We start from the raw sequence: 233,599 nt of genomic DNA on the forward strand, positions 1-233,599 counted from the left end.
GGAGGAAGGGCAGGATATAAATCAAATAATAAATTAGTAATATTTATGTGTTAACAAAAAAATTATCTAATATTTAAGGGGAGGGAATTCCACAGGGTAGGTGCCGCCATATCTACCAGCGAGACTGTTGTTTTTTAATCCTTCAGATTCTTATCTTATCTAAATATTTCATGAAGTAGGACAAAGGATTGCTGGCTCTTTGCCTGTCTGGCATTAAGTTTACTCAGAACAGTCATTTTGATTTATGCTTTATCTTTTCAGTAGCATGTTGAAATGAATGTCAGATTTTTGTTTTTTTCAGGCATTATTGCTAATCTTCCTTGTTTTACCCATTGAAATTAAGAACTGTTGTGAACACTTTGGAATTCTTTTATTCATGCATGTTGATAACAGAATTGGATGCACAAAGCTCAGAATTATTCATTTTGTTGCTGATTACCAGAATGGGTGTAAGTTGCTGATTACCAGAGTGGGTGTAAGTCCTGCCAAAAGCCTTATGCCTGCATGAGAAGGAAACATTCAACAGGTTTAACTTTTCCTGGCATAAGTAATGGGAAAACTTTTGACTCCTGCATTTCTGTCAGTTCTGTAACAAATCCCACATTGCTAACATTAATCCATTTGTTTAAGAGTAGTGTTTCCAAAACTTTTGGTACTTGGGGCACAGTACTTCTGAATTTAAATTTGAGAGACTATACAATCTTTCATTAAAAGAGATGCCTAGATTTTCTCAGTCAATACTCAGAAAAGTGAGCAGGCATAATCCTTTTTTCTTTTTGGCATTCTACCGTTCTGCTTTGCATAGCTACGTTTCATGGATGCATCTATGTTTTCTGGTCAATGATAGTACTTCTGCACCATCATCGCACTATGTAGATTCCCCTGCACAGTCAATTGTAGATCAGGCTATTAAAGAATCATAGTGCATCTTTAGTCTGTCCATCAGGATGTTTTCACTGCACACAGATTGCCAGAGAGGCAGTGTTGGCTCCAAGTTTCTGACAGCCCTTGGTAAAGACAGTCTCTATTGCCACTCCTCCCTCAGTGTGTCAATCTCCTAACAGCAGCAGGTTGAGGGGGTTCTTGTCAGTGGACCCCTTGCTGGGCAGCTACCCAATCCTGCCAACCCTTGATGGCAGCCTGGATTCAGGGATAGATCAGAGCTACATGGGACTTTCTTATTCCATTAAACAGACAAATGGAAGCACCCAAAATTGTGGGTTAATTTTTCAGGGCACACCAAGATCCCTTGTAATATACTATTTGCTAATAATTGATTAAGACTGAAACTGTAAAAGGTTGAATGGCATGAAATAATAAATGTTAGAGTTTCAGACACTAGCAGAAAGGCAGAGAGAATTTTTTTTTTAAAATCATGTTTTTCTCAAGGCCTTTCCTTATATTAAGGGATACAAACCAGGTCAGAACATGCCTTCAGTTTATCTAGTGTCAGTTATATGCTGTATCTGAGTACATAAGCTTTCAAACAGATCAGCTCTTCTATGTAATTCATCATTCTTTCATGAAGACGTGTTGGTTCAGTAGCAAACACTGTGTTGTACTTTTCCAAACAAGAAAAGTACACCTCTGTTAACAGCTCTGTTGCTTCACCTGGAAATGCCCTGGAAATAGACTATCATTTTAAGGAAAGCTGAAGGTAATATGATAGAGTGATCAATGCACATGATACATACACTTGTTTCTTTTGTGTTAGTGATGCTTGTGAGCATAACAGATTTTGAAGTCTTTAAAATGAATACTAAATTCATTTTTATTTATTATTTTATTTATATCCCACCCTTCCTCCCAGCAGAATGAAACTTGTTTGGTCAGAGAAAACATTGGGTTGAAATGAAATGAATCTTTATTGCTCAAAGCCATAGGCTACCACAATTCATCACATGTAAAAGGAAAAAAATACGTATTAAAATACAAGTCATATTTCAACAAACATAGTTCAACAGCATACAGTAAAGGGACAACAGCACTAAATTTCAAATAAAATTTCTTCTCCCGAGTCAAAGATACACTGACCCACCCCATAACTTAGTGGATAAGTATTACAGCTATAATGGCACCGGGGCACAACCCACTCACCCCGCAAGGTGTTTTTGGAATCTAGCTCATAGTTTCTCTGCAGCTAGAGCAAATTTTGCCACCTGGGTAGTTATAAATGTATTGTTGCCTGCTAGCAGAATACATATCTGCTCCAGCAAAGATCTATTTGACAAGGACCGAAGGATGTAAGAAAGAAATTTAAGCCTTGAGGACTTGTATAGGGGGCAGCTTAGTAAACAATGTACAATGTCCTCAGCTTCACCAGATTCACAGATACAAACTCTTTGATGAGTTGGAATGTTAGAAAATCTCACATCCAAAAAAGCAGAGGGCATAGTCTGAAGTCATAAAGCTGTTAATTATTTTCTCAACGGCGCCGTCAGAAATGTGAAGTATTGCTCCATGCAAATGTTGTTTTATATAGTAAAATGACATTTGGGTTACTGAGTAGAGGTCCCACCGTTTAGAATAAAGATGGATTCTTTCTTTGAACAGCTGTTTAACTCTAATGGAAGAAAAGGTAAAGCTTCCATATTGATCCCATAAGCGGACAGAGTAGATTTAACAAAATTTACCCAGCAGCTTTGGGTTGGAGTTTGCAGTTGTTCTAGAAAGCATTTCTTTGGCAGGCGGAAATCATTCATACAAGCCAACTTCAGTCAATATAAGGCAAGTGCAGCATGAGCACAGGATTCTATAGAATACAGCCCTGTTTCTACCCTTAATATAAATGCAGGTGTGCTTTGAGGGGCAGCTAACAGGGATCTCATGAAGGAATTCTGCACTACCTCAAGAGAAGAGACATTTGTATACCCCCAGAGCTCTGCGCCGTACAGCAGCTGTGGGACTATCTTCTTCTGAAACACCTCAGCTGCTGGTACAAACAAGCTCCCTCCTTGGAACTTAGAAAAACACATCAATTATTGTATGGAATGGGAGGATTTCAACTTGACTGAATCCAAATGTGGCTTCCATGAAAGCTGGGCATCAAACCTCAGTCCCAAGTATCTGAAATTACGGTGTTGTTCAATGGGTTTGTCATCCAACGTCCATACATGGGTTTTTATCTTCCTCCCCAAAACTACTACTTTCATTTTGGCATGATTGATAAATAGGTGCTCCTTTGAACAGAAAGTACTCAAACCTCTTCATAACCTTCGCATCCCAATTAATGTGGTGGAAATCATAGCTATGTCGTCAGCATAAAAAGAACAGAGAGCTTGGCATCTAGGACTGAAACTGGAAAATATTTCAAACCACTCAATTCACAAACAATGCCACTGATATAAAAAATAAAAAGGAAGGATGCCAAGAGACATCCCTGGCGTACTCCTCTGTTGGTTGGTATATTTTCTGATAGTAATCCATTTGCCCCAAGACTTACCCTGAGAGACGTATTAGAGTGCAACATTTGTATTAAATACAATAACCTTCTGTCAATATTAGTGGCAGATAACTTTTGCCACAACCAACCTCTATCAATGAGATCAAAGGCAGAAGTAAAATCCACAAAGACAACAAAAAGCTATTTTCTACCATTTGGGGAGTATTTCTGGATCAGGTGATGAAGAATAAAGCACTGGTCTATTGTGGACTTTCCCTTTATAAACCCTGCCTGCTCTTCGGCTATAACTGAGTTCTCAGTAGCCCAAGATTCCAATTTGCATAACAGATATTTAGAATACAGTTTAGCAACAACACTGAGCAGGCTAATTGGTCTAAAAATGTTTGGATCCGCCTTAGAACCTTTTTTTATGAATGGGGACAACTTTACTTACTCCCCAACCCTGGGGGTTTTCCCCATGATGGTTAATATATGTAAACATAGTAGCAAAAACTGGGCACCACCAGGCAGGATTTGATTTAAACAATTCTGCAGGAAGCATATCCTCCCTGGGAGCTTTTTCTGCAGGCAGAGAGTTAATCAAGATACATATTTCATCTGGGGTTACAGGGTCCCATTCAAGGCAAGAGCAGAGCAGTAAAGAATCTATATTATGAGGAGTACCTGAAGGTACCCTGGTGATAGAGTGACTAAAAAGGGAGGAAAAATGTATGTACCATTATGATGAAGTGATTTGATTGTCAATAAAGCCTTTACCTCCTTTTGTCCCTCTTGTCACCAAGGGCCAAAATCTAGCTAAATTATTTTCCAGCTTGTCAAACCTAACTCCATCCACAACTGGTGTATGTACTTATCCTTTTTAGCACATAGCACATTTTTGTACTCTCCATGCAGTTGTATGTAGGAGTTAAAATTTTCTAGGGAATCCACTTTCCTTAATTTCCTTATAGCTTTTGCTAGGATGCGTTTGTGAGCAGCGCACTGTTCATCAAACCAACCTTGATTTGGCTGCCTAACTGAGTGGGAGGCTTTGGAGCTAATCACAAGAGGCCTAACTTCTTTCACTATTTTATCAAAATTTTCTAAGGGATCTGAAAAGGACAAAAGTTGATCCCTTAAAGTTAATATCCTAGGGGACATTAAAAACAGTTTTATTCCTTCTTGTACCTTCCCACTCCAGTGCACCCTTTTGTCACCTTGGACTGTCAGATTTTCTGGAAGGGCTGGCCTGAAGGGATAAATCCGACTGGAAAAGAAAAAAGAGATTGGATTGGCATATGGTCACTCTCGGGCCTTGGTCCAATATATTTGAATAACTCTGATTCTAGGCTTCTATCTATCCAATTACATATACACAGGTGAAACTTGAAGACAAGAGCAAAAAGGGATTGGCCAGCTGTGCTGATACCTAAGTATTTGAATTCCTAATAGGAAAAGAGTTAAGTCTTCTGGTGTTAGACCCAGTTTCTCTCCTATTTTAAAATTATTAAATCAGAAATGCCCTCATACTTTGAATTCTGAGGGGGACAATGCACATTTATCAAGAAAATTTTTAAACCTGAGAGCCAGACAATTTGGAGAGTTAAGGTATTGCTACTAGAGCCCAGATCAATCTGTGTGATATTTGGATTATAATCGACTGAAATTAAAGTTGTCAGACCATCTGTGATATCGTGCTAAGGGAATTGCATATTGGGATTGGTAGTAAAATAAGGCTGGGAGATATAGAACAGGAAGAGGAGGAGTTTGAACGGGTTGAGGAGAATGTGGCTGGAATAAAGAGGATTAAGTACTGATCTCTGGCATCTCTCTTAAATTGTCTACGATACAATACCCCGAGACCGTCCTCTGCTGTCTAATTTGATTGCTGGTAAGGTATAAACTGCATACCCAGGGAGGGAAGAAAAGGTTGTTGAAGCAACCCAAGTTTCTTGAATAAGAAGAATTTGAAATTGGGCACAAAAATCTGTGAAATTTTCATCATGCTCACAAGGACATCTTTCTTTCACCCTGTTTACGCTGATAATCTTTACCACTAATGATGACTGCTCTCTGTCTGTTCTCTCTACTATTGCTGGCAAGCACTTTATAATAACGTTGTTTGTTGTTATGTGCCTTCGAGTCGATTACGATTTATGGCGACCCTATGAATCGGTGACCTCCAACAGCATCTGTCATGAACCACCCTGTTCAGATCTTGTAAGTTCAGGTCTGGGGCTTCCTTTATGGTATCAATCCATCTCTTGTTTGGCCTTCTTCTTCTTCTACTTCCTTCTGTTTTTCCCAGCATTATTGTCTTTTCTAGTGAATCCTGTCTTCTCATTATATGTCTAAAGTATGATAACCTTGGTTTCACCATTTTAGCTTCTAGTGATAGTGGTGGTTTCATTTGTTCTAACACCCAATTATTTGTCTTTTTCGCAGTCCATGGTATGCACAAAGCTGTCCTCCAACACCACATTTCAAATGAGTTGACTTTTCTCTTATCTGCTTTTTTCACTGTCCAACTTTCACATCCATACATAGAGATCGGGAATACCATGGTCTGAATGATCCTGACTTTAGTGTTCAGTGATACATCTTTGCATTTGAGGACCTTTTCTAGTTCTCTCATAGCTGCCCTCCCCAGTTCTAGTCTTCTTCTGATTTCTTGACTATTGTCTCCATTATGGTTAATGACTGTGCCAAGGTATTGATAATCCTTGACAAGTTCAATGTCCTCATTATCAACTTTAAAGTTACATAATTTATTTAATTTAATTTATATACCGCCCTAAGCCAAAAAGGCTCTCTGGGCGGTGTACATAAGAGATAAAACAAGCACAATATATAAATACAATAAGTATAACAAAATCAAAGATCAAAACAAACAATAACAAAGAACCAACAACGTCAAAATACAACAATAATGAAAATACTGATAAAATACACTATAAAATACAATTTAAAATACACTTTAAAATGCCTGGGAGTATAAAAAGGTTTTCACCTGGCGCCGAAAGGATAGCAGCATCGGCGCCAGGCGTACCTCATCGGGGAGACTATTCCACAGTTCAGGGGCCACTACCGAAAAGGCCCTAGTTCTAGTCACAACCCTCCGGGCTTCTCGATGGGATGGCACCCGGAGGAGGGCCTTAGATGTTGAGCGCAGTGTACGGGTAGGTTCATATTGGGAGAGTCGTTCCACCAGGTACTGCGGTCCCATGCCGTGTAGGGCTTTATAGGTCAAAACCAGCACTTTGAATTTAGCCCGGAAACAAATAGGAAGCCAGTGCAGACGAGCCAGAACAGGTGTTATATAAGCAGACCTTCTGGTCCGCGTCAGTAATCTGGCCGCTGCATTCTGGACTAGCTGTAGTTTCCAAACTATCTTCAAGGGCAGCCCAACGTAGAGCGCATTGCAGTAGTCCAGCCTAGAAGTTACCAGAGCGTGAACAACTGAGGCGAGGTCGTCACTGTCCAGATAGGGACGTAGCTGGGCTACCAGTCGAAGATGGTAGAAAGCATTCCGTGCCACCGAGGCCACCTGGGTCTCGAGAGACAAGGAAGGATCGAAAAGAACTCCCAAGCTACAAACCTGTTCCTTCAAGGGGAGTGTAACCCCATCAAGAACAGGATGAACATCCTCCATCTGGGCAGTGAAGGCACTCACCAACAGCGTCTCGGTCTTGTCAGGATTGAGCTTCAGTTTGTTAGCCCCCATCCAGTCCATTATCGCGGCCAGGCAACGGTTTAGCACGTTAACAGCCTCACCTGAAGAGGATGAAAAGGAGAAATAGAGTTGCGTGTCATCAGCATACTGATGACAACGCACCCCGAAACTCCTGATGACCGCACCCAGCGGCTGCATGTAGATGTTAAAAAGCATGGGGGACAGTACCGATCCCTGCGGGAGTCCACAGTGGAGAGTCCAAGGTGTCGAGCAATGTTCCCCAAGCACTACCTTCTGGTGACGACCCACCAAGTAGGAGCGGAGCCACTGCCAAGCAGTACCCCCAACTCCCAACTCCGTGAGTCTTCCCAGAAGGATACCATGGTTGATGGTATCAAAAGCAGCTGAGAGATCAAGGAGAATCAACAGAGTCACACTCCCCCTGTCCCTCTCCCGACAGAGGTCATCATATAGGGCGACCAAGGCTGTTTCAGTGCCGAAACTGGGCCTAAAATTGGATTGAAATGGATCAAGATAATCAGTGTCATCCAAGAGCCCCTGGAGCTGGCCGGCAACCACCCGCTCCAGGATCTTGCCCAGGAACGGAACATTCGCCGCAGGTCTATAGTTGTTCAAGTTGTCTGGGTCCAAGGAGGGTTTCTTCAGGAGTGGTCTCACCACCGCCTCTTTTAGGCAGTCAGGGACCACTCCCTCTCTTAAAGAGGCATTTATTACCTCCTTGGCCCAGCCGGCGGTTCCGGTCCTGCCAGCTTTCACCAGCCAAGAGGGGCAAGGATCCAGTACAGACGTGGTCGCCCGCACCAGTCCAAGGATCCTGTCAACATCCTCAAGCTGCACAGACTGAAATTCATCCAATAAATGAGGACAAGACCATGATCTGGATACTTCATTAGGTCTAACTGCTATAATATTGGAGTCTAAGTCCCGGCGAATGCATGCGATCTTATCTTGGAGGTGCTCGGCGAACTCATCACAGCGGGCTACAGATGAATCTATAATATCCCGAGGGCCAGAATGTAAAAGCCCTCGCACAATTTTAAAGAGCTCCGCTGGGCGGGAGAGTGATGACTTAATAGTATCAGCAAAATATCTCTTTTTTGCTGCCCTCACCGCTACTATATACTGCTTAGAACAAACACTTACCAAGGTGTAATTGCATTCATCGGGAGTTTGCCTCCATCTGCACTCAAGCCTCCTCCTCTTTTGCTTCATCGCTGTCAGCTCCAGGGTATACCATGGAGCTGTATGAGCTCTGCATAGGAGGGGGTGCATGGGAGCGATCGTGTCAACCGCCCAGGTCATTTCCGTATTCCACAGTTCAACCAGGGCTTCGACAGGAGCGCCAGTCTTCTCAGTCGGAAAAACCCCCAGAGCCCTTTGGAAACCCTCAGGATCCATTAGTCTCCGGGGGCGGACCAATTTAATATGTCCCCTGCCCTTGCAGAGGGAAAGGGCTGCTGTGAGCCTAAACTTCAGCAAGCGGTGATCTGTCCATGACAAAGGAATAGATGATAAATCCCCAACCTCCAGATCACCATCTCCCTGTCCAGTGACGAAGATCAAATCAAGGGTATGTCCCGACACATGCGTCGGGCCAGAATCAAATTGAGACAGCCCCATGGTTGTCATGGAAACCATGAAGTCCTGAGCCACCCCAGATAAAGCAGTCTCGGCATGGACGTTGAAGTCCCCCAGTACCAATAGTCTAGGGGACCGCAACAATACCTCCGAGACTACCTCTGTCAGCTCATAAATTTTACATAAATCCTAAATGGGAAGTTTACTGGGCTTTGCTGGGCTTTTGCCGTGTGTTAAGCCACAAATTTCCCCACTTGATTAGCAAAGTCAGCAATTTTGAACAGGAACGATTTAGGAAGTAAAGCTTCAAGTCGTACAAAAGGAGTTTGTGAGGGTCTTAGAGTCCTCAGCCAGCCATTGTAATTTAAAGGGAGTTGATAAAAGTTGTTTAGCAGTATGAAGCAGGGCTTAGAATGCAGCTGGAATGAAGAGCTCACCAAAGCACGTCTGGTCCCATCCGTTCTCTCTATGCTTCTCCTGGGTTGACCACATAGATCACAGGCAACAATACATTTCTTATACCCCCTTCAACAATTAAAAAGCTGTATTCAGTTTAAATCTAGAGTTGTAGCATTGATCAAGGCCAAGATGACTTTGTGAGGCAGATGCCCAGGTTTTCAAGCAGCCTTTATAACTACATTTTTAATAATGCTTTGATGTGCAAGAATTAGCATGTCAAGCTTTCTACAGCATGGAGGTAAATGTTATCTGCTAATGGATGCAAATCAAGGTGCTGTTATAGGATCAGCTACAAAGTCTGGTTTTATAACTGGCAACTCTATTAATGAGGCAGCATAAGGTCCATTATTCAAATTAGAATGTCCAACCATCCTTTTTCTGCATTGTGTTGTGCATTTTTCTGCATTGGAGTGTTTGCACCTTGTGTTGGGCCAGAGGGACAGACTGGGAATCCTTTTGGTGTACCGTCCACCTTGCTGCCCAATGGCTTCCCTAACTGAGCTGACGGAAGTGGTCTCGGAGGTATTGTTGAGATCCCCCAGACTATTAGTACTGGGGGATGTCAACATCCATGCCGAGGCTTCTTTGTCTGGGGCAGCTCAGGACTTCATGGACGCCATGACAACCATGGGGCTGTCTCAACGTGTTAGTGGCCCAACACATACATCGGGGCATACTCTCGACCTTGTTTTTACTACTGGACATGGGGATAGTAATCTGGATGTGGGGAGTCTTACATCTCTCCCTTTGTCATGGTCAGATCACTGCTTGCTTGACTTTCAGTGGCCTTTTCCCTCTGCAAGGGTGGGGGACCTATTAAAATGGTCCGCCCCCGGAGACTAATGAATCCTGAAGGTTTTCAAAGGGCTCTGGGGGATTTTCCAGCTGATAGGACTGGTGCTCCTGTCGAAGCCTTGGCTAATCTGTGGAATGCAGAGATGACCCGGGCAGTGGACACGATCGCTCCTGCGCGCCCTCTCCTTTGTAGAGCTCATACAGCTCCTTGGTACACTCTGGAGCTAAGAGCGATGAAGCAAGATAGGAGACGGCTTGAGCGGAGTTGGAGACGAACTCCCGACGAATGCAATTATGCGCTGGTTTGTGCTTCTACCAAACGGTATGTAGGAGCGGTGAGGGCGGCGAAGAAACAACATTTTGCCGCCACTATTAAGGCATCTCTCTCTCGCCCAGTGGAGCTTTTTAGAGTTGTCCGAGGGCTACTCCATTCTGGCCCACAGGACATGGCAGATACATCGGTAACCTGCTGTAATGAGTTTGCTGAGCACTTCCAGCATAAGATCTTATGCATTCGTCGGGACCTAGATTCCCATTTTATGACAGTTAGTCCTAATGAGGTGTCTGGAGCACAGTCTAGTCATGTTCTGTTGGATGAGTTTCAGTCGGTTCAGTTCGAGGACGTGGACAAGGTGCTTGGACAGGTACGTGCAACCACTTCGGTACTTGATCCTTGCCCCTCTTGGCTTATAAAAACTAGCAAGGATGGAACAGCCAGCTGGGCCAAGGAAGTGATAAATGCCTCTTTACGAGAGGGAGTGGTCCCTGGCCGTCTGAAAGAAGCGGCGGTGAGACCACTCCTGAAAAAACCTTCCTTGGACCCAGAGGACTTTAACAACTATGGACCAGTGGCAAATGTTCCATTCTTGGGCAAGGTCCTGGAACGAGTGGTTGCTGACCAGCTCCAGGCGCTATTGGATGAAACTGATTATCTAGATCCATTTCAGTCGGGTTTCAGACCCAGTTTCGGCACTGAGACGGCCTTGGTCGCCCTGTGTGATGACCTATGTCGGGAGAGAGACAGAGGGAGTGTAACTCTGTTGATTCTCCTTGATCTCTCAGCTGCTTTTGATACCATCGACCATGGTATCCTTCTGGAGAGGCTTGCGGAGTTGGGTGTTGGAGGCACTGCTTGGCAGCGGTTCCGCTCCTACTTGGCGGGCCGTCTCCAGAAGATAATACTTGGGGAACATTGCTCGACCCCGTGGGTTCTCCAATATGGGGTCCCGCAGGGTTCGGTCTTGTCTCCCATGCTTTTTAACATCTATATGAAGCCGTTAGGTGCGGTCATCCGGAGTTTTGGAGTGCGTTGTCATCAGTACGCTGATGACACGCAGCTCTACTTCTCCTTTTCATCTTCTTCAGGTGAGGCAGTCGATGTGCTGTACCGTTGTCTGGACACGACAATGGACTGGATGAGAACTAACAAACTGAAACTCAATCCTGATAAGACTGAGATGCTGCTGGTGGATGGTTTCTCTGGTCAGATGGTGGATACATACCCTGTCCTGGATGGGGTTACACTCCCCCTAAAGGATCAGGTTCATAGTTTGGGAGTCGTTTTAGACTCTTCCCTGTCACTTGAGGCCCATGTAGCCTCGGTGGCACGGAATGCGTTCTACCAACTTCGGTTGGTAGCCCAGCTACATCCCTATCTGAGTAAGGAGGAAATTACATCAGTGGTTCATGCTCTGGTAACCTCACGTTTGGACTACTGCAACGCGCTCTACGTAGGGCTACCTTTGAAGACGGTTCGGAAGCTACAGCTAGTGCAAAATACGGCGGCCAGACTGCTAACAAGAACTAAGCGGTCTGAGCATATAACACCCGTTCTGGCTCGCATGCACTGGCTTCCAATATGCTACCGGGCCAGATTCAAAGTGTTGGTTTTAACCTATAAAGCCTTATACGGCGCGGGACCATGATACCTGCAGGAACGCCTCTCCCGTTACGACCCGGCTCGTACACTACGGTCTACTATGAAGGCCCTCCTCCGGGTCCCGACCCATAGGGAGGCCCGGAGGGTAGTAACAAGATCTAGGGCCTTCTCAGTGGTGGCCCCTGAACTGTGGAATAGTCTCCCCGAGGAGGTACGCCTGGTGCCGACACTATTATCCTTTCGGCGCCAGGTTAAAACCTTTCTCTTCTCTGAGGCATTTTAATTTAAGTTATTTATGTAAATGCTGTAATTTCTATTTCAGATGGTGTATTTTTATATTTGTTATACTGACTTTGTAATTTTATTATTGTATATGTTGCTATGTTTGCCGCCCAGAGAGCTGTTTGCTAGTCGGACGGGATATAAGCTGAATAAATAAATAAAATAAAAATAAATAAATATTAATTTCTACAGATCTGGATGACAAACCTAATTGGTGGTGTACTGTAATAGGCAGGGCTGGCTCCAGGAATGCCGGGGCCCTTGGGCAGCATCCCCCAACCTCCACCTACCTGTCTCCTGTCTTTTACCATTGCCCTTAACGAAGATGGCGGCCGCGGTTTCCTTAAGGGGATGATGCCTCCGCCACCATCTTTGTTGATGGCACGTGTGTGTGCTATGCATGCGCATCTCTGCCATCAACTAAGATGGCGGCAGGGGCTTCAGTACCTTAGGGAAACCACGGCCGCCATCTTCGTTAAGGGCAATGGTAAAAGACAGCAGACAGGTAGGTGGAGGGGTGTGAGGGGCGTGGGACCCCCGCGGATCACGGAAAGGGAGTGGAGGGGTGGCTGAGGGCCCTCCTGTAGCTCTGGGGCTGTCGGGCCAGTGCCCAACCTGGCTGCCCTTTAGAACCGGCCCTGGTCATAGAACATGTCAGTTTATTGCAGGGCAATTATTTAGCTTGTTTTTATATACAGTGGCTGATGCTGTGGATATCCTGTGCCACCTTCAGGATTTTGTGGGTCCACAGGCAAGGCATCCCTTAATCTCAAAGAGGCTGGGCATGCAAACCAGAATTCTCTCATGCTGCTATTAATTTGGGATTCATTGAATATTAGTGCTTACCTGCCCAATTCCTGGACAATGCACCAATGTTAATTTGAGGATCCCCAAATTAACAGCTACCTCTGGCCTTCTTTGGGGCCCTGTGCAAAGTGACAAAGACATGATGTTCTCCTTGGTGAACCCTTTGTCATTCTAGGAATCCTGGTAAATGCCCACATTTGCCATTCCCTGGAACTGCCTTGTGAATATTTACCTATGACTTCATGCATCTGATAAAAGAGTTGGTCGCCTACAAAAGCACACACTGTAATAAAACATTGAGGTTGCAGCAGCCTTATATCCACCTACCTTGGTAGTAAATTTAATTTAACTTGATGGGAACTGAGTAAATCAGGCAACATGGTAGTATTCTCTTTTCTTCTTATCAGTCCAGGCTATGGGCCACTTCAAACAATACTTTTTTTGGTATATATCTGTTTTTTTCAGTATATGCCTGAAAAAGTAAAATGTGAATGAGACAAATATGTTTAGAAATAAATATATCATGAACAGGTACTTATCAGAGAGCCAGGACAGATCCTTGTCAAGTGTACACTTAGTCACAAAGTTGGTTTTGTTACCAGGTAACATGTGGGATCACCTGTTGATTACTCTTGGGGGTTGTGGAAATTGAGCCCTAAACTTTTGAGCCAGGTAGGATGGGAAAAAGGTCTCTCAGATTTTAAAAGAATGGGCAGAATTTTCCATACGTCTGACTGCTGGGCCATAAGGCCTGACTAGGTAATTGTACGCTTTGCTTTAATTTGTTTGGCAAGAATGCCAAACTCCAGGAAAGCTCTTTCTGTCTTTTTCTGATATTTTAACAACCTGTGCTCCGGTCTATCCTGAGGAGCTGGTAAAGGAGGTTTGTACAACTCTGCTTTTTCATGATGGATGGGAAAGATGAATCACCCACTTTTAGATAAGAGCAATGCGGTGCGGGGCTCAGAGATGAAAATGACAGAAAAGGAATGCTAAACATAAAAAGTAGGTGGGAAGCCATAAGCATGGGAAGGTCAACAAGCAGCCTAATAACAAAGGAGTCACCTTGTTATATTACATAAACTTCACAAGCAGTTATCAGAAAAACACGGGAACAGTTAGGCAAAGCCTGATGGCTATCTCTGTACAAATGCAACTATACACAACCTCTGCCATAAAACGTTATTGAAAGAACAAATCCACAAATATTGCATTGCCTTCACTCTCATCCACCAATTCTTCCCCTAAACTAATGGAGAAGAGCAGCAATTATTCCATAGCAATTATTTAATCTTACATTAAAATAGGATTGTCTTGCAAAATCAAGGTTTTGTTTATCTTTCTTCAGCTTTTAAACAGACCAGGGTTCAAATCCCCTCAGCCATGAAATTCACTGGATGACCTTTGGCCCGTCACTGTCTTTCAGCCTAACCTACCACACAGGCTCATTGTGGGGATAAAAATTGAGAGGGGAAGAACCATGAATGCCACTGAGAGCTCCTTGGAGGAAATGAACTGGGGGTGGGGGTTGAAGCAGAGGAACAGTGAGAAAGCAAAAGATTAAAATACTTCCCCCAACATTGACACTTCCCTAGTGTCCATTGTATTTATGGTGTGTGTGCATGTTAGTTTCACTACTGTCTTTGATCAAGTGGCTTAGAAAAGAAGTCACTGAACTACAGTTATATGAATTTGCATGTTATATGTAGAGTTTTCCCCGCAGTGCAAAATGACATGTGACATTAATTACATCTTTGCATCTAATATGCAGGATTTTTTAAAATACAAAAAATATCAGACGTGTGTGTGATAATTAATGGGATCAGAGCAATATGGAGGGGGATTTAACCCTTTTTTCTGAGCTGTGAACCTGAACAAAATCCTTCTACTGGACCTAGTATTTGTTTTGGGAGGAAATCCCCATTAGTACCCCCATTTTAAACAAAAAAATTAAGAATATTCAGTAAAATGTTTAATCACATAATAGATCTGGTGTACTTATGACAGAATAGCTTCAAAGGTATGAAGTTTACTGGGTGACCTTGGGCCAGTTACAGTCTCTCAGCCAAATCTACCTCACAGGGTTGTTGTGAACATAAAATGGGGAGGGGGAGAACTGTGTATCCTTGAGCTCCTTGAAGGAAAAGCGGGATATAAATGAAATACACACACAAACACATTCAGCTACATTTACTATCGATATATATGGTCGAAAGAAGGGAGTAGAAGTAATGCACTCTTTGTTTTTAGCACATACATTTATGTATATGTGTGTGTGTGTGCACGCATGCGTGCACTAGAGTAAAAATGCATCCATTTCCTCCAAAAATTTTGTTAAAGACATGGGGGATAGGGATGGAACTTGAAGAACAGCACTCTCAGTTCTGTGGAGATAGGACAGTTCTTGGGCTATGGCTCTTATATTTGGGGTTTGAGCTTTGAACCCTGCAGTAGAAAGAGTTAACTCTTGTTATAAGCCACTTTGAATATTTTAATAGAAAAGCAGACTATACATATTAAATCTAATCTAGTTTAACTTTCTGCCCAAGAATAGAGATTGATAATGATGGCTGAAGATCCTTTTGTTAGTCTGATTATTTGCTTATAGAACAATCCCTCGATGTTTCATCAGTGGAAAAAAATGACAGGAAATAACTATCTCCTGATAACTAGGGAATAGGTCTCCAGTTTTGGGGCTGAGATATCGCCCAGATTTTGGAGAAAGTGATATCCTCCCAGCTGAGGAGTGGGGATATAGAAACAGCAAAGAACAGTTGGAGATTTTGAACAGAAACAGGGAAAGAGCTGAGAGTTTTCAGCTCAAAATAGCTAGAACAGTGGGTGCAGCCAGGAAGGAGTAGTGATGGTGACGAGACACAAATTCCTCTCTTGGGACCTGCTACCTGCTATAGGAGTGGCTGTTTGTTTCCAGCATGTTGTGCTGCTACAATTGTAAATAAAACAAATATTACAAAGACACCATCAGTCTTCGTGCCAAGTCTTCCTGAACTGACCAGTGATTTTTTTTTTAAGGTCCACATTTGACATACTATAACCAGCCCAGATCCAGACCAAGATCTACAGGGTGGCCTTTCCGAGGCTGTCCTTTACAGATGCCCCAGGATCCCTATCTGCATTTCCAGCTTTCGTTAAAGAAAATATTAGGTCTGCAGGCCTTTTATTAAAAGGTACAACAGGAAAAATGCAAGAAGTATTCCCCCAATTGCCCATAAAGAGAGGGATAGCTGCAATAGGGCCCTGGAGCTGGCTTCTGTTCTGAATCATGTTACTGAGTGAACTTATTGTTGTAAACCTGTTTCATAACCTTCTCTTCCTTAACCCTTTCCTTCTTTCTTGTTTGCTTCCTCTCCTCCTTAATGTCAGCAATGAAAAGTGAAAGCAGTGAGCAAAATGTCTTAGTAAGATCTATGCAATTTGGGGGTTGCCCTCTCTGTTAAATTGAGGAAATTGCCTCAGGGGTAGGTAAGGTGTGGGAGGGGAGGCCAGAGAAGAAAAAGAAGTGCCCACTCTCTCTTAGTTGGACTGTTTATAAATCATTAGTTACAAACCTTGCTACAATATGCCTATATAAAGGAGTGTATGCCTCTGAGCATGTGCAATTGATTATATAATTGGTGGCAGAAGATGGAGAAGTTTCATACTTTCTGCGAAAACAAGACCAGGAGCAAACTGCAGTACAAATCATGAACTGGTAATATCGAAAATCAGAGTAAAGCTAAAGAAGAACAACCAAGCAATCATAATGCCAAAATACAATTTAAATAACATCCCAGAAAAATATAAAGATCAAATAAGAAACAGATTTGAGGCTTTAAACTTAGTTGATAGAGAACCAGAAGACCTATGGATTGAAGTCAGAGACATTATCAGGGAAGAATGCAAAAAGACAATACCTCTAGTTAAAAAGAGAGAAAGACCTCAATGGATGACTGAAGAAACTCTTAAAATGGTTAAAGATAAAAGGAAAGCAAAAGTGAAATAATACAGTGGCTAGTACGTAGGGACAAAGAGAAGTATTACAATAGTTATTGTATAGAAATAGAAGAGGACAACAAAAAAGGTAGAACAAGAGTCCTATTCCAAAAGATAAGGGAAATTTAAACCAAGAGTAGGGATGCTGAATAATCAACAAGGGAACACACTGACTGACCAAGATGAAATAAAAGGAAGGTGGAAGCAATACACTGAAGAACTATATAAAAGAGATGCAATGATAACAGATTAATTCATGGAGGAACTGTATGATGAAGAACCAGAAATTTTAGAATGTGAGGTGAAACCTGCTTTTAAAATACTTGGAAGAAACAAATCACCAGGAACAGATGGCATACGAACAGAGTTGCTACAAGCTACTGAGACTGAATTTGTCCAAATTTTGACAAAAAATTGTCAACAAATATGGAAAAGAAAACAATGGCCCACAGACTGGAAGCTTTCAATATACACCCCAAATTCAAAGACAGAGGATCACAGGGAATGCAGTAATTATCAAACTATTGCCTTAATATCCCATGCATGTAAAGTAATGCTCAAGATTCTACAACAAAGGCTATTACCATATATGGAGTGAGAAATGCCAGATGTTCAAGCTGGATTTAGAAAGGGAAGAGGCACCAGAGATCATATCGCAAACATACATTGGATAATGGAACGGAGCAAGGAATTTCAGAAGAAAATCACCCTGTGCTTTATAGATTACAGCAAAGCCTTTGATTGTGTAGATCATGAAAAATGATGGAGTGCTTTAAAAGAAATGGAGGTGCCACAGCACCTGATTGTTCCAATATACTCTGGACAAGAGGCTACTGTAAGGACAGAATATGGAGAAACCGATTGGTTCCCCATTGGAAAGGGTGTAAGACAGGAGTTTATTTTATCACCCTATTTGTTTAATCTATATGCAGAACATATCATACGGAAAGCAGGATTGGACCAAGATTGGACCAAGATTGGACCAAGATGAAGGAGGTGAGATAATTGGAGGGAGAAATATCAATAATTTAAGATATGCAGACGATACCATACTACTAGCAGAAACCGGTAATTATTTGAAATGAATGCTGATGAAAGTTAAAGAGGAAAGCACAAAAGCAAGACTACAGCTGAATGTCAAAAAGACTAAAGTAATGACAACAGAAGATTTATGTGATGTTAAAGTTGACAACGAGGACATTTTACTTGTCAAGGATTATCAATACCTTGGCACAGTCATTAACCAAAATGCAGACAATAGTCAAGAAATTAGGAGAAGGCTAGGACTGGGGAGGGCAGCTATGAGAGAACTAGAAAAGATTGTCAAATGCAAAGCTGTATTACTGAAGACTAAAGTCAGGATCATTCAGATCATGGTATTCCCAATCTCTATGTATGGATGTGAAAGCTGGACAGTGAAAAAAAGTGAATGAGAAAAATCATTTGAAATGTGATGTTGGAGGAGAGCTTTGCGGATACCATGGACTGCCAAATAGAGAAATAATTGGGTGTTGAGACAAATTGAGAGCCAGAGTGCTGTAGTGGTTAAGGTGTTGGACAACAACCTGGGAGACCAGGGTTCGAATCCCCACACAGCAATGAAGCTCACTGGTGACCTTGGGTCAGTCACTGCCTCTCAGCCTCAGAGGAAGGCAATGGTAAACCCCCTCTGAATACTGCTTACCATGAAAACCCTATTCATAGAGTCGCCATAAATCGGAATCGAATTGAAAGCAGTCCATTTCCATTTCAGAACAAATTAAAGAGCTTTAAATTAAACCAAAACTCATGTATGAACACTTGAACCTCAGCATATAAAATCTAATACATTTACATTAATAAATTAAGTAACTCTAAATATACTCTACATATTTAGTTTTTTGCTGTTTCACATTGGCTTAGGATGCACACCAAGTGTACCCTTAGGCATCTCACTTCAACCCTATATATAGAATTCAGCTGAGGATGGTTGTGAACATACAAAACACGTTTTAAGATTTACTGTTACCAAAAGTGAGACCTGCAACAAAGTATTGCAGTGTAGAGTGCTCATATTCAGGATATTCCATCCAACCCTTCTCCCTCCTGCCCATTTTCCATTTCCCCACACCGATAGTCAGTCAGTATACCTACTGAACTTGTGCAATCTCCCTGTTTTTCTAATTTTGTTTACTTCTGCAAACATTTGGTTTACCCCAAGCCCACTGATACCTCCCTATTGTGTGTGCATGGTGCTGTTTTAGCTACATAAGGTCTAACACTCGGATAACTGAGACTGCTGTTATTAGTATACAGCATATGATTATTATATGAGCTAGTGATGAAGGGGAGTGTTTCATCCTTCAGTATTGTGGGTTGTAACAGACTATAAGAGAATATGTTGCCTATACCAATCCTTTCTGAGGGCAGTAATTGTAAATTTTCACTCTTTTCCACTCTTCCTACTAAAATGTTCTGCTGTTGCTCTTTGCTGGTATGGAAGTTACAATCTCAAACAATAGCAATAGAATACTTATAGTAAGCAGCTCAGCTAGTGGAATAAAGCTAATAAATAATAAACAAGTGGAATTGGCAACAAAATGTTGCAGTGTATCCTCTTTCCTAACAAGGCTCCTGTTCAGGATCTCAGCCAGCCATTCCCTCCAATCAGGATATTCCACCCTGCTTGCCCCTCACCCCATTTCCAGTTTTTTCTTTCCAAATGACACTCAATAGTTTGTGGCTACTAAACATGCACAGTCCTCATTGGGCTGTTATTTGGGAGGGGGTGCGTTTTAGGGATGAGGTTTTAAATTTTTTTTATACTTTTCAAACCTCAGGAAAAGTACTGATATCTCCCTCTTGGGTCTCAGGGCCCTGTATTGGCTCCAGTTCTGTCAACATTCACCACTTGAGTTTGCTATTAAAAGGAGTGATAAATAAGGTATATGAATTGTGGGTCACACTATGGGGGAAATGTGTGAGTTCCATGTCACATCAGAAGCAGAAAGTCACTTGCACTGCTTCCATGAATGTATGACCAGACTTTTAATAAGCTAATTTAATAGGTCTCTGTTATAGAAGTAGTAACAGATTAGCAAGCTTTTGAAAGAGAAGATTAAAGGTTTAGCCAATTAAAAACTATAATAAGATAAATGTTCTTAGTTGTGTACTGCATATTGTTTTGTCACACAGCTGTGAAATTTCTTCTCAGTTAATTGTGGTACACTAGCTATTTAGAATCCCAACATTAAAAAAGGTATTATGTAGCATATGAAAAATAACATTGTGTAACACTGTAAACCAACTGTATTTGACAATATCTAAATTCCACAGATTATCTAATGTAGATATTCCATGCCTGAATAATAAATATTATTGTCATGAAGGATATCTATTTGTAGCTGTAAGTCTGTTTATAGAACCTCCATATTCAGAGGCAGTATACCACTGAATACCAAATGCTGACCTCTGGCTGACCTCTGTTGAAAACATAAACAATGCTGGAGTAGATGGACTTTGCTGATTTAGTAGTTCTGTTTTTAAGTTCTAAGGGTAGTAATTACACAAAAGCCCAGTTATTACCATTAAGTGTTATGACACATGAGGGGGCACAGCAGGGACAAGTGTGCTAGCTCTGCCACCTTCGTTGTTGTTTGTATTGCCCTCAACTGCTCTACACTCCAGTCACCCTCCACAAGTTGGAGGGCAACAGGAATGACGATGAGGGGTGGGAATTCAGCTAGTGCACTGTTCTCACTACCACCACATTTTTTTTAATACTTAATGGTGACATCTGAAGAGGGCTAAAGTAACTGCTGATTTCTAAAGCAAATCAGATTCTGTTTGGGTAAGTTTTGTATAAATTTCTGAATATACAAGTTGTACATGAATAGTATATAATTGATACTCCTGCAAAAGGCAGACTACTCAGTTCACCATTCAGGGCCTATGGTCATAACAGTCTGTTGGATGAACGTGTGGGGATTGAGAGAAGGGAAAGTAAGTGTGATCATGCTCCCCCAGGTGTTAACTGAATGTCTGAAATAGGTAATCATCTGATCCCAGAATAATTAGATTGTTTGAAAACCACTCTACATACTACTTTTGCCACAGAGAATTAATTCCCACAGTGACTTTCCCATTTCCCAGCCATAACACAGTGTGTTACCCTACGTCTGATACACATCAGTGTTGGCCACCAGTAGTGGTAGGGAGACTGATCACATGATGGATCAAGCTCACATGGTGAGTTCTGCTTTACAATACAGCTGGGCAATGGGAAACTTTCCAAAGGGATGCCAATCTGGATGCCAATCTTCATGGCAAAAGTAATGTCTAAATTGTCTGTGAAAACCAAACTATATGATAAATGGAAAAACCATGATTAGATCTCCAATATTTTTATATTAAAAGCAGAAACAGGCGCTGCCAATTTGCTTGGGCAATAGCAGAACATAAAGTGTGTTTAACCCTTTGCCCCATTATGTTTTCCCAGTCTTCAACCTTGGGTCCCAGATGGGTCAGCAAACTCCCTTCTGTCCCAACCAGCTTAGCCAATGGGTAAGGATAATGAGAGTGGTAGTCCAAAAACATCTGGGAACCCAGGCCTAAAAAAGACTGAAATCAACCCCCCCCCAGCTGCTGTTTGTCTTGCTAAGGAAACATTAGTGGTGTTTTCCCTGCCTCCAAGCAAAGCACGTAGCAGCTTTGATGGGGGATTGGAATGGGAAGATGGCATGGGGAAAAGGGTTAAATATTCCCCACCCACTGTCCAAGCAAACTCACAACCCCTGTGATGGCTATTAAATAAAATGTTGAGAGTTCTGATCAAAGGTCTCCCAGATAATTTGTATCTATGTTAATGGATGTGAAAGTCTTTAAACAAACGAAATGAGCTGAATAAATGCTAACTAATTAATTATATGGCCTTTATGCTTTCAGCAAACTAGGATTCTGTAGATTGGGGGTAGCCAACATGGTACCCGCCAGATGTTGTTAGGATACAACTTCCATCAGCCATGGTGTTTGGGCATGCTAGAATGGGGCTGATGGGAGTTGTAGTCCAACAAGCATGTGAAGGACACCACATTGCCTGTCTGTCCTGTGGATTTTCCCAATTGTCATGGCTAAATAGTTAATTGCACCAACGTCTCCTGAAAACTGCCATGTGTCCTGCCCAAAGTTGAGAGACTCAGACTTGGACTCGACAATAGTGTTTTCTCTTTTTATTAAAGTAATAGACAGCTGCAGTGCAGAGCACCTTATGTATCTAGCTAGCTACTCTTTCTAGGAACTCAGCATCTCTCTAGAACTAGCTAAGCATGACTTCGTGACTCCAAGATGTTGACTCAGCAACTGTTATCTCCTCCTGAGTCTGCTTAAGTAGGTTGGGAGCATGCACACAGAGACTCCTCCTTAATCTTTAAGCAAGATCATAACAATCCCCCCAACGGCTGGTTTGAGGCTTCTGGCTTCACGGCTGCTGGTAACAGCTAGTTTAAGCAAGATCACACCTTCAGGGGTGGTGGCTCATACTTTTACAGTAATTAACTTAGTATAGTCCTCACATAGGTAATTATATTATAACTATAATTTAGCCAGTTGGTTAAGCAAGATTACACACACTTACAGTAGTATAAGTAACCAAAATAATTTTAAGCGAAAGAGCTGCAAGATTAATCATACTTTGCAGGCAGTGACTTATTACAGTTGGTAGTTTCTTTTTTTTTTTTTTTTTTTTTTTTTTCAATAATTTTTATTCAGATTTTCATAAAACATACAAGACAAAATCATAAAACATTCAAAGACAAAAAACAAAATCAAAAATAGTTAAACAAAAAGAAAAAAAGAAAAAAAAAACAAAAATAAAAAATAAAGAGTAAAATATTGACTTCCCATTTGTCAAAGATCAAATCAGTTATAAGTCTATAATATATAACAATCCTGTCTCTTAAGTCATATTATAAAATCACTTTCCTCCAGTAGTTATCTTACTTAATCATCAAATCTCATAAACATTACTTTATTCTTTCCACAAAAAGTCAAAGAGAGGTTTCAATTCTTTAAGAAATATATCTATCAATTTTTTTTTCCAGATAAGCATATCGATTAATCCATCTCATTACTAATTATGATAATCTTATTGTCATAACCATAGTCAAAATAAACATTTCAATTAATCCATCACATCAGAATCTGTTAGGTTCAGTAATTTCAGTAGCCATTGTTCTATTATCTCTAGTAATTCCATTTTCCATCTTCCATCTTCAGTAGTCTTGTTAAGTCCAGTAATTTCAATATCCAATCTTCCATTATCAGTATTCCATAATAATCTTGCTGTCAAAGCCATAGTCATATAGTAAGAGTCTGATGGGAATTACCTCTATCCCAAATATTTTCTTGCCATCCATTCTGAATAGGTTGCTGAAATACTGCTGTAAAATCATATCTCTGTTCTTTTTTTCAAAATACACTGGGTCATCTCTTAAAAGTTTTTCCATTGTCACATGGCTGCAGTTAATTCCATAGATTTTCTCTATATTGGGCTCCATCACATCATTCCAGTCCAGAAGATAGTCCATGCCATTGATAACTTTATCTCTAGAATCTTCATTAATTTCTTCAGAGATAACATTGAGTTCCAAACAATAGATTTTATTTCTAAAGTCCATAGACTCCAAATCTTGTTCCTGTTCCACGTTTGTTCCAATCTCCGGGATCTCCTCTCTCACAGGGACCCCTATTCCAGTCTCCAGGGTCTCCTCTCTCACAGGGACCCCTGTTCCAATCTCCGGGGTCTCCCCTCTCACAGGGACCCCTTCCAGGGTCACCTCTCTCACAGGGACCCTTATATCTTTAATCTCCTGCTTCATTTTACTCAATTCAATTTTCATTATCTCAATCTCATCCATTATTTTCTGAAACATAGTTATTTCCAGATTCTCAGCCACTTTCTTAATTGCCATTTTAAAAGAAAAATATAGGAAAACCACTTCTTATTTCAGCAACAATTGGGTTAATACTCCAAACTTGGTGACATCACAGTATAAACAGAGCAGACAGCCTTATCTCTCCAATAGTTAAGTAAACAAAATGCAGTTCCCAGGATCGAAACAATTAATGGCAATCGTCAAGAAACAGATTCGTCAAAATAAAATAGACCAAAAAGAGAGTAGTCTCAAAACAGTATAATATTTTTCAAAATAAAAATCTGGAATAGAAATCCCTCTTCTGTGTATATCTTTAGAATGCAAATCCAGGACAGCTTTTTGCAACAAAAACAGAGATAAGCTATTAATTAGTGCGTAGCAGAGAGAAGTTACGGCTCCCCAGTGAGATGTCAAAAACCGATCAATCTGGCAAATCTCTTTTAAACAGCAACAATTTAAGTCAAGTAAAAGAAAAATATAGAAAGAAGGGTGCTTGCCTGTTAGTGCGTTCTCTCTTAGAAGATAAGATGAACGTTCGCTTTAACAGATAGAGCTTGCTGTTGAAAATCCGTCCCACCTTCGTCGGCTGGACCTCGTCCCATAAATTAATGAGATCTGGTCGTCCCAACAAAAATAGGCTTTGAGGTTAATCTCTTCGTTTCTCCCTACCCGGGAGAAGTTTAATCAGTCAAAAAAAAAAGAAAAAACTGACTGATATATCTGAATAAGCTTCTTTTGAGGCAGGAGCCCGTCTCAAAAGCAGGCACAGGCTAAGTCACCCTTCCCGGAAGTCCACAGTTGGTAGTTTCTAATATTAAATTGTGCTTGTCTTTTCTGTGGCTAATAATAATAATAAATAATAATAATGTACATGTGGTTTTGAACAAAGGATTGGATAACAGGAGCTGGGGGGGTTTAATTAGAGAAATCCTACTTTATATGCACTGTTTATAATACTTATGACTAATGATTGTAATTGTATCCATTATTCTATGGTCAGGACAGTTGATGGCTTATGTTATTAGTATTATTAATAATAATACTATCATAATGGAATTCATAGTTATAAGTGGGAGCCAAGGACTGGTAATGAGGGAGTCACATACAGTCATCTATCCAAGAATGGAATGCTTGGAAAGGAAAGCTTACGGCCTGGATACTTTTGCTTATAAGCCACTACTAATTTGTTCTTTTGTAATACAAGGTTCCATGGATATGTTTGAAAGTTAATAGAGAATGATCTTGGATGCTGTTGAGACAACCCAGTGGGGGTGCATGAATTACCGGTATTAAGTTTTATTTTCTTGGAGGAACTTTTGCCACTTTGGGTGGGCTGATTAGCAGACTTGTGTAGGTATCGTTTATTAGCAAGATTCAGAGTGTGAGGATCAATAAGCTTAAATAACGGCTTAAAGTTCATTTTGTTATTGGAGGAGGCTTTTGTATTTTTGAAGTTTTTAGATTTCTTAGTCTTTTTGTTATGTTTAGAAGATCCATCTATAGTGCAAGTGTTCTTGGAAACCTTATTGCTTTTTTTCGTTATGTCTTTCACTTCCGGCTCCGGTTGTAACTTGTTTATGGGAGGTGTTTTTGGAGACACTTGTCCCTTTAAGTCCTGGAAGAGGTGGGAGCCAAAGGAATTCACCAAGGTAGTAAGTAGGTTGTTTGTTTCAGCAAGAAAACCTTTGACAAGTCGCAATTCTTCAGATATAGTGGCTTGCCATTCTGTAGTAGGGTTCTTAGTTGCCAAGAAGGAAGTAGGAGTTTGGATAGTAGTCTCGGGGCTCGAAGCAGATAGAGGTAATAAGTGGCTTTGGGACTCTTGTAGTGAGTCAATGGTGATCAGCTCTATAGATGGGCTTTGAATCCTGGAGTCTGATGTACAATTAAAGCCTGCGTCAAGAAGTTCCTCCGCCAAAGATTTGGCAGCTATTTTTGCAGCGTATGCTTTCACAGAAAAGGGTTTTCCTAGCGTCCAGTCATGAGTCTCAGAGGGAGCAGGGCTAGTTATTTTATCTTTTTGAGTAAGTGCTGATATATGAGATAAGTCGTTTTTATGTGAAAAATATTCTGTTATTCTTGTTTGAGCTTTAATCTTCGTTTTGTCTCCCTCCATTGCACTCCCACTCCTGCTGGTATTTCTTTAATGACCGAAAGCCTAGCTGTTTTCAGTAAAGTTGTAAATGTAGGCAGACTATTTCTTCTTAAAATCAGAGGTTGCTGAATATATGCAATAAGTTTGTCTCTACGAGAGACTCATTTGTGCAGTATATTGTTTATATTTATAGTTAGGATGATAACTTAATTGGCTGGTGCCTGTTTCTGCCCCTAGAAAGGGATACTATTCACACTTATCAGACTTCCGTATCATTAGAGTATATAATAAAATAGTTTTAAAAATATACTGCTGCTACAACTGTAGAGTCTTCAGACAATCCAACTATCAATTATAAATTCCTTTCAGTAATGTTAGCTGAAGGTTTTCAAAACAGAGAGCGGAGCTACTGAAAAAGACGTGTCTTACCGGAAGGGAGTCTCCGGAAGTCTCCCTGTGGTATATAAAATACTAGGAACATTTATACTGGCATATTTCTGAAAGAGTAAAGAAACAACTGCAGAAACACGGTTTGCTAAATATAGCAAACATTAATGATGCACAAGTTGCCAAGTGAGCATTGATAGTTTTATTCATGCAGTAGAATTTCTACTCCTTGAATATGTAGAAGTCGGAATATTTTGGGAGAAAAAATATATGCATAGTATGGTAGTCTTAAATGTATGTCACAAAAATTGGAATATAATATAAGTTAAATCTGTGGTCTCCAACTTTTCAAGAAGCAGGTCCCATCTTCAACCCCAGCTACTTTCAATTTGTACTATCAATCTATCTGTCTTTTATGTCTTCTCTTTCTCCTCGCTTTCTCTTGGTTTTCTGTACTGTCGCTTTTTCTTTGCCTTCCCTCTCTCTAAAAAATGGCCATGGTGCCACATGTGACCTATTATTATTATTATTATTATTACTGATGATGATGATGATGATGATGAAGATGAAGATGATGATAGATTTGTTAGTTGCTTGATATCCGAAGGTCCCCAAGCGACTTACACAATGTTAAAACAAAAACAAATAAAACACACTTTAAAAACATAACAATAAACAACAACTTACTTAGGTCAGGTCACAGTTCACCATCTGTGTTAAAACATTCCCTTGACTACAGTAATCTTTACAATAGAACAATGTAGTAATCCACATTAGCTACCACATGAACCAGGAGTCATAATTACATCAATTATCTGATGCAATAGAGACATTGTTGATATAGCACTGTTTGATCATGCCTTCCTACATTCTGCTCCCTAACAGTTTTATTCTAACTTCTTGTGTTCACTGTCCCAGGAAGGTGGATTTAAGTAGGGTTGAGTGAACAATAGCCAAAAAATTTTTTTCTATAGAAGTTGAGTAGTTAACATTTTCATTACAAGTCATTGTACTTTCAGCGCAGTCAACTATGGGTTTGGCTGCACATCCCTAAGAGGAGCAGAGCATTTGATTTAAAACTTAAATATAGCTGAATTACATGGTAATTGTGACTGTAATGTTAAAGTGACAATGCCAACCCAACCCAACCCAATCTCCACAGTAACATTTAACTTTGATAAAAGGAAATTACCATAATACTAAAATACACGTTAGAAGAAAATTATAAGGAAGACTAGCAAAAATCATATTCATGTAAACACCAGGAGACTTTAAAACACCACAGTATAGGCATAATAGAAAGGAATTCCTGAAAACAAAACAAAACCAAGCTGTGCAGTTTAAATTACTGTTAGCACAAATTCAATTAAAGATTATGGGAGAGCAAGACAACATCCTTTAGTCAGAGTAAATATCTAGATGCTCATGTGCAGAGACTTTGTGGGTGCCAAACCTGAGACAAAGCTAGGATAAGAAATCCTGAAACTACCCTTTCAGAAAAAATGAGGGGGGGGAGAAATAACCCCTTCTTCCCCCAAATCCCATGGACAATGATTGCGCATACATGCTTCCCTCAAGCTGCCTGTAATCTCCAGAAATGCAGTACTAGTTCCCACTGCAAATGCAGCAAAGTAGCTAGGGAGGGCAATGGAGACCGTTTCATGCACCAAGTGCAAGAACAGTACACGCACGTGCATGCACGTCATTGTCTCTCACCTCCACAGTACTTTATCTCCATTCTGCTGCTGCCTCCTTCTCCTCTTTCATCCATTACCTTGCCCTCCAGCTCATTTCTCCCTCTACTCCATTCTTCACCACCACCATTCTTTTTCTTAACAATTGTTTTCTCCGCTCCACCCCCATCTTGCTCTCCACCTCCTCCCTCATCACTAGAGGGGGCATGAAGGAAGAGCAACACTGCACAGAAGTCCAGTTTGAGATTTATTATTTTCATCCATGAATCGGAGCAGCATAATTTATTTATTTATTTATTTAAAATATTTCTATCCTGCCCTTCTACCCTATAATAGGGCACTCAGGGCAGCTTACAAAAATAAAATCAAACATGTACATAATAAAATTGTAAACAGTAAAATCACAAAAACATTAATTAAAATACATAAAATACAATTAAAATACATAAAATACAATATATACATATATACACACACACACATATATACATATATATAGGGACTGGTACTAAAGGGACTACAAAGGTAAAATTTAACGTAAGAGGCATAAAATCAGTGTCAGGCTCTACCTTCAGTCCCTCCCAAAGGCTCTCCGGAACAAGATCGTTTTCAGAAGTCTCCGGAAAACCAACAGAGAGGGCGCAGACCAAACTTCTTGGGGTAGAGTATTCCAAAGCTTGGGGGCCACAGCTTAAAACGCTCTCTCCTGCGTGCCTGTCAATCTAACATCTTTCATTCCAGGCACGCAGAGGAGACCAGAGGAAGATGATCTTAAATCCCAAGCAGGTACATATGGGCGTACATTGGCCCAAGGCCGTTTAGGGCTTTAAAGGTCAGAACCAGCACTTTGAATTGGGCCCGGAAACAAATTGGGAGCCAGTGGAGTCGATAAAACACAGGAGTAATATGCTCCCTGCTCTGCGCTCCAGTTAACATTCTGGCTGCTGCATTTTGAACCAACTGCTATTTCCGAACTGTTTTCAAAGGCAGCCCCACATAGAGTGCATTACAGTAAACAAGCCTCAATGTCACCAATGCATGTGTCACTGTGACCAAGTCAACTGCCTCCAGGAATGGACGCATCTGGTAGACCAGTTTGAGTTGGCCAAAAGCACTCCTGGCTACCACAGCCACCTGATATTCAAGCAGCAGGGCAGGATCCAGGAGGAGTCCCAAACTGCGGACCTGCTCCTTCAAGGAGAGTGCAACCCCATCCAGAACAGGTTGCAACCCCATCCTTTATGCAGTTTTTCCCTTGACCAGCAGTACTTCCATCTTGTCTGGATTTCATTTCAGTTTGTTAGCCCACATCCAGCCCTTTACAGCCTCCAGGCACCAGTTTAGGATGAGCACTCCCTAATGAGCACATTACAGTTTTGGTAGGGAGAGATAGAGACTTCCCCTCCTCTCCTCCCCCTGTAATGCCCCAAAGTAATGCTGGAAACATTACAATTACTCCTCAAAAGTAGTAAAATTACTCCTCGTTCTATTACAAAATGTAAAGAAATTACCCACATTCCTCAAAAAAGTAATAAATTAGAAGTAATTCATTTTTTCTGACTAATTACTTCCAAGCTCTGCTTGGGAGGATGAAGAAAACCTATGCCCCCTCTGCTGCTTAAGTGATGATCGCAAGGATTCTGAGCCCAGTCTACCTGTGATGTTCTTGAACACCCCAGTGAAGACTGATGCTATAGTCTCTAGTAATTATACAGCCACGAGAGTGGCTGTATACTATAGTCAGCATGAATTTTTCACATTCCACAATGTTAAATTGAAAATACTCCCCCATGCCATTCTGATCCTTCCCATAAGCTCATTTCAAAACAAAACGTTACAAAACTTATAGTCGTGAACTCAGAAATCCTTGCTTAACAACCCTCTAAATTTTCATGGTGATACACAAAACAGTCAGAGAGAACTGAGAGTTCAAAGTGTAAAAAGAGAAAGAAATCAGACCCCTTTTGGACTTTTTTTCTGTCAGAGTTCTCATAATCTGTTGAAATTAATTAAAAATCAGCCATATTCACAGAGTACCTGTAATCCTATTACAGACCTTGTCCCATTCTCTGACCTTCATCTTCTGCTGTTTAAAGGTTAAAAAAATGCCTGGCTGATTTTTAATTAATTTAAGAAATTTTGGCTTGAACTCAATGATAATGTTGGGCATGGTCAGTAAGAACCAACCCCCGGAAAGGGAATGGTGTCTTCTATGAGATGCCAGTGCTTCCCATCCGCCCCAGAGCTTCTGCTGTGCACAGGGCACAATTAACAGCATCTATGTATAACCAAAATAGACAAAAATGTTTAACAAAATAAGTAATTGGGGTTGCACACCCCAAAATCTGTTCTGGGCTAGGACATATCACATACCTCATGAAAAGGGAGGGTGACCTCCATGAGATGCCAGTGCTTCCTGGCCCAGAGCTTCTGCTGGGTGCAGGGCACAGATAAATGTATCAATGCCAAACCAAAATAGACTAAATAAATTGTTTAATAATAAATAGAAATAAATAATTGGGGGTGTCCACTCCAAAATCTGTTCTGGGCCAAGACAAGTCATGGATCCCATGAAAGGGGAGGGTGTCCTCTATGACATGCCAGTGCTTCCTGCCTGGCCCAGAGCTTCTTTTGGGTGCAGGGCACAGATAAGGGCATCAATGCATAACCGAAAGAGACAAAACGTGTAGGGGGAAAAATTAACTGGGGGTGCCCAACTCAAAATCTGCTCTGCGCCAGGACAAATCATACACCCCAGGAAAGGGGAGGGTGTCCTCTACAGGATGCCTGTGCTTCCCACCTGGCTCAGGGCTTCTGCTTGGCGCAGGGCATGAATAAGTGCATTTATGCACAACCAAAATAGACAAAAACATGCATAAACAAATAAGTACCTGGGGGTATCCACCCAAAAATCTGCACTGGGCCAGGAAAAACCATACATCTCAGGAAGTGGGAGGGTGTCCTTTATAAGATTCCAGTACTTCCCACCTGGCCCATAGTTTCTACTCAGTGCAGGGCACTCATACAGAGATCTATGCAGAACTAAAATAATGAAGAGTAAGTAGGGGGGGAAGTAATTTGGGGTGACCATTCCAAAATCTGCTGTAGGCCTTGAAACATCATTCACCTGAGAAAAAGGGAGAGTGTCCTCAATGAGATGCCACTGCATGCTGCCTGGCATGGATTTTCTTGTGGAAACATGAAATGAATATGTGCATCTATGCACAACAACCAATGTAGAACGTATATAAGGAACTGCGGCTTCCCATACCAAAACATGGTTTGGGAACTACAAATCGTACATCTATGCAGGCGGGAGAGAGTTCCCATCCAGTTCAGAGCTTATTTTGTATGTATGGTACAGACAAGGGCATATATGTATCAGAAAAATAGCGAATATGTAGAGGAAAGGAAATAAGAAACTGGGGTGCTCATCCTAAAAGATGATTTGGGGCACCACAAATAATACTTCCATGCATCTGGAAGAGTGTGTTCTATGAGATGCCATCCATGCATACTTTAGAATGTCATCTATTAAATTGCATCTTCTTCCAGAAATCATTGTTTGTTGACCCTGCCACGAGTCCTGTCACCAACATCAATTGCTTTTAAAAATAATAATTGAGCTATAACAAGGTAAGTAACAGGGAAGACCAATACAAAAATTAAACATTAAAAAATTCCACATAGATCATAAGCACTGTCCATAAGCACTGGAGTGTCATAAGGGACCAGAGGAGAACACCCTCAGAGACTTATATTTTTCTTCGCTTTCTGCCTCTTTTGGTTGTGCACAGATGCACTTATACATGTCCTGCACCCAACAGAAGCTCTGGGCCAGGTGGGAAGCATTGGCATCTTGTAGAAGACATCATCCCCTTTCCTGAGGTGTATGATTTGTCCTGGCCTAGAGCATATTTTGGGGTGGGGACCTTTAGTTACTTCTTTTGTCTACACATTTTTGTCTATTTTGGTTGTTCATGGATGCCCTTATCCATGCCCTGCACTCAGCAGAAGCTCTGGGCAGACAGGAAGCAGTGGCATCTCACAGAGAACACCCTACCCTTTCCTGGGGTGAATGGTTTGTCCTGGCCCAGAGCAAATTTTGGGGTGGGCACTTATTTTTTTCTGCATCTTTTTGTCCATTTTGGTTGTGCATAGATGTCCTTATCCATGCCCTGTGCCCAGCAAAGGCTCTGGGACAGATGGGAAGAAGTGGCATCTTGTAGAGGACACCCTACTGTTTCCTGGGGTGTATGACTTGTCCTGGCTCAGAGAAGCTTTTAAGGTGGGCACCCCCAGTTACGTATTTTTTTTCTGCATGTTTTTGTCTATTTTCATTTTGTTTAGATGTTCTTATCTATGCCCTGCGCCCAGCAGAAGCTCTGGGCCAGATGGAAATAACTGGTATCTCATACAGGACACCCTCCCCTTTCCTGGAGTGTATAATGTGTCCTTGCCCAGAGCAGATTTTGGGGTGGGCACCCCATTACTTATTTTTTTCTGCATGCTTTTTTCTATTTTAGTTTTGTGTAGATCCTTTATCCTTGCCCTGCGCCCATCAGAAGCTCTGGGCCAGATGGGGATCATTGGCATCTCACAGAGGACCCCCTCCAGTTTCCTAGGGTGTATGATTTGTCTTGTCCTAGAGGAGATTTAGGGGTGGGCACCCCCAGTTACTTTTTTTCCCTGCACACTTTTGTCTGTTTTGGTTTTTTGTAGATGCCCTTATCTGTACCCTGCCCCAGCAGAAACTCTGGGCCAGACAGGAATAACTGGCATCTCGTAGAGGACACCCTCCCCTTTCCTGGGGTGTATGATTTGTCCTGGCCCAGAGCAGATTTTGGGGTGAGCATCCTCAGTTACTTATTTTTTATGTTTTTATTACATCATTATACATTTATGAGCATTTCAGAAGCCTGATAATCTTGATTGAATACATTTATTGTTATTATTGAAGGGGAGAGTCCCCAGATCACAGTGATATATGATATGGGGTACCCCAACATATATTTGGAGTTTGAAAAATGAAATGAACTGCCTTCAAGTCGATCCCGACTTATGGCGACCCTATGAATAGGGTTTTCATGGTAAGTGGTATTCAGAGGGGGTTTACCATTGCCTTCCTCTGAGGCTGAGAGGCAGTGACTGGCCCAAGGTCACCCAGCGAGTTTCATGGCTGTGTGGGAATTCGAACCCTGGTCTCCCAGGTTGTAGCCCAACACTCAAACCACTATACCACACTGGCTCTCATTTTGGACTTTAGAGACATGTTAATGTTCCTTTGGAGTTGCTGTAGCTGTGAACCTTTATTCTTTTTGTAGTGTTTTGAACTTTCAAGCAAATACAGGCGGGCCCCACTTATACGGCAGGTTCCGTTCCGGACTGCCGCCGAAAAGTGGAAACCACTGAAAAGCGGAACCCATTGAAGATAATGCTGCGCATCACGCGAAAATGATACGAAAATGGCACGCAACGAGCAAAAACCGCCGTAAAAGCGGAACAAGCGCCTTAAAGTGGGGACTTTCCCTAACTGAAAGCCAATGCATTAGCGGTGAAGCGCTGTAAAGCGGGGCCTGCCTGTAAGGGGCTGTGAACCGGGAACTTGGAACCAACTTCAGCGTTGTCAATTTCCTTGCATGTTTGCACTACTGCTAGACATTTTGAAGTAGGCTTTATACATTTTCAGGCCTAATACGACAATCTTACACACATATGCTTGGGTGTACCTGGCTTACCTCTGAATAGACATGTGTAGGATGATTATAGCATTAATGTAAATGTAAAAGGATAAATGGCTCACACAAGGGGATGGAGCGACTCCCTTACGAGGAAAGGTTGCAGCATTTGGGGCTTTTTAGTTTAGAGAAAAGGCGGGTCAGAGGAGACATGATAGAAGTGTATAAAATTATGCATGGCATTGAGAAAGTGGATAGAGAAAAGTTCTTCTCCCTCTCTCATAATACTAGAACTCGTGGACATTCAAAGAAGCTGAATGTTGGAAGATTCAGGACAGACAAAAGGAAGTACTTCTTTACTCAGCGCATAGTTAAACTATGGAATTTGCTCCCACAAGATGCAGTAATGGCCACCAGCTTGGATGGCTTTAAAAGAAGATTAGACAAATTCATGGAGGACAGGGCTATCAATGGCTACTAGCCATGATGGCTGTGCTCTGCCACCCTAGTCAGAGGCAGCATGCTTCTGAAAACCAGTTGCCGGAAGCCTCAGGAGGGGAGAGTGTTCTTGCACTCGGGTCCTGCTTGCGGGCTTCCCCCAGGCACCTGGTTGGCCACTGTGAGAACAGGATGCTGGACTAGATGGGCCACTGGCCTGATCCAGCAGGCTCTTCTTATGTTCTTATGTTCTTATGTTCTTACACCCTCTGCTACTAAATTTGTATGGAGATTGGAAGCAAGGAAAATGTCTCCTCCTAGATTCTTCTGTCAGAAAGGACTGTTTCATGTCACCTTGTGGTAAGGCCAGCCCTGAGGATATGAAAAAGCATATAAAAGTTATTTCAGTATTATCTACTTATCTCCCCCCACCCCCCAAAAAACCCTTCTCAGTTGACCTCTATCTCCTTCACTCTATCTGTTCTCCATATCATCTTTAGGTAGGCATTTAGAGGGAAAGTGTGGCAAATGAGTCAAATGAGGTAGAAAAGGTAGCAGTAAATGGAATTTCAGCCATAAACTGAGCCTTCCACCAAGGGTGTAAACCTTTATGGGCTGCTCTGGAGTGAGAGGCAAGTGCTTTCTCCCAGGCCCCTACCTAACCTGGTGAGACAGATGCAGTAGGGAGGGGATAGTATGCACACTGCCCTCATTACTTCTGTTTTTAACTCTGTTAGAACAACAATTCTATTCCTTTTTTCTCTCAGACGTAACCCCATATCTTGTCTCTGCTTCCCACCTGTTCAGTCCACTTTCCCTTTCCAACTGCCATGCACTTTCACATGTCTCTGTCCGATTTGCCTCCAGCTGTCACCATCTTTCTTCCATCCATACCCTATTCTAAATTTTTATAGACTGATCACATTACAATATATCACAGCAGCAAAACAAAAATAGAATATAAATTATACACCAATAATACAGCTGAAATGACAGTTCAGCAGCAGTAGTGTAGTGGCAAATTCAGAAGTGAAGGATCCCGACATTATAGTCACACCATATCCCCTCACAACCATGGCCCCTTTCTACTTTCCCTCTTCTCCCTTGCTCTCCATGTCATCTCTGAATCCACTGTCCACTACAACAGATGTCCGTTGGGGCCAATCAGTATGAAATAATATCCTGTGTGTTAGCTACTGAGAACAGTTTTCTCAGTGGGTTACTCACCTCCTTTCAATCTGATTGGCTCCAATTGGCATGAAAGGACAAGGACTCTTCTCCTCACACACTCCCCTTTGGGCTCGTACATAGGGATCTAGCTGGGACCCTGCTTCCAAAAAAGTAAGTGGTCTATAACCCCTCACAATCCTGGATGACTTCACCCCTGTTCCTGCAAGATGATCAGCAGACAATAATTTAAAAAATATTTCTGCAAAGGCTTGGGTAAATTTAAAAAAGCATGCATGTGAAAGAGTAGATTGTTGGGGCATGCCTTATCTGTAGTGACAAGAAATTCCACATTAAAGTTGCCACTACTTCTCTCCTCTTCACCACTAACTGGTATGTACAATTTCCACTGCTGTTCTCTAATTTTCCTGCTCTGTGCTGCGTACACACAATACATTTAAAGCACGCCTTCTCGCACAAAGAATCATTGGAACTGACATTTGTTAATGGTGATGGTTACTGTAGCTCTGTGAGGGTAAACTACAGTTCCCAGGATTCTTGGTAGGTGGGGAATGAACCAAATGTATGATGTGTATGCAGCCAAGCTTATCTGCCATAGAAGAGTATGTATCTAGCAAATCCTCTCTGGAGAGTGGCTAGTAGGTGGTGAACCTGGAGTAAAGGGCAGGCTGCTGAGAGATGTTGGTTACTGTGAGGATCAGATAATGTTGAGTGAGAGGCCAAGAGAGTGGGGAATTCCACAGAAAGTCATCTGGGAGTGAAAAAAACAACTCAGTAGCTGGAGGAGGAATGTGAAACATTGGTGCTGAAGATGCACATTGTGTGCATGGAAAACAGCAGGAGTTGCTTCAAGAGTTCCTGTATCAAATTTTGATATAAATTTTGAGCAACATGCGCAGATTCCACAATGCAAACCAGGAATGAAAAAACTGTTGCTGGTATCATCATCTTTACTTGAAGCACTGGAAAACATTTCACCAGCCAAGTCAGTTTTAGAAGAGCTGTTACCTTATATTTAAAGGTTATGGTGCCTACTCTAATGCCCACTTTTTTGTGTAACAGAATATCTGACCTCCACTCAATTATTGTTTCTCTTAAAACAAAATCAATATAAAGTAACCCTTCAGTTGCTGTTGAGTCTGATCACCCCAGCCCCATTTGCTACTTGCCTGTTTCTCTTTTAACCCTTCTGCTCTATTGTAAGGAAGTGGATTTGATCCCTGCTATTACTCTTTGAAGTCTTTAACACCCATACAACGGTGTATGCCAGTAGGTATTTGTATCCTTATAGCTTCCAGGTTTCTTTCTTTCCTTCTCTCAGGCTATATGGTTCAAGTTTTATCACACAAAGAAGATAGAAATAGGGTAGCCATCTGTCCTACTTCACAAAGTACAGTCCAGTATTTGAAGGGCTTTCAGAGGAGAGTCCTGTATGTGAAGGAGTCCTCTATTTGAAGAAGGGCTATCTGGTTTAAAGATAAAGAACCATGAGAAGGGAGAGCAGAGGCCTTTGAGTTGCCCATTAACAGTTAGCATCAGGACAGCAAATGAGCAAACACACTGGTGACCTAGTCACAGTTTTCCTCACTACGATATATTGTATTTCTTTAGGCATTATTTCCAATCTAAATTAGCATATGCAAAGTGTATGCATATCAGCACCTTTCCCTCCCTTCTGATGATGCAGTTCATTTTTGGGGTGTGGGTGATAAGTGGCCATCCTCACTGGAAATGGCTTCTTTAAGCCACTGCCATAATGTGCAATACTTGTCATCTTAGGTTTTCTTGATCGTCATGGAGAGTTCCAAAAGCAGCACCAGCCATAATTTCCAGTCTTGTGGGATCTGAACTGGCTGCCCATACATCGCTGGGCCCAATTTAAGGTGCTTGCATTACTATATAAAGCCTTTAATGACTTGGGACGTAGGTACTTGACAGAGCATATCTCTCCATACCAACCACATTGTGCCCTAAGGTTGGTAGGGAGGCCCTTGCTTGCAAGAGTTTGTTTGATAGGAACTCAGAGCAAGGCCCTGTCTATAGTAGGGCCTGAGTTATGGAACTCCCTTTGGCTCTCCAAATGTTGTATTCCAGTTCCCACCAATTGTAGCCAGCATAACCAATGGTCAGGCCTGTGAAGGCCGGGGGGGGGGATGGAAAAATTAAGGAAAAAAAACACCCTTTTTGTTTTCCCCAAGTTTTTTTTAAGGAAAAAAACATTTTTTCCTGATTGCCCCCCAATTCCCCCCCCAGGACTTCATATCTCTAGTTATGGATAGTGGGAGTTGTAGCCTAGAAACTTCTGGATGACTACAAGTTAGCCACCTCACCCTTAGAGGCACAGATGACCACAGCATTGATGGGATTATGTTGCAAGGTCAAGACCTATTTGTTTTCTTGTGCTTTTGGAAGCCATGCTTAGATCGTCATTAGCTAGTAGTCTCTATTTGTATTGTACTGATTGTTGTTACTGCTGTTTTCTTGCTGATGTTTTAATTGCATTTTTAAGTATTTGATTTCTATGGATTTGCTTGCTGTATGGAACCTGCTTTGGGGTAATATCTGACAGGAAGCACTATATAAAAATCCTAAATAAGTAAATAAATACTGTGGAAACTTTCTTCACCCATGCTGATGCACAATCACATGATGTGTATGGTAGTGTCACAGAAAAGCCGTAACAAAGAGCCTATTTCCATCTTCGTTCTTCATGTGAGAATGAAAACATTAAGGGCAATGCTACTTGGTTCATTGATGAGGACCTTTAGCTGCTACATTAATCAGAAACGGTAACTTCCCTAATCCAAGATATTTGACAGTTTGTTATGGTTATTACTGTATGATGAGAGGGAGGTGCACCTTGTACATGTTCGAATGCCCTGCTCTTTTCTGCTTTTTTGTGTTCCACATCAGAGGTCGTGGCATTCAGAACAAGTTGTGGCTGAACCCTGCCTGTAAAAATGAAGCCCTGAAAAAAAGGGGGAGTTGGGACTGGGGCAGAATGGGGGTCTCTGCCTCTCACACAAGCTGAAGAGTTCAACAAATCAGTTGAGGGAAGTGACTCACAGCCGTTGCCGACGGCTAGAGTATGAGGGAAAGGCTCTTCCCGCCTTTCCATTTTGAGGCAAAGGCTCCCTCACGTGAGGCGCGGCTATTGCCTGGCTGGTAAGGAGGCAGGGCGGCAAACAAGGCTAGTCTACCCCCGCTTGAAGGGCGGGGGAGGAAAGAGAGAGAGAGAGAGAGGCAGAGAGGAAGAAAGAGCCGTTTCTCTCGCCGCGATTACGCAGGGAGGGAGGCGTGTTGTGGTTGTGGGAGGTGAAGCGCAGCGGAATCTAGGGATCTATCCAGCCCAGCCGCTGGCTGGCGCTCCACAGAAGGGGATACTACCATGCCCACTAACTTCACTGTGGTGCCGGTGGAGGCGCCCGCCGGCGGCGATGAGGGCCCAGGCGCCCCAGGGCAGCCGCAGCCGCAGTCACCGCCGCTGGAGCATGTGGAAGAACCGGGCAGTGATAGTAGTAACAACCGAGGTGGCACCGGCGCTCGCTGCCGGCAGCAACAAGAAAACATCGAGAGTGGCCGCGTGGAGCGCGGGAGCCAAGGTAAGTGGTCGAGTGGAGGGCGGTCTTCGCTGCCACCCACTAGTGTGGATACTCTCGGGCATATGAGTTAAAAGAAGAGGGAAGAAAAGGGTGAGGCATTGTGTGGTCTGCGGCGGGACACCCCCCCTCTTAGCACAGTTTCTTCGTATTGGAGGGGGGGTTGTAGCTTTCTGTGGGTGGAGATGAGTTTATGGGGAAGACAGTAACTTTCAGCCTCACCTCCACCCCGGGAGGAATTGGGCTTTGTGAGTTGGAGTCTTGTGAGAGGAAGCCTGACTTTGTTCCTTTCCAGCATGTATGCAGGTAGGCTGTTTTCTGACGAGGAGCCCCCAATTCTCCCCCCCCATACAGGTTGTCGTACTGGGAATCTGTGAGGCCTCGTTGGCTGACTACTGGAGTTAGGACTTCGTGGGGTTTGGGACTCTTTTGTTCGTTCTTGGTAGTAGGTCCCCCAGGTGGCCTTCCCTGTTCTGGCAGCGGATGAAAACAAGGAGGAACTAAGCTTAAGCGTTTCCATGATTGTGTGCAGCTGCTGAACTAAAACAGGCCAATATTGTGGATTTTTTTTTCCTGCGAAGAAAACCCCATTGAATTCGATAGGGCTTACTCCCAAATAAGCATGCATCTAAGTGAAGATATACTGAACTTTTAAGGGAGTATCCTCTGTAACACCAGGGGACAGAAAGCAAATTTAACTTTTGGGAAAAAGTTAAAGATAAAGAGTCTTGATATATAGGCAAAATAAGTTGGTAGGTTTCCAGAGTGTGCCATGTCAGGTTGCAGTGGGAGAGGTGATACATTTTTTAATATTCCCATGTGTAAAATACATAATATCTGAATGCCATAATCTTTAGGACAACAGACAGACAGGTTTTTCATACCTTTCTTCCTGATATGCTACCTTACTTCATTCACGGAGCTTTTTACTTGTGGGATATTCCAAAATGTGCCCCCACCTGCAGTCTGAAGTAGCAAACCCCAGAATGTGTACTGTTCAGTCACTTGTGTATACAACTGGATCTACACAGTTGTGAAATGTGGTGGTAGAGTCTTGAGGGGTGTCACTTCAGAATGCGGTGGGGAATAGCAATTTTGAATGATTTTTTATGTTTAAAAATAACTCTCTGCAAGTAGAAAATTAGCACATGGGGGGAAGGTTCTAGTCTGTGCTGTGCTAGTCATCTACTTCCAGACAGTTTAAAATATGATCCCCCAACTCTAATGTGAAGTGGTACAAATAAAGATTGATTGATTGATTCTGCTACTTCATTTCCAACACTTTCTGCATGCCTAAAAGAACCGCTGAACTTAGTGCTCAGCATGGCAGAAGAGGAATAGGCATTCTGAAAAATAGGTGCAGAGAAATCTGAGAGAGTAATGGGGGAGGGTGGTGGACCAGAGAGTAAACAAGTTAAAAAGAAATACTGGTGTAAGTTTTAATTTTCTTTTTACCTGACTTTCCCCAAAAGGACAAAACCAGAGGATAACTAACAGGAGTAGGGTTGGATGTGACATGGTTTGAACAGTTGGCTTGAAAGAAATGGTGGAGACACAATATAATGTTCACAAAAACATGGGATGATGGAGTTTGATATGGTATCTGCTGAAGGAAATTATGGTAGTATATGCCCCATCCTATTCCTCACTGGTGTTTCCACATTAACTGCAAATACTGTATGTGAATAATTCTGGTGTCCCTGCCAGCTGATTATTCCTTTCTTGGTTGGTTGGCCTTTCATCAAAGTGAACTAATGTTAGAAAATGGATAACTGGAGAACTTTCTTGACTGTTTTAAGGAGATAAGCCTAGATAAGATGATATCCTCCAGATGGGAGGAGCAGGTGTGTGTGGAAAAACAGCAGCTGGTAGTTTGGAGAAGGAGAAAAAGAGATCTGTGGGTTGGCTGAAGACACCCTGTGAGTGCAGGGCATCTCTTTGAAGATTTGATATGGTTCTGCTTTTTGGAATGCTTCTTTGCCAACATATGCTGTATTTCTATATTTGTAAATAAAGCAAATATTAAGGACATCAAAAGGCTCCAGAGGTTTCTCATTTGAAGTATAATAAGCTTGGCAGTACTTCCTCACACATCATATTTATTTATTTAATTTAATTTATATCCCGCCCTTCCTCCTAGGGTAGCAAACAAAAGCACTAAAAACACTCTAAAACATATTAAAACAAAGCATCTATAAACACATCTTTAAAAAAGCTTTAAAAATCTAAAAAAGTAATTCTAACACAGATGCAGAGTGGGATAATGCTTTGAAAGAGGAAGGTCTTCAGTAGGCATTGAAAAGATAATAAAGATGGTGCCTGTCTAATATTTAAGGGAAGGGAATTCCAAAGGGTAGGTATGACAACACTAAGGATCTGTTTCCTATGTTGTGTGGAACGGACCTCCTGGTAAGATGGTATCTGCAGGAGGCCCTCACCCACAGGACACAGAGATCGACTGGGTATATAAGAGATAAAACGATCTTTCAGGTATCCTGGTCCTAAGCTGCATAGGGCTTTGTACATCAAAACCAGTGCCTTGGACTTGGCTGGTAGCTAATGGGCAGCCAGTGCAATTATTTCAGCAGTGGGGTAACATGTTGGTGATATCCTGCCCCAGTGAGCAGTCTCACCGCCACATTTTGCATCAGCTACAGCTTCTGGACCAACTGCAAGGGTAGCCCCACATAGAGCTCATTACACTAATTCAATCTGGAGGTTGCCAGTGCATGAACAACAGTGGTCATGCTATCGCAGTCCAGCAACGGCTGCAACTGCTTTACCAGCTGAAGCTAGTAAAAGGCACTCGTAGCCACTGAGGTCACCTTGTCCTCTAGTGATAAAGATGGATCCAGGAGCAACCCAAACTACGAACCTGCTGTTTCAGAGGAAGTATGACCCCATCCAAAGCAGGCAATTGACCAATTATCCAAACTTGGGAACCACCAACCCATAGCACGTCCATCTTGCTAAGATTCAGACTCAGTTTATTGGCCCTCATCCAGCCCATCACTAAGTCCAGGCAGTGGTCCAGGGCTTGCACGGCCTCTCCCAATTCAGATGTTACAGAGGAATAGAGCTGGATATCATCAATGTGCTGCTGACACCTTGTCCCATAGTTTGCTGCTGCAGAATATAATGATGAATACCAACTTGGATGGCTCATGGAGAATAAGGTTATAAAATGGCTACTAACCATGATGGCTACATTCTACCTCCACTGTCAAGAGATGGTATGCCTCTGAATACCCATTGCTTAGAATCACAAGTGTTGTGCTCAGGTCTTGCTTGCAGGCTCTGAATAGGCATCTGGTTGTAATCTGATCCAGCAGGACCCTTATGTTCTTAATATTATCATACCCATATTTGGGGGCAGGCATTATGATAGGATGGCTTTTTAAAGCCAGCTAATGAGTTCAAAGCAGAGGTGGGTTTTGAAGCACAGATTTTGTATTTTGGAATTAATTTTCTTAGTCACAACTGCACTGCATCTGTTGTAATGACAAACTTTAAGTAAAGATACATTTCTATTTCCATTATGTTACAGTAATAAAAATGGGCAAGGAGAGAAGCATTTTAGAGGAGGAAAGGGTGCTTGAATAAGCATCCGAACAGAGAGTAAAAAACACTAACAAGATAGTGGTATGATGTGATTTGTCCACATAAGTGGCCAATTCAAAAAATTATGGGATGGTGGTTCCTGCAGAATGTCTGGTAAGGTCAGGATCTACAGGCAACTCTAGCAGCAGAACAGTGTCTCACTGGTGCATCCATACTATCTCCCGACTTCCAAAAGCACATGCTTGTGTAACTGTATTGGCTTCTGGCAGAAACCAGAAAAAGTGGTGTAGAATGAAAGCGTCCTGCTATTTGGCTGTAAGGCACACAGCATCTGGAACAGGTTCAAAGGAGAGCAATAAAGATGGTCATCAGTATGAAAATCAAGTCCTGCGAGGAAAGATTGAAAGAATTCAGTACAGTAGGGCCCCACTCATATGGTGGGTTACGTTCCAGACCCCTGCCCCAGAGCGGAACTCTGTCAATAAAATGGTGCCCGATGCCTGAAAAATGCCACAAAAGCGGAACAAGTGCCATATGAGTGGGGCCTTACTCTAATTGAAAGCTGCCGTATTAGCAGAACACCGAAAAGCAGGGCCCTACTGTATTTTAGTCTGAAGAAAAGAAGACTGGGGGCGGGGGGGGGGAGGACACACAACTTGATAGTGTTCTTCAAATATCTGAAGGGCTGTCTCATAGAAGAGGGCAAATACTTGCTGAATACTTGCTGTCTTAGAGGACAAGACCTAATTAGTGTAAGTTACAGGAGAGTAGAGCAGGCCTGGAGTCAGGAGGGGGCAAATGGTGGCACCCCCCCCGAGCTATGCTTTGCCCCCCTAGGACTTTTTGTGTGTGGAAATTGTCTTTTAAATATGTGGCATGACAGACAGAGACAACCTCCATTTAAAGAATAATAGCTTGTTTTAAAAAACAGGAGCAATTTAAGAATAGGACCCTCTGAAAAATTCAGTGAATAAGGCAGGGTGAGGGCACAACAAAAGCCTCATCTGGAAAAGCCCCCCAAAGTCTCCTCCCTCAAGACTTTCTCTGAGGGTGGATTTTTCATTATCATGATCACCACATAATTACTTAAGTGATCCTGGGAAAAAACAGCATGTATATAACACGATCCTTGAAGAGTTAAATATTAGACCTTTATGGGCTAGAGTTAGAACCTACCCCTTGGACTTTCCTTTGCTCTGTTTTTTAGTTTCACGTTTGTTTTCTATCCAGCCAGCAATAAAGAAGCAAGTTTGCTTGCATGCACTGCGGTTATTGATGCTTATTGCTAAAAGGTGATTGAATTGGACTGGATGCTTACTGCTAAAGGGTGAAATGCAGAGATAATTTAAAGTGATCTGAAAAAATGGCTAAAGTCACCATTCACTCTTTTAAAGAACTCACTCTACTTTCAGTCATAGTATTTTTTTTTCTTGAGTACCTGATGGCAAAGGATGAAAACAGCACTAGAGAAATAGAAATATTGCTGTACACACTACAATTAGATGTTTTGTATTGATACTTACATTGTAATGGCCATTGGCTAAAAACAATAAATTATCTATCTAGAGATCTACACTACAATTAGCTGGCTGGCTGGCTGACTGGCTGGTCACCTTGGCTGTAATTCAGGTCTAATTTTTGATTTTCCCAATATTTGAGTTGAGTTAACAAACATACCCTAAAGTATTTTTCTCTCTGCCCTTTCCTAAACTTGTAGTATGGACAAGTTTGGTTTTCGGTGGGATTTAAAACTGAGATAACTAATTCAGCATCAAAGCCAAGCGCAGGAACTCACTGTCATTAACAAATAAGTTCAGTTCATGAAGAATTGGAAAACAGGGACAGACCACAGGTGAAAGAGGACTGTAGCTTCTGAGTCTGGTATGTCTGGGGATCTCTCAAAAAAGGGTGAGACAATTAAATAGATTAAACTTCATTCATGTAAGTTAACATATTCTCTGGACGGAAGAGGAGTGAAGGGAAGGTCACTGATTTTCCCTTCCCCTGGCCTGGCCCTCGCCAGTTGGGGGGAGGGATTGGCTGGCACTGTGCGCCCCTCCCCCTCAAATGCCCCACGTGGAAACATGGCTGCCCCATTTAACAAGTAAGACTGGCTATAGGTTTGGTTGAACAGGAGCACCATTTTGATGGGAAGAACAGTTTGTGACCAATTACCTACAGTGGTAGAGGGCTTTTACTTGCTAGAAACCTCCCAAGCATGGCTTGGGATGCTCTAGCTGAATTAGCTGTGAGTTGAATTCTATGAGTCTATTATCTTTCAATTCTTCTCATCAGCTCTTTTTTGGGGGAGAAGAAAGCTTATGACATGTCCATACAGAATATTCTTGTGTTACTGCTAATTTAAGAATCGGAAGAGGTACCTTACTATGTGGTGGCGTGCTCCTGGCGGATTGTGCTAGTGACCCTGTGCTGGTTCTGGTCTGGCATTTGGATTAGAATGGGTCAACTTGTGGATCATCACAATAGTGTATGACTTGCTAGAATATATTCAGGGAGGATTTGATTTAAATCAAATTGATTTAAATCATGGTTTCTATCACTTCTTTGAAGGACTCCTTTTTAATGATTTAAATCACTAGTGAGGAAGATTCTATTAATCATCATTTTTGGTAGAAGCACATTATTGTTTAATATAACCTTAATACATATTCAGAGATGTCGGTTTCATTAGAAGGTAGGTACACACTGAGCAATCATTCTGAATGTTTTTAGATTAATTTTCATCAAAAAATGGGATGCTAAGTTGGTAATTTAGTACTAAAGCAGAATGAACTTGTGAAGTCATTCAGTAGATGAACCAGCTCCAGTCATTATATTTTTGTCATGATGTGCCAAAATCACCATCACCAAACAGGCCTTTAAATTGTACTAATAAGATTGCTTATTATTCTGGTTAGTTTTCTTCTTCAGCAAACAACAACATTAACAAAACATGCACATGGATTTTTGAAGTGTTTAGATAAATATAAAGTTCTTTAAAAATAAAATTTAGGCAATTTCAACCGAGTCAACATGAGAAAGTTAAAATATTGGGCGATACAGTTAACTCAGTCTTCTTTTTCTTCACCTTTGTCTCCCTTGTTCATTGTCTGGAAAAGAGATACAAGGTTTCCTGCTTTTTCATTTCCCAACTTATTTCTCAATTTAGAATGAATTAGTCCAAAGGAAGAAAAAATTTTCTCTACACCTGCAGAAGAGGCTGCTATTGTTAAGAGCTGGATTACCACTTCAGCTGTCTCCTCCTTGTTCAGATGTACTACATCTCCTCAAATTCTCCATTTGTTGACCTTCTCTATCTTTGCACTTAGAGAGAGGCAAGGCCTAGGGAGAGAGCGAGAACATGCACTTCATGTACACCACCTGCAGAATAGGACTGATCCTATCTCTATAAACTGCTGTTAACGTACTCATAGAATATAACTAGAAGTTGTATAATTAGTATTCATGATGATATCTTTGACCTAGTTTCTTTTTTACTAATAGTTTTAAGAAAATTTTGAACTCTAATTTAAATTAAACAAAATCCAGTTTAAATAAAAAAATCCTTTTTAATTTTTTTAAAAAAACATTGATTTTTACCAACCCTGATTTATATTGGTAAAGACTGCACTAAATATTGCATATGCTTTAAGAGAGGGAGAGAGATATTAACAGTTATCAGTTTTTCTCATCTTTAGTTTTCTTTATCAAATGGTTGAAAGTTAAAATAAAAGCCAAATATTAGGATTTAAATTATGTAAGAAAGTAGAAAATATTAATTTTGAGAATAGAGACACCTTAATTCATGAGGCAGGAAAATGTGAAATGACTAGGGAAAAAAAACATTTTTTTGTCAAATGCCACTTATTTTTGGTACTATATTTGCTGATAACTTGTGTGCCATTTTTTAAAAAAAATCATAAAGTTTATTGATTTCATCAAATACACCAGCAGTTTACCTGGATGGAAAAAAAAAACCCTCCATAACCTGCCTGTAACAGATTCTAATCTTCAGCAATCTGGATAAAGAAATGGAAATGAAAGAAAAAAGGAATCTCAAAATTGGGAAATATGTTAACGTCTTTGTATTTTGCCCTCACAACAGTGCTGTGCTGCTTTTATGCATTTTTATAGGTAGAAAAGGCTGAAAGAGAGAGTGCAAAATGACTTGTTCAGGGCCATAAAAAAGGGTCCAAGGTAGAGGTGAACCTTGAATTCAGGACAATATTGGACCATACTGACAGGGCTGGTTGACAGAAATATACAATGTACTATCATCTTGGTACTGTGCCACTTCAGAATGCAAATGCTAATATGTCAGGAAGAAGAGTTCTAGTTTAGCTTTCTCCTGACTGTGCTCATTTTCTATGTATAGGAAGTTTTCTTAATGTAAAAAAAGGGTGGAATTCAATTTTAGAGTAAAAGTGGTGCATGGGTACACCGCCATGATATTTTTCTTATGAGTTGATAGTTTATAATTAAATATATAAACCTACTTCTCCCTGTGCCTGCTTTTTACTTCTCAGCCTATTTCTCTCACTTGAGCTTACTTCTGGTATTGGAGGAGAAAAGCACCTGAGAAGACAAACTGTAGGAAGGAAAATTGGGGTGGAGAGAGGTTTTTGCACCCTCTTCTCTACGTGCCCTCCATTTGCTCTGAAAATACTCAGTTTTACCAACTGGGGATGCTGCTGTCATGTTTAGTTGTGTCTTGCATCTACTGGAGAATGCCACCAATTGCAGAGAACAGGGAGAGTTTGATCTTTTTGCAGTAAATGATGCCCCGCTCGCCGCGCAGCTGACGAGTGGGGCATGGTTGCAGATGGGGGCGAAGCTGCCGCCTCCATCTTTGTTTGGGGCAACATCGCGCGTCGCACCTATTGTGTGCGTGCGATGTGCAGTGTGGAGGGGCAGGGCTTTGGGGCTTATTTAAGTCCAGCCGCCCCTCCTACCTTCCTCTTTGCCAGCATGATGTTGAAGGACGATGAGGGCCGAAGCAGAGCAAGGAGAAGAGCGACAGCGGCCATTCTGGCTCGGCCGCGTGGTTGGTGCCATTTCGGAGGCGCTTGTTTGCAGCGGCACAGGCCGCATTTACAGGCCAGTTAGGCCACATTTGTGGGCAGATTAGGCCTCAGTTATTTTCCTTGGTGGAGGTAGTTTGAGGAGGCAGGCAGTCATGAGCCTGGAGGAGTGGCGGCGGCTGGAGCGGGTCTTTTATTAAGGGCTTGCTGGGCCGAATGCTGTGGAAACCCCCTCTCCCTTGGCTGGGGGGGGGTAGGCACTCAGTGTCCTCCAGCAGCGCCGCCTTAGGGCTATTGCTAGCCAGTTAAACAAGATCACACACACATTTAATATTGTATAAGAGTAGCGATATAATATAAAGTAATTGGAATAAATCAGTAATTAAAATAAATTAGAGCAAAAGAGCTGCAGGGTTTTGAATAAAAGGCTCAGACCTTGCAGACAATGACTTACTACAGTTAGTAGCTTACAATACTGGTATTTGTGCTGGTGTTTCTGCAGTTGGTGGCTTATAATAATAATAATTATTATTATTATAATTGGTCTCATAATTCTTATTATAGGCCAGGGAGGATTTAAGTAGTCATGCCAACCAAGCAGGGAAAAGAGGTGTGTGTGAAAGGTCCCCTCATAAAATGCAGGTCTTTGGGCAATTTTAAACCACCACCACCCCATACGCATGGGATAGGTTTTGATAGTGGTTGAGGTGTTTGAACTGCGATCTGGGAGACTGGGGTTGAAATCTCCCCAACAGCCATGGGCTGCAGGCTCAGAACTAGTGAAGGATGTGGGTGAGGCCTTGGCAGCCTCTCTTGGCCGTTGTGAAGGGTTCTTTGGTTAGGCTTGCGGCCTTTGCTTGACTTGGGCCTATATTAGGTTCAAGGTACTTTATTCTATTAATTTTATTACATCGTGGTTGCTTGGGGGGTGGGTGGAGCTCTTTGGTTAGGCTTCTGACTTCCTGCTAGGCCCAGGAATATAGTAGGTTGAAGTAGTTAATTCTATTATTATATTACATGTGGCCTTTGAGGGGCCGGGTGAGCCTTTGGGCCTTTCATATTTGGATACTAATGGTGTGCACAGATGACAGGGTTTGCTGGGAAATGTATAAATCACAACCACTACTTAGGTGACAGTGATCCTTTTCAAAGTGTCAGTTACACATTCCTTGTTAACTCTGAGAAGTTGCATTTATTTGAAGTTGGTCTCATATCAAAAACAAGGCATATGGCATTTGTTATATTTACAGAAGGACATGCAAACTTCTGCAGGGAATTGCAGGTCTTGCAGATGATAGTGTGGCTGAATGGGTGGATAGCAATAAAGAGGAAAGACAGATCACTTATCAGGATCTTATCCTCATTTCCAAGATCTTGGACTTGACTGAAACAAGGGCTGCCTTGATGCAAGCTTAGACTCTGTTTTTGACACAGAGGCTGCATTTTAAGATCCAGGCAGACTCTTCACCCTTTCCTGATGACTTTACAACAATAACAAAACCTTTCTTTGTTGGGATTTTTGATAACAATTACCTGAAGTCTCTGCTTTAAGGGAACTGGGTTCGCTGCAATGAACTAGTAGTTGGTAAAGTGTACTTACTCATAAATGATTTCCTTCCCTTTGGCAGAAGGATATATGCAACAGTGAGATAGGAGGCAAGAGCCCTTCAAAGGGGTAAGTAGAAGCCCCCAGCATAAGCTGCTCAAGGACATGTGTCCCTCCCCGGTTAGACTCAAGGTACTACGAACTTTGCTTGCTGGCTACCAGGTTTAAGGGAAGGTTTGTCTGTTATGGTGTTTTCCTTTTGATTTCCTAGTCCCATACTCCAACTCCCGACTGGCCTTCGCGGCCTCCAACTCCAGGCTGGCCTTCATGGCCTACAATCTTTGATCTGTTTGCGTTGTGGCAGTAATTTGCCAGGGACAGAGTGTAAAGATGCAAATTACACCTGATTCACCACCAGTCTTATTGAAGGGGTTCGGCTGTAAGTGGTTCATACCTGATAGTCTAGGTACCATGCGTTACACTTCATTTAACATGGTGCACGCATGTGGCAGAGGTGCCTTATGCATTTATGCGGCAGAACATTGCCTATGGACTGCTATATTTCTTACATGGAGTGCTTCAGATTCTTCTGGGAGGGAGCAATCAGGAGACATGTGGGCCCAGAAGTAGTGGGGCACTATCTGTGTGATTGGCTGTTCAGGGGTATGGCAGATTTTGGGATGCATGTTAGCACCTGAGGTCACAGCTTATAGTATGGCTATGTACCTGGGGATTCCCTTGACAGCTGAGAGTAGGGATGATCTACCCCAGTCGGAGATGGCCATAAGCCTATCCATTGCCCTAGTGTGATCACCAGCTCTCGGAATGCTGAAAGGGCTGTAGGGGCTGTGCAAACATGGCCTATTCTTGTGAACTGCGCGCTGGACTTCCCATAGATTCCATTGCCCCCAGTATGCTCGCCAGCTACCACAGAGCAGGTAGGGCAATTCAGGAATTCTGGGCCGGCAAGGGCTATGTGCCAGAATGGCCTTTTCCGTTGTGTCACCCGCTGAAATTCCCAGTGGATGGCAGGAGTAGGGGCCTGTTAGTCCAAGCACTTCAAGGTAAGCTGGCGGGACTTTCCTTCATAGCTAGGCTGGTGGTTTTTCCCCTATCCCCGTCGCCCTTTCTCACTGGACATTTTATTGGGTATGGTGAGCCAGTGGGAATACAGTATGCTCCTCCGGCTATGAAGCCGGACTTTCCAGGCAGTAGCCCTTATGCTGGGCTTTTTGGAGCTTTTAGGATAGGTAAGGTGATGGCTGGATCCAAGTGAGACCTGTCTTGACGTGCCCTCCAGCTATCAGATGTCTCCGTGGATGGGGGGGTTGTGCCCATATACAATTGTGAAGGTCTCAGACGGACCAGAGATGTATGGGGCAGACCGTTAATTGGCCAGGGGGAACTGGAGAAGGATATTTATTCCCCAATGCAAGCGAGGACCCCCTCACAAAATACCAGTTTTGGGTGCTCACAAAGCGGGCTTTTACAGCTGCTTCTACGGCAGCAGGTCTTGGGTTTTCCCAGGCAAAGGTGAAGGCTGTTGGACGCTCGTCCTCAGGTTTATAAGGGCTATATTCACCCCTTTTAGAGGGCCTGGGAATTTGGAAGCCTAACAAGTTATAATAATTTTGACAGGCTGCTGGACGGGGACGGAGCAGACGCGTATCCTAATAGGCGGCCTCAGCATAGTCTTCTGGGCAGCCAGGAGGGCCTTGAAATCAAGCATGGGCTCACAGTTGGGCCTCAGTCGATGGGCTGCAATACAGTGGCGTGGCCAGAGAGGAATGCGTTTGGATAGGCTCCTACCCACTTTATTCCAGCATAATTCAGTACAGACGGTTTCACAAGTGGTGGTCCTTCCCCTGGGTGGCAATGACCTCAGTTGCTTGAGGCAAGACCCACAGATCGCTGGCAGGTGACGACATGCAGTTTGAGAGGCTACGACAGCCTCTGTTATTTAAGGGCAAGACCCTCAGTTGGCAGGCATGGGACAACATGCAGCTTGAGAGGCTACGACGGCCTCGGTTACGTAAGGGCAAGGCCCTCAGTTGGCTGGCATGTGTGACGTGCAGCGGAGAGGCTGCGACGGCCTCAGTTACTTAAAGCCAAGTCCCTCAGTTGGCAAGCACGTGTGACATGCAACAGAGAGGCTACGACGGCCTCAGTTACTTAAAGCCAAGTCCCTCAGTTGGCAAGCATGTGTGACATGCAACGGAGAGGCTACGACGGCCTCAGTTACTTAAAGCCAAGTCTCTCAGTTGGCAAGCATGTGTGACATGCAGCGGAGAGGCTACGACGGCCTTGGTTACTCAGGGCAAGGCCCTCAGTTGGCAAGCATGTGTGACATGCAGCGGAGAGGCTACGACGGCCTCGGTTGCGCTGGGCAAGGCCCTCAGTTGGCAAGCATGTGTGACATGCAGCGGAAAGGCTACAACGGCCTCAGTTACTCAGGGCAAGGCCCTCAGTTGGTGAGCATGTGTGACATGCAGCGGAGAGGCTACGACGGCCTCAGTTACTTTTGGGCATGCTCCCACGCAGGGTTTGGCGAACGAAGGCTAACCGGCCGATTCGGTTGGCTCTTCTTGGGCATGGGGGGTTAGCCATTCCGCATCCCCATTCAGCATTAGAAGGGTGAACGATACAGGGCCGATGGCGTTCACCTCTCAGATGCAGGTAACGACATATTTGGGAGACCTGCAGAGGTGTCTGCGAGAGGTGCTTCTCGGCAGTGGGGTAAAGGGGGACTAAATAGAGATTTGTCCCCCTTTTGTGGCGGGAAGGTGCGGGAAGGGAAATAGGTAAGGACAGCTAGGTGGCCCCCTTAGGCACCTTTGGAGGTGATTGGCGGTTCCGGAGGCCTGTCTGTCAGGGCTTTATGGCTCGAGGGCAGGATATGGGCTGCATCTGGGGCCAACTTATCCTCATCTACCCAGGGGTTATACGGCCCCGGGTGGGAATGACGTGGGAAGGCCCCCCTACTCACCTACAAGGTGTGGCCGGGGTAAAGGGTAAGCAGATGGGCTTGCCCTTGCCCCAGCAGGGGCTGGTCGCCCAAGAGCTGTGTGGCAAGCTACTTGCTTATAGACAGTTCCCGCACCTAGGTTTCCCTCTGCAGGTCACTTTAAATTGGGTTTTGTTTGCTGTAATTTAATAAAGTGGCCCTTGTTCAACCCAAGCTGATGTCTCTGTGTCTTATTTCGCCCCTCGACTGCAACAATCAATTGTTGCTTGTTTATTCAGTATTCTCACTCAGTATCTGTTTAGGTCTGGCACCAACACTGTTATCTTTTCGGTGCAAGGTCAAGACTTTCTTTTAGCATGTGTTTTTAATTTTTTAAAAAATAAATAAATTGTGTTTTAAAATTTGTGTATTTGTTTTTAATGTTTTTAATTGCTGTAAACCACTCAGAGAGCTTCGGCTATGGTGCTGTATATAAATATAATAAATAAATAAAAATAAATAAATAGGTCACTACTATTCCTTCCTTGTAATCCTTTGTTTATGTTTTCTCTGTCTTTATGTCTTTTCTCTTGTTTCCTCCCTGCAAAAATTCTGAACTCCATGTGGGAGTAAATTTTTCCTTCTCTTCTCCATTCTCAGAATTAGTACTTATTTAGTTGATGGTGAACTATTACAGATGAAATTTTCAAGTTCTGTGAGACTTAACACTATTTTGTGTTAAGAGACTTGTGCTATTTTGTGACACTTTTGTTGGGACTAATATATTACCTGACTGTGGATTACAGTTTTAAATCATTGTTTGAACTGTTTTGACATCTGTAGCTTTGCTTGGTTTATATTTGGATTAGTTTAGGAAAGTTAGGATACTGAATGTGTTTTGAGGATTATACAAAATATACAAAGCAAGAGGATCTGACGTACAGCTCTACCTTTTAAATAACTGCTCTGTAAGAACTGGAGTGGAGTGGAGAAATAAACACATCAGTAAACCTAAGTTGGAGATTCTACATGCCATTATGTCTTTAAAAAATGGTTGAATAGAAAGTGGAAAGCAAACTTTCTCCTCTTCAGCCTACCGCTTCCCAAGGTCTTCTCAAAAATATTTCCTTGTTAATTCCAGTCTTGCTCATATGAAGAAAACCATGTCAGTCAGGAGAGTTGTATCAGGTTTTGTGTTGTGTTTTAGAAGGTATTAAAATGGTAACCCCCATGAATGTAAGAAGTGCTACACACTGTTTGCACCAGTTTAAACACTGCATTTGCAGCAAAATTACAGATCCTCTATGTCAGCCTTTCCCAACCTTGGATCCCCAGATGTTGCTGGACTACAGTTCCCATAATTCCTGACCATTGGCCATGCTGTCTGGGGCTGATGGGAGTTGTAGTCCAACAATATCTGGGGCCCAAGGTTGGGAAACGCTGCTCTATGTTGAAAATGTTAAACGGAAATAGGCATTAATTTTCATCTGTGATGGAGGATGTTATGTGGTAACAGCAACTGTAATTCTAAATACTGAAAGGAAAGAGAAAAATCCCAGAATTGAGCAATGGGGAAAGCTAAAGTGTATGCAATTATAGGTAAATTTTAACATACTACATAAGAACCAAGGAAGAAACAATGCAATGGTTGTAATAAGAATTGGTGTTACTCCAGTAACTGAGAAACAAGGTGTAAATTAGTGAGTCATTTATAGAATATAATTAATTTGTACCCATGGTCAAGGAAAATAGCTGTATATGTGTGTTGGTAACTAGCTGTAAATACTGTCCTAAATCCATTGGTTTCATTCTGACTCTATTGGATTTGTGCCATTAAGGTACAATTGTTTATGTATATTTATAATCAAATTGCATTGTAATGACAAATAAAAAACCCAAATACATTTGCAATATTACAGTGTAACAGCACAATAAAAATATTGTCGAGTTCTTGTAGACAGTACTAGAAAATTCCACTCTTGCAGTATAGTAGTGAGTGGGAATTGATTGACAACAATGAAGAGCCTGCTTCTGTCTATTGCAGCCTTTCCCAACCAGTGTGCCTCCAGATGTTGTTGGACAACAACTCCCATTAGCCTCAGCCAGCATTGCCAATGGTCAGGAAAGATGGGAATTGTGGTCCAACAACATCTGGAGGCACACTGGTTGGGAAAGGCTGGTCTATTGACTAGCCATACATCTCTCTGCAGTCTGGGAGTGGTGCTAGATGTAGTAGGGTGAGGCTGTATTGTGTGTGTATATAATTGCCTGTCTCTGAGCTCAGGATGCAGTAGGTTAGAAATCAACATAAAAATATTTCTGCTTGATCAGGCCAGTAGCACATCTAGTTTAGTGTCCTATTTCCAATGTGGCAGGAAACTCCAGTCCGCCTAAAAAATAAAGTTCTCCCAGGTGGAGAAAAGGTTCAGAGACTCAGTTGTTCAGAGAAAGCAATACTTGTATGTTTATTGTCTGCTGCAGCAGGATCACACTTACTCAACCCGCAACAGGATCAGTAGGCGAAGAGTGAGATGATGACATTAAAAGGCGGCTTATACTTATACACAAAAGTAATCAAGTTAAGCAAGAAGTTTGAGGGGTCCTTCACATTCCAGGATCAGCTTGATTGGATTAAGCAGCTTTTCTTTTATCACCCTCATTTCCTTGAGACAGTTCCCTTAAAACATTTACCTTGGGGCATCTCCTGATAACTTTTTCTCAGGAATACTTGAGGGGAGGAGGAGTGCTTAGATATCGTCCACACCAAAAGTAGCCAGCTGGACGCTTCTGAGAAACCCATAAGCAATGCATTAAGGCAGGTGCCATCTTCCTGTTGTCCCTCAGCAACTTATATTTAGAGACATACTGCTTCTGAACTGGAACTTCTTTGTAACTGTCATTCACAGACCACTAATCTAGAAATATGAGGAACTGCTTTTAAAGCTGTGTAAGCCAGTGGTCATCACAACATCTTGTTGCAGCAAATTACATAAACTGGTTATGTGCTGTGTGAAGAAATACTTCCTTTTTATCACTAAATCCATTACTGAGCAATTTCATTGGGTGACTCAGAGTTCTAGTATAATGAGAGATAGAGAGAAAAAATGTCCTTGTCATGTATAACTTTTCTAACTTCTACCATGAAATGAATTCTTTCCTGGGCCTTTTTTGCTACCACTGGGGAAATCTATAAATTAGGAATGGGAAGAAACTCCAAAGGGCCTGCAACCCTGCCTTTGACAGTTTTTGCATGCCAAATGTTCCTTCGCTCTGATGTATATTGGATATCATGTAATCCTGTATTCCCTAAGGCAGGGGTCACCAACTTTTTTGGACCAGGGAGCACATTTCAAATTTTGAGTGTAACAAAATGGCTGTCTTGGGGATGTGGCATGGCACAAAATTAGAGAGTAGTCATGGTGAAGCATTTTCCACAAAAGTATTAAAGAACAGTATTTCCATACTAGAAAAGGCTTGACCTGTTGAATTTCTGCCTGCCATACAGCTGTTAAAGGCATAAGAACCCTGTTTTTCCCCCAGTGCCATCCCTAAACTAAAGCCTAGGTTGCCATTCTGTAGCCATTTACCTGGAAATAAGTCCCATTAAACACAAAGAGATATACTTCTGAGTAAAGATGTGTTCCATTGTACTCTGTTAACTGTTCAGTGAATCTTTTAATAGGCCACTATCTTTAGGTTCTGCAAAGCAGGAGACATGCCTAAGCCTCTTTGCAAAGTTTTCACATTTGCCTTTTGAGAGGAGGGGGATTATTTAATATTTATCAACACTTATAGAGTACTCACCACCTGATCTCAATAAATGAGCACAGGAAAGATATATCCTGGTTGCAAGGGAAAAAGGAAGGGCAAACAATGGAGACTCAAAGGAGTAGAAAAAAAGACAGAAGCAGGAAAAGTGCATTAACAGGGATGGAAAAACAGCATCTCTTTAGGACCCCAGAGATTCCTCTTGCCCGGTGTCCAAACAACTCATTTATCACAGCTGTGACTTCACTCATTGCTAATACTACTGACAGGCAAGAGCAGCCAGGCTGGCTCATGTTGCATAAATTGCTTCGAAGGGTACCTGCACATTTTATTCCATAACTTACTTTCTAGGAGTGCTGGAGACTTATTCTTTTTGTACATGAAAGCTCAGAGTTTGGGCTACCTGCTGGAGGCACCATGGAAGACCTTTGAGGGTGCTATGGTACCCACAGGCAACAGGTTGGCAATCTCTGATGTAGGGTCATGGCCACCTCAAGACATGCCTGTATCAGCTCTGTTTGGACACTCTCCAACTCAGCTAGCTTAATTGGGCTGGAGGCCCTTCATTGGGCTTATCCTCCACCCCTTTTTTCTCACTAGGCTGTTTTTTCACCCCGCAACTTTGTTCACATCCTCTGAGACTGATCCCAAGTGGGTGAGACCCCCTCCAGATTGAGCCCTCATGGCTGAAGTTCAGGGTGTCTCTTTTGGGAACTGTTCCCTGCATAGTATGTACCTTGCTGCCCCATCCTGGGTATCTATGTTAGATCATTCCATGTTACCTAACCTCATTCTAAAGCATTCACAGTGCAACCATGCTGGGCTGATCCGTCTGCTTCTGCTTGCCTTCTCCATGCCCTGGGACTTCTTCATACCATTGTTGTTCATTTTTCATTCCTTAAACAGTAGGAAAAATACATCTGTGTATTCCTTCCATATTTTCTGCTTCCTGGGGGACAGGAAGTGATTGCCTAATGCCATGTGCATATTGCCATAAGGCAGTCTCACCTACATGATAAGGGAGAGGTGCTGTATTTGCCCTACTCCACTATATACTTGGTAACTGCCGCCCCATCAGACTAATTCAGACAGAAAAGTCAATTCCCATGGGAATGACCCCAAGTAAAATAACCCTTCGGTTCCTTGCTGTATGTTACCTTGGAATTATCTGTGCTCCATATTACAGTGGCTTGGGGCTATTTCGCATACTCTCAAGTACTTGCTTATGCAACCCCATGTTTGGAGAGTAAAACCTGTACTCACTGGCCCAGGTGGCAGTGCCATGTCCTAACCTTGTTGGTATAATACTCCCTCATTCACCAGTGATAGGATACATTGCTCCTCATCATTTGGTTCTTTCAACACTGCCACCTGTGCAGCAGAATCACTTAGTAGATTGAACTTGGTATCTCCCCTTGTGCATCTAAGACCAAGATATTTTCTCCCCTGTTGCTGTCTTTTGCCCTTTCCAAGGTTTCATTGTTTGAAAATAAATTGACATTGAATTTCATTTGCTATTTTAATAACTCAGTTTGGAGAGATCTTTTTGGAGCTTCTCATAATCCTTGAATTGTTCTAAGAATAACTGAGATAATTATATGAAATGTTAAATACTTGATGTAAATACTTAAAGCAAAATTATGTATGTGTCTCCTCAAAATTAGGTTACACCATAGGGCTTGTTCTCAAGTAAGTATAAGAATGCAGCCTTCAAATTGCTATAAAATTACTTTATACTTGCTTACATAATCTTTTAAGGTGGAAAGAGGCTCTAATGCAGGGCACTTGGAGACAAGGCATTTGTCCTTCTCCTCCCTCCCTCCCCTCCCTCCCTCCCCCCTCCCCTCCCTTAAGGACAATGTCTTTCTAAGAGTAAGTTGCTGGCCTGGTATCTCCCAATTCCCCTCAATCCATTTTTTACCACTTACCTGAGCCTAATATTCTGTAACTCCTCTCTTTCTCTGCGCTAGCTGCAAACTTTAATGTAGAATGGACAATTTGTGCTGCCTCTCTGTCTTCTCCACACCCTTCCCACATCTCCCAGGAGGAGGCTGAATTCCCATTGGCTCAATTTGGCAGGCTGGATAACAAACATTTTAACATTCTCAATGGTCTGATTTTATATGATTTTGAGAATAAGGGCTTATCTACATGGGAGCATTTCTTCATATGAAATACACTGCATTTACCTTCGTAATAGATTTGTATCATCTGTACTTCCTGCTCAATGTTAGCTGCCAGTTGGTTTTTCCTATCCATACAAGTAGACATTCCTCTGGAGAGGATTAGTCTTGCTATTTCTTTGTGGCCCTGCCCTCTAATTATACATTTCCACTCCCTCTGGTTGCTAAGTGACTGAGCATGCTCAGTCTGTTCTACCAGCTGCAGTAGGTTCCTTTTAAAAAACCAGAAGTGTGAATATCAGATTTCCATGCCTATGGTTGGTGGGATACAGTTGAAATACAAATCTTTGATTGAGCAGTGTTATGCTTTTGCACACAAGTTACAGGAAAAAGAAAATTAAAGCACTGTTTGCTGCAACATAAAAAGGCCAGCAGAATGAAGGAGAGCAGCTGGAAGTTGCTTATCAGCCCACAGGAAGCAAAATGAAAGAAGGGAGGAGGAAATAGTGGGTGTGGATAGTGGACAATTGACACACCCACCTAAAAGCATCAGAGCAAAGCATCTGCAACCACTAGAGAAATGGAGTGGGCACTTTTTTCTCTACTTTTCGTATTATCAGTGGATTGGGTTAGTGGATTTACAAGTGGAAAACTGCGTGATAGCTTCTGTTTGCTGGTAATGTCATGTGAACCATGCAAATTTAAAGGAGATGTGAGCGGCACCAAACACACAGTAAACCACCGTGTAGATGAGCCCTAAGAGTTGGAGCACATGTATTAAGATGAAGAGCCTTCATTTTGGTACAACTGATACAGTAGCTCTGCAGCATCTGCCATTTCCCCCTGCCTTTGCCACAGCGCTTAAATTCCATGCAAGTGTAGTTGCACCCAGAGCTTGGAAAAGTTACTTTTTTTGAACTACAACTCCCATCAGCACCAGCCAGCATGGCCACTGGATTGGGCTGATGGGAGTTGTAGTTCAAAAAAAGTAACTTTTCCAAGCTCTGGTTGCACCATACTGATAGAGGAGATGAGGGGCTCATAGTATGTTCCTTGTTTTAAGGGTAGAGACATACTTTCTGTTCTGCCAGTTTCAATGCATCTCCACCTCTCTTTTCTGAAAATGGAGGCACATGGAACTAGTCAAACTCCACCCCTTTTACTGTGAAACCTGGTGAGATCAACTTGAGTGCGTTTTTAAAATTCACTTCAAAGAGATTTCACAGCTTATCAGCAGATCAACCCTTTCCCTCTCCAGGTGTAGCCAATGGAAACGCTTTGCTAAAGGTGGCTAGTGTGCTCACAGTCTAAGAGTTGTTTGAGGTGTCCAAGGTTCTGTGCCTTGGTACAACTGAACCTATCTTTTAAAGATAGCTTTATGAACTTTACAAACAGGACAAGCTTAGTTGGCCTCATGGATATTTTAGACTATGTGTAAATTAGACTATTAAAGTATAAGATAATAACGAATGCTTTACTGTGGATTTATAAGGAAACCTTTTAGTAAACCCTTTTCTAGTGTGCCTTGAATGAATAAGAGCAAGCATATTGGTTTCTGAGTACAGTTAATTCTAGAAAATATCTTTTTTGTAATGATTAGTTCTTTTATATATGTACAGTATTTACATTGCCTGGTTAATTATTTTTATTTTTGTTATATCAAATTGAGAATTTTTGACTTAAAATTTTAAAAAATCAGTTGATCAGCAATGAAAGCTTTTAAACTGGCCCTGCGTTCATAAAATCTTCCTTGGGTCAGAGAAACTTGACAGACTTACAGGAGCAGAAATGAATTGAGTGAAGTGTTTTATTGTAATGAAATGTGGAAGGAATAACTAACTTTGATTGAAGTTGTTAATCAGATTGTGATTTCAGAGAAGACTTTTGGACAAACACATAAACTCAGTGGTGTGGATATTCTGTTCAGCAATATCCAGTTGAGTGAAGACACTGATTTGAGATTTTAGCCTGTTTTATGATATTTTGTGGTGTTATTATTGATACTGTTGTAGTTTTTTATTATTATGTTCTGAATTGTTTATATTATATTATTTTGTTCTTTATATGGAAGCCGCTTTGAGATCACTTGGTGATGAAAAGTGGCATACAAATACACTAAATAAAATAAATAATAAAATAATTGTTGGCATGAAATAAACTCCAGTGGTAATCGAGAGATCAAATGAATTGAGTTTTCTAATGAAGTATTTTCAGCCTTTCTAATCATAGATAGATCTTGACTTTTCATCTAGTTAAAAAACCTGAATATTTTCTTGATTGTGTACTGTCACAAGCTAATTTAATAATCTAGTGGCAGTAGCCCTGGAATAGGTTACTGCCGGATTCAGTTTATGACAATATAGTTTTTGCTGTAGCTTAAAATAAATGTCAACATTTCCAGGGCGTACTCTTACTTTTCTACAGTGTCAGATGGTAATAATTCAAGCTTTGCAAACTCTGTTTTTTTTAAAGCACTGAATACAGAAGGTCTTTGTTATGATTTATCTTTACAATAGACTCTTTTAATTCCATAGCGGGAAGTACAGGAGAGATTCTTCTCTATTGTTTTGGGTAAAGTATTCTTTCTCTCCCTATCCCACCCCTTGTACTATAATTAATATTTAGATTTTATATTGCAACACTGAATAGAAGAATCTCTTCTGCCCAGAAAATGGGCTGAAAGCACAGAGACTATATTTCAGAGTACATTGCCAAATCCTACCATAAGCTACATGCATAGGAAGCTAAATTGTGCCTTGAGTTTCTTCAGAAGCTTTCTCATATGCATGTAGGAAAAAAGCTTTGGATGTGACTTGATTAAAAAACTTTTTTGCTACAGTACATGCAAATGTATATCTTTTCATCTTGGCCTTAGTTCTATATCTGAAGCTAAGCAGGTCTTAGCTTTGTGGATACCTGGATTGGAGGCTGTCTGAGAACTCGTGAGCCTGAACACCTTGGAGAATGGATAGGATACTATGGTTTGGGCAGTCAAATAGGAATATAAAATAAATTTATACACATTCTGGATAGGTATCTCTGAAAATTCTGAAATGTTTGTTTTAATGGGTTTAACTGCCTGTTAACTACTGACAGTCTCCCAGCCTGATCTTTCTCACAGGGTTGGTGTAAGGATAAAATTTTAACATCTCAACTTACTTTTAGCATCTTAGTATGCTAGTATATTTGTATTTTAGTATGTTTTAATTGTTCTGTAAATGGTTTTAATTGTATTTTTGCTGTCTTGCTTGTTGTGAATCGCCCAGAGAGCTTTGGCTATGGGGTGGTATAGAAATTTAATAATAATAATAATAATAATAATAATAAAATGGAAAGGGGAGGAACCATGTGCACTACCTTGAGCAACTTGGAGGAAAGGTGGGATAGAAATGCAATAATGATTAAATATTGTTGCACGCCTCCCCAATCTCCGAGTGGTGAGATTTCAGGGGTCCCTGCTCTCCTCCAGGGTTTGGTTTCCTTTGGGGAAGAAGGTCAGTGGAGACTGCGGTGTCTTCAGCAGTCAAATATCCAGTTTTTTCTATCTGTGTTACAGGAGGCATCCTATAGCCATGATGCACAGAGCCAGCCTCTCTGTCTGCCTCCAGTCTCCAAGCATTGTCCAGACACAACTAAATCTACAAGCCTCTGCTGGGCTCCAGGAAGAGTTTCAATGACAACTTCCTGGACCATTCACCATTGCTGAGCAACTGATAGGTACATTATCTTACCTGGCCACTCTATTTGTTTATCAAAGGAGAGACGCATCTGAGCAGAGTGAGTTCCTCATTCCATGGCATAAGATTCCAAATCAGGAGCTGGAAAGGGGACTCACAGGGATCATCCACTCCAACCCCCATGCTCATAACAATATATTTCGGCTGAAGTATGTGGACCCCAGCCTCAGCCAACTTGCTGACCTTTATAATAATAATAATAATAATAATAATAATAATAATAATAATAATAATAATAATAATAATAATATGCAATGTAGTAGTGGTGGGGATGCTAGATTGTGAAGACAAAAGGGTAGATAGATTGAGGAGGGGGGTTAGTGCTTTTAGGCCTTGGGAACTGATGATTGGGTGAGTGTGCACTTCAGGAATGAGAGTGGAGCAGAAGACAGATTAGTGCATGCACACACACACACACCACACCTGCCCCTCCTGCAAGCATTTGCAGGCATGCATCCATTTGGGCACATGGGACAGGAGAAGCCCTCAACTGCCACAACATCTTGGAGAAAGAGATTGGGAGGGGTGGAGTGTAGGTAGAAAGGGGGAATGCTGGCACACACAGTTAGCCTCAGAGATGGGGGACGAGCAAGTCCTGAGTTTCCACTGTTCCTTAGCTCCGTCTGGGCTGAAGGTGACATCTGGGCGGCCTCGCAAATAAGAATAATTTTTAAAAGGAGGTGGCAGTGAAGCAGGAGCCAAGAAAGGCAGGCAGGCTGGCTGCCAAGAAGGATGGGGGAAAGCAGCCTTTATTCATTTTGCTTCATGAAAAGCCCTCTCATTCTGTGTATGGACATCAGCAGCAGTGGCTGTTCAAGGAGATGGGAGTCTGTGATACTAATTCCCTCTTCTTCCTGGAAGCTCCACCCTCAGCCTCCTTTGGCATCTGCCATATGTTTTAAAGGCAGATGTTTGCCCTTGGCGTGCCTAAAAGATGCTATGGTGCTTTAGCAAAAGTCCTCCCCTCTCATTTGGAGTAAGGGAGCGGTGTCATCTGTAGCGGCAGTGGGGAGCAGACAGCATCCAGGGAGTGAAGACTTAAAAAAAAGAGTAAATAATTCATTTCTTTAATGTTCATGGCTCCCTCTGGATTACTTCACGGCCCCCGTGGGGGTCACGGCCCCTTGGTTGGGAACCACTGCTATAGTAAACACTAAAAAGAACTCCAAAAACAATTGTGGAATAATGGCACTGACTTCTGCAGAGTAGTTTCCAGTGGATATGAGGAGTGTCTCAGTTTGCACAAGATAAATCAGTGGGAGGTGAAATATATTATAGCAAAATTCTAGGTGTGCTGTATGTTTTTAATTGACCATGCCCACTTTTCCTTAAATGGAGTGGTTTAAGCATAACAGGCTGAACACATACATCTTGGGCAGGCCAAGTTTGTTTTTTTCCAACAGTTAGAGTCATTGCTTAAGTAGCAACATATTGCAATCAGTCTGATTTTACATCAAACTGCAATTTCAGATTCAACTGTTAATGCACCCAAAATAGGAATGGAACATAACCTCCAGTTTGAAACACAAAAGGCTGTCTTCATCATCCTATGACATTGACCAATAAAAAGGCTTTGAAATTAATAAAAATAAATTTGACATGGATTTCTAGGATGAATAATGAGAGAAATACAATTTTCTAGGTTAGATTCTCTGTAGAAACAGTAGTGACATAGGAAAGAAGTAAGAAGAACACCAACAAACATACAAAAATGTAATTCTCCATTTTTGGAGATGGCAGGTGTTGCCACCACTCACCAATTTCCTTGGTTTTTAAAGTTTGATAGAAATATCTGTTGGCTACACGTACATGCTTAAAATGCTTAAAACACCTATTAGTGAATATATATTCATTTGAACAGTGGAGGAAATTAATTCTGGAGAGTTTATGACCTTTATTTTGAGAAAGGCAGCTAGAAATAACCTGTTCACAACATAGATAATTGGATAATGACCTCATGTACAAAGGATCCAGCATTACCCGCTGAGTCACATTACCTGGCAAGGTTACTTTTAGATGTGGTAATAATTGACATCAGATGTTCTATTCAATACAATTTCCTTCATCTTTTCCAATAAGGCCTTTGTATGTATTAAAAACCCTGCAGTGTAGTCTCTATTTGTGTCAATTAGCGGCAGAAGGTGAGACAGAGGCACTAACTAGGATTCACAAATAACTTCTTTATTGCTGGTGTGGATTTTGAATTATGCTGGCCAGTAAAAATGGAATGAAGAGAAAAGGGTTGGTGCTTGAGATATTTTATCAAAACTGTGCTCTCCCCAACCAGTAACAATGTTGTATGAATGAAATTGAGATTTTGTTCCCCTTTATGGTGCATTAAACCTGCTACTTTTAAATTCTGCCCAATAGTGGGGCTTGCCCTGGTCAATAATAGTCCCCTCTAATTCATTTAAAAACTTCCTCCTGTCTTTTTTGTTACCACTGTGACAAAGTTTAAATTGTGGACATTTTTACAAAAAGTTAAGAAGGTTAATTTTTTAATTGGGCCTGCAGAACTTGTGTCCTACTAAGTCAGATACAGCCCACCTGCCATGTATTGTAGCCCCTATTTAGCAGTCATTGGCCAAAACAGGTAGCCCCAAGCATCACACATGAATTACAAACTGAATTCGGTTTGATATTTTAAAGGTTGCACTGTTCTAAATCCATCTAGATCTGATATTTGGTGTTATGTGAAAGATATAAAATAATGAAAGTGTTATAAACAGTTATAGTAATCAAAGAAATAGAACATAAGTAAAATATAAAGGATGATGGGGGGAGAGACAAGGGGGGCAAATGGGCTCCAGTAGTGATTGCTTAGCACCTGGTACACCTGTATGTTAGCTTGCTCTTTAATTTTGTGACATCAGCAAGCATCTCGTATATTGTCTGAAATAATTGTATGTAAGTTTGAAATACCAGATTTGTATCCTACTTCTCCAGGGAGCTCAGAGAAACTGTTTATCTTTGCAACAACTTGTGAGGTGAGTTATTCAAGGCCCTCCCACTGAGTTTCATAGCAGAGTGGGGATGGGGGGTTCCCATGGCTGTGATAAAACACTCTAGCCTAGATACGCATAATTTGTGATCTGCGAGGCTGAATACAGCCCACCTACTATGTAACGCCACCCACCAGGTGCTTCGTAAGTGTATTGCTTGTGCTGCCTGTCTGGGACAGTAAAACTGTGTGTGAGCTCAAACGTGAACCTGGCATTCCATAATGAATAGGTAGTGCTCTGTGTATGGTTTGATGGGTCACAAATTATACATGTCCGTTTCAGCTACTGCATCACACAAGTTCAACACAGCAAACATTGTATGTCTAGTTTACTACATGAATGTAAATGATCTTGTTTAATGGGATGCTTTGAAAGCTCATATTCTCAAGATATTTCTCTCTCTCTAGATTAGTAAACTTTCTGCACTGAGTTTCTCAGTATACGATCCAGTGTTTTATATAATCATTTCATAGCTGGCACTAGATGTGACATGTGCAGATTAGTTTTCAGAACATGATGCTATTTGCAGACAGCATATCTAGTATTGTAATCTCAGTGATCACAGACTAACATTTGTACTTTATTGGTATTGCTCGCATATATAGAAATAATATGCTCCTTAGATAGCACATAGAAAAATTAAATCCCATCTTACATACTTGTTGTACCATCTGTGGTATCAACTTTGCCAGCCCCACCTTCGAATGTTATTGCTGTTTTACATTATATGATATATATATAGATTCAAATTTTGAATCAGACATGGATTTTTAAGTCAATGTTTTTGCTAAAATTGCTTTTATAGCATTGTTCTGTTCTTTTTAATGTCACACATGGGTTATAAGCAGAAGATCCCAGGATGAATCCCAGCATTTCCAGTAAAAGGATGTCTGATATCAGACTTGGGATGGGCTTCTGCCCGAGAAGCTAACTGCAGGCTATGTGGAAATGCTCTTAACTAAGCCCTCACTTCTTTTCCCTTAGGAAGCTGTAATTTTGAATGGAGGAATGTTGAGGCATGGGGGGCTTAATCCTTTCCCCACCAGTTGTTTTCTGTACAAATCCACTAACATCAAGCTCCACCACTATAGCAGTAGTCTCCAGCAAGTTGCAAAGCTGTTCCCTAATACGCTTCAGGAAAGATCACAAGAAATCTGCCCAGTTGGACTTCAGAATTTTTTTCTTTGAACAGATAAGCATCCATGCTGTTTAAAACATTTATGGTCCCTTATTAAAATGTTAACATTTTAAATGCTATAAATTCTTCAATAAGAACGATATAAATAATTAAGGAGCCAAGAGAGAGGTGATCCACAGATACAGAACATGGGCATTTCTCTCAAGTTATAACCTTATCACAATGTAAAACATGATTACTTCCACTAACAAAGCTAAATTTAATAGTAATAGAGAAGGCTGACCTATGCCATTTCAAGCCTTGGTCATTTAGATTGCTTCTTGCCTAGCTTGGCCTTCTCTGACTAGCTCTCATCCCAAGACCTTGGAAACCTTTCCCATCGCTACCGCCTAAAATCTTTTCTCTGGATATGCTGGATGTTGAAACTGGGTAAAACACTTGCTCTAAGTTACCTAGAAACACTTCACATGAAAATGTTATTGCAAATATTAACATTCTATTTCCCTTTTTGTGGGGTTTGAACCTGTAACTTCGTGGATATCGACCTACTAAGTATATTGTTTGAGTGCCATCTACGCAGCAAAAACCACAGAACTTATCTGACCTTAATCATTTGCTCTACAGGTTTAGGGTAGTCTTATTATGTGTGGCCTGACAATGGTATTAATACTTACTAGGGTTGCCAGGCTCGGCCTGAGAATGATTCTGTATCTTTAAGAGAAGAGAAAATTCAGCCAAGTGCAGGTTTTCTTGCAACACTGTAATGGGAAAAACCACAAGGTGGAATTCTCCCTTCCCCCTGCACAACTTTTAAAGATACAGAAGACCTCTTGGTTGCCAGGCCTAGCCTGTTGTCTATACTTACCTATTGTCTACTGATTGTTGTAGTTTGCCTCTACCAAAAGAGTAATAACAAGAAACCCATTCTAAGCATAGCTACTTGAAATTGAGTTTTTCTGGTCTCATGAATTTTGGGATTGCAGGTGTAGCAATTATATATCTATTTATGTACAAAAGGAGATATTGATCACTTGCTAGTTTTTTCCGTTTGGGTTGCTTTTGGATGTGTAGTGGGATCCTGTGCATATTTTCTTACAAGTAAGTTGTACTTAGTTTAATGGAGCCTGCCCCCAAATAAAGATTCTTAGGATTCCAGACTTGTGGAGCATGTTTTGAGTTTAATATTTCATTTTCCTGTTTTTTTAAGAATAATACAGAAATTATTCTTATTTAGACTTGATGGAAATAAGCAGAATAAGTTTCTTTTTAAATTGCTCTGAATGAAAATTAGGAGTGCCAGGTAATTAGTGACCATGTGATACTGGGTGTGTGTGTATATGGGTCAGTAGTGTTGTTCTTTATAAATATTGGGGTGCTGACCAATGTTTGTGTTTGCAATATGTAATTGTAACATGCATTGTTTGGATTGTGTGAAACTGTGGGAATGGGAGTAGCTGAGGTCTTATAGGAAAAAATACAGAGAAATCACTTTAAGCTTTGCATATTGTTGTAGACCACAATCCTATGCATGCTTGCTTGGGAATAAATCTCATTGAATCCAGTAGGAATTTCTTCTGAGTGAAGCTTTATAGGATTGTGCTATTAGAAACTCCAGTTTAGGGCTATAGCTCAGTGGTAGAGCACTTTGTTGTATGAAAAAGGCCCTATGTTTGTTTGTTAGATTTATATCCTACCCTTCCTCCTAGTAGGAGCCTAGGGTGGCAAACAAAAGCACTAAAAGCACTTTAAAACATCATAAAACCAGACTGAAAAATATAGTAAACAGAACATCTTTAAAAACATTTTTTTAAAAAGCTTTAAAAACATCTTTGATGGATCCAGGAGCACTCCAGACTACAGACCTGTCTTTCAGAGGGAGTACGACAGCATCCAAAGCAGGCAACTGACCAATTATCCAAACTCGGGAACCACCAACCCACAGCGTCTCTGTCTTGCTAAGATTCAGATTCAGTTTATTGGCCCTTATCCAGCCCACCCCCAAATCCAGGTAGTGGTCCAGGGCTTGCATGGCCTCTCCTGATTCAGATGTTACAGAGAAATAGAGCTGGGTATTGTCAGTGTACTGCTGACACCTCGCCCCAAATCGCTTGATGACTGCTCCCAAGGGCTTTATATAGATGTTAAACAGCATAGGGGACAAGATGGTGCCCTGCAGCACCCCACAGCACAACTGCCAGGGGCCCGAAAAAATCACCCAATTCTGTTCTCTGAAAATGACCCTGGAGATAGGATCAGAACCACTGTAAAACAGTGCCTCCAATACCCATCTCACCAAGTTTGCCCAGAAGGATACCATGGTCAGTGGTATCAAAAGCCACCGAGAGATCAAGTAAGGATAAGGGTCGCACTTCCTCTGTCCTTCTCCTGATAAAGGTCATTATCAGGGCGACCAAGGCTGATTCAGGCCCATAACCAGGCCTGAACCCAGACTGTAATGGGTCAAGATACTCTGTTTCATCCAAGAGTACGTGCGTTTGCTGCACTACAACCCTCTCAATCACCTTCCCTAAGAAGGGGGTATTTGTGTCTAGAGATGTGAAGGTCTGGGGAAAAAACTGGAAAAATTCAGAAAAAAATGTTTTTTTCCCATTTTTTTCTGAACCCGTTTTTGTTTTATTCTGAAAAATTGGAAAATTGAAAAAATGAAGAAAAAATGGATTATGGAATGTTTTATTATAGCATGGTGAATAAAATGTTTCATTGAATCTTGGTCTAACCCTTTTCTCAGTTCTTTTTATGGGAATGGATACTTTATGTCTGCTTGACACTGTGGAGGACTAGCAGAGACATACATAATTTTCTTTGTTATTAATGTTGATGGTTTCTTAGGGTTTTTTTAATTGTTTTTAGCCTGCTCTGGCAAAATGAAAGAGGTTCCTTACAGTTCAGGTGTTCCTTACAGTAATAATTGTTTGAACAAAATGTACTTTTAGTATACCAAATGTGATACTTTTATGCCAAACCAACTTGTACGTAATTACATTGTATGTTCCTGAAGTAACAAAGTGACTTTCAATCTATAAAAAGTGCTAATATTGCATTTTTTCAATTTTTCTGAAAATTTCAATTTTTTTCTGAACCCCCCCCCCTGGGGGGGGGAAGGTTTTTTCCATGGCTTCAAAATTTCTGGAAATTTTACATCTCTATTTGGGACTGGGCTGTAGTTGTCTCAAACCATTGGGTCCAGGGTGGGCTTTTTCAAGAGCAGTCAGATCACTGCCTCTTACAGGGCAGCTGGAAACAATCCCTCCCACAACCATACATTGACCACACCTTAGATCCGCTCAGTCAAACCCCCTCAGCAAGCTTTAATTAGCCAAGAAGGGCAAAAGTCGAGAGGACAAGTTGCTGGCTGCATTGTTGCAAGCACTTTGTCCATGTGATCAGGCTGCATCACTGAAACTGTGCCCAAGAAGTTGGAGCAGATGTTGCACTGGAGACCTCACTGGGGACTACAGTAGATGTAGATGGATGCAAGCAACTTTACCCTCAAAGTGCCTTGCAAACAATTCATAGTGGGCCTCCAAAGGTTCTTAAACTCCATTTTCTGGAGTTGATGTCATCAGACCTCTGACAATACTGAAAAGCTCCCCTGGCGGGCTACTTGAGGATGCAATGGTGTCAGAGCAGTGGGCCTTCTTCACTGCCACACAGTAGGCACAGTTGTGATGTTTTACTTGTGCCCGATCAGCCTCACAGCATGTCTTTCGCCACTTCGCTCTAGCTGTCATCCAGCCTGTTTCATTGTCCTTAGCTCACTGGTGTACCAAGGTGCAAACCGGGCTCCACAATGTTGGAGAGGGCGCTTGGAGGCAACTGTGACAAGAGCCTGATTCACCTCATTTTTCCACAGTGTGACAAGGACTTCAACTGGGTCACTTGTTCTATCTACTGGGAACTCCCCCAGGGCATCCAGGAATTCTGTGGATTCCATTAGGTTCCTGGGCAGACCATCTTAATTTGTCCACCACCCCTGCAGGGAAGGATCGAAGCCATAAGTCTAAACTTCACCAGGAAGTGGTCTGACCATGAGAATGGGGTGACATCCACCCCCCTATCTCCAGACCACCCCTTCCTCCATCTGGAGCAAAAACCAAGTCAAGGGTGTGCCCTGCCCTATGCATTGGGCCAATGACAACTTGAGACAGCCCCATGGAGGCCATGAAGTCCCGAGCTGGAACACTAGAGGCAGCCTCAGCATGGACATTGAAATCACCCAGGACTATCATTCTGGGCTTCTCCAATACCACAGCTGAGATAGCCTCTACTAGCTCAGTCAGAGAAGTTGCTGGGCAGCAGGGTGGACGGTACACCAGTAGCAACCCTAGTTTACTGTCTCCTTGGCCCAACACCAGGAGCAGGCCCTCACAGCAGTTCCAAGACAGAGTGGTTTCCTGATGACAGAGATGGAAGTTATGTAGACCACAGCAACTCCAGCCCCCCATCCCTGCAGCCTGTGCTGGTGTTGCACCAAGTATCCAGGTGGGCAAAGCTGGGTCAGATCAACTCCTCCCAGTTCACCCACCCAGGTCTTGGCAACACACACCAAATCGGCACCTTTCTTTGTTGTGCCACATTAGACATTGCTAAAATATGGACTATAGATATAGCATGTTTGTAAAATCCTCTTGATTTTTCAAGTGCTTTCTTCCAGTCCTCGAAACCTCTAAAAGAGAACACATCTTGTTTTGACATGTGTGGTTGGAAATTTCAACAAGTATAGCAGAAAGCTACATCAGTTGATAGAGAATACTCTAACCATTCATATTTCTGGAACTATTCTTGTCAGTATTCTTTGGGTATGAATAAATAAACTGTTGAATTGTCTCACCCTTTTCTGAGAGATCCCCAGGAATACCAGACTTAAGAGCTTGACTTTGCCTATAGCTACAGCCTCTTTCATTTGTGGTCTGTTCCTTGTTCTGATTCTTCATGAACTAAATTACTTTGATGATGACAGTAAGCTCCTGAGCTTGGCTTTAATGCTGCATTAGGTATCTCAGTTTTAGACTCCTCCTGAAAAATGAACTTGTCCATACTGCAAGTTTAGGGAAAGCAAGAGAGAGAATAAGTACTTTCGGATGTGTTTGATAACTCTTCCTTGAGTCCCTTCTTCTAGTCTTGTTCCTGACCTTTAGATTTTCCTTTCTGTTGGACAATATAGGGAAAACTTTTTATCTGGCTTATAAAGGACTAACTAAGCAATTGGAAACTAATTGTGGAAATCAATTAGATTTTTAAACTGGTTACTGGCTTGATTTGTCTGTCTAGAAACCCTGGAAAGGCCTCATGCTGAGCTGCACGTACTGGGAAAATCAGAAATTAGTTACAACCTAGTTGGCTAGCTAGCCAGATAATTGTAGTGTACACAGCAATATTTCTATTCCTCTACGACTGTTTTCATCCTTTGTCATCAAGTGCTCATGAAAAAGAAGAAAAAATAGCCACTATGATTGTGAGTATAGTGAGTGCTTTAAAAGAATAAAGGGTAACTTAGGGCAGCTTTTTTTTTAGATCACTTTTAAGTTATCTCTTTATTTAACCCTTTACCCATAAGCAGCCAATCCTGCTGTACTTATTATAATAACTGCAAAATACACAAACTCTTACAATTCTTACTGCAGGGAAACAAACATTTTTCTTTATAACTGGCTGGGTAGAGAACAAAGCCGAAACTGAAAAGCAGAGCAAAGGAAAGTCCAAGGGGTTGAATCTAACGCTAGCCCATAATACAAAGTTCTAATATTTAACTCTTCAAGAATCATGTTACTATACGACTTCCGGGAAGGGTGACTTAGCTTGTGCCTGCTTTTGAGACGGGCTCCCGCCTCACAAGAAGCTTATTCAGATATAAATCAGTCAGAACATTTTTTTTTTGACTAATGAAATTTCTCCCGGGCAGGGAGAAACGTAGAGATCAACCTCAAAAGCCTGTTTTTGTTGGGAGGACTGGATTTCATTAATTTATGAGAAAAGGTCCAGCCAGCAATGCCGGACAGACTTCCGAACAAGCTCTATCTGATTAATGCGATACGTTTATCTTTTCTTCAAAGAGAAAACGGACTAACAGGCAAGCACCCTTCTTTCTTTTTTTTACTTGGTTTAAATTGTTGCAGCAAAAAGAGATTTGTCAAATGAATCAGCTTTAAAGAACTTCTGGGTGAGCTATAACTCTTCTCTGTTATTCACGAAATTAACAGCTTATCTCTGTTTCTATTGCAAAAAGCTGTCCTGGAAGTGCATTCTAAAGATATAAACAGAAGAGGGATTTCTATTCCGAGGAGAAAAAAATAAAAAATATGAACTTTGGAACATTATATTGTCTGGGACTATTCTCTTTTTGGTCTATTTTATTTTGACGAATCTGCTTCTTCACGACGCCACTAACTGTTTTGATGCTGGGAACTAAATTTGTTTTGTATTCTTGAACATAGAGAGATAAGGCAGGCTGCTCTGTTTATACTGTGATGTCATCAAGCCTGGTATATTAACCCAATTGTTGCTGAAATAAGAAGTGGTTCTTCTTTATTTTTGTTTTGTTTTGTTTTCGTGGTTTTAAAAATGGCAATCAAGAAAGTGGCTGAGAATCTGGAAGTAATTATGTTTCAGAAAATGATGGATGAGATTGAGATAACGAAACAAACCCTGCGACAGGGCAGTAAGGAGCTGAAAATTGAACTGAGCAAAATGACGCAGGAGCTTAAAGAAATAGGGGATCCTGTGAGAGAGGAGAATGAGATCAGAGATGAGAAAAGAAAAAATAAAGGGAAGATACAAGCCCTGGAGATTGGAACAAATGTGGAATTGGAAAAAGATCTGGAGTTTATGGATATTAGAAATAAAATCTACTGTTTGGAACTTAACGTTATCTCTGAAGAAATTAATGAAGATATTAGAGATAAAGTTATCAATGGCTTGGATAATTTTCTGGACTGGAATGACGTGATGGAGCTTGATATAGAGAAAATCTATGGAATTAACTGCAGCCATGTGACAATGGAAAAACTCTCAAGAGATGAGCCAGTGCATTTTGTAAAAAAGAAGAACAGAGATATGACTTTATAACAATATTTCAGCAACTTATTCAGAATCGATGGCAAGAAAATATTTGGGATAGAGGAAATTCCCATCAGACTCTTATTATATGACTATGGCTATGACAGCAAGATTATTATGGAATACTGATAATGGAAGATTGGACACTGAAATTACTGGACTTAACAGGACTACTGAAGATGGAAGATGGAATTAATATGGATAATGGAATAATGGCTATTGAAATTATTGGACTTAACAGATTTGATGAGATGGATTAATCGACATGTTTATTTGGAGAAAAATTGACAGATATATTTCTTAAAGAATTGAAACCTCTCTTTGACTTTTTGTGGAAAGAATAAAGTAATGGCTATGAGATTTGATGATTAATTAAGATAACTACTGGAGGAAAGTGATTTTATAATGTAATTTAAGAGACAGGATTGTTATATATTGTAGACCTATAACTGATCTGCGACAAATGGGAAGTCAACATTTTATTTTTTTTGTTTAATCATTTTTGTTTTGTTTTTTGTCTTTGAATGTTTTATGATTTTGTTTTGTTTGTTTTATGAAAATTTGAATAAAAATTATTGTAAAAAAAAAAAGAATCATGTTACTATACATGCTGGGTTTTTTCAAGGTCACTTAAGTAATTATGGGATGATCGTAATCATGAAAAATCCACCCTCAAAGAAAGTCTTGAGTGAGCAGGCTATTTTGGGGCTCTTCCAGATGAGCCTTTTGTTGTGCACTCGCCCTGTCTTATTCACTGAATTTTTCAGATTCCTATTCTTAAATGGCTCCTGTTCTTAAAGCAAGCTGTCATTCTTTAAGTGGAGGTTGTCATTGCCTGTCATGTCACAAATTACAAAGAATACAATTTCTCCCCAAAATCTTGGGGGGTGGGAAGCACAACTCTGGGAGGTCAGTGCCCCCATTTATACCCCCCAGCTACAAGGCCGTAGATGGACCAATATTGTAAGGCAGCTTCTCGTATTCCTTCAAATAATACCATTCAGGATATTTAATAGTCATCAAAGAACCTCTGTAGTGGATTACATAGATTTTTTGGGGGGAGGACTGACTGCAGTGTAGTTGATTTTTCTCTCAAATATCAATAATATATTAATTGATGATTGATTGAACATCTGATAGCATTTATAGCTAAAAACAGCATAAAACATGAATATTTGGGAGTCCTCTAGGAAAGATGTTTCAGAGCAGTGGGCTTGCTAACTTCTATAAGGGTATAAATGAATAGAAAGGAAACGTTGATAAGATACCATTGTGCGTCACCCCACTCTCTGAGCGTTAAGAGATTTCTAGGGGTCCCTGTGCTTACTCAAGGGTTTGGTTTCCTTAGAAAGAAGGTTAGCAGAGACTGTGGTGTCTTTATGAAATATGGTTTATTTATTTACACACATTCCAACCTGAGCTTAAATTGGAGGGATTCAAAGCATCAGCAGCCCAATAGATCTTTCTTTTCCATCAGGCTTACAGGAGGTACCCTAAAGCCATGGTACAGAAAGCCAGCCTCTCTGCCTGCCTCCAGTTCCCAGTCTTTCCTCAGACTCAACTAAAAACACAAGCCTGTCCTTGGCCTCAGGAAGGGGGGGGGGCTTTCCTGCAGAGTTTCAATAACAATAGAATCTCCCTGGCTCATTTGCCAATTAATGGACACTTGATAGACCCATTAACTCACCTGGGTGAGACTAACAACATTAGACTAACAAAGGGGACTCATCTGGCCAGCAGAGCTGGTTTCTCACGTCCAGGTGCAGGGTTCCAAATCAGAGACTGGAAGGGGACTCATAGAAATATCCCCAAACCCATAACAATACCTTCTGATTATATTGCTTGGAAGGTTTTTTTGTACGTGTTAAGGTTTACAAGAATAACTAGAACAATATATCTCAAAACAACCAGAGTGGACTTCCTCAGGTTGTAAAAATATTTTTGAGGCTCTCAAAGATGTAATTTAGGACCATTTTAAGATGATAAGGTCGTTGTATAGTGATTTTCACAATCTCCTCATTTTTTAATCTGTTTATTATTTCACGCTTGGGGCTATCATAAAGATTCACTTCAAATTTGCAGCCACCAATGTGGGTAACTATTATTTATATCAATAATATTTATATACAGTGTTATAACCAAAAAAGAGAAAAATACATCAATAAAAACAGAATCTATCAGTGAATGATAAAACACAACAGTGTAATGTATGTTATGAGCCTATGAAAGCCTTCTTAAATGGGTAGGTCCTCAGGAGACATTTAAAGCTTGCCACTGTTTCCACCTCACAAACATTATGTAGGAGGTTGTTCCATAGAGTGGGCGCTGCTACTGTGAGAGCCTGCTTTCAGGATTTCATAAGATGGCATTCTGCCAATTGTGCTATGATCAGCAAGGCTGTCTTGGAAGATTGGAGAGAGAAATCAGGGATATAATGGGAAGGTGCACCTGGCGTCAACACTGTTATCTTTTCGGCGCCAGGTCAAGACTTTCCTCTTCTCTCAGGCATTTTAGCATGTGTTTTACATTTTAAAATTGTTTTTTAAATTGTTTTTAAAATATGTGTTTTAAATTGTATATTTGTTTTATTGTTTTTGATTGCTGTAATCTGCCCAGAGAGCTTCGGCTATGGGGCGGTATACAAGTGCAATCAATCAATCAATCAATAAGGTGTTTTGCTAGGTTTGCTTTTTTGGCCCCAAGGCGTTCAGGGCTTTGTAGATATATTGGCAATAAAACTTTTAACAAGGCTTGGTAGCTAATAGATAGGCAATAGCTAACAGACAGCTAACTGAATGTAAAAGTGGGACAAAAAGTTTACAAATCACAAGGAAGACGGGGAAGCTTTCTCTCTGGCAGAGCAACCTTTTGTCACAAAAGGCTCCTTATATGAGCTGTGAGGACTCCTAACACCTTGAAACAAATATATGAATTGGCCTTGACAGAAAGCACTTGCCTTTTTCTATGCCCTGATCATTTCAAAAGGGAATATGCAGGGTTCCATATACTCTTTGTACTCAGGCTCTCCTCTAAACTTAACAGTGCAACCCTGTGCATGTCTGCTAAAAAGAAATTCAATGTAGTTGAGTGGGACTTATTCCCAGATAAATATGTACACTGTACGGGATTTCAGTCTAGCTCTCCCGTCCCACTTTCCAAATCATCAGCAGTGATCTTTCTGGCAGGCAAGTGCCCAGATTCCTCATACTGTTGTGTGCATGAGAATCTGTGGACGAGGGTACTAATCCCCCATTGACATTAGAAGAGGGCTACAGCAGCGTTTCAGACACTTTCCTGAAACCAGCTAACCAGGAAGGAGATGGGCTGGGAAGAGGTTGCTATGGCTAAAACCTCCCATATGTTCCTTGACTCTGCAATTTCTATGACTGCAGCCTCCAAAGTGCCTATACTAATGCTAAACATGTGCTGCTAAGAGAAAAGTGCCTCTGACCTTGATTGCTGCAGGATCTTCTCCCTCCTAGGAACTTTCCATCCAAACACCTTGCCAGTAGTGTAGTGGCAAATTCAGAAGTGCAGGGTGCCTTCATCACAGTCATAGCCACGCCCTTCCCCCTTCTTTTGCTAAATGAGATCCTTGTTAATGCCTTCTCCCACAACAACAGACCTCTCTAGGAGCCAGTAAGCATGAAAAGGAAGTGTTAGCTATTGACAAGAATCTTCTCAGTGGCTGACTTACCTCCTTTCACTCTGACTGGTTTCAATCAGCAGGAAAGGACAAGGAAGCATGTTAGAAGACTCTTCTCAGTGGCAAACACACTCCCCTTTTACACTGATTGGCTCATAGGATGCTGGAGACACAGGGACCCTGGTGAGACCCTGCTCCCCAAAAAATAAAAGGTCTAAGACCCCCCAAGACTCTGGACGACTATACCCCTGCACTACGCACTGTCCCAAGAGCCACTAAGAGCTAACATAAATTAAAAATAATTTACTTCCTCTTTAATCCCCTGGATTTAGGATTAAATATTTTATCTATGTAAAATGTTGGTTTATGTATAACATGGCCTACCTGTTATTTGATGGTAACTGCTTTCATATGCACAAGGATGCCTTGTCTGATGGAAATAGTTCCTTAACTGAGACATCGTCTGGTGCAAACAGCTAGTTGATTCTAGATGTAATTTAAGGCTTTATACCTGGCGACACTTGATAGAGATGTAGACCCTGCCCTTGTTCCTCTGTGTGTGGTGTGTGTGTGTGTGTGAGAGAGGGGTATTTATCACCGATGAACATCTCTCTCAGCTTAATCTGTTGGAGAGTACTGCTGCTGCACGCAGCTTGGCTTTGTGTCACATGCATACTTTAAACTGCATGGAGCTTTGATGACTTGCTTCAGGATTAATCCACTACTATCGGGAAATGGGATTTGAGGTCTTGTACAAAACTAGAGGGCAACTGTCAGTTTAATGCTGTTTCACTTTTTAACATTTGAAGAGTTAGTCTTCTGATTATGAACGAACAGGATTATGAGGAAGGTGGCCCAAGCCCAGGTGAGTCTTAATTTTTAATAAAGAAAAAGAGAGAGAGAGAAAAAAATCAAGTGTTTTGTAAACTGCTAGTTGTTCCTGCCTGCAGAAGTCAATAAGCTTCTTCAGAGGATTCAGAGATTTATTTCTCCAGAGTTTTTAACCACATTACATTATTTTTTTTGTTCAGTCCATTACATTGTGTTGGAAATTCGTAGCAGTGTATTGTAAGTCAGTGTGTTTAATTTTGATGATGCAGTATCAGAATCCTAATTTACATAAAGTAGATTAAGTACTTTTTATTCTGTTCCTTAGTATAATTTTGGTAAATGGAAGTTTTTGTAGCTAATTAAAAATGTCATTTGAATTTAAGTGCCTATTTTAAAAAAATTAAAAGTTTTATCAAAATGTACATCTATGATAAACTTTTTCAGAAACCAAGTATCTTGCAGTGCACTTTAGAAATACTCCTGCATGTAGTGATACATTAAAATGTAAATCTTGTATTGTCTTGATTTTTGAATCTTTGTTTTATAAATTGAAATCCTGAAAAAAATGTTACAAGTTAAACAATTCATTGATATTGGGACCAATATCAATCAAAGCATTGGATATTCATAAATGCACTGGAGCACTGAATTCACCTTGTGCTTCAGATTCTCAAGGATTGTGGGGTGCAGATCATCATTCAGGAGATGACTTTGTGGAGTCAGGAAAATAAAGAACTGCACAGTTAGGGTAGTGGTGGTGGAATTTTACTGGTAACTTCTAATTCATGCTGTGTTGAATTTTGGATATTTAAAGTAAGTTCAAGTGAGAATATTGGAGGAGAGCAAAATGCTATGAGCAAAGTTAAGGGGACAGTCCAGTCTCCTGTTGCCCTTCTTCTGTGGTCCCTACTACCATCAGGAGCCCAACTGGATTTAGATAGCTGCAAGTGCGGGGACTTTGCATGTGTCCAAAGAGCTTTGGCTATAGGGCAGTATACAAATGTAATAAATAAATAATAAATAAATGCGTTTAGGGAAAGGACTGGATTATACTCCAAGACTACAAGCTGATTTTTTTTGGAAATGGAATTTGGGTTGTTAATACATATGAAATAATGAAAAAGGCTGTGTACTAAATATATATTTGCATATTCTCTACTGTCCTAACTACAAGTTAATGGTGTTTTCAAGAAACGCTTTGCTACATCTGAAGAAAATAATGGCTGGTCACTTTCTTCAGTGCTGGGTACAAGTGTCCAGAACAAGAACAAATCACTCAGTATTGTTATAACATTAACTCTTTGTTTTCCTCAAAATCTCACGTGTGTGATTTCTTGGATAACATAAAATTAATTGCTAATTAGAAAGTATAAGTAATATGGGTTTCTTTAAAATTTTGTGAACTAAGTTCAGAGCCCCTTTGAGAATATAAGATGAAATACAAAGCTAAATGCATAAGACAGTCTTGCAAGTAAAAGTATTCAGAAATTACTAGCCCATAAAAAATTCCGCTAGCTTTTTAACCTACACACATTTGCACCTAAGCTGACTGTGGCACATTGACAGGCAGAAAGAAAATAGAAAGAGCCAACTTTCTTGCAAAAACTTCCTTTACCTGAAGATTGATTTTTCATTGCCGTAATAAACAAATTGATGAGTGGCTATTTACAAGCCTGAATTAAAATGTAACATTTAATTCACAGACATTTTGAGTAGCAGGTCAGGAATCAAACATGCTTGCTTTTGTATGACCTGATTCTATTATCCTCTGGTGGGGCAAATGAAAGTTCAGGATTGGGTGCAACAATTGTTGTTTTAGCACAGTTTTGTTTTTGAAATATTTATTTAAAATCATTTATATACTAATTAATATTTCAAAGATCTCTAAACAGTGTACAGTCTAAAAACAATGTATAATTAAAACAAAAATACAACTTAAAACCAGTAAAAAAAGCAAAATAAAAACACATAAAAGCATATAAAAACAAATAAAACAGAAATATTGTGGTGACCTCAGAAGTTGCATGACATAAGCCAAATCAACACTGAATGCTAACAGTTACTTATAGGCAGAGCTTGGAAAAGTTACTTTTTTGAACTACAACTCCCATCAGCCCAATCCAGTGACCGTGCTGGCTGGGGCTGATGGGAGTTGTAGTTCAAAAAAGTAACTTTTCCAAGCTCTGCATAGGTTGCACTTGTATGGCATTCTGATGGCATTGTGCAGGCTTTTCCAGGAGACAAGGCTTTGAAGAGGGACATGTGTTGCTTTATATTTATTTGGATCTTTCAGTTGAAAATTTTTCTGCCAAGATTTTTTGCGGCCTTGAAGATTGTTGATTTTAACATGTTACTGTCTTTAAAATTTAACAGTTGTATTGTTGGTTTTAATTTGGTGTGGTTTTAATGCCATTGGTTTGCTTGTCTTTTTGTAAGCTGCTTTGATGATGGCTCAGAGTGGAAAAGTTATGTTTATTTACATATAAACAGAAAAACATCATTGCAACTATTAATTTCTACTCATGAATGTGCTGCTAATATACTTGGTGCTCTGAAGTGTATTGTAAACCCATTTTCAAAACAAATGAAGTGTTTTGTTAATCAGCTTGATAGGGTAGCTTCACATGTACACATGCTTACATCTTCCATGGTGATTGTCAGTGCCATATAAGGAGTTAATTTGTATATGAGCCAGAAGGTAGTTGAGGTCATGAGTCTTTACCTAGTGCATTGTTCTCTCTGTCTCAGATATCATAAGAAGGAAAGTCCATTACTAAACCCAGTTTCCACTGATATATTCTTGTAATCAGACTTTGAGATGAGTACATTCAAGAGAAAGTGATTTGAGAGAACAGCCATTATTATGTTGTCTGTTGTGGCATGATTTACTTTCTAGTGTCTAGTTGCAAGTAAAAAAGCTCATGTAATGCTGAACTGTGTTAATTGTCAGCTTTAGGTATACAAGTTGCAGAATACATATATGAATTTTCACACAAAGCAATGTTTGGCCATGTAGGTAAAATAGTATGTATGAAGCATACCTCAAGAGTACTTAAAACTGTAATGTGAACATTTACTTAAATTGTAAAAGAAATCTAGAGCTGTTATTTGCTCGTGAAATGGTACCTCAGAAAAGAATCCACCAGTACAGCTAGTGTAACTTTAAGTTATAACTTGAATGGAAAATACACTTAGACAATTGCAGTACAAACTTGCCACTAATATTCTTTATATATTCACTAATAGGCAAAAAACCCTTGCGGTTTAATAATTACCTACAGCCAACAGATATTTCTATCAAACTTTAAAAAGCAGGGAAATTGAGCAGCTATAGTGAATGCACCAGGGGAGCAGGAGACCAGACCTCCTCTCTGAGATATTGTACTGCCCTACAAATTTGTCAAAATGCAAACACAATTTGGGTTGGACTTTCACAGTCCAATCCACTTCCTGTGTAGCTTGGAATAATTTGGTAACATGTGCCTCTGAGCATATAGTGAGTGGTGGGAACACCTGCAATCAGCCCCAAAAGGAAAACATTGTGAATAGTATCATTGTTTTCAGTGTTTTCCCCATCTTTTTATTCTACGACAAGCACATGTAGTCTCCCATCCAAATTTAAACCAAAGCTGTCCCTGGCCACGTCCACACCAGACCTTTATTTCACTTTAGACAGTCACGGCTTCTCCCAATGAATCCTGGGAAGTGTAGTTAGTGAAGGGTGCTGAGAGTTGCTAGGAGATGCCCTGTTCCCCTCACAGACCTTCAATCAGGGTGGCTGACTGTTAAACTACTCTGGCTGCTGGAGCTCTGTCAGGGGAATAGGAGTCTCCTCTCAGTACCCTTCACAAACTACACTTCCCAGGATTCTTTGGGGGAAGCTATGACTTTCTAAAGTGAAATAAAGGTCTGGTGTTGGTGTGGCCCCCTGATTAGGCAAGCCAAGCAGCTGTGAGTCTCGTTTTTTGAGCACTGACAGTTGGTTCTTACTGAGCATGCCTGGCCTTATCATTGCCTCCAGTGCTAAATTTCTTAAATGAATTAAAAATAGGTCAGGCAATTTTTAAACTTTTGAACTGCAGAAGATGAAGGTCAGAGTGTGGGGCAAGGTCTGTAATAGGATTACAGGTACTCTGTGAACATGGCTGATTTTTAATTAATTTCAACAAATTATGAGACCACTGACAGAAAGTCCAAAAGTGGTCTGGTTTTTTTCGTTCTGTTTTTACACTTTGGACTCTCGATGCTCTCTGACTATTTTGTGTATTGCCATGAAAATGTAGAGGTTTGTTAAGCAAGCGTTTCTGAGTTCAGGACTGTAAGTTGTTGTTGTTGTTGTTATAGTTTATGTACCACTTTTTGGCCAAAAGGCCCCCAAAGTGGTGAACAACATATTATAAAACATATTACAAAAAAAAATTACATAAGAAATATATAGTAAAAATACAATGCATACAATAGATAAATCAAAACCGTATTTTAAAAATAACATGAAAATTCAATCAATAATACCAATGCCAATTAATGTTTCCCATGTTCATTCCCACATTAACAATCTTCACACACTGTACAAACATCAAGAGAGTTACTTAAAGGCATACATAGAAATGGTTTTATTTCTGAGGCTTACATTTTAAGTAACAAATAATCATACAAGGATTACTGGCTTTCTCAATGTTGAAAGCAATGCATTTTACATTTAGCAACATTTCCATGGCTAAGGATAATCCATTAAGATGATGTTGCTAACGTTTTATGCCTGTTAAGAAAATGCATAAGCCCTTTTCAGGCATTTGCCTGACCTATCCCAATGTCCCCATATGCAAGAGTTCTACTTAGACCTCCATATTTGACTGAATGTACTTAGAAACTGCCATGCAATCCAGGATCCTGATCAAGTTTTGTAAGGTTTTGTTTTGAAATGAGCTTATGGGAAGCATCAGAATGGCAGCCACTCTCATGGCTGTATAATTTTAACTGCAGCTCAGTTATCCTGCCAAGTATATATGACTTGATCTGTTTAGTTGAATAAATAAGAGACTGCAAATCAATTACCTTACACCTTATTTCTTTTCTTTTCCTTCACTTGAGTGAAGCAGTGGCTTAATTCTTTTTGGAGTTAATTTAGAGGCCTTTTGGGTATAGTGTGGGTTAAGGGGGTGTTGTATAAAATGATACTGAGTGTTGTTCAGCTGAGTGTCACTAGTAGTCCTTTTCTAAAAATGTTGGAAATTGGGGGTGGGAGCATCTCAGTAGAAGAATGTATGATTTGCCCGAATGAGCCTTCAGACAAATCCAGGGTTTTGGCTGGCAACTGCCTGATGCTCTGGAAATCTGGAGACCTGCTGCCCCTTTCTGCTGGATGGGTTGTTCGTCTGAAACAGGAGCCCTCCTATACCTTTATAGACATTGGTACAGAGTATTACTGGTAGCAGAGTAGTTCTTCTAAATTGCTGAAACCAGGTCATATGGATATACTGTTTATTATTATTATTAATATTATTAATATTAATAATATTAATAATATTAATAATATTATTTAGTGCATTTATATACTGCCCCATAGCCGAAGCTCTCTGGGCAGTTTACAACAATTAAAAACATTAAAAACGAATATATAAATTTAAAAAACACATTTTTAAAAAGCAATTTAAAAACACATGCTAAAATGCCTGGGAGAAGAGGGAAGTCTTGACCTGGCGCCGAAAAGATAACAGTATTGGTGCCAGGTGCACCTCATCAAGGACATCATTCCATAATTTGGGGACCACCACTGAGAAGGCCCTCTCCCTTGTTGCCACCCTCTGAGCTTCCCTTGGAGTAGGCACCCGGAGGAGGGCCTTTATGTTGAGCGTAGCATACGGGTGGGTTCATGTTGGGAGAGGCGTTCCATCAGGTATTGTGGTCCTAAGCCGTGTAAGGCTTTATAGGTTAAAACCAACACCTTGAATCAAGCTTGGAAACATACAGGCAGCCAATGCAGGCGGGCCAGAATCGGTTTTATATGTTCGAACCGTCTGGTCCCTGCTACCAATCTGGCCACTGCATTTTGCACAAGCTGCCATTTCTGAACCATCTTTAAAGGCAGTCCCATGTAGAGTGCATTGCAGTAATCTAACTTGGAAAGATTGATATGAGGGTGCTGCTGAAGTTTGGTGCTTCAGTTCACATTCCCTTATTCATGTCAAATGTGTAATGGATGCTTGAAATATGTCATTAAAGGCGATAGGGCAACAGGGAATTTATTCATGTGTGTATGATTTGCTTGTGGTATGTTTGAACCCTGGTTGAGCCGCAAAAATTTGTAAGCCTAAACAATATTTTTGTGTGTCTATAATCTATTGTATTTAGGTTCTTTAGGATGGTTTGACAGTTAACAGTGAGCTTTGTTTCTTACACAGAGCAGGCTATTTATTTTTTCAGATTCTGAAGGCTCAGGGCACGTAGAAATGTGAAAAAAGAAAGGAAAACTAATCAGATACCTGAGAAATGTTGTTTACCAATATATTTGTTCTTCAGAGCACCAAACTGACAATCAGTCCTGTAGAAATAATATCCGCATTGATGGATGGAGCAGCAGCAGAAATGTTTCTTGAATATAAGGAGAAATAACTCTGTTCAACACCAGTTTAAAAGAGTAATAGGTTGACAAATTGTATGTAGCAGGCTTTAAAGAGAAAAACATGTTTCTGCAGAATGCTTTATAATCTTATTTTTATTCACAACAATATTTTGAGGCAGGTGATTACTGCTTAATTATTTGCAAATGATGGGCTGAGAATGAGAAAGAGAGGAATTAGCCTAAGGCCACCCACCAAGCTAGGATTTTGAATCAGGTCTCCCAATTCCACTCAGTGCCACTGGCACTATGTAGCAATTTGTGGATCTTCCAAATAGTGAAATAAACTTTTTTGAAACAAAAGCAAAATTGTTCTGTTGTTAGCATTGCAATGACCCTAGACTGACTGTGCCAAATAAGTGCATCATTCCAAACTAATGCAGATAGTGTGATTGTTCTCTTAAGAATCTAAGATATCCAGGGCTGTTTGTATAGCAGCTGTTAGGGGAGACAACTTGACAGTTGATCCAGCGTGTGGAACTCAGCTGAAATGTATTATGGTAGTCCATATAGCTAGCACAGATATCTGCTGTGTTCTCAGATCTAGCACAAGAGGGAGAGACTGAGGCAGTAAGAACTGATATGAACATATAGCCATCAGCTGTGCCTTTTTAAAATTATTCTGAGGAAATAAATAAATAATTGGGAAATTAGAAGTTAAGGTTTGCCTCAGTTTGCCTCAAAGCAGAAGCGTCAAAGGTTTAAAATACTATGACCCAATGATTGATCAAGTTCTGCAGATTTAAGAGAGAGTTGTTGAGAGAGAGAATAGGCTGTTGACTAGGACATCCCATTAACACCACATAATACCTCTGGCTGCACTGGCTGCCCATATAAAACTGGTGCAGATCAAGGATTTGCTTTTAACAATTTAAAGCCCTAAACAACTTGGGATTGGGTTACCTAAGGGACTGCCTCACCCTATGTATTGCTGCCCCACAACTGTGTTAGGGCATACTAACAGTACCATATGACCCAGAGGCTGTTTCTTTGTAGTAGAGCATCTACGTAACCCTCTGGAATGAGTAACCAGCTAAAATTAGACAGGTGCCTAGTATCTTGACATTTAGGTGGCTAGTGAAGATATGTTTGTTTAAAAAGGCTTTCCCTGAAGTGTGATGCAGTCAGTTTATGGAATATTAATTGCAGATTGTAGAAATGATTTTCTTGCTTATAGAGGTTTTAGCAGTTTTAAGAGTTTTGTTATTTTTAGAGTTTGTATCTTTTATAACATTTTATCTGGTTGCACACCATTTTATAAATATGTAAACAAATAATTTTATTCTATATCATCACTTGGAGAAGGCATAATAATGGCTGACAGATAACATTTTAAACCCTGTTCAGGTGTTATGTCTGAACAGGGAATGCAAACACATCCACACCTGCTCTGGCCCTGATTGTCCTGTGTCGAACAGGAGTCTTAAGGGTGCTTCTATGCATATTTGACTGAATGTGGTTAGAAGCCTCCCTACATTTGGGAGCCTTGTGTTCTCAGGATTCCCAAGTATGGGGAAGCTTCTGTGCATTTTTGGCCAAATGCACTTAGAACTCCCTACAGATCCTTCCACCCAACACAGGATGGTTGGAGGTGCAGTGGGTACAGATGATGTGCAGGGGAATGTTGGGGGTAGGTCTAGTGCACCCAGCTATTCAGCTCCTACCTGTATTGGCATTACCTGTTCAGGCATAATGCCTGAACAAGATTTTTTAGTGTTCAAAATGTGTCACTGTGGTGATTTCTGTAACTCGTATAACAACACCATAAGGTAGGCCATTATTATAATCATATTAGCAATGGGAGACTAAGAGAATAGTGGCTTAATTACTTAGGTGGGGGCAACCAGTGGGGAGGGGCAGCACCCTTCTGGCACATAAGAACATAAGAGCCCTGCTGAATCAGGCCAAAGGCGCATCTAGTCCAGCATTTTTTCTCACTATCAGATGCCTATGGGAAGCCCACAAGCAGGACTTGAGTGCATCAGTGTTCTCCCTGGTTGAGATTCCAAGCAACTGGTATTCCGAGGCATACTGCCTCCAATAGTGGAGGCAGATTATAGCCTTCAGGGCTACAAACTGTTGATAATCTTATACTCCATGAGTTTGTCTAATCCTCTTTTAAAGCCATCCAAGTTGGTAGCCAGTAATGCCTCTTGTGAGAGCGAATTTCACTATGCATTGTGTACTTTCTTTTGTCCTGAAGTACTTTCTTTTGTCCTGAATATTTCAACATTCAGCTTTATTGGATGCCCCCGAGTTCTAGTAGTAAGAGAGAGAGGGAAAAAAAACAGAAACACTTTTGCACCCTAGATTTGTATAACAGCATTAGGATATTTGCAGTTTTACTTTCAGTATATTTTCTAATGACCCTAGCACGGCATTTGTCTTTTCACAGCTGCCACACGCTGGGTAGATACCTTCATCAAGCTATCTACTACAACCCCAAGGTCTCATTCCTAGTCAGTTATTGCCAGTTCAAACCCTATGAGCATCTATGCCCCAGTGTGTATCACTTTATGCTTTCTTACGTTGAATTCCATGTGCTATTTTACTGTCTATTGGAAAAGTCCTTTTGGAGCTCCTTGGAATCCATTTTTCTGAACAATTTGGTATCATCAGCAAATTTGGATACTGTCCTGGCCAGCTCTGTTGGATTCAGACTTGGACACACCAGTGTGCTTTTCTCAGTTATGTTTAATGTGAAATCTCAGCTTAGAGTGTTTCATAGATCAGTTTACATACGTGACTTCTCAAGCTAAGACATTGCAGCAATTAGACACACCCCTTGAGAACCTTTAAGTAGACTTGGGACAGGCTCTCTGTATTTGTGTGGGGAAGATTTCTCTGAATGGGATCATGTGAGCAAGTGAGCACTCCTATGGACAAGTTGAAGTGCTGGTGCGTTCTGTGAGTCCCTGCACATCTGCCTGCATGTCCTTGGTTAGGCATTTGCCTAACCCTATCCTATTTTTGTAGGTCACTAGGCATATATACAATTTTATATGATTAAAATATCCTGGGGGTTATTTTAAGCAGACAATAGAAATTACAGGAACAAAAAAATGTTACACACATAAATTGAGCCTATTCAGATATAATCCAAAACCAAGAACAAGCCCTATGGAATGTTGGATTTGCACATTCCCTCCTCACCCTCTCTTCTGCCTTCATGCACTGTAATTATGAACTTCTGGTCCTATTTTAGTGACAAACCATAGTTTTCCAATTCATTTGAAGAGGAAAATTATTGTTTGCAATTGTCTTATTATTGCAAATTCTTTGTTAGGATTGTTATATTGCAGTTGAATAGGCATTGGATTGTTATTATGTTATAGTAATATGTACTTTTTCTGTTGTGCTGTGAGCGACTTTGGGCACATTTGTGTGGGAAAGTGACAAACAAATTGAAAATTTAGTTTAATTGTCTACAATCCAGGCTTTGTCATATTAATTGGCAAGTAAGTGCAAACTAATGTTTGCCTATCCAGACAAAGAGGCAAATGTTTGCTGCTAAAGCAGGGTTGGGAGACTAGGATCATGGCACATGTAGGGGAGGGGAAGGAGTTGGCATTTAAGTTGAAGTCTTTTCTGGACTTGTTCTTGTAACCAGGGCAGTGGAGTCAGTATGTGAAACCGACTCTGACTCCTCTATTTTTCTGCTGTCCAACTCCGACTCCTTCATAAATGGCAAATGTATATTAATTTTTCTACTGTCTGACTCTGACTCCTTCATAAATGGCAAATATATATTAATGTATTAATATTAATAAATTAATATTAATATTAAAATATTAATTTTATTTTGAAGTCGGAGTCAGTACATTTCTTCCGACTCCAACTCCACCCAAAATTGCTTCCGACTCCACGACTCCGACTCTACAGCCCTGCTTGTAACATTAAATTAGGATTTGCTGTTATATCTGAACAGGGCCCTTAGTTCATAGCTTGTTAGAAGTCATGGATTTGCACATGTATGTTGCTTTTTACCAGGTCAGAGTATTCATCCATCTATCCCAGTAGTTTTCCTGGGTCTCAAAGAGAGCCGTTTTCCCTATTACCTGCTGCCTGATGCTCGTTAAACTGGAGTTGCCAGAGATTGAAATTGGAACTGACTGTCTGAATGCAAGGCATCTACTCTTAACGCTGAGTTGTTACCTCTCAGGAGGTTATAGATTCTCATGGAAATATCTTTCCCTGTGGATTTATTTATGCAAGATAAACGTTTATAGATCTGATTTAAAGACCTCATAGTGTTTTGTGTGTGTGTGTGTATGTGTGTAAATGTGATTGCAGCGAAGGATCAGTACCTGCTAGTCATTATGGTTATATGAAATCTTCAGAGGATACATGGCAGTGAATACCAGATGCCTTCATGCCTTGTTTCTGGGTTTCTCAGAGGCATCTGGTTGGCAACGATGGGAAATAAGATGGGGGGACTAGATAGACCTTTGACTGTTCCAGCAGGATTTTAATACAGCACCAATGGCCATAGACAAGTCTATTCCTTTATTACATCCATTTTTTGCAACTTTGGTGTAATTTACTTTGAGGATTTTCAGTTGAAAATCACCTTTCATGCCTTGGTCAAAAAGCAATAAACAAACCAAATAATGCAACCTACCATCTCTTGTGTGGCACAGTGTTTTAGATAAGTATATAAAAAAAGATTGTCATGTAGAAAGAATGAAGTTGGGGGTTGCCATTGGTGTGGTGATGAAGAACTAAAAGTCCTACAAGTCACGGAGAATTAACTGTCAGGAGCAGTCTTGCACAGAAGTATTTCAGAAGATTAAATACTTTGTAAACATATGCCTGGTTTGTAATTCAAGAATAACAACATTTTAAAACTTTGGACTTGTATGTTTGCATAGTGCCTCAGTGGACTGAGCTGACCTCAGGAATGAGACACCAAGTTTGCAACTATGGATGCTGAGATAAAAACTTCTTGTGTGCCATGGATTGTATAGAAAAATATTGCACTCAGGTTGTATGAACAGCACTGAATTTCTGTAAATCTGCCAAAATATCAGTTGAAAAAGTTGCTTGATATGCATCTTTGCAATATCCAAGGGTCTGCATGTATCTGAGGACACACATTCTGTCAACCATGGATGGGATTGTGAAAATGTGAATGCTATGTTGAATGTTATATTGAAAGTTAGTTCAGTTGAATGTTACCATGATCCCTAGTTGAGATGCTACAAGAAGCTAAGATTCGGGGAAACTGACAAAAGTGTTCCACATGGCCATGGGGACAGAAGTGGGAAGCACATGGGCCCAAGACTAATTGTGGCCCATAAGCCGTGGTTAAGTGTCATGGCCAATGTGATTGTTGTAGGAAAATATAGTCACCCTTAACAGAAACAGTTTAGGGTAACTTAGGTAAAACCAAAAGTCAATATTATTTATTAGGGAGATTCTTCCATAGAAGCTAGGGAAATACAGGAATACCCTGCTATACGGACCTTCACTTTACGGACATTTGCGAGTACGGACATATTTACAGTAGCACCATTCCCCTGTTTACGTACGCTCACTTCTCAAGAACGGACACTTAATGGCATGATGCCACCGCCCAATCAGTTTCCAACTACAAACTTGCGTACTGTACAGTACGTACCTTGTGGCAGCAGCATCGTCTTCTCAGTTGGCATCTGAAATGACTTGCCTGGTTTTCTGCATTGCTTCTTCTTTAGAGTTCTTTACATTTAAGTCCCTTGGTGCGAGCCAGTTCTCTGCGGCTGTATCCGTAGCGATCCAAGCCTAGCCAGCAGCTGCTGGCTCTGCCTGCCCCGGCCCACGTGGCCTAGGGTTGCTGGGCGGCGGCGGCTTAGTGTGTGTGTGTGGCGCCTCCTGCTTACCCTCTTGCTGCCTGTTCGTTCCATCGGGTGGTTTTGCGTGTGTGTGTGTGGTGCCTCTTGGTATTGTTTTCGCTGCTGTCAGTTTGTCTTCAAACACGTTTGGCGTTGCAATTTAATACAGTACTGGACAGTACAGTAGTACATAATGGCAGATTAAAAGAAAAGTCGTAAATCTATTACCTTAGATATGAAGCTTAAAATGATTAAACTGTCTGATGAAGGTGTTTGTCAAGCTGAGATAGGCCGAAGGCTAGGCTTCACTCTTAAAATAAGGCCTACTGTGTTTATTGTAGTTATAAATGCATTATTTACATCAGTTATGCCCGTATATGACAATTGCAGTGCAGTACATGCATTGATAAGTGAAAAAAGGTAGTGCTTCACTTTAAGTACATTTCGGTTTACGTACTCGCTCTGGACCCATTGTGTACGTTAATGCGGGGTATTCCTGTAGTTGCATACAAATGGCTTCATTTTAACTGTGCATAAAACACAGTGAAACCTATGAGCCTCAGATGACTTTTCATAGACATTAATTCCTTTATTTTTTGTGACATATTTCTTGGCAAGAAGATGAGAAGATAAATGATTAGCACTGGGGAACACTCAGTGAGGTAGTATGTGGTGATGGGAAATAAGCCACAGGTAGAAGCTGGGTTAATGAGACAAGTGAATGAGAGGCAATAGCAGACGGTGCAATGATGTTTGGTAAGAGATTTTTTAAAATTAAAGATCACATTTAATTGATATACATAATACAGGACATGTTAATTTAAAAAAAAATTACAACATTTCTAACAATGGAAGGAGGTTACCAACTATATGAACTTGGCTTGCCTTAAGTTTGCTTTGACACCTTTGGTAGATTCTTCTCTATTTTCCATTTTATTTTTTGTGTTAAGGGAGTTCAAAGTGAATCAAAAGCAAATTGCTTCTATTTGAGGCTTGTGTTTAGGTTTGACAAGACTGAAATTTAAAAAGAAACCATAAAACCTTGTTAGATGTATCAGGTAATATGCTCCAAAGTTATTGCTGACAGGGCAAAATTAATAGTAGCTGTATAGAGAGCAGGTAATCAAAGCTGAAAAATTTATTTTCAACTGAGGTTAAGCTCTAAAGCCTATAGAATCAGCAATAAAGGCAGGCTTTTAAATCTTGGAATATTGGCAGATTGCCACAGTATGTGCTTTACTCTCTGACCTCAGATATGTTCTTATTACTGTCCCTCCCCTTGAATGATTTACTAATGTTAAAAGGAAGATCCACAGTACAACCCACAGTGCCTTTATTAAACCAACCAGAATGTAAAAAAAAAAAAAAATTATGAGCAAGCTTTCACGTTCTCTATAATTCTTCATAATAATGGATGTTGAGCAATAGGTAGATAGAAAAAAATTGTGTGTCCCCAGTGGTCTGCAGTTTGTAACAGTCTTTAAGGTAGATTAATGGAGTTATGCAAATACAGTTAGATTAGTCTAATTGCACCAAATAGATTTGAAGATGCACCATGCCTACTGTAATAAAGAAGTGCCCCTGTTTTTTGAAAACATGAATTCTGGTAGTTGGTTCTGACTCTAGCACAGTTCCCTTGTGAGGTAGAGAATAGTAGTAAAGAGAATCAAGTAGTCTTTATTGTACCAGAACTAGAATTTAATTTTATATGGTACACTAGGTATGCCATAAATGGAAGCCAATTTTGGAAGTATTACCTAATAGTTGGAGAGTATGTAACATCTGTTAGGATGTTTTCATGGCCCTAATATGTATGTTGTGGAATGTTGATTGCTCTAAAAGCTCTTAGAGAGATATATGCAATGTAAGACCTTGATAAAGAGGGGTTAATGTACAAGTATGACTTGGGCAATGCAGTATTTGAAGAGATTAATTGTACTGCATTTTTTGTGGTACTAGAATTCTATCAGTATTGATTGGTCAAAGTTGATTGGCTAATTTCATAACTATCAGTTTGAAACAAGGTCTACCAAGTAATTATTTGTTGCTGGGTTAGCTCTGGTAAGTTAACTGCAGCCAAGCTCATCAGTTTGTTACGATTAGGCTTATGTGTTCTGTTTCTTCACTGATCTGGACAACCCACATGATAATGAATTAACCAGATAAAAAGAATGGAACTTGACAGTCTGTCATGTAACAGCTTATACGCTGAGGTTTCAGTGTGTACCCCTTACTTGGGAGTAAGCCGCCTCATTGAACTTAATGAGACTAAGTTGACAGAATACCTTCTGTGAATGTGATGAGTTGTGATAATTTAAATGTAGCCATAATTTTGGGTACCTTTCTAATAACATAATGAAGATCTAATATGTTTACAGCCTGATCTCAACAATGTTTCTTCAGAAGTAATTTCCAGTGATTTGAATGTAGCTATTTCTAAGGAAGTGTGCTTGGGAATTGCAATATTAAAGACAAGTAACAACGAAAGTTATATCAGCCACTTTTTTAAATGAAGGCACCACAATTCTGATTCATTTTCCAACTTTTAAATATCACCTGGTAAATTATTAGTTATACGTTATTTTAAAAATAAAAATTAATAAAAATTAAGTTTTAATTATTTTGGTACTTTTCTTACCTAAATTTATTTGAACATATTTTCTGTGTTCTTATCAGAAAAGGTATAAAAGCATAATGTCTGCCACCATTTAAGTCCCTTGCTGCTGATTATCCAATAAGAAATATAGCAGTTCCTGACAATTTTTGGCTTTTCCTTGGCAGAGCTGGCAAGCAGCCAGTCAATTAAACTACTTCATACTTCAAGGAACACCGATATATAGGATTATAATTGCTTCTAAAATGGATAGTTCAGCTTTGCCATTAAGTTGTGCTGGAAGAGTTCATAAACTATGTAAGATGCTTCTTGGATATAATAAAACCCCAGAAAGATTATGATATTGGTAATCAATCTTACAACTGGGATCTCAAAAAACCTTGCAAAAAATTGTCTCAGTTCCTCAGTATATGGAACTGCCCCTACCCTCTTTCTTCCTCTCCCCCCAACAAGCTGTTTATGGGTTAATGGACAGACAGTTTCCATCCAAGCTGCTTCTCCCACCTGATGTTTGGGCTTGTGTGCTGCCCATTGCTGAATGTCCTGGCTGTCCTTTTAAGAAAACTAGAGGCTTTACTTTGAGTGACACTGAAGACCACTGGCCTTTTGTGGTGACATTGAAGGAACACAGGATGCTCTTCTGATTTCTTGGGGCACGTTTTCCCTCTCACCCACACCTCAGAACCATCTTCCATATGGGCTACTCTTTTTCTGCCTACTGCTAAGGAAAAGCCTGAGTCATCAGCAGCACTATGGATATTGTGGGGATGAAGAAAGCACGGAACATTTCCCCTCCACACATACACCTTCCTAGTATCATACAGCCCACTTTGTTGGTGTAATGATAGCCAGGTGGAGAGTTTGGTATTCTTTGCCCCAAAGAGGTGACAATATTGCTCTTACCTGAGTTCATGCAGAAATTTTTCTGGGCAGGATTTTCTTTTTCTGCCTGTGGAGTAGTGCAGAGGTAGATGTAGAAGGCTGATGTCCTGGAGAGAAGCTCAGACATGCAGGGATGCACAGGGTAGTAAGTTGGGGGCCTGTTAACCTGGGGGCAGCAGTACAAGCAGTGCTGGGGATGTTCATGGGAGAATATGAACTAACAGTTCAGGAATGGAATGGTAATCATGGAGAGCTGTCTTCTTCCAGTCTGTCTTCAAAGTTGGATGATGCTACACCTCAGTTATCTTGCTGATTGTAGGATAAGGCAGGATACAAATAATGGGTGGTATCCAGCTAAGCCTTTTTTTAAAATGTTTTTAACATTGTTTTTTTAATGTATTTTAAGGTCTGTTTTTATGATGTTTTAAAGTGTTTTTAGCATTTTAGTTTGCCGCCCTGGGCTCCTGCTGAGAGGAAGGGCGGGATATAAATCAAATAATAAACAAACAAACACAGTTTCACTAGTGCAAGGACTCTTAGCTGTGCCCTTTTCCCATGTGCCCCTTACGTGCCCCCTAAATATACTTTGGAAGTTTAGGGGAAAACCCTGGAAGAGATTTTATGGTTGTGGGAAGAGGACTGGATGGGCAAGTTCCATTGTGCAGCTAAAAGTTCTTATGCTAGCAGAACTGGTTAGTTGGATGCTGTCTAATATATTTCCAAAGAACACTGGTTGGGTTAATTCTGGATTTTAAAATATTTCTTCTGTTGAGATTCATCATGGTCAATAAATTTCAAACCAGCCATGGCAGTTTTTGTGTTCGCTGCCAGTGTGGAAAATTACTTGAATAGAAGGACTACTGATCCTTTGCTTTTCACACAATTTGCCTTGTGATGCATATATACATGGGAGCATCTATTTTCACAGTCTATTGCATGGTAGTTTATTGATGTGACAAAGGCATTGATTCAGTAAGATTTTACACTTCAAACCAAATAGCTTTGAACAGCCGGGGAAAGTTGTGCAACCTTTCACAAAGTTTGTACAGTCCACTCTCTAAAACCCTAGATTTAATAAGCCTAGTAGTGGATAAGTCAATATAAAAACAATGATTAGAAATGTTTGGTGTGTATTACAACATATTTTGCATTTCTCTTTTAATTGCAGAAATAACACTTTTTGTTTCCTAGGCTTCAGTACTGCAATTTCTTAGCATGTCTTAGTTCCATTGATTTTGATTGGGACTAAATGGAGATCAGGGCACTTATACATTCAGTTATCTTGGGACAACAGCCTCTGAACTCCACCTCTGACTTTATCTATATCAGGCATGTCTAACCACTGGTGCCCTCCAGATGATGTTTGTTTGCTTATTTGAAAGCATTTCCAAACCACTTAATATTTAAAAATCTCTAAGCAGTATATAAAAATGGAACATAAAAACAATAAAACAGTATCATAAGAAGTAGAGGTACAATATAAAACTTGTGAAACCATCTTATAAGAACAGATAAAAACAGGAATTCATTAATAAGGGACCCAGTTTTATAGGTCAGGGAAAGCCTGGGCAAAAGGGTATGTCTTTCCAGGATGTCTGAAGCAACTGATGGGCAATGTTTTATGTATGGCAGAGGGAAGGAAATTCCACAGTGCAGGGGCAATGGTGGAAAATGCCCATTTTGGGGTCACTGCCCCCTGATATTCTATAGGGTATGCTGCCACAAGTAAAAGATTTTCCCATGTGATCTTACAGGTATATACAGGTGTGAGTCCCAACCATCATAGCCAATAAGTAGGGTAGATGAGAACTGTGGTCCAACAGGTTGTATACTGATTAACACTTAAAGGTTGTATACTTTAGAAGTTACATTGAATTGAAGAGTCAGCAACCAGTGGCAAGATCAGAGATTCTTGAGTAATCTTTCTTTTACCTTGAGATAAGTAATACTTATTTTTATTTTATTTTAAACATTTATATGTGGCCATAAATAAAAATTCATCCAAGGCAATCTCATGAATTTGGTGGTGAACAGACAAGGATGGTCTCTGTTATACATCTTGGAGGGTGAGCAGAATAATATGGGTGCAGGTGGTCCTTGAAATAGCTCAAGCCCAAATCATTTAGGGCTTTAAGGGTTAAATTGGGCCCAGGCGTGCACTAGCAACCAGTGCAGCTGATAAAAAAATGATTGATCCAGCTGTCTAAAACCTGTCTGGATTCTAGTGGCCTCATTTTCTACCAGCTGAAGCTTTTAAGCTGTTTTTAAAGGCAGCCCCACATAGAGCAAGTTACAATAGTCAAACCTAGACAGAGTATGAGTTATTGTGGCCAGGTCAGACCTCTGCAAATAGAACCACAGATGGCACACTAGCCAAAGATGAAAGAAATTTACTCCTAGCTAGTGATGCCACCTTGGCCTCCCCAGTTAACATGGAGTCCAGAAGGGATTGGTCCTTCAGGGGGAATGCCACCCCATCTAGAATCAGCTGTAAACCACCTTCTGGAGGAGACAATCTCCTGACCCTCAACAGTTCCATTTTACCTGGATTTAATTTTGATTTGTTTGCCTTCATCCATCCCAAAATCACCAATGTAAGACCCACAGCCTCCCTGGGATCTTAAGATAGAAATGAGATGTAGAGCTGCATGTCATCAGCATACTAATGACAGTTCAACCCAGACAGTTCAACTCTGGATTATTTCTCCCAGCAGCTTCATGTTGATCTTAAAGAGCATAGGAAACATACTCTTTTAACCTTTTGAACCCTAAGGTACCTTATAAACCAAAGGCCATAAGGCAGAGCAACTATCCCTCAGCACTTTCTTCTTGAAATTCTCCTCCAAGAGAGATCGGACCCACTGCAGGATTGGGCCTCCCAACCCAGATAAGGGATCTCGAAGGATGCCATTGTTGATGGTTTCGAATGTTATTAAAAAATGCAGGAGAACTAACAGGGTACCACTTTCCCCATCCATTATCTGGTATAATAATGTAAACGGCAGCAGATGGATAGAGTTTGCAGAGAAACTGAGATGATGTGTAAAATCTAAGTCAAAGTTCAGAGGACTGTAAGTATTTTGAAATTCATTGTTGATCTTAATGGGAGTACTTATTCTTTGATGGCACAACTGGCACAGCAGCCTATCGGAGATGTTGGGTGAGAATGTTAATGGGGTTGGACAAACAGTGGGAAAGAGAGCTGAGTTTAGGGACTTGCTCATTTGATTAAAATATTTATACCCAGCTCTTTGCCAAATAGTTCAAGGTAAATTACAGTAAACCAAAATGCAATGAAATATATAATGCAATAATATTATATATCTATATATATCAATCCCCCTTTAGGATGCACACCTTAACGTAGTGAGGGGGTTTGAGAGTGTTGAAGAAGCTGAGAGCAAAGCCATCAGAAGTCTAGACCAAGAGGCTAGACTCCTAGCAGGGGCACCCAAGGCGGAATGGTCAAAGCTGAGACACCAAACTAAGATGCATCCAAACTCAGAGGAAGGCAATGGTAAACCACCTCTGAAAGCCTCTTACCATGAAAACCCTATGAACAGAGTATCCAAAATGCAACACGAGATAGTGCTGGAAGATGAGACCCCCCCAGTTCAGAAGGCACACACTGAGCTACTGGGGAAGAACAAAGGACAAGTATGAGTAGCGCAGCTGGGTCAAAGCCAAAAGGAAGCCCAGAGGCTGATGCGCACAGATGTGAAAGGAGAGACCAGAGTTGTACGACGCACACAATAGGAACATGGGATGTGAGAATCATGAATCAGGGAAAGTTAGAAATCGTCAAGCAAGAAATGAAACGTATCAACATTACAATACTTGGCGTGAGTGAATTAAATGGACGGGAATGGGACATTTTCAATCAGGCAACTACAAAATATTGTATGAAGGAAATGAGAAATCAAGAAGAAACTGGGTTGCTTTAATAGTGAGAAGTGATGTAGAAAAAGCAATTAGGAGCTACAGTGCAAGGTCTGAACAAGTGATATCAATGAGATTAAATGGGAAACTTATTAACATAACCATCATCCAAGTCTACACTCCAACGGCAAACGCAGAAGAAGAGGAATTGCAGAGATTTTACGCAGAAGTACAGGAGGAAATTGATCACACACCAAAACAAGATGTGCTGATAATCATGGGAGACTGGAATGCAAAAGTAGGGAACAGAGAAGAACTAGGAATTGTGGGAAAATGGGGCTTAGGAGACAGAAATGAAGCAGGAGAAAGACTTTTTGAATTCTGTGAAGCCAATAATTTGTTTCTTGCAAACACATTTTTTTGAGCAACCGAAAAGACAACTGTACACGTGGACATCAACAGATGGTTAATATAGGAATCAAATTGATTATATAAATGGTAACAGAATATGGAGAAGTTCCATACTTTCTACAAAAACAAGACCAGGAGCAGACTGCGGTACAGATAATGAACTGGTCATATCGAAAATCAGAGTAAAGCTAAAGAAGAAGAACAAAGCAATCATAATGCCAAAATACAATTTAAATAACATCTCAGAAGAATATAAAGATCAAATAAGGAACAGATTTGAGGCTTTAAACTTAGTTGAGAGAAGCAGAAAAACTATGGAGTGAAGCAAGAGATATTGTCAGGGAAGAATGCAAAAAAACAATACCTCTAGTTAAAAAGAGAAAGACCTCAGTGGATGTCTGAAGACACTCTTAAAATAGTTGAAGAGAGAAGGAAAGCAAAAGGAGATAGAAACATTGTCAGAACCCTAAATGCAACAATACAGTGACTAGTACGTAGAGACAAGGAGAATTATTACAATAGTTACTGTATAGAAATAGAAGAGGACAACAAAAAGGGGAGAACAAGAGCCCTATTCCAAAAGATTAGAGAAATTAAAGGGAAATTTAAACCACGAGTAGGGATGTTGAATAATCAACAGGAGAACACACTGACTGACTGAGATGAAATAAAAGGTAGATGTAAGCAATACACTGAAGAATATAAAAAAGATGCAAGGATGACAGATTCATTCACAGAGGTACCATATGATGAAGAATCAGAAATTTTAGAATGTGAGGTAAAAGCTGCTCTTAAAATACTTGGAATAAACAAATCACCAGGAACAAGTGGCATACCAATGGGTTGCTACAAGCTACTGAGACTGAATCTGTCCAAATTTTGATGAAAATTTGTCAAGAAATATGGAAAACTAAACAATGGTCCACAGACTGGAAGCTTTCAATATATATCCCAATTCCGAAGAAAGGGGATCCCAGGAAATGCAGTAATGATCGAACTATTGCCTTAATATCCCATGCAAGTAAAGTAATGCACAAGATTCTACAACAAAGGCTCTTACCATAGATGGAGCGAGAAATGCCAGATGTCAAAGCTGGATTTAGAAAAGGAAGAGGCACCAGAGATCACATTGCAAACATATGTTGGATAATGGAACAGAGCAAGGAATTTCAGAAGAAAATCACCCTGTGCTTTATAGGTTACAGCAAAGCCTTTGACTGTGTAGAACATGAAAAACTATGGAGTGCTTTAAAAGAAATGGAGGTGTCACAGCATCTGATTGTCCTGATGCACAACCTATACTCTGGACAAGAGGCTACTGTAAGGACAGAATATGGAGAAACCGATGGGTTCCCAATTGGAAAGGGTGTGAGACAGGGGTGTATTTTATGTCCCTGTTTGTTTAATCTGTATGCAGAACATATTATACGGAAAGCGGAATTGGACCAAGATGAAGGAGGTGTGAAAATTGGAGGGAGAAATATCCAGAATTTAAGATATGCAGACCATACCATACTATTAGCAGAAACCAGTAACGATGTGAAAATAATTCTGATGAAAGTTAAAGAGGAAAGCACAAAAGCAGGACTACAGCTGAATGTCAAAAAGACTAAAGTAATGACAACAAGATTTATGTAACTTTAAAGTTGACAATGAGGACACTGAACTTGTCAAGGATTATCAATGCCTCGGCACAGTCATTAACCAAAATGGAGACTAGTAAAGAAAATCAGAAGAAGGCTAGGACTAGGGAGGGCAGGTATGACAGAACTAGAAAAGGTCCTGAAATCCAAAGATATATCACTGACCACCAAAGTCAGGATCATTCAGACCATGGTATTCCCGATCTCTATGTATGGATGTGAAAGTTGGATAGTGAAAAAAGTGGATAAGAGAAAAAGCAACTCGTTTGAAATGTGGTGTTGGAGGAGTGCTTTGTGCATACCATGGACTGTGAAAAAGGCCAATAATTGGGTGTTAGAACAAATTAAACCAGAACTGTCACTAGAAGCTAAGATGATGAAACTGAGGTTATCATACTTTGGACACATCATGAGAAGACCTGACTGACTAGAAAAGATAATAATGCTGGGAAAGACAGAAGGGAGTAGAAAAAGAGGAAGGCCAAACAAAAGATGGATTGATTCCATAAAAGAAGCCACAGACCTGAACTTACAAGATCTGAACAGGGTGGTTCATGACAGATGCTCTTGGAGGTCACTGATTCTTAGGGTTGCCATAAGTCGTAATCAACTTGAAGGTACATAACAGCAACAAAACAAACAAAATATATATCAATAGATAAAAGTATTGCTAAAAAAAATGGAGTGACATGCAAATTGAAAACTCAAGTAAAGCCAGGTAAAAATAGCAGAAGGTAGTTAAAAAGAATCAGCCTTCATTAAAAGCCATTGAAGGCTTGAGGGAATAGGTATCTGAAAGATGACAAAGATCACCAGGTGACCTGTCTAGGGAGTGAGTTCCATAGTGTGAGTTCCACAACAGAAAAAGCTGTTGCCACCTGGAGAACTTCAGGCCTGTGAGGAAGATTTCAACAGGTGAGCAGGTTCACACCCAATTCAAATAATATAGAAATCAGCAATACAATCTCTAATTTGTATATGTAAAATAAAATGTTTTGACTAATATGAGAACAGGTCATAATCAGCTTCTGTGATCACAGGTCTTCTTTTGCATGTACTTAAATTACTGTGTCAGCAGAATGCCTAAAAGTAGGTCACAATTTTATATTTACTGCAGATGTTATTACTTGCCTACACGACAGTTAAGCACATTCTTAAGTATGCTTTAAGTCCCACTAAAGTGTTTTACCACTTCCTCTAACACAGTGTTTGTGAAAGAGGTGCTTCAGAAGGCAAGATTTTAACAGTTCTGCTTGTTGGCTGCTACGCTGTTTTATTACTAACAAAAGTGTTGAGTTCCTTGTAGAAATCCTGTTTCTTGGAAGTTTCCTTTTGCACCTAAAAGCGTTGTGTTTTGAACATGACATGTGCTATACCTTGCAGCAGTAATACAAGTAGGATAATGGGGAATAGTCCTTCCTTTTCTGAGGATGTGTAATACTGAAGATTTTTTAATAAGATTTATAGGCTTTCTAAGGATAAGATGTGTTAGGCCCAGAGGTCAACACAATAGCCGTGCTCTTCGTTTTTGTTGTTTTTGCTCCAGGTGCCTATAGATAAGGAAGTTGGGGAGATTGGTTTGTAAGGGATTGCATGTATTAACTTTCTACAAAATGATTTTTAGATTATTACTGATCTATATACTAATTCATCAACTCTCTCTCACCCCATCCAATTTGCACAGCTGAATTAATGAGAACTTGTTTCTAGCACCTCCATTGTAGGTGATAAATTGACACAGTAAGGTAGTGCCCGCACTGTTGACATTATTTTTGCCTCCAGTTAGACGACAGAGTAAGATGCTGAGGAGGAGGAGGAGCTGGCATAATGATAGCACAACTGGATGAAGTTGATAGGGATAGGAAGTTAGTATAGCTTCCTGCTCCATCCTATCTTCAGTGCTTCTTAGGCAATAGATGATTCATTCAACACAGTGTCTTCATGTCGTTTCTTGTGGTATCTGCATAACAGGTGGTGACATCTATTCCAGTTTGTGGGTTTGGGATGGTTTCTGACCTAAACCAGGATTCAAAGAAGGCACCGAAGACAAAGTATCCATGCATGCAGCAGTATTTTTAAGTGAGTAGTGACTTGTCTTCAGAGGGGACTGTGCAATAAAAACATTAAAGTAAGGCTTCAGCTGTGTGCAGCATTCTTTCTTTGGGCATTCATGTCCCTTCCTTAGATCCCAGCTGTAGCCTGCATTGTTATCTTTAGGATGGAAGACTTCTTTACTATTAACATTTAGTCACATTTGTAAATTAATTCACTTTGTGTGGTGAATTTCAGAATTTAGAAATGTTCCTGTAAATAATTCTTCTTTTTTTAAAATAATTTTTATTCAAATTTTTCAAAAGACAAACAAAACAAAATCAAACAACAAAAACATAACAATACAACAAAAGAAAAAAATAAAATAGTTGACTTCTGATTTGTCGCAGATCAGCTATAAGTATATAATATATATCAAACCTGTCCCTTAATATATACATACAGGATCACTTTTCTCCATAGGCTATCTTAGTTAATCGTCAAATCCCAATATCATCATTTTATTTTGATCTTTCAACAAAAAGTCTAAGAGAGGCTTCCATTTCTTAAGAAATGTGTCTGTCGATTTTTCTCTAAGTAAACATGTCAATTTATCCATCTCTACTAAGTCCATTAATTTCAATAGCCATTGTTCCGTTGTTGGTGTTGATTCCATTTTCCACTTTTGTGCATATAATAATCTTGCTGCCGTAATCATATATAATATTATTCTTCCATATTTCTTTTCTATTTATTTATCCATAAAACCCAATAAAAAAAATTCTGGTTTTGACTGAATATTTATCTTTAGAATTTTTTGCATCATCCTACCTATCTGTGCCCAAAATGATTTTGCCTTTTTACACAGCCACCACATATGATAAAATGATCCTTCTTGTTGTTTACATTTCCAACAAACATTAGAAACATTACTATACATTTTTGACAACTTTTCTGGAGTCATGTACCAACGATACATCATTTTATAAAAATTTTCTTTAAGATTATAGCATAATGTAAATCTCAAGCCTTTTTTCCACATATTTTCCCATTGATCCATTTGTATGTTATAACCAAAATTTTTTGCCCACTTTACCGTACACTCTTTTACTTGCTCTTCTTCCATATCCATTTTCAGCAAGAGTTTATACATTTTCGCAATTGTATTTTCATCATTTGTACACAAACCTATTTCAAAATCAGATTTACTTATTTCAAACCCATACATTTTCTTGTCCATTTTATATCTTTCTAACAATTGTAAATAGGCAAACCATTGAGAACTATATCCTTCCTTTATCAGTTGTTCTCTTTCTTTCATTATATATTCTCCATGTACATTTTCTAATAGTTCTTGATAAGTTAACCATTTCTCTTTTCCAGCCATTTCTCTTCTGTAGAACGCTTCTTGACTTGAGACACATAATGGTATTTTCGAATAGAACCTTGGTTTATATCTATTCCATATTTTCAACAGAGGACGTCTTATAAAATGATTATTAAAGTCTACATTTACTTTTACTTTGTCATACCATAGATATCCATGCCATCCCCACTTCAGGTTATGGCCCTCCAAATCCAGTAGTCTTTTATTCCTCAATAAAATCCATTCCTTTATCCAGACTAAACAGCAGGCAGCAAAATAAAGTCTCAGATTTGGTAATCCCAGTCCTCCTCTTTCTTTGGCGTCTTGTAGTAATTTAAATTTAACTCTTGGTTTTTTCCCTTGCCATACAAATTTAGAGATATCTTTTTGCCATTGTTTAAAAGGTAAATCAGAGGATATTACAGGTATTGTTTGAAACAAAAACATCATTCTCGGTAATACATTCATTTTTATCACAGATATTCTACCCATTAATGACAATTGTAGTTTATCCCATCTTAGCAGATCTTTCTTAATCTCTGTCCATAATTTTTCATAATTATTATGAAACAACTTTGAATTTTTATTTGTCATAATAATACCTAAATATTTCAACTTTTTCTCTATTGTAAAATCTGTCTTGTCCATTAACTCTTTCTGTTCCCTTAAAGTTAAATTTTTCACCAACATCTTTGTTTTTTGATTGTTGATCTTAAATCCTGCTAACGGTCCAAATTCTTTTAATTTGTCCATCAATATATTAATTCCTTCCAAAGGGTTTTCTAATACAATTATCAAATCATCAGCAAATGCTCTCAGTTTATATTCTTCTTTTTTTATCTTTAGTCCCGAAATCCTTTTATCTTGCCTTATATCTCTAAGCAGCACTTCCAAGACCAGAATAAATAGAAGGGGAGATAATGGACATCCCTGTCTTGTACCCTTTTGTATTTCACATGAATCCGTTAAATCTCCATTAACAATTATCTGAGCCTTCTGAGATGTATAAATCGATCTAATCCATTTTATAAAATTGTCTCCAAAATCCATTTGCTCCAAAACCTGAAACATAAATTTCCAATTCAAATTATCAAATGCTTTCTCAGCATCTAAGAAAATCAAAGCTGCTTGTTTATCATTTTGTTGTTCTAAATATTCCAACACATTCAAGACATTCCTAACGTTGTCACGTAATTGTATTTAGGTAAAAACCCCGATTGATCTTCCTGGATAAATTGTTGCAATATTATTTTCATTCTTTCTGCCAAAATCATTGTAAAAATTTTATAGTCATTATTCAATAGAGATATTGGCCGATAATTCTTTGTTTTAGTTAAATCTTGCTCCTCTTTGGGTTTAATGTTATGTTAGCATTTTTCCAACTATCCGGTATCTTCCCCTCTTGCAAAATAGAATTCATTGTATACTGTAAAGGTAACAAAAGTTCTTCCTCCAAACATTTATAGTACACTGCAGATAACCCATCTGGTCCTGGCGCCTTTCCTGATTTAATTTTGCTTATAGCTTCAGATATCTCTCTTGACGTGATAGGGCCATTAATAGTTTGTCTCTGAAAGTCTGTAATTTTAGGCAAATTCTGTTTAGATATATATTCTTCTATTTTTTCAGATAGGATTTCCTGACACTTGTACAATGTTGAATAATATTGATGAAAAATCTTTTTGATTTTTACATTATCTGTCAGCATCTCATCTCCTTCTTGTATCTTTAAAATAATATTTTTTTGACGTTCTTTTCTTAATTTATATGCTAACCATTTCCCCGGTTTATTTGCAAATTCAAAAGTCCTTTGTTTAGGAAAATTTAGTTTCCTTTCAATTTCTCTAACTGTCAGCATTGATACTTGATTCTGTAACATTTTAATTTGATTTACAATAGAAACTTTAGTTGGATTCTTTTTCAATTCTTCCTCTTTTTGTTTTATTTCTTCCAAAATTAATTGCATTTTCTGTTGTTTCTTTTTTTTTTAATTCAGAGTTACATTTAATAAAATATCCCCTCATAAATGCCTTACTTGTATCCAAGACAATATTTTCATTTGTTCCTTTATGTAAATTATGTTCAAAAAACTCTTTTAATTTCTTCTTACATTCTTGTACTATTTTATCATTCTGTAATAAGGATTCATTTAGTCTCCATCTAAATCCAAGATTTTTTTTTTTGAAAGTTAATATCACAGGATTGTGGTCCGAAAAAGTTTTTGGTAATATATCCATTTTAAAAATGTCTTTCACTAGATTTTTAGACATCCAAATCATATCAATCCTCGATAATGTTTTATGTCTTTCTGAAAAATAAGTAAATTCCTTTGCGTTATCATTTATATATCTCCAGGTATCCACCAATTCTAAATTTTCCATCAATTCAAAGCAAATCTTCAGTAGTTTACCCTGTGTCTCTTTAATATTTTTTTCAGAAAGTCTATCAATTTTTGGTGAGATTACCCCATTCCAATCACCCATGACACACCAATGATCATATGAAAACTCTGACAATTTTCCCATAAGTCCTGTGTAAAACCTTGTTTTATCTTCATTGGGGGCATAAATACCCACTATCAAAATTTTTATGTCCTGTAAAGTAATTTCAACCCCCACAAATCTACCACTGTCATCCAGTAATATCAATTTGGGAAGCAATTGTGGGTTAATGTAAAGAACAACTCCATTTTTTTTTTTTAATCCAGCCGAAATAAATTCTTCACCCAAATTTTTACAAATCAAATATTTGGAATCTTTCTTCTTAATATGAGTTTCTTGTAAACAAATTATATCCAATTTTAATTTTTTCAAATAATGAAACACTTTCTTTCTCTTCTGCGCCGTGTTGGCTCCATTTATATTCCAAGTTAGATATTTGTAATCCATCTTTAAGCGTGTATTTTAAAATGTACCTGATGCTCCCTTTAATCCATCATCTTCCTTCCCCTCCTCTGCATGTCCCTGTTGACTTTGTTTCCCAGGAATTATATCCATATCTTTGAGTTTATCTTCTTCCATGTCTTTTGAAGCTTTTCTCAAGAAATCCCTTGCTTTTTGAACAGTATTCAATCGATATTTCTGTTGTCTGAATGTAAAAATCACTCCTTCTGGAACATCCCATCTAAATTAAATTTTGCATTGCTTAAGTTTTTCTGTAAAGAAAGCATATTCTTTTCTCTTACGTAAAAGTCTAATAGGAATTTCTTTCATCACCAGTATTTCCTTACCATCAATTTTAAAGGTATTATTGAAGTGTTGTTGCAATACCATATCTCTGGTCGTCTTTTTTATAAAGTGAACAAGCACATCTCTTGGAATTTTTTTCATTGTTGCATATCTAGAATTAATTCTATAAACTTTATCTATTTCAAATTTCATCCGATCTTCATTCCAATCCAAAAATTTTACTAAGGCATTAACAATTTTATCTCTGATATCTTCCCGTTTCCTCAGGGATTTCACGGAATCTCAAACAATGTTCTTTATTTCTCAATTCAATCACAGCCATGTAGTCCAAATTTTTTTCTAATTACAGATTTAATATATCTGTTCTATTCTCCAAGATTTGTACCTTTTCTTTTGTATTTTTTACATCCTCTATTATTTGCCCAATTGTCCCTTTAATCTCATCCACTTGTGTTTTAATATGGTCTTTTATATCTTTCAATTCAGTTTTCATTTCTTGTTTTAGATCACTAATCCCTTCCATTATTTTTTGAAACATATCTGGGGGTATAACCCCTTCCTGTGGATCAATTGAACCTCTTCGCTCCTGAGCCTTAGCTGCTTTTCTGGTTGTTATTCTCAAAAAAAGCCTTTAATTTCTGATATTAACCACTGTTCCAAAACCTAGAGGCAGTCTATTTCTTTTTTTTTTCCTCCACCAACAAAAGAGTTAATATTCCAGGCCTGTTATTATAGTCCGGCCAGCACAGCTCTTATCTACGTCCAAGAATGCAGAACAATTCTGGTTCACAACACCAAGCAATTAGTAACATATACGAACAGCAGATTCGTCCAAAAAGGAATAATCCAAGGAGAAAAATAGTCCCAAATATATTTCCAGCAAATAATAATCAAGTTGCCTCTCATCCGTTTTTAAACTTTATAACTCCAAATTCAAGCCAGCTTTTTGTCGTAAAAAAAATAAGTTGTTTACATTTTCTTTCTTCCTTAATTATATTTAAAAGAGAAAAAGTATGACTCACCCAGATTTCTCAATTGCTGATTCGTAAACAAATCCCTTTTACTGTAGTAATTTAAGCCAAATGATAAGATTTAGACAGAAGGAGGATCGCTGGTTAAGAACGTTTTTAAGAAGAAGAAAAAATGCCTCGCTTTTTTTCAGTACAGCTTGTTGGAAGTCCTGACCCCGTCTTCAGCTGATCGGTATGCCTTTTTATCTCAGGGAATTCCTGATCAATTCCAGCCGCCGACAGCTCAACGAAGTCCTGTGGAAAATCTGATCGGTTCACCTTTACCTTGGAGAACATTTAAGCCAGTCAAAGTTTCCTCTTGACTGGTTTTTAAACTGAAAAAAGCTTCCTCTGAGGCAGAGATCTCTCAGAGACAAGCACCAGCTGAGCACTCACTTCCGGGAAGAAATGTTCCTGTAAATAATTCTTGAGTAACAAGCCAGTCTTCTTGCAGAGGACTACTTCCTTTTTGTATGGCATTATTCATTATGTCATTTCACAAAGTGGAGTGGGAGCTCCAGGGAGGTGAGGACTTCCCCCCTTCCCATCCCCCTTTCTCAATTTCCAACCTCTCTTAACATTTATCTGTGTTCCAGCATGGTATGTCTTGGCTTCAGGAAAGTTAGAAAGAAATCTTGCATGCTCAGCTTCTGGACTAATATCATCATGTGCAAGTCTGAATTGAAAATGTTCAAGGGCTAGCTAATGCTCTTCACTTATGAATCTGATGTATTCTTGGACTGGCTTTGGTCCTGAAGTCCAAATATGCCAGGATCTGTTGGTACTGTTCTCCCTGATCCAATAAGACCTCCTTCAAAGAGGATCCTGTCAGTCTCCAGCAAAGATGGGAAATTCAGAACGTCAAACACCCTGAGGGACGAGAAGCAATCCTATTAGAAAGCACTACTGGAGGAGGTTGCAAGGGAACCAGTGATCCCCAACCCCAGGAAGAACAACAATGATAAGCCTGTGCTGAAGCTCTTATCTAGCAATGCAACAACCGTTTGGCTTCATGAAGCCTAAGTAATTGCTCAGTGCTGGTGCAATAGCTTTTGGGGAAAGCTCCTTGTCTCGGTTTGCAGACCTAGTGCTGGCTGTTCAAATTCATCTTCGCTGTTGGCCCGGGTCTCTTATCTGAGGCCTTGTTGCTGGAAATCTCAGGAGGAGAGAGGTGCTCACGTTCTGCTTGCAGGTTTCCCACAGGCATCTGGTTGGCCACTGTGAGAACAAAATGCTAGACTAGGTGGGCCACTGGTGCGATCCAGCAAGTTCTTCTTATGTTCTTATGATCTCATATTCTTGTTGTAGCTAGCTGGTTCCTACGGGACAGTTACCTACTACTTCTGATCCAGACTTCCCTGCTCATTATTTGTTTCTATAGTTTTTGACATCTCATCCATGGAAATGGACAAGATGGTGTCCCTTGGCAGGAGTGCCTTTTTCAGCTTGGCCTGGTGTGTTAGCTGTGCCTTCTTCCTCTGCCGTATGTGATGCATCATCAATTATTTGCTTCAGATGTCTTGTAAAGATGTATCTTTTTGCACAACCTATCCCTGTTCCATAAGATTGGATCCTGTACCATTGGATTTCTGTATGATATTTTTGTCTCTGATTTTTATGATACTGTTTTTAGTGTTTTATATTGAATATATGGGGGAGTTTTATATTGAAAATATGCCAAATGCCTACTGATTAGTTTGGCATCTGTTATCAGGTTCATGACAAATGTGCATTTCATGTTAATTATATGCAAGTGAAATATTCAAAGCTGTGTGCTTCTGGATCTAGAGAAAGTTTCAAATGTGACCTTTGGTGTTGAACATAGACTTTAGGTAAAATCTATAAATTGCCAAATATGGCTGTAAAAAAAAGATACCTGTTATAGCTGGTGGATAGAAGAGCAGAAATGTAGAGCTTTCTTGGCATGAAATGAGTTCATTATTTGGAAACCATTCTGGCCTTCAGCAACTGGCTTATCTGCTATAACTACTGCAAAACAGAAACAGGATTTGTCTTGCCTGCTTTTCAAAACGGAAATATATACTTGATTATATTGTTAAATCTTCATTGTGATGTTGACAGTTTGAAGCATTACTCATATAACATGTCTGGGCGAACTTATTAAAGTCTTGTTTGGGATTTATTGCTTTATAGTTTGTAAAGTGTGTAGTAATGTTAATCTAGGCTGTTTTTCATGTTTTGGTTTTTTCTCTAATGATTGTACTGTTTTTTGAAAGAAAAACTGTTTGAAAAGTCTTTGCTTCATTCTTCATTTTATATTTTTATGCTTGAGAAGTAAGTCTTGCCATACATGTCTGGTGGCTGCATTTGGCTTGTAGGGCTGCAAGTAGTACAGTCTTGTGCTACTACTAGGTGCCTGTTTGATCAACAGTGGGGTCAAAGGACAGGGACAGTGAAGAGCTGTGACTCCTCTGGGTTTTTTTGACACTCAATGTGTAAAAAAAGGAGCAATCAGAAATAGAGATGTGAAGTCCTGGGTGGGGGGAGAAATGAAAAAAAATAAGTAAAAAAGGGGTTTCCCAAATTTTTCTGCCCCCCCCAATTTTCCCTTCAGGCCTTCACGTATCCATTGTGCATCCTGTCTCCCAGAGATAGGGTTCAGTTGGTGGAATAAAAAATGAGCAGAATGTCTACGAAAAATGTGCCTGTGCTGAGATAGCTGAGTACTGCAAAAGGGATTGGAGTGAGCCCTCTTTGGTATCACAGTACTACTGAGAACCAAAAAGCACTTTAATGGAAGTCAATGGAAGGTATCTGATTTCAGACTTAATAGGGGTAAAAATTAGCCTCAGGATGTGCACCTTATTGTTAGCAATAAGCCTGAGCTGTAGACTCTTTCCGATGCCAGAGCTGAACCATAAATTCTATGGTTATCATTTGTTATGTTCTAACTTAAGTGGTGTGTTGCTGAGCAGAATGCACTTTCCCACATCTTGTGCAATTGTAGAGGGAGAGTTCTTTGATACCACTGTGCATTCTTTTCTATGGGGTACTGTGATTTTCATGTAGACTGTAGCATAGACAATAGTTTTAGATTTTATTGCTGGTGTTATTGAAGTCAGAAATATCAGGCTAGTTTGTACAGTTGATAAAAAATGACAGTTAGTGTACATTGCAGTTAACATTGACCAGTGTACATCTTCATCCTTTTTGGGGGAGCCAAGCAAGCCCAGATTTTCATAATCAGGGTATCTCATTCTGACACATACAGGAGGTTTCCTGTGCCTGAGGCATGCTAATAAAAGAGAAGCAACTATAGTTTGTGAGCTTTGTCAGCCTCTGAGACTTTCTACAATTCAGAAAGGTCTGAAATTCGGCTGTCAAAATGTCCAGTTGGCAACTCAACAAAAGTATTCAAGTTTACTTACGTTGTTCTGCTCCATGGAACATTATGACACACACGCAGATGGTTGAGCTGAGGTAGAATTGCAAGAGAGCTGGTTCTCATTTACAGTATGTATTACAGTGGTACTGGAATTCCCATTTTGATAGCCGTCTGGTATAGAGTTGCCAGGTCAGAAACATCCAAACCCTGAGATTTCAGGGGCAGGCCCTAGTGATGTCATGGGGGCAGGCCGCAATGATGTCATTAAGCATGGTACATTAAGCATCAACCACAGTTGCTTGGAGCATACCACTCCAACAAACAAAAACCTCTGATTGGAAATTAAGATAGAAATTTTAGCTAAATGAGGTGGTTTCTAGGTCTAGCTGAAGTGATGGGATCATTCCTTTTCACCTGCTTAGAGAGCTTGGGTAAGGAACATTTACTTGCTTCTGGCAAAAAGTTTTAAGTGCCTTCAGGCCAGGCCAGTCACCAGAAAGTCATTCCAGGAAGAAGGGAGCCTAATGTTGTGAGATGTTAGATGGAAGCACTCTGGAGTAAATATGGGTGCCTTTGAAGGCTGCAATTCTTCTGGGATGTTATTTAAATTGTATTTTGGCATTATGATTGCTTTGTTCTTCTTCTTTAGCTTTACTCTGATTTTTGATATGACCAGTTCATTATCTGTACCACAGTTTGCTCCTGGTCTTGTTTTTGCAGAAAGTATGGAACTTCTCCATCTTCAGTTTCCAATTATATAGTCAGTTTGATTCTTATATTGACCATCTGGTATTGTCTACGTGTACAGTTGTCTTTTCGGTTGCTCAAAAAATGTGTTTGCAAGAAACAAATTATTGGCTTCACAGAATTCAAAAAGTCTTTCTCCTGCTTCATTTCTGTCTCCTAAGCCCCATTTTCCCACAATTCCTAGTTTTTCTCTGTTCCCTACTTTTGCATTCCAGTCTCCCATGATTATCAGCACATCTTGTTTTGGTGTGTGATCAATTTCCTCCTGTACTTCTGCGTAAAATCTCTGCAATTCTTCTTCTGCATTTGACGTTGGAGCGTAGACTTGGATGATGGTTATGTTAATACGTTTCCCATTTAATCTCATTAATATCACTTGTTCAGAACTTGCATTGTAGCTCCTAATTGCTTTTTCTACATCACTTCTCACTATTAAAGCAACCCAGTTTCTTCTTGATTTCTCATTTCCTTCATACAATATTTTGTAGTTGCCTGATTGAAAATGTCCCATTCCCGTCCATTTTAATTCACTCACGCCAAGTATTGTAATGTTGATACGTTTCATTTCTTGCTTGACGATTTCTAACTTTCCCTGATTCATGATTCTCACATTCCATGTTCCTATTGTGTGCGTCGAACAACTCAGGTCTCTCCTTTCGCATCTGTGCGCATCAGCCTCTGGGCTTCCTTTTGGCTTTGACCCAGCTGTGTCATTAGTCACAGCACTACTCGTATTTGTCCGTTCTTCTTTGTTCTTCCCCAGTAGCTTGGTGAGTGCCTTCTGACCTGGGGGTCTCATCTTCAAGCACTATCTCATGTTGCATTTTGGATACTCTGTTCATAGGGTTTTCGTGGTAAGAGGCTTTCAGAGGTGGTTTACCATTGCCTTCCTCTGAGTTTGGATGCATCTTAGTCTGGTGTCTCAACTTTGACCATTCCGCCTTGGGTGCCCCTGCTAGGAGTCTAGCCTCTTGGTCTAGACTCCTGACGGCATTGCTCTCAGCTTCTTCAACACTCTCAAACCCCCTCCCCACGTTAAGGTGTGCACATCTGGGAAGGTTTTCAAAACAGGTTATAAATAAGACAAACTGTCTTCTTCAACAGTCCAGTAAAATTTAAACTTGTTTGACTCCTTAATTAGAAAAGTATAACACTGTGAGCATGTACACTTTAAAAAAATATTCAAAACTGTTCAAAAAATTTTGAAAGATAAAAAGTATAATATACCATTTTTGCAAGTAATTAAAAACCCTGCATGTACACTTTTGTGCCTACCAAGATCCTGCTGTTATCCTCTGTTGTAGTGCAATCCTATGCATGTTTACTCAGAAGCAAGTCCCAATCCTGTACAGAGAAAGTACTCTTTGTCCTGCTGAAAGCTATATATGTACTGAATTCCTGATGTGAGTCAAGCAGGAAAAGGAAACTGTTCTCAGAACCTGAAATGAGGTTTAACTATTGTTATTGTCAATCACAACCCTGACTTCACTTATTGGCTAAAAGCCTGAAAGGGCGGGGATTAGAGCAGCCGGTGCAGAGGGGGGCTGACATTTTGGTTTTCTCTTTTGAACCAGACCACCTAGAAACTTAATTTTAAAAAAAAATCAAAACGAAGAGTCTGGAGATTAAGGTGAGTTACTCGGAGAGGGCCCTCAAAAACTGGAATCTCTGGGTGAAAACTGGACACCTGGCAACACTAGTCTGGTAGAATGCTGGGTACTTCAATTGACCAGAAAGAAGCTGGTCATGTCTGGAAGAGCTTTCGTAATAGAACTACACCAGTGAGACCAAGTCTGGGGGGAGTATAAAAGTTTTACAAGTATAAACTGTACCAGTAGTAAATGATTACTTAGTTAGTGACCCTGCAGGCTCTCACTGACCCAGACTTCTTGATGGCTTGTCTCATCCACTCACCACTCTCATGCCCACTGCTCACTCAGATTTCATCAATATCTGAGCAGTAATCCTAGACCTCTCATTTGGATAACCATTTCCAGAAATAAAGGTCAGGCATTCATGGTGTTGAAAGAATTTGACTTGGGGAAGAGATGCTATTTGCCGGAGTTTATTTTGTTTTTACTTTTGATGATTGCCTTTACTCTCAAAAACAACATTGGGGTGCCAAATAAAGTTATCCTGGACACAAGGGGAAAAAGTCACAGAAGATAATTAAATGGTTATGGATAAGGATATTTATTGTAATGCATTTTTAATGCTAAATACTGTTTTGGAAGATTATATCCATCTAAAGAGGATTATGCTTTTCTGTGTTATTGCAGCGATAGTAAATCAAACTTGGAAGTATGTGTATCTGGAAACTGGAAGTGTTTCCTGGTAGCATACAAGGGGAAATTGCGTTTGTTGAAAAAAGTAGAGTTTGAATAGGCAGCAGAATAAAAGTATATGATTTAAAAAACACTGAATATCTGTACCATGTTCTGTCAGCTATTTCATACAATACATACAACTTGGGAAAAATCCAGACATACACAGAGCTTCACATGAAGAACTCCACACCTTTGCACTTTAAATTTATTGTTGTTGTTGTTGATTTATTTCATGTATTAGTTGCCTAATACCACACTGTCTCTAGGTGGCTTACAACAGATTAGAAAACAAACTAACACATATAGAAATTTAAAGCAAGAATAAAAGATAAAAATACAAACTTAAAATGCTTCAATTTAAAAAATTGTGTGAAGTTTTTTTGCAGTTCAGATTACAGACACTTGAACGCTGTGTGTGTGTGTGTGGTGTATAGACATCATCTCATCATGTGAACTGACTGCATGTTTGTTAGTGTTTTGGGGCATTGCAGTGTGTGAGAACCAAAACTGTGGAGATGGGTTTAGCTTTCCATGAGGTTTTTCTTATTAGTGCCATTCTTATGTATCTTCTCAACTTGTTCCCCATCTAGCAGGTTGTAGTGGCAATAACAATTAAAGATTCTTCAAGGAAAAGCAGATTGTTGGTTAATATCAATATTTCATTTTTTTAAAAAAACACTAGTATATTAATTCCTGCAGATTCTATAATTTTTATCTAGATATCTAGAGGCATCATCAAGCTAAGAAAAGTACTGACCAGTCACATATAGGAATACTGAACTAAAGGTCTTGCCGGAGTATTTTTAGATACAATTAAATGCTTTGGTGATATATCTGCTTTTAGATACATGGTTTTGTTTGTTGTTTCCTGGTAGGTGATGGGATTCCAAGGGAAAGTAGTCCATTTATCAATAATGCTGGGATGGAGAGAGGATATGAAGGGAAAAATATGGCTCTTTTTGAGGTAAGTTTGGTTATTTATTTACCCAAATTCCTGTTACTAAAGTCTAAATATGAAGTGTTATTACTGCTTCTATAAAAGTACATAAATACAACTGCCCTGTTTGTTTGTTTGAAGTCTGTTGTGTAAGACTAGGAGTCCACAAATTGTTACTGGACCTTGTAGCCAGACAGCTATGAAATCTAATCCTACCATGATACTGCAACAATATTATATGCATTTAATCAGAATAGAAATCTGTTTCATAAGACTGAATAAAGTTATGGACTAATACCTCAGACCATATTTAGATTTATGAAAACATTTTTTTTAGTCTGTATTCAGCGAGATGAATTGTTAACTGAATTTGCTAATGCTTCATAAGTTAATGTAAAGAATTAAAAGGAACCCACTTTTGACTACAACTTCGACTCTTCACTATCTTCTAAATGTGGTGGTCATGTTCACATCTGGTTTATCAGCATTTAGTGCTAAATGAATGAGCAGGAAGAAGCCCGAGCAAATCCTTGAGCTTATGTGCTTCCCCTTCTCCTTTCCTGTGGCTGGGAGAATGAGTTTGCTAGCATTTTGTTTCACCTTCAACTAATCCTGGCTTCTTGTATAACAGTCCAAGTTCAAACTTGAGTTAAAACAACCAAAATTTGATTTAAACCACAATCTCTGGTTTCCATGACATGACAAGCCAGAATTTGTGGAAAATGAAATGTAATGCTAGCGAAGCCCTTCTCCAGACATGGGAGAAGGAGAGGGGAGCGCATGAGCTCAGGATTCCTTCCTGCTCATGAACATAGCACTAAATCATGGTTTAGTGGTAGATGCATATATGGCCACTGAGCATTAGTGAAAGGCTCATCAGCCAGCTGAAATTATGCCTTTGCATTTCATGTAACAAAACTAAATGACCTTACAAAGAACTGTTTTGAAATATTTGCTCTTATTCAGCCCAACCCTGCATGCTTTTTTCCTTCCGTCATTTTCTTTTTTAATTCAGTCCTTCATTGTTCATACAAACATGTTTGAATCAAAACTGCTTGCTCAGTTTTGCTAATGTTCTAAACGGTCTGAACTGTAAATGCAAGGACTTGCATATTTGAGTGAGACAGATCAGGTTCAGTTCAGCCTGGCATGCCCTCCCCTTTTGTTTTTATCCTGGAATCCCAGCTAGCTCCAATTAGCAAAAGTAACAGCATCTGTCTTGCCCTCAGAATGATCTTGTCTAACTTCTTAGATCTCCATATCTTTTAAATCTTTTTAATCATCCAAACAATAGTAGTTAAACAACCTTTAAAGCCTGCCTGCATCTCGTCTCATTCAGAGTTGAGGGAAGTGACACTCATCAAAGCAGGAAGGAGTGGAGTTGCCATAGCAAATACAGAAATCTTATGTTAGGCTCAAGTAAATATAACTTGCTATCATAAACTCTATTCATGAGAAAAAAATAAATTTACTTAAGAATTTGATCATTTAACATCTATCATGGGATAACGTGCATAGAAAGATCCTAGTAGAAATGTACCTTGGGTTTTATTTTGTACAAAAATGTGAGTTAAGTTGTTAATATCTTTTATTTTGCGATAATAACAAAAGAATCCTTGAAATCCTTATGATTTCACATTGAAAAGGTTGTAGCAGCATATATTTTACCTTAAACGTATGAATATTTTTATGTTCTGAAATGTGCCTGTCTTGCTGGACCTTGATACTTAACAGGTTTTACAAAATCCCAACAGGAAGAAATGGATAGCAACCCCATGGTATCATCTCTTCTTAATAAGTTAGCCAACTATACCAATGTTACTCAAGGAGTGGTAGAACATGAAGAAGATGAAGATAGCAAACGTAAGGAAATCAAGGTACAAATACTATAGCTTTTAATTAATCACTGGTAGAGTTTCTGCCCTGAACAGGTTGGCTGTCAACAACAATACAGAATTGGTAATGTGATAAAATGAAATATGATATAATTTTATTGATTACATCCTGGAAAAATTAAAATGTTGATAGTTATTAGCCACCTTGATAGCAAATTTACTTTTGGCCACCTTGACAGCAAATTTACTTTTGGAAAGTGCCAAAATACATGCTGCACTCTCTCTTCCTTTCCCCCTTTTTGATAGTTTGGAAAGAGTGACACGGTAGTCAGGGATATTAATAAGCTAAAAGAAACAGATGTAATGTAGCATTATTTTCATTCAGAGGCAAAGCACTGCAGTTCAAAGAAAAGGAACAGGTGCTGCCACTCATCTGTTTGTAAGGACAATTGCAGCTTGCTATAGGCAAGAGGTTAATAACATATCTGATATATTTGTTGATTGCACTACAAGTCCCATTATCCTTGGCTGTTGGCCGTGCTTGCTGGGGCTGATGGGACTTGTAGTTCAGCATTATCTACATCATTGTTGAATAAGACCTTCCTTGTTATTCTGAGGCAGCTTCAGTTTCCCTTTTTCTTATTCCCCAAACTAGCTTCATTTCTATGGTTATAGTTGAACTACCTGCTCTCAGCAGGTATATCCTTGGGCTCGTGGTCTTGTCTGATCATGACCAGATCTACTTGAGTGAAAGTCGGAGAGCCAGGTCAAACCCTACAACTTTATATATAGTGGAAGCTTCTTTCCTAGCATGTGATACACATTTTTGAGGATGTAGTGTGAGGAGCTTCAAAACTCCTTAAAGAGTTTCTGAATGCTTCTGTGGTTCTGTATATGTATATGTTACTGGCCACATCCTGTGTCAGAAGATTTTTCAGCTTTTGCGAAAGAGTGATTTCTTTTAGGATAAGGTGATCTTGCCTAATCAGATACTCTGGTTAGAAAATATTTTCCTAACAGACAATTATGTTTTCTCTTGGTTTTTAGGCTCCACGTATGGGTACTTTCATTGGTGTGTATCTGCCCTGCCTACAGAACATTTTAGGAGTTATCCTGTTCCTGAGGCTGACATGGATTGTGGGAACAGCAGGAGTTCTTGAATCTTTCATCATTGTATTCATGTGCTGTGCTGGTGTGAGTACAGCTTGCAAGTTCTTTGATGTTTATCTAAAATCCTGTTCTCCATTCCAGTGATTTCCCATGCTCTCCTGATAACTCTATTCAAGCAGTTGGGAAAAATTCATTAATCTTGTATTAGACTTATTAATGTTTAAAATATTTCTATCCTGTCCTTCTACCCTACAATAGGGCACTCAGGGTGGCTCACAATAAAATCATACACAATAATAATAATAATAAAATTAAAATGGATAAAAAATAGAAATATTGTTATAAAATATAGGGAAGTGATATTAAAAGGGACTAAAGAGGTAAAACTAAAAAGCGGGGCAAATAAAATCATTTTCAGGCTCTACCTACAGTCCCTCCCAAAGGTTTCTTGGAACAAGATATAATTCAAATTGTAATGCAATAAAATACAGTATAAGAAATAAAAGAAGCAATACAGTATGATTGAAATAAATATGAATATTTAATGAAATTGATGTTCTGTTTCCTGTCTTTAACCTCAAATCCACAGATACTCTGCGGACCACTGAAATGAACTACTGGTGGTCCACAGACAATTTGGGAACCCCTGAACTAAGAGGATAAGCCATAGTCCAAACTGGGAATCATTAAAATGGGAACCAGTTGGTTCTTTTCTTTCTGACTCACTTAAAGACTTAAGTGGTGTCATGGCCCCTCACCCAAATCTAGATTCATCTAAATCAGTAGAGGAGAGCTCCTCTCTCTAGATCATCCCAGGGGGCAACTGTGCCTCAATCCTGTTGCCAGAGATTTCTGTTAATGGTAATGAGGAAGAGCCCCAAGGGACCAGGATACCTCCGCGTCCTTCTCCTGAGGATATTTCCTTGCCCACATTCTCAGACATTTGCATCTCCTTCCCAGAAATTCCCTCAGGTCCGGGGACCCTGCCTTTACAACCATGCCAGTCCTAGAAGCAGGAGGCATAACATTCCCAGTAGAGTCTATGCCTCAGAAACAAAGCATGGCCTCAGACACACCTTTACTTGTAGGTGTATTGCACCCCCCAGTTGGCTCCAGATCAGTGCTAGAGAAACATTTGAGGATATCATCTCCCTCCTGGTGGAATTACTCTTGTCTCCAGCTTCTACGGTACACTGACCAAAGTGCTTGCTTCAGACTGCCAGTTTGTACTCCCATCTTCTTGTCTGCCAACCCGTCATCCATCCCTAATTGGCACTGTGTGTAAACCGCTCCACCCCAGGCAGTGACTTCTATTTCAGTGAAAGACTATTTTGATATCTACCCCACCCCAATTCAGAAACTAATATACTTGTGAAATAAGGATTTATTTATTACAGCTGTGACTTTATCAACATTCTCTGACTTTAGACTGGTGAACATATTGTTATGAAACGACCCATGAGGATGTGACTCTTTGTCAAGGGTGGCATTTAATCTTCAAAGAATAACTCCAGACGTGTTGTCCGTGCCGTTACTTCATTCTTGTCAACTGCATCCTTCAGCCAAGTCTGGTAGAGAAAACCCTTTGTACAGCAATGTTCAAAACTCTGAAATGATGTATCAGATATTTAGTTGACCTTAAATAAATTTGAAAATATAATACACATTATTCGAGTGTTCGCTGCGGGAATTTTCCATTCCAATAGCTAAAAACTATTAAAAATGATAATTTCTAGAAAATAACCAGATAGGTTTGGATATTGTCTTGTTCTGCTGTACCTTTTTCTATTTAAAACACTATTGTTTTCAAGGATCAGTTCTTTGTGTGCAGCAATTCGGTTTTCAATGTTCAGGAAAAGAGAAACCAAAGTGTATGCCACCTCCTGCTTTTGATGAGTGGGGAAAGGTAGCTAATGTGCTCCTTCTCCCATCTGAATATATGATAAAATTTAGCATATAGCTTTCTCCCAATTAAATTCTCATTAATGTACATTACGATAGTATAATACCCCTGGATTTGCTTGATAGTAAGACATAGGATATGTAGTCCATATTAATCTGCTTAACTGTTATTGTATTAAGATAATTAAGTCTTTGACTTTTCTCTTTCATTTAATCTTTGATATGGATTCTATGAAGGAGACTTTAATTCTCAGGGCAAGTAATACATCTAAGCAGCTCATAAATAGGAAGTGGAAACAAATGGGATCCTTACCGAACAGCTTTTTGGCCAGGCCACCAATTTGGACAGTTTCCCTTTTGTTTCTAACTGTTCTCACTTTAAATAGCAACATCATTTCCTAACAACTCATCAAGTGAGATATTGTTTCCGATGTACAGAGCCAACTGACATAGGCTGTGTATCTTTGTAGTGATTTGGGCTTAAGTCAGCAAATGCTTCAGCCTGGGAGCTTTGACCCATACCTGGCTTTCTTCCATCTTCCGATATGATTTCACGGCAAGGGTTATGACTAAAAGAGGAAAACAAATAGTTCTAACCTTGAAATGCCATCCTGGTTCAGTGTGTTGAACACATGCATTTGGTTTTTTTTCTCTCTGCTAGGGTGATTTTACACATCCACACACACAGGAGGTAACACATAACTATTGGGTAAATACAATTATTAGTAAAATAATTTTTGATTATTCTTCCCCTGCAGCCCCCACCCCTGCATCACCCCTAAATCTGTTCTGGAGGGTTGGTGGACTCTTCAGAGTAGATCTAAGGAGCCACATAGGGCTACACAGGGGATAGGAAGTTGCTGAAAATTGTTTCCCTCCTCTTTCCACCGATGGAAGCCTTATTATCAGCTGACCAATACCACTGAATACAGCCCAGGAATTTAAATACATTTTTCTTGTTGTAGGCTCACAAAGTTTTTTGCTTTAAGTTTTGTGGTACAAACAGTGTTTTTCCCCACTCCTTCAGCTAAACCTCCCCTAGGAGAACACTCACTCACTCACTCACTCTCGATAGGGGCTTTGGGACACCTATAATGGTACAGTCAGTTCACATCCGTTTAAATGTCCTGTGCTTCACCTGTTCTGAGGGACTTAACTGCTTGAGAATGAGAATGTGTGGCAGTTGTTTTCTCTAACTTTGCCAGTGAATAGTTTGGGGGCATCTGAGGATGTAATGTTGTTAATGCTAAGCATTAAGTGTTAGAGAGCCCACCATCTCCCTAGGCAATTTGTTCCATTGTCGTACTGCTCTAACAGTTATGATGTTTTTGCTGATGTTCAGCCAAAATCTGACTTACTGTAATGTGAGCCATTAATTTGGTGCCTTGCACTCTAGGATGATCGAAAAGAGATCCTGGCCCTCCTTGATGTGACAACCTTTCAAGGACTTGAAGAGTGCTATCATATCTCCCCCTCACTTTTCTCTTCTTAAAGCTAAACATGCCCAGTTCTTTCCGTCTCTCCTTAGGCTTTGTTTCCAGTCCCCTGGTCATCCTTGTTGCCCTCCTCTGAACCTGTTCCAGTTTGTCTGCATCCTTCAAGTGCGGTGTCCAGAACTGAATGCAGTACTCAAGATGAGGCCTTAGCAATGCCAAGTAGAGTGAATTAGTTCTTCACATGATTTGAAAACTATACTTCTGTTAATGCAGCGTAAAATATCATTTGCCTTTTTTGCAGCCACATTTGATAAGCATTCCCTCCTCATCCAAGTCATTAATAAAAATGTTGAAGTGCACTGGGGCCAGGAATGAGCCCTGCGGTACCCCACTCATTACCTCCCCTCAGTTTGAGAAAGAACCATTGCTAAGCACTCTTGAGTACGATTCTGTGGCCAGCTGTGGATCCACCTGATAGTTGTTCCATACAGCTCACATTATTAGAATATCATGGGGAACTTTGTCAAAAGCTTTGCTGAAGTCAAGATATATTATGACCACAGCATTCCAACAGTCTACCAGGGAGATTACCTGATCAAATAACTTCTATTTGCTGTATTATTTATTTATTTGATTTATATCCTGCCCTTCCTCTCAGTAGGAGCACAGGGCGGCAAACAAAAGCACTAAAAACACTCTAAAACATCATAAAAACAGACTTTAAAATATATTAAAACAAAACATCTTTAAAAACAATTTTAGAAAAGGTTTAAAAACATATTAAAAAGCAATTCTAACAGAGACTCAGACTGGGATTAAGGTCTCTACTTAAAAGGGTTGTTGAAAGAGGAAGGTCTTCAGTAACAGAGATGGCACCTGTCTAATATTTAAGGGGGAGGGAATTCCAAAGGGTAGGTGCCACTACACTAAAGGTCCATTTCCTATGTTGTGCAGAATGGACCTTCTGATAAGATGGCAGAATGCAATGATCGACTGGGTATATAACGGATAAGACAAACTTTCAGATATCCTGGTCCCAAGGTGTATAGGGCTTTGTACACCAAAACTAGAACCTTGAACTTAGCCCAGTAGCTAATAGGTAGTCAGTGCACTTCTTTCAGCAGCTGGATGACATGTTGGCAATACCCTGCCCTAGTGAGCAGTCTCACTACCACATTTTGCACCACCTGCCGCTTCCGGACCAACCCTAAGTGTAGCCCCACATAGAGTGTGTTACAGTAATCCAGTGTGGATGTTACCAGTGCATGGACAATAGTGGTCAGGCTATCCCAGTCCAGAAACGGACACAGCTGCCTTACCAGCTGAACTGTTAAAAGGCACTCCTAACCAGTGAGGTCACCTGGGTCTCTAGTGACAAAGATGGATCCAGGAGCACCCCCAGACTACAGACCTGCTCTTTCAGAGGGAGTATGACTCCATCCAAAGCAGGCAACTGACCAATTATCCAAACTTGGGAACCACCAACCCACAGTGTCTCCATCTTGCTAGGATGCAGTCAGTTTATTGGCCCTCATCCAGCCCACCACCAAGTCCAGGCAGTGGTCCAGATGTTACAGAGAAATAGAGCTGGGTGTCGTCAGCATACTGCTGACACCTTGCCCCAAATCTCCTGATGACTGCTCCCAAGGGCTTCATATAGATGTTAAACAGCACTGGGGACAAGATGGTACCTTGTGGCACCCCACAGCACAACTGCCAAGGGGCCGAAAGGACAGTCAACCAATGGAATATATTAGTGGAGGGGTGGAAAGGATACATAGGTGATGGCTAGCCTTGCTTTCATGCCAAGGATGTGGTACTGAGCCCTTGTTTATATCAGAATGATGTAGATGGAAAGTAGTGTGCACTAAGTCAGTGACCACCAATAAAAGTTATGCCTTTATTCCTGTCTCTGCTTGAACCATTTTAACTACAGTTTCTTTACCAATTTGCTTATACTTGCAGAAACATGATTCCTATCATGTGAAGCAAGGATATATACATGCCTTGGGTTTTACATATGAGTGTTAATAGTTTCCAATGTTCTGTAGTACTTACATGCATGCTATTTTTACTTTTCATAAAACATTTACCTCACTGGAGCCTTGGCCCTTAAATGTGCTGGGGGATTTTTGTCTTACTAGACTAATTGCCATCAATCATAGCTTTTTAAATTTGCTAGTAACGTTCTCCAATATCATTTGTTTTGCAGACTATGCTAACTGCAATATCAATGAGTGCAATAGCAACAAATGGTGTTGTTCCAGGTAATTCAAATTTTATTTCTGTCTTAAAGTATGCTTAGTGCACTTTGTTAAATTATAATGGAATACAAATGAAATGCCTATCACTATGATGAGGTGGGAATGTGGGGAGTAGGCAGCAAGGCATCTTCTGGTGTTCTGTCCATAGACACATATTTCTTTACTCCATGTCAGTGTGGGAGGCACCAAGAAAAGGCTGTGTTCTTATTTCATAATGATGCTTGGTCTGGGCTATCTCTTCATGCCAGCTTTGTTGAGGGAAGCTGATTGTGATGGAACAGGACAGGCCATGCAACAAGAGAATATCACCTTCTGTTAAGTCTTGCAATGATGCCTGTGCCTGTTTGGTTGGGTGGGTGTTGGGGTGTGTAAAAATGCCTCCCCTTTACTGTTTTATAGCAGTATTACAGCTAACTGAGCCCAGCTGTACCTCCTCCCCACTTTTCATGTAGAGTAGAGAACCAATGTACACAAGCAACTTGGTGTTCCTCATGTACCACAGAGGTGGCTATATTCTGTTGTGGGCAATCTTCTGAAGGCCACATGCCAGTGGGAGGTGGGGTTAGAGGCAAACGTGAGGTGGAGCAACAAATGTAAATTAACCTTGACCATGAGCTGTAGCCAAGCTTTGCTGTTCTGAGTAGACATGAGTTCCACAGTGTTCTCAGGACAATGCACTGGCCATCACTGTAAGAAATTTAGCACTGGCATTTTTCCCTTTCATACCAGCCAAACTGCATACAAATTTATGCTGACAGGAAATATTAGAAATGCAATTGTGTTTGCAGGTATCAAAAATTAATGGCACTTACTTTCACATATCTGTGGGTAGGTTTATCTGAGACTGTAATACAAGCAATTTCAGTTAAAACACTGATGAATTCTAAACATGCAGCATAATGCTATGCATGCCTATTCAGAAGTAAGTCCTGGGGTGTTAAATGGACTTTACTCCCATGAAAGTGTAATTATAATCTAATATTGTATTACATTTTGCTTATTTCTGTAATATTCTGTTCTATTCAGTGATTTATTTATTATTTCAATTTGTATGCTGCTTTTCCACATAAATATCCCTAAAGTGACTCGCAATGCAACAACAAAATACCTTGTCAATATGTCACTACAACTGATAAGGTAATACTTTCCTTGGGAATAAGCTCCACTTACAACCTCCATCCATCCCAGCCAGCACGGCACTAAGGCTAATTATTGGCATTGTAGGAAAACTAATTTTGGCAAGAGGTTGAAGCTGATAGATTTAGTCATATCTCCTTGCATTACCTTTTCTTTCAATCATATCATTCAGAAGTATAGCCCTAGGTTATGCTCCCAAAATTGAACTATGAGTAGATTTGTTAGATTTCATATTAATGGGGGAAAGCAGCACATGGATGGGTTGTTTTTGGATGTTTATGATTCTCTCTGGAAGCCATTGGAGCCATTTTTTTTTCAACAGCAAAATTCTAGCCTTTCCTTTTCTGTGTTCCTCATGTTTTCCTGATTTCCTGCCATTTCTCTTTTTATTGGCATTTCCTCCCATTATTCTGTTAATTATTTTTGGTTGTAGCTAGGGTAGGGATGGCTGGGAAAGTCTGGAGTTCTTGCAGGCTTATTGTGATCAGTGATTAATCTAGTTTTGTATTTTGTTTTCCTCATAACTTTGCTTATTAAACATATTTAAATATTTTTTTCAGATTCTACCATTTAGTCTTCAAAATGGCTTACAAGTGTTTTTTCAGTCTTAGAAGTGGCAAATTTCCACATTCTGATCTTCCAGCTTAGAACAAAGTGACAAATTCCCTCACTCTATTCCTGATGTCTCCTTTTGAGCATGCTAACAGGGCAAAAAGCAAGTCCTTGTCAAAGCAATCTTTCAGACTAATCTAGAAATGGAGTAGATGACAATTGTCTGTGCTCAGAAGGTCAGGGCTCTTCTGGTCATACAGTTCTTCCTACAGGAAGTTCGCTTAAGTGCAGTTAAAATCTTCACCGATGAAGGTTTGGTGGAATTGCTTCTCTGTCTCACTGATGGTAGTTTTGGCAATCTTGGTGTCACTGATGGGTGAGTGAGCAAGCTCCCCTAAGCACCTAACGCTAGTCAATCTGAGAACAGAAAAAATAACAGTACAGTAGGGCCCTGCTTGTTGGCGCCCCACTTGTCGACGTTCTGCTAATACGACGGTTCCAGCGGGGCGATAAGCTGTAGCATGGGGAGCTCCAGCTACCACCCTCCAGCTGACAGGGATCAGCTGTAGTGCGAGAGCTTCCCACGCTCCAGCTGACAGGGATCAGGTGCAGCGTGTGAGCTCCCCACGCTACAGCTGATTGCGCGCTACAGCTGATGAGCTGTAGCACGCAATCAGCTGTAGTGTGGGGAGCTCCAGCTGACAGACATCAGCTGGAGCTCCTGATTGCGCGCTACAGCTCATCAGCTGGAGCTTGCAATCAGCTGGAGCGCAGGGAGCTCTCGTGCTCCAGCTGGTTGCTGTCAGCTGGAGTGCGGCAGCTGGAGCTCCCCGCTCTACAGCTGATTGCGTGATCAGCTGTAAGGCAGGGAGCTCGCGTGCTACAGCTGAGTAGGGCCCCACTTTCCGGCAGTTTTCACTTTTTGGCAGAGGCCTGGAACGGAACCTGCCATATGAGCAGGGCCCTACTGTATACTGTGTCAGAGGCTCAGGAGTATGTGCAGGGCCATCCCAGGCATGCTGGGCCCCTACGGTCCCAGCTGCCCTGGGCCCCTCTGCTCCCTCTCCGCGGTCTGTGGAACTTAAGCATCTGCAGACTGCAAGGCAGGAGCTTCCGTGCCACCTGCCATCCCCCCGCTATCCCCACACTTCACCTACCTTTCGGTTGTTTTTTGTGGCGTGCGCAGGTTTGCCATCAATCAAGATGGCGGCCGAGGTTTCTCTAAGGGGCTGAAGCCTCTGCTGCCATCTTTGTTGATGGCAGCAATGCCCGCGTGTAGCACGCATTCGTGCCATCAGCCAAGATGGCGGCAGAGGCTTCAGCCCCTTAAGGAAACCTCGGCCGCCATCTTGATTGATGGCAAATCTGTGCTCCACAAAAAACAACGGAAAAGTAGGTAAAGTGGGAGGATGGCGGTCTGCAGATGCTTCCTCTGATCACGGAAGGAGAGCGGAGGGCCCCCCATAGCTCCAGGGGCCCTTGGGCCAGTGCCCGACCTGGCCGCCCCTTAGAACTGGCCCTGAGTATGTGGCTTCCAGCCATACAGTTCTTCCTGCAGGTACCTGGCTTGAAAAAAGTATTTGTAACAATGGGATTCTATAACTTTTCCGCACTGACCATCTCAGTTCTACCCATACTTAACTGCAAATAGACTGATTCACTTGATTCAGATTGTACTTACATCCAAGTAAATAGAACTATATTTTGTTGCCTTTCCTACAACTGAAAATACCTAAAGCATTACCACGAGATACTTTTCTGTGGGTACCTATGCATAGTAATTTTGTGTTTTCTGTCATAATGAATTAGACTGAATCACGTAAATCTTATAACACAAATCTCCCAGATCCTGAATTCCTTCTGTCCTTCAAACTCTCCTCCAGTGTTTCCTTCATTTTCTTTGTCTTATGAACATTGAAGATGCAGTATAGTCTTGCCAATCTCCCCCTTAGTGCTACTTGATAGCTACTATTTTATAATCTAAGCCAGCCTTTCCCAACCAGTGTGCCTCCAGATGTTGTTGGACCACAACTCCCATCTTTCCTGACCATTGGCAATGCTGGCTGAGGCTGATGGGAGTTGTGGTCCAACAACATCTGGAGGCACACTGGTTGAAAAAGGCTGATCTAAGCAGTGTTAGCCAATTAGCCAGAGCAGAGCACAGCAGGAATGCTTTGCTGTTGGTGGATCATCTAGGCTTTTTGAAGTTGCTGCTTTCTGGGACAGTGTTTCAGGTATTGCTTGCTTCTAGATGCATGTGTGGAGGGATTCTCCTTCAGGCATGCAGGGAAATCTTTGGGGGGAAATATAGGAAAGGCCGTGCTTTTGATCACACAGAAAGATTGGTAGCAGTGCATACGCTCACACCTGCACTGGCCAGAACTAAGACCTATTTATTTATTTATTGCATTTGTATACCACCCCATAGCCAAAGCTCTCTGGGCAGTTTACAATTAAAAACATTAAAAACAAATATACAAATTTAAAAACACATTTTTAAAAAGCAATTTAAAAACACATGCTAAAATGCCTGGGAGGAGAAGAACGGTGCAGGGAAGGGTGCAGGGAAGCAAGTGGCCTGTTGCTGCAACTTAAGCTGAGGCAGCTGATGCACCACAGGCAGCTCCTGCAGTTCCATGGGGACTTGGAGGCCAAAAGGAGGGGAAATGACCTCTTTGCCCTGGACCATTTTTCCCTGTTCTGTGAAGACTTTTAATTGGCCCCCACATGTTATATTTTAATATAGAAAGACACACATTCTGTGATTGTTAAACAATTACTTGAGTTCTGTAAAAACAGTCCCTCTTTATCTTCCATCCCTTCATTTTGATCTGTCTTGAAATAATAGAATTGTGCTCTTGTGCTAGCAGATGGATGTATTTTAATGTTGTGCAACACAACAGTTGTGCTAGCAGAAATTTATTGTGCAATAGATTGCATAATCTGTTGTGCAACAAATTTACCAGCGACCTGCTAATGCATTCTCTTGCACAACAACATTCCACCAGCGTGAAACATTTCACCACTGGAACAAGTATATTGTTAAATGACTTTAACAGCGCTATATTGGATACATCCCTAGGAGCTTTTTTCCCAATCTGAAGTTCAAATCTCCTAATGTATAAAGTTGCCATATTGCTTATTTGGCTGCTGTTTACCCATATTCTAGCCATGCTACACGATGCTCATTTGCACCATTAGCTGGCCCAGATTCCCAACTTTTGTTTTTGTTTTTTAAAAAAGGCTCTTTAGAAATGGAGATATAAGTCCAAATATCCACGTTCTATTCTGCTCAGATAGTCTTGTGAGAAATGATTGTGCTACCACCTTTCAGAGTTGTTAGCAAATGAATGAAGTCATAGCTATGATTGATGTTTAGGGGGACAGTGCAAGCTGTGGAGATAAAAAATTGTAGAATGTCTCACCATTTGTCTGGGGATGGGCCTTCCTGGTTCATTTTGGGGTTTGCGAGGGAGGGGGTGTTTCACTAGTGCAGAAGCTTATAGAAAATAAACTGAGAAATCCAGAATTTTAGTATAGTTGTGGTTGGGCAGTAGTGTATTCATTCCAAACAAAATGCAGCAACAAAGTCAGGAGTGCATGCTTTTTCTAACTCTCATTGTATTTCATTCAGACACAAACACACAATTACGGAGTATATAAACATTAAAAAATTATCCTGCTAGTACAAACCAAGTCCAAGTCCACCATTATTATAGCCACATTGGGGGTGACAAAATGACAGAGAAAACCTGGGTTACATCAGCCCTACAAAGTAGCCCAGTGTTGTTATACTCCTATTGCTGAGAGGGGGCACTGTATGACAATCCTGTGGTATTATCCAGTCTTCTGCAGTGTTTCTTTTTTAAGGAAAGTACAGTTGAGGGGTTCTGAAACTGTTTATAGCAGGGTGTAATTAATTGTTTTGCCACCATTTGGGGGGAAAAGGAAAAGAGAAATTCCTGTTGGATGGAATTTGATTTTTAAAAAACACCCTTAAGGGAGACTGTTAATTGCTCTTCCCCCAATTGTACTTCAACTTTGCAACTGCCCCCTCTTGCATTTCCCTAAAAATAATATCTGAAACAACCATGTGTAGTTTGAGTGTCAGAGTTATTTCAATAGTGTTTTAAAATGTAACAGAAGACATTACCATCATTATATCACCCATCTAGTCACTTTCTGCCAATGGCTAGTTTGGTTTTCCAGCCCAAATCCAATGCTCATTCGCATGCAGAAGCCTCCTGCTCCGTTGTCCTGCATGCAATTATGTACACACTGTACTCTTGGCCCAGCAAACTATCACATGACCATACCGTCAACCCTTAAATTCTTGCTTTTTCCTGTCTCCATGGTGATAATCTACTTATTTTTTATCACAGATAGCTAGGGGTGCAGCAAGTTAAATAGTCGAAACTGCATAGAGTCTGAAGTCTGTGTCTGACCTTTGTTTGGCACAGACTGTATTCTTAAGGGCCACATGATCCTTTTGAATGGTCAGCCGTCGTTTTGCACTTGCCTGATATCCTAAAGCAGTTCATGTCACTGTATCGGTTTTGCAGGAAAGGACCTTTAAATGTAGAACCTCATCTTTTTTGTAAGGGTCTTCATTTGGTGTTAGACCACAGAAGCCTAGCTTTTTCTATGCTGCATGTTCTGCAAGGAGGGCAGGGACAGGCCCCTCTTGCGAGTCTCCAGATTAGTCCACCTTTTCAGGTGCCTAAGGTAAGCCTATAGTTGGCAGACCCACACGTTCCACCTCCCTCTTCCTAATCCCAAATTGCACTTTCCTACATTATTTTCCTAATTCCCAACCCTAAACTGGAAAGTACCAGGAAAAATAATAATTAATGATCTGAAAGAGCTAGAGTTTGCAAAACATTTAGTAATTAACTGTACAATTCTGTGCATGTCTAAGCAGTCTAAGGCTGCAGTCCTATACCCACTCAGCTGGGCATAAGCCTTATGGACATCAGTGAGTCTTACTTCAGTGTAGACATGCATAGTAGACACCTGAAAGTGTTATGGTGAAAAAAAAGAAAGACAATAGAAACTACATATTTCATAAGTGCAGGGTCCCTTTATGTTAATCACAGCCATGCCCCCACCCCATTTTTTGCTAGGTTGAGAATGAGATTCTCAATAATGCCTAGGAACTAATAAGTATCAAAGAGGAGAGTGTTAGCTAATGAGAAGAGTCTTCTCAGCGTTTGGCTCGCCTCCTTTCACTCTGATTGGCTCCAATCCGCAGTAAAGAACAAGGAAGCTTCTTAAAGCTTCTTCTCAGTGGCTGACACACTCCCTTTTCATGCTGATTGGCTTGTAGGATGCTGGAGACATAGGGACCCTGCTCCCAAAAAGGTAAAGGGTCTAAGACCCCCCAAGACCCTGCACAATGGAATGAGGAATTCCCATACATAAGAAAAGGAATGACATGTTATTAAAAAGGGGTGGGGAACCTTTTTCAGCCTGAGGACTGCATTTGCTTTTGGGAAAACTTCTGAGGGCCATATGCCAGTGGTGGGCAGGGGTGGAGCAACAAATAGTAGAATGTTGCAGAAGGCACATTTACGGTCAACCATTAACTGTACTTTATTGGGGTTGTGTGTCGTCTCCTCACTAGCACATGGAGGAAAGAAACTGTGATCCCTGGCATAGTGTTAGGTCTGAACCAGGGATTGTGGTTTGTTTCACTTGACTCCTACAAACAATCATCAGTAAGCCAAGAACAAACCTTGGTGAATGCAGCCATTGTATAAATCTATGGAAAGCAAGATCCAGAAGCTTTGGGTGAGTCAAGAATGTTGCTGACCCAAGGGAAGATAGGCATTATCATGCTACACCTATTCTGAGTGCTAGTTTTGAACTATAATTAAATGGTCTGAGTTCTGAAGATCTGAAGGAGTGCCTTCTCCTATGTCAGGGATGAGGAACCTGTTTCTGTCTGAGGTCTGGATTCCCTTGTGAGAAGCCTTCTGGGGGCTGTATGCAAGTGGGGCCAGGGGCAAACGTGGCTGAAGCAATGGAAGTAACTGTTACCTTTATGCAGTAGGTTTCATTGCACCCATGCAAAAATCAGACACTACCTGAGCATGCACACGCACTCTCCTCCAGCCTTCATTCAGCAAGCAATACTTATGACAGTCCCAACCAGGAGCAGGATTGGTAAAGGATGTCGCCTGGGGATAGTCTGGAGGGATGCATTTGGCCAACAGGCCTAAGGTTTCCTATCCCTGTTGCATGATCCCCTGTTGAGCTCAGGCAGTTTTCACAAGAAACAGAACCTTTTATTTAGTCAACCTACAATGCCCTTGCTCAGAATGGTCATCTGTCCTCCTCCTTGGCAGCTTTTCAAATGAGAGTGAAAGAATTTCTTTTCTCCTCTGGCTTTGAGAGCTAACCCTTTTAAAGAAGTGTTTTAACAAGGGTTTCTGTTTTGTTTGTTTTGTTTTCTAACCTTTTAGGATATTGTTTTATATTATAAACTGCCTTGGAAACATATGTTGAGAAATAATACAGAAATCCCAGAAGTAAATAAAATACTAGCAATTATGAGGGCTTAGGATCACGCCATTGAAAAAGAAAGGTGCATTTTTTGGGAATCTTTGTTTCCACTACAACAATCTGAGGTTTTTCTAAATTCGGCAGAGTGTGGCATAATGCTTGTTTGAGGCAAGTGGTAACTCAGATAATATGATTGTTGCTAGTTTATAGAATGCCAGTTTTATGCAATGATTTTTGCCTAGGATGGCCTCCATAAAGAAATAAAGCTATCTAACCCTGCCCTTTGCTCCCCAAAGGGCATCAGCTCCCAAACAGAAGCATCCCCAACACAATGTGGAAGTTTTCTGTTTTTCTTTTTAAGTCTTAGGATGTGACCAGATTCATAGTGTGACCATCAGGCAGAAAACTGCTTTAGCTGTCTATGGTTAGAGTTTACATCTCTCAGAAAAAAAATTAAACAATAACCCAGTAATTAAAGGAAAAGTTGGGATCCCAGCCCTTTCACGCAAAACTTTGCACATACACTTATGGAACGGGAGTGAGATTGTGATGGCAAAACCTTTCTTTCACCTTTGCGTGTATAAGTGCATGTGTGAAGAGTGCTTTCTGCATGATCCAGGTAGGGTTTCCAATTATGCAGAGAGCACCATATATGCTTACAATTGTACTTGTGTAGGCTCCTTGCAAACAAACAACTGAATGCATGTAGGTTCCTCCTCCTACACAGTTTGAAGAAATGCAAAAACAAAACATGGAAAAAATTCAGACTAAGCATTAAGGTGACAAAGCAACATGTTAAAGCTTGACTAAAGGAAAATAAATGTTGGGGTTCTCTGTAGAATGTGAAATATGTTGGGTAAAGAATATGAGTCAAGCAAAAATGAATATTCCTGTTGATTATTGTATACAGTTTTTTAAAAGCTGGAGTATCTGGGACAGAAAATATTGGTACTGGATATGGGTCATTTTTTGCTTTATGACAGACTTAATTCCGAAAAGCAAGCAAAGATCATTACTGTAAAACTGCTATATTTTTGTGAGAAAGAAACTGAAAAATAAGCTGTAAGAAAGTTGATCTCACTGGGCCATAAAATGCTCTCCTCTCCCCCACTCCCCATACAGAAGAGAAGAAAGTTTAAACAAACTTTAACACTTTTGTACACTTTATAACAACTTGGCATTTGCATGTCATTTGGTTGCCAGCAATGGCTAACAGTTGGCTCTTGACAGCCAGATGATCATCTGACACAGTACCATACCAGATTGTGTGTGCAGCATTGTCTAATTCACTTCTACTTTTACAGGCTGCTAACCATGGCAGCAGTCCCTGCCAGGAGGTTCCAAGGGAAACGGGGGCACTATGGAGGGAGATCAGTGGGACACCTAAGCAGGAGTAGTATGTTTTGATAATTAGTTTCACGGTTGCTTTAGAGCAATATTCAGGGAAAAGAAACATTATAGCTTATGGTTTTGCATTTTAATTTCTATATTGTGATATCAGAATATATAACTTGTGGATAGGGTAAACAGGTGTTGCACTGCTTTGATCTGTTGAGTGGAATTTGGAACCAAAGAGACATTAACATTTATAAACAGATTTTGTTAAAAACAAGAGAATGTGCAAACAGAGGTCAGATGAGAAAGAACAAGGTGATTCCATTCACTCTTAGTGAATACTGAGTGCTGTGTGAGGAGATAACAGAGAATTTCAGCACCCTCCCTAAGTTACAACGTTCCATTTGCTTGGGTTGGTGGTGGAGGGGGGAGTCATAACAGCTGAATTGGCATGACATTGATATGTGTTTGTGGTGTAGATCAATAGAGATTTGAAAAGGGCAATATCCACTGAAACATAGTCTTGGCTTAAGTAAAGCTATTAAGATTCCATTTAGATGGCTTCTTACTGTAGACGGATTAGGAATCTCATCAACAATGGGATGGAGATGTGGTAACACTAGAGCAAACAAGTTTCGTACATATTGGGAATGTACTACAAATCAATTTTATTGGACTATTAACTGTCACTACACTAGACCTATTATTGGTTCTATTTTCTGGTTTAAAAAGCAGGCTCATGCAGAAGTAGGGTTGCCAGGTCAGAAGCATCCCAAACCCTGAACTTTCAGATGCAGGCCCTAGTGATGTCATTAAGCATGATATGTAAAGCATCTACTACAGTTGCTTGGAACATACCACTCAAACCAAAAAAAATTATCAGATTTGAAATTAAGATAGAAATCTTTGCTAAATGAGGGTGTTCCCACGTCTAGCTGAAGTGACAGGATCATTCCTTCTCACCTGCTTAGGGAGCCTGGGTGGGGAACATTTAATCTAGCCTACTTGCTTCTGGCAAGAAGGGTTTAAGTGCCTCAGGCCAGTCACCAGAAGGCCATTGTAGGAAGAAATGAGCCTAGTGTTGTGGAGATGTTAGATGGGAGCATTCAGGAGTAAAGATGGATGCCCCTGAAGGCTGCAACCCTTACTTGCCGCCCTAGGCTCCTGCTGGGAGGAAGGGTGGGATATAAATCAAATAATAAATAAATAAATAAGGGACTAACCCCCATGGAACTCAACAGGACTTACTTCTGAGTAGATATGGTTACGATTGTGCTGTTGGCAAGGTTTGACTAGGGATCCTCTGCAAAGATATCAATATCAAAGCAAGGTTGGCTGCCTGGAATGCCCTGCCTCTGCCTTATATAATGGCTGCTCCAAAGTTATTTACAGGCTTCACTGCAGAGAGAGGTTTCAGAAATGAGTAAGAGTTAAGATGATTCTCTACTCTTTTCTGCCTACCATGTGGGCTGCTATAAACCCACTTTGACAGCCAACCCAATTCCAGCGAGTAATAATTGACAGAAAGAAACATGGTTTAGTCTATCTTCACAGACAATAGCTTAGGAACAGCAATTGAAGCCACACTTCCCAGTATGTGAATTCTCTTTTACCACTATTGGGCAAGAAACAAACCACCATGGAAACAACAAGATACATCAACAGTGGGCTCAAGGGGTTGAGCTGAGCACATGGAATCACTGTTGTTGTTTCTATGGATGTAAGAGGGTGAGGTCAGAGGTAAATTAAATGCAAATAGAAAAAGAAAACACAGTGGTGGTTTCCTAAATGCAATACCATATCAACCACAACAAGATTCCTATGATAAGGCAGAAAACTCAGCATCCCACAACCAGTCAGGTTTCCTAGCCAAAACTAAAACATCCTGGCAACCAGTCAGCCAAGGTTATGAAGTTCCTCATGCAGCATAACCTGACCCTGGGGCTGCAGTTAGTGCAGAATGCTGTGGCACGATTGCTGACGTGAGTGAGACCCTATCAGCACATAATACCTCTGTTCTGAAATCTTCACTGGTTGCTGATTTGCTAGTTTAAGGTGTGCTTTCCATGTTGAGGGTGCCATATAGTACTTGTTCTGCTCTTGTAAGAAATCAGTCCTTTAATGCGGCAGCACCTACATTTTGGAACTCCCTGCCTATTGACATTAGGCAGGCGCCTTCATTGTACTCTTTTCGGCACCTGCTAAAAACATTTATTGTTTAGTCAATCCTACTCAGGCATGTAGAAGCTATTATGCTATTTATCTAACTCATTGTTGGTTTTATTATTTTGAATGTTTTTAAATACCTGTTTTTAACTTTTTTTGCCAGTAATTTTATTATTTTAATTCCTTCTGTAAACTGCTTTGATTTTTTTTACAATAAAGTGGTATATAAATGTTGTAAGTAAAATACATAAATAAATTTTAGAGTCACTGTGGCCCTTGGGTCTCTTTCCTCTTTTAGGAACAAAGGAATCAGGCCATTTGGTACTATCTAGCGGACTCCGGCCATTTGGTACTATCTAGCTCAGTATTGATGACATGAACTAACATTGGCTCTCCAGGATTCCAGGCAATAGTCTTTTCCAGAGATTGAATTTTGGACCTTTGCATTCAAAGCATATGCCCTACCACTGAGCTACAGCCCTTCCCTATTTTAAAAATGTATCTTTTAAAATTCTTCTTTTCAGTTCACTAATGAATTTACAGCGTACCTAGGGCAGATCCACACCATGCATTTAAAGCACATTCAACATAACATTTGAAGCACATGAATCCCACCACAGAATCATGGGAACTGTAGTTTGTTAAGGGTAGTAGGGACTATAACTGTAAGGGGGAAACTACACTTTCCAGGATTCTTTGGGGGAAGTCATGCACTTTAAGTGCGAGTTGGATGTGCTTTACATGTATTATGTAGATCTGCATTACTTCATAAACTTTGCCTGCATATAAATCATTTTAATTACTTTTTAAAATGGAAATTAGCTACAAAGTTTACTTGGTGACCATGGGCTACCATCTCTCAGCCTAATCTGCCTCTCACGGTGAAAACAACAGAGGGGGACCATGGCCACCCCAAAGAAGAAGGGCACACATAAAATGAAGAGGAAATAATAATGTACAACCATAGTGTGAAATTGGATACTTATCGAGACATAGTATGAAGAAATATTTATATAAGCATGAATGTCAAAGATGTTTATTATTTACACAACCTGTAAAGATATTTAAAATGCAATCCTATGCATGTTTACTCAGAAGCAAGTCCCAACGTATTCAATGGGGCCTACTCAAGCAGGGAAGTGTGCACAGGACTGCAACTTCAAAGGAAAAAGAACTTCACTCACCCAACCCAAAATTCAGAATCATGCCACTTTAAGCTGTTTTGCAACGATTTTATACTCTTTTTATGGTTATTGGATTTTAAATGGCTTTATTTCTTGTGAGCTGCCTTGCTTTCCAACCCTACCTCATAGGGTTGTTGGAAAGATTCCATATACACACACGCACCAGAGATGTAAAAATACATACACCCCTTGTAATAGTTTTTTGTCAAAACCAGTTGGTCATTGTAGAACTTTTTTTAAAAAAAAGTATTAGTTTCCTACCAAGAAAAGCAGAGACACCTAAGTAAGCTCTGCCTAATTGCTTAAAAAAAGGATCGGAGGGGGAGAGAAAGTCCCACTGATTTACAGGCCAATCCTAATTAATTAAATTAATTGAAGTAAGCCCTGTTGAATTCATTGGGGTTTATTCCCAGGTATGAGGTATTAGAATTACAGGTTTTTTCCCAGAAAAGTGAGTACATGCCACCAACGATCCCACTGTCATCTTCTGTTGAAGTGCAGTCCTATGCATGTTTATTCAGAAGCAAGTCCCAGTGTATTCAGATCTTCTGCACAGAGAAAATACTCTTGATGTTGCTGAAAGCTATAAATTTATTGACTTGCTGATGTGCAGACAAGCAGGAAAACGAAACTCTTTTCGGAACTTGCAATGAGTTTTAGCTATTGCCTGGAGGTCTACTAATCCCTTGTCAATCACAGTCCTGACTTCACTTACTGGCTGAAAACCTGAAAGGGCAGGGATCAGAGCAGCTAGAACTAACAGAAGTGGGGGGTGGGCTGACATTTTGGTGTATATCTCTTGAACCAGATCACCTAGAAACTTTTTTTAGCAAGAGAAAACAAGCAGAAACTAACCGTATTCCGGTATTATACAGCCACAAGAGTAGCTGTATATTATAGCCAGCATGGATTTTTCACGTTCTGCCATGTTAAATTGAATATACCCCATGCTTCTCATAAGCTCATTTCAAAACAAAATCATACAAAACTTATAGTCCTGAAATGCTTGCTTAACAATCCTATAAGGTTCATGGTGATACGCAAAACACTCCAGACAGAATTCAGAGTTCAAAGTCTAAATGAGTAAAAAATCCAGACCCCCTGCTGGACCTTTTTTAGTCAGTTTTTTCTGCCGCATAGTTTGTTTAAATTAATTAGCTACTAGCTATGGGCGGTCTAGAAATGAAACGAAATAAATAATAAATAAATAATAAAATTGAAATCAGCCATGTTCACCTGTAATCCTGTTACTGACCTTGCCCCATACTCTGACCTTCATTGTCTTCCGTTTAAAAGTGTAACAAATGCATGGCAGATTTTTAATTAATTTAAGAAAATTAACATTACAGTCTATGATAAGCACAGGCATGTTCAGCAAGAATCAGCTGTCAGTGTCCTAAAAGCCAGACTAACAGCTGTTTGGCTTGGCTAATCAGGGAGCCACACTCATGCCAGACATTTATTCCACTTTACACATTGATGACTTCCCCCAAAGAATCCTGGGAAGTGTAGTTTGTGAAGGGTGCTGAGAGTTGTTAAGAGACTCCTATTCCCATGATAGAGCTCCAGAATCAGAGTGGTTTAACAGTCAACCCCTCTTCCCAGAGAATTCTGGGGACTGTAGCTCTGTGAGGGAAATAGGGTGTCTCCTAGCCACTCTCAGTACCCTTCACAAATGACACTTCCTAGGATTTTTTGGGGAAAGCCATGACTGTATAAAGTGGAATAAATGTTTGGTGTAAATGTGGCCATGGACAACTTTGGTTTAAATTTGGGTGGAAGACTACATGTGTCTGCTGTAGAATAAAAGGGTGGGGAACTCCCATAAAATTTTGATACTGTTAACAATGTTTTCATTTTGAAAAGGAAAGGAGCTTCTCCTCTGACCAGTGCCAACCCACCCAATCTCCTCCCCTCCCTTCCCCAGGTCGGGTTTATCAATTCTAAGCATTATTGCACAGGAGTAAATCCCATTGAACTCAATAAGCATGCAAATTATCAAACCTGCCCTCCCTGCCTCTTCCCTCCTGCCCTTCCCCTTTCTCCTCTCCTCCCTCCCTTTCTCCTTCCCCCTTCTCACTCTAGCCCTCCCTCCTTTCCTCTTCTCCCCCCCCATGGTCAGTTTCACCTGTCCTAAGCCTGATTGCACAGGAGTAAATCCCATTGAATTCAGTAAGCATGTGAATTAGCAAAGCTGCCTTCCCCCTCCCTTCTTCCTCTTTCCCCCTCTCCTTCCTCCCTCTCTCCCCTCCTCTCTCCCCTCCCTCCCTCCCTGGTCAGTTTTACCTATCCTAAGCAAGATTGCATGGGAGTAAATCTCACTGAATTTAATAAGCATGCAAATAATCAAACCTGCCCTTCCTTCCCTCCCCCTCCTGCCTGCTCCCCTCCCCCTTCCTCCCCCCCTCTTCCTCCCCCCTCTTCCTCCCCCTCCCCTGTGGTCAGTTTTGCCTATCCTAAGCATGATTGCAGGGGAATAAAACCCATTGAACTCAATAAGCATGCAAATATTCTCAGCAAACTTGCACAGGATCCCGTTTCTTACTTTCTGCATTAAAAAGCAGAGAAATTTACTAATAGCCAAAAAAAAAAACCTTGCAGTTTAAAAATGTACCTATACCCCAATTTTATCAAACTTTAAAAAGCAGGGAAATTGGGCAGTAATGGTGAATGCACCAGGGGAGCAGAAGAGCTGACGTCCTCTCTGAGATATTGGACTGCCCTACAAATTTGTAAAAATGCAAACACAGTTTGAGTTGGTCTTTCACAGTCCAATCCACTTCCTGTACAGCTTGGCAGAATTTGGTAATGTGTGCCTCTAAGCAACACTTGCAATCAGGACTGCATCCCCAAAGATGAATAATTACATTTTTTGTGTTTGTTGGTGGTCTTACTTTGCTTCTTTCCTGTGTTACTACTGTTTCTACAGAGAATCTAACCTAGAAATTATATTTCACTCATTATTCATCCTAGAAATCTGTGTCAATTTTTTAATTAATTTCAAAGCCTTTTTATTGGTCATATGATGCGAAGACAGCCTTTTGTGTTTCAGATTGGAGGTTATATTTATTTCTATTTTGGATGCTTTAACAGTTAAATCTGAAACTGCAGCTTTGATGTAAAATCATACCAATTACAATATGTCACTACTTAAGCAATGAATCCAGCTGTTGGAAAAAAACAAACTTGGCCTGCCCAAGATGCATATTTTCAGCCTGCTATGCTTAAACCATTCCACTTTAGGAAAAGTGGGCATTGTCAATTAAAAGCATAGAGCACACCTAGACATTTGCTAGAATATATTTCACCTCTCACTGTTTTATCCCGCTGTTAACTGAGACACTCATATCAACTGGAGACTATTCTGCAGAATAGTCACTGCCATTATTCCACAGTTGTTTTTGGAGTTTTTTAGTGTAAAGTGTGCAGAGCGTGGCTCTACTTCACATATTCAGAGAAACAGAAGCAAAATTAAATAATTTATCATAGGAAACTTCACTACAATCGAACATATTTAAAGTGACTGTCTGAACTGTATCAGCTGTCTTAATATTGTTGCTTCCTCCCTGCTCAAACAAGATAAGCACAGCACATGTCTTGTTTCTGCTATTTGGGCTTATTGCAAGTGTTGCCCCACTCACCATATGCTCAGAGGCACATGTTAGCAAATTCTTCCAAGCTACACAGGAAGTGGATTGGGCTGAGAAAGACCAACCCAAATTGTGTTTGCACATTTTTGCCAGGTAGCATGCCACCAAGTGGGATATAGTGCCATCTAGCATCCAGGGAAAACCACCTTTCACCGTTTACAGATTTGTAGGGCAGTATAATATTGGGTCTCCTGCTCCTCTGGTGCATTCACTATATAGTTGCTCAATTTCCCCACTTTGTAAAGTCTGATAGATATATCTTTTGGCTATAGGTAAGTGCTTAAACTGCAGTAGTTTTTTCCTATTAATGAATTGCCTTCTGTCTAGAGGGCTAATGCATGGGGGGGGAAGTGGGACTCACTACCCAATGCACGTCCTGACCCTATTGTCCCTTCATCTGCTCCACCCACTGTACTTAAGCATATTCAGTGAACGTCTTGAAGGAGAGCCATTGCATCTCTGTAACTGAGGTTCATGATCATGTGGTGGAACCTAAACAGCTCTCTCCTTGCAGAACAATACCAGCTTTCTGGAGGACAGAGGAATGCTGGGATTAGGGGTGGTGGATATGGAGGCCCTGTTCTCCCCTTCATGTGTTCATGAACTCATGGAGGGTTATGTGTGAATGGGACTAATATGTTCAAAAACTGAGCAAATGTTTCATGTTCTACAATGACAAAAGTGCAACTGTATGTTTAATCACTTGTATTATTAAAGGTGTATTAAAGTAAGCTTTATACAGACTTTATTTTTCTTTCTCGTTTAATGTAGGTAAACGCACAGTTTAAGGTGTCTAGATGTGTGTTGATGGGTAGTGATTTTTCTGGTTGCCTGAGTGTTTAAACATTTTTAAAGACTTCTTTGAGTGGAGAGAAAGTAGAGCCGTGTAGACAAAATGCATTCTGGTTTTCCAGTGATTTGAAACTTAGCTGACTGTTGGGAGACCTGCTTGGATTATAGCTAGTTGCATGTTAATGCCATAAACTCTTTCTGCCACGGAAAAGCTTGGAGCATGCTAACAGTTCTCTCAGGGCCCAGTACATAATTTGGACATTGCAGCTGCATGCTATACTTTTTGTATAATGACAGCTGAATGAAATATTTTTTTTGCTAACAATGAATATTATGTATGGTTACATTCAGTAACTGGTGTTTAAATGTAGTTTTCTTCTATTAGAATTGTGAAGAATTCTTTATTAGACAGTTCTTAACACTTTATTCTTCTTAGTTGATTTTGTTTACCATCTTTTAGATCAACCTCCCTTTTTAGCATACCGCACATAATTTAATGGCTGAATTAATAAAGCAGTATAAATATGTGTTGAATGTGCTTGAAGCATTATATATTGTGCTAATTTATGTTTTTTTAATGTTAATTTCACAGCTGGAGGCTCATATTACATGATCTCAAGATCGTTAGGACCAGAGTTTGGTGGAGCTGTAGGGATTTGTTTTTACTTGGGCACAACCTTTGCAGGGGCTATGTATATTCTTGGCACAATTGAAATTCTACTGGTAAGTTGTTGTTTTTTTAAAGCTTAAATCTTTAATGTCAGCATTTTTAGTACCAAGTATATATTCCCTACTTTAAGCTGCTATAGTGGTTTCATTAAAAATATTATTTGAGAGAGAGACTTGGAGAAAAACATGACTGGAATAACATTGTCTGTAATTAAGAGGCACATACTATTATATTGTATTTTTATATCATTGTAACCATTTCTGGGACTATATGGTGGAGGATGGATAAGAAATCCAATAAAAAATAATAATGGCAGTTAGGACTCCAATGTTTAGTTGCTTAATAGATTAAAAAGTTTAATTTTCTAAAATGTACCTCCAATTAATTGGGCAATAGATATGTCACCCTTCTATTTCACACAGGAGAAATGCATATTTGAAAAATGATACCTGCTGTGATGTGTGTATAATTTAAACTGGGAGGAGAGACTTGTAGCTCTCCAGTTGTTGTTGGACTACACAACTGTGATTAGCCACACTGGTTGGGGCTGGGGGGAGCTGGAGTCACAAGAACATCTAGAGGACCACAAGCTAGTTTCCATTAAAATTTAAGCATATTTTGCTATTAGAGATCTCTACAGATAATTTTATCCCTTGATGAAGGCCCAATATGCTAGAGGTCGAGATGCGTTAGGCTTTCCTAAGCAATAAATTTTCTCTCAGCATTTTGGGAGTTTTTAATCTTTCTTTGGGTTCTTTGGATGCTGACCATTTTTTGTTTCCAGGACCACACGTTACCCACCCTGATGTAAAACAAAGAAATTATTACTTTAGCTTTAGAAATATTTTATTCATATGCAAATTTATGCAGATAGAATGCTCAAGAAATATTTCACCATATGCAAATGTATGCAAAGAGAAATACTATATTAACTTACTTGCCTACTATTTAATCAGTGAAAAAGTATTTTTATTGGCCTGCTGTCCTAAGTTAAGCTTACTCACTGAATAGCTGGGAACATATCCCTGCTGGTCAGTTTTCATATGATTTGTATGTACACTCCTTAAGTAGTTTATGCCATCTGTGCTTAATGCTGTGTCCTATCACATTTTATTACTGTGTTTTATTAAGTAAATATTAACACCTCATGGCATAGATTCACAGGAAGTTCTCCAATGTTGCACCAATGGATACGATGGGACTTCCCCTTCTCCATGCTGCAGCCTGCCACTCCCTCCATCTGCTCTGGAAGATCCCTCAGTCCTTCAGAGCAATCCTGGATGTGTGCAGAAGGATACAGGAAGGAAGGGAAGAAGGGAAAGTCCCATTGTGTGAGCCAGAGTCCATTGTGCAAGCAGGCTGATACTGTTCAATGTTGTTCAAAAGGGCCACTTAAATTGTCTGTGATTATGCAGACAACAAATTACAGCATCCATATTTTTTAAAAGATTCCATGCTTGTAAGGTATAGTAGGGGGAAAAAAAGAAGGGTTTATTCTGACAGCAAACCTCCTTTGACAATAGAAATCGCATACTCTGCAAAAATCACACACACATATATATATACTCCCTGGCCAAGGTGCTGGAGGTGGTCTCGGATGTGTGGGTGCAATCCCGAAATTTGCTGGTGCTGGGGGATCTCACCGTACATGTTGAGGCCATCTTCACAGGGGCACCTCGGGATTTCATGGGAACCATGGCTTCCTGGGAGCTGCACCTTATTTCCACGGGGCCCACCCATGTAGCTAGCTGGTCATGCACTTGACCTTCTATTTGTCTCGGGAGAGGAGGGGAGTGATCTGAAAATGGGGGCTGCATCTCTTACCCCCTTGTCATGGTCAGATCACTACTTGGTGAGAGTAGACCTTTCGATGACACACACCCTCCGCGGGGGTAAAGGACCCATTAGGATGGTCCGCTCCAGGTGCTTGATGGATCCTGATGGATTCCTGAATGCGCTTGGGGACTTTATGGAGCCTGCAGACGGGCACTCGGTCGAGACCCTGGCGGAGGAGTGGAATAAAGTGATCACCGGGGCATTAGACCATGTGGCTCCAAAATGCCCTCTTCCCCTGAATAGAGCTCAGACAGCACCGTGGTATACTCCACGGTTGCGAACTCTGAGATGGGAGGTGAGACGCCTAGAGCGCCGGTGGCGGAAATCTCGCTCTGATGACGATCGGACATGGGTTAGAGCGGCTGCAGCAGTCTACCATGTGGCGATAAGGGCAGCAAAAAAGGATTTTTATGCTGCCTCTGTTGCGTCCAGAGTGCTGTCCCAGGAGGCTGTTCCAAATGGTCCGAAGCCTGGTTGGTCCAGTTGCTTTGGAACCTATGGAACATTCTAAGACCTCCTGTGATTAGTTTGCAAAGCACTTTGCGGATAAAATCGATCATCTAAAGAGTGCGATTCAGCACGCTATGGATACAGTGAGCGAGCCAGAGTCACCCAGTGGTTCTCTGGTGGTGTCGGATCAGTTCCAGCTTCTTCCTTCTGATGAAGTGGATAAGATGCTTTCAACCTTAAGGCCAACCACCTGCTTACTCGATCCCTGACCATCATGGTTCATCATGAACTGCAAGAACAGACTGGGCGAGGGGATCAAGGCGGTGGTAAATGCATCCTTGGAAGAGGGTGTAATGCCATCAGCCCTCAAGGAGGCAGTAATAAAACTAATTTTAAAGAAGCCCTCCTTGGATCCCTAAGATTTGAACAACTTTCGCCCAATCTCAAACTTACCATTCTTGGGCAAGGTGGTTGAGCGGGTGGTGGCGAAGCAGTTGCAAGCGCACTTGGAGGAAATGGATTATCTGGATCCATTTCAGTTGGGCTTTAAGCCTGGATATGGGACTGAAACAGCCTTGGTCACCTTGGTGGATGATATGAGGAGAGCGTTGGATAGGGGTGAGTGCACCTTCCTCGTTCTCCTCGGCCTCTCAGCAGCTTTTGATACCGTTGACCACGGTATCCTTCTGGATCGCCTGGAGGGGTTAGGCATAGAGGGTACTGTATTGCAGTGGATCCATTCCTTCCTCTCTGATAGGCATCAAAGAGTAGCATTGGGGGATGAGACTTCGGACCCTTGGCCTCTCACTTGTGGGGTGCCACAGGGCTCCATCCTCTCCCCGATGCTATTTAACATCTATATAAAGCCGCTGGGGACTATCATCAGGAGATTTGGGCTGCAGTGTCACCAATATGCAGATGACACACAGCTCTATTTATTTTATTTATTTTATTTTATTAAGCTTATATACCGCCCGACTAGCAACAGCTCTCTGGGCGGTGAACATTAAAAATACAATAAAATATCTCTCATTTAAATCTTCACCGAGGTTGGCTGTAGAAACCCTATCCAAGTGCCTGGACTCGGTGAGTGCCTGGATGGGAAGGAACAAGCTGAAGCTGAATCCTGACAAAACCAAGGTACTATTTGTGGGAGACAAGGGAAGGTTAGGGGATTTAGACCTGGTGCTCAATGGGGTACAATTGCCCCTGAAAGACCAGGTCCGTAGCCTCGGGGTCATTCTTGACTCCCAACTGTCCATAGAAGCTCAGGTTTCGGCTGTGAGCCGGGCAGCGCTGTATCAACTCCATCTGATACGGAGGCTACTCCCCTACCTTCCCAATCATCTGCTCCCATCAGTGGTACATGCCCTGGTCTCCTCTTGCCTAGACTACTATAATGTGCTCTATGTGGGGCTACCCTTGAAAACGGTCCAGAAGCTGCAACTGGTACAGAACGCGGCGGTGCGCCTGATTAAAGGCAGCCGCCGGTGAGATCATATCACTCCAGTGTTAAAAGAGTTGCACTGGTTACCAGTTGCTTACCAGGCCCAATTCAAGGTGTTGGTTTTGACCTTTAAATCTCTATACGGTTTTGGCCCAGTCTATCTAAAGGAGCGTCTCCAGCATCATCAGCTATGCCGCCCAACAAGATCAGCCTCAAAAGACCTTCTCTCCATCCCATCAGTCAAAACAGCCAAACTGGTGAGGACTTGAGAGAGGGCTTTTTCAGTCGTGGCCCCCACCCTGTGGAGCTCCCTCCCAAATGATCTCCGCCATGCCCCTTCTATGATGAGCTTCTGCCAGGCCTTGAAGACCTGGCTCTTCAGGCAGGCTTTGGGGTGGGTTAGATTTTATCTTCATTGTTTTTAGATTTTTAATGCCTACATATTGTATGCCTATGTTGTATGTCGTCTAGAGTGGCTGGACAGCCAGCCAGATGGGCGACTAATAAATTCAATCAATCAATCAATCAATCAATCAATAGTTTCTCCTCCCCCCCCAGTCATGTTGAACTAAGAAGAGTGGAAAACCCAGTTCACTAGTAGATAAAATCCTCCTCCAGCATTAATCCCCCCTTTTTATTTAAAAAACTAACTTTTGGGGTTAACAGCTTTGTTGTTAAATATATAACTTACGTGATTTCAAAAGTAATTGGTTTGGAATTATGTGCTAAAAGCTGTTCAATATTTGTTTCTCTTACAGACATACATTTCCCCTAATGCTGCTATTTTTGAAGGAGATGGGGAAGCTATGTTAAACAATATGAGAGTTTACGGAACGTGCATTGTTGCTCTGATGGCTATAGTTGTTTTTGTGGGAGTCAAATACGTCAATAAGCTTGCGCTTGTCTTTTTGACGTGTGTAATTCTTTCAATTATTGCCATTTATGCTGGGGTTATAAAAACTGCTTTTGATCCGCCCAACTTTCCGTAAGTAAAAGATAGTTTTTTAAGATCTGTGATGGTTGTTGCAGCATGCCTTAAATGTTTTGAATCTAGTTTATTCAGACATTGAAGCAAATGTTAAAAAACATGAAGTACAAATGTTGCCAGTGATGTTCACATTGGGAGAGACAAATGAAACAGGAAATTATGTGGATGTGCTATAAATAACATGTGGGGTGCTGTTAAGTCTGGCTCTGTATTTGAAGACAGAAGTAACTTCTGTGACATAAAACACCTTTGACCAGCTTAGGTTTGTGCTCCAACTGCAACACCTATGGACAGAGATAGCATCACCATAATTACTCATGCTCTGATGCATCCCATTTTGATTACTGTAACATTATATGTGGGGCTACTTATGAAAACTATTCAGAAGATTCAGTTATTACAAAATACTACAGCTGGATTGCCAACTGGATGTTTAGATCATTTTTCAGCAGTTTTGAAGGAGCTGCACTGGCTTCTGGGCATAATTCTGACATAAAATCCTGTGTGGCTTTAGCACCGGAATACCTCCAGGGCTGCTTGGTTGCATATGAAACTGTGTGGACACTGAGATCTCTGTATAGTCTGTACCACAGGGGTAGGGAACCTTTTCCAGCCTGAGGGCTACATTGCCTTCTGAACAACCTTCCTATAGTTCAAAAATAGGTGAAGCAATAAATGTAAATTTAATCTTTGTATCATAGGCTAGTTTTTACATGCACTTGCACACTCCTTTCTAGTCTCCGTACAGACCACCAAGAGTTCAAGGTCACATTCCAGCCCTTGGCAAAACACTCAAGAAGGGTGGAAAGCAGGGCCAGTGAGGGGTGTGGCATGAGAAGACAGTGGGTGTGGCTAGGGAGGGAAAGAAGCTTGGGGAGTCCTGAGGGCCAGATACTGAGACTTGAAGGGCCACATGTAGCCCCTGGGCCTGAGGTTCCCTGTTCTTGTGCTACTGGAAAGCTAGCAACTTCTCTTTTGGCAGATTTTGTTTTTATTTGATTTATATCCCGCCCTTCCTCCCAGCAGGAGCCCAGTACGGCAAAGCAGGAGCAGAATAGAGGCAGTCTTACAGTGGGAAATGGTTTCCCTAGCACATTGGAAGTAAATTTCCCAATCATTTATGTTGCATACATTTTGGAGACATGTCCTAAAGCAATCGTGATAATGAAAGCAGTGTATAAATATATCCTATGCAAGTAAAGTAATGCTCAAGATTCTACAACAAAGGTTCTTACCATATATGGAGTGAGAAGTCCAGATGTACAAGCTGGATTTAGAAAGGGAAGATGTACCAGAGATCATATTGCAAACATACGTGGGATAATGGAATGGACCAAGGAATTTCAGAAGGAAATCATCCTGTGCTTTATAGATTACAGCAAAACCTTTGACTGTGTAAATCATGAAAAACTATGGAATGCTTTAAAAGAAATGGGAGTGTCACAGCATCTGATTGTCCTCATGCGCAACCTATACTCTGCACAAGAGGCTGCTGTAAGGACAGAATATGGAGAAACTTGACTGGTTCCCCATTAGAAAGGGTGTGAGACAGGGGTGTATTTTATCAGCCTATCTGTTTAATTTATACGCAAATTGGAGGGAGAAATATCAGTAATTTAAGATATGCAGACGATACCATACTACTAGCAGAAACCAGTACTGATTTGAAACGAATGCTGAGGAAAGCTAAAGAGTAAACCACAAAAGCAGGACTACAGCTGAATGTTAAAAAGACTAAAGTAATGACAACAGAAGATTTATGTAACTTTACAGTTGACAATGAGGACATTGAACTTGTCAAGGATTATCAATACCTTGGCACAGTCATTAACCCAAATAAGAACATAAGAAGAGCCTGCTGGATCAGGCCAGTGGCCCATCTAGTCCAGCATCCTGTTCTCACAGTGGCCAACCAGGTGCCCTGGGGGAAGCCCGCAAGCAGGACCTGAGTACAAGAACACTCTCTCCTCCTGAGGCTTCCGGCATCTGGTTTTCAGAAACATACTGCCTCTGACTAGGGTGGCAGAGCACACCCTAGTCAGAGCACAATGGAGACAAGAATCAAGAAATCAGAAGAAGGCTAGGACTGGGGAGGGCAGCTATGAGAGAACTAGAAAAGGTCCTCAGATGCAAAGATGCATCACTGAACACCAAAGTCAGGATCATTCAGACCATGATATTCCCGATTTCTATGTATGGATATGAAAGTTGGACAGTGAAAAAAGCGGATAAGAGAAAAATCAACTCATTTGAAATGTGATGTTGGAGGAGAGCTTTGTGCATACCATGGACAGCGAAAAAGACTATTGAAATGAAAGAAATTATACTAGAACTATTACTAGAAGTTAAAATGATGAAACTGAGGTTATCATACTTTGGACACATAATGAGAAGACATGATTAAGAAGAAAAGACAATAATGCTGGTAAAAACAGCAGGGAGTAGAAAAAGAGGAAGGCCAAACAAGAGATGGAATGATTCCATAAAGGAAGCCACAGACCTGAACTTACAAGATGTGAACATAACAGATCCTACTGGAGGTCGCTGATTCATAGGGTTGCCATAAGTCGTAATCGACTTGAAGGCGTATAACAACAATAAATATATCTAAATAAATAAACATAACTTTTAGAATCGCTGTGGTCTTGTTCTTAATGGTCTCTAAAGCAGGTTTAAACTACAACTTTATGCAGAGAAGGTGTGTTTAAAAACACACACCAAAAGGTTGTATTCAACTAACTATTACTCAGAGAAGACCCATTGAAATGAATGGCCATGACAAACTTAGGTCTATTAATTTCAAAGGCTCTACTCTGAGTAAACGTTAATTGAATGCAACTCCTAGAAAAACATTTTTTTTACTGCTAACTTTATGTGTATGACAAGATGGTTAGTTCCTTTCCTTGCAAATATGTTTACCCTGTTTTTGCCAGAGTATTCTTTATTTTCCAAGTGATAAAAATATTTTTTATTAATCTGGAGTAGCACTTTTTGGATATCCTTGCCCCATGGGGATTAGAGGGCCCACTCTGGTTGTCTCGTGCCAGTTGGTGAAGGCTTTTTATTCCAGCAGACTTTTAGCCTGCCTGGCAGATGATGTTTTATCTGAAGATTGGATTGTACCCAGTGCTATGCAAGTGGAGTTCTGCTCGCACACCAGGGCTTCCATTTCCTTTCCCATCCCTATGGCCCTCCAAAATCTGCTCTAGAGGATCCCAAACACTTAGACTGAGTTTCCCACCCACCTTGGGCTGCACTCCCTTACTTCCTCAATGGTAATGTACTACATTTCTTCTGGAGCTGATTTTGACTGGGCCAGGGGTTGGAGGCTGGAATGGACAGGAGAGGAAGAGGAGGTTCCATTGCACTAGTGGAGTTGCAGCATTAGGTACAATCTATTGTGTTTTATCTGCTACTCCTTCCTCTGCTGTACTTTCTATCATATACTTTTTTGTCATTGTGATTTTTAACAAATATAAGCCTTCTGAGGAATACATACTCATTAAAAGGGCAGGATAAAAATTCCTATATGTACTGTTTATTTTATTTATTTATTAAATTTATATCCACCCTGCGTCCCAGTTGGGTGTTCACAGATGTAGATGTAGTGCCAGACATCTCAGTTGTTCACAAATATAGATGTAGTGCCAGACATCACATGCTTGACTGGCTTCTTTATGTGACTTCATTGATGGTTAAAAGCATGCACTGATTAACAGGGCTAGCGCTAAAGTGGAAGAAAGAACATGGCTGTCTGTAAAACAAACCTCTTTAATTTGCAAACTGCATATTTTATGCTGGGCAATAAGGTTTTGACAAATGAGACAGCATTATTTGGCTTTTGGGACAGCATTATTTGGCTTGACTATATGACAAATACAGCTTTTCTAGATTGATCATGTTTGTTAAAAAAAGATTTGTTTTATTTTATTTTCTAGTATTTGTCTTCTTGGAAATCGTACATTGGTAAGAGATGATGATTTTCCTTGTGTCAAATATATTGAAAAAAACAATAGGACAGTGACTACCAAGCTGTGGACACAGTTCTGCGATAGCCCATTGTTAAATGCCACATGTGATGAATATTTCACTCTAAACAATGTCACAGAAATCCAAGGAATTCCTGGAGTTGCAAGTAGAGTCCTACTTGGTGAGTTTGTATCTAAGTGAGGTGACAATTGAGCCTGTAACCACATGTGCAGGAAGTAGGTGACCCAATTGTTTTCCATTGACAACAGGAATGCAGTAGGGAGTTTAGCTCCTGTTTTTTTTAGGACCACTTCACACTTATTGCAGCCTGCACACTTCTTCTTTAGGGTGGCATGATTGCCCAGATTTCAGCTGATTATACATGTGCTTGTTCTTACAAACGGAATGTCCCATATTAACTAGTTCTTTGTTCAATACCATCCCTAGATCAAATGGTATCTTGATGAGGATTCTCATTACCCTTTCTCCATTTGTTTAACTTTTGAATACTTTTTTGTTGCCCGTGTAACCCATTTCACTACTTTTATGCACAATTTGTTAGTATGATTTATTTTTATCATATAATATGCAATTTCTCCTGCAATATTTTTGAAAAAGCTAACACAAATTATGGGACATGTAGGTCAGTGTTGCCAGCTTTACAAGTGAAGATGAACTGTTTGTACTATTTCTTGCAGCTGCTGAGTAGATAAGTGCACCCCAAGCCCAGTGTGTCCCAGGCCACTTGGCTGACATTTAGTGCTTTACTGCTGACTTCAACAGAATGTGGACAACATTCATCCCACCTTTTTGTCATACACCTAATAAACTTATTTATTCTGGGATAAGTAATATTGCAGGAACTTAAAGTTGTCCAAACAAATAAGGTTTTCTCATTGATAAGAGTGGTGTGGTATAAATATTTAGAGGAATAGTGAATACCTTGCATGAGGGCTAGTGTTTATATATTTCTTACAACTGGTCTAAATGAACAAAATGTTGTGTTTATTTCCATGCAGATAACTTATGGAATATGTATGGAGACAAATGGGCGATAGTAGAGAAACAGGATCAGCCATCAGTTCCTGTTCTAGAAGAGACAAGTGATAAAGTTAAATTATATGTGCATTCAGATATTATGACCTATTTCACTATGCTAGTAGGGATTTATTTTCCATCTGTGACAGGTATTGTTTCCACACAAACTGTTTTTCTCTTGCATAACTGAAATGATTCTCTGTGTGTTTGTTAGAACTGTATATTGGATTTAATTTGCCTAACCCTAATTCTTCTCCATGGAACTCAGCTGATACTGTGTATGCCTGTTGCACATACATGTAAAAAAGCATGTGTATATGTGCTCTCTGCCAACATCTGTATATGAGATCTTTAGTTCAGAGTCTCGGAACTCCACAGGAAGATTACACTTTACACTAACATAGGGAGAAATAGTACTCAGACAACAGTCTAGAGCTGAGAACCAAAAAATGTACAATTTTATTTTAAAATAGAAATACTGATTAATCAGGGCCACAGCTCAACAGCAACAACAAAAAAGATTTGGGTGATATTCAATGCTAGTCCTTCTCAGTGTAGACCCATCAAAGTTAAAAGACATGATTAACTTACGTTCATTAATTTCAGCTGGTCCACTCTGAGTTGGACTTAGTTGAATACACCTCATTGATTAAGCAAGCAGGGAGCTTATCTACAGCTGGGCTGATGAAGACAGGGAAAGCACTTACCAAGTATGGAAAAGAAGGTGGCAGTTAGTGCTGGAAAACTGTGCAGAGCCTAACTGGTATATGGGAAGTTCAGTGTGTGCTGCTAGCAGCAGTGGGGCTTACCTCAAAATTGGATGGGAAGAAGGGAACCAGAGGTGAAATAAGAAAGAGAAGTGCCAATGTTGCTTTTTCCAGAGCCTGAGAAAAGGAAGCATAGATTATCCTTGGCACCAGATTGTCAGGAGTTACTGTGGTTGCATGCAATGTGGAACTGGAGCTAGCTGAGGCTGCGGCCCCTGGAGCTCGCAGACATTTGTGTCAGGCTTCCTGGAATGGCTCTAAGAGGAGAGGCACACATCAATGTGTTCCTTAGCATCCCTAATTGAACCAAGCTATCCAGGACATAGAGCTTAAGTGTTACGTGAGGCTGTCTGTGGCCTTCAGTCCCACTTCACTACTCTCATATGTTTCCAGGCACGGTGTTCCTAATTCAGAATTCAAATGTGAAGTTCAAAATGAAACATTCAATTTAGCAAGAACAAACAAATAATAAAAAAAGATTTTAGTGTAAAAACCTGAGTATACTCAACATTTAGGGTTTCTTGACATGAAAGAAGTATTTTGGGGCATATGATGTGAACATGTCCTGTAGATGAGAAAGAGCGTATTATTTTAGTACGTCTGCCAGGAGAGAAAATGAACTGGAATTTTCTCAGCATCTCTTTTCGTGCCTGAAAAAATAGAGTCTTTGTCTTACTTTGTGTGGCTTTGACTTACTTTGTGTTGCAAGTAATGGAAGAAGCTGTCAGAACTTGTTCTCTCATGTAAAGAATACTCTTGAGACATAATACGTTTGACAAGGTCATTTGTGTTCTGATAATAGCTAATTGGCTGAAAAGTATTGATGGAACTCTTCCATGTAAGCCGTTAGTACAGCACAACTTGAACTTTTACACTGCCATCTTCCTGTCTGTCTTTATGTTCATAACTCTCTTCTGCACCTTTTTCCAAATATAAAGATAGGCTTTAGTTTGAACCTTTGGCGTACATCTCTTCTATTCAGGAGTGAATCTTGCTTGTTAAATAATGAAGAAATATTCATTTTGGCAAGCCTTTAGGGTTGCTTTATAGTCTTGCCAGAATGGATTACAGGCTTGTTGCAAGAGGGCTAAGAGATTTGCAGCAATCTAGTCTCATCTCACAAACTGAGCAACTTCATTCCTCTCTTAGTTCAGATTCCAGAAGGTAGCCTGTGCTATATAATGTTATAAACTAGGGACAAAGAGAACTATTACAATAGTTACTGTATAGAAATAGAAGAGGACAACAAAAAGGGTAGAACAAGAGCCCTATTCCAAAAGATTAGAGAAATGAAAGGGAAATTTAAACCAAGAGTAGGGATGTTGAATAATCAACAGGGAAACACACTCGCTGACCGAGATGAAATAAAAGGAAGATGGAAGCAATACACTGAAGAACTCTATAAAAGAGATGCCAGGATGACAGATTCATTCATGGAGGAACCACATGATGAAGAACCAGAAATTTTAGAATGTGAGGTGAAAGCTGCTCTTAAAATACTTGGAAGAAACAAATCACCAGGAATAGATGGCATACCAATAGAGTTGCTACAAGCTACTGAGACTGAATCTGTCCAAATTTTGACGAAAATTTGTCAAGAAATATGGGAAACTAACAATGGCCCACAGACTGGAAGCGTTCCATATACATCCCAATTCCAAAGAAAGGGGATCCCAGGGAATGCAGTAATTATCGCACTATTACCTTAATATCCCATGCAAGTAAAGTAATGCTCAAGATTCTACAAGAAAGGCTCTTATCATATATGGAGCAAGAAATGCCAGACGTCCAAGCTGGATTTAGAAAGGGAAGAGGCACCGGAGATCACATCGCAAACCTACGTTGGATAATGGAAAGGACCAAGGAATTTCAGAAGAAAATCACCCTGTGCTTTATAGATTACAGCAAAGCCTTTGACTGTGTAGATCATGAAAAACTATGGAATGCTTTAAAAGAAATGGGGGTGCCACAGCATCTGATTGTCCTGATGCGCAACCTTTACTCTGGACAAGAGGCTTCTGTAAGGACAGAATATGGAGAAACTGACTGGTTCCCCATCGGAAAGGGTGTGAGACAGGGGTGTATTTTATCACCCTATTTATTTAATCTATATGCAGAACATATCATACGGAAAGCAGGATTGGACCAAGATGAAGGAGGTGTGAAAATTGGAGGGAGAAATATCCAGAATTTAAGATATGCAGATGATACCATCTGCATTTAAGATATGCAGATGAGGAAAGCACAAAAGCAGGACTACAGCTGAACGTCAAAAAGACTAAAGTAATGACAAAGTTTATGTAACTTTACAGTTGACAATGAGGACGTTGAACTTGTCAAGGATTATCAATACCTCGGCACGGTCATTAACCAAAATGGAGATAATAGTCAAGAAATCAAAAGAAGGCTAGGACTGGGGAGGGCAGCTGTGAGAGAACTAGAAAAGGTCCTCAAATGCAAAGATGTATCACTGAACACTAAAGTCAGGATCATTCAGACCATGGTATTTCCGATCTCTATGTGTGGATGTGAAAGTTGGACAGTGAAGAAAGCAGATAAGAGAAAAATCAACTCCTTTGAAATGTGATGTTGGAGGAGAGCTTTGCGGATACCATGGACTGCAAAAAAGACAAATAATTGGGTGTTAGAACAAATTAAACCAGAACTATCACTAGAAGCTAAAATGATGCAACTGAGGTTATCATACTTTGGACACATCATGAGAAGACATTTCACTAGAAAAGACAATAATGCTAGGAAAAACAGAAGGGAGTAGAAAAAGAAGGTCAAACAAGATATGGATTGATTCCATAAAGGAAGCCCCAGACCTGAACTTACAAGATCTGAACAGGGTGGTTCGTGACAGATGCTCTTGGAGGTTGCTGATTCATAGGGTTGCCATAAGTCGCAGTCGACTTGGAGGCACATAACAACAACAACTTCATTATGTTCACAAGTTTGTAATAGTACATACAAAAGAAGAGACATTGACTACATAACATTTCTGTCTTTGAGCCAGGGCTGTGGAGTCGGAGTCGTGGAGTTGGAGTCGGGAGCAATTTTGGGTGGAGTCAGAGTCGGAGTCAGTAGAAATGTACCAACTCCGACTTCCAAATAAATTTTGATTGACAAGAAGCAATTTTGGGTGGAGTCGGAGTCGGAGTCAGACAGTAGAAAAATAGAGGAGTTGGAGTCAAAGGTTTGGCGTACCGACTCCACAGCCCTGCTTTGAGCATCACCAGATATTTTTCTCAAAACAAAATTCTGTCACCCCTAATTTAAAGTCCCACTAAAATGTATCTTCTGCTTCTTCCAGTGCTTTTTTTGGTGATGGTTTATTACTGTTCTGTTTTTTATTGGTAAGCCATAATATGTAGGACACATTATGAATCCATAATTTTTAGAATAGACATACAACGATAGAAAGTAAATATATGGTCAATTAATTATCTATTTTGAGGCATCTTTAACTTGATGAGTCCTTGGCTTGTCCAGTCTCTATCCAATAGTCCAAAAGCCTTCACAATCTTTGTAGGCTTAGCAGACTTTAAAGATCACAGGATTTTCTCTAGTATTTAACCTGAACTAATCTTCTAAACAGTAGGGCAGAACAGAGGAGACACTTTTCTGTCTAAATTGTGGATGGAGCTCTGTGGTTTTCCACAAGCAGTAGCTAAGAACAAACCTTAGCTACAGCTCTTGGTTAAGGAGGAGAGAGCTTAACCATAATCTGGGGTTTGAATGATGCAGTAAACCAAACCTTGGCTTAGCTGCTGTGCCACACTGAGCTAAAAGGACCAGGGAGAAGCAAAGCATTTGTGAGTGCCTCCCCAGGAGCTAGGATGTTTCTGCTAAGCCATGGTTTTACTTGGCATTATGTATGAACATAGTCAGTGTATGGACATTGGCCTGGTTTCCACATCATGGTAATCTGGAACATGGCTCACCATGACCACACTGACTCTCGACGAGGATCTTGTACCTCCCCAGGCTTTTCAGGGTAGCACAGGACAGCAACTAAACCAAAGTTTGGCTTAAGTATATTGCTCAAACCTGAGATCATGATTAAGCTTCCGGGAGAAGGGGGAAGATGGCTGCTGGCAGGCTGGTCCACTAGCGAGCTCTGGAGCTCATACCCACCTCGCCTCTTTTTTTGCTATCTTTAGAGATATTCTTTGGAAATTTTTATTCTGGAACCTAACAGCATCAACAACACCTATTTTTTGAAGGCTATGGAACCATTTTATCAGCAAGAAAACAGACTCTTTATCAGCCGGTGAGTCACAACTCTGCTTCGCATTACTAACTCAAGGAATATAATTTACCATAACAAAATCTAAGGATTCCTAAGATAAAACTACTTAGCCTTGGAGTCGACAATTTATAATTATACCTCCATTCATCTTAGAGTTTAAAAGGCAAACCTTATAGTTTTTAAAATGGTTCAAACAAGGAAAAGATGTTATGAACATGACCATAAATCAGACCAGTTTTTGGAAGAATCTGGGAATGGGGATCAACAGCTTAAAATTACAAACTTCTTTTTACCAACCAAAGCGGATAAGACAAAGAGAAATGCGTCACGATCTATTGAGAAAACCCCTTCCCAAATCGAAACAGAACAATTCTGTACCTGCTTGAGTGAGGAATTCCAGGCAAGGGATGACCCAGAAATTATACAAAGCCTGGTGTATGGAACATCCACAGATCCCCTTTTTGGGCAGACGCATACACCTAGTCTGATCAACTCTCTGCCGCAGGTACCTGAAAGCAAGGAGACGCCATCTTCCTCTCTGTACAAGGACACTGACTTACATTCCCCCTTAGACATTCTGTCTACTGTGCATGCTACAGACATCGACAGCCAGACTCCCGTTTTTACTCAATCACAGCCTTCTTCTGCCTGCTCTACAGAAGTTACTGAAACCACGGAACTGGCACAAATTGGCGAAAAACTACTTCTAACTGGCCAAAAATGTCTGCAGTTACAATTAGCCATTGTGGCAAAAGAGACTGAAAACATCAAAGCTTTTTTGGAAGAAACAAACAACCTTCTAAAATCATTTATGGAAGAACTATCCAAACTATATTTGGGCCTAAACTACACTCTTCCCCCCCACAAAACAACAACAACACTGAAGTGTGCAAACATAAAGAAACCTCGTATTGCACCTAAGGAGAAAAAATCCAAAAACATAAAAAATTACAAACCGCCAAGGAGTAAGAAGATGAACTTTCAGAAACTTTTTAAAGTACTTAAAGCTCAACAGCAAACAGCTTCGCAAACAAAGAATTTATCTGCTTCATCTACAGCGAGAACACCCCCTAGATCTTATTGCAAAGCCTTACCAGAAAGCAAAAAAAGTCCAAATCTCCCAGAGCTACTTACTCACCCCAACCCGAGGTCCTATAGCGGAATATGCTCTACCAATAACAAGATTTCACGACGAGAGAATACAAATGGGAATTGGCTTCTCAAATATAATTCAAACAAACTTGCACTGCTGAATCTTCCTCTTCTTAACATCAAAGAAAAAGTAAACATCAGGAAGCAAAGAGTGTGTTACGCCCTCCAGTCGTTAGGTGTAATGGATTTACGGCCTGACGATATCTCGTATGTGGAATTCCTTTACAACCCCTCAACAAAAACGTCTGCTTTACTTACCTTTAAATCGGCTGAGACAACAGCACGGATAATTGCAAATAAATCCCTTCTCAGCTACCATGGAATATCCGTTCAGAGACATTTCACAAACCTGGCCAGTCCAATTTCCTTGTTCACAAAGAGAACTCCAACAACAAACCTTATCTCTTCACATGAGAGGAGGAAGTTTTCCTCGAACAGCAGCAAAAATATATCAAACTCTGGAAACTTGGATCCATTCCTGGAACAGCTTCCTCTTAAAAGCACATTAAACATGAACTGCTCTTCTCTATCATTAGGACCAACTATGCTGGAAAAGAATTTATCCCCTTTGACTCCCCCAGCACAAGAAACATTAAACCTTGAAACACTTAACTCCATAAACTCTGATCTTATTATTTTGGATGAAGTAAGCTCCTCCCCACCACCAGCTCCCATTTTCGTTCCGTTACAGTCACCTCCTTCTCTGGTAAACAGTAAGGAAAATCAAGATCTTGCATTTGACTTTGCTTGTGAGGGAGAGGAGGAACTATTAAATAGTTTCCATACATTCACTGAGAATGAACAAAGTGAGGTCATAAACAAAATGCAGAATCTGTTAAACAATCTAAGGGCAAAAAGGACATGTTCCAGATACTTGGAGGACTATGAACTGAACTCACCGTCCAGCATTCAAGTTTCTCCTCTGAAAGTTCCCTTAAAGGTACTGCCACATTGTTACTCAAATGTTTGTAGACCTAGCACAATATGTGATGTGATTGTACATGAGGTTCCTGAACTGACTTGACAACCCTTATTAAATTCTAAAAACACGATTCTATCCTGTGAATCTCCTGAAAAAATGGTAAACCCTCATTTCAGGACATCACAGCACTCACTATGCAAATCTTATACAGCAAAGGAAATTTCTCATCCTACGAATCCAATTATTAATGCATGCCAGGTTTCTGTTCTCTCACCTAATTTTACATTCCACCTTCTCTCCTGGAACATTGCAGGGTGGAATGCCAAACAAAAAATTCCTGACTTTATTACTTTTCTGAACAAATTTGACTTAATTTTCTTACAGGAGACGTGGTGTACCCTTAAATTAATAGTGGATGGTTTCTCTTGTTCATGTTTACCAGCGACCTATTCCCAACCCAGTTCCAAAGGCAGACCCAAAGGAGGCCTAGCCATACTCATCTCTACTTCTGTAACAGCTCGCTCTATAAGTTTAACCCCTTGTAAAAACATTGCACAGGCTGTTTTATTATCTTTTAGCACATTTTCTCTTCTGTTAGTAAATGTTTATATTCCCCCTCATGCCTCTCGGGCACAAATTGACTGTGACTGGGACGTTCTTACCAATTATCTAACATCACTCGAGGCTAAATTCCCCAAAGCGCCTCTCATTGTTATGGGTGATTTCAACGCCAGGTCTGGCCCCCACAATGATGCGCTATTTGCTTCAAACCTCTGGGGGGGCGAGGACACCGCCCCATACCTCCCAGGCTATGCTAGGACTTCCAAGGACCCCAAGATAAATTATGGTGGAATATGTTTATACCGATTCCTTGCTAGACACAGCCTAATAATGTTGAACGGTCATAAGCAGATAGATTCATGTGCGGAATTTACCTACATCTCTGGCCTCAGGTGCAGTGTCATCGATTACGCCTTGATCTCGCATTCCCTGTTCAGGTTTATTTTGGACTTTTCTGTCGGCTCCAGACAGGATAGTGATCACCTTCCCCTTACCTTTTCCTTTTATCTACCAGAACGCGGTCACTTGCTCCTTACCCATAAACCAATGGCAAATCTAATCCACCCTACCCATAAAAGGACATTTTGGACTCCCACAGTAGCCTCTAATGTGGCCTTATTTCTCACTTCCCCCTCTGCCCTGTCCTTACAGAGGGAGATCATGCATGCTTCTGATTCATATTTAGCGTCAATAGCGTATAACTCCTTAATTACCAAACTTAAAGCCTCTATTATCCCACCATCTTCTTCCTTCAGGGCTCCTCCTACCACTGGTTTTCCCAGATGGTTTGATAAGGACTGTCTTGATGCTAAGAAACAGCTGAGACGGCTATACCTTCAATATCGACACCAAAATTTAACCACCCTCCCCCCTGAGTATTTTATTATCAAAAAATACTACAAGCATATGATAGTCATCAAAAAAAGGCAGGTGATGCACGAAGATTGGGAAGCCTTAATTCAAGCCTCCAGATCAAATAATTCGAAGTGTTTTTGGGAGCTGATTTCTGGTTCTATGAGCCCACTAAATCCGGCCCCTTGCCACATTTCCCCATACCTCTGGGAGAAATATTTTTCTGCAAACAACGAGACTGTAAATGCTGTTTCCTTTATTGATAATTTAACAAATCTTCCCACTTGGCCACCTGTAACCCAAAAAGAAATTATTGATTTGATTGCTAGCTTGAAATCCGGCAAAGCTCCTGGACCTGATAACATACTTTCTGAAATGTTGAAGGCGCACCAAGCTTGGTGGGCCCCTCTTCTAGCAAATTTCTTTACTCTGATCAATAATTCCGGATGCTTCCCTGAGTCTTGGCTTGAATCCATAGTTATCCCTATATTTAAAAAAGGGAACAAAGAGGACCCAGCAAATTACCGCCCAATTAGCCTCCTTTCCATTATTGGCAAACTATATGCCTGCTACTTAAAAGAGAGACTCTCATCTTGGTTGGAGGAGGATAATATCCTTGGGAGGGAGCAGGCAGCTTTCCGGAAAGGTAGGTCTGGGATAGAACACTGTGTGATTTTAAATCACTTAGCTGAAAAATACAAGAACCGCTGGGGTAACAGCCTGTTTGTTGCCTTTGTCGACTTGAAATCGGCTTTTGATTCCATCCCTAGGGAGATACTATGGGCGAAACTCGCAAAATCTACGATCGACAAGAGACTCCTCTTCTTAATTAGCCGTCTGCACCACCACACATCCTTTCGTGTTAGATGTAGTCGTGAAGGTCATCTCACAAACCCCATTACTACAACAAAAGGAGTTAGACAAGGCTGCATACTAGCCCCACTTTTATTTAATTTTTTCATGAATGATCTGTCCCTTTATTGTCAATCCCCGGACTTCCACCCCCCTAAGTTAGCAAACCTGCATTGTCCCTTGTTATTGTATGCAGATGACGCTGTTCTCCTTTCTGTTTCTAAAGTAGGACTCAAACACCTAACTAAAGCTTTTATGAGTTTCTGTCATGATAACAAACTATCTATAAACTTTTCCAAAACTAAGATCTTAGCTTTTGCCAAGCACTCTCCTGCTCACACATGGACAATTAATACCCATAAAATAGAACAGGTTTCTCATTTCAAATACCTTGGTATACTTTTTCATTCCTCTCTGTCCTGGAATCCCCATATCCGAGGGGCTATTTCTACTGCTCGCAACTCAGCCAGTGGTATTCGAAGGTTCTTCTTCACTAAAGGAGGACAATACATTCCGGCAGCCCTAAAGGTTTTTAGATCCAAAACTATTTCTCAACTTCTCTACGGGGTACCTTTATGGATTGGCGCCTTCGACTCTTCTGCGGAGGCAGTTCTCTCCTTGTTTCTCAGACAAATTTTTGGCGTTCCCAGGTGCGTTCCTGCGGCGGTCCTTAGGTTAGAATCTGGCCTAGTCTCACTTGAGTCTCAAGCGTGGTTGGCCGCCCTAAATTTCTGGTTTAAAATGTCTTATGAAAAATCTACTGGCTATCTCCCTTTACTCTGGGAAGACTCTTTTACCTCGAAATGGGCCCGTACGTTTACAAATTACCTTGCAAGTATTGGCCTCTCAATTGAACATCTGATGTCCCTCGCTCCAGAGACAGTTAAACATTCTATCCGGACTCGTATCAACGATATGGACTTCCAACGCTCCATAACTGCAGCCACCTCGACCTGCTCTCCTATTCACTTTGGTCTGAGCTTTGTGCCTATGCTCAGTGCCCCCTATCTGGAAACTCTTACGATCCCCAAATATCGTCTAGCCTTTACAAAGGCTAGATTTAACTGTCTTATCTCTGCCTTACTTGAAGGGAGATTTAAACGTATCCCGTATGCAAACCGATTATGCCTTTGTGGTGTCAGCGCCATAGAAACTCTCTCTCATGTCATCTTTGAGTGCACCCTATATGACGATATTCGCTCCAAATTCATAACCCCCATCATAAATAAATACGCCTACAAACCGCTTAACTGTTTACTTTTACATCTTTTGTCAGCAGCTAATAAGGATACTATCCTGTCAGTTGCTAAATTTATTTTTGCGGCTCAATCAATTCGGAAGGCATCTATCCTTTCAGAAGCTTCCGCCACCCAACTGTAACTGTTTTCCTTGTTGTTTTATTGTTTTACTGTTTTAACATGTAACTTTGTAACCTTTTATTATAAACGTATGTAGTTTTATTTATAAATGTCTTTTGGTCTATGACCGTATCAATAAAGATTGATTGATTAAGCTTCCCTCCTTAACCATGATCTATAGCCAAGGTTTATATTATGATTTACAGGTCATGGTTAAGGAGGAGACCTGAACCATTATCCTGAGTTCAGACAACATGCTAAGCCAAACCTTGGCTTAACTGCTGCACTGCCCTAAGAAGCCTGGAGAGGAGCAAAGCAGCTGCAATATCCTTCTTGGGAGCCAACACATTTGCGCTAAGTCATGATCTGACTTGGTGTGACATGCAAACGTAGCCACTGTGAATGTTTGTAGGGCTGGCAATTGGCAAAGAGTTTGGAACTTTGGACCCTTGAAGGATTGACAGTATGCAGACCACACAGGTGCTATGGCTTCATCACCCCCTGGGTTGTCACTAGAAGTGATATGACTGGCACTGCTTACAGCTCTTTAAATATCCGCCCCTGTCATGAAATCTGGCCCCCAAGAGCCACGGTTTGCATGCTTCAGACCCAATTCCCACCCTTTGGGCAATTGATCTGGAACCCAATCACCAAATTCCCCTTGCCAAGGCTGTGCAAACCAACACCAACCCTGCAAGGTAGAAGATAGGCTGCCACCACCCCGGTTCAGTTCTGAGCTAGGGGAACTCAGAGCCCAGAAATAGGTAAACCAAGGTTCAAATAGACAAGAGCCAAACAAACACTCCTTGTCCAGAAACCTCTAGTTACACCAAAATATACTCCTGCTTAACTCCTTGGTAGTTTGTGGTCAGTGGTCAAGGTGCTGGATTCAGAACCAACTTTCCCCCTCAATGAATACACCAGGTTAATAAGAAGTAGCTTTATTAAAAAGATAAGTGCACATTAATATAGACATTGCAGCAAAACAATTCCTCAAACCACACACCCAACCAGAGGTTCAGGTATAACATAAGGGAGTTCAACACACAACAGAAAATAACAAACTATCTAGCCTGTCTACTTACTTAAGAGGTAGTTGATGGTAAGTCTCATCTCTCCTCAGAGAGAATAGCATCAGATAAGAAGCAGTGGAACCCCACATAGGTAACCACCCATCAAGATGGAATCCCAGGGGAACAAAAACTATGGGTGTCAGACCCTATACTTAAGGAAAATACACCCAACGGTCCAGGATGAATTAACTAATCAGGGGCTTTCTGATGTAATCATCTTCCTGAAGCTTCTTCACTTTTTCGCGCTTTGCAGGCCCCCCTCCCATCTCAACCTTCTCAGGCCTGCATGACCTTGAGCACCAGGCTCCCAGCAGATTAGCAGAGATAAACAGGTGTTTCTGTTCAGGCCTCCCAACTGCTTACAGCTGGAAACGAAACTTAAAATTTTCCTCTCACAGAGGCCTGTCTCCTTCCAAGATGTACTCCCACAATTCCCTGTAGCTGAGCCATGATACAAAGAAACCAGGTTAACAAATTTACAGAAATTTACAATTTCATGACAGGCCCCACTCATGTTGCTGACCACACCCTGGACCTTGTTTTCTGTGTGGAGGGGGACAATGGTGAACTTGGTGTGGAGGAACTTTCTGTAGTTCCGTTGTCATGGACAGATCACTACCTGGTTGGGTTTAGACTCACTGGGGCTCAAAACCTCTGCAGTGGTGGGGGACCGATTAGGATGGTCCACCCCAGGAGGCTGATGGCTCCCGATGGTTTCCTGATGGCTCTTGGGGATTTTCCTGTCACCTCGGCAGGCGATTCTGTTGAAGCTCTGGTTGACCTCTGGAATGGGGAAATGGCCAGGGCGGTGGACACGATTGCTGCTGAGCATCCCCTCTCACGAAGTGGAGCCAGACCAGCCCCCTGGTTTACCAAGCAGCTGGTGGTGATGAAACAAATGAGAATGAGACTAGAGCGATGTTGGCGGAAGACTCGGAGCAAGTCTGACTGAACAAGGGCTAGACCCTATTTGAAGGCCTACTCCGTGGCAGTACGGGCAGCAACGAAAGCATTCTTTTCTGCCACTATTGTGTCTGTGGGGAGCCGTTCAGCGGAGCTGTTTCGAGTGGTCAGAGGTCTTTTACATCTTGGCCCCTGTAGGGGTAACATAGACCATTCAACAAACCGCTGCCAAGAATTTGCACGGCACTTTGCATATAAAATCACTCATACTCGTTCTGACTTCGATGCCATAGTTGATACAGTCTCAGTTGATGTAACTTTGGCTCCTGCCTGTCCAATAATAATGGATTCTTTTCAATTTGTACAGCCTGAGGATGTGGACAGGATCCTTGGAGAGGTGAGAGCCAGCACATGTCTTCTAGATCCCTGCTCTTCCTGGCTCATTAAAAGCACCAGAGAGGGACTGGCTGAGTGGGTGAAGGGAGTGGTCAATGCCTCCTTACAACAAGGCAGAGTTCCAGTGTGCCTAAAGGAGGCAGTTGTAAGGCCTTTGTTGAAAAAGCCCTCCCTGGATCCCTCCATATTGGATAATTATTGGCCAATGTCCAATATTCCATTTTTGGGCAAGGTAATAGAGCGTGTGGTGGCCTCCCAGCTCCAGGGATTCCTGGATGAAACGGAGTATCTAGATCCATTTCAGTCTGGTTTCAGGCCTAGTTATGGGACGGAGATGGCTTTGGTCGCCTTGGTGGACGAGCTATGCAGAGAACTGGACAGGGGGAGTATTTCCCTGTTGGTTCCGCTGGACCTCTCAGCAGCTTTCGATACCATCGACCATGGTATCCTTCTGGGCTGCCTTGCTGGGATGGGACTTGAGGGCACTGTTTTACAGTGGCTCCATTCCTTCCTGGAGAGACGAACCCAGAAAGTGGTGCTGGGGGATTCCTGTTCAACTCCTTGACTGTTGGCCTGTGGGGTCCCTCAGGGCTCAGTTTTGTCCCCCATGCTATTTAACATCTACATGAAACCACTGGAAGAGGTTGTCCGGGGGTTTGGGGTTCGGTGCCATCAGTATGCTGATGACACCCAACTCTACTTCTCCTTTCCACCTAATTCCAAGGAAGCTGTCTTGGTTTTAAACTGGCGTCTGACATCAGTGGTGGACTGGATGAGGGCGAACAAATTGAAGCTTAATCCAGACAAGACAGAGGTGCTCCTGGTCAATCGAAAGGCAAATCAGGAAATAGGGATTCAGCCTGTGCTGGATGGGATTACACTCCTCCTGAAGATGCAGGTTGGCAGTTTGGGTGTGCTCTTGGACTCAGCTTTAAATTTGGAGGCCCAGGTTTCTGCAGTGGCCAGGAGTGCTTTTGCACAATTAAGAGTAGTGCTCCAACTGCACCCATTCCTTGAGCCATCTAATCTGACCACAGTGACACATGCCTTAGTTACATCCTGTTTAGATTACTGTAACACGCTGTATATGGGGCTGCCTCTGAAGATTGTTCGGAAACTTCAGTTGGTGCAATCTGTCGGACTGTATCTCCCTATATGAGCCTGCCCGGGCCCTGATATCCTCAGGAGAGGCCTGTCTCTCAATACCCACGTCCTCACAAGCATGACTAGTGGGGACGCGAGATAGGGCCTTTTCGGTGGCTGCCCCGAGGCTTTGGAATTCCCTTCCTAGGGAGGCAAGAATGGTCCCCTCCTTGCAGTCCTTCCGTCGGCAAGCAAAGACTTTTTATTCCAACAAGCCTTTGGAACTGAAGGCTGTTAAGGACAGGTCTTGAAGGGTGCTGCATTGCTATTGTCTAATTGTATTGTTTTAAACTGAGTTTGAATTCTTTTAACTGTATGTATGAATGGTTTTAATAGTGTAAATAGTTTAATTCTATTTTAATCTAGACTTGTATATTTTTAATTATATGTGTTCTTTTATCTGGAAGCCGCTGTGAGTTCCAGGTTTGGAAAAAGGGCGGGGTAAAAATAATGATAATAAATAAATAAATAAATAATAAAAATAAATAAATACTCCACGGGGCCTTCTAAATAGTCTCCATCCAGTCTTGATGCTGTTATTTCAGTTCCCCCATTTCCACCTAAGGTGTGATTTGACCAGACATAGTACTTTGCTGAATAATTGATTAAATACTTATGGATGCAGTTGGCCTGGTGATAATGTGTTGTTGTGGTCATGGTTGTTTTAATGCTCATTTAATTTCTTAACAGACCTTGGTAGGTTGTATCTTTATAATTGGCATAGTCAGTAACCTAATGATATCCCATTTTTCTGTGATCTTGTTTGTTTGTTTTAGGCATTATGGCAGGTTCAAACAGGTCAGGGGATCTTCGGGATGCTCAAAAATCTATTCCAACTGGAACGATTTTGGCTATTTTAACAACATCATTTATCTGTATCCTTTTAATGAAATTTTAAGATTTCCATATTTCACATTCCTCACTTGTTTAATTTGGTCTGTCATAAGATTTTTGCTTTGAGAACGCATAGCTAACATATAACACCAAAACCTAGCCTTCAGTGAATCCTAAATATTTTATTTCCTATATTGAAAATAAGTAGGGATGTTAGAATTTGATGAACCTTATGCAGAAAGGATTAGCCTCTTGTCCAGGAACAAAGGTGAATAAACCCATCCTTGCTTATTTGGAAAATACATCTCATTTGACTGAGAGGTAAAACCAGTAGGATTTGAATAATTAATATTGGTAAACTATATTGGATAGATACAAGAGCTTTATACTACTATAGATGGAAACTTATGAACGTATTGCTTGTTCTATAACATTAATCTCCCACTTTTTTCCTACAATGAGTTTTCATTGTAGGTATAGAAATTGAATGTGGTCCAGTTAAAGTTTAAATATTTTTCAAGTACTGCTGATTTCAATGTGAAAGTTTAAATCTTTCCCAGTGAAATAGGGGCTTAACTTTTGTTGGAATGTGTATTAATTCTGTGCTATTCTCCTAATGCTTCTAAGGTGTCTTGTTGACCTCCTGCCCCCACACTCTCCAATTTATGTGCTTTTTAAGTTCCTTGAGTCTTAACTACAGATTTGTCCTGTATAATACTTTTTGGAGCCTGTATAGAAGGAGTCGTCTTGAGGGACAAGTATGTAAAAAAAAATTGCTACATAACTTTTAAAGGATGCATGTGCACACGTTAGCCATACCAGTTTAATTGGATGAAAATGCGAGATGGGAAAGTATAATATTCCAGAAACAAGTCTAGATGAATCAAGATCATGTCCTTTCTGAAATAGATGTGTTTGCCCGTTCTAACTTGTATTTTTGTTCATCCTAATATGTGTGTGCGTATGTGTCCATGTTGTGTATGCATGTCAATCTAAAAATAACTTGGTCCTATGTTTATGTGAACTGAATTAACAGGCTGATAAATTTGTATAACTTACTTAACTTTTCTTTCTTGTTTAATGTTGCATGTCATCTTTCCCCACAAGATTTGGACAAGCAGTTAATGGAAACCTAGTGATCGGTACGTTGGCATGGCCCTCTCCATGGGTTATTGTAATTGGCTCATTCTTTTCCACATGTGGTGCTGGTCTCCAGAGCCTCACGGGTGCCCCCCGGCTGCTACAGGCAATTGCAAGAGATGGCATAGTACCATTTCTTCACGTGAGTTTTTTCCAGGGCTTTTACAGTTTTGCTACAAAAGAAATTTGTTGGATAGCCCAGTCCTAAGCTCTCATTTTAGCTGTAGTGATGCATATATTGCTTGCCTTGCTGTTGTGATAGATGGGACATAGTGACATATAAAATTCCTGTCAAGTGTATGGTTCTGGGTGGCCACAGATTGTCAGAGTGAGAGACCTTCATGCTAAGTTTGAAGCTAGCCTATGGATGGAAAAGAGCTGTATGTGGTAAAAGGTTTTGATAACCCAGCTTATTTATTATTCAGTATAAATCTATCTTCTAAAACTTTCATATGTTGCCTGCTGAGAAGGGAGGATTTGCAGAATTACTATGGGGTTTCCCAATAGCGGGGGTATTTCAATATATCGAAACCACAGAGTCAAACAATTAGTCAGATACAGAACTAATCACACATTAGAAGTGGTATGGATGACAAAGATATCAAGACCCACTTCTGTTGATAATAACTCCATTTTGAAGGGTTGAGACAGGTGTTGCAGTCTCCTAGCCCTGGCTATTTCACTGGTATCTTCCCTCTAGGGAAGTCATTTCAGATATGGAAACTGACTCATTTCATTAGGTTCTATGATGTTGTAAAACAAACACACACCCTGTAATGATGTCTAAGCAACTGCAGGATAGAGATGAGGATTTTGCATGTGTTCTGGTATCAGTATTGGCAGTCATGCCACTTGGTGTTTTCCTCTAGAATAAAAAATAAGGTTTATTTGCCAATTAACCATTTTTGAAGCACCTCTAGCAAATAGAATTGGACACCCTAGATGTGTTGTTCCCTAGCTATACATAACACTTTAGCTTCTAGCTGTTGAGGGAACAATCCATTTTAGTCAAAAAGTGCAATAGACATCTAAAGATGGATGTAGAACAAGAGGTGTGAAACAGAGTATGAATTTATCTCAAATCCACATCTGTGAACTTTAGGGAGCTTGTTTCAGGATGGAACCTAATATCCCATAAAATGTCATTTATGAACAAGCAATTTATGAAGTATTGCTAGAAACGATGTAGCAAAACAGGCTGATATATTAACTGTCATTGGGGTATTCCTAAAAGACAAATTGGGCAAGGATACTTGCACAAATTAAGAAACTTACAGAGCACTTGTGGCTGTAATGGACATGAAAGCAATACCACAAAAAGAGTTGATCTACCTTCTTTAGTTGTAGCAAAATTCCAAATGACAGCAAAATGGCAAAATAAAAATCCGAGGATGGTATGATAACAATACAGGAAATGTCAACTATGGATAAGATCTCATATTAGTGAAAGTCTACAGCTGATGTCAAATTTAATTATAGTTTTCTAGAAAAATGGTATTTGGTTCTAAATATAATTAACTTAGCTAGAAATTTAAAAGATTTCCTTCAGTAGTACTTTATTGTTGCATTCTTTTATACATGTATCTAAGAAGAAATTTCCCATAGCACTTGTCCTGATTATTCAGCTTTCTTTTCTTCATGCTTGTTTGTTAGTTTATGCCTTTATATAAACTGTGTCCTACATAAGAGGGACACATCTATTTATTTTACAATAAAGAGTATTCAACTACAGTACACCTGTAACTTGGAGGTGCATGCACTCTGACCTACTTCCCAGGGAGAGAGTAGAAGCCGGTCCATGCTCCATCTTCCCTCCTCTTCCTTGCCAGTGAGGAGTGCTGGGAACTGTGTGAAGAGCATGAGCTTCTCTATTCCAGATTGTCACAGGATAATGCCACTTCTGGCATTCGTCTCTCCCTGTGGTAAAGAGAGTGAGGGTGGAGCAGGAGAAGGGAGCAAATAAACTCAAGACCTGCTCTGTATTTCTCCCCACACTTGACTGGTTCAAAATGCAGTTTTAATCTGTGGACATGAATTGTGTTCTAGGAGAGCCCTGATAAATACGTTTTATTTTTATGTTTTTGTGCAAAACAGCAAAGATAAAACATAAAAATCAGATGTTTTGGCTTCCACCCCTCTCTCCCAGCATCTAATGTAATATTTCTAAGATTGCTAGTATAGGTAATTTTTAGGCAACTGAAGAAAAACCTGTAAGTTCCACTTGATTTATGCTGCTAATATTCACTAATACCAAGTTCATGCCATGCATTTTTGAGATTCATGTGTCTGAAAAAAAAAAGAATTTTATTATTTATTTAACAAAATATTTTTTTTAAACAAATAGGTATTTGGCCATGGAAAAACAAACGGCGAACCAACATGGGCTTTGCTCCTCACAGCATTTATTTGTGAGATAGGCATTCTCATAGCTTCTCTGGACAGTGTGGCTCCAATCCTTTCTATGTAAGTATGCATATAGGTTGTACCTATTTTTTTGTAATTTAATTTGAAATAAGTAGCAGTTATAATATTACAGTTACAGTTTCCTTTTTGAAGTATAGATGGATGTTGGGTAGAGAGTTCCAATATCTTGTAAGAGACCTGCAAGGGTAGAATGGATAGTCAGGAAACAGAGGATGTAATCCTGTATTTACAGAGGGCAACAATACCATAACGTGAGCAAAGAGAGACATAGATGGAGAGAAGAGCAAAGGTGAAGACATTTAACAGTTAATTGAAGTTGTTAAAATAGAACACAACAAGAAAAAAAAGAAACCAGGATTTTTAAAAAAGAGTAATGTGAACAGATCAGGTAGCTCAAGAATACAAGTCAAAAGAAAAAGGATTGAGAGAAGAGACAGAAAGGCCAAGTGAAAGAATTTTGCAATAGGCAATGCAAGAGGAATGAGAAAGTGAATAAAGTTCTAGTTGCATCAAAAGAGAGACAAAGGAAACCTCTGCAGCTAGCATGGAAACATAGGCTACTAACCTTTTAACAGGCTAGTAAAAGGTTGCCTTCTATCAGTCAGAGGAAGGGCTTTTTCTTCCTCCATGGCTACCAGATATATGAAGCAGGGTTGCAAAGGAGCAATGGAGTGATATGTCCATCCTCTGCCAGCCTACTTACTGGAATTCAGCCTTCCATGAATTTCTTGTTGCTGTGATAACCAAGTGACTTGTTAAATACAAGGCTTGAATAAGTGATATTGCATGTTACAGCAGGGGACCTCAACACAGGTTTTCAGAGGTTCAAAGAGCAGCACAGGGCTGTTTGCAAAAAAGCTTTCAAACGGCTCAGCACTGCACTTCAAAGCACAACATTACCACAATGGGGCTTCAGAGCACAGCATCACCACAATGTCAGGTGATTGATAGGTGCATGACCCTGCTCACCTCTCAGATTTGGCCTTCCAGGGGCCAAGACAACATAGGCAGATACGTAGTTTACGTGCCTCAGTCCTTGACTACAGAGAACTATTAGGATGGCCTTTTGTGTCCTCAGGAATCTTGAAGGTTATCATTTGTTAATTTTGTAACTTTCCCCCCTTCCTCTTTTCCTTTAACCTCACTATCTCTGTTCCCAAGACTAGAGTAAGTGGTGATATTCATTTAAATTGTAACTGTGTGGTTTTTTTGGTAGGTTTTTCCTTATGTGCTATCTGTTTGTGAACTTGGCATGTGCAGTTCAAACTCTTCTTCGTACACCAAACTGGAGACCTCGTTTCAAGTATTATCACTGGTACAGCATGTTCTTTACAAATGTATTTCTTTGAAGGATAGAAACAAGCATGCATATTTTTATTTTTCAGCACTAAAGCTATAAGAGAACACAGCATTCCTATAGGAAAATGGATTTTCCTGTTGGTTATTCAGTTGTTTCATGTTAGTCTATAGGACAGCAGGAGAGTAAATATATGCCAACAAGGATAGCTGTTGTTATACAGAGTATAGATGAAGGCAATAATCTTTTATTGGACAAACTAGAATCTAAAGAAAACTAGAAGGGTATTTTTCCACACAGCTGCCAGGTATACATGTTGAGGACAAAATCCATTGGCAATAGGATTTTTTTTAGCTCTTGCATGCTGTTTTGCATTGCATTATGGATTTTATATTTTATTTAGCACTGGTAAATAGGGGACAGGGGAAAATAGGAATATACCTACTTGTGATTACAGGTCACTTTTTCTGGGTTTGGTTTTGCTATGTGCACTTATTTTTTCATATGCTCATGGAAGAATTAAGTTCCTTGTGCAAATCACTCTCTCTTCTCTCAGGGCTGTTAAGAGGAGACCATGTACATTGCCCTGAGCTCTTTGGAAGATGGGTTGAATATCATTTACACTAATTTTTGTATATACATGTTGGTATTACTTTGGTAGTGGAACAGTTTACTGTATGATGATGGTGTTGTGAGCATTTGCTGCTTGAAAACAAATACCTACTAAACTTGTAAAATACAAAGGGACTGAGAGAAAGAGCATCATTAGGGATTGTTCACAATTAATAGGTCTGGTAATTTAGTAATATCTATAGGTTTATATTCTAAATAAATAAAAAAACTATTTCTATAGGTGCCTTCTGTTTTAACTTTTAAGCGCCTGCTAAAAACCTTTCTGTTGTGCCAGGCTTATGCAGGCAATTAAGCTTTCCCCCCTGCAACAATTGACCTCTGTTTTTATTGTATTTTTAATGTTTTTATTCTATAGTTGTTGGTTTTAACATGTTGTAAAGTGCTTTGATGTTTTTAATGAAATAGAGGTATACAGATATATTTATTTATAAATAAATAAATGAAAATACAAAATCTGCAAGTTGCAATGTGGTTTTGAAAGCCTGCAGAACTTCAGAGTCTTAGAAAATGAAGATTTGTATTTGATTGCATCTGATAAAGTAGACTGTTGGCCATGAAAGTTCAGCCCACAATAAATTGGCCGCTAACAAACTACAATTTGTTTTGTCTTTTTATTGCTACATAATTACATAGCCATGCTCTTCCTATTGCTTTGTATTTGTTTCCCAGGGAAGTCATGTATTTATTCAAACTCTAGACTTGAGAAAACACCTCTTCCTTGGGAAATAGATGCACGTATTAATCATCTTAGCTTAGTGTTGTATGTCAGGTTCAATGGAAATATTTTAAAAAAATAGTCAGAAGCATTAGTCATCATACATGAAACCTTTAGCTAGAGATTACTTAAACTTTCTTGCAACGTATTGTAAACAATAATGTAGAATGCCTGTTGGCTCATAAATTCATTGTTGCTATATTAGGTTTAGAATATATTATTTATTTATTTCACATATTTATATACTACTTTTAAGGTGGACCTCATAAAGCTGTTTACTTAAAATTATTACAATAAGCATTGATATTTTAAAAGTTACAATAAAATAGAAACAGCAACTGTTTGTTTAGAAGAAGCTGTAAGTGCTTCTCCTCCAGTCCTCTCAGAGCAAGATGGTCTCTCAGAAGCCCCTGTGGTGACTGTATGTGTATGTATAAATATCTGTATCTACTTGTATATGTATGACTGTTACCAACTTAGAGCATGTGTTTCTTTTAGGACTCTTTCATTCTTGGGGATGAGTTTGTGTCTTGCCTTGATGTTCATTTGCTCTTGGTACTATGCTTTGGTTGCCATGCTAATAGCAGGATGTATTTACAAATACATAGAATACAGAGGGTAAGAACATATATTTATTTGATCTTCAGTGTAGTTGTTCAAATAAGACATTTTAGAAGGAAAATGCTTCCTGCACAGGTTTATAAAATGCCTATCTCTATGATTACTTGGTATTTACTTTCACTGAGAAAAATGAACATCTCTCATTGACTTTCATGGCAAAAAGTAAAGTTCTTGCCAACCTAATGCAAATGCAGTGAGTTAGCATTTATATATATATTCATATTTATTATTATATTTTTCATTTTTGTTGTCTTCAGCAGTTTTCTGGGGTAGAAATATATTGTTTTCTACATGGTCTCATTTAAACGCCATATAACTGCTACTCAATTTTGTGAGTTTGTTTTTGAGAGAGACGCTAATCAGTGGTGTTCCCATTCCTTGTGTACTTTTCAGAGTCCTCCTCCTGTGATTTTACAGTAAGGAGAACAGAGAGGAACAGAATTGTATATGTAGTTATGTGACCTAGCTACCTGAAGCTGATACTACTGTATCCTGTTGCACATTATGTGATTAAGGATATGTATAAAGTGGATTGTATGGTGGTAAATATATCCTTGCATTCTCTAACCTATCCTATCCCATAGACTTATACATAAAAATATATGAATTGTAGGATGGCTCATGGCATGTGACCCATCTAGGAAATGATTGGAGAAATCACTTCTACAAACTGGGCACCAGTGGAAAAAGCAATGAGTTAATATGAATCTCTCTAGGAACAGTTACTAGAATAAGATAAAATTTGGATCGTTCATGATGCTGTGCATCAATACCTTGTCCTGTTTGAGTCCCTTGACATGAACTTGATGCTGTTTGCTTGCGCAACTCTCCATTTGTTTCAACAAAACCTGATGTGCACACAAAGTTTCTGACAGATTATTCTTTAGTAAGTCACTTATATTTTAAAGGCCAATCCAGTTACTTCATCATATCCTAAAGACTAAAGCATAGAAGAGGATTTAAAGAGAATATAATCTGGCTGCAAAGTAATAGAAGATTCATTTCTGTCATTTATCACCTTCATCCAGTAGAATCTAATTCCAAACCCATCAAAATAAGTTCAGTTTTCCTATTTTTCTTCAAGGGTCTTGTATTCATAGTTTTCATGTATATGTATTCACCTTTACCATGTTTCAAAGACTGCCACATGATAGCTATGGTTTAAAGGTATTGTTTCATGGATTCGCAGTCAGGGAGAGTAGCTGTCTAAATTAAACTGTAATTACAAAATTGTGTCAGTCTGGACCCAAATAGCTTCCTGCATTGTCTTCTGCTTAGCAAAGAATTAGAGATATTATCATAAACATACAGTTTTTGTTACTCTCCTTTTATTTCTCCTTTTAAGAGCTGAAAAAGAATGGGGAGATGGAATCCGGGGTTTGTCTTTGAATGCTGCTCGTTATGCTTTGCTTCGGGTTGAACATGGTCCTCCTCATACCAAAAATTGGAGGTAAAAATAAATCTGCTATTTAATAAATCCAAGTCCATTACGGCTGCAGTCCTATGCTTGATAACTTATTGAGTTCAATAGGGCTTACTCCTAAGAGTTGCTTCTAAGTAGACATGTACAGTCAGGTAAAGCCTAATCTGCTCCTGGTGATCCTAGTTGCTGAGAATAAAACTTGCTCCTGTCTGTATAGTTCCATCCTGTATTCTGTTACTTGGTCACAACAGAGTGGAGATACACAATATAGTACCCTCCAAATGTTGTTGGAATGCCAACTCCCATCAGCTCCAGCCAGCATGGCCAGTGATCAGGGATGGTAGATGTTGAAGTCCAGCAATAGATGGAGGGGATTGCATCGGTTATTTCTGTACTAGAGTGTGATGGAATGTTAGACACTTCTTTCATATATGTATGTATATTTAGCTTGTTGTCCTAATCCTGCATTATGTATTATATTGTTGCCTACCATTTTTAATTTTTTTAAAAAATTAACTGTATTACACTTCAGGCCACAAGTCTTGGTTCTGTTGAATTTGGATTCAGAACAGTTAGTAAAACATCCACGACTGCTTTCCTTCACGTCGCAATTAAAAGCTGGGAAAGGATTGACCATTGTGGGATCTGTCCTTCCAGGAATATACTTGGATAAATTCACAGAAGCTCAAAGGGCTGAGGAGGTATGCATCAAAAACACACAAAGCTGCGGTAATAAAACTTGCAAATATTAATAGCTTGAGTTCAGATAATGTAGAGCTGAAGAAGGAGATTCTCACTTAAGATCTTTACTGTGATCTTTAAGCAACGTTTCAATTTTGGAAGATGCTAATTTTATTGCTTTAATGTATTCTGTCATTGTGGCTATTTTTCAGCATGTTAGAGAGAATAGTCAAAATATTTTTCCACACTTGTCTCTTTAATTCCAATTTCCTTCCCCCCATCCACTTGGGATAGGATAGGAGTGTGCTTAGTGAGCAATATTATTTTGGGGCTCAGGGAAGACTTCTGGTGATCATGTACATTCACAACAGCTGTGTTTATTAAGCATGGGTTGCAGGAGAAGATGCTATATTATTTCATGATGTTCTGTAAGTTGTATCTCTTACAGTTCTAAAAAGCCTTGGTAGGCTCATTAAAACCTTGAGCTTGGGACAATTAGGCTATTTTACACTTTGTGCGTGCACACACATACGCACATACACAGATCTTTCAATATACAAAAAATGTAGGGAAAGACACATTGCATACCATTAACAGCATGTCACTTGTGTCTTTTTGTCTATTTCTATCAAGACATAGGGTTTCCCTTTGCACTCAGAAGTCTCCTGAGTCTGCACTCACCTGCTTCAGCAGGCTCTCTGTGAAATGTGGGTAGTAAATCAGTGGGAACCACTGTGACTTTGATGCATCTACTTGCCAGGGTCCACTGTGACATTAAAGCAGACTGGCCAGTAGCTTTGAAGGTGGATAGTACAATGCAGTGGAGGCTCTGTGACCCATTCCTCATATTGATTGCTTCATTGCTCCCAAGTGTACAATTGCCATGGTGGTTTTGGTTCTCTGACATTCCTTCCTTGGATACCTTAGGCATATTCTGTATGTAAGTGGCTCCATTACTCCCTACCCCAATCTGCCTGTCCTTAAGTGAAAAGTTAAATTGGGTTTTCACTGAGACAGAGCAGTTGTATGAAAAACAGTGAATGAAGAAGACTCAGATCTTCAATTCATTTTATATATTCTTTTAAAAAGTTTCTGCCAACGTGTTTAGTTTCCCAACTTTTTCAAAGATAACTTTAAATAGAATTTTTGTATATGTATTCCATACTCTGTCCTTTCTCTTTCAAAGTACAATATGAATTAAAGGTATTAATTCTTTTACAGCTACTATAATGAATGTCTGAATGCATGGCTATGTGGCTGCAGACCTGCATTATTAAATTGAGCAGATGTTTAAATAGAATTTGTGCATATGTATTTCATGCTCTGTCCTTTCTCTTTCAAAGTACAGTATGAATTACAGGTATTGATTCTTTTACAGCTACTATACTGCATCTCATAATGCATGGCTATGTGGCTGCAGACCTTCAGTATTAAATTGAGCATTGAAAGTCAACACATTTTTAACTTAGCTATTTTCAGGAAGGCTCAGAATAGTTCCTTTCTTGCTATGACAGAGCTTGAGAACAGAGAATGCACTGCAGTATGCAATCAGAATGAATATGAGATCATTTGTGGCACAGTGCTTAAAGTAAAAAGCTTTATTCTTAGCCTGTATGAAGTCAGCATTTGCTTAAATGTAGTACCTCCTTAATATTTAACAAGATAAGCTTCCAGGTCTGCCTGGAATAATTCCAAGAAAAAGGAGATGGCTCAGCAGTTTGCAAATGGTTGCTGAGATGAATTTTTAATCACAATAGTTTGATGATTTAAAAACTAATATAGCAGTTACTCTATTGCATTCGGAATGGAATTTGAAAATTATCCCTTGCTGCTAGAAATATAAAAGCTTTATTTACTTCAAAAACTACTGTATTCATATAGGCTACCCAATGACATATGTTCTTCGGGCAGCTCACAAATAATAAAATAATAAAAATAAAATATAAAAATATAAAAACAAAACAAAGAAATCATATAAGTTTCTTAACCCACAGAAAGAGGAAGATAAAACCTGTTACACATTAAAAACCCAATTTCTTAGATAATAAAAAGGTCTCCACCTGGCTCTGGAAAAAAAACCCATGAAGAAGGCACCAGGTGATCTTCTCTGGAAAGGCTCTTCCACAAAGAATGTCCTCTCGTCAAGAACCACCTCCCTCACTTCCCTTGGCAGGGGCCCTTGGAACAGAGCTTATAAAGAGGATCTTAAGGTTCAGTAGGTGTATATGGGAGAAGGCAATCTTTCAGGTGACCTGGTCCCAAGCAGTTAAGTCATAATCGACTTGAAGGCATATAACAACAAAAGCTGCAGTCTAAACAGGCTCTATGTTCTTGTCAGAATGTTTTAATTTGACAGGCAGATCTATCCTGGTTATGACTCAATACCTTGTTTGTATGTTGGTCTACCTGTACAATGTATATTGCTAAAATAATTAAGGAATCCGTGCAAATAGTACTTAGGATAACTTTAAAACCAGAAATAGCTTTAAGTATTTATCTGTCTTTAGAACCTATACCTGCAAATGTATTAATTTATATGTAATTAGTAGTCATGCTCAAAGAAGGAGATTGCAACATCTAATTATACCCACTCTTCCGCCTTTTTTCTTATTTATGAAAATTGATAGATTTGCTCCCTACCTTGAAGAACTAAATCTAATTTCCAGATAAAAAAGGCGATAATTGTTTCAGTAATTCATTTTCTCATTTTAGACCTTTAAATATTTTCATTTAACACTTTTCCTCTTTTGCTCTAATTCATCCTTATTACGTAATAATGTTAAATATTAAACTGGTATTTCTGGGAGCAAGTTAATAGTCATTGTAATGGGTTAGAACTGCTTGACTTTTCCTGGTTGATAAAATTTTGAAGGTCTGAAACTAACAGGGTATACTTGTTTCAAAAAAGAAATCTGGTTTTATTGCTAGAAAACCTGGCTGTTTAAGTCCTCTTTCCTGTTTACTTCCAGCAGAACAATACCCAAAACAAACCTAATATAAATGTCCAGTTGAGTATGTATGTTGGTGTTAGTTTGATATAAGTGATGGTGGCACACTGGCCCAAGTAAATAAGAGATGCAGTAAATAAATCAATAAGTTATAGGAAAATAGCTGAAAAATGTATTCCCATGATACATTTGTTGGTCTTTTAAGAGGAAAGCAAGATGTGACATTTTTCTACATGGAGATTAATTTCCAAATGGGGACAAAATGTACCTCCATGTACATTCCTCTTTCAGAATACAAATCGTGCAATCTTGTCACCTATATGTTGTTGTTATGTGCCTCCAAGTTGACTGCGACTTATGGCAACCCTATGAATCAGCAACCTCCAAGAGCATCTGTCACGAACCACCCTGTTCAGATCTTGTAAGTTCAGGTCTGGGGCTTCCTTTATGGAATCAATCCATCTCTTGTTTGGCCTTCCTCTTTTTCTACTCCCTTCTGTTTTTCCCAGCATTATTGTCTTTTCTAGTGAATCATGTCTTCTCATGATGTGTCCAAAGTATGATAACCTCAATTTCATCATTTTAGCTTCTAGTGACAGTTCTGGTTTAATTTGTTCTAACACTCAATTATTTGTCTTTTTTGCAGTCCATGGTATCCGCAAAGCTCTCCTCCAACACCACATTTCAAATGAGTTGATTTTTCTCTTACCCGCTTTTTTCACTGTCCAACTTTCACATCCACACATAGTGATCGGAAATACCATGGTCTGAATGATCCTGACTTTAGTATTCAGTGATACATCTTTGCATTTGAGGACCTTTTCTAGTTCTCTCGTAGCGGCCCTCCCCAGTCCTAGCCTTCTTCTGATTTCTTGACTATTGTCTCCATTTTGGTTAATGACTGTGCCAAGGTTTTGATAATCCTTGACAAGTTCAACGTCCTCATTGTCAACTTTAAAGTTCCATAAATCTTCTGTTGTCATTACCTTAGTCTTTTTGACGTTCAGCTGTAGTCCTGCTTTTGTGCTTTCCTCTTTAACTTTCATCAGCATTTGTTTCAAATCATTACTGGTTTCTCCTAGTAGTATGGTATCGTCTGCATATCTTAAATTCTGGATATTTCTCCCTTCAATTTTCACACCTCCTTCATCTTGATCCAATCCTGCTTTCCGTATATGTTCTGCGTATAGATCAAATAAACGGGTGATAAAATACACCCCTGTTCACACCCTTTCCGATGGGGAACCAGTCAGTTTCTCCATATTCCGTCCTTACAGTAGCTTCTTGTGCAGAGTATAGGTTGCGCATGAGGACAATCAGATGCTGTGACACCCCCATTTCTTTTAAAGCATTCCATAGTTTTTCATGATCTGGAAATCTAATTGGCCTGATTTCTCCCATGATCTGTCTTACAGATGTGATACAAGAGCATGTATTCCCTTCATAACATACTTGTCCCATCTCCGAGTCTGCTATATGTCCACGCTTGAACATTTGAAAAGGTGCACATGTAAAAGCCAACATGTGTGAGCTTAGATCATGTGGTTAAAGTCTGGGTTTTATCTGGGATATAAGTTATGTTTTTCAAGTTTATTCCCATTAGTTTTTATGCATCCTTTTAAAATGGATGCCTGCAGGAAAGTATTCTTGCTCCTCCACCACGTTTTGGGAGATGACAATGAGAGAACTTCATCCAAACCAGGTTGTGGCTCACAAATTGCTAAGATGTGGTCCTATAATTGATACACATGACAGTGTATGCATTTTGGCTTGCAGAGAAGTTCTGCATGTAGGGGGGGAAAGTTGTGCTTGAAGTGACCCTAATTCTCAACAGAACAAAATTACTGGATAATTCAAAAAACTTTTCAGCCAAATAAATTTTCAGTTAAATACTTCACAGCATTGTCGGAAATGTTTGATGCTTTTAATAGTCTTATGAGAGTTTATAAATATTTATGCATGTATCTTTTCCCCCTACAGAATATTAGATCATTAATGGGATTAGAGAGGACCAAAGGATTTTGCCAGATTGTGGTATCGTCCACTGTTAGAGATGGAATTTCCCATTTGATACAATCTGCTGGCCTTGGAGGGATGAAGCATAACACAGTATTGATGGCATGGCCTCAATCCTGGAAGCAGACTGATAATCCTTTCTCTTGGAAGAACTTTGTTGGTGTGTAGGACTGTACAGCTGATATGATTGTAGTGGCAACATATAACAATTCATCTAATAATTTCATCTAATTGACCTCAGAATACTCAAAGGTTCAACTGTGCCCTGAAAATAGCAGGCTGAAGAGAATTTCTCAGATATCAGGGAGATAGATGGGGCATGATCCAGCCAAAGTCTATGCACCTTTAAGTTCCATTGATTTCAGTGGGGAAATTGAGCACCTTAATTGTCTCATTGAAATCAGTAGAATCCAACTTTGGCTGGATTTTGTCCTTAACATAAAAAGTAAGGCTTTTACTTAGCTTGGTCTAAAAGTGCAGCAGGATGAGATGATAGGATCTTCAGTAGAGATGTGAAGGCCCAGAAAAAAATGGGGGGGGGGAGATTTTTGGGAGGGAAGGGAAGAACATATTTTTGTTTTTTAAAAAAATTCCAGTTGTTTTCCAGGCTTTCACATCTCTAATCTAGAAGCACTAGAAAATTGCAGGTGGAGGATGTAATTTTTAAATAATATCTTGACTCATATCAGTATGATTTCAGGCCCAGGTTCAGCACCAATATGTGAGAAAGGTTTGGCCTCAGAATACAGAAGTCAGTCACCCCTGGTAATTATAAACTGCAGATCTGTCCCGTCTTATTTTCAAAGGATGTATTAAGTAACCTTATGAAAAGGCACCAATTACCTAAAGTTTATTATTTTCTGCATCTCCCTAACACAGATACAGCTCAAGCATTTATTAAAATTTACCTGTTGGCAGTGGAAGACATTCAGTTGTAGTGATGACGCCTTCTACTGGACTGACAGGCAGGGTCCAGAATCCTTCCTCCTCTTCCAGGGGAAAGAGTCATCTTGCCCTCCAGTTCGACCCTGCCCGTGGGGAGCAGTAAGGGTCCTTTAGCGGTCTAAATTCCCTTAGACTATCTTTGCCTTTACTGAGATTGTTTTCCTCTTCCTTTCTCCCTTGTGCGTGTGAGTGTGATTTCTGTGTTGGGTTTGTTGTTATTGTACAGTAAGTGCCTGAGTGGGAGTTTGTGAGGGAAGACATAGGTGGTGCCGGGGTCCGCCCTGTGTTTATCTGATCATTTCAGCGTTGGCCTCTGGGGGCTTTGCCCCGCTGAACCACCAGTTCCTCTCTCCCAGGCCGGAGCCATCTGCCTAACTACTGCCTGTGAGGGTCCGCCCTGCATTCCAGGGGCGAGCAATTTATCAGGCTTTGATGTTGGAGTGCCAAGAAAGGCTTCACATAGAGTGCCTGCTCTGGCGGTTTTGGCTGCTTATATGTAGCCTTCTGAACTGCATTTCTTCACATTTGCCCGGTTTGAACATTTTTTCTTTTGGGGGAAGCTGAGGGAATAGCCTCCGCAGGGAAGGCAGGAGTGCCATTTTTGTCTGCAGTGTAGAGCGCTGGTAGTCCCCTAGACTGAGGCTGCTTTCCCTTCTCAGCTGGGCCAGGTATAGTGGTGGCAGATATTTCTCCTCATAAAAAGTCAGAAGCGCCATTTTGTTTTTGCGGTGACCCGCGCTAGAAGCTTTCTAGAGGTGGCGGCTGCCTTTCTCCTCAGCCTGGCCAGTTCATAGGGGGGCAGATGTTTCTGCATCCTCTGGGATTCATCTGTAATTACTTCTCCTCCCCCCCCCCCGCCATTTTGTCGATGTTTTCCTGGCAAACGGGGTTGGCAAATCAAAAGTACCAAGTTCTTTTGGGCAGACTCCCTCATTAATCCTGAGTGAAGCACTCTTTTTATTTTTATTTTTAAAAAGTCCTGTGAGGACTGGGGAAGCTGAGGGGCTCTCCAACACTGGAGGTATTCACGAGGCAGCTGGACAGCCATCTGTCGGGAATGCTTTGATTTGGGTTCCTGCATTGAGCAGGGGGTTGGACTTTCTTTTGATGAGTCGTGGAAAGCGGAATGGGCACACCCTGAAAAGGGGGAAATGGTTGCAAATGTCGTAAAGAAGCCCTGTACCTTTAATGATAAGGTGATGTAACAGTTATCGGTTCTGGCTGTGGACCCTCCTGTCGCAGTGTTGGCATCGTCCGCAGTCCTCGCTTTTGAGGGGGAGGGACTTAAAGCTCATCTGGGGCACAGCATGGTGCAGGGAACCTGGTCGCAGATGGAGTTTCGACTCAGCATCAATGTTCTAAAACGAGGTGATGCACCTGGGGCTGAGGGCCTTGGTGTTGGAGGTTAGAGGTGCCCTCATTCTTGTCCGCACCAACAGTGTGTGTGCAAAAGCACATGTGAACAAACAAGGGGAAACCAGGTTGGCAACCTTGATCTCCAAGGCTGACAGTCTTCTTCACTGGGCGGAGCACAACCTACAAACATTTGGTGGGTCTGGAGAATGTTACGGCAGATTGGCTGAGTCGAATGGCCATAAAGGAGGCAGAGTGGCAGTTGAACCCATGGGTGTTCAATATGATTGTGGAACGTTTGGGCACAATGAGAGCAGACCTGTTCGCCTTGACTGCCAATGCTCGGTTACCAAGGTTTCTGTCTCATCTCCCTTTATATGGATCACACCTTAGAATTCCATTGCTCTGAATCTCTGTGGCCTTTTCGGGGCCATCTAAAGGAAAGAAGGTATTTGCTTCTTCCATTTCTCGCTGGTTATGCTCAGCAGTTTCTCAAGCGTATTCTGCACTAGGCAAGGAAACCCCTAGCAGTCTCATGGCACATTCAGTGAGGGGGGCGGAAGCCTCTGCTGCATTTAAGGACAACTTCCCTGTACTGGACATTTGCAGGGCTGCTACCTGGGCTATGCCGCACACCTTTGTGAAACACTGCAAAATAGATACAGTAGTTTTTCATCAGTGGATATGGCATATGGTAGGAAGGTTTTTTAGAAGATTGTTCAGCAGTAGATGGGGGCACAGGAAGCCCACCCAGGGGTGAGGGGACTGCTCTGATACATCCCTACAAGAGAATGTCCTCCACTGCCAATAGGTTAAAATGGAAGTTTTTCTTACCATAAACGTCTGTTTGATGTTGGCAGTGGAGGACATTCTCCCCACCTCGCCTTCCTCTGCCGATACATATTCTGATCCTCTGCTGAAATTCGGGAGGGGGTGGTGCTAGGGCTTCCACCTCCATCCTACATCATTAGCATGTTTAGGCTGTTTTGTCATGTCTTCCATAGTACATGGTAATGTTAGTGGGGATGTGGTGTTTCTTTTTCTTGGGCATTAAATTCCCCATTTTAGTTGGTATAGTGTGATGGTTAAGTTCTTTGTTGATAATGGGCGGAGGAGTGGTTCTTGCCCTGTCAGCTGAACTAGAGAGCAGGACGACTCTTCGCCCTGGAAGAGGAGGCAAAGGATTCTGGACCCTGCCTGCCAGTCCTGTAGGAGGCGTCATCCCTACAAAAGAATGTCCTCCACTGCCAACACCAAACAGAAGTTTACGGTAAGAAAAACTTTTATTTTAAAAAATGTCTTACATGACAAGGAGGAAAGGTTTTAAAAGTTCCTCTTGGGTTTTGTCATATAGTAATGATTTTTGATTGGCCTTTTCTTTTTTCAGACACTGTTCGAGAAACAACAGCTGCACAACAAGCTCTTTTGGTTGCCAAAAATATAGATTTGTTCCCTATGAATCAAGAACGCTTTAGTGAGGGTAACATAGATGTATGGTGGATTGTTCACGATGGAGGCATGTTGATGTTGCTTCCTTTCCTGCTGCGACAACACAAGGTACTAGCATCTATTTTCATCACGAAACTTTGCTTTAAAATGAACAAATTTGGATTGTACGTTCCTTGGAGCAGCGAACATTTGTTTATGAAACTCTATAAAGGACCAGAGACATAGTACTATGTAAACAAAAGACAAGCAGCTCAGACCTGAAATATTACCAGTGCAGGATCTGTCTGTGCCATAATCTTTTAAGGGTAATGGAAGGCCATTTTCCACAGGTAGCCTGCCATCAGATTGGGTAGTACTGCCATCTAGCATCCGAAGGCAAGAATGCACTAGAGTTAAAACCTGGGGCTCGAGACCCTCCCACTCCAGTCTTCATTCTTGCCTCCGTCCGAGGCAGATCGGAATTTAGACAGAGCGTAGCTAAGTCTTTATTTTCAACTCTTCTCCTTATCGCTTTACCTCTTTATTTCTTCGGGGTTTCCCCTGAGGCTCCACCAGCAGCAGCTGCTGCTTTCCTGTTTAGCGGGGGCTCCGCGGCTGCGGTCCCCCCCTCCCTTTTTCCCGTTTGTTATTCAGCCTTCTGAGGCTCCACCAGCAGCGGCTGCTGCTTTCCCGTTTAGCGGGGGCTCCGCAGCTGCGGTCCCCCCCTCCCTTTTTTCCATCTGTTATTCAGCCTTCTGAGCCTCCAACAGCAGCGGCTGCTGCTCTCTCTTTTTTGCGGGGGCTCCGCGGCTGCGGTCCCCTCCCTCATTTTTTCCGTTTGTAATTCAGTCTTCTGAGGTTCCAACAGCAGCGGTTGCTGTTTTATCATCTAGCGGGGGCTCCGTGGCTGCGGTCTCCCCCCTCCTTATTTCCGTCTGTAATTCAGCCTCTACATAGGGAAGCTTGCGGCAGTGGCTCCCTCGTAGACACCCCGCCCGTTTCCTCCCTCAGGGATTACTGAAGCCTCTTGTGGTGCTCCCGTTTTCCCGCCAACCCCGATATCGCGGCCGCCATTGTTAATTATTTATTCAATTATTTTACAGAGGCCCCTCAGCCTGGCTGTTCATTCAGCCCGGCTTGGGCTTAATTAGGCTTACGGATATCGCCTCTCTTGCCTGTTTTTTGGCATCCTCCGGTGGCATATCCTTCCAGCTGGCTCCCGGCCGTTTTCAAACCCTTCTAGGGCCTTAGTGAGAGGCTCCGATATCGCGGCCGCCATTTTGTTTCATTTTTTGCCGCTTTTTTCTTTTCTAATACTTTTCTCACTTGTGGGACTTGTGTAGTCTCCTGTTAACAAACATATACTCACCTAATATATTCACCTAATCAGTATTTCCCTCAGACACATCAAGTAGCCCTGTTGTGGGACTTGTGTAGTCTCCTGTTAACAAACTTATATTCACCTAATCAGTATTTCCTTCAAATACATCAAGTAGCCCTGTTATACCACACCTTCCCCATTGTGTGTGTGTGTATATTTGTAGGTGCACCTCCAGTAGCCCTGTTATACCACACCTTCCCCATTGTGTGTGTGTATATTTGTAGGTGCACCTCCAGTAGCCCCGTTATACCACACCTTCCCCATTGTGTGTGTGTATATTTGTAGGTGCACATCCAATTGACTTATGCTCCACCTTTGGCGGCGCATTATTAGTCTGTGTACCTTGGCGGTACCGCACCTTCCCCATTGAGTGCGTGTATCTAGCCCTGGCCACACTGTGATTGTTAAATAAGGCTTATCTTTTCTGGCAGTGTAACTAGCGGTCTCGCACCTTCCCCATTGTGTGCGTGTACTTAGCTTGGCGTCAACCTTACCCAAGTCGTTATTTTCCTCGTGCTGGGCGTACTTACTCCTGTCATACTGTCTCTAGTCTGTCCTATACTATTTCTACCTTAGCTCTGTTACCGCTCCTTCCCCATTGTGGGCGTTCATTCAGAGATTGACATGGCGGATTTGAACCCTGAGGTGACAGTATCCCCTGAAGCAGGCCGTCCATCACCACGCCAGCCAGCTAAACATAAACACGCCAAGGCAAAAGCAAAGACTAAACACCTGTCTGGTTGCCGGGTGCCCAAGAAGGCACGCTACGTATCACCCTCGCTTCCGGAGAAACCTCGCCATGCAGCCGTTCCTGCACTTTTCCAGTCTCCTTCTGAGTCATCAGAGGAAGAGTTTGAAGGATTCCCCAGTCAAGCTCCTCAAACTCCGCCTGGGCAGCCTCAAATTCCTCTTCAGGAACAGGCGCTACCGTCTTCCACTCTCCCAGGGATACAGTTGACTCCTGTCTTCCTGCAACAACTACGAGAGCTGCTGGGGTGCCTATCCCAACCCCAGCCTTCTCTACATTTGTCTTCTCAGCCTGGAACCTCGCGACAGCCCAGCTCTGCGAGACACCCTGGTGACAAATACTGATGCTCCGCTACCCTCTCCTAACCCATATGAGGTGGTCAGGGGTAGACTGGACGTAGAGCAATCTCAGTCTGATGACTACATGAACGTTTTTCAGACTGACCTGGATGAATGGAGTGGGGAATCTGACCAGGAGGAGGAGATCTCCTATCGCCTATTTGACCCGGCGGATTTCTCTCATCTGTCACGTAGAGTCATGGACACTCTTGGCATTCAACCAGAACTTGTACAACCGGTTGTCCCTCCTGTCAAGGGTGCCAGAGTTCTCAAGTCCCCCAGATCAGTGCAGCACTTCATTCCCGTACCAGACCCCATTAAAAAACTGACCAGAGAAGAATGGGCCCGTCCCCTTCGTCCACGTCGTTCCTCCTCCTTAGCCAACAAGCTCTATACCCTTTACCCGGAATTCATGTCCTTTCTGAACGTCCTGGGGGTGGACCAACCTATTTCCAATCTTGTATCCCGGTCTCTCCTCCCAAAGGAAGGCGAATCACTGTTCAAGGACCCCTATGAGAGGAGGCTTGACTTTGTCTTCCGTAAGATCCATGAGGCTTCCGCTCACTCCATCCGGGCCTCTTCTACCGCCTCTATCTTCTCACGGGCTTCCATGATGTGGTTAGAGGATCTCCTTGACGACCCCAACCCGGATCCCGCCAAACTAAGGAAATGTATCCTCAAGATACACAAGGCTGCTGCCTTTGTGGCCGACGCCACGTTAGACGCTTCCCATCACGGTGCACGCGCCCTTGCCGCCGAAATTGTAGCTCGTCGTACCCTATGGCTCCAACATTGGGATGCCAATTCGACTGCCAGAACCAACTTATCCTTAGCTCCATACTCGGGATCTATGCTCTTCGGCGAGGACGCACTCAAAGCAGTCCTTGTCGACCCCAAGGACAATCGTAAACCTGCACTAGCTACGGCCAAAAGAGACGACCGCAGACCCGTGCGACGGTTTACTTTTTACCGTTCCTTCCAACCCTTTCAGAGAGGACGACCTGGTGGATGAGGACGGGATACCAGGCCTACAAATTTCCGTCCCTCCAAGGCACCCTGGCCCAGACAACGCTCACAATACAGGGGCCAATACCAGAGCAGGCAGGCATATGGCAGAGGAACCTGTCAGCGCAGGCAGTTCTGACTCCATCCCCATTGGAGGCAGACTCTCCTTCTTCTCCAGCATCTGGCTAAACTTGACAAACATCTCCTGGGTCAGACTTCTCTTCACCCAGGGCTACAATATAGAATTTTGGCAGACACCACCAGACAAATTTTGCATCTCCCCCGTCTCCAGGGCACGCAAAAAGGTCATGCAGGACGCCCTACGACATCTACTAGAGATAGCCGCTATAGAGCCTGTTCCTCCATCCGAACGGCTACAAGGCGTGTACTCCGTCCTCTTTACGGTTCCCAAGCGAGACTTCTCATGGAGGGCGGTCTTAGACCTCAAGGGCCTCAACCGCTTCGTGAAATACCACCACTTCAAGATGGAATCTCTGGTGTCTATTGTAGAGGCTCTACAACAAGGGGACTTTATCGCATCCATCGACCTGAAGGACGCTTACTTACACATCCCAATTTGCCCGGGTCACAGACGGTTCCTGAGATTTGCACTAGGCCACCTCCATTTTCAATACCGGGCCCTTCCATTCGGCCTCTCCTCGGCCCCCCGAGTCTTCACCAAAGTGATGGCCACCATGCTGGCGTATCTCTGCCTCCAGGGGGTCCATGTTTATGCTTATCTCGACGACCTCCTCCTCCGAGCAGGCTCCCGGGACTTGGCCAACAGGCAGATCCAGTTCACCCTAGAGGCACTACATTCTCACGGCTGGCTGATCAATGCCGAAAAAGGTCATCTACAACCAACTCAGCGCCTCCAGCACTTAGGAGCAATACTGGACACATCCCTAGCCATGTTCTTTCTGTCCCCAGACTGTATTGCCTCCATCACAGCCATGGCAACCTTACTTCTACATCGCCCCACAGCAGATGTCATGTTTCTGGCCCAGTTTCTTGGGGCAATGATCTCCTCCATCCACATCGTTCCGTGGGCCCGACATCATTCCAGACCTTTACAATGGGCTCTCCTACCTTTTCAAGTGGACATTTCCAGGTCCAACCATCGCGTAATTCCGCTGGGCCAATCTCTGAAGCAGTCATTCCGCTGGTGGGATGGCCACCATGCTGGCGTATCTCTGCCTCCAGGGGGTCCATGTTTATGCTTATCTCGACGACCTCCTCCTCCGAGCAGGCTCCCGGGACTTGGCCAACAGGCAGATCCAGTTCACCCTAGAGGCACTACATTCTCACGGCTGGCTGATCAATGCCGAAAAAGGTCATCTACAACCAACTCAGCGCCTCCAGCACTTAGGAGCAATACTGGACACATCCCTAGCCATGTTCTTTCTGTCCCCAGACTGTATTGCCTCCATCACAGCCATGGCAACCTTACTTCTACATCGCCCCACAGCAGATGTCATGTTTCTGGCCCAGTTTCTTGGGGCAATGATCTCCTCCATCCACATCGTTCCGTGGGCCCGACATCATTCCAGACCTTTACAATGGGCTCTCCTACCTTTTCAAGTGGACATTTCCAGGTCCAACCATCGCGTAATTCCGCTGGGCCAATCTCTGAAGCAGTCATTCCGCTGGTGGGTATCCACAACTTCCCTCACCAAGGGGACACCGTTTCGGGACCCAACCAGAGTCCTAATCACCACGGATGCCAGTCTGTCCGGCTGGGGAGCCCATTGCAACTCCACCTTTGTCCAAGGCGTGTGGTCAACCCAGGACCTAAGTCACAACATCAACTGGCTGGAGCTCAGAGCTGCTCATCTGGCTCTGAGACACTTCCAGCCACTATTCGCTCTACAACATGTCCTCATTCGCACGGACAATGTTTGCGTGAAATCTCACATCAACAGACAGGGGGGCACAAGGTCCAGGGCTCTGCAGGAGGAAACGACACGAATCTTCGACTGGGCCGAGTTCCACCTCCTGTCATTACGAGCAGAACACCTCAGCGGAACTCTAAACGTTACGGCCGATTGGCTCAGCAGGCAAAAGGTCCATCCGGGAGAATGGAAGCTTCATCCGGCTGTGTTCTCCCTTCTCCAGCGGAGGTTCGGCCCCCTCTCGCTGGATCTCTTCGCCTCCAGCCACAACTGCCAACTGCCTTGTTACTTCTCAAGGTACCTAGAGCCAACGGCGGAAGCAGTGGATGCTCTGACGACACCATGGCCAGACGGGCTCCTGTATGCCTTCCCGCCTATATCCCTTATAGGCAGGACATTGACAAAACTCCAACTTGAACGGACACGGATTTTACTCATAGCACCTTATTGGCCTCGCAGACCCTGGTTCTCGGACCTCCTCTCGATGTCAATGGCGGATCCTTGGACCCTCCCAATCAGGCCGGATCTTCTCTCCCAAGGTCCAGTTTGGCATCCGGACCCGAACTGGCTCAGCCTGACAGCCTGGCTTTTGAGCGGACACAGTTGAATACTGCTGGTCTTTCTTAAGGGGTCATAAACACTATTTTAGCATCAAGGCGACCGTCAACTACTCGAATCTATCAGAGTACTTGGCGTGCTTTTTCCAGCTGGTGCACTTCCAAAGGTTTTTCAGCACCCCAAGCCACTGTACAGCACGTTCTACAGTTCCTATACAGAGGCATGACATTGGGACTCAGACCGAACACCCTGCGTAGACAGGCCTCCACCATCTCGTCAATTCTGTCTGTCTCTTCATCGGCAGCACCCCTAGGCACTCACCCGCTCATCAAACGCTTCTTAAGAGGAGCTACCCACCTCTCTCCAGCGGTACGTCACCACTTTCCATCCTGGAACCTCTCCAAAGTTTTGCAGGCATTACAGCGACCTCCATTTGAGCCTCTTGCCTCAGTGCCTCTAAGACTGTTGTCTTTTAAAGTCCTTTTCCTCGTGGCTATCACTTCTGCAAGGTGGATTTCGGAGTTACAGGCCTTGTCATCGGCCCGTCATCTCTGCATATTCCATAAGGACTCTGTAGTCCTGAGGCTGGATCCATCGTTCTGTCCTAAGGTCAACTCAATCTTCCACAGTAGCCAGGACATTGTACTTCCATCCTTTTGTCCAAAGCCGGTCCATCCCCTCGAAAAGGCCTGGCATTCGCTGGATGTTAGGAGAGCGCTCAAAGTTTACCTCTCTCGCACCCAGGATATTAGACAGACAGACGCATTATTTGTATCCTTCCATCCGAGATCTTTGGGAAAAAAGGTGTCCAAATCCACTTTGTCCTGTTGGCTTCGAGCCTGTATTTCTCTTGCATATCAGTCACTTAATTTGCCAGTGCCGTCTAACATCACGGCTCATTCGACCAGGTCTGCTGCCACTACGGCGGCTTTCCTAACTAATGCTCCTCTTACAGACATATGCAGGGCGGTGGTATGGGCTACCCCTAACTCCTTTGTGAAGCATTATAAGATCAATCGCTATGCTTCAGCTGACGCCTCTTTCGGGAGATGTGTCCTGCAACATGTTATTTCTGATTTGTAACTCTCTAGGAATCCCTCCCTATTAGGGGGCTACGTTGGTACATCCCAATCTGATGGCAGGCTACCTGTGGAAAATGGTCCCTTGGACCCACCTGAAGGGTGATTTTCACAGGTACGCCTGCCATCACGTCCCTCCCTTGTGGGGGATTTCTGGGGAAATTTGTTCAGTATTTTGTATATAGTTCAACCTATATGTTTCGTGCTCTGTCTGATTTTCTTTAGTTAAAACCTATTCTCATGTTGCAAGTTCTATATTTGCTATGTATATTTTCTTTGCTGCTGGGGCTTTTGCCCTTTGGTTACTTTCAGATTTACCACTTTGGACTCGTCATCATGAAGACTGGAGTGGGAGGGGCTCGAGCCCCAGGTTTTAACTCTAGTGCATTCTTGCCTTCGGACGCTAGATGACAGTACTACCCAATCTGATGGCAGGCGTACCTGTGAAAATCACCCTTCAGGTGGGTCCAAGGGACCATTTTCTATCTCTGAGAAGTGTTTGTAAGCATAATGCCACTTATTCTGACGGATGATGCAACATCTAAAGTTATCTGCATATAGAGAAGTCCTAATGGCTGAAGATTATATGCATAAAGTCATTGCGTTATTCCTTACTACCCTCTTGTCCAACTGCTTTGGAATTCTGCACAGGTAGTGGAAGGTCTATGAAGGATGGGCCTTCTTGGCATTCGCCAGGAATGCAGTGCTGCACTGATCTCAAGAACAGCAGTAAAGAACAACCGCCAGCAGCAGATTTGGGGCTTTCTTTGCTTTATAGCTCTATAGCTATAAAGCTACTAATTTTTTTTAAAACAGAAGTGTTTTTCTCTGCTGACAGGTGTGGAGAAAATGTAAAATTCGCATCTTCACTGTAGCTCAGATGGATGACAATAGTATTCAAATGAAAAAGGATCTTCAGATGTTTTTGTACCATCTTCGAATTAACGCTGAGGTGGAGGTTGTTGAAATGGTAAGGTATTTGACTTACCCATTTACTTTAACAGGTAAACTTGCATTATATAAGATGTCAGTAGTCATATCTTCATTTATAATTTTTTTAACCCTGCTTTTACTCCCCCATTTATGTGAGTCCCAGAGCAACTTACAAAACCATATGTGCATACACATACCTGGGGCTCTTGGTTTGCTTCCTTCAAACAAAACGTGAGCCAGTAACCAGCTTTATTCTTGGCTTTCTACTTGAGACGTTTTTGGAGGAAACAAATCATGAGCATGGGGTCAGACAACACTAAAAGCTAGGCTCTGCCTTTGTTTTGTCTATGGCACAGATTTCATTTTAAATCAGTGTCTTTGAAAGAAGACACTTAATATAACAGAATTTTTCAAACAATAAGATCCAGTCTGGGTTATGATCCAGCCAGTGCTAAGCATTTTCATGTCCTAGTGATTTCACTAGGAAAGTTAGGCAGGTGCATAAAGGTCTTCAATTGAAATCAATGGAGCTGGTATGAAACTGGCGGGATTGTGCCCATTGATTTATTTCCCACCTTGATAAAACTGTGAATTCCTCTTGAAGCAAGTCTGTATCTGGCTGCACAAATGGGCGCTAGCTTGTGGCTGAGTGGGTGGTGCAAGCAGTGCAAGTTAGACATGACCTAAGGAGTCCTCTCTCCCTGAAAGAATTATCTTTGTGAGTGCAGTCCTGCTAATGGTGAGGAAATGTCTCTATTCTGCTTCCTCTACTGGAGAATGCAGTAGAACAAGGATGGGGTGTGTTTGTGTCCATCTGAAAGGGGAGGAGGTGGATGAGAGTACGCCTATATTTGTCCAAGACCCCACAATTTTCACAATGTATTGTAGCGTTACAGTTTTAATGAGGAAATGTGTGACTTTACCTTTCAGCAATATGCACTGCAGGAAAACAGTTGAAGAATAGTTTCCCCTCTCCCTACCCCCATTAGAGGCAGTTAAATCATCAGGGTCTGCATAGCCAGTTTGCATCTGTCCTTCAAAAAAATAGCATAGTTGCTCACAGCAATTTTCAGTTAATGCTTTCCTTAAAACTGTGAAGCATAAATTCAGACCTGGTTAGAAACATTTACAGTGGCAAACATCAGTACCTGCGTAAAATGTAATTGCAAATATAGGCCCAGGGGACTGGCTGAAACATAAGGGCTGTTAGCATATGGTTTCCTTTCAGTACAAATAACATTTATTTATTTTTCCAGTTTGAAAATGATATTTCAGCTTTTACATATGAGAAGACTCTTGTGATGGAACAGAGGTCTCAAATGCTAAAACAGATGCAGCTTTCTAAGAATGAAAGGGAAAGAGAGGTAATGAATTTTATTTTCATTTTTTTTAAGAATGAAAATCCATGTATTAGCAGACCAAAATACTGGTGCTAATTAATGACGACTTTGTTGCCCTTGTCCAAGATATTCCTACAGACAGAGGCGGGTCCACCAAGAATCAAGATGCAACAGCTATCCAAGGCAACAAATTTGGGCAGCAGTTTTGACTTCGAAGCATTATCCACCAGTACATCTTCCTGAGTGAGCCCAGTTGAAATGAACAGCAGCATTCATTTCAATTAGGTTTGTTCAAGAAGCTCTCTCTGCTAGAATGAATTCTGTGTTAATTAATTGGTGAAGGGCATCACTTGAATTTACATTGGACTCTCCCATGTACGTGAGCATTACCATTTATTTCAGTGAAGAGGATCTAGTCTGCAAGTGCATTCTTATGAATGTGTAGATCAGAAATGAGCAAAGAAACCTGTATATGCAAGAGAGTCTTTTGTGCACTCAAGTGCAAACAATCAGTATCAGGATGTAGATTTGTTATTGGATCACCTTTTGAGTTTATAATTTACTCTGTATGAAATTTGAATTTGTTTAAATGAAGTTTGTTATCAAAAGAACTGGACTGCTAGTATTTGACATCCTAGGGTTGTATCCAATGTTGTCTGTGCACAAGTGGGATAGGACTTCATCTCCTGCCCCCTGCAGCCTCCTTCGCAAACACAAAATCTGCTCTGGGGCTACAGGTGGAGGGGACAAAGGTGAAATCCCATTGCATGAGTAGAAGTCCACTTACACAATATTTGATTCTACTCCTAGATAGGGTTCTTGATTGGCAATTGAAATACTATGGTGCTTAGAATATCTGTATATAGAACTTCATTCTTTTTTATGTTTGTCTTCTACAGTCTTGTTTTTCAGTTTAGTAATTTAGGGAGCAAGCCTCTGCTCCCTGGGAAAGAGGCTGAAGGGATAGGGTGCTGCAGACCTTCCTCTTTGAAGATCCCTGAAGAATTAAGTCTGCCACCATTGCTGTTCTGGTGGCTGTACTCTGGCTATGGAGCCAGGAGCAGGGTGTGTTGGGAGAAGTCGTTGATTCACAGGATCCTCTGCCCTCTCTTTCCCCAACATACTCCCCCAAAGGCTGTAAAACTATACTAGCCCTCTGGTGGTGTAGTTTATTCTCTTGTGTTTGCTGCATTAGGAGGAAAAAGCAACAAAAATATTAACTGGCTACCCCCACCTCCCATCCTGGCCACTGAGAGCCAGCAGAGCTTTGGATGAGGTGGAGACTCCCATCGCTTGTCTCTCCCCATACTCCCACACCTCTGCCTCTCCTAGTGAACAGCAGTGATGCTTTTGACGGGGCCAGGTGCGTGGCAGTACCATTTCTGACCAGCCATGATAAGAATGCACATAATGTCCATGATAAGGACGCACAGTTAAATGGCACAGTATCCATTGTTTAAATGTACTGTTTCTTTTAATAAGTGACATTGTATTTTAGAAGCTAATATAATGAATGATATGCTTTTTCTGTATACTGGTTGTGCCTGGTGACCTTCCTGTCCCAGATTCAGAGCATCACTGACGAGTCTCGTGGCTCAATCAGAAGAAAGAGCCACTCTAGCCTACAGTGTGTTCGTCAAGATGTAGGCAATCTGCTACCTAATGACATTCAAGAGGAAGAGGTAGAAATTGTACCACCTGACTGTTCCCTTCCCTTTCCAGCACTTATAGTGCCGCTGTAAACCATAATTGTACTAATTACTACCATTGACCTGTCCTTCTAATTTTTAATTTTTTTTTTTAATAAAATATGTGTAGCTTTTCAAACTGTTTATTCATGAATCAGTACCTTGGCAATTCTATCTTGATGTTTGAATAACTAACGTGAATAAATAATTGCTTCTGAATAGTAGTCACAGAATAGAATAATAGCATTGGAAGGGATAAGGCCATCGAGTCATTTATTTTTATTCGTGCTGGTATCAGTCGTCAGTCTATGATGACATTGGGATGAGGTGGTAATTTAGCATATATTTTTCTTTTTAAGTGCACAGATTTTAAAAAAATGTATGCAGGTTGCCTAGTACCATGTAAATGTTTTGGGATTTATCCTATCCGTATCGCCTGGACCGAAACAGAATTGTACAGGTCTGTCAAAAGAAAGGGATAAAAACACTTCACACCTTGAGAAACATTGTAGTGTATTTTTTCCTGCTTAAAATCATTCAGTGAACCAGAAATCCAGCTTCTGCATATAACTGAGTGTGCTCAGGTTTCTGACATTTCCAGTAAAACCTGAATGATGTTAGATTGTAATCAATGATTTTGGCTTCTAATTTCAAATACAGTAGGGCCCCACTCATACGGCGGGTTACGTTCCAGACCCCCGCCACAAAGCACCTGAAAGTGGGACATAGCCCGAAGCCTGCTGTTGCTCCAGTGCGATCAGCTGTACAGTGCAAGCTGATTGCGCACTACAGCTGATTGCTGTCAGCTGTAGTGCAGTGGCTGGAGCTCCCCGTGCTACAGCTGATTGCGCGCTACAGCTGATTAGCTATAGCATGGGGAGCTCCAGCCGCTGCGCTACAGCTGACAACAATCAGCTGTAGCACGCAATCAGCTGTGTGTGGGGAGCTCCACCCACCGCACTCCAGCTGACAGCGCTTGGCCCCTGAAGCTCCCTGTGCTACAGTTGATTGCCCCACTGGCACCATATTAGCGGAATGCCGAAAAGTGGGGCCCTACAGTATAGTTTTTTAAAATTCAAAGAATTTGATACTTGTGTATGTGCATAGTTTTTTGTAAAAGCCCAGAGTGCAACCTTGGATAGCTTTTAAATATTTTATTTAAATATCCCCTAGATTTGTTTGATCTGCTTAGAATGCCAAATCTGGCATTATTTCGCTCCATGAAAGAGCTGTTACTGCAGAACACTAATGAATAGCTTGGGGTATGGTGCAGAGTCTGCAGATGGAAGGGGGAGTTAAAGAAGGATTTGTGATTCTACTCTTCCCACAAGAATACACGTGCAAAATTCTGAAGACAGAAATTAAGAAAACTGTTCAGAGCTTTCCTGAAAAGCTCATATTTTCAAGTATCCCCAAAATCCCAGAAACAGACTTTTTGGGGTTACAAGGGGCTGCTGAGGGGAAGGCCTAGTGATAAAATCCTATGATGTGAATGTGAACTCTGTCCTGTCCACAGAAGGAAAGTTAAGACCAGTACATTGAAAAAATTTCAGTTGCTTCTGATGTCCTACAGAGTGATCTAATTTAGCATGTTTATTTTACTTGTATTTATTAAATAAAACTACGAACTACTACCAAGGTTTCCTAATATTTATCTGTAGTTGGCATCTATTGAGTGTTACTAATTAACTTATGAAACAGAAAATTTTCCACAGAAAAATAAAGCACTGGAAAATGTTGCCATCCCCACATCAGTGGTTAAGACCAACCCATTATGTTGTTAATGCTTGCTCAGTGGGCCCCAGTGCAAATCTAATATTCTGGATCATGCTCCAGGCTCACGTACTTGCTCACGGTTGTTTTTCCCTTCTCCCTCTTTCCATAGTGTAGCAGCAGATCTCCAGGTATAATACCAACCAGATTCCCTTAAAACCAGAGTCTGCAAACTCTCTTGAAATCCTAGTTTCCAGTCCTGGTTAATGCCCATGTATAAATAACACTACATCATGGCTAAAGAATGCCATCAAAGGGAAGAGGTTGCAGGTGATGTGTGTGCACGTGTAGGGGGAAATAATGACCTGACTGGACCAAGGAAGATAATGCCAATTTTTAAAAAATAAAAGCAGTGAAGCACTAGTGTAGGCAAATTCAGAAATGCAGGACCCCTTCACGATAGTAACAGCCACATCCCCTTCTAAGGTTGTAGAATAATCTGGCCAGGTTTCAATACTCCTTTCTGTTTATCAATCCTTGTTAATGCCTTCTCCCACAACAACAGACGTCCTTAGGAGTTAATCAGCATGAAAGGGGAGTCTGTAAGCTACTGAGAAGAGTTTTCTCAATGGCTGACTTGCCTCCTTTTGCTCTGATTGCCTCCAATCAGCAGGAAAGGGCAAGGAAGCAGGTTAGAAGTCTCTTTTCAGTGGCCAACACATTCCACTTTCATGGTGATTGGCTCATAGGATTCTGGAAACATGGGGACCCTGCTAGGACCCTGCTCCCCAAAAGGTAAGAGGTCTAAAAACTCCCAAGACCCTGGATCTGATCTCACCTACCAGTTAGAATTGTACCCCTTCTCTCACATTGGCAAGTCCCCTAGATTGAATAATAAATGGCAGCAATAATTTTATATTTCTGAACCTTGATTTTCTGAAAATCATGTTTGTATTTAATGTTTCTGAAAACGTTTGATTTTCTAAAAATCGTGTTTGCCTTTAATGGCGTAGGTAATTCTTTTTAAGCCCAGTTGCAATAAAAAGTGGCACTTCAAGTGTGGCTCCTCCTGTTCAAACCCAAATATCCTAGTTTTAATTTCTAGCAATGTGGAATGTTCAGTTTATAGATTAGCTTTTGTAGGTACTGTGTGGAAGTGTGATAACAAAATAATCCTATATTAGAACATAGTAAATGTCCTTTTCTGTTCTTTTTTAAATGTTGTATTTTAAAAGCCATGACTTACTAGGTCTTTCAGTCCAACAGTAATGGATGTCAGTAATTATAATCTGTGTTCTAAATTTTGAGGTATTTTAAAACTAAAAATGTTAATACATATTTGGATATTGATTGGCTTTATGCCTCTGATACGTCTCCTCCTTGGAACAAATCTGCATAGTTTGTTTTTAATACTTGTGTGGTAGAACGTTATGTTTATGGCTTCATTATCTGTTGCACTGTTCTACATTCATTGACGAATTGTTTGTCCAGATATATTAAAACAGAATTATTCTCTGTTATTAAAATTGAGGAATAGAGTAATAAACAATATAAATGAAATTGCATGTGAATTCATACTAGTTATAGGATAATTAGATAATGTAATTGAGAATAATAGTATTTCAGTATTATGTGTATAAAGTTATAAACATTAATGAAAAACCTTTCAGGTTGAACTGGTTGCATGTATAATATAAATAATAGTCATATTGTTTATTTTCTTAATGAGTGGGTTAATGTTTTGGACTTTTTGAGAGGAAGTACTTCCCATTATCTTTTGGAAAAACAAAATCTTCCTCAGATTTGTATTCAAAGGTATTGTGATAGCAAGGTGGTGTACAGAGCCTTTCCAGACAATAGTCATATTACATATTTTCTGCATTGCTGTTACATGGGAATAGCATTTACCGTATTCAAACATCAGTATTTTGTTGCTGCTGAAATGCAACAATTTGCTAGCACATCCATTGCGAATAGTGAGTAATATGTGGAGCCGTTTGGATGGTGGTTGTGACTCCTGTTCACAAGTGATATGGTTCTTCATCCAGTGCTCTTCCTATTTTGTGGCAGTTCTTAATTTTAAAGGCTGTAATGTACTATTTAAATTTGGGCATGCTCAGAAAAGTATATGTTGACACCAGAGCCAGAACTTGCAGCACTCAAAAGCACTAGCTTACAGTATCCTAAATGCCAAATTTTGATTCAGAATTTTCATGAGCCAAAGCTATGTATGAGTTGCCTGACATGTTGCTGCAAAGCAAGGTAGTGTCATCTGGGGAAATAGTCATTGGATGGCGAGGGGCCACAATTGGATGGCGACTTCTGAAACCCCACGGAACATAAATAATGATGGATGAATTCCTCCAAACTCGATTCAGGATTGGAGTTGGCAAACTAAGATGTTTCCTCCACTGAAAAGAAAAGAAACACTCCTGATGATGCAGTGGCAGTATTCAGTGTACCATGGAGGGAGATACACTGGATGAGATTTCAAACCTCAGCCAGAGAAGAATTTGGGGGGGGGGGGAATTGCACTTGGCTCGTAATATAGCCAAGCACTGCAAGTTGAACAAATTTGTGCTATTTGATTACAAGCAAGGTACTACATGTATGTAAATGTCCAATAAAACCTAATCCACAATTTTTAAAAGTACAGAAATGGTTGATAATACTTGTTCATAATTTGTGTCTCAGATAGAGTTTTATTTCAAACCAAAGAGCTGGCTAATCTAAGCTGGTTTTAATTAAAAACATTTGTTGGCCTATAATCTTGCTGCTTTGATATTTGCAAGCAATGGTAGTAGTGGTACGGCAGGGCAGCATTGCTCACCTGCCTTCCCGATGCCAAGCATCGCTGCCAGTTCCTGAGGAGTGGAGAGGTGTGGGGAGCTCAATGCAGTGCAGTCTGAAGCTCCTACCACTATGCCTGCACCAAACTGAGCTTCCCTATGCTTTGGACCTCCTCCTCTTCACAGGAACCGGCATGATGTTTGGCTTTGGGAAGGCAGGTGAGCAACGCTGCTCTTCGTGTGCTGCCTCGCACAGCTGCTGAGCAGTGAGGAACCTTCCCCCCCCTTTTTTTTGAGGACTATCAGGGATAGTCTGTTGGGGGCTGCGTGGTAGTGGCAGGTAATGAGGTAATGTTTTATTGTTCACTATGCCCAATGCGTTTTGGTAAGAATGCCTTTAAGAATAAAATGTTACATAATAAAAATTCATATAAAAGTCAAATGTTCAATAAGAAAACTATTTACACACAACCCATATACACATACTTTATTATTTCTTAGTGATCGGATCACAAAACCTTCCAGTACAAAAGAGCTTGTAGGACAAAATCTTGCGGGAGGCCCACCTCAAACTACACAATTAAATACTTTCTGTGAGGCCCGTGTATCTTCATGAAAGTAAGGAAAAGAAAATGGATGATCACTAAACTCCAAACCACATGATGCATTCGGGGAATGCATGTAAAAGAATTTCTATACAGTGCAAGTTGGCATTCTGTAACATTATTCATCTTTTATCCAATTACTATGTCAATTAAGATGAAAGAAGGGAAAAGTCCAACTCCTCATCATTTAAGCCCTGAGGGGCTACTGTTTTTAGCTTCACGATCCACTGTATTTCTTTACTAAGTCATTTTTTCCTTGTGCCTTATGAACTTTCCAGCACCCAAAACTAAAGATTTGGTATTGCATGCCTATATTCCAAAACAGACTTAAGCCCCTTGATGAAGGCATTCTTGCCAAAACACATTGGGCATGTTAAACAATAAAACATTCTATCTTCTTGGCATCTTTGAGATATACTTCTCCTTTTTGTTCATTACTTTTGGATGCTTCTTGTTTTTGTTGTGTTTCTTGGTAGTGGGTGGAGCCATCCCTTCTCTTTTTCTCACTTTCTGCCAGCCCCTTTCTTCTCTTTCTGATAACCCCTTCTCTCACCCTCTTTGTCTCCTCCTAGTGAGCTGCCAAAGAAGGGATAGAGCACTCTTGCCAGAGGGCCTGAACTGATCACTTGCAGAGGGCTTTTAAAATTCGGCTGACAGTGTGTGGCCCATTCTTGATTTTATTGTTTTAAGATTTTAACTGTGAACCACCTTGAGATGGCTTTTGGTCCTGAAAGGCAGTATAAAAATACCTAAGTAAAATCATTAATATATTTTTTCCTGATTTTCAGACATTCATTGTCCAGACGAAACAATAATGGCAGTTCATTTTTATCATCAGGTGAAGCTTGGTAGTTCCCCTGCTAATGCTGTAGTTTCTGTGACTGGTTGGCATAGGTTTCATTTTCCCTATGAGTCCGGCCATCACAGCGGGTATTAGCTCCACCTATCGTGCGAAGGCAAGAATGTCTTTGAAGTCAAGACTAGGGGCGTCAGGCCCCTCCCACTCTCCAGTTCATTCTTGCCTTCGTACGAACAAGATTGGATCTTAAGCGTAGCAAGTAGCTTTTAGCTAAGTTTCGCGTATTTGTTTGAAGTCCTTCCTTTCCCTGTTTGTGTTTAACTTTCCATTTAAGTTTGAGGGTTCCCTCAGAGACCGCGGCTGCGGTTCTCTACGTTTCTTGGCCAATTTTAAGCCTTTTATTTTTTGAGCCTTTATTTCACCTTATCTCTCTTACTTGTTTGAGGCTTGTTTGAGGGTCCCCTCAGAGACCGCGGCTGCGGTTCTCTTCGTTTCTGTCCGCTTTTTATTTAAGCTTATTTCCCTTACTTGTTTGAGGCTTGTTTGAGGGTTCCCTCAGAGACCGCGGCTGCGGTTCTCTTCGTTTTTGTCCGCTTTTGAGCTTCCCCCTGGCTCTGTTGCATCCATCGGGAGCTCGCGGCTCTATTTTTTCCCTCTGCTGGGCTGTCTCAAGCAGCGCTCTTAGGAGCTCTTGGAGAGACCGTGGCTGCGGTTCTCTCCCAGGTGGGAGCTTGCGGCTGCGGCTTCCTGCCCTCTCTTTCTCCCTCTCTCACCGTGACTTTAATTTCGCCGCGGAGAGCCCTTTACTCGGCGGCGACTGCAGCTTCCCTCCTGCTGCCTTTCCCGACACAGGCGTCTCTCGGCAGTCTCCTTTTGGGTTTTTTTAGAGCCGTAAGTGCGACTATCGACCCCGCGCCTCCCCCTGCGAGACTGTGCTGGGCAGCCCTTCCCCCAGTTCGTTACCAGTCGGCCGCCATTGCTTCTTCCCCCTCCGCCATTTTCGGATCATTTTTTCCCGCTCTTTTTTCCGGGCGCCATTTTTGTTGAATTCAAATTTCCCGCCTTTTTTGTTACCCCTTTATTAACCAACGGATACCTTCCCTGCAAGTTATCTGTATGTGTGTTGTATGTGTGTTGTAGACAGACTTACAGGGCTTCCTTACACACAAATTTACAGTGGCTGACTTGTACTAAATTTGAATTATATTCAGTACCATCAAGGCTGGAGCTTTAATATCAGTGGCTGACTTGTACTAAATCTGAATTATATTCAGTATTATCAAGGCTGGAGCTTTAATATCAGTGGCTGCCTTGTACTAAATCTGAATTATATTCAGTATTATCAAGGCTGGAGCTTTAATATCAGTGGCTGCCTTGTACTAAATCTGAATTATATTCAGTATTATCAAGGCTGGAGCTTTAATATCAGTGGCTGACTTGTACTAAATCTGAACTATATTCAGTACTATCAAGGCTGGAGCTTTAATATCAGTGGCTGACTTGTACTAAATCTGAACTATATTCAGTATTATCAAGGCTGGAGCTGACTTGTACTAAATTTGAAGTATATTCAGTATCATCAAGGCTGGAGCTTTAATATCAATGGCTAACTTGTACTAAATCTGTATTATATTCAGTATTATCAAGGCTGGAACTTTAATATCAGTGGCTGACTTGTACTAAATTTGAATTATATTCAGTATTATCAAGGCTGGAGCTTTATATCAGTGGCTGACTTGTACTAAATTTGAATTATATTCAGTATCATCAAGGCTGGAGCTTTAATATCAGTGCCTGACTTCTAATAAATCTGAATTATATTCAGTACATCCTGCCCCCTCTGTGGCAGTGTACCACGCCTGAAATCCAGCCTACAGCACTAATCTGAACTATATTTTGTACATCCTGCCCCCTCTGTGGCCGTGTACCAAGCCTAATATACAGCCTATATTACACAGCCTATATTGTTTTAATGCTGATACCACAGTGCATCCTGCCCCCTCTGTGGCCGTGCACTTAGCCATCTGCCAGTGTATTCTACCCCCTCCATGGTCGTACACTGTGCCAGTTCGGGTCTTTACATCCTGCCCCCTCTGTGGCCGTGTACTGCACCCAAGTTAATATAAGATGGCAGAACAGCCAGGCATGTCACAAGCAGCCAATATGATGCCAGATCAGCCAGGCATGTCACAAACAGCCCAGCCGCAACACTCTAAGGCGTCTAAGCCTAAGCATATTAAAGCAATGGCTAAGACAAAACATCTTTCAAGCCATAGCAAACCAGATCAGCCAGGCATGTCACAAACAGCCCAGCCACAACACTCTAAGGCATCTAAGCCTAAGCATATTAAAGCAATGACTAAGACAAAACATCTTTCAAGCCATAGCAAACCAAAGCGGCCACGCTATGCCTCTGTGCCAACCCCCACCACTACCACAGCAACTCAGGCACACATAAGCGACATACTTCATTCCCCTGCTGCTTCCTCTGACGAGGAAGATTTTGCTGGCTTCCACGCTCAGCGTTCGCCCAACCAGCCTCCCTCCGTTTTACCGTCCCAAACATCTGCTCCAATAGCCACTCAGGCACAAACATCTACCACAACTGGGCTGCTACCGTCCCCTGATTTCCTCTTCCAACTTCAAGCCATGCTGGCATTTTTCACCCAAATGCAGTCACCACCACAAGTTCCTGCCATACCCCAACTCAACATGGACCAACGTGCGTGTCATGAAGCTCATCCTTCCTGTTCACCTAACCCCTTTGATGTAGCCAGAGGCAGAGTTTTTGACGAAGCCTCGTATGCGGAGGAATCATCCTTCACTGACCACGTTGAAGGAGATGACTGGAGCGAATATTCAGATCATGAGGAGGATACATCGTATCGCTTGTTTAATGCCTCAGACTATCAGCCCCTGGCACGCAGGGTAGTTAATACCCTTGGTCTCCAGACTGCGCCTTCAACTTCCTCCACCCCAGCCATCAAAGGGGCCAAGGTTCTCAAATCCCCTGCACCTACTGAACATTACCTTCTGGTGCCGGACCCGATTGCCAAATTGGCCTCTGAAGAATGGGCTCACCCATTCCATTCTCGCCGCTTCAAGAACCTGGCTGACAGGTTTTACGCCCTAGCTCCGGACTTTGCCACCAAGTTAGACGTCCCTGGCATAAATGAACCAATCGCTCGCCTCGTTTCACGTTCTCTCTTGCCCAGGGAAGGGGAATCCCAACTAAAGGACACTACTGAGCGACGAATAGACTTCGCCCTCCGCAAAAATCACGAGGCCACTGCCCTCTCCATGCGTGCCTCCGCTTCGGCCTCCATTTTCTCCAGAGCAGCTATGATGTGGCTAGATGATCTTCTAGAGGACACTAGCCCTGATCCTGTCCCCCTCAGAAGGTCACTGGTAAAGTTGCGTAAGACAGCAGCTTTTGTGGCCGATGCCACCTTGGATACCACTCAATTGGGGGCACGAGCCATGACGGCTCAGATAGTCGCTCGAAGGACCCTCTGGCTTCGCCACTGGCAAGCTGATTCAGTGGCCAGAATGAATCTGTCCAGGGTGGCCAGAATGAATCTGTCCAGGGCTCCTTACTCCGGATCGTTACTCTTCGGCGAGGAAGCTCTAAAGGCAGTGCTGGTTGATCCCAAAGATGCCCACAAACCGGTTCTGGCCACTGTCCAGAACATCAACCACAGGCCTTTCAGGCGATCTCCTTCCTTCCGTACTAACCAGCCCTTTCGAGGAACGCGGCCAGGAGGACGAGGCCGCAACTTCAGATCCTATGACCCCAATTCATTCAGGGGCTCCTGGAACCGACGCTTCCAGGGCAGAGACCTACGGCTGGCTTGTCAACTTCGACAAAAGCCATCTCCAACCAACTCAACGCCTACTACATCTAGGGGCAATGTTGCACGCCCTGCAGGCAATGGTATTCCTGGCTCCAGATCGCATCACTGCCATCACAAGCATCGCAAGGTCCCTGATGCAACAAACATCAGCAGATGTCATGCTTCTAGCCAGGGCGCTCGGAATGTTCATTTCTACAATCCATATTGTGCCATGGGCTCGAGCCCACACTCGGCATCTTCAATGGATTCTACTGCCCTTTCAACAGGACATTGCCAGCTCCAACCATCGCAAAGTTCACTTGACACCCGCGCTGCACCTATCATTCCGCTGGTGGACGAGGTCCCAACACCTCTCCAAGGGCACGCCGTTCAGAGAACCACACAGAACTGTTGTAACCACAGATGCCAGTCTCATCGGCTGGGGAGCCCACTGCAACTCCCAGTACGTTCAGGGGGTTTGGTCCACCACATAGCAGACTCAAAGCATCAACTGGCTGGAGCTAAAGGCTGTACATTTAGCTCTACTTCATTTTCAGTCTCTGTTCCCTTTGGACCATGTCCTCATTCGAACGGACAACACGTGTGTAAAATCACATTTGAACAGACGGGGGCACCAGGTCTCGTCCTCTGCAGGACCTAGCCTCCCTCATCTTTGTCTGGGCAGATCATCATCTACAATCCCTGAAAGGAGAACATCCCAGAGGGATTTGGAATGTGACAGCAGACTGGCTTAGCAGACAACAGGTTTTTCTGGGGGAATGGAAACTTCACCCAGCCATTTTCCATCGTCTTCAGAGTCGGTTCGGTGAATGCTCAATCGACCTGTTTGCCTCCAGTCGCAATTGCCAACTTCCCAGGTACTTTGCCCGATACCTGGATTCAACAGCGGAAGCAATAGATGCTCTGACAATACCGTGGCCCGACGGTGTCTTGTACGTCTTTCCTCCAATACCATTGTTAACCAAAACCTTGAGGAAGGCGCAAACCGAGAGGGCACAGCTGGTTCTGATAGCACCATTTTGGCCACGCCGACCGTGGTTCTCAGATCTTCTGGCAATACCAATGATGGAGCCTTGGACACTTCCAGTCAGGCCAGACCTCCTATCCCAGGGTCCAGTATGGCACCAGGACCCTACTTGGCTCAATCTAACAGCGTGGCATTTGAACGGGGACACTTGAGGTTAGCTGGCCTGTCTGACACTGTAACTGATATTATTTTGGCCTCGAGAAGACCATCTACCACTCGTATTTATCAACATACTTGGGTGGCTTTCTCCAAGTGGTGCCAGTTCCACCACCACGATCCCTCCCAGGCCACCATGCAACAGGTGCTGCAATATCTCCATAGCGGCTTCATGATGGGACTTAGACCCAACACTCTACGCCGACATGCGTCTACTCTGTCGTCCATTCTCTCAGTGTCCTCTACTGGAGCTCCTATTTCCTCACATCCGTTCATCAAACGTTTTTTGAGGGGAGTCGCCCTACGCTCTCCGGCTGTTGTCCATCGGTTTCCCTCATGGAGTTTGCCGAAAGTTCTGCAGGCCTTGCAACGCCCTCCGTTTGAACCCATCAGGACTGTGCCCCTCCGTATACTGTCCTTCAAGGTCTTGTTCCTGATCGCAATCACATCTGCCAGACGTGTTTCGGAGTTGGGCGCATTGTCTTCTGCTCGACACCTCTGCGTCTTCCATAAGGACTCGGTTGTGCTGAAGACTGATCCTTCCTTCCGTCCCAAGGTTGATTCGGTTTTTCATTGCAACCAGGACATTGTTTTGCCTTCCTTTTGCCCGAATCCTATCCATCCTCTCGAGAAGGCTTGGCATTCGTTAGATGTCCGGAGGGCTCTCAAGACCTACCTGCCTAGGACCCAAGAGATTCGACGAACGGAGTCTCTGTTTGTATCCTTTCATCCAAGGTCTATGGGACATAAAGTATCCAATTCTACCTTATCCCGTTGGTTAAGGGCATGTATCACTTTAGCTTATGAGTCTCTGAAGCTGTCAGTTCCAGCTAGTATAACGGCTCATTCTACCAGGTCAGCTGCCACTTCGGCTGCTTTTGCCACTAATGCTCCTGTTGCCGATATTTGTAGGGCCGCAGTCTGGTCTACCCCACAGTCGTTTATAAGGCATTATAAAACTGATCGCTATGCCTCTGCTGACGCTTCTTTTGGCAGACGAGTGTTGCAACAGGTTCTTAATCAGGACTAGCATGTGGTCCCACCCTGTATGGGCTGCTCTGGTACATCCCGCTGTGATGGCCGGACTCATAGGGAAAATGGACCATTGGTCTCACCTGAAGGGTGATTTTCCTATGAGTACGGACATCACGACCCTCCCAGTTGGAGGATGACTATATATTTTCTAATGTGTTCTATATTACTGTTACGCTATTATATTTAAATTTAAGAGTGAAGTCAAGACTTCTAGTTCTGTTATACCGCTATGTTGGAGTCATGTTACTATGCATGGTACTATTGTGTTATTTTCCTGCTGCCAGGTCTGTTGGCCTTGTTCTTGTATTTTTAGATATTTCTCCTTAGACTCGCTGCGAATGAACTGGAGAGTGGGAGGGGCCTGACGCCCCTAGTCTTGACTTCAAAGACATTCTTGCCTTCGCACGATAGGTGGAGCTAATACCCGCTGTGATGTCCGTACTCATAGGAAAATCACCCTTCAGGTGAGACCAATGGTCCATTTTTCCCACAGGATCAGCTTGTGAACTGCAACTTTCAGAAAAGTGTGTGTTCTGTATATAAGTGTGTGTAAATATATTCTTCTTGTCCTTCACCTCCATGTAAGCCATTCTATCAAATACATTGTTTGTACCCCTTGAGGGGCCACAGAAGAATGGATTACATCCCCACCCTCATTTAGAACAAATAATGTAGAACATTAGTAGCTTTAAACTGGTGAATAAACATCTGGAGTACAGTGGCTCTCATATACAATTAAAATGGCCTACTTTTGTACACAAAAAGGCAAAGTATTTACATGGTATGTATAATTGTCTTTACACAGTATAAGAACAGGCCTCTGCCAGTTTTGCCTTCCCTGACTTGCCATAAATGCTGACCTTTGCATTGCTTGTTTGTGTTTGTTCAGGCTCAGTTAATCCATGACAGAAACACTGCATCCCGCTCAACAGGAGTAGTTAAATTTCACTCTGCTGTTGCTACACCGGACAAAATACAGATGACCTGGACAAAAGAAAAGCTTATATCTGAAAAGCATAAAAACAAAGAAGCTCTGACAAGCTACAAGGATATCTTCAATATGAAACCGTAAGTAGATTTCACTCCTTAAATATTGATAATATTTATCAAACCAGTACTTAATCTTTTAATGTTATTGCATATAACTGATTTATATCATTTTATAAGGTGAAAGTAGTAAGAATACATTGACTAGTAGATGCCTTTAAATCACAAAATTCAATGCTGAAGATGTAAATTGTTCTATTTTCCTTTGTAAACACATGAACACTATTAGCCCTCTTCTCTTTTATTCTGATATGAACAAAATTATCTTCCAGCTATTCCCTGGGCTCCATATTCTCTGCCACCACCGCTACAGACACACACATTCTCTCACTCACGTATGCACGCAAATCTGCATCCTCAGTCTTTTATTCCCTTTTTGGACAGTCAGGTGTAAATAGCATTTAGAAAAGAAAAGACTGTAAATGTAACCTTTTTTTGTCGCAACAGATTTCTGTTATGTTCAGTGCTGCTGCATTAGAGTGCAGTAGAAGTTGAATTTTAGTTTGAAGGCTTATGGATGAGCGGCAGTCATGATTTTAGGAAAAAATATGGTATATAAAAGAAGACAAAATGGCTTTAGAATCACTACCTTAGGGTTTTGTTTTTTAACTTCTGGTTTAAGAGCAGAACGTTTTTTCTCCTAAGTTTTCTTCTGTAACTGCTTTAAGCTGGTAGGGTACAGTATCACTTCTGTATCATTATTTCATTGGAGGTATAAGTCAGTGAAACACCACTAGATGGTGATGTAAACCTAGTAATTGTTGCCAACACTTGCAATACTTCGTAGATGAAACTGCCTGAATAAGTGAAAAACAATGTTGTGTTTTGCTTGTTTATTGAAAACATATGGAAATAAAATATATGATTACGTATCAAGACTTTCCTCTTCTCCCAGGCATTATAGCATGTGTTTTTAAATTGCTTTTTTAAAAAATGTGTTTTTAAATTTGTATATTTTTAATGTTTTTAATTGTAGTAAACCACCCAGAGAGCTTCAGCTATGGGGCAGTATACAAATGAAATAAATAAATAAATATGCTTATTAGATTTATCATGTGCTATACATGGGTTGTTTTGAAATATTACCCCATTATATTCTTCAGACATTTGTTATCCAAACCTTTTTAACCTCTTTTACCTCTTTTAGAACATAAACATAAGTAATAGTTTAATTTGTAAAACATCACAAAGATAGCATTTTAAATTTGAAGAGAATGTGATATATGTTTCCTTTACAAGTTAGATTTTTATCTGCTTTACAATAAAGCAGAATTAATATTTTAATGTAAAGGCATATTTTACTATGTCCATCCTTACTTGCATTACCATAAATACTGATTCTATCATAAATTAGGACAGTTGGAGCATTTGCTAGACATCTGTAGCAGGAAATGTGAAAATGGGTTGTGCTTTTTAATGTAAGCACCTGTTGACTTTACATCTGTAATTCTCAAGAGTTTTGTACATTGTAGCGGAACAGGCTTCTGATTTGTTAGGAATAATAATAATAATAATTAGAACGATGGAAATCTGTTTCCTGAAAGACATCAGTAAGTTTCTATGTTAGTTTAGAGGCCCTCACATGCATTATGACTTACAGCACTGCAACTTGTGTGTGTATGTACTGTTCATGTGTCTCCTTGCTAACCTGCCCCACTGGCCTGTTTCCCCTCAAAAAAGTCCGTGTTTTGGCCTTTGGTAAGATCACTGCGAGGGTTGCTTGTCTCTCAAAAAGAAAATTAACAGCACTTTAACTTATGTTTGATTTAAGAACACCATGGCAAGTTAGTTTTAATCTGGCCTAGTAGCAACAGAAGGAAAACAACACAGCTTTGGCCCAAAGACTGCTCCTTTGACTTTAACGGCTTCATGTAAAGAGAGTTGTGGCCAGATGTTGCTTCCCAGAGAGGGAGCAAGCTGCTGGCCCACACTACATTGTCCCTGCCTTGGCTCTCCCTAGTTGAAAAATCCCTTCCAAATACAATGTTCATCTGTTCTCAGGGATCAGGGAGGTACAGGGAGTACTAGAGGGGCAGTCTGAACTATTAGGAGAAGTTTGGTACTGTTGTAAAATATGAACTGGAGGCAATTTAAATGTGTTTATTAATTTAGAAATACATATGTGCCATAGTTGGGTTTTTTTAAAAAAATCACGTGAAACATACGCTTTATAAGTGATTAAAATGTTTAAGAAATTAATAAAGTTATATTGTGTTTAGGTTAGTATATTGGAAAATATGCCATACAGCTGTGCATTCATAAAGTAATATTTGTACACATTTGTTTCTTTTCCATGTAGAGAATGGGGAAATCTGTAAGTCAAATTTGATATAATTTAGGTTGTTTTCCTGTTTTTCTGTCCTTTATTGCTTGTCTTGTTGCATGTCTTCTCCAAATTAGCTGCTTTTAAATTTTTATTGTGTCCATGTATTGTTTTAGCATGTGAATGTAATAGCTTAGCCTTTCAGTCATTTTTTCCTTTTACGTTTTTCTTCTTTTTCTAAGCTATGTGTTTCTTTATTATATTTTTTCCCTTCAGAATCAATCATATTATGTGTCTCATAAAATGAAGGTCACCATTTACCTGTATAAAACATTTGACATTTCATCTACCAAAATCCCAGGGGTGCAACTTTTCCCCTTAATTATCTCAATAACTAGATGCACAGTAGTCTCTGGATTAGCTAATATTGACATAATTGCAGAGATTGTGCCAATGACTATAGGGATGTTTTTTAAAGTTGGAGAGATGTATATAGCCTTATGGGTTTGTTAAGCCATGTCATGTTCATTTTCCAGTTGCTTCCTTTGTGAGAATAGTGCTGCAGTGTCGTATACCTCCAAGCTCTCCTGCCACACTTAAAAAAACAACCATAGTAGCAGATAAGATTATCCAAAGAGATTAATATGGCTATATATCATTATTCTGGCAGATCATTCATCCTCATGACAGTGGTAGTGGTGCAAAATTTTCTCCTTCTGTAACTTCCATTTCCCCCCTTTTAAGCACACCACTAAAGGCTCTTTCTGCCTTTTCTCTTTTTTGTTGAATATCTCCGTCGTTTTGTTCTTTGATTTTTCTCTGTGTGAGTCATCATTTCTTTATACCGAACATCTTCACACAAAGCTCTGATGTTCCTTCACATTTTTTAAAAAGACTTTGTACATACACATCCTTCATAATGATTGTGTGACATCTCATTGCCTTGATCCAGTAAATGTGATCAGCATGCAGAAATAGCTTTCTGCCCATGGATCTGGTTTACTGATTGCACAAAATCCAGCTATGTGGCAGACCACAGACTGTAACCAGCAAGGCATACTGAAGCCTAGGACTTGTTCCATACACTCCTATGATTAGGCTTGTGCAGTTGATTCCTTACACATGTGGGTGTACTGTAGCAGGGCTCTTTAGCTCTCACAATTCTCTGGATCAGGAGCTAGTGCTGCAAACAGATGATCATATCTTGGCTTAATAAGACAAGGTATGTGAGCTAACTAATCAGGAAGTCTTCAGTTAACTATTATTTCCTGTTTCTTCTGAACTAGGAGACTATGGGTAATAGCTTCAGAACAAGCCAAGATCTTGGATTGTTCCAAAGTCGTTAACCATAGTATTTAAATAAACAGAAAATGGGGAAAGAGCCCAAACAGCTAGCTTTTGTATCCTTAGTTCCTTTGAAAGCTATGATGGAGCTATATCTCCTTAGCTGGAGAATCTTAGGCATATATTGCCATTTATTTATTTCATAACTTGAATGATATCTGCCTTTTGATTTTCTTAAAAGATAAAATAGCAGCTATTGTTTCATAAAATTATGTCCATTAATTTTCTCAATCTATTTTAAAGAACTTCAGTGTTGTTAATCAGAATAGCTAGATATACAATATGACTAAAATTAGGACACTTACTGTACACAAATCTACACTGATTTAGTCATTCTCTTTATCCAATGACATTTGCGTCCCCTGAGAATAAGCATTAAAATGGCAAATATGTTTCATTGTAAGTAAGTATAAAGTGATGCACATTGGCAGGGCCAGTTTCAAAGGGTGGCTAGGTGGGACCATGGCCGAGGGCCCATGAGGGGCCCCTCTGCTCCACGATCCACGGAGCTTCCAAGCTGCCAGCCATTCCCTCACACCACCTACCTTTCTCTGCTGACTTCTTTTGCGGCTGCCATTAACCAAGATGGCGGCTGAGGTTTCCCTAAGGTGCTGATGCCCCTGCCCCCATCTTGGTTGACTGCAGAGATGCGCGTGGATAGCATGCATGAGTGCCATCAACCAAGATGGCGGCAGAGGCTTCAGCCCCTTAGGGAAACCTTGGCCACCATCTTGGTTAATGGTAGTGCTGTGTGCACAGTCCACATAGCTGCAAAAACCAGGAGACAGGTAGGTGGGATGCATGTGCGCGCACATGCCAGGGCCCAGGGCAAGCTGGTGCCCCCGGCATGTCTGGGGCCAGCCCTGCACATTGGAGCAAAAAGAGCAAACTGCTCTCAGGGTATCCAAAACAGTTTATTGTAGTTGTTAATGCCCAACACATTTAGGAAAACATTTTCCTCCTTCTGGGCAATTCTCTTTGTTGGAGTTCTGCAGAAAAATACTGTTGAGGCTTCCTTCTTGGCCAAATGCAACCTGATGCCTTCCCTTCCTTGTTTTGATTTTTGTACATTAGGACAAAAAATCCTAAATTAACACACGCTATCATAAATGCCTTTATATGCATTTATGGTGTAACTACACTTGGAATGCTATGTGCAGTTCTGGTGACTGCACCTCATAAAGGATATTGCAGAGTTGTAACAAGTACAGAAAAGGGCAATCAAAAAAATCAGACTGGAGCAACTCTCCCATGGGGAAAGCCTGCAATATTTTGTATAGGAAAGGCCAGTGTTGGGCTTCTCATAGGCATCTGGTTGGCCATAGTTGGTCATGGGATGCTAAGTTGAATGGGCCTTTGGCCTGATCCAGCAGGGGGCATCTTACGTTCTTGCATGAAGAAAATATCTACTGCCAACTCCGCTATCTCTTGTGGAAGCATTTTGCCTTGGCCAAATATTGTTTACTGATTACTCGCATAGGTACCTCATTGTGGTATTGTGATTCCAAAAAAGCTTTTTATGCCCTTTTCTTACAATTGACCATTTAAAATATTAGTATAAAAATAATAAAATTTACCAACCAACTCCTCTGTGATTCTGTGATGCCAAAACATTTTTGTGACACCCCCCACACCCCCAACATGTGTCCTACAAAAAAAGAAGAAGGCCACAGCTATTTTTACACTTTCGCCATGTCCACTTTGGCATATGGTCCCTGGTGGGTTGACCATAGGTCAGTTTGGGCCTGCTGCCCCCCCAAAAGTTAGCCACCCCTGCTTTTAGGGGCAAGGATATGAGACTTGCAGAGAGGAAACAGTCACATATATTACTGAACTTTGCGTTTTTCTTGATCAGCAGAATGATGCTGTCTGTTCCTCTACCCCAGGAGTTTGCAACCTGCAGCACAAAGGCCACAGAAAACCCTCAACCTAATTTCATGGGTGACAGGGAACCTGGAGGGAGAGGAGCTAAAATGGGGTTGGGGAGCTGAAACAGGTGAAGTGATGGAAGGAGGTGGGAGGGAAGCCATCTGCAAGCAATGTGTTCAGACCTGTGGCAAGAGTGTCCTGCCTTTTCCTGCAGCCTGTAGGGTGGGGAAGAAGAGGGAGAGAGAAGGTAGCACTAGAAAAAGAGAGAGAAAAGGGGTGGCAACAGAGAGGGCAGGGGAAGGAGACTCTTGCCCACTTTTAGCTTTGTCCCAGTCTACCACTGACTCCCATCCCAATGCTAGTATGCCAACAGATTATCCCCGAGTATGGTCCTTGTAATGTGGGAGTGAAAAAGGTATGGATGAGAATAGTCTCTGGGTCCCTGGGTATGAAATTAGAAGGCTGGTACAAATGTGGCATGGTATAGATGCATTGCAAGATGAGGAGAATGAGTAAGAACATTTATTTGGAAGTGGCTGATGTTAATCATTTTAAAATCAGCGATAATAGTATTCTTGAGTGGTGACCACTACATTCTTGTGATGTGAGATTGGGTGTTGGAATGTACCAATCCCTTCATAAGAACGTAAGAAGAGCCTGCTGGATCAGGCCAGTGGCCCATCTAGTCCAGCATCCTGTTCTCACAGTGGCCAACCAGGTGCCTGGGGGAAGCCCGCAAGCAGGACCCGAGTGCAAGAACACTCTCCCCTCCTGAGGCTTCCGGCAACTGGTTTTCAGAAGCATGCTGCCTCTGACTAGGGTGGCAGAGCACAGCCATCATGGCTAGTAGCCATTGATAGCCCTGTCCTCCATGAATTTGTCTAATCTTCTTTTAAAGCCATCCAAGCTGGTGGCCATTACTGCATCTTGTGGGAGCAAATTCCATAGTTTGACTATGCGCTGAGTAAAGAAGTACTTCCTTTTGTCTGTCCTGAATCTTCCAACATTCAGCTTCTTTGAATGTCCATGAGTTCTAGTATTATGAGAGAGGGAGAAGAACTTTTCTCTATCCACTTTCTCAATGCCATGCATAATTTTATACACTTCTATCATGTCTCCTCTGACCCGCCTTTTCTCTAAACTAAAAAGCCCCAAATGCTGCAACCTTTCCTCATAAGGGAGTCGCTCCATCCCCTTGATCATTCTGGTTGCCCTCTTCTGAACCTTTTCCAACTCTATAATCATGTTCTGTACTGAACCTGATATTGCCCAGCAGTGAGGTTCACGTAGGGAGCAAACGGAGTTAGATGATATGAGGCCCAAGATGGTGGGTGAAGGTTAACAAACTAATGTGTGTTCTGGAAGATCCCTTTGAGAGGAAGACTGACAGTTGTCTTTACAGCACATGAAAGCAGCAAAAAATAACATTTCTGTGCTGCTATTTTTCTTGACAAGTGAAACTTTGAACAAAATGTTTTATCACCCCTTGATTAAAATTCACCGTGTCTACAGGACACCAGATAAATTTGTGGAGCTAGATCCAGTCCACAGGCCAACAATTGATTACTCTTCTAAATCCGTGTCTCTTAATCGGTGGGAGGCATATGAAGATCTTAGGGGTGTGTATGTGTGTTTCCAAAAATATCTACAATATAAGTAAAATTTGAATAAATGTTTTTTTTAAAAAATTATTAGCACTCTGTTTTCATTAAGCTCCACATTTTGTTTATAATTAAAAGTCAAAACATTTCAGTCCTTTTAAAAATTAAAATAGAATAATTAGAGGAGCCAGATATGAAGGGAGGGAGGGGGTGTGGGATTTTTATGTTAGCTAAAAGGGGACATGGGTTAAAAAAAAGGTTGATAGAGACACAGTTCTAAATCATACATGCAGCATCATGTTCTTGCCCAAGTAATTTTTATTTTTATAAAATGTGACATTACTTGCTTTTTACTATATATTCTCTCTGTTGTGTGGCTTAAGAATTTTGGCTGCAGCAGTAACTTTTTCTTTTACTGTCAGTAACATGGTGCCAGCTTATCCATCTCTAATTTGTTGCTGTGCCATAGGAACCAGTCCAATGTGAGAAGGATGCACACCGCTGTCAAGCTCAATGGAGTTGTGCTAAACAAATCACAACATGCCCAACTGGTGTTATTGAACATGCCTGGTCCTCCAAAAAACAGGCAAGGAGACGAAAATTGTATCCTTTTTTGCACTTTAGGCATGAATGCAGTCATCCAACAACCCCCAAAATCTGTTGTGGCATTAAAATCAGAGGAGGAAAATGATTATTGTAAATGAATGAAGTACAGCCAGATGACCAGTTATTATTCAGGGAGATAAGCTGTTTAGTAACAGTGTAGGAAGGAAATTAAATACTTTAAAAATCGCACTGGATAGTATTCAATGCTACTCCTACTAGAGTAGAGCCATTAAAGTTAAAGATGGCTAACTTAAGCTCATTAAATTCAGTGGGTCTACTCTGAGTAGGAATTAGTTGAATACACCCCATTCTTGTTTCCAGATAAATTTGCAGATTTACTTTAGATAACGGTAGTCGAACACTGGTGAGTGCCTATTGTCTAGCCTACTCAGTAGCAGTGAAGGTGGCAAAGAAAACATGCTTTGCCACTTCCATTGTATCCTTAGTGTGTTGTCCAACAGAGTTTTTCAGGGTAGTGCAGGCCTTTTACAGTCTGGCCCAAAAAAGGTGGAGGAACTGATGGTGGCTTGCTGTGAGTTGTTTGCAAAACATTTTGAATATAAAATAGCTTGCCTACACTAGGACCTCAACTCCCGTTACAGCAGATGAATCTCAAGAGGTGTCCAAACCACTGTCAAATCCTCTTGTGTTGGATGAGTTTCAGTGGGTAAGGCTTGAGGACGTGGACAAGGTGCTTGGTTTGGTTTGGGCAACCATTTCCGCTCTTGCCCCTTGCCTCTCATGGCTGATAAAAACTAGCAAGGAAGGGATGGCCAGCTGGGCCAGGAGTTGATTAATCCTCCCTTGTGAGAGGGAGTGGTCCCTGTCTGCTTAAAGGAGGTGGTGATAAGACCACTTCTTAAGAAACCCTCCCTGGGTTCAGAAAAGCTAAATAATTATCGCCATCTGGTAAACGTAGATTTCTCGATGCCACACACCCTCTGCAAAGGCACAGGACCTATTAGAATGGTCCGCCCCAGGCGTCTGATGGATCCAGAAGGATTCCTGATTGCGCTAGGGGAATCGGAACCTGCTGAAGGTCACTCAGTCGAAACCCTGGTGATGGACTGGAATACAAAGATCACCAGGACATTAGACCGAGTGGCCCCGAAACGTCCTCTCCCCCTGGAAAGATCCCAGACAGCACCATGGTATGCACCACGGTTGCATGCTCTGAGACAGGAGGTGAGACAACTAGAGCGCCGGTGGCGTAAGTCCCGCTCTGAAGATGCCCGGACACAAGTTAGAGCAGCAGTAGCTGCCTATCATGTGGCAATAAAGGCAACAAAGAAAGATTACTTTGCTGCCTCTGTTGCATCAGCAGAATGCTGTCCCAGGAGGTTGTTCCAAGTGGCCCGAAGCCTGGTCAGTCCAGTTGCTCAGGAACCCTTGGAATACTCAAAGGCCTCCTGTGACAATTTAGCAAAGCATTTTGCTGATAAAATCGAACATCTAAGAAGCTCGATTTCGCATACCGTGAATGCAGATAGTGGACCAGAGTTGACCAGTCATAATGTGATCCAATGGGATCTGTTTCGGCCTCTTCCTTCTGAGGATGTGGACAAGGTACTGTCAACTGTGAAACCTACCACCTGTCTCCTTGATCCATGCCCGTCATGGCTCTTGATGAGCTGTAAAGAGAAATTGGGCGAAGGGATCAAGGCGGTGGTAAATGCCTCCTTGAATGAGGGTGTATTGCCTTTAGCCCTCAAGGAGGCAATTATAAAGCCCATCTTGAAAAAGCCCTCCTTGGATTCCCAAGATTTAAACAACTTCCGCCCAATTTCAAATCTACCATTCTTGGGCCAAGGTCATTGAGTGAGTGGTGGCCAATCAGCTGTCAGCGCACTTGGATGAAACGGATTATTTAGATCCATACCAATCGGGTTTCAGAACTGGACATGGAACTGAAACAGCCTTGGTCGCTCTGGTGGATGATATGAGGAGGGCATTAGATGGGGAGAATCCACCTTTCTTGTCCTCCTAGATCTCTCAGCGGCTTTTGATACCGTTGACCACGGTATCTTGCTGGATTGTCTGGAGGGAATAGGAATAGGAGGCACAGTATTAAACTGGTTCCGTTCCTTTCTCTCCGATAGGCACCAGCAGGTGGCATTGGGAGATGAGGCTTCAGACCCTTGGCCCCTCAATTGCGGTGTGCCACAGGGCTCTATCCTTTCTCCCATGCTATTTAATATCTATGTAAAACCGCTGGGAGCTATCATCAGGAGGTTTGGACTGCAGTGCCACCAATATGCGGATGACACTCAGCTCTACCTCTCATTTAAGTCCTCACCAGAGTCGGCTGTGGAGACCATGTCCAAGTGTCTGGAATCCATGAGTGGATGGATGGGTAGAAACAGGCTAAAGCTGAATCCTGATAAAACTGAGGTACTGCTCGTGGGAGACAAGGGGGGGTTGGGAAACATCGACCTGGTATTTAATGGGGTAAAATTGCCCCTGAAGGACCAGGTCCGCAGCCTCGGGGTGATCCTTGATTCCAAGCTGTCCATGGAGGCTCAGGTTTCATTGGTGTGCCGGGCAGCTTGGGGTCAATTGCGTCTCATATGAAGACTGCAACCCTACCTTCCTGTCCACTAGCTCCCACTCGTAGTACACGCTCTGGTCACCTCTCATTTAGACTACTGCAATGCGCTCTACGTGGGGTTGCCCTTGAAAACAGTCCGGAAATTACAGCTGGTACAAAATATGGCGGCTCGTCTACTTACGAACACCCGCCGTTATGATCATATTACCCCAGTGCTGTACAATCTACACTGGCTTCCAGTTATTTTCCGGGCTCAATTCAAGGTGTTGGTATTAACCTATAAATCCCTGTACGGTTTCGGCCCAGTATACCTGATGGAGCGCCTCCAACGTCATAAATTGTGCCGCCCTACAAGATCTACTACTCAGGGCCTCCTCTCAGTCCCGTCAACTAAAGTGATTGGGTTGGTGAGGACTCGGGAGAGGGCCTTCTCTGTGGCGGCCCCCACGATTTGGAACTCCCTCCCAATAGATCTTCGACATGCCCCTTCCTTATATATATTTCGCCGAGGCCTGAAGACTTGGCTTTTCCATCAGGCCTTTATGAACTTGAGACTTCTAAGGTGAACTAGCTTCAGAATTGTATTACTGACAACTCTACTAAATATTGTAATTTTGCATTGTGCTGTACTGGTTATATTGTTTTTATTGTATCATATTTTACCATGTATTTTATCGTGCTTTATTGTACGCCGCCTAGAGTGGCCATTGGCCAGATAGGTGGCCTATAAATTAAAGTTTATTAGTTTATTATTATTATTATTATCAGCTGGTTGCTAATGTTGCTTTCTTGGGCAAGGTGCTTGTTTCTATATGAGTGTAGGAGGAAAGAAACCATGTACACCTCCACGCACAAGTCCCACTCATTTTTATCTTTGCTTGCACATGTGTTTAGGAGCCAGTGTTCAGCTCCTTGTTGATCATTAGTACAGGAGTGCTGGGATTGCTGTATAGCATGGGTGGCTAACCTGTGGCCCTTCAGATGTTGTTGGGCTACAACTCCCGTCATCCCTGACCATGCTGTTTGGAGCTGATAGGAGTTGTGGTTCAGCAACATCTGGAGGGCCCCAGGTTGGCCACCCCTGTTCAATAGAGTCCAAGCAGTCTAGTATTTATTCCCTTGTCTTGATGAAGGTGGCTGCCAATCTCTTAATCAAGATTAAGAATTGGTAACAGAAATTCCCATTTTACCCATGTGATACTGAGATTGAACTTGAGAAGGGTTTGCCCAAGGAGATCATGGCTGATCAGAGTTTTAAAGTTGAAGCTATGTTTCATTAGCATATCTCTTGATGTACACATTATGACTTTGGTGTGAGAGAGAGAATAAGGCTTGGATGCAATCTTATCTCACGTATTGAAACCTTAACTTCTTTGACATCCAGATATGGAGTTCTTGGAAGTTTTGACAGAAGGGTTGAACAGAGCGCTGTTGGTACGAGGGGGCGGCCGTGAAGTTATCACCATTTACTCCTAATAATTTTACTGAATGCACAGATATTGCTGCTAGTAACATCTGTTTCTGGATTTAAATGTGGGACTTTGGCAAATCTTGTTGTACTAATGACTTTGGGCCAGCCTTGTTTCTTGCATACAAAATAGAATCCAACAGTTGAAGCCTATTTTCTTTTTGTTTTACAACCGTTATGTAAGCAAAATTATTTCCTACATAGATCTCTAATGTGTCTTTACTGAAGAAATGTAGTATATGATTGTATATTTTTTTAAATGTAGAAAACTGGGGGGCTATTTTTGTTGTTCTGGGGAGGAGGGTGGGGCATGGACACATTCTTTTTGCACATAGATCCTAAATATGGCAAATAGAATAACTGCTTCTTTGACATAGGAACAGACATCTAAGTTTGTATTGCTTTGTATAATGATGATTTTTTTTAAAGGGGGGGGAAGAAAGAGGGTTTCCAAGAACAATTTTATAAGAATCTGGCCTACATATTTTGTACCATTGACCCTTATGAGTGGCAGCAGGCTCTGTTTCCTTATCAAGTCTCCATGGTTCTGTGTTTATATTAATACATGAATTGTCTAGCATTGTATTTTAATTAAAGATCACTGGTTGAATAAAAATCCTTTAACAACCAGAATTTTAACTGCTTGAAAGTGGCACTTGTGAGTCCAAGCTTGTGCTGTTGCTATACAACAGCATGAAAAGTTGAGGCTGCCTTAAAAAAATAATTCTCCTACTTAAAAAATAGAGCAAACTCTCATCTTATTTTTTCAGAGTGTAGTTTTAGAGTGTGTTTTTTAAGGTTGGGAAATCCAGGTCTTAAACACTAGAAAAGGGGAGATTAAGGAATACGCTAGAATAAGTAATAAAGTTTAGGCATCTGAATTTAAACCAGATTCAGCTGCTGTAGCTGCATTACCCTAAACATTTATTGACTTCCCCTGCATGCCCTTTCTGAGATTCCTGGCTGAAAAGAACAAATGAAAGCAGTTTTGTCATGATACATGCTGCTTTTTGCTAATTGGAAAGATAGAAGACAAGGGTGATGTGGAGTAGGACTGCAGTAGTGGGTGGGTAGCAGGTAGGTGCATAGATGTCAAAACAATGGTGGAGAGAATGTAGACTTATAGATTTACAGACTGAGCAGGAATTTGAACTTAGGTCTCACCGGTCCAAGTCTGTAGCGCTATCCACTGTACTACACTTGCTCTCTGGAATAAGGTGGTGATGTGGAATGGAATAAGAAGCTGGTAGAGAAAAATTAAGATAAGATTGCAGGCTTAAACAGGGTTTCCTTTTAGACTGCTGGAGAGGAGTGATAAGTCCATCAAAATGCAAAAACTGACAACTAAGGGAACACTCTGCTCTTAAGCAATATTGGCTGGACCTTATAAAGGACAAAATGTTTAAAATTAGTTCTTTCTAGCACATTTGGTTACCCATAAACTGCCTAGTATCTAGGGAGTTAGAAAGTGGCTCTGGTGTTTTCTTCCCTTAATTTCCATTACTGGTAGCCTTCTGACTTGACCGGATTGGCATGCTCACTATCAGTCCTCCATCCTCTTGGGTAATGGTATGATTGTTTCGCTTCCCCAGCTGCCTGCTCCATAGAACACTCTTAAAGCTTAACCCAATATCCACCCAATATTAGAAGGGTGCTCTTTTGAGGACAAAAATGTGAAATAGAAATATTATAAATAAATAAAATATTCATACATATGCAGGTAGCATTGGGCATTTAAGAATGAAATACAACAGGGATTATTTGCAAAGTAAATACATGGTGGTAACACTTACGGTTGCGCTAATGTTGTTGTTATGTGCCTTCAAGTCAATTACGACTTATGGTAACCCTATGAATCAGCGATCTCCAATAGTGTCTGTCGTGAACCACCCTGTTCAGGTCTGTGGCTTCCTTTATGGAATCAAGCCATCTCTTGTTTGGACTTATTCATTTTCTATTCCCTTCTGTTTCATTGTCTTTGCTAGCGCATTATTGTCTTTGCTAGTGAATCCTGTCTTCTCATTATGTGTCCAAAGTATAATAACCTCAGTTTCATCATTTTAGCTTCTAGTGATAGTTCTGGTTTAATTTGTTCTAATACCCAATTAGTTGTCTTTTTCGCTGTCCATGGTATGTGCAAAGCTCTCTTCCAACACCACATTTCAAATGAGTTTATTTTTCTCTTACCTGCTTTTTTCACTGTCCTAACTTTCACATCCATACAGAGATTGGGAATACCATGGTCTGAATGGTCCTGACTTTAGTGTTCAGTGATACATTTTTACATTGGAGGACCTTTTCTCCTGTGCATGGAAAAGCTGATCTCAGGTGGGTAGCTAGCTCCACCTAGCGGTTGAAAGTATAAGAGTGCTGAAGAGTTTTTTTTTTTACAAGGACTTCCTGCTCTATTCAGCTCCTTATTTCAGTTTCTCTTCTGCCTTCCACCAAGAACAGTTGATCTAGCTCCTCTCTGTGTTCAGGCCTGTATAGTTTGGTGGTTTTTTCCTGTTGTGTGTCTGTACCTTTTCCTTCCTTTACTGTTTTCCTGTTTTCCTACGTGTCTTGTTTAAAACAAACAAAAAGTGGTTTGTCATTTTATGTTTCTCCCCCCCCCGAGACTTTGTGGTGGCGCTGAGCCAACTGCGAAGCAGCCGCCCCACTCCTTTGGCTGCAAGGCCACTGTCTTCTTTTTTGGACTCTGCCCCCCCAGCCTTCTTTCTCAGGCGCGTCTGTGCCTACTGGCATTCACTCGACTGGCCTCCTCCTTTCATGGCATGAGTGGGGATGTCTCTTGCAGTGTGCACCCCAGGACACCGAGTGCCTGTCACCCCCTCCTCCATCCTGTCACCCGCAGAAGGCCTGAATGGGATGCTCCAGCCATGGGGGAAGCATATTCACCCCCCACAGCTCGTCAGCACTTGGCCCCACTATTATCACAGTCCTTAGCCCCCATAAGATCCACAGCGTGGTTTGCACCCATGGGGAAGGCAACACGCAAATTGGACCACCCACCAAAGAAACCTAAGTCACTTCAGCCTCACACTACAATGGAAGTCGTGCCTCCGCCATTATCCAACCAGGTCTTGGGCCTTTAGGTTCTATTGAATCCCAGGCAGAGGCAGCCATAGCCTGCCTCTTCCAGCAGGCATGAGGTGGCTGAGGCATTTACTGTCGCAGGCAAGGTGGCTCCACAACGACTGGCACCTAAGAGAAGTAGGAACCAGTCACAACAGGCAACGGCCTAGTGATGCACAGGGGGCTGCACCAAAGGAGGCTCATAGCAACATGTGCAGGTCACAGAGGGACCTGGAATCCCTATCTCAGGAGGAAGGCACCCAATTCCAGCCCACCCTGGAGGTGATTTTTTCTACATCGTCTTCTCATGAGGAGTTTGAAGGCTTCCTCGAGACAGCTACATCTCACCAAGCGTTACAGGAGAAGAGGGGTGAAGCATCCTTCGTTTCACCCTCTTCATGTCAGGAACTCCAAGTTCAGGGGGTGGTGCACAACCCACACTGTTCTCATGCTGAACCTCTACAGTTTCAGTTATCACCGCACATGCTATAACAATTAAAGGAACAGCTGAGAGATTCTCTCCTAATGGATCTAGCCAGAGATCTTTCCACATCAACGGCTGAGGCTTGACACCCCACACAGGACACACCAGCCGCAGTATGCACTCCACCACCTTCAAGAGTGCCAGTGGTGCAGGGACTCACTACACTCTGTTCTTCTTCAAATGTGCCCCATCCACTGGGCAGAGCATCTCTGGACCCTTATGTCACCTCACAGGGCAGGCATCCTCAATTTCAGGAGGAAGCAATGGTGGACCCAGACAACGAGCTGATTATCCTCGATGAGGAAGAATGGAGTGAAGAGTCAGAGGAAGTAGTGACCAATAGGATTTTCCAGGAGGCCAATGTCCTTCCACTCCTGTGCAAGGCAATGGAAGCTCTGAACCTAAATTCTCCGGAAGATCCTCCAGCTCCCTCAGCATCTAGAATTTTGGTTGTGTGTCCAGACCCGAAACCCAAGTCAAGGGTGCTAAAACTTCCATCACTGTTGCCTAAAGTGATCAAGTCCGAATTTGATGCCCCGCTGCAGTTCAAGAAATTGGTTGCAACTGCCAACAAATACTATACGTTGGAACAACACATCATGGACCAACTCAAGTTTCCTCTGGTCGATGCCCCCATAGTCAATTTACTAAATCCGTCCTTGAACCCAAAAGACTCGGATGCCCACCTCAAGGATCCGTCAGAGCACAAGCTGGATCTAGGCCTTAGGAGGATTCATGAAGTCAGTGCCCTCTCCATCAGAGCAGCAGCAGCAGCCTACTTGGTCTTTGCAAGAGCATACCTGCTGTGGCTAGAGGACCTAATGTACAGCCCGCAGCAGGATCTGGCTTGAATCTGGAAGTCTCTTCTGAAAATCTCGAGAGCAGTGACCTTTATGGCAGATGTATCCATAGACACCATGCAGTTTTCGGCAAGGTCATTAGCAGCAAGTGTTTTCACTGGAAAGTCTCCATGGTTACGCCATTGGGAGGCCGATACTGCAGCCTGCTCTAATCTCGCATCTGAGCCCTATTGTGGGTGGCAAACTATTTGGTGGCGATGCCCTAGCTGGGGTCTTGGAGTCAAAGGAAGAGAAGAAAGCTATGCCTTCTGCCAAAAACGAGATGACAAGATTCTTCCGTAGACCTTTCCATCCTTATTTGCCCTCCCAGTCCTTTCGAGGCTCCAGGGCATTCAGAAGAGCAAAGGAGTCCTGTACCAGCCGTCCCTTCTGGAATAGGCAACGTACCCAGTCTAAAGCCAACAGCCTTTCCCCAGTAGATTGGGTTTTGGATCCCAGTCTCGGGGGAATAAGCATTAATTCTGACGCCACGGTCCCTCAGGTGGGAGGATGCCTTCAGCACTTTGCCCACCACTGGAGGGACACGTCTTCGGAACAATAGGTACTGCACACCCTCAGATGTGGACTGAGGCTGGAATTCACCTCCCTCCCTCCAACCAAGTTTATCCCCTCCCCCCTCTCAACCTCTCTGGACAAGCAGGAAAGGACTCTTCAAGCGATTGCCCACCTTCTGCAGATTGCGGCAATAGAGTCCGTTCCAACAGGCGAGAGGTTCTCAGGAATCTACTCAGTATTGTTCACTGTTGCGAAAAAAGATGGTTCTTTCAGGGCAGTACTTGATTTGAAGAACTTAAATCAGTTCATAAAATACCACAGGTTCTGCATGGAAACGTTACTGTCCATCAAGGAGGCATTGAGAAAGAGACTTCCTCTCATCGATCGATCTGAAGGAAGCCTATCTGCATGTCCCTGTTTTCCCGCCTCACAGACGTTACCTCCAGTTTGCGGTGGGGGAGGATCACTTTCAGTACAGGGCCATGCCCTTCGGTCTGGTTCTCTCCCCAGAGTTATTCACAAAGATCATGGTTGGTCTGGTGGCACACCTCAGAATGTAGGAGGCCCATGTCTTTCCTTACCTGGATGACTTTCTGCTCCGGTCTCTGTCCCTCCACAAGGCTTGGGAAGATTTGCACATCACCCTTGCATGCCTCAAGGATCACAGCTTCCTAGTCTACCAAACCAAGAGCCAGCTTTGTTCAACCCATCGCATAATACATTTGGGGGCCACCATAGATTCGCAGCAGGAACTCATAATGTTAGTTCAAGACAGAGTAGACAAGATAATTACAGCTGTCACACAGCTCCTATTTTTGCCTTCGGTGGATCTTACTCATCTGGCATGTATCTTTGGGTTGATAGTCTCAACCTATCAGACTACACCATGGACACGTCACCATTCTCGACCACTCCAGTGGGCACTACTGCCTTTTCAAAGCAACACTGCGGCCAGACATCAATGGAAGGTAGCACTTTCACCAGTGGTTCATCGATCCCTGCTATGGTGGGCACACAAACCCAGTCTACTAAGGGGAGTGCCATTCCAGGACCCTCCATGGACCCTGATCATCTCAGATGCCAGCCTAACAGGCTGGGGAGCTATTTGCGACAGCCAGGGACTTGGTCACCACAGAAGTCAGTACTTCAGGTTTGGAGCATCGTGCAATTTAGCTAGCTCTGAGGCACTTTGCGGAGATCAAACAGTTGGGGCAGTGCTGGTCAAGACAGACAACGTATCAGACAAATCACATTTTAATCGTCAGGGAGGCACACACTCCCCACAACTACAGAAGGAAGCTGCCCTGCTGTTCCAGTGGGCGGAAACATGCGTGGACTCTATCGTTGCGGAATACCTCAAGTGGAAGGACAGCTGCCCAGTGGATTGGCTCAGCAGACAGAAGGTGCATCAGGGAGAATAGAAACTTCACCCGTTGGCCTTTCAGGAAATAGTGAGATGCTTTGGCAGGGTTGAGGTGGACCTATTTGCCACACACCTCAACCGCCAGGTGAAAAGATTTTTCTCCAGATACGTGACACCAGAGGCGGAAGGCATAGATGCTCTGGCATCCCAGTGGCCCCAAGGACAACTGTACGCCTTCCCATCTCTTCTGATCATTCCCAGGGTACTTCAAAAGATCTGAGCCGAAAGGACAAGAGTTCTACTGATAGCTCCTTGGTGGCCAAGGAGACCCTAGTTCCCGGAACTCATTGATCTATCGATTGATCCTCTGTGGCAAATTCCCCTCAGGGAAGACCTATTGTCGCAGGGACAGCTTCTTCACTCAGACCCGGGATGACTGGCACTTCATGTCTGGAGATTAAAATGCAGCATTCCAGCTCAAGTGGTGGAAACTATGATGGCCTCAAGACGCCCTTCCACATTTAGAATATATGAGACTCCATGGAAGGCCTTCTCGACGTGGTCATAAAGGAAGGGTTTAATTCCAAGGAAAGCAGGTATAAACAACTTTCTCTGCTTCCTACAGGATGGCTTGTCCTTGGGTCTTAGGCCAAACACTCTCAGATGCCAGGCTTCAGCCCTTTCGGCGGTTCTTTCTACATCTCCGGAGAAACTGCTGGGATCTCATCCGTTACTCTGGCGTTTTCTGTGTGGGGCATCGGCATCTCCTACGATCCATCATTACCCAACTTGGGAACTACACTCGGTGTTAACGGCCCTACAAAAGCCACCTTTTGAACCCCTAAGTCAAATTTCCCTATGTCTCCTATCCTTTAAGGTCTTGTTCCTTGTGGCCATTACTTCAGCCTGGAGAAGTGTCTGAGTTGAATGCTCTGTCCGTTGACAAGAATTTCTGTGTGTTTCATAAGGCTAGAGTAGTCCTACATACTGTCCCTTCTTTTCGTCCTAAAGTACTGTCTACCTTCCACTGTCAGCAAGAGCTGGTACTTCCTTCTTTTTGTCCTAATTCCATTCACCCCACAGAGAAAGCGTGGCATTCACTGGATGTGTGAAGAGCCCTGAAAGTGTGTATCTCTAAAACATCACATCTCCGTCAGACAGTTTATTTGTATCCTTCCACCCAGAGTCTTTAGGGAAGAAAGTGTCTTCGTCCACGCTCGCTACGTGGATCAAGGCATGTAACACACTGGCCTATTCCTCTCTAAAGTTAGCCCAGCCAGCCAGGATAGTGGCCCACTCAACTAGGGCAGCAGACACATTGGCAGCATTCTCACACCACACATCTGTCACAGAGATTTGTATAGCAGCTACATGGACCACACCAAATATGTTTATTAAACACTATAAGATTAATACATATGAATCAGCAGAGGCAGCTTTGGGGAGGAGAGTGCTACAGCACATTTCCCCAGATCACTAGTGTAATCAGCCCAGCGATGTTTCCATCCTACATGCCTTCAACCGCTCAGTGGAGTTAGCTACCCACCTGAAATCAGCTTTTGACATGCACAGAGAAAACAGTTTACGGTAAGACCAAATGTCATAAGAACATAAGAAGAGCCTGCTGGATCAGGCCAGTGGCCCATCTAGTCCAGCATCCTGTTCTCACAGTGGCCAACCAGGTGCCTGGGGAAAGCCCGCAAGCAGGACCCAAGTGCAAGAACACTCTCCCCTCCTGAGGCTTCCGGCAACTGGTTTTCAGAAGCATGCTGCCTCTGACTAGGGTGGCAGAGCACAGCCATCATGGCTAGTAGCCATTGATAGCCCTGTCCTCCATGAATTTGTCTAATCTTCTTTTAAAGCCGTCCAAGCTGGTGGCCATTACTGCATCTTGTGGGAGCAAATTCCATAGTTTAACTATGCGCTGAGTAAAGAAGTACTTCCTTTGTCTGTCCTGAATCTTCCAACATTCAGCTTCTTTGAATGTCCACGAGTTCTAGTATTATGAGAGAGGGAGAAGAACTTTTCTCTATCCACTTTCTCAATGCCATGCATAATTTTATACACTTCTATCATGTCTCCTCTGACCCGCCTTTTCTCTAAACTAAAAAGCCCCAAATGCTGCAACCTTTCCTCGTAAGGGAGTCGCTCCATCCCCTTGATCATTCTGGTTGCCCTCTTCTGAACCTTTTCCAACTCTAGAATATCCTTTTTGAGATGAGGCGACCAGAACTGTACACAGTATTCCAAATGCGGCCGCACCATAGATTTATACAATGGCATTATGATATCGGCTGTTTTATTTTCAATACCTTTCCTAATTATCGCTAGCATGGAATTTGCCTTTTTCACAGCTGCCGCACACTGGGTCGACATTTTCATCGTGCTGTCCACTACAACCCCGAGGTCTCTCTTCTGGTCGGTCACCGCCAGTTCAGACCCCATGAGCGTATATGTGAAATTAAGATTTTTTGCTCCAATATGCATAATTTTACACTTGTTTATATTGAATTGCATTTGCCATTTTTCTGCCCATTCACTCAGTTTGGAGAGGTCTTTTTGGAGCTCTTCGCAATCCCTTTTTGTTTTAACAACCCTGAACAATTTAGTGTCATCACCAAACTTGGCCACTTCACTGCTCACTCCTAATTCTAGGTCATTAATGAACAAATTGAAAAGTACAGGTCCCAATACCGATCCTTGAGGGACTCCACTTTCTACAGCCCTCCATTGGGAGAATGTCTTTTCTAGTTCTCTCATAGCTGCCCTCTCCAGTCCTAGCCTTCTTCTGATTTCTTGACTACTGTCTCCATTTTGGCTAACAACTGTGCCAAGGTATTGATAATCCTTGACAAGTTCAATGTCCTCATTGTCAACTTTAAAGTTACATAACTCTTCTGTTGTCATTACTTTAGCCTTCTTGATGTTCAGCTGTACTCCTACTTTTGTGCTTTCCTCTTTAACTTTCATTAGCATTCATTTCAAATCATGACTGGTTTCTGCTAAGAGTATGTTATTGTCTGCATATCTTAAATTAAGGATATTTCTCTCTCCAATTTTCACACCTCCTTCATCTCGGTCCAATCCCGTTTTCTGTATATGTTCAGCGTATAGATTAAACAAGTAGGGTGATAAAATACACCTCTGTCTCACACACTTTCCGATGGGGAACCAATCGGTTTCTCCATATTATGTCCTTACAGTAGCCTCTTGTCCAGAGTATAGGTTGCGCATCAGGACAATCAGTTGCTGTGGCACCCCCATTTCTTTCAAAGCATTCTGTAGTTTTTCATGATCTACACAAAGACTTTGCTGTAATCTATAAAGCACAGGTGCTAATATTACTTAAAGTAAAAATTATGGAAATGTTGAAACCATAAACACCTGAGGGTTTTTTCCATGAAAAAATGAAATGTTGACAGAAATGCAAATAAATGCAATGTAAAATTATAATATCAAACCTTTATCAGTTTAAGAAATATATTTTGCATAACGTAGCCATGCATGAAATAGGATTGATTGATGAGCTTTTTTAAACAATAATTACAAATATATCCATTGTTAGAGATGGAACTGCATGCTTTTGCTCTCCATAAGGCACCTATGCCTTTTGCTTGTTCGGAAAAGGGAAAAATAAAAAATATTTTTTAACCATCAACATGGTATAGACAAAAATGAAATTATATTACTTGCCCATAGAAATAATATGTAGGTTCAATATTATAAAACAGAGACAAAAACTATTTTTTCTGGAGGCAGCTTAGAAATGAACATCCCAATAAGAACATGATTTCACTGATTATCCTGACAGAGTGCACACACTTGCATACATGATAGTACAGTGGCATTTACTATAGAGGTTCAGGACACCCATGCTCTGAATATTGGGTCTGTCTGATGTTTAAATAGGGGCATAACATACATATGACCCAACAGCATAATCCTGAACTCCCAAAATTGACCTGTAGGGGGTGGGATGGAGAGCACAGATAGGTTCAATGTGCATAGGTCCCATTTGTGGTTAAGGTGGTTCGAATGCCCACACAGCCATGAAGCTCACTGGGTGACCTTGGGCCAGTCATTGCCTCTCAGCCTCAAAGGCAGGCAATGGTAAATGCCCTCTGAATACCGCTTACCATGAAAACCCTATTCGTAGAGTCGCCACAAGTCGGGATCGACTTGAAGGCAGTCCATTTCCATTTTTCCAACACATGATCATCAAGTGGGCTCAGGGAACACAAAGGCTGGTGTAATGCTGATTTCCCACCACACATAGATTCTACACATTTAGAGCTACATCTTTGTCAGTCTAGCAAGTAATTCCTCAGAGATTTTCTGTCCCATTATTCCATATTGGGCCTCAGTGAGTAAAATAATCTCTAACCTTGAGTGTGTGTTAAGGTATTTTGGGGATAGTGAACAATGGCTTAGTGAACATTTTTATACCTGGGCTATATTGATGTCAGCATGATCATTTTTACATGGTAGGATTATTGTATGTTGATCTTTGAAATCTGAATACATGAATAGTATCTATTTATTGCATAGTAGTTAAGTGGTAGGATGGAGGGGATATGTGAATGCTAATTCTTGCATTTCACATAAATATTGTGCCTCACAAGTTTTTATTGCAGAATGAATGAAGAACTAGCAGTTGCTCCATCCCATCATTAGTTTTTTGTTTCTGTAGTTATTTAAATACCTTTGTAGCGACTGTTGCAATCATTAGGGATGTTCTAATATTGATGGCCCATAATGTATTTCACAGTTAAAGTCATACAGTGCTCCAGGTGAACAGTTCGAAAGTTGTCCTCCCAAGTGACCTTAACAAGGTCCTTTGAATTACATCACTTCAACTGTCTTCATAGGCCTGGCAAGTTCTTTCAAAAGATAGAGGGATTCCAATGGTAGTTAATGAATTTCTCTGAAGAGGATGGCTATTTAAACAAGAATTGCTTACATGATACCTTTTAACATGCAAAATGTTATACTGGCTGTGATTTATCTTCACAACCCTGTCAGGTGTCTCACTATTTGCATAGGAAACAAGAGTTTATTGGCAAAATGTGAACTTTAACCCACATCTCCTCAGGAGAAGGGTTAGTGTACTGTGTGGGGAATTGCTCTGTGCCTAAAGAAGGATACAGTACTTAGGCTGTAAACACACTAATTGCCAGATCAAAGCATTCCCATTAGCCAAACCCGGAGGGAGAACAGGTTTCTTTGTGGATCAGCTGCGAACTCTCTTAGAAGCGAATTTTTTAAAAAAACGCACTCAAGTGACTCCCACCAGGTTTTACAGGAAAAAGGGGCATCATGTTTTCCCTTTTCTAGTAGCATCATGTGTCCCAGTTTTCAGGAGAGAGAGGTAGAGACGCACTGGAACCGACGGAACAGTTAGTGTGTTTCTACCCTTAGTTAATTTTGGCCAACCTGAGTGAAGAACGGATCTATGTTTGCCTGTTCTTTGCTTCCAAGGAACTGGAGGGAATTAATTTTACCAGATGGGTGTAGAAGCCATTTCCTGTGGTCTAGTCCCACACTGCTCTAGCAAGGTCTGTAAGGAAGAACTATATGGGTGAGCCAAATGGCATGGTTTGATCATGGCATGGGCAAAACCCATGTGACTTAGGAGACCGATTTAGTTCTTTCTTGCAGATATTCCTGGAGCAGCAAAAGATGGTATTGGGAAAGCATCACCCACACTGCGCTAATAGCTGGAGTGCCAGCTTTCAGAGAAGCAGATGCAAGATGAGATCATCCAATTCTTTGTATACATTTTACACATTTATAACCACCTTTTCAGAAGAGAAGATGGTTTATATTAAATCATAAAAAAATTATGTAATGTTATCAGTTAATAATGCCCTGAAGAGAAACAACTGCTCTTGCACTGCCCTTTCACACTCTGGGAGCAGCTGAGTCTCATTGCTTCCTAAACTGCCCTCGGTCCTGCTGGGAGGGCGGGATATAAATCAAATAATAGATAAATAAACGACATCTAGAAAAAAATGCCCTTATTCTCCCCACAGTGTTTGGGTCCTGACCCCAAGCACTCCATGACGCAAGCAAGCTCTTCTTAAGCCTTTGCCAGCCTGAGTGTTACTTCCTGAAAAATGGCAGTGGTGCCTATTCCACAGCCAGGTCACTTCAAGGTGCATGAAAACAATTTGAAAAGAAATAGCACCACTGTTGGGAGTGGGAGCCCTCCAAAGTTGGCCAACCCACCTTGGGTCCTTGCCACTTGTGTAATACTATACGCCTGACTAAAAATGTAGCTTATCAAGTGTAAGGTTAGAAGTGAGGCTAATTAAATAAATGCAATGCGAAAGAAATTAAATACTTCTAGGCCAGTATTAAATTTAAAGTGTACTTCTTGGTGTACCAATTGTGGCAGAGATGAGGGTTTCTCCTGCTGTGATGCCTCTGTTCATGTCCTATTCTGATCCAATTTATAAAGAGCAAGATTAGGCCCCAATGTGGTTTTATTCCAACTCAAGCACCATTGTTCTTCCCCACCCTGTTCTGTTCTCTAACACAGTTAAACCTCTATTGCTAAACAGTGTGATTTGTTGTAACCCAGCCTTTCCCTGCTTTCTGGGAACAAACATACATTTCAGTCTTCAACAGAATAAAACCAGTCAAATCATTAGATTAACCTCCAAACATGCATGTTTTTTCTTCCTGGCAAGTTCAGGCAGAGGGGTTCTTGGGTCAGGAAAGAGCTAGTTAACCTTGGCCACTAGCAATTGCCTCCTTGGCAACTGATTTTGGGGATGATGGGAGAAACTGAATGGAACCCTCCAGATGTGCCCTCAGCATTCTGGCATCCTTAAGAAAATAATATTCACTACAGAATCTAGCTGATCTGCACTTTCCTGTTCATCAAATATTTGGGAGAACTCTTCAATAGGATTGCAGCTGACAGTTACACAGTGGAACGTTGCAAGATGCTGCTGTAGTTACTTGTATCTACAATGAGGGCTGTGTACTTTCCTGATGATCTAAATATTTTCCTTGAACTATGTAAGCTCTCTCCTTAAAAAAAAGCTGATGTCTGTGACCTTATAAATTATATGAATTGAGCAAATGTACACAACTATGCACAGACAATTCATGGCACTAAAGCCCCCTCCCAAACACTAGTAATCCTATTCAGCCTCACCTTTGACTTGTGAGATTTCTGCACAGGCATTCCCTGGCACATTTGTAACCAAATCTTCATAGCTACAAGGACTAGACATTTGCCTTTTAGGAAGGGGGGGGAATCAACAGGAAGCTGAATGTTGCCCCCAATACAATCATATCCTGCACTTTTTCTGCACTACCCTACAAACATGACATACATGCAGGCATATCTACAGCACCGGAACATTAATATATTATTAGAATGTTATCAAATCAGATGAAAGCCAAGCCCTTAGGTTGAAAATAGCAATTAGGAGGGCACTGCTGAACAAAATATTTACTGTTCAGCTGGACATAACAACAGGAATAACTGTGGGGCTGTATCAGCCAGCGGACTTACTTTTAAAAACTAGGATTAATTTCTATGCCTTAAAAATCCAGAGGTAAAGCTTTGTAAGCTTTGAAAACAAAATTCAGCTTCTCACCAACGTCATCCCCTTATTTACCAGTTGCAGACCACTTGCTGCTAGGAATGCATTTCCATGAACAGAAGTGCCAAGAAAATTTCTGGCCAAGCGAGCTGTACTTCAGAGGAGGCACAGCTTGCTACTCCTAAGGGCAAGAGAGTAGGAATGGATGGATCAGTCTACTTCCAGTCCATGTTTTGCACATGTTCATTCAGAAGTTTGTTCTATCCTGTTTCCATGTTAATCTGCAATTTTTCAGAAATAATCTGCACAAAAATTCACACTTAAATATCCATTTAAGTGTATTTTCTGATAAAATATGCAGTTCTAAACTTATTATCTAATGAAAATATATTTTTAAATGTATGTTATCTAAAAACAGGTATTTTAAAATGCATTTTGATACATTTTTGAGGTAAGGACTGAATAGTGAAATCTGAAGAGTAAGTTCCAATCTGCACATTTGTTCATGAAGCTTAGGTCAGGTCAGTTTGCAAAATTCACGATGAACAAATTCCTCAAGCATCCCTGGGCATTTGATACCATTAAAAGCCCATTGGAGGGATTTCCCAAAATGTTTCGTCAGCAAGCAGGCTACACCCCAGCTGTCTGCCCAAGTTCTGCAGAAGCTATGCAGTTGAGACATAGTCCTTGCATCCATTAGTGTCTGGGTTGCTGCTGCAAAAACAAAACAATGGGGCATGCTCTAATCGTTCTAACTGCAAGAGCTTCATAACCAGAGAAATTAACCAAGTCTGAGCCTTGTTTAAAACTGAGACAATTGTGGCAGAAAAATCTAGCGGCTGGGGAAGAAAAATGCTTTCTGTTCCTTTTAGAAAGCAAGTTAAAACATCAAATGTTAGTTCTGCTACTGAATGAGGTGAATACACTACTAATGGAAATGTATTAATTTTAAAACAATAAAAAAGGTAATCATTAAAGAGTGGGGCTAGTGCAGGTCTAGCCTTGCAGTTTTAAAAATGTTTTAACAGGATACTTGTATTTATGTCCATGTTTC

The 233,599-nt window shown here is 41.2% G+C and overlaps 1 protein-coding gene across 9 annotated transcripts; it reads left to right on the forward strand.

Moving 5' to 3' along the window:
- The first annotated feature begins 38,378 nt into the window (after window positions 1-38,378).
- SLC12A7 (solute carrier family 12 member 7) lies at window positions 38,379-219,342 on the forward strand. 9 transcript variants are annotated; one of them, XM_061588744.1, is made up of 27 exons: window positions 38,780-38,862; window positions 61,379-61,539; window positions 101,086-101,193; window positions 114,005-114,093; window positions 115,821-115,943; window positions 116,949-117,095; window positions 122,562-122,616; window positions 140,526-140,656; window positions 145,095-145,321; window positions 149,263-149,474; window positions 150,313-150,480; window positions 165,342-165,440; window positions 166,100-166,157; window positions 166,507-166,681; window positions 168,884-169,002; window positions 170,180-170,278; window positions 172,107-172,226; window positions 173,575-173,679; window positions 174,185-174,353; window positions 179,262-179,457; window positions 182,983-183,152; window positions 190,863-190,994; window positions 192,214-192,321; window positions 193,863-193,979; window positions 206,853-207,031; window positions 214,557-214,690; window positions 218,626-219,342. In XM_061588744.1, exons 3-27 carry the CDS (start codon window positions 101,172-101,174, stop codon window positions 218,715-218,717), a joined length of 3,246 nt encoding a protein of 1,081 aa, XP_061444728.1. In that variant the 5' UTR covers window positions 38,780-38,862; window positions 61,379-61,539; window positions 101,086-101,171; the 3' UTR covers window positions 218,718-219,342. The 9 variants fall into 9 exon arrangements, with proteins under 9 accessions (XP_061444690.1, XP_061444700.1, XP_061444728.1 ...); XM_061588734.1 differs by lacking the exon at window positions 61,379-61,539; XM_061588706.1 differs by lacking the exons at window positions 61,379-61,539; window positions 101,086-101,193 and having other exon boundaries at window positions 38,379-38,862.
- The last annotated feature ends 14,257 nt before the right edge of the window (window positions 219,343-233,599 follow it).

This window comes from Rhineura floridana, chromosome 1, assembly GCF_030035675.1.
Source record: "Rhineura floridana isolate rRhiFlo1 chromosome 1, rRhiFlo1.hap2, whole genome shotgun sequence".
NCBI classification, from domain to species: domain Eukaryota; kingdom Metazoa; phylum Chordata; class Lepidosauria; order Squamata; family Rhineuridae; genus Rhineura; species Rhineura floridana.

Excerpts from the sequence above, each read along its gene's own strand:
- SLC12A7 (XM_061588706.1), top strand. The coding sequence starts at position 38,649 with ATGCCCACTAACTTCACTGTGGTGCCGGTGGAGGCGCCCGCCGGCGGC. Across the intron at positions 174,354-179,261 it reads AAGCTCAAAGGGCTGAGGAG|AATATTAGATCATTAATGGG; the intron begins GTATGCATCAAA and ends TTCCCCCTACAG. Across the intron at positions 190,995-192,213 it reads AGGTGGAGGTTGTTGAAATG|TTTGAAAATGATATTTCAGC; the intron begins GTAAGGTATTTG and ends TTATTTTTCCAG.